General features: G+C 40.0%; 1 protein-coding gene across 6 annotated transcripts; it reads left to right on the forward strand.

Annotated features, from left to right (window-relative positions):
- The first annotated feature begins 125,196 nt into the window (after positions 1-125,196).
- Positions 125,197-243,265, forward strand: SEMA6A (semaphorin 6A). 6 transcript variants are annotated; one of them, XM_071424409.1, is made up of 20 exons: positions 125,197-125,920; positions 175,652-175,789; positions 178,153-178,270; positions 183,423-183,483; positions 184,981-185,043; positions 185,890-185,991; positions 188,752-188,842; positions 192,116-192,235; positions 193,293-193,381; positions 194,286-194,503; positions 198,004-198,135; positions 201,432-201,587; positions 203,003-203,179; positions 203,886-204,026; positions 204,115-204,195; positions 206,119-206,177; positions 207,927-207,947; positions 208,080-208,130; positions 214,919-215,083; positions 239,139-243,265. In XM_071424409.1, exons 2-20 carry the CDS (start codon positions 175,690-175,692, stop codon positions 240,326-240,328), a joined length of 3,135 nt encoding a protein of 1,044 aa, XP_071280510.1. In that variant the 5' UTR covers positions 125,197-125,920; positions 175,652-175,689; the 3' UTR covers positions 240,329-243,265. The 6 variants fall into 6 exon arrangements, with proteins under 6 accessions (XP_071280510.1, XP_071280512.1, XP_071280513.1 ...); XM_071424410.1 differs by lacking the exon at positions 125,197-125,920 and adding an exon at positions 127,658-127,727; XM_071424411.1 differs by lacking the exon at positions 208,080-208,130 and having other exon boundaries at positions 125,198-125,920.
- The last annotated feature ends 528 nt before the right edge of the window (positions 243,266-243,793 follow it).

Genomic DNA, 243,793 nt, shown 5'->3' on the forward strand with positions numbered 1-243,793 from the left:
ATTCCTCAAGCCAAGAGCCAAACTAAACCACATAATTATAGTCACCTAGGTGACTCTTGGTAACCATGTCATTTATCTCATTACCTGGTAAGGGTGGCTGTTCTATACTGTACTATACTATACCCTGTGTTCTCTGTATCCACCAGTCAGTCTACATTCAACAGGTCTCTGGAATCTCAAGTTTTCTGCCTGGCTAAAAAGCATGATGGTGATGAAAGCCTTGGGCTGGGTTATATCAGCACGACATCAAAAACCCTACTGCTGATTAGCCTTGGGGCAGGACGGTGCAGCTGGCTACTGTCCAGGGAGCCCTGACAAAAGGTGCAAGTGGAGGGTGGTAGCCTATGCAAAAAAGTGAGCTTTACACAAGTCATCTCATTTCTCAACCTTTCAAATGAAGAAACTTAATAGCTTTGTTCACAGTGACACTGGGAAATAAAGACATTAGTTGCTTGTAAGGTACTTGGAAATGCTCTGATTGAAGATACTGTGGAAGTAAAAATTTTTTATTGTGCCTACAGCTAATATGTACCTGTGGGCTTGGCTTGCACAGAACAAATGATGTGTTACTAGCACTGGACAATTAACTGAATTTAAGGGTGTAAAGCAGACAAAGCACTCTGTATTTAATTTAAGTTTCACCCTGATTTTTCTCTGCTTTTAGACAGATGAGTGATGTGACCTTGTGGCCTTTTATCCCTCTAAAGTCTTTTTACCCTATTTTCTTTATGCATTTATAGCTGGAAATTATATTTATTTAACTGAAAATTTATTCTCTCATTCTATTATTTTCTTTGTGAAAAAGACTTGATTATGACGATTCTGAGTTTTATTTTATTAGTAAGTGGTACATTATTTTTTCCCTATTAAAAGTCTGATTTGAAGTATTTCATTCCATGTTTTCATAACTCTGTCCCTTGCCCTGAAAAATCATTGACTTACCATTAAGTATATTTTGTAATCAACAGGTTTGTTTGAAAAAAATAAAATAATAATTTTCTACTGAAAAAAACTCAATAAAACTTTAAAAACTGTGGGAATGAAGTCTAACCACTCTTTTCATTCTCAATATCTCCCTGAAAGCATGGACTGCTCTTATTCCTTTGGCCAAATGTCAACAGATGTGTCTCCCAGCTTTCAAATTTGCTGTAAATAATACAAACTTCTTTGGTGTGATGAAAAACTAATCAACACCAAGAAAAAGACTTTCTGCTAACCCTGTTCCACTTGATTAAAAACTCTTTTTCATAGAAAGCTTTTTAAAGAAAGCTTCTCCTCTGTGTAGATAGAAGGAACTCCTGTTTCCTGGGTAAAATTAGCTATAGAAGTAGAGATAGCAGTTCCTGTTTGCAAAACAAGTTTCTTTCCTTTACACAATGAAGACTTTCCCTTAGAAACATGATGTCATTGATTAATGACATTAATTAATGCCACTTTTCACGTAGTGGACAAATCCCTACTTGCATTAAGATTGTAGATATGCCTGGAGCACGACTTCCAGGGACTCGCTACTCAGCAGGGATCAAGCAAGTCATCAAATGTCATAAAATAAGCAGCCATAAGAGTAAGATTACAGGGGATCTGTGGGCTTTGCCAGGGGCAGTGAACACAGGGACAGTCAGATGACCAGAGCTCAAAATGTGAATGAGTACAAGAAGGAAGGTGCTACTCAACTTGGAACAGTACCCCATGCCACAGTCTCTGTAAATTGCTCGCTAAATAGACAGCTTGGGATGGTTGGGTTTTTTTCACAAAGAGGAGCTCTCTCCTGTCATAACTACTTATGTCATGCAACTAACTGCAAACCATAGGAAACAAATAGCATACTAGAATTATGCTGAAGGCTTTTGTTAAGCAGATTCCTTATACTTACCAGCCTCAGCAAAGAGCCTTGCTATGTATTTTGTATGATTGCTCCATAACATGAAATATTGACAAAAATGCAGATTCTGTTTGAAGATAGTATAAGGATTTCTTGTGTGGGATCTAGATCTTAAACAGCAATTCAACATGTTGTTTACTAAGTTATGCTCTCTGTTCATATGTTTCAACACAGTGCAGACCTTGAAAAGACAAACTGTTTATTTGTAAGGTGTTTTAGGCATTTACATGCTTCACAGAAAGAGTACCCTTGACAAAATATATTCCTTCATATATTTGAATTGTAATAGTATTAAATTATTTTTGAAGGCACTGGAGAAGAACCAGAGGCCCCAGAATCCTCTGGATTTTTAAGCCTGTGATACACTCTGATACCCAGTGCCACTTGTGCCCTTTTTTTCCATACTTATATCTGGGTATCCTAGAGTGAGGAACAAGAGGAGGGCAATAGTGTCTGCAGTTCCAAAACACTGTCTGTTTCCCTCTCCTTTCCTTCCTTCCTTCCTTCCTTCCTTCCTTCCTTCCTTCCTTCCTTCCTTCCTTCCTTCCTTCCTTACTTCCGCCACTTCCGCCACTTCCGCCACTTCCGCCACTTCCTTCCGCCACTTCCTTCCTTCCGCCACTTCCTTCCTTCCGCCACTTCCTTCCTTCCGCCACTTCCTTCCTTCCATCACTTCCTTCTGCCACTTCCTTCCGCCACTTCCTTCCTTCCACCACTTCCTTCCGCCACTTCCTTCCGCCACTTCCTTCCGCCACTTCCTTCCTTCCGCCACTTCCTTCCTTCCTTCCACCACTTCCTTCCGCCACTTCTGCCACTTCTGCCACTTCCTTCCTTCGTCATCTGCCTGTCCATCCATCTGTCCCACAGCTATTGTTTCCAGACACTTAGAGAAACTGCAGTCCAGTTTTTGGCATGCAGCAGAAGGCACTGGACAGAGAGCCACTGGAGTGGTGTCAGAGTGTCTAAGTCCACATTGCCATGGCTGCAGATCTTGTCTTCCTTCCTGCTTCTGGCAGATGTGCAACTCCATCTTTCTGCCCACGTTTGGCTGCCAGCCTGAGGATTCCACTGGTCCTGGGAGTTTCAGCTGCAACAAAGTGATGAAGGCTGACTATAACAGATTCATCTTCACCTATTTATCCCTAAACAGTCAGTAAGGACTGAAGCTACCAAAGTTTGTATTTCAAATTCTTGAGATGAAAGTGTCCGGTGACTCCACTGTACTGTTGCACAGACCTCCAAAGTCTATTTTTTTTTCTCCTGTTATTTCCCAGCAGAATACAGCCTTTTGTCCCTTTCTTTTGGGAAATCTGTCTTAGTGCTTTTTCTGGCTCCAGGATCAGGACACATGGGATTTCTTCTCACAAAGTGATTTGTTCAAGTTAAGAGTAACCCTGGCACCAACATGTCTAAACCCTCTTTAGTTTCCTTGACTTTTCTCATCATTTAGATTATGCAAATTCAGGTTCCACAGACTTTCTTTAGAGCCACAAATTTATGCAAATATTTGTCTCTTTCTGGGAGTTAGTAGTTCAGTTTTATTGTCCATCTTTCTCAGATTTTCAATTCATCATTTGCAATTCATCATGAGAACTACTTGGGGCTCCTTTTTTATCATTAAATGTATTGCTATAGCCACTCGACAAATAGTACTACAAGCTAAAACAAATACAAATGCTAATCCAGTGCAAAACCTTAGGATGTTAGTACTGGGTTCTAGAAGTACCTCAGCATTTCAGGACTGTAGGGCAACTTATGGAAGATTCTGGGCTTGTTTGTCTAGGTGGATTTTTTAGGAAGGGCTCCCACATATTCTTCCTGTGGGATAAGAGTGGAGTGTTTGAGCATTTGACAGTTTAAAAAAACCTCCTGCCTCATCATGAAGAAGGCAAGCAGCAGTCCTTAGCAAGCACAGACTATAACAGCATTTTCTGCATACTCTTACTTTGCTGTAGAAAACACAACTTAGTGATTTCACTGCTTGTGACATGATGTGATGGGCTTGGCTGGAGCAGAGTTAATTTTCTTCACAGTTTGGAATTTTGTTTTGGATTTGTGCTGAAAATGGTGTTGATAACTCAGGGTTGTTTTCAGTTTTGCTGAGCTGGGCTTGCACAGCATGTTTTCTACTCCTCACCCAAGCAGTGATTGGGCTGGAGGTGCACAAGGAATTGGGAGTGGACAAAGCAGGAACAGCTGACCCCAAATGCCCAAAGGGATATTCCAGACCATATGGTGCCATGCTCAGCCAAAAATCTGGGAGAAGAAGAAAGGAGGGGGGAGCATTCAGAGCAATGTCATCTGTAACACATGGGAAAGCTGAGTTTAAATACATTTCCCTGTTTATGTTTTATGCTCCATCAGGAATGCATTAGCCTCAGAAACCTATTGTCCATTCAAAGATAATATCAGAATATCTATTATACTGCACAGGAAGAAAACCTCAAATGAAGGTTTTAATGAGATTCATTCTTACTCTCCTGGAGACAAGAAATTCCCTGCAGAAGTTTCTGGAACTGGGTGCCTTCTTATTTATGTATGTCCCTCTGGTAACAAATACTACAAATGCCTTTTATTTACAGAATTTTGCTGCTTTTTGAGCTTCTTTCTGTGGCACTAGATGAGGAAGTTTTCAAACACACTTTTAGAAATTCTGTACTGAAATTTCCATTAACATTTCCTACATGAATGTCATCAGCAGGAACCCATCCCTCATTTATCTCCTTGTAGACATATTTGCCATGAAATGGCTAAATCTCACCTTGTCCAAAGACTCTCTAGAGATATTCAGCCACAGATACCCCAGTGACCCTCTGTCATCAAGTACAGAATAATTTGCAGAGATTGTGAGTACTTGCAGATATGTTTGCCACCAGGAAATAAGGAAATGCTGAGCATTTTCTGCTGCTAAGGAAATCAATGAAATCTGTGTTGTGCACCTTGTAATATGCTCTAGAAAACTAATCCTTTTGAGAAAGTCAGCTCCTCCCTCATTTAAAATGGACACCTACAATTAATGCACTCTTCTGAACACTTTGATTTCACCATGACCTATCTCTCCCTACCTAAGACTAGGAAAATAACAACACTTCATTTGATGGAGATTATAAGGATAAAGGCAGTCCTTACAAAGCTCTTGGATAATGTAGTAAGAAGAATTATAGGAAAATCTATGAGGAAAATAATGATTATGCACTGAGCACAAGGCTTGATTGACATATAATAAAAAGCAAGGGTGGTGACTATGAATTCAGACTTTGCAGTACAGTCTGTGAACTGAAGAATATAGAAGGTTACAAGGGGGAAGACTATAGGATTACATTGTCAAAACCTACGTAAAGGCAGAGTAATTGACATTTTATCCTCTTGAACCCTATCATGGTCAGCAGGAAAGAGTTCCTTCTGATTTTAAGAAGATCTGGCTTCAAACCAGAGGGTAAAGATGGGGATCCCAAATGAGATTATCAAAGTGGTGCCAACAGAGGGTCCATGCACTGCTCTTTCACTGTACGTGGAATATTGTGCAGAAACCTTCACTCCACAGTGACATTTTAAACCTTTGTCTTTTGATGGAGATATCTGGGCAGGGTATGCATGTAAATAGGCTCACTGCAAATTCAAATTAATTCAGAAGTTATTTGGGAAATTTTGGGAGCATTTGGGATTGATTCAACCACTTTGTGCTCCACTTAATAAAACATGGGAAAGATGGGGTCTAAAGACTGGAGAAGGAAAAAATATAGCCCTTTATACTTACTAAGATTCATCCTTAAATTTCAGCAATAATTTAGAAATGAAAGCATATATTTTGCTTATATGTAACTTACAAGAAAAAGGATTTTGAAACGGTAAGAGAAGGCGAACAAGGCAGAGTATACTGCCTCCTCTTCCTCCCAACAGCAGAAGTCAAGAGAGTTGCCTTTCTGAGTGTCAGCAGTGAAAATCTTCAATACACAATTTTGTTACATTAGGTAGGAAAAGTAATTTACAGATTTTAGTAATATATATTTTATTGCATGCTGAGGAGAAGCTGCAGTGGCCTCATATCACTGCAATGTAAAAAGATTCACTTAACAAGTCCCAAAAATAAAATAGAGTTAATTAAAACTTCAGTATAAATGTCATGCTGCAAGTTTTAGTCAGAATGAAGGATCAGGCAAAAGTTTTAAATAGGAGTAAAATATTCCAAAAATGGTACTGCTGAGTGAGGTGTGCTTCATGCATACTGTAAATAGTATATGTGATGAGTTCACACTGGCTGGATGCCAGGTACCCATGAAAGCCACCATGTCACTCACCTCCTCAACTAAGCAAGGGATAGAAAAATACAATGAAAAACTCATGGATTGAAGTAAGAGCAGGGAGAGATTATTTACCAACTACTGTCACCAATAAAACAGAGTCCAGGGAAATAAATTAACTTAATTCATTACCAATCAAATCAAAGAATAACAAAAAATTAAAAACCAAATCTTAAAACAACTTCCTACACACATTCTTTCTCAGGATTTATTTTCCTCACAAATTCTGCACCTAGGCAGCAGAACAGGGAATGGGGGCTGTGGTCAGTTCATCACATATTGTCTCAAAGGGAGAACTCCTCTCGCTCCTCTCCTGCTCCAGGATGGGGCCCCTCCCAGAGGGAGGGAACAGTCCTCCATGAACTTCTCCAGCCTGAGTCCTGCCCACATGTTTCACAACTGCCCCAGCAGTTTCCCCCCAGTTCTTTGCTAGCATTCCAGACTGTGGTACCTCCCATACAGGAGGAGATATTAACATACCACTTTCCCTGGAAAGGAAGTAGAGAGGCAGAAGAGAAGCAGTGATTGCAGGAAGTCAAAAGTAATTCATTTTTCAAGGATCATGCTACCAACACTGCCATTTGCCTCACCAAGTCATTATGCCATAAGCCTTTCAGTTTTCTGAATCTATTATTTCAAAGGCTCTAAGTGCTCATGTTTGTCTCAGGGCGATGTTTGTCCTTTGAAGGAGTGCTTTAAAGTGCAATTCCTTTGATAAACACATGTACAAATGAGGAGGGGAGGGGAGGGGAGGGGAGGGGAGGGGAGGGGAGGGGAGGGGAGGGGAGGGGAGGGGAGGGGAGGGGAGTTTCTCATCTCTGGGGGGACCAGTTCAGCTCACATTCTATCAAGCACCATTTTCATTAAGACATAAGCTGAAAAGGTCTTGTGATTAATCATGTATGTTCAGGTAATGATGCTGAGGGTGTCACAAACACATATAGGAGAACATAGACCCCAAGGTTTTAGTGTATGGGTAAAATATTCTTTCATTAAATGCATTTCAGCCAGTCTGACCTATTTTTGAACTATTTAAAGTAAATTATATGGTTTCAAGTTCTCTTTCTCTTTAGAGAACTCAAAACCATCTGTAATTTTTGAAATAATATTTACAGTTAAATCTTACCAAATGGAAGTGAATCAGTTTTGGTTTTTTTCATTTGAAAAGTATATATAACCAGATCACATTCTTTCCTCTATAAAAGCAGATATCATTCATGCTTTTAGTTTTACTTATTTTTTAAATGTTAGGCATGGAAATATTAAAAGTTCCTTGAACAGAGTAATGGATTTTAACTAGTCAATTCTAACACAGTCAGTCCTAATGAATCAATAAAAATCAAAATGGTTTATTATAAACACTTTAGAACAATCCTGTCAATCTCCTTCCCTCTCAAGTCTTCATTAAAGCTGTTGTATCTTCATGTGCCAGTGTCATCAAATATTATCCATGGGCATTGAGACATAAGAAATGCTAAATAAGAAAATTAAGAGCTTGTCATGAGATATTCTAGGAAAATTAAAAGTATGAGTTAGTGAAATCCATCACTTCTCACTTAGCACTGCATATATGGCTTTCTTCACCTGAGGTCTTTGGCTGTCACTTTTCTGCCATGACTTAGCATAAGTAATCAAAATGTTTTATCTATTTGGAACCTACTTTCAGAAATACTAATTTCCATATGGAAGATCAAAACTTTGATGATGGAATATGCCAAAAGGGTTTCTTTCATGAGTTTTCTCTAGATTGCTCCTCCAGAGATCACAATCTTCATCAGTACCACAGGCAGATGGAATTTATTTGCATAATATTTGCATAGAATGCATTCATACCTGACTACAATGGGTGCCTTTACCACCCCTTTTGCAAAGGGATTTTGTCTGCCTCCATGTGAACATGAAACCCCTTCCTTCAGGGAGACACAGTTGCACAGAACAGAGTGTAATTAAACTCTTCCCTCCCATAAATGACTGGAGCACCGAGAGCACATGCCCTGCCCAGCACAGACATTGAGTTCAACTTTATTTTTCAGACATAGGGAAAGGGGGCAGGAAGATGCTGGGAAGAAAAAGATCTGCATTCCTGTTCATCATAGCAGCCTGACTAACATTTTATTTGGCTGGAGCCTGTTGTACAGAATTTTCAGAGTATGAGGAAGGCACTTTCCATCTGAGGCTAGGTGTTTTTCTAGGATACTGTCATTGAAATTAAATGCAAAATAATTAAAGAGTTAGGAAGTATGTTTGATACTATGTTACTTTATAATATAAGAAATGAAAATGTTACATTTTCAAATTTATAGACACTTTAGGATACCTCTATCTTGCGCAAGCTGGGAAACTTTTTGGCTCAGCATGTGAGGGCAATGAGTTTATCTCAGTATCAGTGACAGAATTGGTGATTTGGGACTGATTAGTCTCAGCAACCCATTCGCAAATTTGAATGAAATAAGTGATTTGTGACTTAGGGAGAGAGAGTAATATCAATAATGCAAATCCCTACAACAAAAAGTAACATAGAGGCAGTGAATTTCCCCTAGACTTACCTTACTGGCCTATACAATGGCAGTAGAAACACTAAATCTGTCTAGGTGACTGCTGTATTTTAAGAGAAACATCAAAGTACCTATTAAGGCACACAACATCACATTAAAGTGAAGCTTCTTACAAAGTCAGAATAACTCACAAGTTCCAGACAATAAAAGTTGTGGTTTTGAGTGGGGAAAACTCACTTGCCTGAGGTATTCTTGAATGGGAACATCCTTGACAATAGGATTAAAATGTGAAAAATGCAGTGATAAGGAAGATGTTAATTAATTTTGCATCTTCCTCAGAACATATTGCTATTCTGCATTAGCATTGTAAGCAAGTAAACTCTTGAGGCAAACATCCTTGGTCCAGAGATTATTTGTAAAAGCAGTAACTTTAGAAAAAAAACTAAAAAATCTGCACAAATAGATATAGTGAATGGAGTGGGAATGCACAGTTCTAAGTGAAAGGTCAGTAAAGCTAAATACAAGGCAGGGTTCAGACCTCCTGTTGTACTTTACCTAAATTCATATTATTCTGTAGTGTTTTGTTTTGCTGGGAAATTAAAGTACAGTTGAACTCCTTTTCTTTCCGATGCTTAATTTTAAATTTAAAATGCCAAAATGCTGCTGTCTAGTAGATAAAATTGCACCGTAAATGGTATTAGTTGAGTCAAAGCTCACTGCCATGACTTGCACATCAGTTATTTTATTTATATTAGTATATTGCATGTCATTTTTTTTTTCATCTAGATGTCAAACAGGTAATTTATGTTTACACATAAAATGTCATCTCTGATACTCAGACAGCCTGGACTGTAATTTTGATTTACAGAAGAAGGGGTTACCAAGTCCAAAAAGACCTTTGAGGTCAAACTATTTTAGAGTTTAGAGAAGTGTGTGTTTATGTCCCTGTGGGTTGTCTTGTTTGTTTGTTTGTCTGTTTGATACGGAAAAGAAGACACATATGATTGCTTTGCTCCTCATCATCCCCTCTATTCACAATAACATTTCTTTTTGGTCAGTTTTCACTGAATTTGACAGACAAAAGGGATCTTAAGGAAATGAAGTTCCCATATATTTAATTCTTTTGACAGCTAAGCAAAGACTTGTAACCCTAGGATGGGACCAGTTTTGGGGACAAAAGAGGGAAAAACAGCCATATGCACTTGTCAGCTCCAAAGCAACTTAGGGTGAAGCACCACCAGTGCTGTTTCTGGCTCAGCTGACATGCCAAGCAGGCAGGAGGACTGTGAGAAGGGAGGACCATGTGCTGGAAAACCAGAATTAAGGGAGCCCAGGTTACTGCAGTGATGGTCTCAGGGGAGTATGGAAAAGCTGAGATGAGAGTATAAGGTTTTAAGGACATTATGCACTCTCTCTTGTGAAAACACTTCTTAAATCCTGTTTTCTTCCTAAAATACTGATTTTGCTTTGCCATACTTATCCCTCACAATGTCTCACCATAAAGACAGAATATTTTCTCATGAATAAAAATCCCTTGAATTCATGCGTTAAGAAGATGGGGAAGAGGAAAATCAGGAGGTCATAAGAAATTGTTTTGAGGTGTTGCAGGAATAAAACTGTAACTCTGTGGCCACAGACTTGTGGGTGGGAAGAAGGAAGGGTGAAGCATTTTGACACAGCAGTCCAGAATATTGAGCAGGTCCCACGCCAGTGCCAGAATGAGAAAAGAGGCAGGTGAGGGCAGAGTAGGTTAGAAAACAGAGACAGCAGCCAGTGCAACACAGTAGGAAAAATCTCAGGTTGTAGGGGGGACTTCCTCCTCTTGAGCAGGTACCTTAGAGCAGAGCACAATGGAATGATCCACCTCCAAGAGCTATTGTAAGAAATCTGGCATTCCTGTTGTAGATAAATTGCTGTTCTTGCTATTTCCACTCACACTTGGGGCACATCCAGCAAGATGACGTGTGCTGAGAAAAAGGCTTAAAGCAGTTGTTTGCCAGCCTAAGGAGTCAAAGAGAGTAGAGTTTTGAGCATCACAAAGGGATTGTTTTGCTTTTCTTTGTCATCTCCTGAAGTAGCAATGATTCCAGAAGACCAAAACTTATTTTAGTACCCTGAAGAGCTGAGGTACTGTCAGTGACTGCAGTGCATATTTCACCTATTCAATATTGGTGTACCAACAGAGCGCATGGTTTAAGCAAGGGACTCATATGGGAGAAAAAAAAGGGAAAAATACATAGTGGCAATTTGGTCCTTCCAAGTGAAAAAGTCTGAGCTTTAATTCAGACACACAGATTACTTTACTGGAATAATTCACCTTCTGAAAGATAAGCATATGTCTGTATGCTTTGCCACGTGACGTGCATTTTAGCAAGACGTGTTCTCAGCTACCCCATTTACAGAGCTAAAATGACACATCATTTTAGTGAGACCATTTCATTTGCTTTAGTAAATAAAACACTAAACTGAAGCATAATGAGAATGAGACCTTGTGATGTTGATTTTTGCAGCAGTCACGCATTTTGCTAGTATCTCATGGAATACCCCATGGAAAAAATATGACAAAATCCAAATCATATAGAGATATCTCTTTGCTGAAGTATTTATCTGTCAGATGTTTCTGCAGTACAGCTCCCCATGATTCAGCTATTGCTTTCTTCTGGGGACATGTTAAAGAGGAGCTAATGAAAAGTAAAGAAAAACTTGTCTTCTATATAATCTGGTTTTCTTTGTGTTTTATTTTTTTCCAGTGTTTCTAGGGAGGAGGTTGGTTGGGGGGCTTTTGGTTGTTTTGTTGGGGTTTTATTTTTTTGTTACTGGCTGCTGTGGTAGGAGTCCTGAGTGCTAGTCATTGTTATTAGCCACTTGGCTCAATTCCAGGAAGTCACACTGAGCAAGCCACTATAACATGTGAAAATGGTGCGACAAGTATATTTCACACTCCCCTTGAATCAGAGGGGCAAGAGCAAATTTAATTTTGCGCTAACTTTATAGAACACAATTTGTATCTGAATCTTTAGGCTTATTGCAATATGAAAAGTACAGAAAACTAGCCTATTTGAGCTATCAAAATTAAGTGACTTTCAGCCATTCTGCTGGAATGAGGTAAGGTTGAGCCTTTGAAGAATCCTATATAACACATGTCACATTATTTGCGTTTCAAAACTACTCAGGGCCTATTACCAGATGGGCAGGAAGCAGAGATCTCCAAGGTATTTATTACCTGATGATGCAAGGCACTGTGACCTAACAGTTTGAAAATAAGGATTGAAGAATTTAGTTCTCCTCTATCACCGATCATCTATCTGCACTGAAACAACTGTTATTGTTTGGTTTTTTTTACCTCAGTTTCCCCTAAAATGTTGACCTCTTGTCAGTCAGTCAGTTGATAAAAAATGCAGGCTGCAGTTGGCTTCTTCCCCCCATCCTGTGTTAATACTGATTATTTGTGGTCCATCTGGTCTTGGAATATCACAAATGCTTTTTTGGCACACCGAAAGCTATTGTTTCTGGAAATAACCACTCAAATGATATTGCTGATAACTTACATTAAGCTGTTTATCCAGGTGTGGCCTTCCCAGCAGAGACCTCTTTTGCCCACCTCCAGCCCTCACCACTACATGGCAGAAATGACCAGGGGGAAGCTGGCAGCAGCACCACCACCTCCTTCCCACAGGGTCTGTTGGGTGACCCGTCAGGTATGGCAGAGATCCTGATGTGCAGAAACAGTGGTTTATCCTGCTTTGTAGCTCCTCTTTAACCAGCTGGTTCTGCCTGGATTCAGTCTTCCCTCGCCCTGGCACAGACATGAATTGAGGGTTGGCATGGATGCAGAACGTAAGCACTCTAACTAGTCACACCAGCACCTGGAGCTCCTGAATTTCGGTGGAGCAGGCACTGCAGGCTGTGGGAATCTGCAGTATCTGACAGTTTTCTTCGGGACAAACCTGTTAGGCAGCATTTGTTCTTTATCAGCATGCAACTGGGAATAGCTTCAGGGCTGAGACATATCCGGGGATGCTGTAGAAGTGTGTTTTAAGCAGTGCCCTGCCATTGTATGAGGAGGGAGACTTCTGTAGAAATGTTTGGTAAAACTCTCCTCTCAAAAGTGCAGAAAAAACTCGAGCTAAATAGTGCATCTTCTAAATCTCACATCCTTCCACAAAAGAGGGGGAGTGAAAACACAGCTTCGACAAACCATGGGTTGTAGCAGCAACTTCTAAATTTAACTTTGCACCTTTACATTGCAGGAGACAAGAGTAACACACTACAGGGCTCATACACGTCAATGCACCCTCTATTTCAAAAGTCATGTTTGAGTACTTCTGGCCTAATTGTTGGTTCAGTTGTCATAAACCAAGGGGAATGTTGACTGAAGGTCTCATGGCAAAGCAGGATAGGGGTATTGTGTTTTAAGTTGCCTAGGGCATACAGGACAAAGGCCTCCTTGTTTAAAGCAGAGTAAACTCATCAAGCCCACATTGTTTCAAGCTGGGGTTTACCCTGGGATCAAAATTTCTTAGAATGACCAAAAGCACAAAAAGACAAGTGATTTACAACCCTGTGGGGAAAAATTACATTAAATGCAATAATAGACCAAGAAGCAAAATATCTTTATTTTTCTTCCATATTCATCTGTATGTGGTCATTGTTGTCATCTCTGCTTTGTAAAGAAAGACACTAAATTCTATCACTAGTTAGGTTTTGTGTTCTGTTGGTTTAGGTTCAAGGGTTTGTTTCTTATTTTTTGGGGTTTTTTTACTTTGTGAAGGGAAGAAAAATCTTAAAGAATAGCATAACATGACTGCTTCTGTGTCTCCTTTTTTTTTTTTTAACCAAGGAATAAAAGGTTCAAACACACTCTGAATCCTGCACTAGAAAATAGAAAGTGCTCATTCATGACTCTTTATGCTATAATTAAGCAGCTAATGCTCCAGATGGCTTAGTTTTCAAAATTAATAAATTTCAGCTCTGCTGAACACTTTATTTCAAATAGTGCAAAATACTAACCAAAGCTTTTAAAAACTTCAGTTTTAAATGTTTCAAAACAGTGTAGGCTTTATGACATCTGCTACATGGGCCAGAGATGTAATGAGCTTTGTGCTCTGCATAGCAGTGTGCCTCTCGGCTTATGCAGCTCCCAGGATCCAGCCCACACCAAGCAGCCCCTCTGGTGCAGATTCAGCGCTTCTCCCAGTCAGGCATTCCCTCTTTACATCTGTTTTCAGGGGTGGACTGAGGCTTTGGCAAGGGGTATTTTAAGGGAGACATCTGGCCTTAACACACCAGTCAATATGAGAGTCCTGCTGGTGGCTTGGGAAAAATAATGTGCAGTAGCACCAGCACCAGCATTAAAGCGATTTGCCACAGTTGCTCATGGAGGTCAACTGAACTGAGTTTACATTTGTTCCCTGTCTGTGGCAGCCATCTGCTTGCTCTGGGATGTAGTCTGCAGATACATTATCATGTGCTTGTCCTGTACACTCAGACCTGAGGGTTTGTGCCCTTGCATGCTTCTCTAGATCAAGTCAAAACCAGCCTTCAAGCTTAAATTCCTTTATCAGCAACTTAATGTGTGTTGGGGAAGGAAAATATTCCTCTGAATCTTTTGTGCAGGTTTTTCTTATAATGGCATGCACATGTGAAAATGCTGTTCAATGGATGATATGATATTTCATGTTTCATGCTGTTTGTTCTTGAGGATGAACTACTTATACAAATAAACACTGCATTGAACTTAGAAGGCTTCATGCATTATAAATGTTTTTTTTCATATCCTACACTATTTTTGCTGGATCATATGTGTCAACCTTTGTTATGCAGCTCGAAACTTAACTCAAGCCTGAGACCACTGAAAAGCATATTGCTTGTATTTTCCAATGTCTTTGCTAAAGGCATGTCACTTAGTACTTAGGTTCGAAAACAAGTACTTGTCCATAGTATGGTTTTGAGAAGGTTTCATAATTAAGATTCATTTTCGAGGCTATCAGTGATGTGAGTGAACACTGCAGCAACAAACTACTGAACCAGCATCTCATATAGAAAACCACTGAAAGAGGTGCGCTCGTTTTTCTGGGTCAGAGAAGACACAAAGCATTATCATTGCTACTAGTTCCTTTAAAGTAATTCTCCCATAGAGCTGGGACACAGCTGGTTGTTTGTACTCTCACATTCCTGAGTTGATAGTACTGAGTGATTGCAAATACCTTGTACGAAGGAAAAATCACTTTGTGGAATTGATTCTGGTCAGAGTCCAGGCTGTGCTCACTGTCTCTTGGCAGAATCTGCTCCTGGCTGCTTGATCACAGCCAGGAGCGCAGCACAGAAGATGCACAGTGTCTTTGCTTTGTGTCAGTGTCCAGAGGTCTCCTAAGGACACTTAAGCAATCCAAATTTATCTTTCCTTGGCCTTCCAGTTGCTGAAAGTTGTTCTATGAGGCAGTGTGTAAGGCCAGCATCACCTGAGGATTTGATTTTGCAGATGATTTATGGTTCCCACATCAATATGTCCATCCACATGAAACTGCTGCAATATGGTCAATATTGTGGGCCACCATTTGCAATTTTTTGTACCTTTTTGCATTTTTGCAAATGAAGACTATTCAATATCAGACCAAGCTGGTTACAAGCAGCTTGGATTGCACCTTCTGGTTTTATATCATATTTTCAAGTGCAGGTCAGTCACAGTCCTTTTACCATATTTTGTCTGAAGTTGCATTCATAAAAGAGCTTTGACTTTTATTCACCACAACCCCAAACACCTCTGAAAACAAGCTCATTGTAACTGATTAAAACCACAGATGAGAGGACAGGGAAAGGGATTGTTTTATTTACTGTAAGACCACCATGAGATTTATTTCAAGCTCTGATAAACAGACTTCTCAAAGATCTTAAAAAGCATCTCTAGGACCAGGACCTCTGTTTATTCATTAGACTCTTAACCCACTTATGAAAGTTTTCACTTAAATGAAAACAATTCCTTTCTAAGACCCTTTGTGGTGGGCTTCACATCCTGCACAAGAAGTGGTCTGTCTGCTCAGAACTGTGGAGCACTGCGCAATCGTAGAAGCTGCAAGACTAAGGCAGCAGTGTAGGAGTAACTTGCACGCTCAGGGAAGAAATAATTTCTAGTTGATTTTAGAAAAGCTGGGAGCTGAGACCGGAAGCAGAAAATGAAAAAGGCAAAGTTCTCTAAAGGATTTTAGCCCAGCCCAGTGCTGCGCTGGCTCTGCGGAGCCCAGCCCAGCGCGGCGGCACCAAGCGCTCCGTGCGCACTGTGACCGGCCTGCTCCACAGCATCTGAGTCTGCACCCCACCTTGGGCTGATAGCAAGACTGCTTCTAAAATCTTACACCTCCTGCGTGGCTCCCAACATTCCTGCTTGTGCGAATACTTTAAAAAAAACAAAAAAAACCCAAAAAAACAAAAAAAGCCCCACACACCTCCTTCAAGACAAATTAGGAACAGAGTTGTTCCTAGACATCCTGAACTATTAAAATGTTGTGGTAAAATGTACAGCATTCTAGCTAGAAACATCCATTTAATTATTCTATTGGGGAGCTGAGGCTCAGTTTAGGAAGATTAGTTTCTAGTTCAGGTCAAGCATGAAATAGTTTGTTTTAAAGTACATCACTTTTATTGTTAACATTTTATTCAAGTTTTTATTCAAGTCAAAATTCTATTTCTATAATTTTCTTCTATGTCTTTTTCTCTCTTCTACAGTTCTCTAAAATACTGGTTTACCAACTACGGACTAAAATCTCAAACATTTACAGAAATTTAATGCAAAGTAGCCTTACTGTGGTAATATTTAACAGAATTAATCAGTAAAATGTAGGATTATACATTTATGGGTCTTTCACAGGGTTGCTTTTTGTGAACAATGTCACCTTATTGAATTCACCCTATTGAGTGCTCCGATGCATATCTTGCAGTCAACGAAGTTCCTCTGAAGGCATATTACCATTGCAGATCTCTTTTGAGTCACTCAGATCTCTAAATCTGTCACAGTTCACCCATCACCCATTAAAAGATAACTTAATCAACCCTCAGATAAGTCCACAAGCTTTGATAGAGCAAAATTACCAAAAACATTATCCAATGTGTCATCAAATATTATCAATGTTTCAGTACAACTTAGGACTTAGAAAAATCTGAAAATCTGCTAACTGGAATGGAAAATAAGTGCTTGTGTCAGCCTGAATGACAGAGAAATTCAGTGATTTGTGAGTTATTCTCTAATTGATGGTTCTCCAAACAGTAAGTACTTTTTAAAAAATCATACCACAACCCTGTGTTTGAACACCCACCTCTTTCCCAGACTTAATCTAGTCTGTTAAAAAAAATATTATAAAAATATTCTTGTTTCTGAGCTATAAAAGTGAACAACCCAGGTGCTGTGCTCTATTATCTTTATTGCTTTTTTAGAAACCTATTTTACATTTCCATGAGATTTTACCTCACTTAAGGCTGTGACCTATTTCAATATTATATATACTGATCATTAAATGTGGGGCTAATAACGACTGCTTTGAGACAAGTTGCTCAGGCAAGACCAGTTAAATTTTGAGTGTTCTGCCTTCACAGGCAATTCACAGCCCTCTGGCAGGGATGGTGATCAACTGACTCATCTCAGGTTTGCCTGATCTTCTGAGCAGCAAGAACAGTGCCCATGCACAACTCTACTCAAAGGATGGGGAGCAATGCCATGGCTGTTTGCTCCAGTGTGTTCAGCTGAGCGTTTTGGTGACTCAGCCCCACTTTAAGGTCACCTAAGACCTGGAGGAGCATGACTAAGCCCTGCTGCTGCTCTGGGTGCTTTCTCTGTTTCTGTCCGGGTAGATGATAAGGAAAATAAGTAGCAATAAGTAGCAAGTACGGTACAAGTGGGATATATTTGTAAAATACAGCCGGGTACAAGTTTAAGGCCAGCAAGTGAATCATACAGAAGAAATTGTTAGAGAATTAATTTCTACTTAACCTCTTCTTTTTTCCCCCCTTTGTCATTCTTAACGCAGAGAGGAAAGAAAAAGTTGACATTCAGAAATGATCCATGAGGTCCATTTGTGAGGGAAAGACCTTTTGGTAAAAAAAAGCTGGGGTCACATTCCAACCCACAAAATATTTGAATAAACATTGCAATATTTTAGTGTTATTGAAAGCCCTTTGAAAGTAAAAATAAATAAAATACTGCAACATGCCATTTTGATATTTTTAAAACAATTCTGTTTCTAAAACAAATACTGATATATGAAATGTTATTTGAAAGATGTCAACTTTACTGAAATGCCTGTTTCTGGGGCAACCCTGTTTGATTTACACTCTCTGAATAGATTTTCTCTGCAGAACTTTCATGCTATTACCTTCTATCGCACTCTGCAGTCAAAATCTCTTCAGTACCTATTAGTCTCCTACCCTTTCTAAAGTGCTCTGTAGTAAGTCAATGTAAATGGGTAGGGAGAAATGGCCTTTAATATTTTACTGAGCAAAGCTGGCTATAACCAGCCTCTTGCCACACAGCCTTGGTTCTTGAAGTGTGTTTCATTAATTCTTCAGTGTGTCCTGTGATATCCTTTCTGATCATCATAGGATAAAGTTCATTTCCTTCACACTCTTTTTGGAGCTTTTTGAGGTGGTTTTCATTTTTGTTTCCAGATGTACCAATAGTTTTGTGCTTCTAAGCCAAATATGGTTTAAATTTCCCTTCTATTCAGGAAATGAACAAAATAATCCATGGCTATACTCATGTAAAGCACATCATTTGTCTCCCAAGTGCTTGAAGTAGAGTCAGAAAAAGCAACTGAGCACTGGCTGTCCTTAGCAAGGAAACCTTCTAATTTCCAGCCTAAGACCCATTAAAGGGCTGAAGTCCATTCTGCAAAGCAACTTTAAAACCTTTTATCATTGTGTCAGGCACGTCAGTTTATTAAGTTAAAAGACAGCAGGGATATTTGAGGGAGGTGCTTTAGGGCTTCCTGCTCATCACACACATTTGGTCCTGAAGCACAAAAACAAACATGATTTCATCTCAAAGTTTAAAGATTTGTCTGGTCCCAAATCATATCAGCATATCTCTGCACTCTCCAGACCTCTGGTTGGACCCCCAGCTCCTGCTGTCTGTGGCAAGGAAGTGTCAGGAGAAACATCCTTTGGCTGCAATGGGAGGGAATCTCTGGGGAGGTTTAGGATGTGAGAGCCCAGCTGCCCTCAGCCCACGGCGTGAATCATCCTGCAGATGCTGCAGTCTCTCTAGCAGCAGACATTTGATGAGTTGCTTTCTAACCCAGTAACCTGGCAAACGCTGTGTAACCTTTGTGAAACCCAGACAGTCTGGATCAGACCTGAACATTAGGCAAAACTTCTTATTTTTGTCTTTCACACATGTATATAAGCACCTCATTCATAAATGGTTATTGTTTAGCTGAGCAGGGGGAACCCTAATTTTCTAAATGTTTCTAAAATATGAGCAAGCTAACATCTTAGGGAAATATGTTCAAAGCTAGACATAGAATTGCTCACTCTGTGAGTCAACTAGCATGGAAGAAAATGCGGACGCTGTTATATGCTGTCAATTAAATGCAATTATTTTTCCTTGAACATACACATATACCCACTGTTCAGAAACAAACTTGCTATTTGGGGGTTGTATGCTAGAAAAAGAGGTAGGTGATTTTTGTTTAAACAAAGAAACAAACAATAAATCCTCGGGTTTTGGTGCAGTGGGCTGAAGCCAAAAGTCACTACAAATACACTGCTGTGCATATTTCAGATTGACAGGAGGACCCATCTATAGGAAAAAAAATTTAAAAGTCCCTTCAAAGTAACCTATCTTTTGAAAAAATAAAATCCAAACTACTGTGATTGGCAGCACCAGATCTGGAAAATTTTATTCTCATGGGTCATACAAAGACTCTGTCTAACACATTATCTGTGGACTTCTGGTTGTCTGGAACAAGTGGACAGATTACTCTGAACTGACTCCAGACCTGGCAGGTATCTTTTCCAGTGTGTGTGAGCTGCACCCAAGATATTTTGGTACATTATTAATATGAGAGTAGGACTTGGGAAACAAGTCCTCAATTTCTTTTCAACAAACATCAACATCTTAACAGATGTAACAAAGATAAAAAGTTTGCAGAGTCCAATATCTGGGGTAGAAGTTGTTTCTTGCTGCAGTTTGAAAGCCCTTCTTTTCAGGGCTGCCTGGAATGGGGTGATTTGAGAAGTGCTTGGAAGCAGCTGGAGTCTCCATGATTCAAAACAGTTCAACATATTTCTGTTCCTAATTTATTCTGGAAAAAAAATGAAGTAAAGAATGGGTAGGAGTTCAGGATGTATTCTCTAACAGCCAAAACTACTCTAAAAACCAGCAAACATTTAAACAGATGGGATGTTCTTCTCTTGAATTTAATAGGCATCAGACAGACAGCTAAAACTAAACTTCTTGTAAGAGTAAAATTTTATGATCCAAGAAATAGAGATAACAAACTAATAAAAATTTCTAGCTTCATATGATATACAAATTACTATGTTGTGCATGGTTACAAGAGAAGAGCTTTTCATGCGGATCACTTTATGGCTTGTTGGCAACACCTGATCCTCTAGCATTCCACTTGTACCTGGCTCTCACTTTACTGAAACACAGAGTGGTCAGGATGCACACAGTGCCCCCTCCACACACAAGGGCATTTTCTAGTCCTTTTTCCTAAACCTTTTCATGAGATTAGGTCTCATTCTGCTCCCAACTTACAGACCAAGCCATGTAATCAGCTTGTCTCAAAATGATTTTATGAAAGATGAATTGTCATTAAGCATTAACAGGATAAAAAAAAATCTTTTGTATAGTTGGAAGATTTATACATCACTGACGTAAAATAAAATGTTCAAACCAATAAGGTAAATATAAATTGTAATACTTGGCTGCTTCTTAAATGAGACATATTTTGAAAACACCACTGCTTTCAAAACAGAAGTTCTTGACTTGAAGAGAAATCAAATAATTTAAAACATTCAGGTTTATGTGGTATATAGATTACAATAAAGGCAGTCATAATGCAACATATTCAAAGGTACTAGTTTAATTAATTTTTAGCCTCAGAAAACTCCCTTTAAAAAATGAATGAAATGGCTTTGACCTTTAGAAACATGAGGAATTGGCCATGGAAACCTTATTCAGGGCTTCTCAAAACTGCAGTTGCACTCTGTGGGCCTTAGATCAATCAATAGCTTAAGTTTCAACTTAGCATATTTGATTTCTCCATTTAACCAGTCGCCCTTTTAGAGGCAGCTTATTAGAAAGACAGCTTAATTGATCATTTCAATCTTATTTGCACATAAATTCTGTGTCAGATTGTTTTCTTTCAATCAGAGAAATGGTAGGTATATTAGAGAGACTCTGTCTGAATGTTAACTTAGGTTAATTCTACCCTGTATCAGACCTCATTCTCTCTATCAGGTGAGTAATATTCATTTGTCTCACCTCCAGTCTGCATAGAGGCACGTAAATTTCCTGTGCAGTTGCAAATACATTGAGTCTTTATCATTTTTGACAGGCTGCTTTCTCCACAGAGAGCATGTCTCAAACCACAGAAAACATCTGTCTACTGAGGAATACTCTGCAACAAGATATGTGGGTGCCTTATAATTTCTGGTCCATGTCGATACAGAGCATTTTCTTCTCTAAAACCTTATTTGTAACATGATATCTATTCTCTCAGACTACAGAAATTAATCTATGAGCAACAACAGTTTTTCTTTTCACAAGTAATTCCTTCCCTTGCATTCCTCAAATATCACACAGGAAATGTTCAGCTGCACTACTTTTTTCCTATAAATCGTTCCTTCAGGTATCAGCAAGCATGAAAGTTAACATGAGTTTTGAGCATCCCTGACAAGATATGTATCAGAAGGTCAAACAATTTTTGGCACCCCCACTACCATTGTCAGTATTATCCCTACTGGACACGTTAAACACAGGATCAAATAGCAATTTGTCTACTGCAATCTGCCACAGAACTCAGCTGTTTCCCAAAGACTCAAAAGATGCGCAAAGTTTCATTATTCACCAGTGAACAAGCATGATTTTTCCAATGTCCCATGAAATACAAGACAATTGAAACTGCTCTCAAGTATGTGTAACACTAGAAATTCCCAAATACTCTGCCTCTTAGTGATGGTGTTCTTAGAAATTTCAGTGTTTAGCAAGACAGGGCCAGAAGGCAGATATTAATGAATTGTTCCTTTCTGCCTTCCTGGCCCATAGATTCTTTTTAGCAGTACAGGGAAGCAGAAATGCAGAGCACAGCATCAGATTCTTTGAGAAGTATAGAGATTAGGAGCCAGAAACTTACCCAAGTTTTGCTAAACAATGTGGTTTTGCACTTAGATAAAGACACATTTGTGCTAACTCCTCCTGATCTTCTATTCTGTGATATGCACAGAGGAATATTCTCAACACAACCGTAAGTGCAAATAGACATTTTTTTTAAACCATGATTGACTTTTATATGACATATCCTGTGGAAAAGCAAATAGAAAGTTTAATTAAAACTGAGCTCAGTCATGTTGAACCTGCAACCTTTGAAATAAGTGGTGAGGCTGTTATCCACTTGGATACCTGGTCTCCATGACTGTGTGTGTTTATGTGTATGTATATGTATATACATATATATACATGTCTGGATTTATATATATACACATATATATGCATGTATGTATGTGTGTATATAGTTTACGTGCTGCACTCATGTTCCCAGAGAATAATAGCAACCTGGAGAGCATACAACATTAAAAATCATTTTCAAAATCAAATATAAGTAGTACTCAGTTCAAACAAAACTTATTCCCAATTCATACAAAGATTTAAGTGCATAGAAAATGTAATGAAGGTTAGATTTGCAGTAATAGTCTGTTATTTTGCTTGAACCAAAGATATTTGAGTACTTTTAAGAGCCAAACATTAGCACTATTCAGTACATGAGCTACCGATTTCAGTGGGATCAAGGTTTGGCCCCTCATGGCCTATTCTGGAATTCTAATGAATTTATTGTTTAACTGCTTTGAAAAGTCTCTTGGCAGTGAGCTGTTGCAAATATAATGGTTTGATAATGAAGGGCCATTTTTTTTCCCTCTATGCTGTACTGGCTGTAATTTCAGCTATTGTGGATTAGAAATTTTTCAGCAAAAGAACTGTATTAACATTATGGAGGGAAGTTAATTAAAAGTTAGTTGTAAATGCTGACAACATTGAGTCCTTGCTTCATAACTCCATACATAAACAAAATATAGCAAAAAGTGAAGGTAATTTACTATTTTTTATCAGAAATAACATCTCTGAAAATGAATTATATAGTTCTTTAATTCTTAATCCATAAATACATGCAGATAAATGGCACCAATAAAGTGACTTCAGGATATGGGAGTGATCGTGTCTGTCTGTGCAAGCCCATCAAGGGACTAATATTTAAGGGTTTGGTATTAAAGCTCATATTTGAATTTGAATTATTTCTGGGTTGTCAGACAATATTTAAGACCTAGAAGAGAGTATACACCCATGTATATCCTAGCTTGTTTATGTGAGTTCTGTAGATTAATATGTTTTTTCTCTGTGAGTGGTTTTTTTTGCACAGTTTTGGGAAATTTTTTTTAATTCCTGTGTAGATAATGTGCTACTTCATTCTTCTAAGGTTTCTTTTGAAGATATAAATATTTCTGCTCCTAACAAACTGTGTCTTTATGTGTTTCTATTCTCAGTCGTTTCCCCACATCCCTCTAGCGTGTACATTGTCAGCATGGGAATTTGGGAATCTGAATTACTTCCCGCAAATATTCTGCCGTCTGTGTGTGAGATTCCTGGCACAAGTAACTGAAGTCATGCAGGGGTTCAAAGTGAACTAACAGTATTAAAAAATTGCCATGAGCTTCCTTAATATCCAGCTTTTAATGGCTATCTGTGATATCCCTCTCAATCACACACACACACACACACAAAACCCCATTCCTTATGAAATGAAGTCTGCCTGGGAATTATTCAAGTGCTGTGGATGGCTGCAGCAATGCTGGTTTTGACTACAAAACTATTTTTTATATGCAAAAAACAGGAGATACTCACTCAAGTGTCCTCTTGCCTACACCATATTCAGGAAACTCCCTATTCAGCTGAGATCAATCAAGCATGATGAGAAAGATATATGTTAAAGTTTAGTGTAGGCTGATGAGTCCTGGTTTCAAGCAGCCTGTCTGAAATTTGGCTTTCAGAGGATCCTCTGCAGCAGTAATGTGAAAAAGGTAGAAGAGTTGATTTTGTCCAGCTGGAGGGGACTGAGCGAAACACACTTCATGTCTCACTCTGATAACTCCTCAAAGGAGAGAGTGAGAGGATGCTACCACTGCTATGAAAATTTTTTACATCATGCTTCTGGAGAACATCTGTCCTAAGTAATTCATCTTTGCTGGCAGACTGAACCAACTTAATGAAATGCTTTGCGTGTATGATGGTCCTCTCCAATCATATGTAGAAAAAGGAAAGGGAATTCAGTGAAATTGCCAAAAAAAGAGCCAAAATAGCTGTCGTGCTTTACAGTATATCAGGGATAGCTGCAAATGTTTCTCATTTACATAAACCATGAAGAAATTCCAGCATGATGGACAGGGAAGGAAACATAAGGGCATTACTGTGGTTTCAGGGCTTCAGTAGCCTATGCCTTAGCTACAGCTCCATTGTGAGGCCTAGGCTATTCTCACTATCCTTTGCTAAGGCAAAGGTTTATGTACTTCACTCTTCTCCCCTTTATCATTTGAAACTTGGCTACTTGTTGGGACACTGGCAATTCAGGCAGGTTGACAATGTCACCAACTGCAGCTGGAACAGGTCCTATTTTAGCTAATGTTTTGGCAATAGTAACATTCTTTCTGACAGCACTAGGACAGTCAACAGAATGCACACCCTCTCTGCAACTCAGCAGCAGTGGGTGACAGAGCCCAGACATAGATTCTTTGCATATTTTAACTACATAGACAAGTAAATATGTTCTTGACACACAACATTGTCACCATTATTGTTCAAATAGGAGACTTAAATCACAGAAGAAGAGCTCTTTTTTAATAATTCCTGAATGGCAACACTCAGAGAATGAGGACATGAAGTTATATATTTAAACTTCTCTGTCTATAAGTACAATGCAAATAAAAGCATTGGGTTGCTTTTGGAAGCAAATATTCCCCAGTCCTTGGACAGCAAAAGCAGGTTTGTGCATAGTTAGACCATGTATAGTTACTTTACACATTTTCTCCTAGTAGTCTTCTTGTGTACCTCTGTGTCTCACTGAAATGTTCTTCATGATATTGTGGGAACTAACAGCTTTCCAGAAAAGATAAACTTATCAAGGGAGAAAAAATTACATGACTTTTGACTCCTGAAAGAATGTGCTAAACCTTAGTGTATGAGCCACCTACAAACATAGAACTTTTAAGGGAGAAAAGGAAAGGGAGAAGGGGAAATGGAAGAGGAAGAAGAGGAAGAGGAAAGGCCCAAGATCTCTCAAGCAACAGTTAGAATTACCTTAGCATGACTTGCTCTAAGATGCTGTAAGAGCTTTTCAGGTAATGTTTCTCAAATGAATCAGCAATGTACTACAGAATCCTGGTAGCATTGGGTAGAAATCAGAGAGAAAACACCTTTGTAAATACACTATTTAATGATAAACATTTGTCTTATGTTTCCTCATAATTTTTAATACATAGAAAATATCTAAGAAAAACATTTGGGGAAGAATGAAAATAAAGGAGAAGCAGAATGCAGAAGCCTCCTGATTAGCTGTAATCCCAAAATAAATTACACATGTTTATGCAGAAGGTCAGTCACTACTGTAGCAGAGAAGAGATAAATATCTGGTTAGTCAAGCATAACAATTGTACTCTGAACACTTGGCAATATATGGAATACACCATTTGATGAAACTGTTTACTTAAATTCACTCAGCAGGAATAGCCAACATTTAAGTGAGGCTATATCTCACAGGGCATAATCTATGGAAATGTATGTCACATCCATGAATACTAAGCAAATTCACTATAACAGCAGTATTTCCCAAGAATCTGTAGTGATGGAACCTTTAAATTAAATTGTATCTCTTGACTTTACATTGTAATCTTGTTCATCAGCCCATTCCTTTTTTTCCTTCTTTAAGTCATCAAAGCCACGAACTCATCAACATACAAAAGCATATTTGAGTAGCACAACCCAAGAACAAAATGGGGAGGGACAAAAGAGTCATTCCTCACATCACGGAGTATCAAATTTTCTACTGTAAAAAGCACAGTGAAAAAAAAAAACTGGTATTAAGAAATACAGAACTAAATACCCATGTTAGAGCAGTAGAGAGGACTTGATTTCCTAATCTCTACGCTACAAAGGTATTGTAATACTTAAGAGAGACAAGTTACCCTCTGACACTTGGATCAGTCAGCAGGATTTCTAAAAGACAATTGTTATGAAGCTTAAACCAGTTTCCTCCTAATGAGACAAGCTCCTGAATCATATGGTAACAGAAAAAAAAACCCCACTATTGGCCTCTCAAACTTTCCCAGGAGCACCTCAGTGCTATCATCAATAGCCTGCTTGTACCTCCACTGGTCAGTGAAATATTTCCCTCATCTGACAACAAAGTGCTTTTTTCCTTGGGTGAATTACCAGCCAGAACACTTATCCAAGGCACATGGCTTCTTTCATTTCTTCAACATAACCATCAAGTCATCAGAGAAACAACAAATGATTGTTTTAACTACTGTCCCAGCATTATACAAGACCTTACCCACTTTCATCTATTAGTGGCAGTCTCTTTGTGACATTCTCTTCCAGTGTATTTCACTACCTGCATGCCTTGCTTTCACAGTGCTCAAACCTATAAACAGTCACCACAAGGAAAAGGGTACTGATTCTGTACAGCTAACAGCACTGAGTTTACACCCTCTTATTTCCAGTCGACTGATAGGGCACGTCAATATCAACACTCTTCCTTTTATCTAAATAGGGAATATGCATATGAACACCTCGAGTGTCTTACATCTTTTTTTGAACATTACAGCCATCTGGAATGTCTACTTTCAAGCAAAAAGTTCTTCTGCATCCAGAAGAATTGTTGAAAAGAACTTTTACTGAAAGTAAATGGCAGCCTTTATCACTTTAATTGTATTTAATTGTATCAGTAAATCTCTATATGGATTTCAATATTTAACCCAGTGAATACCTTCTTATCTTCATTTCTTTGTCATAAATTAGTTTGTTTGCTGTATAAAAAGTGTGATTTTATTGTCTCAATCCAGTGCATAATTACATTTTAAAGCAGAGCAGAGATGATACTTGACTTTTTCTTTTAATAAATGTACTTATATTTCTCACAAATATTTCATTATGTGTGTGAGATACACAAAATTATAAAGATTTTTGAGTTAAATTCCTTGGGAAATGAAAAGGAGTCATTAAAGAATGATTTTTTTAATGTTGGTTTTCATTTAGGTCTCTTACAGACATGGTATCTTCCTTTTTTTCAGTACAGATATGCAAAAGGACACCATTTGTCATATCAAATCAGCCCCAAGGTCCATCTAACAGTGTGTGTCTCCTGTTGGTGATGATAAATGTTAGATGCACCAAAGAAAGTTTAGGCCAAAGTCGAATAAACTTGATCTCTCTTAATAGAGACTGACTAAAATTTTGAGGATTGCGATCTCTTTCAAAGTTTTGTCACCACTTTGAAGTCTCTCTATAGTTCAGAAAATTCATAGTCTTTTCTGAGTAAAGTAATACAAAATCCTGAAAAATGCCCATGTATTTTCATACTACAGGGCAATGTCAATTGCCCAAAGACAAGGTTTCTCAGGTGCTTGATGCAGCCAACACCTGCTCGCTCCCGAGTTCACCTTGCTCCCTTCAAACACTTTTACTTATGTACTTTTGATCTGGTTTTCTTTGCTGTATCTCCCCAGAAGAACTAATAGGATAAAATGTGTTCAGTGCTTTGTGTGACCTTTCTCTTTCACTGTGGAAGGACTGCAGTAAACACATATTTACAGGACGTAGGTAATACAGCAGCAGAGCTGGGATATGTTACTGCAAGTAGAAGTGGCTTCATGAAATTACTTCTCACTTTCCATTGTCCTGTGAAATGCTGTTTCAACACAGATTCCTTCTAACCAGCATTTCACTGCTATGGATACATTCTGTTTTACATGTTTTCTCAGTTTGGGCTGATGTACGTTTTTGGCAATGCTATATTCATGTGTTGAAGTCCCTATATGTGGCAGCATAGCACTGTCTGAGCTGCCTGTGCCTAACTCTATGCATAAGCCTGGATTTCTGTTGCTGGCAGAGGAAAATACCCTTTTGATCATATAAAGAAGGCAAAGCAAATCTTAATAGACTTAGCTGGTATTCATTTTCCATTGGCATTTATTAAAGGTCTAATCAAATACCTATATAAATCAAAAGCAATTTTTCTTCTTTGGTTATCAATAAGCATCTGGGTAGGTGCCCAACAAAACTGTTCATCTTTTCTCAAAATTGTTAATTACTGTATCACGGAGAATTGAAAGTACTTAGAAACATTTTTTATAGTGCTACATCATTAATATCCACAGGAGTGCCATGGTGTACTTGACATGACTTGAACAGAATGGGTGGTAGAGAAGATGTTCAGCAAACTTCTGATTATTCACACATTTCAGACAGCAAATATTCATATTCATTAAAAAAAAAAAAAAATAAAAGGCACGTCAACCTGATGTGAGGTACTTTAGCATTTACCATCTGCAGACATTCCAACAGGTGTATTGGCAGGATTATTGCAGATTCAAAGAAGCTGAATCTTTGAAATAGATTTATGTCTACAATTCAGTCACAACAAGAAAAGTATTTGGAAAGTTTTGATTGACAGAAGATGGAAAAGATTACTATGTTTGACTAGTGGCAACTAAATAAACTCCTTTAAAAGTAAGCATTAAGTATCCATTAAGACTGAGATGGCAGAAAAATGTAGTATGAACAGAAATATTAAAATTTAACTGGAAACCAGTTATATCATCTCTTTAAAACATTTTGTGTATGTGACTCCTTGAAAAGATGTGCTGCCATATAGAAGAGCCTTCCACAGGCGCTTATTTCAGAATAGAAGTAGCCTTGTTTATTTATTTATTTAAATTAAAAATCCAGCAAACACATGAGGAAGAAATAGGTGAAAAATAAGATTAGTTGACAAACTTCTCAAAGTTAAAAAACTTCTCAAAGTTCACTATTTTCATTATATGATTAACAAACACATGATGGTCTGAGTACTTTGAAGGGATTCAGGAGAGCTAGACAGAAAGACAATATCCCCAGTTAAGGTGTCCCATAATGAGAGAAAAAGTCCCCTGATCTTACTTTTATCCTTCCTTCTGAAATACTAAAGTATTTCTTATAATAATAGCAAAGAATTTTCAAAGAAACCCAACAAACATCAGGTATTTATGGAGCCACAACTATCTCCCAAAAGTTGTTGTTGATTTGCCAGCATTTCTGTATGCAAAATAATTTCCTGTTCTTGTAGATCTTATGACTGTTATCTTCCTTCTCTTCCGAGACTGTCATGTCATCTTGAAATTCAACCAGAAATTGACCTTAAGTTTGTCAGCAACCTAGCCTCTGATATTTTCTTCTCATTTAGTAACCTCAGTTTCAGAAGGCAAGGAAAGAACATACCTATTTCAAAACTCTGGCATTTACCAGGAACTTCTTTGTTAGGTAAGAGAAAATATCTCTGACACATGTAGAAATTTTGACAATTTTTGAACTGAAAACAAGTTGACATTTGATTATATAAAAAGTAAAATAAAAGAACATTGTTACAACCCAGTGTCACTTTCTATAGTGCTTCCCTGAAATGAGTAAGAAGAATGACTGGATGCAAAATCTATTTACATAAAATGACAGCTATCTCACCAGTACATCAACTAAGTTAGCACCACAGCAGATTAGCCAGGGAGAATGCATTGATGTTTGAAATTAACTCAGTTTCTTGTCCAGTTCACCTAAAAAACTGAAAGAAAAGTAGCATGACACAGTGTTTGCTGCCAGAATCATCCTGAAGTTTCTTGTATCCTTACAGAAATGCATGTTTGTATTGGGCCTTAGCAAAAATGGAGATGAAATTTCAGATAAGCTAAATGGAGCACAAGTATTGCTACTGAAACAGTGAAATGGTCATCATTTGTTCATTTTGTACCACAAACATGTTTCTGCTGAGTGAAACTCCTTGAGAAAAATTGCAATTACATATAATGTTGTCTTGAGTTTTTTGGCACATAGTACTTTTTAACAGTTTTTATTGTCAGTGTGCTGAAAAGTCCTACACATAAACTTATGTACACAAAATTACAAGAGTGACTTAAACATCTCTAATATTGGAAATATTGGCTATTACTCATAGTCCACGAAGTGGTCCTCTTAGGTTAATGGTTTCCTAGTCAAAAATATCCAGTTGGTTTACACAGGAAGCCACAAAAACTAACACTGAAGTGGTTTTCCTTTAAGCAAACACAAGTATCAGAACAGCAGACAACAGGCAAGAATTGCATTCAGTAATACTGAATTCTAAAGAATTTTCAATCATTCAAACACTTCAACACTTCTTGAACAAACATTTGAACAAAGTCCATACCTGTTGTAGTTCGTTTCGCGTTTGTTCTGTTCACCCCCTTTGTTCATGCTAAAAGGTCCTGCCCCAAACCCAGTTAACTGTCAATCCCCAAACCCCTCCCCAGTTTCTATGGTTATCAAATGTATCATTTTTGTTCTCCACCCCCGGTTGCCTGCCTGTCACTCGGCACCCCTGCCTCCTTTTCCAGAAGCTTCTGGCCAGGGTGTCGGGTGATTAGCTCAGGGGCCAGGGCCCCTCCCTTGGTTGTACATGATTGGTTGTATCATTATGTCAATCCCCAATGTATCCTTCCTTTCCCTCTCCTGATTTGTTACCCCTCACCCCTCCCATCTCCTTTAAAACCCGAGGTTTTCCACACCTCGGGGCTCTCAGCTCTCAACCCTCTGGTCTTATCCCCTGCGTCCATTGGGAGTGTTTGGTCCCTAGGGACCTAATAAACCCGATCATACTAAAGAGACTGAGAGACGCCTCTTCTTCCTGCGGCTCGGAGTTTTACAGCGGCCAACGTCCGGAAGGCAGTTTAGTGCCTTAGGCGCAATACCCGGCTTCGTGTTGGGGAAGCGCCCCTTCGGCTGGAGGCGGGCTGGTCATTCTAGCCTGGGCGTGTTTTCCATCGGCCACACCGCTCCACTTACCCTACCTGTCAGGGGGCTCCAAACATTTCATGGAAACAACAGAATTACAAGCACAATCTAATGTATCTTTGAAGTTGCTTCTACTTGGAGGGGGTATTGACCTCCAGAGGTCTTTCCCAATCCTAGCTGGCCTGTGACATGGCATATCTGTTCCTTTGACAATGAATGCCCCCTGAGAAACTTGTACAAAGAGAACTACTACCAGAGAGGAAAGGCTTATTGGTGAGGGGCAGAGAAAATGGCAGTAGACTGTCCAGGCCAAAACACATTAGAGGGGGGCAAAGTGACATCTGGGCCAGGAGACCTATTTTGTATTTCTTCCGGGACATAAAAGTATAACTTCTACCAATGCTACTGAGAAGGTACTAGTACTTCTTCTTCTCTGTGCTAATACAGGTATTATCTACACAGCTTTAAGTTTTTCCAGAGAGCAGTAGGTCCAGAAAAATGTTTGAGGAGATATTTGCTCTCACAGTTCTTAATATTTGCTCAAAACACTCTGATCATTGTCTCTGAGTTCCATCGCACCTGAAGGGGAAGGGAGTGCCCAAGATTCAGAGATGCTTGTTGTTAAAAGGAGCAACAAAAGTCAGTGGATCTTCAAAAACTTACAAAGTTTTATTTGTAAGTCATGCATTTATCATAGAAATTGGTATAATTTAGACCCTGGCCTCCTATACAAGCACATGACAATGGGTTTTGGATAAAGGGATAGGGCAAAATGGGAGGGAAATGAATTAAAGATGGGGAAGAGAAAGAAAGGAAGAAATACCAATCCACTTGAGGGAGTGTCCAGAGTCCCAAGCTATACACATGCCTGGGCTTCATGTGGGTACTTTGTTATAGACAAGTTTTCCCCATCCTGGAGGTAAATTTCTTGCTTTGCGTGCAAATCAGTGACCATAAGCAGTCCATCCTTCTAGACGTCTATGGAAATAGTTTGCAGGGCTTTGGGAGTATTTAGTGGTCTTGATCCCCCCTAAGTGTGTCAGACTGTGGTCAACAGCCCATTCTCACTTTTTGACTTCATTTCTGCACTTGTACTATACTGAGTTCTGCTTTTGTCCAGGATCCAGAATAAGGATATTTGTCCCAGAAAAATGCTGCTCTACCTCCATACAGCCCCTTCTCCAGCCACATCCTGCTCTTTCTCATGAAATGTTATTACCAATAACCCTTGTGCAGCTCCACAGCTGTCTGGCTGCTGGAGTTTGAGACAGACACATTGCTCCCCCTTTACTTCTAAACAAGTAGGACTGTTACCCATGCACAAAAATAAGTTTTTTAACAAACGGAAAATTTTGACTTAACTCCTCTTGTGGGGATGGGTCTGGGTAGTTGAGGTCAACATTTGGTTGAATGGTATCCTTCTGCACTGGGAATATGTGCAACTACCTAAATGCTGAATGACTGCAGTAATGATTACTGTTCATTCTCTGAGGACAGCAAGTTGTTGAACATCTCATGTTACAGGAAACAGAAGCAAGAAGTTTATTAGATAGTTCTGCATGGGAGACATGCTGTATGAACTCTTTTTTGTTCAAAGATGTGATTTAAATTAATGCATAAGCTGTGCACACCCTGCTAAAATAGGTGGCATTAAGCTACGTTAAAAAACACAACTTAAATATTTCTTCTTTTTCAGCTGCCATGTCTGTGACACATTGAGAGAATTAGTGTTGCTCTAGGAAAAAAATAGAAAGGAGTGGAACAAAAGAGTATTGGAGAGACCAGAAGTACTGTGGAAGACCAAAGAAGTTGCAACAGGTAGAGCTTGACTTTGTGAGGTAATGTGCTTTTGGAAGGCTTGTATTCCTACAGCTTTCCCTGTTTTCGTGATGAAGTGTACAATTTTCCTTCCCTTTCATGAGTAAAGCAGCATATTAGAACTCATAACACTTTATACATTTTTCAGATTATTTCATTCAACAAAATGAGATTCCTTTCACCCAGGGGAAAAAAAAGGCATAGCCTATATATGGCAATGCTGAAAGATTTTAAGTTCTAACTCTGTAGGGACAATTTGAAGTCTATTTTCCTTCTTCCAACTGTTGGGTGAGTTGAGGTTTCTTTTTTATTATTACTCTGTCTGTATGTTTATTGCACACTCCCCCTCTTTTTCTGAAAATGCTTATTGCCTTCAGCTGCTTGTTACTATTTGGTTTTCTGTATCACTTTAGTATCTCTTTAGGATGGCTCCCCCTTCTTCTCTCTTTTTTTCCTCGAGATAGCTTCTATGCCTTTTTCTTTTTAAAAATCCTCTATTTTCCCCTCTGTTTTCTTTCATTATATATTTTTCCCCCACCATATGTTTACTTTATTAGCATAGAAAAAAGTAATAAGGCTCATTTATGGCTGCTGTGTCTTATAGATTTGGGGTGAGAGGGTCCATGGTGGATTCAGAAGCTGCTACTCTCACATAAGCTACTCCCCCAAGTACAAGATTCTTTCTCTGTACCCTGGGATAACCACAGAAAGTCTTTTCAGAAAGTCTTTGCACAGAGGACAAATGCCAGAGATACAGACCATGTTGTCCATATATCTCTAACAACTCCCCCATTTGAGTCAAGGGTATTTGGAGTAATAAGTGATAGAAGTTTCTCATCGTCTATTCATAACAAAAAAAATGTCTGTGCTAACTGAAAGTATAAAGAGATATCACAGAAACCAGCAAGAGCTCAAATGCCAAAAGCCCTGGCTTCAAACAGACCATTCCTGCTGCTTCTTTAAAGTATGTTCCGGAGTACACTCGAGGGAAAGATTTTGTGACTGTTGCTCCAGCCAGCAGGAGCTTTGTTGTTAACAACTGTGGGCTTTAACAAAATAAGAACTTCTGCTACTGATTTTCTTTTTCCTATCAGCAAATAACACGTATGACAACAATTTGGACCCAGTGCTCTATTTGTCCCATCATCTTTATGCATTTCATTCTATCTTTCTTGCAGATCACTTCTAAAATGAAAATACGATATAAGTCAGTGCTTCCAGAGATCAAACTTTCCATTGTGCTTTGAATAAGAAATTGTATTTGAGTGGTTTGCATAAGAATCAGTCCCTTTCTTTGTATCAAGTCAGTTATTTTCAGCTCAGAGTAGCAATCTTTGATTTCTTGGTTGTAACTATGGCAATAAGATTAGATGGTATTCAGTAAAATTCATTTTGCAAATTAGCATGGGAGGGTGCCCATGACTGTGATAGGAGAAATGTAAAAATATTGTGGAATGAGATTGAAATTAAATCAGAACTCAGAATACTCCTCAAAATAATGATTCTCAAACTCATCCAGCACCATTTGGTAGTTTGTGAATGATTTACAGTTAGCCACAATAAACATGATGGGATCAATGGGCCTGATGGGGGTTATATTTCTTACTCAAAGCCATTTTTAAAAAGCATTTTAAGCCCATTTTGGGTGGATGCTGAATTCTTTGATCTGGGACTTTGGTAACAGTAGCAGTCAAATCAATTTCTAACACTTTCATTACAGCACAAATCTACAAACTCGTTATGGTCTGAGAAGAAATAAAATACAAGAAATATAGAAGTTGTCCTCTAGGCTTCAGGCCATGTTATAATGAGAGTAAGAATGAGCACTGGTAGATACTATTTTGAGTTCTGTTTCTGTTTTTCTGCTGCATGGTACAGTCCTGTCAATTCACCAGAACAGCAGACCTTAATTTGCACACACTAAAGATAGCTTCCTGAAGTTTTAAATCATTTTCAATAAACCTTGGGTTTAATCATATTTCTTTTCTAATGAGTCTCCTGTCAATAACCAGCCTTTGCTGTTCTTAATTATATATGCCATCAAAGTCAGGTTTAGATATATTTTTTTCCAGAAGTTTAACAAATACCTTTTTTATTATTATTGGCCTTTTTCCCAAGGAAGCTGTTTCCTTAATAAGAAAAGCATTGAAAAAGAGATGTATTTTAAGAAAATATTTTACTAACTTGTTATTTCATTGCTGTGATATGATCCTTCATTTTATGTGATCTGACACTGAATTGATATTGATATGTTTCTTTCAATGTATATTAAGAAAGTACCAAATTTCAAAAAGCAAGTGGCATTTTATTTTGCTGCTGCTTCTTTACCTTCTTTTGAATACAGTTGTTTACAGCTTTTCTTGAATGTAAGCTGACACATTATAAGGCCAGCAGCAATCAACCCTTCAGCCCTGCACAGCAAGAGAGTAACATTGCATGAAATTTCATCTCCCAACACAAGTTAAGCTCAAACAATGTCCTTCCATACTGCATAAGGCCTGTGCTAGGCGTCCATCAAGTACGTTGTCCTCACAGAAAGAAAACACATGTTTAAATTTCATAACAAGAATGGGTAAAATAGATTTTTGCCTTTATGAATAATATGCAGCAGTTCAGGATTCACAGTCTGTCCTGGTCATTCTACCAAATTGTACGGCCAGCTTCCAGGATCATGAGTAGCAAAACTGACTCTTCCAGAGGAAGAAAAATAGATTATCTAGAACTATGCACTATTGCTTCTGTCAGAAAAGGTCATCTTCAAGTATCTTCTCAGTGCTCAGTCCTGAAGTAGCAAAGGTCTTAGAAAGACCAGTCAGAGGCTTTCAGGACAAAGCCATTACTTCTTATTTGACCATTCTGGGCATTTCCAAAGTAAATGAGTGTTCAACTATGTTTGTTACTTTTTTTTTCCTAATACCTTCCTCTGAAGTTATTTAATTGCAAGTCCTCATTTAAAGAAACAGGAACAGGGATACTACTTCAGCAAACATCATCCATTATCAAAATTCCTTTCTTTTTCTTCTCAAGTGAAAACAAAAGCTATTTTGGTGGAAATTTACTTGCTCTCACTATTGGTTATCTGAATAATTGTTTACTATTCCAAATGAAAATAAATAGGTGTTTGCATACAAATAATTATAACCCATTTTCTTGTTAGCAATATGTATTTCAATTGGTGGTATAAAAAGCACCACTTGCTCAGTGGCTCATAAATTATTGTGTCTTTTTAAAATGGTACTTTTTGCAGTATAAAACAGTTTCTAACAACATAGGCGAGAACTTTCAGTCCCAATGTTAAACCATCCATGCTTTTACACCCAGCAGTATGCTTAGATTGCTGTGCATTTCTGAAATGAATCACACCATGGCACAAGTCATCTTATACAGAGTATGCATTAAAACCAATGAGTGAAATGCAATAGGACAAAAGGATGACAGTGCACATACCAGATTACTAAAATCCATGTAATGTGTAGTTCTCAGTGCAGAGTTTAAATGAAGCAAAACAGTGGGAAAACTGAAATCAAATAGTGTAATTGAGGAGGCAACATGATATCCATGCTAATTTCAAGAGCAAAAGGTGAAAGGATCAGTCAGGTAGGCCTGTGGGGGCTGTTCTCTTCCCATGTAGGAAGGATATCAGTTGAGGACACGGTTTGCCAGGCAGTGAGCTAGGTGAGAAGGAGTGGAACCAGAACCTTTAACACATGTCAAAGCATTGCTAGATAGTCCTACTAGGTTTAACTTGTGCCATTTAGAACGAGCACTCATAGGATAGGTGAGAAACAGTTAAGGATATCTTTCTAAGAATAACCATAATGAATATCTACTGCTACATTCATATGTAATGGAGAGGTTTTCCTTGGATTTTAGCCCTAAATCTAATTTCGTATTCAGGCGCCAGAAGTGCTGCATAAAGGCATTTTATGGGTAGCACAGCTCCCTGAGTAAGTATTCTTATAGCAGGTGCCCAATAAATCTATTTTCTTTACTTTTCCAAGCACTAAAATGAATGCAGGCCCTCCAGTTCTCTCTCTTTGTCTGTTCCAAGACAAAGAAGACACCCTGAGTTGTTTCTTTATCTGAGTTGAATTAGGATGAGCTGGGTTGCATGCGTGTCATGAGCACACTGGGAAATTGCTGACAGTCCAGTTAGAGCAGGTGAGACAACAAAAGTTTGCTGAAAAACCCATCCTGCCTGTTGTTGGGAAAGTTCCAAATCATGTGTATAAATAAAGGAAAAAGAAGACCATCTTAAAAGAAAAGCTAGTTTTCAGGCACTAAACCAACCTGCAAACCTGCTTATAACATCTATTTCCTGTCTTAGCCAATCAAGGCAATCCAGCCTTGAAATACTATGGGACAATCAAGTGTATCAACAGCCTTTGTAATTGCTGACTGTGTTTCTGCTTTTAATTTGTGAATGCACTAACTGCGTTTCATAATGCCTGCCTCTGATAGCAGGAAATGCCTAAGTGTAACCAGAACCTGTGGATAAGGTTTGCTCTCCTCTTGTCCTTCACATACTGAGGACAATGCAGAAAATGAGTCATTACTTAGCTGACAATGTAAGAGATCAGAAGTAGCTGATATTTATCTCTGATTAGGAAAGCATTACTATAATTCTTTTTACCTGAGCAACTTAAAACCTTTTCTTTAATCTGAGAGAAAGGAAGCTCTGCTCTTGTACTGAGTGGAGGATATTTTTAGAGTTACTGAATACTGTAGGATCAGAATTTCCACCTGTCTTTGAAACATGCAGCATCTTTCCTGTGCTTGTGGACTAAATTCCTTTGTCTCTCTAGACACTGTCCATCCTACTCTTTATGCAGTTCTCACACAATGACATAAATCCATGGGGGCACACTGGTATACAGGGCACAAATATTACCCCATTCCCTGTGCAGGTAGCTAGCCTGCCAACTTTCAGCTCCTTCAGGTGGATATTTCCAGGGTTATAAGGCCCTATATGCTTAAGCCTTTAGGGCAGTTATGAACATCACCTGCTGAAAAAGATTTATACAACATTACATTTTGAATTTGTGGGGAACTGAATGGAAAGTGCAAAGGCCAGTAAAAATATCTAAATGGAAAGGAAAAAAGTAGTAATTCTGATAAATTTTTGGTGTGGGTGAGGTATTGAATTATTTTAGCTCTTTTAATCAAATCACAAGGAAAATTATACAGTATATTCATTTTTGTAGAGTTTATATAGTTGCTGTTCATCATCAGTACAGGTTTGTTTGTCATAAATAGAACATTCAACTAAAAGAGATCAATAGCTGATACAAAGAAAATTGGTTGCCCTTATCACAAAAACACATGTTAATCATATATATGTAATTTTTTTCTGCAAAGTCATGTGCTAGTTCACCAGACCCATGAGGAAAAGAAAGCTTAGTGTAGGTTAATTATACTCCATTTGTGTTTTGGAACACTTCAGGGTACCAAGTGTTTGATTCACAGGCATGAAGAGTACACCTGCACGGACAAATCCATACCTGCAGCAGGAGGCTCTGCTTGGAGTCTACTCGGCTTCTTATTGAAAAATAAGAACAACCCCTCTACTGAGGATGGAAAAAAATGTGTTCAAAGGGACACGATCTTCAGAACAAGGACTTTGAGGAGTGAAAACCCCCACAAGCAAGCGTTGTGGAGAATTCATTACCTATTCTTTACAGTGGAGAATGTAGAGAAAAAACGGTGCTTTCACCACAGTGCCCTTCATCTCTTTACTAATGGCAATGCTGTGACTCATTCTCAGCTTCTCAGTGTCTCATGACTATTAAGTATATGGTACTGTGGCTGGCACTGGGAATCTTTGCCCCATTTGCAATTTGGGAGCCACCCATGGGTCATCATGCTCAGAGAGCAACAAAAACTAGGACCCATCCTGAGGCCAATACCATAACTCTACTGTCACAGGTCATATCTGTTATTACAGCAGATTCTGTACAAGTGCTCCAAATCCCCACACAATAACAAGAACCTCTTTTCTGAATACATATTATGGTGCAATCAATTCCTTTAGGAGACGCCGCACTTTAATGTGAAAATTTCCTCATTCAATCTTTGCTTGTTCTTTCTGAACCAGTGAAGCTGCTCTTCACTGCAGAGTGTCCCTACTGTGCCCTTTCCTGATGTAAATCACATTACACCCAGCTACAGCTCTCCTGCCTGCTTGCTTGCCAAATCGACAGGAAGGCTCACACTTAATTTACAGGTATCTGCATTTGCTGACTTGTGCTATTAAGCACGTTGTCTGGCTGTTTTACTAATTGAAAGTGCAAGAAAATGAGAAAGAGGAAGAAAGAAGAATGAGCTACCAAGAACAAACCAAGAAAACTCTGTCTCTGACTTTCTGGAAACTTGTGATAATTTACATGCTGTAACTCAAATGCCTGACTGCTTGATAGAAGTTGGCTAATGGGTTCAGGGCTGCCAGTAAGTAGTGAGGGAATGCCAGGAGAGTAAAAAGGCAATGTGGTTACATAGGTCCTGTTTCCCTGGTGAAAGCAGCAGGGAACAAAATAGCATTAAAATAAAAACTACAACAACAACAACTACAACAAAAAAGTTGTCATGGAGACTTTTCTTCAGAAAACTCTGGCCTTTTCAGCTCCTTTAGCATTGCAGTCCATCACTGGTCACAAGACCCATGTGCCACCTAAATCCCTCATAATTTTAGTTGAGGGTTAAGTGCAGCTCAAGAGGGATGGATTTTTATTGCTCGTGCTCTCTGCTCAGGCAAGCATTTCATTCTGGTTGAGTGACACTTGGTAACAGGTTGAACACACAGGAGATCACTCACTTGTCACTAGAAGTAAGAACAAATTGCAGATACAGAAATCCGTTTTCATAGAGCTTGATGATGCTGGGATTCCTGCTGCTACTTTGTTCTATTTCTAATTGTCACAAACAGGGTAGGGCTGTACGAGCAATGTGCCTTACCAGGGTGTGCTAGATGCACCTAGAAATAATCATTACACAGCTACCCAGAAAAGGAGATAATTTTCTCAAAACAGAACAGCTCAAACTACCTAGAAAATTATTTTTTTAAGCTGCATTATATCAGCACATATGTAATGCTGAAGGAGATCAATAATGTATCTTATTATAGGAGTTCTCCTAAGAAGCATTGTGCTGTTTTTGTATATTACAGCTTAGGCATTGTTCTAATATAATGAATATTGGTTCTGATGAATAAAGACTAGAATTTAGGCTTCTTAATCTCATCTAAAGCAAAGCTATATCTGAATCAAAAAGTTTCCATCTGAAACATCTTTTATTCTGATTTATTGAATGACTTCTCTTCAAAAACCTTAAAAATTCACTGATTTATTCATATATCATCTGAATTTTGCAGAAAAAAAAAATCACCTTTCCTTTGTTTGGGACACACTGTGTGCATTTCACTTGGCAGATTTATACAGAGAAAAGACTGAAATTCTTCACAATGTACCCCATTTTTCTAGTGGAAGTCTTGACCAGGGCTTATGCCTCTCTGTCTTATAAAAATGACCGACTCGAAGGAGATACTCCAGACAGGAATTCCCTTTTTTTCGCCTCTTCTTGAAACTCTTAGCTAAAGAGCAGCCACAAACACAGCAAAAAAGAGAAAATTAGTTTGTTATAGAAGATGTAGACATACAGAGGTAAATAACATATCAGTTTAGACAATTAGTGAATACACAATAGCAGACTGCATATGAAAATAAAAACATTATCTATGGAAATGATCAAAGTACATACTAACACAGATACACTATCTGACTATGAACCAAAAAAAAAAAAATATTTTCTAATTCTGTTTTCTTTTTTACCTGTAAATATTGCTTGATTTTTTCCTTTGTTTCACTCAATGCACCATATCAAGAGATTCAGAATGCTAGACAAGGCTCTGAACAGCCGTATTTAAGTTGACCCTGATATTAGAGGACAGTAAGACTTCCAAAAGTCCCTTCTCATCCATGCAAAGATTACCATACAATAAAAATAATTTTAATTTATTAAAAAATTATAAGCATGAGAAACACTCCCTCCCAAACACTGGCAGCAGATGGTAGAAGGCACCACGAGTGGGCCAGCAGGAGAAATGCCATTTCTGCAACATTTCATTCTCCACAGTTGAAATTAAATATGTCTACATGTCTTTTCACCATTTGAAGTTTTCAAGAACCTGGTTATGCTCTGCCTTGCTTTGTTTGGACCTTTCTAAAGCATATATAAAAGTTTCCCATTAGCAAGAGCAGAGATCTTGATATTTTTTTTGTCGTGTGCACAAACCTGGACAAACTTTATCGAGACAAAAATGGTTATTCAATGTAGAGGAGAAGCTAACTCCCTTTGTAGTTATTCACAGAAGAGACTGTATTTCCTAACCATGTCTCTTGGGAAAATGAATGATGCATGAAATCATAAGAAATAGTCTCTGAGAAATGCCCTTTTCTACCCCCTCCATCTCTCTAAGGGATTTCTGATCCAGTTCAGCACAAATTCAAAATGTTAAGGTTTTATGAAAGGAATTGGGCTTTTAATTTCTTACAACTTGCAGCGTCATCATGTCCATCAGACTGTTCCCTCTTTCCATATGAAATTACAGGCTAGTTTTAATCCAGTTTTGATTTATTTTTTTAAATGCAAAATTCATGTTTTTTCCAAATGCTATGTAACAGAAAGCATATTTCCAGTGACATTCATGAAATAATAATGCAGTGTTTAGCCACTATATTATTTTTTTAATTTTCACACAGCCTGTGCAGGTAGCATACTGTGGCATCATCTGTAGTAAAAATAATGCCTGTATAACTGTTTGTTTTTATTTAATTTTAGAATTTTTGAGCCAAGTCCTCATGCATCTATTTCCTATCAGATCCAGCTTATTTAACTTACTGCATACAGATGAAAAACTATTGATAAATTTCCTTTACCATTGGTTAAAAAGAGCATCCAATAACAATCTTTAATGTCTACTCTCAGATTTGCTTTTTCTTCCATGACATGAAAAATTTCTTTGGAGGTGCCTTTGCCTTGTCTCAGACTTGGAGCAATTTATCATCAAGAACTATGGCTTCTTTAATCAGACAACCCTAATGGCCATTGGCTCTGTTACAAGCATTAGGTATACACCTTCCATCTTAAAGTTCTTGTCCTAACATTTGCTAATTAAGAAGAAAGAAAATACAATTTCTGAAATTAAAGGGAGACTGTATAGGAGATTTTGAACTCACATTGAAAAAAAAATCATTTATCCAGCAAAAGGAGAGTGTATTTCTGGCCTTGAATGCCTTGGAAGTTGCTTCCATAGTGTTTATCTGAAAAGATGGGAGGGAGCACCTTTACAAATCTAATATTTTTACTTGTGTTAAAACAGCTCTGGCCAGATCAGGGACTTATGTTAAAACACCTCTGGCCCTTCCTCAGCTCAGGGACTCTTTGTACTAGTTTCTCTAAAGATATGTGAAACTGCTTGGCAGAGATTACTCCGGGATTGGTAGCAAGAGGACAGTGTAGGAAGAAGGACACTTTATGAATATTGCTCATGTTTTGCAGACTTGAACCAAAGCAGGACTGTGCTGACATTCTGGAGCATAATAAATGCACACTAGGAACAGAGCAAGATATCAGGCAAGTCCTGGTCTGGTTTGGTTCTCTGCTTCTTTGACCAGTGTCTAGTCCTCTGAAGAATAAGGCCAGGAATCAGAACATTCAGCCTGGAAGCAAGGATATTGGTTCTTCAGAAAATGCACGCTGTGGGAAGAGTTATAACCCATTTTTTATGCTGCTCCTTGCTTTTCTGGTAGATAATGGCAAAGTAAAATTTTTAATACAGACTAGTGACCCCTTTCCTGAAAGAAGCTACCCTCAGGCCTGGCCATACCTACAGGCAGTGCCATGGTCCCATGTGTTCGTGGCTGTGCCTGATTATGCCAGACTTTGCCAGTCTGTCTGAACTAGGATGGCTGCTCTGGACTCTTGTAGTTCAGATAGGATCTTAGCTGAAAAGAGAGCTTGATTTCAAAAAGAAAAAAACCAGAGAGAGCTGTTGAGGAGGTGAGGAAATAGTCCCACCCTTTGACTGATGGTGTGTGCCCATTCACATCAGCCTGATCTCTTTCAGCTGTTCTCTGAAGAATTATCCACAATGGGAAGGGAGCACAAGTATATGGAAGTCCTGCTGCACAGGTTCATTGTGAGGTACATTTCATGCCTTTAGTCTTTCTTCAGTCTTTTCATTTTTAGTTCAACCAAATAAATAATCATCTTTGAATGGAGAGAGATTTGGTGAAGGGGAAGTACAGCCTTATTATTGTTCTCACAAAGATAAGATTCAATGGACTAAAATAAAAATAAGTTTTGTGTCCTCTTTCACTCTACAGTGTTCCTATTTTTGTTGAGCAGCAATTTCCTTATGCAGCGAACTTTCTTTTATGCTACCCACTGCTTCTGTGTCCTTTCAAAATTTTTCCATGTTAATTTTCTCAATATTTTTCAAGTTACTAAGGAAAGTTAGGGTACCTGATTCTTACCCACCTTATCACCCATTACTACAAGAATTACAAGTCAACAATTTTTTCTCTAAACTGGTGTCTAGTGTACATAGCCTGTTATCTTGCATGTATGTGTGTGTGTTTATCCAATTATAAGATAAAAGAAAATAAAACCAGTTTCAGGCTCTGACAACACAAGACACTTTCATATTTACTCAGGTATTGCCATTACATGATACTATTATTTCTGAGGCATACACAGATATGACCTTTATTATTCAAATTTCTGCTTATGTATTTTAACATTTTTGTGCTTTTGATTCATGTAAAATAGGGGATTTTTTTCTAAAATTAGACTACTTAATAACAATAATGAATGTGAGCTTTAATATGCATGCAGCCCTGTCCTCTTACTCCATAATGTACTAAATTGGGATCTTTTCATGCATTGTAATTTGGGAAGTTATTCCTGAGCAATTGCACACAGAGCTAAGCTAATCTTTCTTCCTCAGGATGGGAGATTCCTTCCTGATGCAAAAGTAGGAACTATGATTTCCTTTTCCAGGATACTTGACTTTGACTGATAGCAGCTAACCTATTCCTTAAAATGTTCCCTGAAGCTGCTGCTGCCAAGGCCGGGGCTGTGTGACCTGCCCTGCTCAGGCAGAGCATCCTGTGCGTAAAACCATTGTGTCCCAGGGTGTGTGTGCAGTGGCAATCTCTGTGGGTGCCTGTAAGGGTGTGCACAGAGAGCAAACCTCTTTTGTCAAGCCTGCTGCAGACTTCCAGCTGAAATAGCAAGAGCAATACAAATACTGAATTAATGTCAGGGCAAGAAAGCAGGAAAAAAAAGTGTTTGAGCAGAATATCAATATATTAAAAAATGCACTTGTTTTTACTGACACTAGTAAGAAAAGTACATTGACATAATTTACTGAAACAGGAAATGACATGTTCTTCTCATCTATTTATGATGTTCCTGAGTAAATTACTTGCTGTTGGGAGCTGTTACATGGTCATTTATACCTGCCTGTGTTGAGTACAAGTCTAACAAACAACTTTCTTCACTTTGCTCTCTGTGTTGATGCTTTTCCTTTAGTTTCTGGTCATTCCGCAACAGCAGCCATGGACAATCATCTTTCCCAGAGCTGCATACAGTCATCTGAGTTGCTTTAAGTGATCACTTCGAGACCATCTCCCACCTCAGACTATTGCCTGTCCTCCTCTCATGCTCCCAGTCCCTAACCAGCCAGTCCCTCCCTCTGTTCAGACAGCTGTAGCTTTTCTCCCTCCTGCCAGAGCCCTTCTTCTGCCGGAGCTGACTGGTATTGTTTGTCCAGCTTTAGGCACTCTGTAATTTCAGTGCTCTGTTACCTTACAGCCCCTAACCAATCCACACTCCAGCTAATTCCAATCTCTATGCCAAGAAGGTCTGCTCCAGACTGCTCCAGTGTTCTGCCAGCTGGTGTGGCATTTATGTCCCTGATGCAGGGACTGGGCATTTGCAGGGATAGCATGGGAGACACATTTCTCCAACTCCAAAACACAGACCCTGCCAACACCTTGGCTCCTGAGGGACAGCTGCAGGAAGGGTGCAGGAAATTCAGCTGTGTCAGGCTGTAGCCATGGGCTGTGGCATGCACAGCACAGAGCTGCTGCTCTCAGGAATGGCTACTCTGCCCTAACAAGTCTCTCTGGAACATGCCTTGTGTCCCAAGGGCTTCTAGCATACATTCACCATGTGATTTAAGTGACCAGCTACTCCAGTCTGCTTCTGAATAGTAAATGCTTGTCATGCAGCAAAGGTTGGGCCAGCCCAGGAGTTATTCTCAGGATGAATATTTCTGAGTACAGAATAAATCAGAGCACATAACAAGCTGTCTTCTGTGTGGTAACAAGCATGGAAGGAAGGGAGGAGGGAGAAGAAATTTTTAAAAAATACCTTGTGGTGAATTAGTTCTAGCAAAGGCAGAGGGACAAATCCTCACATAATCTAAGTCACTCTAATCTTATTGAGCTCAAGTCATATATTTTAAGACTAAGTGGGACTTCTTTATCATATAATTTGACCTCAATTGGGACACAGAACAGAAAATTTCACTAATTCATCTGTCTTTTGAATTTAGTAGTAAATATTTGTCAGAACAAATGAGTTGGGTTTGATATGTTTTTTCACTGTTTCAAAAATATTTTGTAACAACGTCATGATGGAACATATATATATATATACACTTTTATATATATAACATATATTTATATATACCCATACATTTGTGTACATTTACATTCACTGTAAGCATGTGGTGAGTTCTTTAATGTTATGCTTATTTAATTAGGCTCAGGAAGAGACTTTTCATCTTATTTTCAGATGGAGTATACAAGTGTAACTGAGTGAAATTCACATCTCCAACTCTTTTTTAACAGAGCCTTATTGTTTCCCGGTAATTCTGGCCAAACTCTCTCAAACCTCAGTGACACACAGAGTTTTCTCCAGACTGCTCTCCTTGGCAGTACCACAGAAACACACTCTAAGTGGCTGGTGTGAACAGAATTTTAAAAATTCAGTAATGTGTCTATGAGTGCAATTGAAGAATCTGGTAGGTTCCACAGAACAATGATGTGTGAAAAGTAACACAGAGAGGGGCCCCCACACCACCAAGTCAGCATCTGATCCAAAATATAGGTGTTATTAGATGATGTTCAGATGTTAAATATTTGCTCTCTGGGTCTGTATCACAGTAGCTGCAAAGAGTGTGGATACAGGCATTGGCCTGGTGCATTGCTTCTGTCAGCTCTGAAAAACAGCATTTGGGGCAAACAGAAGAGCTAAGGCAAAATGGGTACAAAAATGCCCATCTTGAAGAAGGCAGATTTGATATCCAAGATAAAAATTGGGTCTGGGATGAAGATAGCTTTCCCCACAAGCAGCCCCCATGGAGTTTTGCTGTGCAAAACTATGTGTCCAGGAAGATGTGCCTGATGACACAGCAGTGTTTTGGCTACTGTTGAGCAGTGCTCCTGCAGCACCAGCCTGTCCCTTCAACATTCTGGCCTGCCAGGTGTAGTCTGGGAATAGGCATAACCTTGGAAGGAGGCACAACCAGGATAGCTGACCCAAATTCATCAAAGGACTATTCCACACCATATGACATCTGCTCAGATGTAAAAGCTAAGAGAAAGGAGGGGGTATTGGGGCATTTGTTTTTTATATCATTTGGTGAGGGTATATTTTACTGTTTCCAGAAGAAGTCACAGTGACACTTGAACCAAAGACAGAAACCTAGTATTTTCATATGCATGAATGACATACTGTGAAACATCTTGGTGTTTTGTATTTTTGTATGCTAAGTGTTTGTATACCTGTATGTGGTTGCTAATTAGTATATATGACAGAACAAAATATAATTAAAGGATTTTATACTAATGCTTGCCATTAAAAATTGCTACAGCTGATAACCTGTTTTCTGAGTTTAGATTAATGGTGACATCTAATTGAGCTGTAACTGACTACAGCTGGTTATCTGTGCATCATTACAGGACTGCCCGTAGTCACAGAGAAGGCTGATAGAGATCAGCCTACCATGCCTGTCCTTAGTGCCTTGTGTAACTTGGGAGGATAAAATCAATCATATGCAATTAGGCATTAATTTCATTATTGAAAATATACTGTAAAGAAAAATATGTCCCTCGTGCACATTAAGCACAAATAGAACAGATCATTTTCACTAGGCAAATGTTTTCATCATGTGAAAATCCTGCTAAGTCTTAACAATTTTTAAAGAGTAATTGCTTTTAAAAAATTCCCTGCTAAGTGGATTATGGTTCTTCATTCATGGTCCAGTGCAAGTGAAAAATGTTACCTATCAATTTGACTAAATATTTTCTCACTGATTCTTTTTCTGTGTTCAAAATATCTTCTGTATTGCTGCTTGTTTGTTGCAATGTTTATAAGCTGTCTTTTTGCCAACACTCTTTTTGTTGCGTGACACTAGTCTCTCCTTAGTGACCAAGTAATCTGTTTTTTTGTTTTCATTCATGCTCTGCTGCTCCTAGGCTTCTTCCTGCTATGCCTGTACAGAAGAGACAAGGGAAGAGGAAAGGATTTTTGTTCTTTTCTTTTACCCTCTGTTGCATCTGGCAGGGTCCAAATTAGTCCCAACTCTGCAACTTCAGCCAAATGCCCAATACCTGCCCTCCACCCTCAGTGATCATCTGATACTTTTTGGATTTTAGATTGCATTCCGTTGAGAGAGAATTCATGTCTTTGTTCTGTACCTGGTATACATATGAAAAGGATCAGTAATCAAAAAATAAAGGTCCAAGGACTATTTGCAGAACTAAAAGCTTTTGAAGTACTCAGAGTATTTTTTCAAATTAATTTTGCATATAGCTTTTCCTAACATTCAAGCAAGTTTATTGTTTTGTTTTCTAACCTGTCCTCCAAGCCTGTATATAGCATAAAACTAAGAGCTTTGGACAAGGTCAATCAGGACAATCATTCCTTTTCAATGGATAAATCAGGCTTTTTAACCCACAGCATACAAGCACTTTCATGAGAGTGTCACTCGTTTAGTTGTTGACTTCCTCAAAAAAAAAACATGCACAACAGCATTATGGGAATTTGGATTTTGATCAAGGGATTTTAGTGACAATATAAGCCACAAGAACAAAGCTGGTATAGTTTTGACTCAAGTTTACAGCTAAATACAAAAAGACACACAGACCTTCTAATGATACATTCTAGGTGTAGTCTATTTATATGAGAATACATGAAGAAAAAAACAAAATCAGCTGATACAAACATTTACATTTGGATAAACATTGTGCAAGTAATATCACATGCCTCCTTCATTTTTGGTATCTTGTTGCTGAAACTCCTCCAGCAATGCTTTGAACATGTAAGGTAATTGCAAATTTGAGTAGCTTTTCTGAACATTTTGGTTAAAACTTGATAGTTCCTATCAGGATCACACTGAGTAGATATTTATAGCATTTTCACTCCTGCTTCATGCTTCCTTTCATACTTGAAAGTTTCACATCATCTTATTCAGCAGTCACAGAATAAATAGCTTAGCATTATAGCTTCATAGCATTTAATTTTGCCAAAAGAGCTTTTTGTATTTCAAAAATTGTATTACTTTTTGCTATCTTTTATGTGTGATATTAATAGAATTGCTACACTTCAATTAACAATCACCAGTTAGCAGTAGCAAGATCACTTTTGTAATCCCTTTCTTTTCAGTCATTTTGTTTATTTGATTATCTGTCAGAAAATCAGAGATTTCAAGGCAGATAATATTCCCAGTGACACAGATGTAGTTTCCTTCAAATAACAGAGCAAAGTGTGTTTGCATTGACTCATGACATATGGGTTAGCTAAGAGCTAAACATAGAAAGACTGCTTTGAAGTTACATTTTCCTTCTCACTAGTATTCTCCACAGCTTCCATGATTTCTATTCTAGACCCCCTTCAGACTCTCATTTTGCGTCAAAAGTAAAGACTAGAGAAGGGCATATATGTTGCTTAGCTTTATAATTTTTTCTGACCTTCAGTTCGCAGTGGTAAATCAAAATATTGCACTTCTCTGAGAAGTTTAGTATTTACTAGAATAGCAGTGCACAGCTACCTCACAAAGTCATGAGAGCAAATGAAAGAGACATAACAAGGCAGTGCCTCAAATGACAGGTGCTTTGTCCTGCATGTGGGACAGATTCACTCTTCTACCCTAAACAGTGCCACAGCTGCCCATTGTACCTGTTTCTTCCTTCATGACAAGCAGCCAGAGGTCCAGCTTTACAGTGCACTGTTCACTTGAATCGCAGCATATATTGCCAGTAATAAGTGCTGGATTAGTGGTTCAGATTTTTATGGAGTTGTCACTCAATTAGAGGGAAGTAAATGACTCTGGAACCATGATTCCCTTGTCACAGAAAACCAAACAAGTCATCTGTTCTTCATACTGAGGTGACACAATAGCACAGTGAGTTTCTGGTCAAGCCAGGAGCTGATGTGACTGTCACATCAAGGGAAGGTGTGAGATGGTACAGAGGGGTTGAGTTATAGGGGTCTGTGATGATCCATCTAAGACAGAAGAGAGAATGGTTCAGCAGGATGGGCAAAATTTTGGGGTTGTTCAGATGGTCTTGAGGGTGAGGCATGATGAAGGTTTTTGGGAGAAGTTCTGCCATCTCTTTCTGAAAAACTCAATAAAAGCAAAAAGACACAAAAATGTAGTCTTACTTCCAAATTTCCTTTTGATAATTATGGTACTAAGGAATAATTCTCTATGCCACAGCAACCTGACAGCTTTTTTCAGTCATATTTCCATGTGTTCAATGTACTTTTTTTCCTTCTGTTCTTCACATAAGAGCAGTCAATGCAAGCATTCCCAAGGACATTTTGCTACAGTTCAGCAGTGGCAATTGCTGTCTATCCATTTGTGATCCGGGCATCAGATCACAAAATGGATAGACACTGGTAAAACATGGTAAAACACTCTTTGTTTTACCACAAGCTCTCTTTACACCATGTGATTTTCCCTTTTAAATGGCATGAGGTACTCCGCATTTCTCTTTCAACATTTCACATTCAGTAGCAATATTTTTACAGGATTTTACAAGGTAGAAAGCAAAGATAAATGCTTGAGAGCTTCGTCAGCTGACTGTGAAATGGACTTCCCTTCCCCCTCTCCGGCTGATGTACAGCATCCCAAGTGGTGGTCTGACAGCATAAACAGGGACAGAAATTTCTCATTCACTGTCTCATAGTTAGAGAGTAATTTCTCCTCTGCCTGCACTGCAGTGTGCTATGGAAATGCAGAGCTGCTACAAGGGATGATGGACAGTCCTGCTGTGCGTGTCTAACAGGTGCCACACAGATAGATTTCACTGGCCAAGCTGGATGCATCTCTGCAGAGGGTCTCTCCTCACAAGCTGTCCTGCAGTTTCTGCTCCTCCTATCAGGGCTTTATAAATCCACAGGCACACATGTAAGTTGCAGGAGGAAAAGAAAGGTGATATCAAAAGATCTTCTATACAAATCACCTCTCTCAAGTAGGTTCACACAACATAGTTTCTGGTGTCATTTACAGAGATGAAAAGCTGGAGTTCCCCTATTGATCTCTCCAAAATTATAACTGGATTACACAGGTGTGAGCAAAAGTCATGCTTCCTTTTTATAGAAATCTATGCTAGAAATCTAGCATATTTATCTTTCTTGATAAAGTGCCAAAAACCGTGGGCACAAAACAGGCAGTGTACCTTAGTTGCAAACAAAAAAATAAAGATAGGAAACAATGATGACAAGTTTAGAAATTATTTTTCCCCCATATTTGAGAGTCAAATGGATTCTTACATCTTGATCTGTAAAGCCATTAAAAAAAAAACCAAAGCCATCATACTATTTCCTTAGCTTTATAGCACACAGAGATGAGGGAGGGAAAAAGGAAACAGTTTTATTTCTTTTCTGTTTTACAGTCAGTCTGAATTCTCTCTGTGTAAAGTCCTAAACTTTTTCTGACCTTTCCCACCATGAATTTAAAAAATGTCTCCTCTCTTCTCAATCTTGGATTTATAGCAGAACTTCTAATGTCTGGTTTGTGCATACACAATTAAAAAAATAAGACTTGCTGTTAGTAATCCGTGTAATACCATGTGGGTGAATTTGGGTGAGCATGAAAGCTCCAGTGAACTGTTCACCTCCAAGAAAATGTAGCAAACAATTCCCTCTAAGTTCACAAACTGAATGCTGTTTTCCCATGAAGAAAAACTCTTTATCATTCAGCCTGAATGTGCCCATTAGGATGGCAAAAGAGTGTGGGCCTAAAAAAAACTTTTTCTGGCATCTGTGGGAGAGAGATTCAGCAGTCCCATGGCAGCACAGGATCCCCTCAGCCTCAGCCTTTGCATTCTCAGCGCTCCCAAGGACTCTATCCATTCAGCCAGAGTCAGGTCTCAGCTACCTCACTTCAAAGCCAAATAATTCTGAATTTTAAAGCCTGATGAGTTGTTTCAACTTGCTTCAGTGAGCCTGAGATCTGAACCTGGTCTATTGTGGATGATCTGTCTGAAAGACTCATTACTGCTCCCTCTAAGCTTCAAGGCAGGATCTGGGCTATTGATAGCAATCTTGGAGCCAGAAGCTGTGAAACGCATCATGAAAACTAAGCTGAGAGTGCCTGAGTGAAACAATCACTGAGGACTGTTTTTTCAAACTAGGGACTCAAACATCTTACCTGTTTGCTTGCATAAACACATGCCATCAGATGGATTGAGGCTGGAAGGCCTTGAAACATGAAGAGTTATCCCTAATTACAATCTTGACCTATCTAATGTAGCTGTGGATTGCCTAATTATCTACATAAATGTTTAATTACTCTCTGAATACTACTAAGCCTCTAGCCTCGGTGAGATTGGTGGCAATGATTCACAAAGGTTACAACTTGCAATTAGATATCAGTAGGGCACATTCCAGAGGACAGGGATTGACAGCCAGCACCATATAACTCTGTTAGCCAGCCAGCAGGGAATTTCAGCTTTTATTACCAGAGAGGATAAAGGTCTGGCTTCATAATCCTTCTGGGTATTTTAACCATAGATCCTTATCTAACACAATCTCTGTATATAGCAGTCACTGTCAAGTTGCTTTGTTTTTGAAAGGTCTTCCATTGTCAGGGTTTTGTGGTTGAGAAAGGACATGCTCTTGGTTTTCCCTTCTAAATGAGTAGGAGTAAAGGGCAGAAATGTCCCTGGATTGCTTGATCAGAGGCACCTTGACCACCTTCTGTTGGGAAAGGTGCAATGGTAAAACAGAAAGGTGCAGAGATAAAACACAGGTGAGTGGATGTTTGTAAAATTAAAAAGAAACTTAACTAAAAGAACAAAGAATGGCTGCAAACTCTGCTTGACTGATGCCACATTGCACAGATGTCTCTACAAAAAGGACATAGCAGCTACTCTGATGGACAACAGGGTTCCTGCAGGGGCTCACTGGGGAATTTACAGGCAGCTAAAACCTGGCATCACTGCCCTTTGAAAGTCCCTGTTGCCAGATCCATTTGAGGCAGTTCTGGTTTGCCTGGAGCAGAAGGTGCAGAGCTGGCTCAGAGTGCTTTGTGCACTTGGACATTGTGGAGTGATGCACAGGAGGCTGCTACAACTGCTGTCCCTGTCACCAACCCACCCAGCTCAGAGGGAGAGGGAAGAAAGCAGGAGTGCTTTTAGAAACCCTGTTATCATCTGGCTGATGACTGTCCACCAAAGCCTGGATTCAAAGAATGATGAAACACACTCAGATCATCTGGGACTCGGGCTTGTCACAGCTGTCTGCCTTTTAGCTTGGAGATGCTGGAACTCACCAGGTGGATACAAGCTCACCGAGCAGGCAGCAACACAACTTCCCTCCTTGGACCAATTCCCATTACACTTCACTCTACCAGCAGCCTGATGATTGAAACCACATTCACAGCATAGCAAGGTACATCACAGTTTCATATAGAAAGGAAGTAAATCACGCTTGAATGCCTGTATCTGAGCTGTCTTGTATATTCCTTGCTGTGCTGTCCCATAAACCAGAATTTTAAGAAACTGTTACATAAAATTGAGCAACAGCTTTTCCCTCATTTTATGACCAAAACAATTAAAAATAATAGTCAAGCAAAAGCTTGTGAGAGGTAAGCGTCAGCATTTTGAACAGATATTTCTGTGGAATAACTTTTCCTTCTCGTAACCATCCTTTCTGAGCACTTGGACAGATATTGCTCTAAATGCTGTTGCAGAACATCTTGGCTCTTGGAGCAATTTAGTTTAGCTGCTGCTTGCCATTGTCTCTAAGCTTCCTGCTGTTTTTTTAAACCTCAGTGAAGGTCAACAGTGCATTTGTTTAGTTTCTAATTCTTGCACAACAAATATACAAAACACAAATCCAGTCTTGTACTCAAGGGAATGAAGGGCTGGGTACAAAAGGTAACTCTCTGAGGGTATTATTCTGTAGATTAATGTTCAGGTGCAACTTACAGTTTTCCTGTATTATTATTATTACTTCTAAAAAAATAAACCCACTTTTGGGGCCTGCTGCTTGAACCACTGAACAGTTCTCTCTGCAAAGCCAGGGCTGCACAACCAGGGCTGCCTGGCCATGCTGTGTGCAGGCTGCAGTGAGCTGCAGCACACACAGCACTGCAGGAGAGAGATGGCACTGCACTTAGCCACCCTCCCTAATCAGGAGCAGTCGGGCAGGAGGTACTGTAACTCAACAAGGACTGTAGGAGTGGAACAGGGAGTAAACAGGTAATTTATATGTGCTGAGGACCCCTGCAGGAACTGGGAGCAGGACAACAAGCTGTTACTCCGTGTGCCCTGGCTGCTGAAGCCTTGCCACTGAACTTTCAGCTTTCAGCTCTCTCCCAGCCTTTAGTGAGGACACTGGCCTCACTAAAGCTCTGGGCCATTTACAAAGTCTGACCACAGGGTAGGAATCTCCCTTCCCCTCTTTTCACCCTGACATATGGCAGTTGTATTTGCTCCCATTTCACCCCGGCCTTCCAAATGTGGAAAAACAGAGATGTGGAGAGGCTGAACATGGTCCTTAAGAGTGAGGGGAACACTGAAGGTGAAGACAGAAGCAGCAAGAGACCACAGTCTCTAGAATACCTCATGAATACACCTTTCATTGTTTCAGCTTAAAAACTGGCACAGTAGGCACCATTACTTTGTTCCCATGGCATGTCATCATTAGAATAAGTGCAGCTTTGGACAAAATGAGTGGAAAATTATTTAAAGAGTCAGTGATGAACTAACATATTCAAAATCTTCTCTTGTTCAAGGCTCAGAAACATTCTCCCTGCAAATTTATTTGAAGATCTAGCTCAAGAGCAAAGACTCTGATGATAATGAGACATCTGACTCTTGTGGTGGGTCAAAGAACAGACCTGTTGTATCAAACTTGAATGCAGTTTGACTAGCCCATTATTTTGCTCTGCTGTTTTATCATGTTGCCCAAAGCTTTATGTCAGTTCTACCTTGTCACTTATCTTTCTGTTTCTTGACCTGCTAAAATGAAATGCAGAACACATGTAAAAAAGTTTAACAAATGTAAAATATGTAATGGTGAATCATTAGGCATTGCTGGAAATTCAACAGGGAAAACTTTTATAAAATGTCACTCAACACATTCAAAAGTATATCAAACATTTTCTGTACTAGAGAGTTAGTGTTCCTCATGAAAAATCAGCCTCTTCTTCCTTCTTCCAAAATAGACAGAACATTATAGATTATGGTTGAGAAAAAATTAAGAGACTTGGGTTTTTTTCCAACTGGAAAAATGAAAAATTTATTCATGTGTAACAAGGAAAGAGGAACCAGGAAGACTGTATTACATGAAGGTTCACCTTTGTGCTACTCCTAATTGGTTAGTTAATTTTTAGAACTCCAAAGGTTTCAAACAACGTTTGTCCTCTGGGCATCTGGGTGTTTCATAACTGTTAGTCTGGGACTTACAAACTTAGAGATGAGATTTTCAAAGTGGCAGGAAGAATTTGAATACCTAGTTTGGTTACTTCAAGACCTACTAATATTAAAAGACTTATCCTAATAAAGCTAGACACTCATACTATGTTAAATTCCATTATAATGGTAAGCTTATTGACTTCTATTTTTCTTTTCATAATCAAGGTGCTTATTTAGAAGGTTAATGATGGATTTGTAACTGAGATTCTCAAGAGTACATCATACTTTCACCCACACACACACACACGTGTTCTTTGGTGTCATGGCAGCTGCTACATAAAAGGCAGGTCACACAGATAGTTCTCACTCCTCCAGCATGCCAAATGTGGGAGCTGCAAACATCCCAGGGAGTGCAGCCATCACTAGGAGCTTGCTGGCTTACTGGTAGCACTCAACAAAATGAAACCATTATGATGGACAATAAAAAGACACTTGTACTACAGATCGTTTGGACTTCATGGATTTCATGAGTTTGGTAGTAAATACTGCATGGTAGATAAGTGCTGGATTACTGCAAAGTTGGTTACCTGAAGCTTCAATTTACTTCTTAAAGGTAATCCTAATTGAAGTGCTTATTTGTACTCTATCTCTGATAATTAAGGGTTAACAATTAAATAAGCCTTGGTTAACTGAGAAACAACTTCTGGACAAAGTATAGATACAGAACAAATGATATGTTTATGTCTGTGATATGTATCAATGAGTAAATTGCAATTTACTAGTTATAGATGATCTTTGACAAAACTTAAGCCTTAACCCAGTTTCTCAGTTTTGCTTCTTTATCATCTGGAATTACATTCCTCTTATTCATTTTATCCACCCTCCAGCCTTCTTTTTGTATCAAGGAAATCAAAATCCCAGTATCACTTAAACATCTGGGAGATCAGGTGATCCAAGCTCAAAGAAATGTAACATTATGAAATGCATTGTCTGCTTGGTGTCTTCAATCATGTGTAAGGTTTTGTACAAGTTGTTACGTAAGTATGCAATGTCCATGTTCTCTGACTTTAAGAAATTGGAAGGACAAATCATTTAACCAGCATGGTTAATTTTCTTCAGGGAAGTCCTTAAGGAATGGAGATAGTGAATTTGTCTTAGTCTGACATTATCATTCCATATGGCTCAACCAGCAAGAAGTATTGCAAGTTCCTTTAATTCTGACACTGGTATTATCGTTAAAGAAGAACATCCCGTGGTGAAGTGTTGCACTTTGTTCTGCCTGATATAAATAACTATATTAGGTTAATATGATTAAGCTAATGAGACTCTGAACCTCATCCAAAAATTCTGACATTAAATCACATTTACTACTGATGAATTAATTACTGAAATACAAATCACCTTTTAAGCAGGATGCCTGCCAGGGTTGCTCCAAAAATTCCAACATCCAAGCATTTTCTCTGTGGTTGGTCCAGCTTATATATCCAAGAAGGGTATAGAGGAACAAATATGCTGCTGATGTATGCTCTGGCACTGAACCTCAGAAGCCAGAAAGCATAATTTAGCAGAGGGAAGGAAAAGGGTAGGGTGGGTTCCAGCATCTTTAGTTCAAGGGATTGCTGCTTGCCATTCTTCCTGCCTGTTTATACCCTCTTTTTGGTTATATTTAGGAGGAAAAAGGAGAGGAATATTTGGCACAATTTTGTGAACAGCAGAATATGATTCTGGATGTATTTAGGGAACTATAGATCATCATGGATTTTTTCATGAGACATTTGTGGAGAGTTCACAAAAAACTTAAAAGAAAACTGTAAGAATCACAACTGGAGCCCTGGAAACTGGGTTAGCCTGACTTCTCTGATATTTAAAGAGGTTCCAATTCCTTTCTGATTTACTTAACTTCAATTGAAATTCAGAGATTAATCAAATTCAAGCTGATGTGAAGCAAAATTATTACCTAGTCAGGCTTCTCCTGACATCACTGTGTCCATGACATAAACTGTCCATTCATTTTTCAACAAGCCTGTAGCTCCTTTTTCAGCTCAGGCATCCAGTCTTGACACCACAATACCTCCAGTCAAATTGTTCTCAAAACTGATAATGCTGTTTTATTGTTATTTTTAATAACCCTGAGATTTTCTCAGTGGGTCAGAGCATTGAGCTAATAAAAACCAGGTTGTGAGTTTGGTCCCAGTATGGGTCAGTAACCTAAGAGTTTCACTTCGTGATTCTTGAGAGTCCCTTCCAACTCAGAATATTCTGTGATCTGTGATCCCAGTTCTTTGTTTTCTGTTGATTCAGCCCAAACCTTTGAGTTTGAGCACAATTTGTGTCTCCACAAGGATACTGAGTTCAATTCAGCCAGGAGAGAGACTAAGCCTGATCTACACAAGCTCCCATAAGGGTTGCAAAAACTTGAGTTGTTAATCTACAATCACTTTGTTGTATGATGACCATTCTTAATTATTTTGTGGTGTCTTTTAAAACTCCCCTCCACGTGACTGGCCTGAGAAGCAAGTTTATCATGGGATGTGCATTTGCTAAGGATTGCTATCCTGATTTTGTGTAGGCATCATGAGAAGCTATAGGACTTTGCTCAGACACCGGCTTGATAATCTTTTTGTGCTCTCCAAGAGAATCAGGTTTCTCAAGAAAAATGGGAAGTGGACAAGTTTCAGCCTTATCAGGATGTTCACGTTCTCATAAAATATTGTTGAGCTGACTATGGACTAGATTAGGAAAATCTTCACAAGCCAACTTTAAAGGTTTCCTGGTAAATATGTATCAGTTTCTGTTTAATTATTTAGTCAGGCTGTTATATGGATATGTAAAACCTTTAATCCATTAGTATCAACCAAGTCCCATCTGCATTTTTTTGTCTGCTAAGTGTTTGCTTTTGTTTAAGCTATCAAATACATTTAGTGGTATGGTAGAAGGGCTAAAAGAGCTATGAGAGGCTTGATATTATGTACTGCAGTGCTTTTCACATCAGGCAGCAGAGACCTGAGTCTGTTGTTGCTTTGTTTGGCATCAAAGAGCAGACACATGACCCAGACACACCTCCAGCACACATGGCATTGTGTGGGTGTGTGGCATGGACAGGAGGCCAGGCCTGGGTGTGCAAATGCCATGTGCCATGCATGTGCCATGCAGCAGAGCCAGGGAACTGTGTGTGCTCACTGGGCACAGTGTCATTGCATCTCCACCACACACAGGCTGCAAAAACTGCCTTTACTGAGAAAATGGGCCCTGGCCAACACTGTGGTGCCATCACCAGTCCATTTAGGAAGAGCAATAGGTTCGTTCCTCAGTACCTGAGCAGCTGTAACAGCGAAACAGACAGGATCATGGAGTGTGCACCCAATTTTCTGTCTAGCTGATCCACGGGGATGTGAAGGTACATCATCATCAGTCAGAAAGCACTTAGGGGACAGTATGTCTTTCCAATGCCATGTATGTAATTAATTTACACTGTAGGGCAGAGTGTGGACCAGTTACTGTCACCAGATGAATGCAGCTCCTAAAATGAACCCTCTGGTTTGGCGGGGACTTTGGTCAGGGATTCACAATCTTCTTCAAGTCGTTTGTGACAATGTCTTCATCTCTTTTTTGTTGTTATCTTATGGACTGCAAAAGCCAAAACAGTCTGAATATTTGAAATCTAGCATTTTATTTTCATCTAAGAGTTACACAAACAAGAGCCGTTTTAAAATACACATTCAAGTATAAAACATCATTTTGCATATAATTATATATGTACTTAGTAATATATAAATGTAAATTCAGTAATTGCATATGCAAATATGCAGAGCTGTGATCAGCACTGAGAGATGTCTGGAATGTGTCTGACACTAAATTGCTGGGTCAGGGAATTTTGAATTGGACTGATGTTAATATTATTCCAATTATGTGTATAATCATTACCTGACAAATCTCATGTACAGGGTGTATTTAACTGTGATCTCTAACTCCTATTCAACAATCTTTTTTCTCCTTTCTTCTTTATTTCTGCTAGATTTTTGTGTAGCATTTTTCCCCCACATTTCTCTTTTACTTTTATAAAGCAATTCTTTAGAAGAAAACAAAGTCCAGAGTTTCTGGACCTGAAGACCTATATTTAGACTTCTGTAATCAGATTTATGGTACCTAAACAAATACCTCATCATCAAAGTTGTTGAGAACCCATAATTATCATCAACTTCATCGTGTATCTTGTTTCCACAAATCAAGAGCTACACAGGCTGGTTTCCAAAATATGCAGACCAGTGAGGGTCTTTTTTTAAAAATATGCTCTTTTGTGGCTTGTCTGTTAAACTGGTGGCAAGTATAGAATAGAGGAATTCCTAGCTTCCAGGCCTATTCTTGATCCTTTCACTATTTTAGATGGTTACAAAAGCACAGATCATTCTTTCATTGAAATTCAGTCTTGTTTTAACAGGAAATTCATTGGTCTTCTAGGGCTTAAGGTACAATGAGCCCATGGACCAAACATTTTATAATAGCACAAGAATCTACAAACCCACAAACAGTCTGACATTGATTCCTTGCTACATGGCGCTGCAAATTCTTAAATATATAATTTATCATCACTGAATTATTCTAGCAATCTGAATCTTTTTCTATTTTTCAGGAAAGACTCTTTGTATGTCAGTACTAAACAGAAGTGGAGAAAGAAAATGACTGCTGAGGACTGTTACAAAATACCTACCCACTGGGTAAACTTGCAAAAAAATGCAACTGTTTTTTTAATATTTTCTCACTGTTATTAAAATGGTTTTGACTGTGGGAAGAGACGGTGAATGGTCACAGTAGATCATCCTAGAGGCATTGTCTTCAGGTATGTATGCAGTTCATTATTGAGCTTTCCTTGTTCATTGTGCTAGCCTGTTCCACCAAATCCTCTCTAGAGCCATCAGCATGCTGCTGTTCATTAAAGCTGTGGTCAATCAATTCCCTGTAAGGAGAGGGCTCAATCTTTCTTTTATCCAAAGCTTTGCAGAAGGAGGCATAGGAGCAGAGTCAGAAAAGTTAAGACTTTCTAGCTTCCGTAGCTGCTAGACATGGCAAGATGAAAGTCTGCAGAAAATACTGCCTGAGACAATTATGTGAGGCTTGAGAAAGAAAAAGTATTAATTTGACACCAGGAAATGCTTTAAAAAGAGCCTTTTCCTCATGGTGTAAATTGAGGGGATATAATCCACTAATAGATCTTTTGCTAATGAAAAAGACTTTTTATCTAGATTCCAAGCTTTGTTTTGTCACTGCTTTGACAGTCTGTGATGTCTATAAGTGCTTTTCTGATATTCTCATGTATTGAATGAAGCTGACGTTCATTAACTAGCTTTTGGCTTTTGAGTTTGCTTCCAGCTTAATTAATGTATTTAGGCAGTTAGGAGCTACATTTACATGAAAATGAGAGTATAACCAGTAGAACATCTACTGATCTTTTCTTGTGTATATATAGAAATATACTTGGGAATGAACATGGTCAGTTGAAAAATCCAAGCAAAAATTTCTGTATTTAGGGTAAAATAAAGAGAACAAATACATATAAAATACAAATCATTGAACAAGTCGCTTGAAGAAATGTGGCAGTGATAGACCGTGTGAGAAAGAGTTTTCCTTTGTTTTGTTTTTGTGCCATTTGGATTAGACATTTCAACACTGTAATGCTTTTCCAGCTTGTAGTTAATTAGCTATGGTTGGTCAGAAGATACCAGAAAAGTGCTTTGTACAGTGTCACCATGTCATCAGAGGTAGCATAGGGCCAAAACTTGCTAAACGTCCTGGAATCAGCCTGCAAATGCTGATAAACTTTCTCAGAAAGGGATTATGTGTCAGATACAGCACAGAATCACGAAATTAAATTGCCGTGCAGGGTGCATAGTGCAGCAATATGGGAAAGGGTTTGGAGCCTATGCATGATGGTGACACACTGGTTTATGTGGGTGTTTATCACTAAAAGGGTTGTCAGAGCCTCTCACCAACAGGAGGAAAGAAATAGATCACAGAGGCCACACACAGACCAAGCTGGCATAAGGAATAGGGTAATTTTTCAAGCCTTTCTCCACATCTACTTTAGATTATTCATACATCCATTTAATCTGGTGTTTTGCTGCCTTATATTAGTGAATAATTTGCTTTAATGAAGAGCTATTCAATGTCTAAAAATAAACCAAGCTTGACAGCCCTAAAGTGAGGGACAATACTAGGGAAGTTTTTTCAGAAAATGGGGTGTTGCATAAAATAAGGGATTTTTAATGAATTACTTTTAAAATTAGGATCTGCAGGCTCAAGCAATTTCACATCGCAGGCTTACCTTGCTATGTAAACAATTTTTATATCAAAATATGTACCTTGAAAGGCATAAAACATTTCTGGTTGTGTACAGATGAAATGCATCTTTTGACATAAATAATTTGGAGAAGACATTCTATAAATAAAAATGGGCAAGGAAACATTTCTGTTTTGCTGAGATGTAATAAAATGATCATGAAAAATTTATTCGGTTTCATAAAAAAGATTTGGCCCAAACCAATCCTGTTAGGTCAGGTGAAGGGGAAGGTCCTTATTGTCCTCAGAATAGAAGGAGTTATTTACTTGCTGATTTATTTCATTCCTCTCTGACTCTCCCCTTTACCTGTATTTTCTGAGGCTGAATGACACTGTGCTGACCAGTGAAAGGTTTGGCTGTGACTTTTGCTGCCTTGGCTGATTCCATGAATCCTTTCAGCACTGCACAGGTGGCCGTTTGGTGTTCCTGTAGCCACCCAGCCCTTAAGGTGCTTGATGCCGTGTGAAGGTGTCCTGGCTGCTCTCAAAGTCAGGTGCTTTGTGAGGACTCTCATGCCCTCATCTACGAGGCAGCTGTAGAAGTTTAGAAGGGACTAAACAGTCCAAGGACAGCAGGGATTTTGGTGACTATCTCTCCTAACTGTACAGCACAATGCTCCTATTTGCAAAGAGGTCTCATTTCCAGGCTATGTCTCAAAGCAGCCGAGATTTTGGGGTTTGTCTCTTCTCCAACAAGAGTAACCACTCATGATACCACATTCATATCACAAATTTTATAACCCTTCCTGGTCATGTAACTTCAGCTGTGGTTTAAAACTGCGAAAGTCATTTGTACAAATTGAGTCAGGAACCACTCAGGAAAACTTTGCATGACCTTCTGCTAACGTGACTCATGTCTGTGCTGGGAGGGGACCCTCAGTGAAAGAGAAAACAGCTTTGGATTTTAGCTTCTGTGTAGAGACTCTTGGGTGGTAAAAATACAACACTTTTGCAACATAGATCAATGGTTCCTCTGCTCTGCCATCACATGACCAGAAGGTTTCAGTAAAAGCTGTAAAAAGAAATATTTAGAGACTTGTAACAAACTCTTTAGCAAAGACATGAGAGTAGAGAAAATATTTGGGTTTTTTTTTATTCAGAGGCACAGAAAATAAGATTGGGCTTCTATCTCCTACCTATCTTTCAATAGCATTTGACACTTAAATATTGGTGTTGATCAGAATGTCCATAACTGATAGTAACAGGCAAGGTAGTTTAATAATCCTAGGTGAGGAGAAAGTGCTATGGAATAGTGAGGATTTTTTAATATGTAAATAACTGTTAGATTTATTTTCCTGCCACCTCTTAGGTGTTTTGCTGAAGTCAGGCAAATATTTTGATAACCCTTAAAAAAATTTAAAATTAAACTACTGAATTCTCTCATAAAATCTCAACTCAGACTAAACAAGTAGAATTTCATGACCATATGCATATAGATGTGATTGATGAGGTCACAGGTCACAGGAAGTGCAGATCAGTCATTCAGGTTCCTCATCTGGCAAGGCTAATACCCTGGTCTAAAGTACAGAGAAGTTTAATGCCAGCTTTGCCCCCTAGGAAGAGGCCAAAAGGTCTGGTACTGAAGCAACATTTCAGCTTGAACAGTCATCTAGAACATCTTTAAAACAGAGCTGTGAAATTGTGGGTGGGTGCACAGAAAACACAGATAAATACACATTTACTGTGTTTGATGAAAATCATTACAGAAAAAACCCTGTCTGCTAGCTGGACAATAAAATTTAGTTTTCTTGCTTTCCCCTGAGTAAGAAAGTAATGCAATTTTTCTAAAAACTGTTTCATTAAAATCTAATGGCTTTATGGTTGAGAAAACAGAAAAAGGGTTTGTTTGCTTATGTCTTCAGTGGTTAACCTGTCCTTTGGGCCCCAGAAGAGATCCAACCTCCTAAATTCCTGAAAAATGCATGAATTCTTTATCCTGTTAGTAAAGCTTAGACCATCACATTAGGGAACACAGCACGAACTTAGGCTAATCGGGCCCTGAAATGCCCATGAACTTCCCAAAGGTGCAATGAGCAGAGACCACTGTTAGTCTTTAGGATATTGCATGCAGCCTGGCAGCCACATTTTCATAAAGGTTAGGGAGCAGGACTACTTGGTTGCTGATGACTGATCTGAGCTGATGCTACCCTGTGGGCTCTCCTGGCAGACACAGTGCTCCTGCCCATCTGCTCCCCTTCCCAGCCAGGTCTCCCCACCTGCCACGGCTGGGCAGGAGGCTGGGGGAAATGCCAGCCCTGGCTGGTGTGCAAAAATACAGAGAGATACTTTAATCACTGAGCAACAATTTTCATCAGGAGCTGCAACACAGAGACAGAGAGTGTTATCTCTGGCCCTTTTTCCTTGCAGTGGATGGCAAGAGCAGCAAGCCCATTCATGCTCAGTGACATATGCCCAGGGTAACTTGTCTTAACTGACTATGTTGCTGTTAGCTGTCCCTAACTTTCTAGAAATACTCAGCAGAAAGTGTAGGTGTGGTAACAGAGGGGAAGGTGAGATTGTACTTGCACAGCTGCTGTACAGCACGGCCTGTGCTGTTTCCTGCTCTTTGAGACCAAGGGAAAGGCAGAGAGAAGAGGGTGGTCAGCAGAACTGAATTGTTTGGGGCATACTTGGAAGGAATTACAAAGTGCCCAGCCATGTCACCGATGCAGCCACAGCTGGAGTTTTTACTGACACATCTCTAGCAGATTACACCATTTTCAGAAATACTTAGGTGCCAGCATCTGTGATTTGCATCCTCAGAGTGCAAAAGGGGCTAACCACACTGGAAAGATAACTTCAGTGTAAAACATGAGCTCTACAGAACTTATCAGCTTCTCTGTTCCTTGGGTTTAGGAACACTTCTGACTTAATTTGAATTTTTGGTTCACCTGACTAGAGTGAACAGTTTTTCTTGATGATGATGATGATGATGAGGATGGTGATTGTTTTCTTAAAGCAAACACAGCCTCAGCCTTTTATTCCTCATCTCTTCCTCATTATATTGGGCCCATTAAAAAGAACATTTCAGTAATTAATGAACAAGAGATGAGATTTAGTCACCTGAGCGCTCCTATTAGCAAATAACTTCAAGCATGTTTTTAGTACTCCACCATTGTAACAGTTATGTCACCCTGTGATAACAACACTCTCTTGTGGGGAAAAAAAAAAGAAGAAAAAAGAGCATTTTCTGAAAATTTTCTACAGTTTCATCCTCAGAATTAAGACAAGATATCTGTTTGACAAGCAGAAGGATGGATCTCCTATCCCATCGATGATCTGACCTTGTTTTCACCTCTCCTCTGTAGTCTGGCAGCATCAATTCATCATTGTTAGCATGTAGGAGTTCAGTGTTTCCAGCAGACAAGCAACAAGAGAGTTGTCTCTACTTTATTCCAGGAGTTTTGCTTTCCAATCTAATGTTGTAAGTTCAGTCATTTATTGAGTTCAAAGCATTCCTACAGCTGTGTCCTAAAAAACCACTCGATGGGAATGGGACAACATTTTCTACTGTCTTTCTGCTAAGTCTCTGGCTTCAAAAATTAGCTTTTAGGATTTTCCATTAAAAAGCTGAAGAAGAGGGAAAAAAAAGATCACCACAACAAATACAGCAGAAAATAATCCTCCTGCACCAACAGCTATGGAACTTTCTGATTTTATTTTGCAACTCTGGTTCTATTAGATGGAGCTATGAATTAACCCCTACATTTCTTGACTGCTGTTACCATTTATTATTCATGTTGCTGTTCTGCCTGGAGGCCCCAGTCAGTGACTAAAGTTCTTTTGCTAAACCCTGCATAAGTCTGGAGTATAAAGACAGCCCCTAATCTGACCTCAAAAGTCTAACAGTTCAGAGTTTGGTCAAATACACCTTTTCCCACTTCTCTTGAGGCTTTCTCCTTATGTTGTCACATCTGTGCTCCATCTAATAGCTAAATAGTAACTAATAATTAAATAAGGGGAAACTACAGAAGCTTTAGTGTGTTTCCTTTAACTCAGCATCAACCCAGTTAATTCATAGTTAAATCTCTTCTGCACTCACAGATTTGAAGCCATGGTACCCTGACATGCACTTTCATACAAGCCTGCAAGAAGAGAGGATTCCATGAGCCCCCTTACTACCTCTCTATGATGGACAAGAAAAGAACACAAGCCTTGCATTTGAAGGTATTTGAGCTCTCCTATAGTTCTCAGTTTGCTTCCGTGTTGACTTCAAGTTCTGCTCATTGTGTTGAGAAACAGGAATTCCTCAGGTATGTACGTTGTAAAAGCAGTGAAGACTATTTTTATTTTATTTGCAGGAAGAGCAAAGGTTTGAAAAAAAAGTCTTTGAACTTGTGTGTGACAGCTTATCATGAACAGCATTGTTATCCTGTCAGAGAAAACAGAGTAACTTTAATTCCAACAGAAGAGTATAAGAACTGGACAGATTCTCATCTAAATTATATGGCATAGATATGAACAGTTCTTTGGTCTACCTGATTTATTGTAGCACAACTGAGCTCAAAGTAGGTCTTAGTATTTAATCTGCAGATTAATATTTTATTCATATTTAGAAATATTGTCAAAATGATCCAAGATATTAATAGAAAGAGACCAATGCAATACAGAAGCAAGTTGTTTTCCAAATCTCCCTCACAGAAATCTACTACAGACTGACTGCAGATTACTGCAACATATGAAATAGTAATAGCTTCAGATGCCTCAGATGAAATCCACAACACAAATCTATATTAAAAGATTTGGGTCAGAAATGTAACAAGTCTGTACAGGGTTTCTGAAGAAAAATGGCAGTGCCTGTGTGAATTTGTATGAAACCTTTATATTTGTTGTGATCCCAAAGAAGGAATCACAGGAACTGTTCTTGCAGTGATATTCCTGGGCTCAATGGTGTCTTGGGATGGCCAAGAGAAGCACATGAAGAATTATTGCCCATGTTGTACACTGGAACTTGGTTTTCTTTGTTTCACTAAGTGCTACCTTTTCCTGTCCCATTTTCAAAGGCAAAGGGGTGATTATGTATGCAACTGCTGTGTATGCAATATCACACCAAGACCAGGTTGAAGGAGAACTCTGTGTTGGACGGTCAAGGGCCCAAAATTCAGAACGACCAGTCTCCCACCTGTGTGGTCATTATAATAAATCTGTTAGGTGTATACTCATACAGAATTTTCCATTTGGTCCCTGTATTCCTTGTAGATAGACTAATACTCAGCTGTACCAGCTTTTCCACATTGTCTTTCCTTTACTGCTGCTTTTGCATTATCTTCCCTTTACTTCATGCCTTGCCCCAGGCCCTATTCGGTGCTTTCAGTGTAAAAGCCTTGCTCTGTTCTTAGGGTTGTTTACTTCTTCCTGGACTTTTCTGAGGCACAAATCAAAATTTCACACCAGAAGCAAAGAGAAACGGATTTTGTGTTTTGATCTCAAACAACTGTGTGCCTGCCCTGCCAAATGCTGAGCTAGTTGGCCAGGTCTCCTGAATAGCATGTGTTGAGGCAGGCATTGCAAGAGGCAATCCACAAGGACAAGCACAGAAACATGCAGAATCCACCCCACGAACAAGAGGTATCTAAACTGAACCAATGGCAGAAAAAGGAAGTCCTGCTTCTCTGTGGGGAATAGAATGCCCTAGGGAATAAGGGGCGGTGATATTTTCACTATAGAGAGACTCTACACCTTCCAGGGCTTGTGGCCCATTCTTCTTGCTGTGGATAAAGGAGCAGGGTTCACTCCTTTCTTTCAGAATGTAATCACTAATAGAAGAGAAGGAGGTGATGCTCCCAACTTTTTACTGGAAACAGTAGGAGTAAAAGGAAAACATGCATGGTCCATTTCTTATCCTCCTCCAGGAGTAAAAAGAATTGTCCCAGAAGGTTTACTAGTTTTTTCTGAGTTGGGAGAGACATTCTTTTCCCAGTTCATGGAGAATTAATTAAAAATATGTGACAAAAAGTGTCTAAAGACAAATGTTCGCAATTGGAGTTTGAAAATATCATTAATAAACCTTGGCTCCCCTTCTGCTGATACATTCCACAACCTTTCTCCTTCCCAGCCCTTCCACTTGCAGCAGCTTAATTTTTCTAGTCTTGGTGAAAAAGAAGTACTTTAGTTCCTCATGTATCCACAGAGATGTGGCACAGTGCCTCCTGTGCCTGGAGTGTGGGATGGAAAGGTACAGGCTCTCTGGGAAGAACAAGCAGGGGACATGAGGAGAGGGTGTCACCCTCTATGTCCATGACTGGCTAGAGTGCATGGAGTTCTGCCTGGGGATGGATGATGGGCCAGAATTAAAGGAATGGCAGGGACAGGGGACATGAGTCATCTACAGGCCATATAGGAACTACCTCATGTTCACAAGCCCTGGTCCTCCTGGGGGACTTCAACCACCCAATTATCTGTTGGGAGGACAATACAGCAGGGCATTAAACATGGAGTTTCCTGGAATGCCTCAATGGTAACTTCCTTCTCCAAGTGATAGAGAAGCTAACAAGGAGAGGTGCTGTGCTGGACCTTGTTCTCACCAAGAAGGAGGGGCTGGTGTGGGGTGTGAAGCTCAAGGACAGCCTGGGCTGCTGTGACCATGAAATGGTGGTGTTTGAGATCCTTAGGGCAGCGAGGAGGGGCAAAGCAAGCCCTGGATTTCAGAGCAGCTGTCTTGGCCTAGAGAGATCTGCTTGGTAGAGTGCCATGGGATAAAGCCCTGGAGGCAAGAAGACCCCAGGAGAGCAGGGTAATGTTCAAGGATCACCTCCTTCAGGCTCAGGAGCCTCCCAATGAACAGGAAGCCAAATGAAAACCTTAGGAGGTGTGCGCAGATGAATATGGAGCTGCTGGACACATTCAAACACAAAAAGGAAGCCTACAGAAGCTTGGAGCAAGGACAAGTAGCCTGGGAGGAATATGGAGAGATTGACTACCCAGGAATTAGATTAGAAAAACTAAATCACTGATACAATTAAACCTGACCAGGGACATCAAGGCCAGCAGGAAAACCTTCCATAGGTACACTGATGATAAAGGAAGACTAGGAAAAATGTGAGCCTTCTCCAGAAGGAAAGAGGAGATCTGGTTAGCCAGACCATGCCTGAGGTACTCTGTAGTAAACCCCATGGACTTAGGTAAAGCTCCATGGAGAATCTGAACAATAGGAATGCTGAGACAGCAACAGAAGTTCCTATCTCCCTGACCCCTGCCCCAAAGCTTATCTCTGTTACCCTATAGGCTATGTTACTTAACCCTTAGTATTGGTCAAATCTGGATCCCCCCGAACCCTATAAAAGAGGCATACTTTAGCCCATTCGACAGAAGAAGAGCTGTCGCTAGGACCCTTCACAGACTTCCCCAATAAAGCCATCTCTGTGGAACCGCCAGCACCTCTCCTGCTCCTCTCTCTCCATCTGCTGCAGCCACAGCTAAGGGCAACCTACCTAGCAAGCAAGAGCTGAAATCCTAAGAGAGCTTGTGGTCACTATAGAGCTGGCAATCACCAAGCTTACTATGGGGGTTGGCCCATGGCAATTGGCCTCGAGCTGGCTTGGTTCCGGGAACCCTGTCCCCCTGAGGACTGGGCTCCTTGAGCTATCTTGCACTGCTTGAGAATAAGGCCAGATAAGAGGCTTTATTTGTACTCAGTGACTTTTTTGCCTCAAGATTCACGAGTAAGTTCTCCAGTTGCACCACTTAAGTTGCAGAAGGTAAAGGCAGGGATTGGAAGAATGAACACCCTGAGCCCACTGTAGGAGACGATCAGATACAACAACATCTAAGGAACCTGAACAAGGTGCACAGGTCTGTGGGATCTGATAAGACAAGCTCAGGTTAAGCCAGTATGAATTTGAGATGGTTTGGCAGTCCTATGACTGGAAAAGGGGAAATGTAACCATGATTTTTAAGATATGGGGAACTTCAGGCCAGTTAGTCCAACCTCAGTGCCCAACAAGATAATGGAGCAGAAATTATGCTAAGGCAGATGAAAGCATAAGCAGGTTATTGGTAACAGCCAACATGGCTTCACTAATGACAAACTATGCCTGACAAATTTAGTAACCCTTTCACTACAGGGTTACAGCGTTGGTAGATAAGGGAAGAGCAAGCAGCATCATTTACCCAGACCTGTGCAAAGCATTTCACTCTGTCCTGCATGACAGCCCTGGTGATGAGAAGCTCAACGTGTCTTGGCAGTTGTGTGCTTACAGCACAGAAAGCCAGCTGCATCCTGGGCTGCATCAAAACAGGGACCAGCCAGGCAAGGAAGGTGATTCTTCCCCTCTATTCCATTCTTGTGAGATCCCATCTGGAATACTGTGTCCAGCTCTGGGGCGCAGAGCATAAGAAGGACATGGGCATGCAGGAGGAAGGCCACAGGACGTGCTTGTGGAGCACTTCTCCTCTGAAGAGCAGCTAAGAGGGATGGTTGTGCAACACAAAAAGAGAATACTCCAGGGAGAACATACAGCAGCCTTCCAGCATCCAAAGGGGCTACAGGAAAGCTGGAGAGGGACTGCCATGTAGTGACAGAAAAAAAGGGTAATGGCTTCAGACTGAAAGAGGGTAGGTCTAGATAGATATAAGCAAGAAATTCCTTACTGTGAGGGTGGTGAAGTAGTGGAAAAGATTTTCCTGATAAATTGTGAATGCCCCATCCCTGGAAGTGTTAAGGGCAGGTTGGATGGGCTTTGAGTAATCTGGCCTTGCAGAAGGCATCCCCATTCAAGGCTGAGAGCTGGAATTAGATGATTTTGGAGTCCCCTTCAAAACAAATTACTCTGATTCTCTGCTTCATGGTGTCAAAATGGTGGCAGTAGAAAAGGCGAAGTAAAGTTCCTGTGTAGAAAAATTTACTGACAACAAGTGATTATTTTGGGGGAGTGAATTACTATTTTTATTGGAGTGAATTATTATTTTTACTATCTTGTCAATCTTTTGCCTTTGAAAGAAATTATAAGCATAAGGCCAAAGCACTGATGAGTCATTTGTGAACAAAGATGCTTTGCAGTGATTCTCTGAACATGCAATTATGTGCAAATATACATGCTTCCCCACAGACAATTAATCTGAGGATCAAGGGCTGTGATCACAAATTTTCTTCAAGGTTGCATTTAATTTGTTTCAACTATGCTTTTCAGCACATAACTACACCACATATTACTAAGCACAAAATAGTGCTACTAGCAGCAAGACACACTGTTAACAGCATATAAGAAAAGGCAAAATTGCTTCTAGAGTCACACTCCCCTACATTAATAAACCTTGAAAATGTGTTTATAAACCCTGGGACAAAGAGGAATGAAAAGACAAAGGCCATCAGTAGTAAAAGCTGATGTTTTCCCAAGGCAGCAACTTCAAGAATAAATTCCCTCTTTAGCCCTCACTCCTTTCTACCATTCTTCTTGTCACTGATGAATTTGTTGCCATGCCATATTTCCAAGTAGGACATTATGAAGTGTCCACTCATTCAAGAGTGCATCAGGAAACGGGAAAATATTCTTTTAGATAAAAATCAAAAAGGAGTCACAACAAAAGATAAAATGGTAAGACCTCCTACTACAACATTAAAAGTCCACTTAAAAATCTTATTATCAATTGTCCTTTACTGTGCTGCTCCCCTTCATTGTGTGAGTTGTTTGCAGCATGGCAAGCTTCCAAAGCTATTTTCCAGGAGCTTTGCAGCAGATGTGATAATTACAAGATGTGCCATCGTAGGATTTTTGACATTTATCTTTTTCCCTTAATTTCATTTTTACTACCTTTCTGTTAAAGACAGCATGCATTGTGGCCATAAACTGCACAAATTCTGTATCTTATGTGGCAACCAAAATTAGAAAAGGTAAAATTATTTAAATTTTCAGTAAAACAGAGAGAAATAAAAAAATTTACCGCAATAGAAGAATGCTTCAATAGAAGCATTTAAAGGCTCCCTAGTGGGGTTGCTTTTCACCTCCTTCTAATCTGTAATTTTGGTAGTAATACTAAATTAGAATTTGTAGGAGATTTTCAAGTCCAAAATTAGATCAGGTTAATAATAGGATTCTAAAGAAATCCAAGGTTGTTTCTCTCCATTTTTTCCTTGGAGCTTTTAAAAACTTACTTCCCCAAAGAATCAGGCTCTGTGGCATGATTAATTCTTGCTGGCAAGAAACAAGAATGCTATGACACTTGCTAATCAGAAGGGAAAAAGGTGGGAAATAGTCACTCATCTGCTCTGAAAGAAGGATTTCTGTAGCTAAGGATGTGAATATTAATAAATCAAAACTGGAATTGACAATTAGAGTAGACAGTCTGTGGACAAAGTAGCAGATGTGGCTATTCTTTTTAGCTAAGAAAAGAGGATCTTGAGCAAAGGCACTGTGCTTCTCCTCCACCCCACCCCCCACCCCCTCGGAATATGACACTGTGAACACACACACAAACACACACACACACACTCATCACCAGGGAAGCAAATTTGTCGAGTGGCAGAGAAAGAGAATACAACCTGCAAAACACAGGGAGAAGTGGGGAGAAGGACATATGGTGATGTTTTGCTGTGCTTGATATTGTCTTGACATGAAAGACAACTCTGCAGGAGGATTTGCAATGCCCATCAACATGCAAAAGGCAGCTTTCAGCTAAGCAGTTCTGATAGCATTCAATGGCTAACAGGCATGGAGAAGTGTAGGCCACCTGGGGTCATTGAATAATTAAATTCAATCCTGATTTTCTCTCCTTCACTGTGGAAAGAAAAAACCAACAAAACACAACAGAAACAAACTAAAAACAATGAGCCCTGACGTCAGAAAACCAAACAAATCTGCAGGTTTTCTCACATAATTAGTTACTTAACTTCTGTTACTACTTCTGGTTAAGCTTTTGTGCTCAAACCTAGAAGCTTTCACATCAGTTTCATATCTCTGTGTGAGATGTCATAGCATAATAAAAGACCCAGAGGCAAAACTTCAGGAGACGAGGCAGGGGGAGGGGAAAAATTCTATTCCCACCTGAGCTGTTGAAACTACTTGCTCCAGTTGCTCTTGTCGAATTATTTTGCATCAGAGTTCTTTCAGGCTTGCAAAACACTCAGCACACAGAAAACCAGGCTTCCCTGCAATCAGGAGAACTTTAAAGGCTTCTGGACATCATAGGTTGCAGAGCTGGGTAAGAGTTTCTAAAGAGCTGCACCTAAGTAAAAGCCAACATATGTTTTTTGTTTTAACTGCAGTGTGGCTCAGGTGGGAAGCAGGTTTCAACACATGAAGGCAAGAGAATTTGGCTTTCCAGTTAACCTCTGCTTCTCATAGTATGACTATATGAAGCCTTATTCTTGTGTAATGATTTAATTATGGAACCAAGCATTTTTATGCAGGTAGAATTTTGCATATCTAAATACTATGCATTCAAACTGATTCCATTAACTTTGCTTCATTAATGTAAAGATTTCAGGCTTTTGAAAGTCACAGCTCATGGAAAGACTCCCTTTTTAATGTTTATTAAGCTAGATTATAATACCTTCTGAAACTACTAGTAGCAGTAGTAGGAGGAGGAGTACATAATCATCATCCTCAGTTCTAACATAATATTACCATTTTTTCATCTTGAAAATAACTTCCAAGCACTGCACATGAGGTGAGGGCAAGTCCCATTATTTACACTTTAAGATATTGAGGCAAGAAACTAAGACTTTACTATATTACATCTAGTATAAAACCTTAGTTGCTGAAAATATTTTACCTTGTGTTCCTCTACTGTTTCTACTCATTCAGCTCCAAAATACCAGAATCTCTGCTAGTGAAATTTTCAAGCTAGTTAGCCAGTACTGCTAACCCTACACAAGTTTTTCATGCATCTTTCCTGATTTCAAACGTATTTGTTATTGCCTTTTCCTTTTGTTAATCTACAATGTGTTCAGCAGTTTCCAGCAGTCAAAGAGAAATTTCTCTTCTATATCTCCTTTGGCCTAGAAAGAACTTCTGACTGTTACTGATGTTGCCCTGCAAATTATTGAGCCTGAGGACCCACTCATAAATTTTGTGCTGCCCTCTGCACAAATACTACTAAAAAGACAGTTCTTGTTAGGAGGAGCTGCACTGTACAATTTAGGTAGTGCTTATAAGGAGCACCACCTTTACTGGAGTTTAGGAGTAATTTAATAAAGCTTGAGGTTCGTGTGTTTCTCACTGGAACCTGCAGCAGGCATGCATGAGACAACATGCCCTTTATATGCTTGCATTCTTAAGAGGCCTAAATTCAAAACTTAGATGAAAAAATCTTTTCATCTTGCTCTGTTTGTATTTCTGCATTCCTCTCTTATTTTAGTATTTCACCCTAAAATTGTAGTACTAGATTTTGAAAGTATTCAGAGGATAGTGTTAGCATGACATCCGTTTGACAATGTAAAAATGTGTTTTGCTATATTTTTTTCACCTTGAATCAAAAAGCACAGTACTTAGATGTCAGTGGCCTTCTTCAGGCATACTCTAGCAAACACCAGAGTATTTTGCTGTGGGGTGGGCTGACTGGCTTGATTGCCACCGGCTTGTTCTAGAGCTGTTAATTGTGTGTTATTTAAGCTATAGTTTATTTTATGGAATTCCAATATTAACAATACTTACTTCCATTTGAAAAAAAAAAAACCAAATTAAAGACAGACTATGTACTAAGACATAAAATGTACTGATATATACTAGGACATATAACGTAATGGGGGAAAAAATGAGGGCATTGTTTAGGGCATAAACAACACAGGCATTTCATCATTTCATGAGCTTAAAACATGCCTTTTTTTCTTGTGCTTCTGCTTCTGTAGCACTGTAGTCCTGTACCTCATGACTCCATGAGTATGAGTTAATATCCCATACATTACTGGTATGCAAAAGAAAATTTGACTGTGAAATGTTAAAACATACTCCAATATAACAGATACACATTTTATAGTCATTTGTTTATTTCATTGTTCAAGTGAATATTTGCCTCTGGCTCAGAGACAGTGACTCTCCAGCCAGTAGTATCCTTTGGCAGCCTCAGACAAAAACAGCCTTCTTGGCAAGGGAGATATGTTCCACCACTCACAGATTGTGACCTGCTGAGTCCCTGCTGCAGCCAGGGCTCAGGGCAGAAGCTGCACAGACACACCCAGCTGCAGGGAGAGTCAGGGACATCATTGGAGGCCCAGCGAGCAGGGTGAAGATTGAGACATTGATTAGGCACCCTGGTTTCACACCTACGACTCATTCACTTTTTGGTGTCTGAAACACCCCACAATTATTAGCTCCCTGGGGCTGAAAAGAGTAGCACAAAATATGTCCAGCAGCTATTATCTATTTAAGACCTGATTAGATGTGACTTTTTGCACTCTGCCTAATTTCCTTTTGTAACCACATAAATTGGAATTTTAATTTATTGGGAAATTATTTTCATTTTATTCTAAACTGGCTGAAAATTCAGATTAATGTTTAGGTATGTGCGTGGGAATCTCTCTCACCACACCTGAGCCCTTCTTCTTCCTTCCCTCATGTGCTGGAAACCTGCTGACTGTAAAAATTTATTGTAAAACTTTCTGAAAAGATTCAAAAAGGAGAAGAAGATAGCATGGAAAACAAGTCCAACAGCATATCAGTGAACTTGAATGAAACTGTGAGATGCAGTACAGCGTCATAGGCAGTTGCCCTTACTCTTTAACCAAACAGGAGCTGTCATATATGCAAGTCCTTTGAAATTAATTGTGAATTTTCTTGGGATCAGTTTAATTCTATGTAAATTCCATGCAATCTGTAGTTTGCAGAAGGTGGGGTTTATATCTGATACAGACCACAATTAACAAGATAATTCCTCTAGGTACAATTCTTCTTATGTCTCATGCCACAACAGCTGGGAGTAACTTACTATGTGAGTCATCCCATTGAGATCCATGTAAAAACTACTGAGTAACTCCACTACAATAGGCCTTCAGATTAAACTGAAGATGCTCTTTGGTTCAATTACACAAATAATTAAACAATAAGAAAGTGGTAAGACCAACTTCCACCACTCTTAGACTAGTATAGCCACACATAGTTCATTGTATCATGAACATTATGACTTCATGACACTAGAAAAATTACATTTTTGTTAGCCAGAAGGAAGACTGCCATTATGTCTCCCACTAATTTTAAGTCACAAGCCTTTACATGATTAAATTTGCAGGAACTCAGCTTCCCTAGTAAGGCAAACATTCTCAGAAAAGCCAGACGTCAAAATGAAAGATGAATTTTTCAGGAGTATTCAGTGCTTAGTAGAGTTCCTGCATGATACCTCTGTCTGTGTTTTCACAAGACTTCAGCATTTAATGTGATGAGGAAATTATTTTGTGAATGTTGATCTATTTTGAAAATCCTGGCCATAAGGTAATATTTTCAGAAATGTCAAAGACATTGTTTCAGAAATTAAAATATGATCTCAAATACACAAACAGGTTCCCATGAACAAACAAATCAGGATTTACCAGCATAATAAAATGCCTGCAAGAGCATTTGGGAGAACACAAGGGCCTCAGTAACCAGTTCACTGACTGGTAAAAACAGCATATAAAAATCACAGGACATCTTCAACACTCAGAAGCCTTCAACTTCTGCAGAAAGCAGGAAAGTAGATATTTTTGAAAACAGGAAGAAACCTCTTATCTGCAGGTTACTTAGAAGTTTAAAACTATTTTAAAATGTGGCTCTAAAGCTCTTTTGACCTATAGTGGGTACATTCTTTAAAGTCTTCTGCAAGCATGTATTCAGCAGACAAGGATGAATGATAAAAAACTTCTAGTTATTTTAATAATATTCCTTATTGTCTGCTCAGATGTTGTCTACCAGGAGTTATGTTCTCAAAAGCAGGCAAATACATTTGCTGATGTGTTCCAGGAATCATCTTTTAATCTATGGCTCATTCAGAAACAGTTCACTGCAAATATTCAGAAATGAAGATCTATCATTTAGTTAAATAAATTACATGATACTATTTATTTTTACCTGAATAGCTGATTCAGATGACTAAACTGCGACAGGAAGATTCTCAGAATGCATTCTGAGTGTAAAATCACACATTTGTAAATACAAATGCCATTAGGAACTTGCTGAGAGTTATATGTGCAATAAGGGGCTCATGTACCCACATGAACATGTCTTCATGTCCAGCTCCTTGGCTGTTGCAAGTCCGAGAACTTCTGTGAGAGCTGAAATTCTGGCCCATATCTTTAACTTCAATTTTCAGAGCTATGTAAATTGAGTCAGCTTGTATTTGCATCTTCCTCAAAGTGCTATAAGGAGTGCACTGCATGTTTAAATGGATGGTGGGCTGCACAGAAAGCAGATCCACATGCATCTCTGTGACAGTCTTCCCACTAACATAATAAATTAATAATTAAAGCTACTCCCAGGTATCTTAGTTCTAGCTCTTAGCCCAGCTGTAGCCAGCTTGGAACACTGCTTCAGGGTAGACACAATTGATTTAAATTTTTTAAGGGCACTTTGTGGGGCATCCGCACCAAGATACACCTCTTGCTCAAGCCCCTAATTGCATCAAAGAGGTTGGTGCAGCTGCACCCTCCTCACCTGATTCTGACTTTGCTTACTCTCAAGCAGGAACTGCTAAGAATGCCTCCGAATTTCAGAAGTGTAAACTGGGTATAGATAAAGATCATAATCTCTTTTGAGAAAACTTAATAGGCATCCAGATTGGCCTGTGCTCTGCCAGGGCATTAGTCACTTTGAAAACGATGATAGTGCAGCTTTAGTGAGCTGCACTCCTGCGGTCTGCTTTTTTTTCCCTTAATGGAGTCAGCACACCAAGGCAGGTCACACAAGATAGTGTGGACTGAGTCACTGGTTCTCTTACCGTACTTGTCCATCAACAGGTCTGCCATTTGAGGGATGATACTTCACCTTTTAGGGCTTACTCATACATTAAGGGTATGCATTAATATTTATCTCCCTTGAGAAGTCCTGCATCACTTACAACTCTCTGAGACACATGAGAACCAACAAACAATCCAGTATGACCACTGTTGCCTCAGCACGTTAGATTATATAGTAAGAAAATTTACCAGAGGGGCATGCTTGCTGATAAACATTGTGGCACAGAGTGGTTCAATTAGGCTGCTTAAAATGTTGACAAAACTATGCATCCCTATGTTATCTGCAAAACAATCTACAGCATAAATTACTGTACTGTATTTGGTATCTGGTAACATACGTGTCTTAGCAGAAGAAACTTTTAAACAATGATGTGTTGATGAATACTTCCAAAGAAAGCTCCCATGCACTCCCATACTTAGCTGGCTGTATACACTGTGTGTTTAACTATATCACTGAGAAATTTACTCAATGGAAAAAAAAAAAAAAAAAACCAAAACACTTTTTCTCTACTAAAAAGCAGACACCACAGCTTGTTAAATGAGTAACATTTCTGAAGGCAGAAGCTTCTTACTTGTGAGAGTAATGCAAGCATATCAAGCAATATGGAAAGACCTAAATTCATTTTCAAAATTCAGCCATGGGAGGAATTTGCAACCACGATTAAAATACTAGGGTAAATCAGAAAAATTGCTCCTCTGCGTGTGTAATTGAAGGGCCAATTAAAATAATTAGAGAAATAGGTGTACAGAGAGCTGTTCATAACTCAATTTTTCATCCCTCAAAGCCCTTTGAAAAATATAGCCCTAGCAGGATTTTCTGAAAATGATGACATATTGTTCCTTAAAATATACTAAACTATACTGCCTAGCATTCTACACATAAGGTAAAGGCAGGTTTGAGTGTCAATATTCTAAGACAGAAATATTATACCTGTGAAATAAGTGATAATGTGTGTGACATGACAGCAAGAATCTAAGTGCCTGGGAGAAATCCTCTCTGTCAAGAAACTTCTAGATGTAAGAAAGATGAACTCTGCAAGAGAGGGAGATATACAGCTCAGGGATAGTCCAAACTTAGTTGATGGCAAAATTGTAGTGAGTGCCTCCAAGTTCTGAGCAATTTTTTTCCAGCAGAATTACATTTTAGAATTTTGAAGTTAGTTACAGGTATTGCAGATCTCCTAAAGAAGATACAAAAATTAAGTGTGTAAGCCTTGATGTGTATGCCTGATCAGCTGCCTCGAGGGATAATAGATTTCAACAACAGCACACAGGATATAGTCCTTTCTGGAGGTTTATTGCCAGGCTCATTCATTCTGTTGGCCTTATTTAAAAAAACTATATAAAACTATATATAAACCAGAGCTCTATCTTGCTCTAGTTTATGCTTCACTAAAGTTATTCCAACATAAAACTAGAGTAAGGTGTGAATCAGCTCTTAAGATTCTGAAATGTTTTCAACTCAGTTGTGGCTGGTAAATCTTGCTGTGGCTGACGCACTATTGATTTTGCCCAAACATTTCTTTTTAATTGATTTGAGCTATAGATATGCTTTACAGCAATTGAGGAAATAAGAATTGAGTATCTAGCAGAACAATACAGTCTGTAGACCTCTGGTAATTGGGATGACAGTTTATGTGGTCCATTTCTTTCTCTGTTTTTACCAGTGTATGTAAATTAATACCCTCTGCAGATTTGCTTTTACTGTGATGGATGTAAGAAGGTGTAATGATCTAATAATTCTCATGCTGCAAGGCAGTTAGGTATAGCTATTGCAAATTTAACTAAAATTATATGGACAGCACCTGAGAGTTATTGATTTTGAGCACCCACGGCTCTCTCTGAAATCCATACAAGGTCAGGCCACTCATCATTTCTGAAAGTAGGCTTGTAATGTATTCATGACAAACTTTGTAGATACAAGCCAGCCTGTGAGCGGCAGCACTAATTAGGCCTCATTTCAGGAAGACTCTGTTCACACTTGCCCTGCCTACCCTGCAAAAACTCCCAGTCCTTCCACCATGGCCTTCTCTCACCTCTGTAACCTCAGTTTCCCCTGCTCTGTTCCTAGAGCTGCCTCAGCCCACGCTTCCACCTCTTCCTCCAGGTATCCCCTGCCCCATTCCCTCCTTAAAATTTCTTTCTTCTACACCTCCCCTGAGGCACTATACACTTACCTCTTATCTCCTTTCCAGTTCTTTTCTACACAAAGTGAAAAAAAATCTGATTCACTGATTTGCTGATGGGCTTGAAGTTATTTGACCAGGTTTGCTGGCCAGCTGGCAGACAAAACACAGCAGGTAATTATTTAAATCATGCTGAAACTCTCCCCTCATTTGGAGTACTTATTTAGCTCTTTTCCCTGTCTAGCTGCCAGTTTTCATGAAACCTGGGGGAACAGAATATATCTAAGGCTGATACCTCTCTGATAAATTGAGTTGAAATAAGCCAACAGAATCAGAAGTTATAGGAGGGCAGGACAGAAAAAGCAAATGGGCAAGTAATACTATTATGCAAGTCCTATTTCCTTAGGAAGTCAGGCTAATAAAACATGTAGGCAGATGTTAATTTTATTTTTGTTCTCATGACCTTTTCTGTCCACTTGGATCCCAGTTCCACAACTTCACCCATATTAGAAGACCTGTTTGCCCATTCAGTATCTCAGTTACACCTCAGTGCAGCTGCATGCAGACATCACCCATGGGCCCATGGTCTACGTGGTCTCTACCCATGTAGAGATCAAACAAGCCTCCATTTCCTTTGGACAAGCCACTGGCTTTGGGCAAGCACTTTTTTGTTATAGTGACTGTGCATGGTCTTCTCTAATACTGTTAACATCCTAGAAAACAGGTACCTCATGCAGTAAAAACTTCCATCATCTTCTTCCTTGATATTGCACAAATTTCTGGTATCTAACCCCATTAACAATAACCTTGCAGTCTTATCAGTCTCTTAGTGTTATATTTTATGGTGTGCTTAGCATTGCAAGGGATGCGTGTGTTTTTTTGTTTTTCTTCTTAGGTAGCAAACTAAATATTTTTGTCATTTTCTTCTATTATAAATGCTTGATTTTTTTTTTTTTTTTTCACATCCCAGCAGCTTTTGTAGGTATCCATAGAGATGAATCATATAGACATAAACTGAACGATGATTCTTCCTCCTTGTATGGGAGATAGATGTTGATTCTCAGAATTTCCAGAGCAGTGTACAAGCTTGTGAGAGAAGATTGTCCAGTTGTAAACATGGATGTGCTTGTTTGCCTAGGGCAGCTGTAGTACTGTGGTTGGCACAGCAGTGCTAAATTTTTTCATGAGTAGTAAAATAGAGTTCATTGGTGGTCCTGTAGATTTTTCCACAAAAGGAAGGACTTTTGTCCTACTGTAGACAAATTCCATATTGAGAAATTTCTGTGAAATTAATGCAATATGGTTTTCTTGCCTTCTTGCCTACAGAGGTTGAAAATTTCTTATAGCCTCATCTAAAAGCACTGGAAGGAACGGGGTTTAGAGCATACCCTCCATGGACTAGTGCATGCTGCCCTTGAGACCAGTCCTAGCTGAATGCAAAACTCACAATGATTCCATAAGCATACCCTAAATAGAGTACACATGTATTGCAAGAGGATTCTAATCACCACAAATGGTTCTGATTATAGCTCCCCATCACACTTGAAGTCATCTCAGTACTGTCACTTCTGAGGAGGCATTGTTCTGCCCAGCCTTGCTGGTCCACTAGCCCTTTCCCCACACTTAAAGCCACTGGGATGTCAGACCAGCAGCAACCACAGCCAGATAGCTCATATCAAACTCCAGTGAAGCAAAGTCCAGGGTACAAAAGCGGTGTTCGGTTGCAGCTTCCCAGTAATGCCTTCCCAGTAATGCCTGACCTTCCAGCTTTGTGCCTGTTGGCCTGAAGGCAGATAGGCAAAGGGAAGAAGCACCTTCCACGTACAAGTTCAAGGAGATGTCACCTGTGGTGCTTCATCTCTCCAGAAGGCTACAGAACTCAATAGGAATGGCTGGGGGCTTGGTCCACAGAACCTGAACTTCTCCCAGCCCACCATGAGGCATGGAATTGTTAGTTTGCCAAGTCTCCTCAACAGTGTGGGCTTAGAAAATTTTGCTGACATGAAGTTGGAAAGCAAATAACTTTCTTGGACATATCCTCAATTTGTCCAGATTTAATGGAGCCCTTATTCCTCTGAGGGAACTGAGAGAAGTCCTCTACCAGAGTAGATTAACTTTACCTATCCCTGAGCTGTGAACTTGAGAAGGATTCAGCAGGAATGGCAGATGGGAAAGTTATCACTACCTCTTTCCTCCTCCATGGGGCCCCATCTTTGAAGGCTTGGCAGCCTGGTGCTTGGCTCCCTCCAGTCCTGCCACTGCTAAATGCTCCCCTAAAAGGGGAAAAGAATGGCTGCTGGAGAAGGAAGCGTGTTCAGCTGTAGGGAGCAGCCCTTGTGCCAAAGCCATTGCCTGTGCTCAGAATGGCAGTCTCTGTCCCCAGAGCTGTCCCCCAGGGGCTGTCCCAACTGCACTACGTGCACAGCCTGCCCATGGCCAGCACTAGGCTGAGTATGTTTCACTGGATCCAGGCTCAGCTGCTCTTGACCAGAGAGCTGGGGCAGCAATTAAAAGAAGTTGGTGTGGAATGATGTCTCCTTCTGATGCAGATACGCCTTTCCCTAATTGCTGGGGTAATAAAACAGCTTCCAGCTTGGCCCAGCACACACCCATAGTGTTTCTGACCATCCTGTTCAGCCACATTCCACTCAGAAGCATACCAAAACTTTTGGCAGGTGTGAATGGTTGTCTGCTGAGTGTGGCAGAGGACCTGAGCTACTCTTCTCTTTGCAATTTCACTTAGCTGATTCTACATATCTGTGTATTTGGCAGCTCTGAAGGTGGAAATCAGCACATGATTTTACACATTCAGCAAAAAAGTCTTTAGTTTGTTTGTAATGAGACAGCTCTTCAGAAGGGCAGTTCAGAACACTTGTAGAGCACTCCTGGGAAGGATCGGCCTCTTGCTTGAGAGAAGGCAAGTCTGGGTCTAAATGTGGGCTCCAGTAGAACTTAAAAACTACAACACCCATAATATTATCTCGGGTATATGTTGTCTTCGACCCCAAAACCTCTAGCTGTGCTTCTACAGGAAAGGAAACTAGTTCTAAATCTCAGTTGGGAGCCATAGAAAGCTCAATGGATCAATAAACTCAAAGATGAGAAGTACCTCACAGTCAGTTTAAAAATTTGGTATAAAAACCAAGATTATCTTCTCTGGGTTACCTAAACTAATGATAATCCAACAGTTTGGAACAGATCCTGAAAGAGATTTATTTAATGATTCATAAAGGCCTGGTTCTGTGTGGTGACACTTTATTTCCATGTAATCTGAATGAAGAGGGTCTTCCTACATGGTGCAGTTACAACCTCTGTGGAAAATCTGATTGTAAAAAGCATGTTGCACAACCATCCTGAGAAGTAGGATGGTAGAGAGGGCTGCACAGGAATACTTCTCTATACCCAGGTATCCCATCTCATGAACAGTACTGGTACTACAGACATCAGTTAAAGGAGCCAAGAAAAGTCCCATAGTTAATGCTGTTTTCAGTTATTACCCTAAAAGTGATTCTGCTTCATCCCAACTATTACTTGACAAATTTTACACATTAAAATGAAATAGTTCCATTTGATTTACATGTTTGCACAATGCAGTATAATGGAATAATAAAGAAGGTCCTTGAAAGAATCTGAATGATGCTGGAGCTCTCTTCATTTCTCAGAGGTAAGGGCAATAATGGGACCGGAAGGTGTAGGGATCTACTTCCCAGAACTTCTTTTTTCTCCTTGACCAGCATCAGATGATATTTGTGACTGCATAAGGAGAAACTATCAAGACTTCTCAGCTGTGACAGTCCTGCAAGCCAGAGGGACTCTGGGGTCCTTGAATACACAACAAATAGCAAACAATTGTGCCCTCTGAATATTTATAAATTACTTTCACGAATGACAATGCAGACAGCATTTTACCACATCTTCGCCTTTGCCCATTTACTCTCCAGCTCTCTCTGTAATTTGCTGGAGGGCCCTGCAGTGAGGGAATAATTTTGGGACCTTCAGACTTGAGGCATGGTCTCCCTCTCCTCCAGCCATAAGGGCAAAGGCCTGATGATGCTTTATGTGTGTTTGGATGGAGGCCCTCCATACATGGGTGCTATCTCTGAAGTGTGCTGGAGTACATTCCAACCTCTCTATTTTCCTAGCTTTCCCTCACTGCAGCTCTTTTAGACACAGATGATCATCTGCAGAGCTTGTTCCCATAATAGCTGAATCTTGACTAAAATAGTTCACCTACTAATTGCCCATACTAGAGATCCTATACCTGTTCTTTAATGTGCACAATAATAATATGAAAGCAACCCTCCCATTAGCCTAGCAACAGCCAAATTATACCAAAGATATAAAGAAAAATGACTTAGACTTCTATGCTTTGCAAAAACAAATCCTTAGGGGACATTTAATTGCTAAATGTTCTGAAGCTGCAGCTGAACAAAAATAACAATTCAGTGGATACAGACCAAAAAGAAGAAAAAAATAGAAGTCCATTTAACCAGTAGTAACACAAATAATAAATACTCTGTGGGACTGAAGAGCTTTCATTGTATGATGTGAAAATACATCTTATTCTTTCTGCTTATACTCACTCTTGGTGAAACCATTTGTCTATCTCTTCCCCTCTCCTTCTAAAATTTCCACAAAATGGACCATTTTTACTTCACATTTACTAATTCATTTCAGTTCTGGAAGGAGAGACAGTTCTGTCAGTTGTAATATCTCTTCAACTCTCAACAACAAGCAGAGGGCCTGGAAAATATATGTTATGCAACAAGTCAACCATTTATAATATTTCAAAAGTTACTTCCCTTCTGATTTCTCTAAACAAATATGAAAGGCTGCTAAACCAGAAAGAAATCACATTCTAGTGCTGAAAAAATGCCAGTAGTAAACTTCAATTTTAACTCTCAGCTGCTGTAACCATCAGTGGGTGAAGAGCAAATCTTTCACTTTGCAAAGAACTTGGTTAAGATTTTTTTTAACCTTTTTGGCACTGGGATCTAAAGAGTGCTGTTCTTCGTAGTAGCTCTTTAATTCAATCCAGTGAGACTTTTAAATATATCCATGTGAAATATTAGGCTTCTATCTTGCAGGAGGTGGTAGGCTTTTTATTCTTTTTTTTTTTTTTAATATTTGTTGGAGTTTCATAGGAACCTCTAAATCTCATGGCCCAGCACTGATAGAAGTGCTGCTCTCTGACTGGCTTTGGCATCAGATTTATGAAACCAAAACTGGGGTCAGACCCACTGAAAACCTGCAGTTTCTCTGAGTTTCCTCTCTGCCAAGCTCCCTTTGCTAAATGCAGAACTCAAAACAGACTGGAGGCTTCTTGCAGCCCTGGGGAGTTCTTGGCTGGTAGATAGAGGAGGGAGCCCAGCCTTCTTCCTCTCTCTTCAGCCAAAGTGTCAGGATTGGATGCAGATGCACTGCACCGCCTTCCAAGTTCTTGCACTAACTTGGGAGTCAGCGAGATAAAATTAAAAGTCAGCACAATGTCGACGTGAAGTGATCTGTTTCTGTACTTCTGGTGCTGGTCTGACAGCCACCAGACAAGAGGAAAACTGGGGTGGAGTCCAGCTGTGCTTGCTGAATAGCTCCTCCCTACAGGACAGCAGTCCAAAAGGTGGTCAGTCGCAAGCAATTCAGCAAATCCCACTTCTGTAATACCAGGAAACTTAGGCATAATCAAAGTACTCCTCATAGACCAGGCCAAATTCTGAGCTCAGTTTTGTAGGACATGTCCAGAATTACTTCTTAAGCCAAAAGAGTTGCTGCTGCTTAATATCAGTATCAATTTGGTCTGATGTAGTTTGGCTAATCTTGCTGAAATTACAGCAAAGTATGTAAATGAGGAATGGTTTTAGTCTTTTAGCTATTTTCAACGGTTTGGTTTTTCCATTTTGGCTCCTGCTTTCCATTTAATTATGCCAGGCTCTAAAATGCATTCTCAATGGCAAGCCAAGATTTTGAGTAATTGCAAGGAAGGGAGGATTTCTTGTTCCGACATACACATTAGCTAATTTTCCCTGGGTTCTGATACTAACTATCAGATTCCACCACCCCACCCCCGTCTCTGGGCTGGGTTGTTTTTTTTTCCCCTTGTTTTCCAATAGTGAAGCAGACATCTGGCAGCTCTCTGGTGGCAATAGCTGATACACTCACTCTGCTTACTGCACTTGGCCATTTCTCTGTGGGAGGTATGGGAAGAGGCAAAAGGAGCCGCGGTTTCAGATTCAAGTCCTTATTTTTATCCTATGTAATTCCACAGCGGGATGTTTTCTTCCTCCTACCACCCTCAGGCTTGTGCTTTCTATTATCACTGAAGGACCAAACTAGCAAAAAAAAGACTTTCCCTGCCTTTAATATCAGGGAAAACCTTTCCAGTTTTCCTTTCACAAATACCGGTTTTTTCTTCTTTTCTTAAACCTCAGGTGAACTCTCCCTTCCTTCCCCAGCAGCCCCAGAAGCAAAAGGCCCCTGAAGTGGGGCAGGGGCTGCTCGATTCAGCACTGCCACCTGGCCTGCCTGGTGCTTGCTGCCTCGGAGCTGCAGCAGCCATCGGAGGAGTGATGCAGAGAGCACCTGCCGTGCTGTTTTTCTGTGGGAAGAGTCCCCAGGGGACATATTGACATGTGGGAAGGGGAGGGGAGAAGAGAAGTAGCACATGACTATATCTGCCATAATTTGCCCTGTTTGTCCCTTGAGTTCTTGAAAGGGAATAGAACAGAGCCCTCCATGACTTCAAGCTTTCACCTAAATATTTAATAATGATTTATATTACTATGATGTTGATTAAGACTGAGTAAATATATACTTCACATAAATTATTTCATTCTAAATCAACAGTGACATTTTTTTCCCGGTAATGATCATCATTAGCCTGGAATGTTTCTCATGCTTATAATTTTTTAATAAATTGAAAAGATTTTTATTGCAAAATAATCTCCACATGCCCCTATGTAATTCTGAATATTAATTCATTCCTATTCCCATATGTGTGACAATCCTGCCTGAAGTCATTTAGGCTCATATGAGAATGATCAGATTTTATTCTTGTACAAACTGTAGAGTCTTCTATGCTTTTGATACCAATGCATTTCAGCTGCAACACTGAGGCTGACACAAAATAATTGTCAAGACATCAAGTGGTCTGTGTAAGGGCCTAATTTCATGTGAGACTAAGTCCTCCATCACAAAATATGTCTGATAGGCTAGAAATTATTTTGATATTTGGTTCCAACTGTGCAGGCTTGTACACACAACAAATAGATATCTCTTTCATGTTTACATTTTTATCATATTTACTCTACTGTCTTTATTTCCACTGTTATATTGCAAGAAACTGCTCCTTGATATTTAAGAAAAAAGGAAATACTGAATGTCACTATTAAGCAAACTTACATCTCTGCAAAAATAACAACTATGATGTGTCAGCCTCAGATAACATCATCAAGTAATTTTCTGAGTAATACTGATAATTCAGCCTCAAAATGGCATTTTTCAATTTCTAAACAAGACATCATAATGTTTGGAGTTGTTGTATGAATATGTGTCATAAAGCTTTAGTACCTCAGAATGTCTGAATGTATAAGTATGAAGAAGAACACAGGAGAAAATTTAAAATGCCTAAAAATAGACTTAGCTGATTGAAAACTCTGGCTAGAAATTTCTGCATTATAAACTGGGAATGCACAGTAGCAGCTAGCCTAGGACATTGAAGATGTGCCATTACTTTTTAGCCATGTAATCTCAGTTTGAGACTGTCAGCAGCTCTTAATATGCACTATCAAAGGATCCTCCTAGAATATGTAGAACAGGCTTGGTGAGTAGAGACACAAAAAACCCAAGAAAAACCTGTAGCTCACAGTTCTGGCTTCACTGCAAGTGATAGTAATTATCTTCACTGTTTGCTTTAAAAAGCTCAGTCACAGGGCAGGACAATGAGAGCTGGGGAAGAAGGCTTTAAGCAGAAACCTGAATATGAGACAGAGTGCAACAATGTAAAAACAATACTTTTGTGGGGGTGTCTTTTGTTCTTAGCACATTTCTGGTTAATTTTAAGAAAGGCTGATACAACACTCGGCCAAGTAGAGAAGGTGTGTTCAGGTTCTGCAATGGTAGAATTGGCCTGACACCAGCCTAAGGGCAGGTTTCCAGCAGCACGGGAGTTTATTCATCCAAATCATAGGTCCATTAGGACCATTCTAAGTTTCAGAGGCCATCAGTGCTACAACTGCTGCTCACTTATCCTGCTCCATGCTACAAAAGGAGGTCCATCGCCAATGTGCTGTGTGAGGGCAGATTAGGGCAGATTACCTCTTCTGTCTGCAAGGTTACACCTGACCTGTCTGTCTGGTGTGTCACCCCCTGCACCCAGACGGGGTTTAGCCAAATCTATCATCACAGATGGCTGCTGTACACTAGCGGAGATCCGCAAGACAATTGTACTGCTTTACTTTATGGCTCCTGCATTAAGATGACTAAACTCTAGAGTGTGCACAGTGCTGTGCTGTCAGTCTTAACTCAGAGTGAGCAGTCTCAGAACATCAGAGTAATCTTGACAGACTGGGTGTTGGCTCATTTTCAGAGTTTTCATTGATTTTAAAATTGCTTTGATGACCCACATTTTGGGAAGGGGTGGGGGGTGAGGGGGAGGGGGGGGTGGGGGGGGCACGACAAACTGGGGGAAAAGTATTTGTCTCTCCATTTATGCCCAAGCACCAAATGAGATGTCCTCACCCTCACCAAAAGTATAGGTCAGAGTCACAGCATTCTCATGCTTCAACTGTTGTGCATCCCACACCCAGCACTTTAAGTCAATTGCAGGAGGAAAAAGTCAGTAAATTAATTTTAAAGGAAACTTTCAGTTATTTTTCTCCAGCATTGGTTTTTAAAAGGATCGGTTCTGTACCATGGAACTCCTGTCCTTCTCAGATTTTTTTGAAGTGATGTCCTATATATTTTAGATTCAAGTCTGACTTGGTTTTTCACTTGTACAGAAGTTTATCACATGTTAAGTATTGGCTAAAGTAAGAAAAAAGAGAGACTCAGCAAGAGAGTTGTAAGCACTTATATTTTACCTCACATTTGGGACAGACAAAGTGCATGTATATGATTGGTTACTGCGGCTCTGCTGATGTGCACTAACTCGTTGAGCTGCAGTAAACTTAGCATCTGTCTGAGCCCTGAGGGTTTGTCTACAAACAAAAGTTGTTGTATTTAACCATACCATTAGGGTGCCACAAAGCCCTCAAGCACAGATGCAGTCAGTTTGATATAAAAGTATGCAAACCCACAGAATTTGGCCCTGCAAGAGAACAGCAGTAAGCCAAAGGTATATAAAGTATCTTTATACCTTAGTATGACATTACCTGTAGGAGAAAACACCAGTGTATCACCACTTGATGCAATGAAGTCAGGGAAAATACTGTGCAGAAACCAGGCTTGAAGTAATAGAGTACCATTACTGCTGTTAGAAATATAACTGAACACATGTTTCAAATCACTCCACTTGGGAAAAAAATTACCCAGACTGGGTAAAAAAATTACCCAAACTGCACACAGGAAAAGTGTGTGGGGTAGGAGGGAAACACACGAATGGTAAAAGGCCACACAGAGTCTTGTGTAAGAGGTATTAAACCTTTCTGTTCACACAAAAAATGGTGCATTAAAAATTCAGGAACTGGAGAGCAGGAAGGAATCTGAATCAAAAATTCAGATTAATTGAGCAAACAGTCAATTGCTAGGATTTCTTCATTATGTGCTCATTTGGTAATTCATGACAATTAGATGACTTTAGGAAGGTGGAAAGTATGACAGTAAAGTGTGATAGTTGGCAAACAAGTTTTTCTGTAGTTCTTGTAGGGGCTTGATTTGAGACTTGGAACACATATATAATGTATTCACTGTTTTAAAAAGGAGCAAGAGAAAACATGAGCCTTGCACATACATTGGTAGATAGACCTAAAATCTAATATGAAATATACATTATATGCTGAATATAAGCATAGAATGTGGCCTATGAGGAAATTCTTCGTGATGGAGGGACAGCATTCCTCCTGGAATGGATAATAAATTACAGACCATTTCTTTTGGCATGATTTAGAATATTGATTGCAAATATATGCCATAACATAATCAGCTGTGTGACACAAAGTGGCAAAATATGTTGGGCATAATCTTCTCTCCTCTGAAGAAAATGTGAAATCTGAATTTCAGTGTAGAAAAAGCTTTCTGTTGAGGTTGGATCATCACAGTCAAATAACAAATGACAGCCACTGTTATAGAAAAAATGGCCATCCTTCAGTGGTAATGCATGACTATGCTGATGTACTTCCTTTTCAGTTCCATGATGTATTTATCTATTAGAGTCTATTGGGGTTACCCGGAGAGGTGTTGGCAGCAGGTGGACCACAGGGATGTGAGAGACTGGAATGTTAAGGGTCAGTGACTCACACAGTGGGTGCTTTGCTGAAGTCAGGTTTCCAAGCCCCAGCCAAAAGGGAGGAGGAGAGGTTTTGGAGGTGCAGAGAAGCCTCTGGTGTGCACAAGGACAGTCCAGGTGCAAGGGTGGGCACCCACCAGCAGTGGATGACCATGACAAACCAATCTTTGCTTAGCAACAAGGGTTGTGAGCCAGATGAGTGAAAATAAATAGAACCTGTGGAGATAGAATAGCCCTTTTACCATGCCAGTGTCCTCCTTCACACAAACAGGCTCAGATGCAAATCTATGTCCTGGGAGATTTATCAGGATGTTAACATTCACACACAGGCCTGAGGGCCTTCATCCCTTCTGATGGGGCACAACTGGCTCAGCCACACTGTCCTGAGAGGCAGCTGCTGTGTCTTAGGAGCTGTCCTAAACCATCAAAGAGCCCCCAAGCACCCCCAGACCCATTTCTCAGGCCTTCCACCAGAGGACTGTGCTCCACAGTGTTGCAACAGATAGACAATGTTGCAACAGTGTTAAACTCCCCTAAGGGAGGTTCCTGGGCATTCCCACCTGAACATACTAATTAACACATTGAATTCTGTGTTTCAGGCACTTCCCCCACCCCAGATAGATCAGGACTAAGACCATCACATCACCCAATGGATATCAAAATTGAAACAACAAAGTCTTGTGACTGGATTCATGGGTGGTGACTGTGTATCTTTCAACTCTAATCCTTTCTTTCTGTTTCTTTTCCTTATTTATTTTCTCAAGTGTTACTTTCATACTTTCCTATTGCTAGATTTCTAGATATAATAACCAAAATGGCTACATACCTCCTTTCCATTGCTAACAAAATTGTTCTAACATTCTAACATCAGTATAAATATATATATGTGTATGTGTATGTACATGTACGTGTATATATATAAATACATAGTATATATACACACATCATATAGTATATATATATATATATATATATATATATATATATATATATACAAATGTATATGGACAATATTTTCATGTATATATATATATATATATATATATATACACATGAAAATATTATCTACCCAGGGGATCTACTAACAAGAACCCCAGGTACTCTTGCCTTCAGGGATGGGTTGTAACAGGTTATGTTCTATGAGAAGACACCAGAAGATGTCCCCATGTTGGATAGAAGGACTTCCAGATGACTCCAGGGTGGGCAGCTAAGCCTGTCCATGATGTTGGTCTCACCTCTGTAATAATATATTTAGGGAGTGGTAAAAAAAGCTGCACAACAGCATCTGAGAGAGAAGAGTAAGAAAATGTGAGAGTTAAGTCCTGCAGACATCAAGGTCAGCAAAGAAGGAGCTTGACTCATGAGCCTTTCACCATATTTTCTCCCCCATTCTCTCTCCTTGATGGAGAGAGAATGATAGAGCAGACTAGAACACTGTTGGACAGCTGACAAGCCAGTCAAGACGAACTCAGCACAGAGAGAGCAGTGTCAAAGGACATTCTCACATGATTTTACCTTCTCTTGCATTAACAGCTATCTCAAATAGTAAAATGCCACTCAAGTGTGACATAAGCAAAAGACCCTACACAGTTACCTCTGTAAAGAAGAACCTTCCTCTGCCAGAGTCACCAGCTTTTCAGAGCCAACTTTTTCAAAGCACAAGCATCAAAGTGGTGACTTCATTCTGTTATAAGATATATAGTTTTGTCATCATATATCCAAATCACAAGATTCTCTCTAATCTTCTGTATCAATATATTTAGCATTATTAGAAGAAAGAATACAGATTCATACCAAAAAAAAACAAAAAAAAAAAAGCTGAAGTACAGCACAGCAGTATCAGGACACGCTGTGGGAGACTGTTCCCAGAACAGTGATGCACCAGTGCTTTGTGCTGATTGTGCAGATACACACATGCACTGAATCAATGGAGTGGACATTTTCCAGACATATTACATCCAGAAATAGTTATCTGCTGGGCATTTCATAAGGATGAAAGCATTTACAGCCAAAACCAATATCTGATTGTTACACCAGTGTGGAACATACAGTTCCTCTTCAGGCCTTTTATTATTTAAAGAGAGAAATATTGAGAAGAGTGCTAAATTACTGGGCATTATCGCTTATAGTGGTACTTCCCATGTCCCTGAAATTAAGAGGGACATATTGACAATGAAATATCTGCAGAGTTTAAAGCTTTAATTCCAGCTTACTTTAGGTGGATCAAAGACTGTCTATTTACTAAGTATAGCCCTTCAACTCCAACCTAGCACAAAGAGGTAGCCTGGAGTTTCCTTCTGTCTGTAACCTGTGACACTCTCTGATACTCAAGATATGAAGAGAAAATGGCTTTCCAGTCATCCCTTGTACTTACCTCTCCCAGCCTTTAATATGCCTTCAGTATATTCCTCTGTAAGGAGAGCTGCACAGAAGGAGGTGTAGGTAATAATTATATTGGGCATCATTCTTGCATGATGCAAGTGGCACTGAAGAGAACATGCTCTGAAGTTTGTGCAAAGTGCACCCAGCTTCCCTGCAAACTATCCTAGCACTCGTGTGAAGCACCTCCTAGATGGCTGCAGCCCACGTCACCCTCACTTAACACACTGAACCACGTAAAATTCATATGGGGAAAACTGATCACATTCAAACTCATACACTGGCTCAACTATGCAGTAAAATGCAGTAACACAATAAGTTTCAGATTTAGTGAGGTAGAACAATTTCACCAAACACCTGTGGTGTAAATTAACTGTTTGGTTGATTATGGCACACAGCCCACTAGGTGTATCTTTCTATTTTTAGTTAATTTTCATTAAAATTTCCATGTAAAGCAGTTTTGATAATAATAATTAAAAAAAAATAATGCATTGGTGATGCATATCCAACAATGATAACACACTGACCACACAGCAGAGCAGGGCACTTCAGCTATAAAACTGCATTTCTTATGAGAGCTTTCAGAAAACACAAGTTTATCCCATATGTAGAGTAACATATGGGGCAGTAATAAGTATGAGACCAATGGTATGAAACATGCAGGCATCTGGGGTGGGATCCACAGTTTTGAATTAGGTGCTTTCTGCCCTACACATGTTGCCAAGGGAATCAAAATCCATTGGATGTATAATCTGGACATCTTGTAAATTGGGCAAGTGATTAGGGAGTTGTGACCATAGCTCTCTTCACAGAGAGCAGCAGGCACAACCTTCCCAGGATTTCTCCTGGGGAAGGCAGTGAGAAAGCTCAGAGAAAGAAGAGAAAACAATTCCTATCTCTATTTGCTGTTCTTGTTGTTTGGCACGTGTGGAATGTGTCATGGAGGTTGTTTAACAAAAGTGATTTGTTAATTGGCCACTGGTAATGGTTGTTTGGATTGATTCACCAATTAGGTCAAAGCTGTGTGGTGACTGTCTGAAAGGGTCACAAGTTTCTCTTTAGTAGTATAGCTTAGTGTAGTATAATATAATATAATATAATATAATATAATATAGCATTTGTTCAGCCTTCTGAATCATAGAGTCAGAGCACATAATTCCCTGGCTGGGGGCTGTCCAGCATTGATAGGGAGTCACCATGACCCCCCATGTCAGGGCTGCAGGCAGGGCCCTTCCCATTCTCCAGCTCTGAGCCTGGCTTTAGTGAGCAGGTGAAACTGCACTTGTGTTTTGTTGGGAAGCAATGAGGGATGAAGACGTCCTGTCCCTCCCTGTACTTCTTGATTCCTACTCCTTCTAACAGCACAGAATCTTTCTGACCACGGCACAACAGTGTCATTCCAGTGCTGAATGCCTTGGCTATCAAAGAGGTGACGTGGTGCTGTGCAGAGACAGGGACCCTGTGCTTTCACCAAGCACAGAAAAAACCCTGTGTTTTTTTCCAAGCAGAAAGGAGACTGCTGTTGCAACTTGCAGCCTGCTTTCTCTTAACTAAAAGTCTGGAGGACAATGAGGACAATCATCATTCTTTCTTGCTTTGGATAAACAGGAGTGGGAAATTACATGCGAACTTTCTCAGGCTGTGAGAAGGACTGAACCCTAGTCTCCCACAAGTTGACTGAATGCTTTTGTTATCCAGTGAGTGGTGGCGCTTCTTTCTCTTTTGAGACAAACAAATTGACCACATCAGCATTTAGATGAGAATCTGATCCTGACAACAATATTTGGAGGGTAGCACATAGGTGGAGTCATGCATCATATCAGTCAGAGACTCAGAGCTCAGTACGGAGAGCTGCAAAAGGAGTCGTAGCTCTTTTAAGACTTTTCAGTCAAAGAAGTACCTGCCCAGAGATAAAACTGAAAGACATTATCTATGGACCTCAGTCTTACATTTTCATGGTGTAGCTCCTCTCTAGTTCTACTTTAGCTATGAAAGGCCTTTATTTGCCACAGTTTGTGCTTTCATATTGACACAGATAATTGGATCTTTCAGTTAGGATGAATTAATATATAGAACCACTGATTTTTTCTGATATTTGATCTTGTAAAAGTAAGATTTTTAAAAAAGAATATGACACATTTTGATCATGCATATGTTTTATATGCATACTCAAACATATCAGGAACTCTGGAACAAAACTAATCTCTGATGTGTTGGTGATGTTGTAGCCACTGTCCTTCCAAAATGCAGGATGCCCATTAACAGATACTCTCTGAAGAAAGAGTCTATGTCAAAATAGGCTTATACATGGAAACATTCTTTGTTCCTTAAAAAGGAATAGAAGGGAGCAAAAAAGTGTTCTTCATTGACAGAATTCTTAAATTGCCTCTTCAGTTTTATGCAAATTATTGTTATTTTCAGGATCTCAGTATTAAAATTTTTGCAGGCTAGAAGCCAAATGTTATATACAGTGGAAAATAGAAGATACATAACTAATTATTAGTAGATTAAAAATAAGTTACCCGTGAATGCATGGGTAAAAAAAAAAAAGGACATGCAATTATTAGAGCTCTATTTATTAATATTTTCTGGCCAAAAAACACTTGGAAACAAATTGGCAGAAAACCAAAACTCCCTGCAAGTGCAAGTAAGAGACAACAAAATTAACACAACCTTGAGTTCATTTTAGCTGTGAATAGTTAGAAAAAAAAAAAAAAGAAAGAAAATCCAACACAAAAGTCCTTCTTTCAATATGTTTATTCTTTCTTCATTGTGTACTTTCCCCCCCCCACTTAAAGACAAGCATTGGAAAACTCTTTATCAGCTAAATAGTTTGGAACTAATTCATATTTTTCAAAGAGAAACACTTAGATTACACACAAGATTCATAATTCCAATCTAGAACTGCAATATTCAATCAACTTTTGTCACTTAGAGCAATTATTGTTTAAAGAACCTCAAACACTATCAGTGGTTTATGTCCAGCTTGAATCTTGGTCTTATGTGTGTTTCTATAAGCTTTCAAAACTTTACTGCAACCAGAGAAGCAGAAAAATAAGCCTTTCTGTCAACTTTGTGTCCCCCTTCTCTGGAGGTGCTTTAGATAGTTTATTTATATATTCTATATTGTATGGTTATAAAAAATGCCTGAGTCAGTCAGAATGCTTGTTTTCGCTTAAATGAGCCAAAAGTTATCTCCTAGAGAGGTGCCTTCAGAACAAAGCAAGGATATAGTCAGTCTTCCCCTAAATCTTTTCCAGGTTCTCAGAATTTGCAGCTTGTAGGGTTCCTGAGTCAGAATTGATTTTTCACAATTTAGAAGGCTTCAGTTATTTACCTTCCATTAGCTAGTTTAGTTTTCATTAAGAAATGAAAGTAAACATTAGGTGGGAAATGTCAGGTTTCACAGGAACCTGTGGTGAAGAATTTCCACCATGTAATTACCTATAGTGTATGCAAGATCCACCTCCTCTGTCCTGACTTGTCCTTTTCTGGGTATTTTCTAAATCTATGATAAACTTTCTGAAAGCAAAATAAAATAGATCCACTACAGATTTACATTATAAATCTGTATATTTGTAATGTATTTATAATATATATACATTATATATCTTTTCTCTGTATCCTTTCCTAATATTTTCCAAAAGTTAGTGGTTTTTTATCACTAAGTAAGTTTTGTCATGAAAATTTCTGTTATAAACTGGAATCCAAGTCCTGACTCATTACTGTCAGCTCAGACCATTTATTTTATATTTTCCCTATGAACTCATGGGGGCAAGGAGAGCAAGGTCGTGTCCTTTATGCATCAGTCTGTATTTACCTTGTTAAATTTCATCTGTAATTTTAATCCCCAAGTACATAGTCCCACAGAGTTCTTCTGCAGTTCTGCAAAGGTAACTCCATCATTACTATCCCATGCCCCTTGGTTTTGCCATCAAAATTTGTCCCCTCTCTATACACCCTTGCCAAATCAGAGAAGTTTCCTAAGTCTGTGGCAGTCAGCTGTCAAGAACAACTGTGCAGTCATGCAGAAAAGGGAGAAAAAGCACAGAGATAGCAGAGCTATGGAGGAGAACAATGAAACAGTCACAGATTTGAATTATTTGTTCATGCATTCATTGGAGTCTAGATTCTAGGAGACTGACAAGGGGAAGATGTGATAAAGTCACTCTTTTGGAAAAAGTCATCTCTAAGCCATGATTTTGTTCATGAAGTAAAATTCCTGCAAGGCATATCAGTTGATCATATTTTAATTGGTTTAGATTTTAATACAGTTTAACCAAGTCACACGTAAATCAATTTAGGACCCCTCTAGCAGACTTAAGTGATGAAATACATCACAAAGTAGCTACTTTGTTGTTACTTTCACAGCAGAACTACTACAGCAGATTACAGGTATTTATTGCTACCATGCACACTTGTCTAGAGTACATAAGGAATGAGACACCTCAACATACTGCACTGTCACCAGAGAGAGCATGTAGACCCACAGCAGTCTTTCAGTATGCTTCATTGTGACAGGAGGCAGAAATGTTCTCACAATTATTCATTACTTTTTATTTATTTACATGCTAATATGCTAACACACAGGCACTGCTCAGAAATGCTGTTGTACTTACCACAGTCAGACCCTCCTTCTAGCAAACCAGAGCTAGCCTGGGAGCTTTGTGTCTTGGGTCAATAAATTCTGATGCTGCTGGACATATGGACATGAGGAGGATGTACCAGATACAGCTGCTGCCTCTTGCTAATGCCTGGCTCCTTGAGCTTCCAAAAGTCAGCACATAGAAGGATGGCATAGAAGGTACATGAGCTAAGAAATTTCCAAGCTATATAAAAGTACTATCACAAAAATAGTGCTGCAAAAGTGCTTTTTGGAGCAGTGCCTAGCACACAACCTGCAGATAACAGAGCATGAGAATTGCTGGGGAGGGACATAAGCAGGAGTAGTTGTGATTCAAAACAATTGGTTTGTACCACGGCCATTTTTTGCATCACCCCAAAGCTGTGTCACTCCAAAGAGAAAGGGGGAGTAAAAGAATCCAAAGCTGTTTAAATTTTTGAAGAACTGTCCTGGGATACTCTTGGTTTCTGCATATTAATGCAACCCTTTCCTGGCAGCCTGTGGGCTATATGATACATTCAGCACTGCCTCTGCATGCATGCCATACCAGCTGGTTCTGTTTTGGTATTTCAGGTGGCACTTGATGTGTGGCCTGCCAAAGGCTCCTGAAATGTTAAGCTCAGCTTTGACAAGGGAAATAACCTCATATTAATCATTCTCCCAGTTTTTTCTCTCCATCCCCTGCTGTAGTTTTTAGCACTGAAATAACAACATAATTGAAATGCAAATAGATGAGACAGAAATTAGTAAAATACCTATCTTCTTTTAGTTCTTTGAATTTCCAAATAAATGCAAAAACACCATCCAACTTAGAAAACAGCTAGTACTTTGGACCAACTCATATCATGGTAATGCATTCCCACTGAAAATTAAGAAACCATTTCCTAAGGCCACTTTACTTTGCTGCTGGCTGTGTGTTCTGAAGTTAACAGCACAGTTGTGCACTCTGCTACCAAATGCAGATTATCATTTGAACTATGTCAGCAGACAAAACATCTTCACTAAAAGCTGTTCATGAGTTCATTAATCAGAACCTATTTCTAAACTGCCAGAACCTTGTTAGCCCATTGTGAATTTTGTGATGGAAAGTTGTGGGTTGTCGATGAAGTAAAATTTGAGGGACCCTCTTTAAACGCAGTGGTCTTCGGAGCAGTGAGGAATCACAGGTGACTATACTGAATGCTTGAGTGGAATGCTGCCCTCTCTGTCCCCTCCTATAGTATGCCCATTGTTGATAATGGCTGTCTTCCTTTTGTTGGTGTTCATTGTGGAGAGAAATGCACTAGTTATTTACTGGTGAAAATGAGATGGCAGTAACAAGCAGTGGAAGACAGTGCTGTTTTTCATTTTGCATTGATGCTCCTCTGCAGAGGCATGCATTTCTCACATTATTCTTCTCAAAGCCTTTATTGTTCTGGCTTCCTGTAACAAATCAAGCTGGTGATGGCAGCCCCATGAAATCCCATTAGCATACTGAGAGCAGTGTATTACAGTACCAGGCAATAGAAAAAATGCAGAACAATAAGAATTAATAGGGAATGCATTATCCCAAAATGGAACAGCAGCTCTGTACTGAGTGCCAGTTCTATGAAGATGCTTTCTCCACTGCTTGAAAACAAACAAACAGCATTTTTAGGGTTCAGTTGCATGGTCAAGTAAAATCCGCCCAGTTTAAACCAAGGAAAACAGAGATGTAAAAGGTGTTATGCTACATGTCCAGGTGCAACCATCCATCTCTCCCTGTTCATGGATTCTAATTTTAATGTCTTTTGACTTCCAGACATAAAAAACTTATTATTTTTTGATATAGAGATGTAACTGGACCCTACAAACAACTGAACTTACTTTAGAGTCTTATTCTTTGCTTGGCCAACGTCAATGTCAAGCATGTGATGGCAGTCTTCAGAAGACAGGTTGTCTTTAAAAGAACCAGTGCTTGTGAAGCCTGAACCAGAAGGAAAATTGCTAGTTTGTAGCCAGTCAAGCATCAGTCTGCAAGGGATGACCAAGAAGGCAGCTGGCACATCAGCATTTACTAATACCTCAGTAATGCTGGCCCTTCCCAGCGACAGGCGTGTAAATGCCCTCTCTTTAGGTGATCTTAAAGGTCTTGAAGTAAAGGTAGGCACAGCAGGCAACTGCAAGACACTCTTGGGGAAAAAGGGACAATCTGACTAGCATAAAGAACAAGTCTGCAGAGGAATTGACATTTACCTTTGCATCAGACAAGGACTGTAAAAGCCTTTTCAAAAATGTAGATTCCTACTGCCTGTCAAATACTGGTGTGTTCAAAGGTGGGAAAGCAGCTGTGTTTTTCCAGAATGAAAAGGATAACTAATCTGAAAGACTTTTAAGAAAAGCTGTCAAACACTATAAGAAAGCAAATCAGACTATGTATTGGCATACTGTTTCTGATGACTAATCACTTTCTAGTTTTAAATATAGGCTTTAATTCTAAAAGTGAATACAGAGTTCAGATTTTTTTCATGAGGGTTTCTGTGTTAGTAACTTGCTAGTAAAATGTTAGTAAAATGATATGGACTATAATTTTCTCTCGGAAATGGTTTAATTTTTAAGTAGGTCCGTGGCTTGTTGAGAAGATGCCACAGTGTCTTCTGTAGGGTCTTCTGGTCTGTAGACCAACAGGTCTACAGTTAGTTCTGGGCACCCTCTCTGCAGATGAGCAAAGGAGTAAAATATTGAATGAGGGCCTCACAATGAAGATTTCTCCTAGGGCAAACATTTGCAAGTTTGGTTGTGTGGCTGAATACAGCTGCAATGCATTGTCACAGGTCTTAATGTTACTTGGTGTATACTTTTGTCTTTTCCTTTGTAAAATTCAAATATTAAATGGGCAAATCCTGAAAAACAAAAGAAAAGAGGTGATGGTGTGCAATATTTTTGTTTCATCTTTCCAAATAGATTAGGCCTGCTGTGACATGAGGAAAAAACAAAGTCTTCATGAATTAGGCCAAAGATGGGAATGGGGAAGGAGCATGAACATCTTCAGAAGTTTAGGAGAAATATTCTGTTCAGGAGTTCAGACTGAAGTCAGACAAAGGTTTGAAGTTAAGAGAGAAAGCTGCCACACAGAAGAGGATCCAGACTGTTCTAGTTTGATTTAAGCTTTCATGCAGCTCCCCCTTGCCCCGCAAGATGATGATTTCATGATAAGCATGTCGAACAGCAGATACAGGCCTCATTACATGAGCAGGGAGGAACTTAGGATTTCCCTCCTTAGGGTATCAAAGAGGATCACATTTGAGAACCTAGAAAGGTCCATTTTCATTGTCAAGTATAGATAAGAGTGCAAGAGATTTTTAAATCACATAGATCCACAGGATCTCTGCTTCACGTAGTACTGCATAGCACGCACCAAAGAAAAAACTCTTTCCTCTTTAAAATGGAGAACATTCAGTACAACAGATGAAAAATGGGGTTGACCATAGGGTGGGAACATGTGAAATTACCATTATTACCACTATATGCTGCTCTAGAATCCATAAACTCCATTTGCTCAGCAACATGTGTTTAGGAAGATTCAAGAACAGTTATCTTAGCAAAGACAGCATCTGTCCCTAACTCCAAAATAAATGCTGAAGTATTCTTAGCTATAGAAAACTACAAGACAGGAAACTCTGTCATGTTTCATGATGAGAATTCCTTAATTAAGAGATGGGAGGCGTTAACAATGTTTTTCAAAGAAAAGCCCCTAGTAATCCATCAAATGTGGAGGTATTCATGTATCTACGCAGAGTGTGAGAGGAATGTGCTAGAAATGTCATAGCTATGGGGCAATTGATTACATCACCTTTGGAATTACCAGCATTGTGCAATGGCTTTTCTCACTGTATTACTGTGTACATTAGATACCATGAAGATCTATGAAACAGAAATTACTTCATGTTCACCCACCTACTTCAAACTGACGCCCTTGTAAGACTCTCTTCAAACAATCTTGAAGTTTCTTCATTTCAGGAAGTGCACTCGTAGTGCAAGGTCTGGGTGAAATTATTTATCCCTCAACTGCTTGGAAGTTCTCTTTTCACACAGTGGGCTCGTGCTTTCTAGATTGTTAATGGTTGTTGTGAGGTGAGTCCTGGAAACATTACACTTGAACATGAAGAAAGGTGTGCATTTTTTCACACTAATCTCATATTATGCAATAGTAATGGCATAGAAACTGGTCCTGAAAGTTCAGTTTCAGATTAAACTGACCTTTGAGACTGTTAATTAAAATTTAAGATTTCAAAATATATGTGTAGCATAAAAATTAAAATTATTAATGTCATACACAACATTCTATGTTAGAAAACCATTAACAAATATTTTAATAAAGTACATTCATTTCTAAATCTCCATAAGAAAACCTTATTACAGCAGTAATCCACTCTGTAATACCTTCCCCTAGAACTAAAAGCTGGATGAAAATAATTTCAGAGTTCTGTGTAAGCATACCTTCCTTTGCGATGGAGCATATTAAGTTTTATGACTGAGCTTCATTTATAACTAGTCCACAGAAGATCTCAAACAGTCGAGCCATTACTGCCCTGAAAACAGATGTGATTTTCCAAAGCAATACTTTTCAGATGTAGTCTTACTTCTCCTTCAGATCTAATAACAATACAAAATGATCTATTAATCTTTGAAAAAATAGATTAAAAGAATAGTCTGCAAGTCATGCTGTTGACTGCATGCACTGAGGAAATTCTGTCAAGTTGCCTAAGTACCTCCTAGTATCGTGGTCAGATTGGTGTTCTGCTGTGTAAAATCCTATTGTAAAAAATGCTTCCTGTCTCACAGACCACATGCTGGGATCCAGGATAGCCTTTAGAGATATAATCTTTAGCTGTGTAAACATAAATTGCAGTCCTCAAAAAAGTCAGTCTGCTCTTGCTTAAATCTGGAAAGAACTTAAGTTTACGTCATTGCCCTGGCCTTACAACTAACCTTTGGTCATTCCTAAAACAACTGGGAAGCCCTGACAGTACAACACAGCATTGTCAGTCTCATGTGCAAGCCCCACTGATTTCAAGTGTCCAGATCTTAACCCAGGGTCTTAATGCAATCCAAGTTGAGAGCACATCTTCCAGATGGGGTGCTGCGGAAGCCATGGCCATTGCATTGGCCCTAGATGTGCCAGATGATGGAGAGGATGCACCACTGCTCCTGCTGCTTATGGAAAATCTCTTTCAGTTTTCATCCCTACTTGAGAAGGTCCTAAACTGTACATCTGATCCCAGATCCCTCCCTCCTCTTCTGTCCCCTGCCCTGGTAAGAGAGGGACTTCTTTATTCTTGGGTTTTCCTGCTGTGGATCCACTTGCTATTGGATAGATCAAAGCAAAGTAGGGACAGATAGTGAGTGTGAATGTGTCCATCTGTCATACTAAAACTACTCCCTGTGTATTGACATCAGACATTTTATCAAATGACTATTTAATATAAAATACACCTTGTGGGAAGAACAAGGCAGACTGTCTGCTCCAAATTCCAATTGCAGGTTTCCAAGGTATGAATAACTTAAAGGAATTTGATTACAGTGACCTATATTCAGACTGTTCATTCAGTTACATCAGTCCAAAACTGCACTGCAGGATGTCTGGTGCCATATGTTGCTTTCCAGCATGCCAGTCAATGAGGCAGTTGGTAAGGTACTGCACTTCCAAAGTGCTTCTCCTGGGAAAAAAGAAGGAAAGAAGGTGGGAAGAGGGAAGGGAGGGGAGGGGAGGGGAGGGGAGGGGAGGGGAGGGAGGAAGGAAGGAAGGAAGGAAGGAAGGAAGGAAGGAAGGAAGGAAGGAAGGAAGGAAGGAAGGAAGGAAGGCTGCTTTTCACATGTTTTTTTTTTTTGCTTTTCATCCCCAGTTTGTGAAAGTCTCAGTTAGATTCCCGTTACATCATCACAGAATTACTGTGGTCCTGCACAGGCTACCAGACTTACTACTGCTCTTGTAGCACAGGAAGATATTGTGTTCTTGGGCTGTCTGCCCTCCCGGACAGCTTTCAGTTTTCAATGCAGTTTAATGTATGTTTAGTCAAAAACTAGTCCTTCTTTGACAACTGATGAGTCCTGTCTCTGATTAGAAGTCCATCCATTGTGAGAGGGTGAGGTGTGTTTGGTTTTGCTGAAATCAGATCACTCTTTCTGTTTCTACAAAGTATGTTTGTTACAGCATTCCCTGCTTTAGTTACCTTTCTTTTTTCCCTTTCTGTATCTGTCCTGCTTTGTTTGAGATCTTTTTTATAATTTTGTCCAAAGTAAACTAAAACATATTGCAAAAGATAAATAAAGTGGAATTAAAAGATAAATAAAGTGGAATTACATTTCCAGAAATTTACAGGTCTGTTTCACATCCAAAGATGAGAAGGCAAGTATGAATAATCTTTGAAATGTAGCATGAAAACCTGCTAAACTCTGGGCCAAGCCACCGGCACTTTCAATAATATCAGTATTGTCCTAACCTGTCAGAGGACTTCACTCTGACTTTACACCAGCTAATTGTCCCTGTGGTTCTGCTGGCTCACCAGGGTTTCCACATCTCACCAGGGTTTTCTCATCTGCAGAAAATGGTCACTAAATCTCTCTGTAACATCTGCAGAGGTCTCCAATAAGATATACATTTGTCTAGACCTCTTCCAGTCATTTATTGCACCCATTCCCTCATTCCTGGGAAGTACAACGTTGGAATTTCTCCTTTATACCCAGGAGCACATCAAAGTAATGTAAGTAATGTATGCTGTGCAGAGGTGTTGGAGGAACAGCTGCAGTCCAAGAAAACTCTAGGAAAAAAGGCTGCAATTGCTACTCATGTCCTGTTTTGTTATTACACACCTCTCTTGCAGAGACAGCCAACATATTTGGTGGGGGAAAGCAGGAAGAGGTCACTGAGGTACACTTTCACTAACATCAAAAAAACTCAGGTTGCTTGACTGCCAGCTTCTCAGGGGAACAATGCAAAACCCCCCACTGTAAATGAATTATGTTTTCTAAGATAAAGCAATGATGATTCCCAGTAATTAGAAGAAATATACAGCATGTAAGTAAAGTTAATATTTTAATCAAGTGCTTTTTTGAATAATGACTAAAAAGTAATCTCTAAAAGTGTTTGTTAAAGAAAGGAAGTCTCATATGTCTGTCAAATGCCAGCATTTTTAGCTAAGGCGGCATTTACACTAAAATCTGTTATTTTTATTGCTATTAGCAGCCTTTCTTGGGTCCCAAGCTTTCCACATATTTCTCTTTCTGGTTGTAGGAATTTATAGGAAATCAAAACTCAAAATATTTTGAGAAAACAAAAAGTATTAACATTTTTTCATAATTAAATTATATGGAAAGGTAAACATCATTTAAGCTCTAGAACTATTCTAAATAATCCTATATATTGAAGCTGAGGAAGGCATTATAAATTAGTCCTAGACACAATATACTTACTAAGTTCAATTTTTTATAAATTCATATTTTCTCAGAAAGTATAATCAAGAAATCTGTCTTACTTTCAACTCAGCAGATTAAAATAATCTCTTAGGGTCCTACCAAGAAAGAATTGTACAAATACTTCATCATGCATATTTACACAAAGCTTTGCTAGGAGCACCTCTGCATCTACAAAGGAGCATTGCTTCACAACTCAGTTTGGGAATATTATTTTCCCTTCATCCAACAGCAGTATTCTCAAAAATAATTAATGTATTGGTCAGAGCTCCCACGGTTGTTTAAGAATACCACAAGTGCTTTATTACTAATTGAATAAATAGATAACATGTGTCTTTGCTTCAGCAGCCTTTATTTATTTTATGGACATTTTTCGTCAACTTACAAACACTTTCTGTTTGAAATGCTATCTTAATTGAATATTCCCCATCTGGAATGTTAATACTCGGCATGAAGAAAAGGAAGTCAAAGTGAAAAAAAAAAAGTAATAACATTTCTTTGACTCCCATGTCAGTAGTACCAATTAGCTACATGAATTTTCCATCTGCTTTCACTAAAGAATACGTGAACAGCTGCATCCTACAGGAAAACAACCTGATGCAGCCAACAGAAACTGTCAAGCACCTGGTCATTTCCTGTCACCAGCTCCACTACTGCTGCAGATGTCAAACCACACTGGGTTTGCCAGCTAGCTTTGTACAAACTCTGCTAAAAAAAATTGCCACTGTTTTGCTTCCTCTTGGTGAAATTTCTTTGCCTATTGATCTCAGTACCTTGTATTTATATTTTACCTTATGTGCATCGGATTGGATAGCAAAACGTTGTATGTCCAGAAATTTATGGGCCTCACAGTCTCTAAATAATAAGGACACCAAACTAATGCTGCAAATTAAAGAGAGATTAATGACTTTGTTTGGCATGGTCTAACGCTGCTGTTAATTGGTAATATATATTGTGTTGGGCAGTTGCACCTAATCTATTTATTTTCCTGAAGGAATATCTATCACTTTGCCCATACATTTCACAGAATATCATGCAAACTATCTCATTCCTCAAATTTAAAAGGAAACACTATTTTAGACCCTCCTCTTCCCCACCACAGCACCCTCCCAGAAAAAGAAAATAGCTGTTATGGAGATGGATAACTTCAAAATGTCTGACTAGCTGATTTACAGAAATGGAAGTACCAATGCTTTCAGATCTTTTGTGTGAAGCACAAAGTTCCTTGCAAAATACCTGGACCTCTTGCAACTGCCTCCTGCCAAAATTCCTGAGGGAATACCTTTCTTCTTCATTGTTGAAGCAATCTTCCTAATCCCATGGCATTGTTCAGCTCTCTGTCTGAATCAGTGGAAGGCTTACATGGAGATAAGACCATCTGTGGTGTTAGGCAGAGAGTGAGAATGCTTTCTGGAACTGTCAGGAGAACTAGATCTCTAATCTAAAACTCAAAGATTGTGAACCCTGTAATTTTGACCTTTCTTATCGGGAGATTCTCTAACTGTAAAAACCACCTGCCTTATTAAATTTGCTGATACCACACCTGGGGTCTGCAGAACAGCAAATACAAGACCATCTTAAAGACCATCCTTTAAAATGGTTTCTAAGATCTATATTCCTTCTAAATTGTTTTTCTGCCCAGTTTCTCCAGTAATCATCTAAAACAACTGTTACAACATGGGGTTTTTTATTGTACAGGCATGCATGCTCTGAGAATGCAGCCAGGGCTTGCTGACAGAGCTGTGCCCAGAAATAGGGAGGATCCTTCAACAAGCTGTGCTCTGTAAAGGTCTCTGTTTCAAAGACTGTGTCTGTGTTGTCCTCCCAAGTCATCAGCCAACACAGACTCATAAAAAAGCAATGCCATATCTGTGTGGAGCCTGGGCAGGTTCTGGGGGACAGCCTTACCGAGTTATGCTGGCATTACTGCATCAGTGCAACCCAAAACTTCTGTCAGCCCAGCTCGCACTGGGACGTGCAGCACAGCAGCAGCAGCCTCTTTGTGCCACTTGACTGGGAGAGACAGGTTTCATGCCACAAATGCAGTACTGTCCCTCATTTCTACACAAAAATTTGTGAATCTCCTGCACTTTCAATAGAGGAAATTGAAATAAAGGAGTCAGAACTACAACCAAATGCCTTAGCTAATTGTAGGTGCTCATACCATGAAAGCCACAGCGTAAGTTTAAAGCATTTCAGGACACTTCGTGAGTTCTGGGCGAGCTGTTTCATCTCACTCCTGTCTTCACACCTGTCCCCCAAGCACCTGCCCCTCATTTTTTTTCCTTTCATAGTTGACAGCTATGCCATTTTTGTCATCATATCTCAAGGAGCTAAAAAACCCCAATTATTTTAATTCTGATTGATGATGTTTTAAGTAAAACTGAATAAAGAATGGGAAATGTATATGATTGGTATTCAGTGAACTGAAGTTGTGATAGTGATTATTAAAATTCAGGACACCTCAGACATAAAAGCAAGTTATTTTATGGTATGCTTTTCTAGTTCTCAAAATATCCAAATATCCATTTCTATGAAAAAGCATAGATAAATATATAAATATATATTTCTAAATATATAACTTTTAAAGTTATATTTATATTATATATATATATACATATATATAAATACTTAACTTTTAAGATAATGTCTGAAGCTAAAACTTCAGATATTTCTTAAGACATATTTAGATCCTTGAAGACAATATAGATGACTAATTTTTGGATCTTGAACTATTAGGTTTTCTCATTATTATGAACTTTTTTAATCAAAATATAGAAACATATAATTTCAAATGTAGAAACACACCTTCTCTCTTCGTAATCCATTGTGTAGCAGACTATCTCCATTCTGTTTGTCTCTTTCAGGCAATTGCCCTTGTCAATAACTAAAACACAACAAAGTTACTCTTTAGATCTAAGAACAGAAGATCACAATAGAAGATTCTGTAATTAATTTTCATAGCTAATTTCCATGAACCAAAGATTAAACTTCAGCAGATATTCTTATTCATTATTGGAGCTATTTGTGCAAGGTTTACTCTTAGCTCTTATTCAACACCTTCTACACTTGCCTTATTTGGATAGGGGCTCCTGTTTCAAAAGATTTATAATAGGTGTACCATTGTCTATGAAACCAGTTCGTGATAGAGGCTTTTGAAAGTCTGCATCTATTCAGTGATTTCCCAGCTCTAGCTTACCCTCCATAAACCCTTCCCAAGCACCTAGCCATTTTTAGTATCCCATAACAGTGTAACTCTCTTTTTAAGGCTCTTTTAGGATGACAAAAATCTCTGATAAGGACTCCTAGTTATCACTATAACCCCTGATGTAACAGCACCCCTCTAGAACACACAAAGAAAGAGCCTTTTGAAAATTGTTTCAGGTTGTGCAAAGTATCCATTAGACAGACACATAAAGTATGTTGTATATCCACATTGGATAGCACAAAAGAATGGGGCGTCATGGCAAAAGCAGGGTTTTTTTTTGGTGAGGGTCTGTCCAACTAAATAATTTGATTACTTACTGACTCACTGAATGAAACAAATGCTGCAAAGCAGGGAATTGTGTCACACAGAAATGACGAACAATAATTCAGTTATAAACTGCAATACAGACAAGTGTATTACCCTGTACTGCTTTATTCAAAAAACAGGATAGTGAACCTGTTGAGAGAAATTTATTTTTATTTCTTTCTGGTGTATAATTCCACCCATTTTGCAGTCTTTAAGCTCTTCACATTTTTTTCATGTAGTAAAAGTTCATACTCTGAAGCATCAATCTGCATATATGTCTAGATACACAGCAAAGCTCTTTTAATTCCATAATTGCCGCTATATAAAACACATACATAAATATATGGCATCAGTCATCAATTTCTTAGGTGTTTCCCATCAAGTGTAGGGCTCCTCTGGGAGAAGTGTTGGACTAATGAGGAAATATTTAATGCATTTCTTATTAAATAGAATGTCTTTCATTTAACCCCTATGGTTGCTGCCAGGCTAAAGGAGAGCAGCAGCAGTAACACACCATCAGAGAAAGGTGGGTAAGAGGTGTTGTAATGGAAAATTTTGTATTCACACATGTGGAAATGTACCAGGAGAAAGAGAGACCAAACCAGAGAGAATAAGTGAGAGAGTAGAGGAAAAAAGAATACAATGGTCATTCAAAGGGCAGGAGAAACAGTGGTTGAGGGGAGAAAAGAGCAACTTATTAGCAGCAGACAGCTCTGAGACACTCCACTGGGGGAACAGAAAGTGCAGCTTCAAGGCATTGCTGTGAAAACCATTGGCTGTGGTGTCAGTTTTGATGTGGTTCTGTCTGTGTCTGCTGCTGTGGCTGCTTGTGCTGCTCATATCACTCCCACAAGCCTGGAGGAGAAGGCAAGCTTTGCAGTAGCACTGGGTAGGTGTAAAAAAAAACAGTAAACAGAGCCAATGGACTGAGCTGAGAGGGAAAGGAAATTTTTGCCTGTGAGGATATGTCAAGCCTGTCCCACTAGCAATTCATTGTTTAAATCACCAGAACAACAGCTTAAGCTCCTCCAAGCAATAATGTGGTGTGCTGTGGTGTGCTGTGCAGGGATTTAGAGTGTCTTGAGTACACAGGCCTGTGCCAGAAATTGTCAGCATCAGTGAAAATGCGTGATGTTGGATTGGAGGATTTGTGTTAGTTCTGTGAGTAAAGCTTTATACAGGAAATTTCACAGCTTTATCATAAACATTTCTTAAGGGAGAAGGTAAAAATATAGTGCTCAGTAACTAATTTCAGAAACTGCAAACCAAGAGAAGGGGAAGAGATACTCAGTGAATGTCAAATATGTTCATATCAGTCAACCAGGTTTTGGGGGTTTTTTTCCAGCTGCAGCAATATAAGTAAAATAATTAAATAATAAGTAAAATCAGCCATTATAAATTAATTGCTCATTCTATTAATCAAAGCAGCGGGACCCAAGGTATGACTTACCAACTATGTGTAAATGACAGAGACTAAAAGAAGTCAAGTTAATTAAAAAGAGACAAAAATGTGAATTGATAGTTTTTCCATGGTTGCAATTTTCTCTTATCACTTCTATGCTCTTTCTTGATGCACTCATGTGTAAAATAATGCTACTGCTTGAATCAGTCTTTCAAACTCTTTTCAAGTTCTACTATGCACTCCAACCTTTAATGACAAGCACTTAAACAAAACGTACTGTGCCACTGGATTTACTGTGAACCTCTTAAAAGATTCTTCTGGTCAGAAAACTCTCTCGAAAACTTGACAATCTAGCCCTTTTTTTAAGTTGTAGAGGAGCTACTTTAAAATCACTGGAGAAATCAAATTTAGGAAATTAGGGAAGCAAATCAGCAGAGGAGAGGTGAACAAAATTAAATGGTCAGTGATGTAAGTGATAGCATCTGTGATCATGGATACTTGATGTGAACTTCACTCCCCTTACTGGAGGTACTTCTGTAAGACCACTAGAGATATAATAGCACTTAAATACACATATTAGAACTAAAAATAATCTTAACATTTTTTAATATGGCTTCATATCACTGTAGTGAAATAACTGAATATAAGCTATATCTTTAAAGAAATTTCCATGTAACATTATTTCTGATGTGATCACCTAACAAGTAGATAATAACAGAACTATGTCCAGATATATTTTTTTTCCTTGAAAGCGGTTAAGAGCCCATGTATTTAAGCCATAGCCCTGGTTTCATAGTCCTGAAACTAATTAAAAACGTGATAAATCATTTTTGACTTTAAAAAGTCCTCAAACCTAAAGCCAAACATGCAATCTTCAAAGCAGGCTTCAAACACTCAAGGAAGAAATACTGGTGGTACCTATGCTCTTTTTCATTTCATGCGTTGGTGATACAGGTGTCCACCTGAGATCACCTCTCCCATCCCCCTGATGAGCAGGTCACATGGCATCTCTCACAGCACACTGCTTCTGTGAGCATTCCAATGTGATCCACCTCCCTGTTCGTGTCTTGTCAGCCTTACTGCTGTCCCAGCGCAGTGGCTTCAGTTTGGTCGGGTACAGCGGAGCAGTGTCACAAACAAGGCTGGGAGCAGCTCTGCCTCACAGGTCTGGCCATGTGTCTGAGGCAGCAGCACTCCCCTGGCCACTCCAAGCTCTGATTCTTCTCAGAGACAAGAAAGGATTGAACCCACACCTCATCTCAGACATCGAGCAGACCAATCCCCAGACTACTGGATAAATGAGCTGCCACTGCAATTACATCAATGTTAAAATTCCTCCCAACAAGACCAGACTCCACTCAATTTGAAACAGAGCATGTGAAGTTTTCCTCTCTTCACCCCTGAGCCTACAGACCTCCTTACCCAGGCTGTATCTCACACTGTGTTATCCTTTGGATGCAGTCTCAAATAGCTGTGGTTAATCACTTGACTTTTTAAGTACTCCATCCATCACCCAGTGCCAACCCCAGGCCTCCAAAGTCAGCTTTCTGCAGCTCACTGGGATTATCACCCTCTTCGATCTTCCAGGGGAGCTGTTTCTGTGATTCTCACTCTAATACGTTCCAATATAGACATGTCAGGCTCGCAAAGCCCTAAAACTTGATTTGTCTAAAGCAGATAAGCACTGTTTGAACAGGCACATGGGGATCTTTCACACCTATTCTTTCTGAAAATATTTCGGAGACAAAACACTTGCACAAAGCAGGAGAAATGTAGAACTGCAGTGACTTTGTGAGTGACTAAAAATAGCATGTCATGAGAACTTCTTTTCTTCCCCAAGTCTGGTGAAAAGAGAGAAAAGTAATCATAAATGTGCTGCCCTGTTTTACACAGGACTATATCTCAACCCTGAGATATGGTCATGAACTGTCAAATCACACACAGAGGCTTTCATAAGATGCAAACCTCAACTCTCAAATGTATTTTAGGTCTTTGGTTTTGCTTTTGGGTGTGGGGTTTTTTTTCTGCCTCTGTCTACTGATTCCCATATAAAAATAACCTTACAATTTTTATTCTTTGCAGGAAACAGCTATCTCTTAATTTTCAAATAATTTAAGAGGAATATACATTTTTATACAGCTTTTATAATTGATTTTTCAACATCTCAGCCCTGATACAGGCACATGAAAAGATCCCCATGACACTATCTCAAACTACTTCCATTTAACAACCTCAGTGAAATCCTGCCCCATTGAACTTAATGGTATTTTGAGGTACATTGCTATGGCATTGGAGTCCTTACCTATTTCCAGGGACAGCCTAGATTAATCTATCAACATATGTTACACTTTGAATCTAATGGATGAAAACTGTTTAAGAGCAAACTCAATGTCTCCATTTTTCTGCTTGCTGCTGCAACTCTATTTAATTTAAGTCCTGCAGTATGTATTTTATAGGTGCCATACAATGCCAACTGAAGGTTACCACAATAAAGCAGGAAAAAAGATGACTACAAAGGCATTGGGAGTGTATTTTAATTCAGCTGAAAAAAAGTGACTTCTGCTTTTATCATCCTTTGTATTTGGCAAAGGTTAGAGTTTATCTGTTTCACAGGCTGCCAGAATGCTGAGTAGATCCTGCCATTGTCTCAGTGAACACTGAATTGCATATTAATTGAAGATCTAAGGCTCTACATCAAACAATAGAAGAGTAACCAAACATTGCAGACCTGGGACAGGAATGCCTCTAGAGCTAGATGGGAATGTTTGATTTAACAAGGCCCTTTAAATGTTTCCTTCAGAAACATTGCTAAATCCTTTGAAACTTTGACAGTGTTTTGCTACTATCTGCAGCTAAAAATTATTTTCTGGAGATCAGTCCAGTGTGCTTACTCTGTGGTCATAGCCAAATGACCACAGTTAGGAACAGCCCCAGCATGCTAGCTCCTAGGGCTGCTTGGAAGAACCCACCTCAGGCAGGTTAAACGCCTCACCCTCTGTGAGGCCTATTGACCATTCACACAGGTGTGTTCCTACTGCTCCCTGATGAAAGGACAAATGAATGAGGGCCGTGTGAAGAGCTGCCTCTCATCCTTCTAGGAGTTGTATGAGGGCAGAAATCAGCTGCCAAGGGGGAGACATAAACCAACCAAGTGGCATTTGTGCACTGCTTGAATAAGCAGGTGAATTCAATCACACTGTAATGCATTAAATCACACTGTAATCCATATAAAGATTGGCCTCATAATGATTACAACATATTTGAGTTTCAGAAATTGATCAGATGCAAAAAAGAACACATCTCCTGGATATCATATAGTATTTGTACATACATAAAATAGAAAGAGGCAGACAGAATTGAGCATTTCTCCACTGAGAGACTCTAATAATACAATGTGTATCACTAGAAGTGGAAAAAAGGAATAATGCCAAAGTATTTAATGGATTCAAATCCATATAAAGATTGGCCTCATAATGATTACAACATATTTGAGTTTCAGAAATTGATCAAAGCTGTTTATTTGAACAGATTTATTCTTTTATGGAAACTTGCATTGGGTCTGGGCCCAGCTTTGCTATTCAGTCCTTCTTTTACAGTGCTCCTGATCTAAAGGACAGAATTCCTGAATTTTTAAGTTTGTCTCTTTATGTGTGACCCCTCTCGAGTGTGATCTCTTTGTTCAACAAAACGTTGTTATTTAAATGCCCATTTCACTGTGGCTACTTAAGTTCCCTGCTTTAGAAGAAGAGTCACAAATAGAGGCTACAATGTGGATATGATATCTTAATTACATGCTAGATACCAGCACCCCTTTCAGGATCTGACTCCACCTAACTTTCCTCTGTGTACTCTCTGCCATTCACACAAGATATCTTGCTGAACAAATTCCTACACATTATTTTTCCTCATTATCTTTTGAGGTATTGCAATGCAAAAGGTAAACAGTGCATAGATGTAGAAGATCTGCAAGATAAGTGATTAATAATAACACATGTAGTTTTAATGAACACTCTTCTAACAGAGAATGGATGATAATCTTCAGCAAGCAATGGTGTAATTTTAAATATGGTCTAGAAGTCCAGGAATCAGACATTTGAGTAGGAAGTAGTTTAAAGCACTACGTATCTGCCATAATTTTAGACTCTGAATGCTGTAAACTGCAGCAAGGCAAATTTGCATCCCAGTGTTGGATATCATCCAGAGAAGATCGTCAGGCTCCAACAACTTCTTAGAGTCTTACCATAGCAACTTCCATCTCTACCTCATCGATAAAGCTGACTCTTTCCTTCTGCCCAAACTTTGGGGATGGACTTTGGGCAGATATTTCCACTAAATACATAGGGCACCTGACCCCTGCAAAGAATTGGTAAACTAAAAGATCTTAGGGCTCTATATCCGTATTTAGTAATCAGACTGTAAGTGACAGAGTTTTATTGAATTTTTATTTCTTTTCTTGTGGGCCTAAACTGATGTGTTACAGAGACTGTCCTGCAGTTACTGAAGCCAAAACAATGAGGTCCTGAGTTTGACGAGTCATTTCTTACCAAGTGCCTCCTCTATATAGTTAAACATACATAAAACTTGTGATTCTAAGACATAGTAATAAAAATGGGAAAAAAAAATCAAGATTTTTTTAATTCTGTGAGATAAGGGAGGTAAATTCAATGAACTAAGGCATACTGTATAAAATCTGTACACTTTCTCCTATTACTATAGCAAAATTATTTTGACTGCTGTCTATATTTCATCAAATTCTTCCAAATGCTTGTTTACTTCATAGTTCCTGTTTACAGACACTAGCATTAAGCAGGCTATATGTTCTAAATAAATCACACTTAGTGCTGTTGTTGATATGTTCAGTTCTATAAACAATGAAGTGTGTGCAAGAACATCATCCCTCTACAAAAAAAAAAAAAGTTATAATATAAAACTTGAGTTCCTGAGATAGAAGATACTATTTGATACTATTAGCAACATATTCAGAGGTCACTAACAAGTCTCACCCTGATCCAAGATCTAACAATAAAAGTACACTTCCCATGTAATTCTTCCAAAACAAATTACAATTTCAAAGGCAAGAGTAGCCCCATTCACCAAACAGGTCACCTACAAGACCGGTCAGATGGAAGAAAACATAGCAACCAAGAAGTATGGCAAAATGGAAAATATTTTTTTTCAGAAGGTGATATGTACACTGCAAAGTCAATTGGAACATATATTAGAATTTTTTCCAGAGTTTCACCTATATATTGCCACACAAAATACAAACAAGGAAAAGACTGTATTTAGTCTCCACTATATTTTTTTTATTCCCTCATTCACCCCTACACTAATTCTGTCATGGTATTCCAGTCACATATCTTAAATGCCACTAGTTATGTACTGGAACCCTCTCTTCCACTCATACAAAAAAAGTTAATTGTTTTGCCAGTTTGGGGATAATGGTTACATAGAAGCCCCACTTGCACCAATCTGCATCCAATATATTGCCTCTTATTCAGAAATTGTTGTCTCCTCCTGTTAACTTCCTCGCAAAACATTAAAAGTGCCTCCCATTCTTGTATATAGCCACAAAGTGCAGATGGGGCTTTTCAAAGAAGTGCTCACCCTTACTTAATTACCTGTGAAGTTACAAAAGCTAAGCTAATAAAGCTAATTGAGTTTTCTAAGAAGGGATCAGTCTACTTATCTAAATATCTGGTAAGTTTTGCCTGTCTTCTAGCAACGGATGGACATAATAAATACAGCAGTCACAGATTTTTTTAAGTCCTCATATCCTCAAAATACTGCCATACACTATTTTTCTCAATGCTTCCCTACCAAACTTCATGACATGAACACAGGGCATTTCCTATAGAGCATGGTCATATTGTTGTAATTTAGGTTTGTAACAGAAACTCTTGTTTGGCAGCACAGTACATACTGATTTCCCATCCTACTTTTGAAGACTGAGAATTTGGGTCTATTGGTTAGAAACTAGATGCAGATATCCAGGACTCACCCAGATTTTGAATTTTTTTTTTTCTTTTCTCTTTCTTTGTTTTTCAGCTACATATGCAGCACTGGAATACCCAGCATGCTTGTTTCATTATAGTTCCTCCCAAAGAGGAGCTCTAAAGAGGCATTTTTTGGCTGCTGAATGCCCTGTATTTTCTCTCTTCACTAATCATGCATACTGTGCAATGTAGAGTTTGAACTGCTAAGCATAGTGTGATTCACTTTCTTATGTGAAAAAAAAGCAGGACTGTTGCGCTTCACATCAAAATCAGTGAGTTTGTAACTGCTGGGACTTTTAATGATTGATGAGAGCTTTGGCATAGTTTCTGTTTGGAAAAGAGGGCTTTGAACTGGTGGATAAAATACCAAGAGGAGGGACTTACATAATGGGCCCATCTCCCCTAATCTCCTCACCAAAGAATACACAAGGAAGAAAAACAAGGAGTCCCTTGTAACTCTTGCAGTGATGAGCGTCTCATTTAATGTATTCAGTTACTTATTAGTAGGCCAATATAAATCTAGCACAACAGTGTGCAAAGTCAGCAGGGGGTCTGAATCCTGATGTTATTTTTCCCACCACTGAATAAATGATCCCAACCACCAGCTTCAGAAACTCATCCTCATTAGTATGTATGAAATGAGCGGAATAAGCACTGAGAGATTTATATTGTTCTGTATTCAATTTAATTAATAAGAGACGGTGCAGATTTCTGGAGGAAAGAAAGAGGCAGTGTCCATAGATTACTGTTCACCTTTCATTGTTCTTAGTGATAAAAATCTATCACAGCATGGCAGCCTTAAAAAGTACACTCATCATTTTCTAATCCTACTGGCACTCATTAACCAGACCTCTTAGCAACATGCATATTATAATCTGCCACCATCACTAAGGTCACTGTAGAGTTCTCATTACAAGCCCTCTGGTTAGAAGGTTTTATAACTCTGATGGAAAATTTAAGGATAACCAAGCAGTACTTTTTGCTGTAGTCTTGCCCTCTTAAATTCTGGACAGGCCCAACAAAAGAAGAACGACATAAACGCCAAACAAAACCAAACCAAACCAACCAACCAAACAAAAACCCAAACAAACAAAACCTATAATACCTATTGGTGTCAGACACTTGCCTGACAGCAATTAGTACAGGCAAAGTCAATGTGAAAACAGTTCCTAAGAGGTACGAATGATAAATTCATTTAATTAGCATGAAGTAGATTGTGGGAAAGGTGGGGTTTATGTCTAATCTGACATACACAAAGAGAACACCAAAATCAGGATTTGAGCTTGAAAATTGCTGTCTCACTATGCTGAAGCCAGCTACAGTTTGGCCACTGATTCAAGCAAGACCAAGACTTGAACCAGACTTTACAGTTTAATGCCTAGGGGTCTCTTTAATTCTATTTTACATTAATGGTTTTCCTAGTTTTCTGTTTTCACAGTTAGGAGGCATGGTTATTAACTGGTTAGTGTTACCCATTTTGCCTTTTGAGTGATGTTCAGGTCCCGTGAAAGTCAGTGACAAAACTCCCATAGACTCCTCTAAGTCCACTTCTTTTCCCCAAACACTTTAACTCACGTCAAACACAGCATGTTTATAAATAAACTTTGATTTTTATTTAACTGAACACCCAAATTTAATATGTCAGTTGAACACAGGCCCAAACAAAAATTTAATACTCTAACATCAATCTTTATTTCTGTTTTTGACATAGTGTATAAGTAGATATTAAAATGCACATATGTTTTCTGCTGATTTTTTGTGAACTGTAATGCATATTCCACACAGAGCTGAAAGTACAATCCAAGAAACATCCACAGGAAGTTCTTGCCAAAAGTGAGGAACAATGTTGTCTTTGGGACAGACCAAATAAAAAGTCACCAAGAATATTGCTATAAATGATACCCTGGGCAATAACATGTTAATTTGTTTTCCAACTAGTGGGAGTTTCATTACTCATGGCACATAAATGAGGATGCCTGTGGCTTATTGCATGCAAGTTGATGTTTTCCTCCACATTTCTTCTTTTTCTGCATAGTCTTGCACTTCTCCAACTCTGAGGCATTCCTCTTCACCTACTAAACTTCCACACATGCACTGGTAAGTACACTCTAAAAGACAGGTAAAAAGTTTAGTATGATGGCTTACAGAAAGGACAACGGTTTGAGTCAGAAATCAAATATGCATCTTCAAACAGTGGAAACACTCTTTTCACGGTGAGTTAATCAGATTTCTCCCAGCAGTCGGTTTCTGTGTGGTCTCTTGTCCTTTATGTTGAAACAGTGACTAATCTTCCAAATGGTTTTCACTCACTTCCTCTCAATTTTGCTGCACTAATATCAGGGCAGCAGAGTGACTGAAACTCTGTTAGGCAGGACTGGAATGTCTAGGCTGTGATTTACCTGAGAGAGTCACAGTTGGGAGCAGCAGCTAGGTAATGATTGCCAGGAATGAGCAAACACAGGAAGTCTCTGCTCTCCTTCCCTTGTTCCCTGTTAATAGTGCAGGCTTCATTAGCAAATGCTTTTCAGCTCTAACAATCACCAGGAAACTCCAGACTACTAGGAGCCTAGAAGGAGGGAGGAAGGGAGGGGTTGCACCTCTCATCATCCTCATCAGATGGGCCAGAGGCTATCACATCTGCACACAGTAACACCTAATCCTCACCTACCTGCATGAGCTTCAGTTCAACTTCTTACTGAGTCAAACTCTTCTGAACACAAGTACCATTGGCAGAGTTCAGATAATTATCTGGAAAAATCCAAACTACCAAATAGGTGTCTCCAGAATTCTTTATTATTCTGAAGAGAATAATATTCAGATGAGAGCCCCTTCTACACCAGTTAATGAAACTAGAGCTAGAAACACCTCCTAGGAAAAGGGATTAAGCAAACAAAGGAAAATATACATTTCTGCTCTTTTTCCTGAGTGATAATACCTTTGCTAGACAGCATTCAAGAAATCACTCAAGAGACCCCATCAACTCCCCACTGTAACCCATAAAAACGACACTGTGCTACAAACTTATGGCTCATCCCATTGTGAGAAATGAAGCTCACTTTGAAAATTTCAAAGGTTTATTAAATCTTAAGAAAAATACAACAAAGGAATGAATAAGGAAAAATTACAGCACCGAGCATCCTTGAAACACTACCCACATACTCAGCTACAAAATGGATGCTCTGCCTTTTATATCCTTAACTCCCTCCTAAAGTTTTATCAGTCAACTCCTTCTTTGCCATCTATTGGGGGAGATTACTTTCTTACATCTTGATTTGAGGTCAGGTGTTGCTTTGCCATGCCTCCTAGTAATAAGCCAGCCCTTCCCAAATGCCCTGACTATTATAAGGGGGAGGGGAAAGAGGACTATGGGAGGACATATTACAATGACATCACTGTACATACACCTAATATAAATCTCTTAATTGTGAGAGCTGACCATCACATTACTCATTTATAACACCACGTTTTCCATTTCAGACAAATAAATTTCTGCTCTTCTCTGTGAGAGAGCAGGGACATTAAGGCAGCCATTAAGTTGGTGAGGGAAGGTGCACAAGGAGGATGTGAGAGACTTGTTGCCTTTCACCTGCTAATTTCACCTTGCTCACAGCTGTGAGCCAAGAGGAGCCAAACTCCATCCAGCCCACCCATCAGAGATGATAAGTGTCAAGCTGCTGCCTTTCTAGACTGATCCCATGTTCTGGAGCACTGTTATTTCCTGGTTATCCTGTGTCACTTTTTCCACACAGAATTGGGTCCAAATAACTAATCAGGCTGTGTTAGGAGGTGACTGACACTGATGAAAACTGCTCTGCATAAAGCAGGACACAGCTTTTTCCAAAGTCTCTGTCTTTCAACACATTTTCAGTCACTCTTCTGTATCTTAGCAGGCCATAATGTTCTTGACATCAATTCCTCCTTTAGTATGTAAAAATATTCATATTGTTTAAAAGCAAGTGTAAACCTAGAGCTACTCAGTCTCTCATTTCTTGTTGTTTTAAGTCAGTAATCTTTCAGGATTGAAAAATAAAACCTGACTAAAGAGATAATTTTTGATCAGCTGCTCAATGGTCAAGGTCTAACCAATCCCATTCTTTTTTCCTTGCTTTATTTTATCTTATCTCACTAATCTTTTGCTGCACATAGAGATTATTTGCCTCTCATTCTCTTTGGTCCTCTTTCTACGTATTTCCTTCCCCCATCACTCCTCTCTGGTTTCCCTCCTTCTTGCCCACTGCACACTTACAAATCCTCTCAGCTGGAGCCATCATCCAGACTCTTTCATTTTGGCTCCTCTTTTCTCCTCTGTCCTTCTCCTGTTCTTAGTTTGTCAGTTACAAACCCCTTCTTCTACCCACTGCCATCAATTCAAGAGTTAAAAAAAAGAAAACAAAAAAGTCAGCTGGATAACCATTATTGTTATTAATTGTGTGTTTCTGTGTGTGTATGTGTGTTGGGTAGGAGGATGGAATAAAGGCTCTTTATTTCCGATACTGAAACCATTAACGGTTTCTATTTGATAATATTGTATTGCCTGGCAATTCCATTTACTGAATGTTCCTAAGGGCTCAGTTCCACCAAAGGGACACTGAAAGTAATTATTCTGATTTACTAAACTAACTACTTCTTTTTACTTGAAATTTGGTTTGCTCTCAGTTTGCTCCTGTAATTGTACTTAAAACATTTTTATTATTGTATTTACTTGTTTCAGTGCTGTCTTTTCAATTATGATTTTACACTTAGTTACGCCATGCAGATGTGAAATGTTCAGTGTTTTTTTGGGGAGCCACTGCAATGTTTCACTTTGAACCCATTTACTTACTGCAAGAACATAGGCAAAGCCAAAAATAAATCTCTCCACTGTTTCCCTTAAGTTCTTGATCAAGCCCTATTTTAATGAGTCCTGATGAGAACTGAGGATTTACCTAAAGAAAATTATGAATTTAACATAACTTTGCAATCAAAATGCATTCTACAAGTTTTCAGAGAGTCTTTCAGAGAGACATCTTCACTTACTCCCCAGACAACTCAGTAGTTAGCATCAAAATTTAATCATACAGAGAGAAACAGCAGCTGAGAGAAACATTTTATTCTGTTCAGTTCCTCACTGTACTCAAAAAAGGTCCAATACCTAAAAACAATGCTGGAATAGCTGGGGGTGTGGATCTTCTGAAAGAGTAAACTAAAAACATAGGGCACAATACTTGAAATAAAATCACCATGAAATAACAGAGGAGTGTGCCATCTTCTCCCATTGCAAAACTGAGGAGAAAGAAACCTTGAAAACTCTCTTCAGATGCTCTCTCTATAGTTTCTTATTAATTTTCCTCTCAGAGACTCTAACTAGAAGAGACTAATGTAAGATCATCAACAGCCAATGTGTGAAGAAATTAAGTTTCCTTTTATGGAAAATCCAATAGAGTTCAATAGCAAATAATTTTTCTAGTGACTTGAACTTAAGTGCCTATGGAATACAACAGATCAGTTATATTCCTGCTGCGGAGCTCTTCAGGCTAGTTAAAAATTACCATAAAATCCCTTCCTAGTGAAATTTTACAACGCAAATCATTAGCAGGTGAAATTGTTATGGATGCACTACCATTAATAAGATTATGTTAAACAGGAAGATTTGGCCCATGTATGTTTAGAGTAATTTGATAATGAATCACTGCAAATTTCTGTTGGTTTTAACAACTGTTAAATTCTACATCACTTTCCCATATTGATCTCTTACATGCTCTGTTGTTTTCTCTGTTTTTTAACAGGGAGCCGCTCCCTTCACCATATGGTCCAGCCGCTATCCACAGTTTTCTCTGCTTATTTCACCATCATGTAACACTCTCCTCTTCTGGGAACTAGATGACACAGTGACATGCGAATGTTGCTCACAGTGCAACACAAATTTCTGCTGATTTCTGGCACAGTACAGTGGGAGCTGACCAGGGCAGCCTCCAGCATAAAACATCTGCTCTGCAGCCTTGTTTGCCTTCCAAAATCCTCAATAGTTGTAAAGACCAACCTGCACAGAATTGGCACAGAGACACTCTGGGTTCCCAGCAGAGGCAAAACCTTCACTGGTGTTTCCAGTGAGTATTACAAACTACTTTGCTGAACTTTGAATACTCTGGGTGCTTCTTGTTGAGCACATCCCATGTCAACTTGTAGTCATCTGAGTATCCACTCAGAAGATGTCTGAAGAAAGTGTTTAAGAGAAGCAAATCCATATATGCCATCCAGCAACCTAAAAATGTGGCATTTCTGGTAAGATCCTTATTTACAGAAAGAATTTTGCAAGGATTCACCAACCATTAAAAATCATGTCCATGGAGGAAACCCATTATTCTTAATCTCATCTCATTTTACATGTTCAGAAAGAGCTGTAAAATGTCTAGCATTCATACCTTTAAACTATGACCCTCACTCTGCACAAGTTAATTGGGCAAAAGACCAATTGCCACTTTACACTAAGAGGCTGAGAACTGGGTCTCTGTTGATTTTTAAAAGTCTTGTTTCCTTCAGTTGCACAAAGCACAGCTACAAGCTGATAAAAAAAAACACATTTCAGAGAACAGCTGAGTTTGAATGAATTTCCCTGAAGTGGTTAAAAGAATGATCTTATTTTTCTCTGTGTAGGAGTAATTACTTTGCCAGGCATTCAATAATCTTGTCTTGACACAAATCATATTTGCAGTTTGATGAGATTTCAGTATTGCTATAAGATTAAAGAAGTCAACACTTATTTTATATTAAGATGTGCTGCATTCAACATTTTGTTTTTATTTGTGGTGAAACATATCTCCATGGGTAAAAGCATTTCCTCTGATGCTGATGCCCAAGTAGGAAAGAGGAAAAGGGAGTACAAGCCTTCCTAAGATTACAGCGTTAATTTAAGTCCCTCGTGGACATCAAAACTACCTCATACCTTCCTTGGGGCAAAACCCCCTTGTATCTCCCAGACAGCTGTCAAAGTCCGCAGCTCTGCCATTCCTGTTGTTTCTCGACAATGTAAAACCCTGCTGCATTTTGAGCTTTTGAAATAGTGGCAAGAAGAAGCTGAACTGAATCTAACAGTAATAACTGGAATCGGGGAATATTGCATATTTTGCATATGTGTTGAATGTTCTGGTGTAGGAAGGCAATGAATGGGGATGAGATCAACAAGGTGCCATTGCACCTCTGCAGTATCCCAGCTCCTGAGAGCTGCATCTAACAATCACATGGATCTGGGAAGATAGTACAGTAGAAAATATGTGTTATACAATGTGGGACTTAGCACACAAATTAGCATTGAACTCTGCACATCCCAACTGAAAGAGGCAGGTGCTGCCAGCGAAGGAGATACAAATGTCCTTCTTCCATACAGGCCAGCTGTCTCACAAACATATTTCACATGTGATTAAGGAGGAGTAGAGGTAACATTTTCACACAAACCAAGATAAAATTTTTGATAAAGACCTACTTTGAAGAGGGGCTGGAAGGAGTTGGAGAAGTTCTCTATAGCCTGTGTGAATTGTTCAGATCAGGATTTTAAAATGCACAGCTCCATGGAGACCTCACCAAGAATTCCTGACTGGAAAACCCACCGCACTCTATTGCTGTGGCTGCCAAAAAGCAGACAGTGAAAAAAAAATATGTCTTTTCCCATAAATAAGAGTAATAATTCCCTTCCCTAAACCCATGTGAGTAGCCCACAATTGTTAACTAGTCTAGGCAAAACAAGTAAGGTTGTGTCTCTGTTTTCAGAAAATCTGACAGCATGAAGAATTGAGATTGACATTAAAGTTCCACAAAAATAGACTAAAAAGCTTGGTGAGAGAGAAAATACGAGAATAGTGCATTGGATTGAGTACTGAGTGAGAAAGGAAACAGGGAGTCAGGTAAAAAATGGGGGTGGGTTTTCAAGCCATGAAGACACTTAAGAGTTTGTAGAGCAAACCAAGAGATAATGAAGGACAGAAGAGCTGGGTGTCATTTTGGCAGAGGGCTAAATGAAAAATGGTTACAGTGCATGATTTAACTGAAGTTAGGCAGCAAAGGCTTGGAAAGTAAAGACAGGGGGAAAATGGATGAATGAAAAACAATTTTGTAAAAAACCCCAGAATATAAAACTTCTAGTAACTGATGCCTTAGCTAGTACCACTGGAAAACTGGATTTTTTAGTGTTGCTTCTTCCAAAAATTTCATTGTATAAAAATCTGGTCTGTATTTTTCAAAAGCCTAAATATAGGAGGGGGAAATATTCTCTGTCAGAGAGCCTTTTTTGATTAGTAAAGAAATGCAATGGTAAAATAAACCATTCAGTATTGTGGAAATACTTGTGAAATAGCTGAAGCACATAGTAAAGACCAAACCTATATCTGCTTCCAGTTCAAACCCACAACAAAGTTGGTGGCAGTTTTGAACACCTCAAAATGTGTGCAGTGATTGAACATAATATAATGATCAAATGTCAGCCTTAGCTATTGTGAAATGGGTATTCCCCACAAGTCCTGACTATGTTCAGTCTCTGTTCTCATTTCCTGACAGAGGAAGAAGAACCATGATATGATCAAGGACCTCTTTGTGGAAATAGGGTTAGAGGTCTTGGCAAATCAAGGTACATTCATCTAGTTTACCCCTCTGACACACACTTGGTACCTAGAAATCATTTGTACCAGTTGAGTTTCTCTAATTGCTTTCAGATCTAGAAGAAGTTTGTTTCACTAAAATTTATCTGTCTCCAGCAGTAACCCTGTTTGGTGCAGAAATCACTTCTATTTTAGATTTTCAGGGAAAGAAAGAAAAAAATATATATTAGGTCTTGGTTCCTTTGGTCATAAAATTACCCTAAGTATACATTCAGTTTAAACTAAAGAAGAAACTGTTTCTTGATACAGATGAATGTTTTCCCTTATAATCTAACAACTAGAAACTGAATGGATGTGTGGTTAATTTCAGACCCAAATCAAATACAGATCCCAAACCAATGTCTTACAGTCCTTTCATTATCTGAAAATAAAAGGCAGAAAAAACCAGCTGTCATAAATAAGTAATTATTTTAATTTTAATGCCATACTTCGTGACCTGACAGCAATTCTCCTAGTGGAACTCTGTCCTTTCACTTATCTGGTTAGGGGGGGAAAAAAAGTATAAATCACGTTAAAGTAATTGCACATGTAAATGAATCCCCTGGAAACAAGATACCTTCACGCTGAAACAACTAGAGGCTCTCCTCGCAGCCTTAACTCCGGGGAGATCTAGAGGGTGAAAATCACTGTTAAAACTCATGAGGAATCACATGCCGCCGTCGAAGAAAGGAACACGCGGATTTTCACCTCACTGACTTTGAGCTATTCTGCTGGATTGACAGCGTAGCCCGCTCCCGCAGTCTGTTCGTCCCAGGCCTGATGCTCTGAGAGGTCAGAGCATGAGGGCTGGGATCCCGGGGGGCGCGGGAGGAGAAGGGGCCGGGAAGAGCGGAAAGCACGAGGGCGCGGAGGGCCGGAATCAGGGGCCAGTGGCTCGGGCCCCCGGCGGGACGCCCGCAGGCAGGGGCCGAGCGCCCCGGCGGGGTCTGCGGGCGCGGCGGAGCCTCCGCGCCTCCCGCCGCGGGGACACCGCGTGCCGGGAGCGCAGCGGCGGGGGCGGCGCGGGACCCCTTGGCGGCGGGCGGGGAGCGGTGCCCGGCGCAGCCCCCGCACCGCCCCGCGGCCGGGCCGGGAGGATTACCGCCGGCGGCAGCGGCGGGGGGCCTCGGCGCAGGGACGGGAGAGGGGGATTAGCGTATTAGCGCCACTTGCTCCTGCTCCCGGCTGGATCGACTCCGAGACAGGGATTAGCGCAGCCAGCGACCACCGAGGCGGGACTGAGACGGTGGGAAGGGGAAAAAGGCAACAAGCGGACGGCCAGCCGCCAGCTGCAGCCCCCGTTCCCACTTTCCCCGGGGGACGCGGGGATGCGCCCAAGGGGGAACGGCCCGCCCCGGCCCCGTGCGCGGGGCTTCGCTTCCGCCCCGGGCTCCGCAGCAGCCCCAGATCCCGTGGAGAAGCGGCGAGTCCTTCGGGGGGCTGCAGCCGGCTACCCCCGTCCCGCCCCGTGCTCTCGCCGCGACCGCGGGCGTCTCCCCGCCCGTCGCCGCCTCTCCGGGCCCTGCCGGCGCGGAACGACCGTGATTGTTGGAGGCGGCGACAGCTCCGAGAAAACGGGCGATGGCAGGGGGCGGCGAGTCCCTTCCGCAGACACCTGCTCGACGTAAGCCCACTGACGGCCAGCACCACCCCAAGGTACCGTGGCAGCAGCAGAGCAGCGCCGCCCACAGCGAGCCCCAGACCGACGCGCAGCCACCCCGCTCCGCACTGCCCGCGCTCCCTCACGCCTCGCCCGGATTCTCTCACGCCTCGCCCGGCCCTGCCCTCAGCCCCGCCCCCTCAGGGGCGGGGCGGCCGCGCGCTTGCCCCGCCCGCGGCGGTGGGCGGGGCGGGGGACGCGCCCGCCCGACGCGCTCCAGTCCGGGCTTTGTCTCCGCCTCCGGACGGAGGGGACAGCGGGAGGGCGGCGGGAGACGGAGCGGCAGCGGCGGGAGACAGGGACAGGGAGAGAGAGACAGCGGCTCCCACGTCCTCGCCGCGCTCAGTCCGATGCCCGGCAGCTCGAGGCGAGCAGCGACTACGCTTTCCTGCCGTGGCACAGCGTGTACCTCCAGCCTCGGAGTTTTCCTGAAGCAGCCGTCACACCGGGAGCACTTCTGGTAGAAAGGGACCAGGAGACCCCGAAATGACTTACCTCCCGAGGCTCGACTGAAGGGGACTTACTGGAGTGGAACCGTAGTGGAATTTGGGTCTGGAGAGGAGTTGCTAACGCTTTTTTTTTTGCTTATTTTTTTATTTTTTATTCTTCTCTCCGATCACTCCCTTCTTCGTCCATCACTGGAAATGAACAAATTGCGTTTGCAATTCAGAAAGTAGAAATATTAAATATACCATCCCCCGGGAAGCACACATGTAGTAATGACAAAGGATTGCAAAGGAGAGAGTGGCTCCAGTTTCCCAGAGAGATCCCCTAAAATGGATTACTAAATGGGACACTACATCAGCTAGTTGTTCTCTAGCTGCCCAGATACATGCACCGAAAAGGTACAGTACCCCCCTGTCCGTACCCCTACCTTATGTTTTGGGATTGCTCGGAAGGGGAAGCTCACGGATCGCCCGGCCGGCTCGGAAGGAGCGAGGGTGGTGTGTGGTTTGAGGCGGGCTGCTTCTGCCTTCTGTCTCGACATCGTTTGCAGCGCCTAGGGAGGAGGAGAGCCTCCCGCAAGTGTACACGCTGCGCTTGGTGTTGTCACTTTACCGGCATCTCGTGGCTTCATCTTTTTTTCCCTTTTTTATTTGACCCCCATATTTTTCTTCCCTTTCCCCCCCCCCCCCCCCCCGACTCCAATTGCCTAACATGTTATCCTCCCTCCCCTAACCCTTGGCGCAGCTTGCATGCGCTGGGCTGGGGCTCCTCGCCTCCCATCCCCGAACCCTTACTGGCAGGGGGTCGCGCCCGCCCGGGCACCGTGGGGAGCTGGGCGGCCGCGGGACGCCGCCGCCGGGGCCGCCGGGCGCGTACCCCGGGGCCTCCGGGCATCGTGTGGGGCTGGGTGCTGGGGTCTTTGTTACAAGAACTATGTGTGCGCTCCGTGTAGAGGCGTAACCCCGCCGTCTCTGCCGTTCCCGCGGTGTAGCTGGGTCGCGGCCGATGTATTTTTTTATTGTTTTTTTCCGAGGCTGGCGCTGCTTTTTGGGGGAAGTGGCTGGGAATCGAGGCAACTTCTGCGGAGCAGCCCTAGGCGCAGCCGCGGGCTTTGTTCGCGATCGTGGGCTGGGGCCGCGGGCTCACCTCCCCGCCCGCTCCCCACAGGCAGTGGCCGCCCTCCCCTCCGCCCCGGCCCCGATAAAGGTGGGCTGCCGGCTGGCCTCCCTCAGCCCCGGGAAGGGTGGCTCTGGGGTAGGGATGCTCCCCGCCCCTTTCTACCGGGCGCCTCAAGGCTCTTCCCCCGCGGGCCGGCGGCACTGCCGAGCCGCTTCTCCTTGGCCGGGGAGCGCAGGCAGACGGGCTGGCCAAGGCCAGACCCCTCCGTGGCCGCCCGGCGGGCGGGAAGCCGTGCAAGGCAGCGCAACTCTTCTCCCTCCGCCCAGCACTCGCCCTGTAGCTCCTTCAGCCCCTCTCCGCCCTCGGGCTCCGGGCCAAATGGGAGAAACGGCGGAAAAGAGAAAGTTTTCTTAATGGCAAGTAACAGGGCTGGCCCTCCAGGAGGGGCTCAGGCTGGCGACGCGGCGCCCCGCAAACGCCGCACGCCGTGGCGGAGCGCTGGGGCCGGGGACGCCGGGCGGGGACCGGGAGCGGGGCTCCTTCGTGCTGTGGATGCCGAGGTTGGGAGGAATGCTGAGGAGGGGACAGCATGATGCTGAGGTGAGGAAAGGATGCTGAGCATGGAACAGGATGATGCTGAGCAGGGAAGGGATTTCACCCTGCACGCACACACCCTGTCCCCTTCTCTGCGCGGGCAGGGAAGGCTCCCGTGCCTCCGTCTTGCGGTGCGCTGGCGACACGGCGGCGAGGCACCGGGGCGGCGGCGGGGGCTCGGGCAGCCCCTGGGGCGGCCGAGGGTCAGCACCGCCCCTCCCTCCGCCGCCAGGGAAGGCGGTGGAAAGTTTGGGTTTCCATCACGCGTGAGGAAAGTACCTGCTTCTTGCGAGGGCTCGGCCGTCCCACCGCCCCTTCCTTCGTGCCTGAGTGCCTGGCCGTCCAAGGGAGGCGTTCCCGGGGGTGGACCGGACGGCGTGCGCGTAGAGGGCTGGCGGGGGAAGCGGGGCTGAGGCTGCAGCCCGGTCAGTTGCAGTGGAGATGCCCTTCTGCTTGTCGCCACAGCCTCTGTCCTGCCTGGCTCATCCGAGGGTGAGTCTCAAGGCAGTAACTGCTGGGTTTCCCTTAGACAAACGGCTCTGTCTTTTTCTAGCCTTGGCCGCTTGTTGAGGAGATAATTTGTTCTCCTGTTCCTCTCCCGAGATAATTGCTGCTTTTGAAGTTTGTAAACATGCACGTTTGTGCCAGCGTCTGTGCAGCACGGAGGTTTAGCTGCTGCAGAGAATTATTTCACTGATGGAACAGCGGAAGATAAAGGCTTTAGTTAGGTCTGTGATAAACTGTAAAACATACTAATTCCTGGCGCAGCAAGCAAGGTGAATGCTTCATTTTCTAAAGGCGCACACACAGCATGCAGGTGTTGTAAATAACGAAGTGCTAAGTGTCCACAACCATTTTCTGTCACAGGGCTGCGCGAAGTTGCTTATTATTTGATATAGGTTCTTCTGACTTGTTTTGTATCATCCAGCAACTAGATATAATTACTAAGTTGACCTCAAAGATAGCAGCTAAAGGTGTGATTTGCCCCACTGTCTTTGCAACAATTAATTCATGCTTTTGGTGTGTATTCATTAAATTTAAGCGTCATCCAGTAAACCATTCTCATCCAAGTTATCTTTACTTGGTGATTAAATCCTTTGACATCAGGATGACAAAGTCCAGTGCAGTCAGGCTCTTTTGATTTAAAATTCAATTCTCAAAATTCATTGAGATTTTGTAGCTTTCTCTCGTGGTAAGATTTATGCAGCTGTTATGCTCAGGGTTTCCTCTGCCATTTTTTTCAGATTAGAAACACAAAATGATCTTGCTGTTGTTAGCTTCTTTTTCTTTTTTTTTTCTTTAATTTTTTTTTAATGAGACTGTTCTAGTGTATTGTGAGGAAATTCAGGTCTGCTCCAGCAAATCTCTTTCTTCACGGAATCGCTTTGAACGTGGTTGAAAGCAAGTGCTACAGTAGGATTGGGAAGGTTTGTCACTATTAAAGAAGTAGAGTTCCCAAGGTGTTTCACTGTCTAGGACATCCTTTTATCTAATAGGAGCCTGGTTTTAATATGGTAGCTTCTCGTAAGTTATAAGACAGAGAGAACTGACTCTCTCTAAAGCCGAATAATTTCATATGCATAAAAAAGTTGATTTCCGTTCTCCACCACTCTTCACTGAAGAAAATCTCTGGCATTCAAGGAAGCTTAGTTTAGGAGTAGCATGCCCAGATGAGATTTCTGCCTAAATGCTAAAGAAAATTTAAAATAGTAAGTAATATTGTAATGTGTATTTGCAACATTTGCTAGTCATTTACTAGTAATGTGTAGTTGCAACATTTACCAGGCACCAAAGGCTTGAAGCACAGGTGAATGCTTTCAGAGACTACAAACAAGGCAGTCACAGATGTTCTGTGTGTTCTCAATTAGTCTACTTGAAAACTGTATATTCTTGCTTAATGGCAAACCAGCCTTATCAGCTGAACTCATACTACTTGAGCCAAAAAATAATTGGGCACTGACATCTATGAGGAAGATGGCTAGTTAACATTTCTAGCTGCTTGAAGATGAAAGTGAGTATCAGACATAGTCCCTTTATGTTTGCAAATAGAAGATTGCAGTTACTGGTGTTTAAGACTGAAGAAGGAGGTGGATTGGGCTGAGAATGAAGAGTTGCCTTCATTACATTTTTGAAAGGAATAAAAAAAAAAAAAAGAAAAAGGGAAAGACAGAGATCAAGCTAATGACCTGTGAAAAATCCAGACTAGAATTGTTTGCATTAGAAAGGAAGTAGGTGATTGTGAACTTGCTTGTGCATGTTTTGTGAAGGGAAGGGGAAATTTGTCATCTTGTTTTGAAGAGCCATACATAAATACACATGAAAGGAGCTCACATGGTTTACAGCAGGGGAGACATAAAATGTTTTAGGATTAAATTGACCTGAGCTAATACATGTCTTAGATCCAGCTTCTTTGCAAGAACACATTGTTATACTACTGAAACAAATGTTTTGTGTATAGTACCTGATTCCCATATGCTGTAGCAGAATGCTGAAAACAAACAAGCCAGTAAATCCTGAAATTCTGGAAAACAACATTGAAATTATATTAGATGCAGCATATGCTAGAGCAGTTGAACTGTACTAAACCAGAAGTTTTTGCTATCGCTATTCGATACAGATGCTGCAGTATTTGGCCTGCTACTATTCATTTATTGATGAAGTAAATCTTTAGCCCTCACCTTTTGCAGTCTCATTCATCTAAGTAAGCTTTGCTGACCCAGGAACGCCTTGCCTGCCAGAGTAATTTTCTAAGAGTAAACGCAGTTGCTGAAATATTACTTAAATGTGGACTTTTTTTGTATTTAAGCCGCAAACTGAAAATACTGTTCTCTGCTGGGAATCAATACTTGTTAAGAACCTGAAGCTATCCTCTAAGTACATTTGGTCTGGACTGATCCTTAATGTTATAAGTCAGACCTAGATCTGTGTGTCATGGAGCAAGTCACATCCAACAAATTGTGACAAGCTTTGTTTGACAGGGTAACAGAAAAATAAGAGTGATAAGCAATGCTTTTTACTGGAGACCATTTGAGAATTTCATATTCATAAATTCCATGTATCAGGATTATTCTTAGGTGGGCAAGACACTTTGACAGCAAGATAAAGTCAGTAGTACAGAGTCCAACTGATGATCAACAGCATGCAGTAACCATGAACAGCGGTCTAACACAGAAGTAATCAGCTGAGGGAGAGCCTGGACCTGAGCCTGACAGATCTCTCTAGGAATATTTTCATTTTTGGCCTGTTGCACCAGTTCTCTGAGTAAGGAACAGCTTAAATGTGCATAGGGTCTGTGGAGGTAAAAGTGGACTACTCCAGTTCAAGCACAAACCTGGCAGAGCAGAGTTTGTATGCCTCTGTTTTCTTTATGTACTACGTTACCCATGGCCACGGAAATAATTGAGTGTTTATAATAATTGAGTGTTTATAATTTATGTTTCTGCAGTGTTAAGAGATCTCTAATTTTCCATGGTGAGGTTTGCTTTGGTTTTTGGATCTTGATTGCAACACGTCAATATGGCAGCACATGCCCAAGACATAGCTTTAGGTTTTAAAGGGAAGAGTGCCACCTACTGTGTTATAATTTTAGGTATTGCAGCTCCTGTGTGTCTTGTGGAGTTCCCAAGCTTCTCATTTGCCTATTTTGTTCTAGCCTCTGGAAGATGTGAAAGGATTCAAAATTAAATGTAGCATGGGAATGGAGGGAGAGAAAAAATAGAAAATAGGCAAAAAAAAATTAGGGTGTTCTGGAAGTCTTAGGAGGGGCTCTTTGAAGGACAGGCTTACATAGAAACATTTGCAGTTTTTGGCATTTCCTATAAACACTGCTATTGCTGGAAACAGGGAAGGGGATAAGAGAGATCTATGCTTCCCCTCCATAAAATAATAATGTTCTCAACTTTCATGCACCAGATGAACATAAATGAGACTACCAGGTTTATGACCTTTGAAATATAAAGTTTAACTCTGGCTATAGTTTAATTTTTAAAAACTTAAAAAGACAAAACAAAAAAAAACCCCACAACAACAACAATAAAAAACAGATTTCAGAAAAGGAAGAAGACGAGAAAAACCCTGGATGAATTCTCCCGTAATTTGCTGAAAAATCTCATGAAGTCTTTTCTAGTATAGAACTGTTGTTATTTATCAGCCCAAAGGAGGGCCATAATAATGCTTGATGTGAATTCAAAGTCATTTTTGTATGAAAGAAATTTTTCCCCAAGCCCCAGAGTGTTTCTTTAGTGGCTGAAATAGAGATGTAAAATAAAGCAGATAAACAAGCTATTAACAGAACTGCCAGTTGCTGTATCTCGAGAGTGAAGACATATGGTAAATTCACTACATTCAGTGATGACCTTTCCTTTAAAAATATTGTTAATAATAGGCACTTCTATGTAAAGTATTTATATAACATACTTGAAATTCATGTATCATGGACTACTCTGTGCCATTTTTGCTAGTGGCAGGTTTTTGGTTTGTTTTGGGGTTTTTTTTAGGTACTGACAAAATTGCCACTGAGGAACTTTCCACAGCAGTACACTTGGTCGAAATGCCTCCAGTTCTGAAGTGAAAGTCTTTTCAGGGGCAGGTGCACAACATTGCTGCACCACTCTAACAGGACAGCATGGGTCCTGTCTTCAGGATGGGAAGCCTTTGGATCATCTCCCTCATCCTTCCCAGGTAGAGCCATGCCTTGACAGCAGAATTACACCCTTTCCAAGAAGCAGGCAAAAAAACCCCCATTCCTATGTTTTTGTGATTTCTGTAACCCTTGTCTTTAGTGAAAACTTAGAGCTTATAAAAGTGGAAAAAAAGTCCCAATAGTTTTGTAATGCCCTCTCATATCAGTCTGAGAATACCTAGTTGTATGAAGACTTCTCTAATAGTACTTTTACTGGTGATAATAGCAGAAGTTTCATTATGTGCTTAAAAAGAAAAGGTATTCCTAACTGTCATTGATTTTGTAATGACCCTGATAGACCCAGGGACCTTCTAACTGTGAAAATGTGTGGACTATATAATAGCTATAGTGAGGCATTCCAGTTCAGCAGATGGAAAAAATACTCTCCCGTAGGAATTCCCAACACAATGGGAAAAACTGCATCCAACTATATTCTTTACTGCAGCAAACATTATTTCTACTTTCCTATCTATGTCTGCTTGGTTTCACTTAGATGTTCTATGTATTGAGTATTCTTCATATGGCTTTTATACTTGAATAGAAAATTTCATATGTTGCTTCCTTCACCATTGTTCATGAACATTTATCCATTACTTGCTCTTGAGGCAGCCATTCATTGAAATGTTAATGAGATTTTGAACAGTTTATAGTTCCATAGGGGTTTTTTGTTTGGGTTGTTTTGTGGGTTTTTCTCATTTTTCTGCAGAAAAAAACTGTGTTTTTGTTGATGCCTTTCAAAATCTACTTTTTATTGGTAGATTGAGATGGATTCTATGCTAATTCCTACTGCATGCCTGAATTATGGCCTTGCAAGGCACTGTCGCTGGGATCTTCATCTATTAATCATGGAGGCTGCTTTCTTATTCGGTTGCCATAGTTTCAGTGCCTCAGATAGTGTTGGGGTGCCTTGGGAAAGGCTTACGATACATTCGGACTTGCAAGCCTTGCAGTTATTTTGGCAGTAGAAGAGCTCGGAAGGATCAAGAGAACAGCATCCAACATTATTCAGAGTTGGATTAAAAGCAGAAACTTCTGGATATGTCTCTCTGGACCTTGTTATGTGAATGTCCAACTGATACTTGCTCCCAAGATTTGCTTTTTTTTTGTCTTGCTGGTAAAATCACACACTTCAGAGACTAATAGCTAGAACAAAAAAGGCTTTTCTTAGTTTTTCTGATAAATGGTTGGGTAAATTAAGGCATTTCAGATTCCCTAAGCAATCCAGATAATTTCTTTTACATTCCCTTTTAACCTAGCTACATACAGTATCATATCATGTTTGAGACTGAGTTAATGTTTATTGCTACTTTAAATTTAATAAGACAATAAGAACCTTTTTGTTAGCTGCGGAGCAGCTTGCATTACCAAGTAGAAAAGAGGAAATTAACTTTTTTCAGACAGAACTAAAGCTCTTTCAGTGCTGTGTTGGCATTGGTAGTATTTTTTCAATGATGTTTCAATATTTGTTCAGAAACTCAGCATTAAAACATACATGCTTTCAGAAATATAGAGCTGTGAGATGTTAGAAATAGCTTTTTTGATGAGTGAGAAAAATGGTAAAGTAGGAAATACGTCTAACAGGAAAGTAGCTGAAAGACTGACTATCTTCTGTTTACAACAACAAAAAACGAGTCTTGACTAATCAAAGCAAAGTACAATATCAAATCTGTGTACAGTTGAGATTAAAGAATTCTGTATAATTTGAATTAATCAGAAAAACAGCATCTTTTTTGCTTTCATATGTTTGCACTAAAAGATTAGTTCTAAATCTTCAGCTTGGGACTTTACAACCCAGTCTTTTCAATTTTTCAAGTGAGATCAACAAGCAAGTTGAGAACATGAGCCTGTTACATGTAATCCTCAGGAGCCCTATGAATTGAACTAATGAAGTCCAAAAATTTGACATTAATTTTAAATTTCATTTGTTGGTAGATGCACACAAAATCTGTATTTGGAATTTTATACTTTCACATAATATGGAATCTTCTGGTTTATAATCTTCCGGATCTGTGTTGAAAACACATATTTTGTGTAAAATTAATCCCAGTATTTTTCCTGATAAACTCAGAATGCACATGTGTCTATTAGACTGACAGAATGATATGCCTCCATCATTTTTTATTTCCCTTTGAAAGGGAGGTAGCAATTGTAACAGTGAGGAAATATCTTGGGTCAAAACTGTAGATGTACAAATTCTCTTGTGCTTTCTTTCCTCAGACTTTATTGTATTCCATTTAGTTTCAGGTTAGGTATAGGATCCCCCTGCATAGAGATTTAATTAAGCAGTTCTGTAAGGAACATTTGTACCTTCTTTAACACTGGTGGTTGTTTGTTCGTTTTTTTCCTTGCTATTTTTTTTTTTGCCTTCAAGAAACAGAGAAGTGAGTGATAAGTCAATACTCAGTATAAAGAGCCTGTCTGTTGGAGGGTAAAAATGCCTTTCTACTCAGCACCTATCAACAAGCCCTTACACCGTTTAGACTTCAGTACAAAACTATAGAATTATTTAGGTTGGAAAGGTCTTTGAAGATCATGGAGTCCAACCCTTAATCTAACACTGCTGAGTCCACTACTAAACCATGTACCTAAAGCCTACATCTACACATCTTTTATATACCTCTGTGTATCTTTTAAATACCTGAGTTGGTGACTCAGACACTTCACTGGGAATATTTTCCTTTCAGTTTGTTTATGGTTGATAATAAATATTCTTCTGCATTCCCAAAAAGATTAATTTTAGCATCAAATATACTAAACTTATCAAGAAAAGAAAACAATAATTCCTGTGAAAGTAATTGTTGTGTTTTTGTCTTTTAAGCGATGTCACAGCATTTGCTTTGCAAATCTCATATTTGCTCAATAGCATCTTACTACCTGAATGTTCCTGGGAGGTTGATGCTTGTCTTGGGCTGAGTGCTCATGAGCAAACGGAGGAGAGGGGGACTGTCCCTGTTCAGCCTCAAAGCTCCCCAGTGCCTGCAGCTGGTAGCAGGTGCAGGCGGAGTGCACCCATCCCAGCGGTCCTTTGGAGAGGGTGGATGGGGAGGAATGATTGGAGGGCAGCTGGAGCTCTGGCCCGCATGCCTGAGTTTGTGTGGGAATTCTGCCTCAATACACCACGGCAAGGAAAAGGAAGGGATGACATGCCTTTTCCGACAGATGCTCCACACGTGGGGCACAGCCTGGTGTCTCTTGCCTGCGGGCAAGAGTCCCACAGGATTATCTTTCTTGAGTGGTACTTCACGCCATGAGCACGGCTAAATGCAGCCTCGTATTTGAGTCAAAAATACCTTTTTTATTATATAGAGAGGATTAGAGGCTGTTCAACTCCAATCTTGAACTTCGGGTCATAGTCTTTATATTACTGGCTTTTCATCAGAGCTCTCTAATGAAAGAGGGGCATCGTGCATTAAAATCAACTTTTGAATTTAATTTTCTGTATGAACAGAACTTGGTACTATGTGTATAAACTTCTAATGGCATTCAACCCATTCCACTTCTGAATAATTTGTACTCATTAATTACAAATGCACAGCTTTTGCAATTACAACTTACTGATCCAAACCATATTAAATCAGAAATGATCGCAGTTAAATTGACTTTTTAAAATTTCCTGTACTCTGTTATATGAGGATGATTATGTAACATATCTGTAAGAACTGTGTCCCTGTAGTAGAACTTTGTTTTCTAGAAATACATTGTTCTGAATTTTTTGTTTTGGAGTTTGGTTTGGTTGGATTTTTTTGTTTGTTTTTGGGAAGAAATTCAAGTGGAGAGTTATATGAGGTTTTATGGAGAAGTGAGAAGACAAACTTTAAAGTAGTGGTGCTTTAGGATGCCTTTTTTTTTTTCCATCCAGTGAAATTATTCTTGATTTGGAATAGGAATCTGTTTTTCTTTAAAAAGAAATTAAGAACTAAATCCTTAAAGATCTGCTCTGGGAAAAGGAAAGATTTTTGTATGAGCTACTACACTTTTTCATTATTATCTGCAAGGTGTTTCCTTTTAATTCTGTTGTAGGGAAGTTCATCATGTTCAGAAACTGATTAATTATATCAGATGCGTGTATTTCAGGGTGGTGTCATCTTTTTTGCTTTATCCTGTTCTATGCGTAAGACCTAGACATGCTGCCAGAACACTTCCTTTCCCAAGATAAAAAAAAAGAAGAGAGATCCTGTTCTCGTTCAACAACACATGTAGTCCAAAAGGCAAATTTAGCCAACACTGAGCTAATGGCCTGAAGGTGTGGAATGAAGGCTGGTGACTGGATGATTGTGAGAAAAATGCAGTTTTGATTTGTCAAAACATTATTAAGAGTACTACTTACATGTGTTAAAGTGACTATCAGAAAAAAACTTTGAAAATATAAGGCAACTTGTGCAATGGAGGAAGTTCTCTGACACATTAATTTTATTTCCTTTTCAATGTGCCTTTTACCATTTTAACTGTTTGTTTTTCTTTGTGTTCATCTTTGTCATAATCTCTCTTGTGTAGCTGAAATCCTGGCGATTGCATCATTTGCCAAAAAAAAAAAAAAAAAGAAAAAAACAAAAAAAACCCTAAAGAAATAACACACAACTCAAGTGTCGTTTATGTGAGAGAGGCAATTCAGCCAGGTTCTTCCTGATAGCATGTTGATATGATTAAATGCTGTTGATGTTCTGCAAAGGGATGGAAAATGTAGACTATATCATGCCTGCTGATGTCTGAAGTGGTCTGTAAGAACACTTTCATTGAATTACATCCAATAGCAAATCAATTCATCATACTTTTTAATTTTTTTCTATAAATGGTCAGTAATTTTTTTAGATTGAAGCAGATAAAAGAATTCATTGTTGTCACAGCCAAAGAACTTCAAGAACTTTTCAAAACCTGGAACATCTACACAGATGCTTAACTACCTCATTTTTAGAAGGACTACTCCTCACCTCCTCCTTTGTGCCAGGCTCCAAATATCCAACTTTCTACTCAAACGAGTGTCCCTAGTTTAGATGGACATGTCATCAGAACCAATTGCATTGCTTCTGTGTATAAATGAAAAAGAGTTGGGTGGAGACAAGAAAATACAGGTTAGCAGGATCTAACTTTTGGTCTGTTGGCATCAAACAGAAAATTGAGAGCACAGTTTTGCTTCAGATTGCATCTCCATGCTTATTTTATTAGGCATGGAGTTTGTCTAGAAGAGCTAACCTCTGACTTATTAGTATTGGTGGCATAAATCTTGCTGACTTCATTAGGAGTTATAAATTGCTGATTTTTTTTTTTAAGAACTAAAGTCACAAGCTCAAAATACCAATAACAATTAATAAAAATATCAAAACAATCAAGAAGGCACGGGACTGCAATGCATCTGTACGGTGAATTATCATTTTATCTTCAAAGATTCAAGTACTGGAAATTTTTCAGCAGCAAACCGGAGAATGTGTTAGTAGGGGGGCTGGTGTGCTACTTTGCTGCTGCACTGCCTGCTTCTAGATAGTCGTCGTATGACAGCCTGCTCTAACAACTACCCACATTTAAATAGCAGGGTTGTGTAAGAATGAACACAACACATTTACCGAAATACATTTATGGTGGGGAGAGCCTTAAATATTCCAGCGGGTGGAATACACTGAGAGAGAATGTGCCGCGTTTTCATTAGACTGTGCGTCAAATCTTGGAAAGAAGGCGCAGTAACTTTTCTTCCTGTTACAGAGTGGCCTTGTAAATTGCTACAGGTTTCAAGAGAATAAGAACATTCCCTTTTTGACATAGTTTTTAATGCAGGAGTACAGCTGTAACTAATAGTGTAATGGCTGGAGGAACCGGCGGAGAGCTTGGTCTCATACATTGTTACGCTGAGTGTGAGAGGCACTTGTCTAATTCCCGAAGTTCGCCGGGAGCCTGCTCGGCGCTGTCTGCGGGAGCTTTCCTCCGCATGCCGCCTGCCCTCTTGTGTCTGAAGAGCTCCGTGCAGGCGCCGCAGGCGGCCGGGGTACACCGGGAGCGAGCGGCGGAAAAAAACCGGGAGCGAGCGGCGGAAAAGGCGCGGCGGCGGGAGCCAGCGATAGACTCAGCGAGCCGCGCTCTCCAGAGGCGCTCCTTTTGCCTCTGCCCGTGTGTGTGTGCGTGTGCGCAGTCTTGCTGCTTCGTTTGCAGCATAAAAAGCAGAATAGTCTTCTGCTTTCTTTCTGTATACAGAGGCAGGAACATCAGAAAGTGGGTTAGCCAAACTGATGTGCAAAAAAGCTCTAGGAGTGAATCTGAAGCCTCTGATGGGTAGAGGCTGTAATGCATATGATTAAAGTGAAACATGCTGCCTACACAGAGAATCGCTAACAAGATTCTTTCACAGCTTTCATGTCTCAGCCCCGCTTTTACAGAAAATAAATTCATGTTTGTTTCAGTGGGTGTGCCGTTTTGCTCAGCCCTACAGGATAGATAAGACACTCAAACAAATGCAACCAATTGAACACAAAATAATACAATTTGCACTGAGTAGAACAAGGGCTGTGCTTATAAGCAAAACAGTGTCCCAGATTAACATTTGCTTGGTTTATCTCAAGTGTCTTTTCTCTTAGTGCTTTATTGTTCAATACTCATAGGGAAGGGAGGCTAAAAGCACAGATTAAGTTAAGGCAAATTAGTTGGGAGAGGAGAGGAGAGGAGAGGAAGAGATTTCATGTCATTTAAACATATATTTTTGTCTCCTCTTGAAACAGAAGCATAGATATTGCTGCAAGCCATTTAGTAGATTCTGGCAGTAATTCTACCACATCCTCTTGTTCATATGAAGTATATTTTCTCTAGCTCAAAAGAGTATTTAAATACTCTCTCATGTTTAAAGAGCTTCCAGAATTATCTGAAGTCTTTGCAAGATGCAGAAAAATAGATTGCAGCAGCTGTATGTTGTTACAGTATTTAGGAAAAAAAAAAAAAAGACGTCGTAATTCAAGTAATTATTTTAAAAGCAGTTTTAAAAACAGTTAAAAATGGTCTTGATCCATAAAACAAGGGTACCTTTAACTTTCAATTGTCCGATTAATTTTTTAAATTATTATTATTTTCTTGAGAAATATTGTGCATTTATATAAGAAATTTTACCTCATGTCAGTCCCATGTGAACTCAGGGGTTATTTCAAATAATTTCATTGGTGTCTTCCTTGACACATAACATCTTTAAGTCTTCATTTTCTTAACAATAGTCATTATGGATCCAGGGAGGATAAAAATGTGGATTTTGGAAGGTTTTTTATTTAGACATCCAAGAGTTACTTACGCGTTAAGGACTCAAGCCCAGGTGTTCAAGTCTTAACAAAAAAGGAGGTTAGCATATTCTGGGTTTGTTTCTTTATTTGGTTGGTTGGTTGTTTTTTACTTCAAAGCAAAATACACATGGAAAAGGTTTTATGTTTGGACTAATTGGGCCCCCAGGCCTGCTGATCTCTTCAGGTCCCCACTGGCTGAGAAATCAGCAGAAGGACACAGCTGGCTGATCAAGATGCCTATGGTCACATACATTGATTTTAGGACTCTTCTGGCTTTAAACCTCTGTGTGTTGTGTCCTTCCCCAAATCCATTTTGCCAGGGTACCGTGGATTTGTATCTGGAGAAGACCTTTCGGAAACGTGGTGTGTTTGTACTTGCACCCTGTAATTGCTCTATGGACAGCTGCTTGCTTCTGACCTGAGTTCACAACTTTGTCCACTGCTCAACTTCAGGTGCTCAACTCACACCTCAAGTCCTAGATTTGCACACCTGCAGGTGTTTTTAGACAGAGCCTGGAGAGGACAGCTGTTGTCAAGCAGCTGGCATTGTGTGTAGAAGGAAGGCAATGTGTTCACAAAGAAAGCTCTTAGTTCTTCAGCCTCATCTGATCAGGTCTCACTTTAAAAAAATATAGCTAGTTTTTCATGTTTCAATATGTCATGACTAAAATGTCTAGAGACATTTTACAGATACAGCTCAAATGCATACACAAATAAATCAGATTTGCCAAATGAATCATAAAATACTCTAGCTTTCCCTTCCTGAGTACATCATGAAGATGTTGCATGGGAAATCCATTGGTGATGCATGGAAATTTACCTGCAACTTAAGATATTTCCTGATATCTTTACTCACACTTGTTACCTGATGATAAACCAAACTTTGCATTTGTTTATTTAGATGTCTACTTTGTGCAGGCTCATAACTTCAGGTCTGAAGAAGGCAAGTCCAGGAGCCAGTTCTTTTCAATACAAACCACAAACTCAAGCCATCTGCCCCAAGACGATCTAAATATTCACTGAATAGCCTGGAAAGTAGGGAGGTTGGAGAGTGTGTTGGATTTTGGGGACAGCAAACACAACTGATAAAGAATGTGTTGTAGCACCAGTCATCCTTCAGAGAGTGGTGCATCAGCAGCCCTGGCTCTGTCAGCAGCACACTGCCAGTTCCAGCTTAGGTCTCACTGATTCCGACAAGGAAAAGTGCTTTCTGCAGCAATGTGGTGAAACCGCTAGAATGAAACACAAGTGCCACTGAGTGACAAGGTGGCTCATACTAACTAGTTAGACTGATTCTCCTTTAAGAAATAAGTGGGATGGTTAGTGAAATTTTATAATACACTCATGATGGAAACTGTGATCTCCCAAGAGTATACAGAGTATTTCCAATCAACATCAACAGGTGAAACTGAGTGAAACTGAGTCAGCGTCTTTGGCCATGTTGTAGACTTAAAAAACACTGGGACATCTTAGAGTCACTCACATCATCCTGCTTAAAACTCCATTTCAACTTTATCTTATACTGCGAGATACGAAAGTATGAAATTTATTTCTGGAACCTACCGGTCTAAATGGAAAACTAAGGACAAAATGTCTCCCTTAACTGCAGGAAAAATTCTCACTTTTTATCAGTTCAAATGAAGCCCTTTCCTAGAACTGAATGCATTATGCCTAATGCATATTCTCAGCCTTAACTCAGCAGGCAAAAGATGACAATCTATGTTGTCCTGCTTAAGGATATATTGGAGGAGAATAAGTAATAGAGAATTTATCTACTTCAATATTTGTGGTGTCTTTGAAGTGCTAATAATATTTATAAAAGTTTATATGTCAGGTTAACGCCTGCTCTGTGAGCTTGCAAGAGATTACAAGCAATGAATAATTTGCAGATTTTTTTTCCTCCATAGTAAAACCACTAAGATGGTCTCAGTTGAGGTGTCACTTTAACTTGATGACTTTTTTTTTTTTTGACTGAATATTCAGTCAAAGTATTTTAATAATGAGAAAGTTGTTTCTGACAGATGCTTCCAGTGAATTAAATTGAAGTTAAATTTATGGAGTCATATTAGTGCTATTGTTACGTGTAACCTCTCAAAAACATTATCTTTGAAAAAATTACATAAAGACTTAAGTCAACAAGAAAACCAAAAACCTTGAAACTATGAGTGGATGCAGCTGTGCTACCATACTACCCTTGCTAGCTCCCAGCTTCCTCCATGAGTGATGGGACAAACACAGATGTTTGAGTAATTTTTAAGGAAAAAATTGTTATAGGAGGCAAGGAAAGTAGCTGTAAGGTCAAAGGTGAGAAGTGGAAGATTTCTCAAAGGAGATTCTAAGGGAATAGGTGTAGGTATATAGTTAGACTGGTACAGAGGGACAGCTGAAGTGCCAGAGGAGAGGAGGGCAGGGTGAAAATGCTCTCTGCCTTACAAAACAGCAGTATGCTGTGGGATGACTCCTTTCTGATGAGCTGTCATCATATAAAGTGTATAGGAAGCTTGGAGTGAAAAAAACAGATGGCATACGGGAGATGAAGTGGAATCATTTGTCTCTCTGCCTTATTTCTCTACGCCTCACATAGAATTTGGTAGGTGGGGGAGAAAAAATATCTGGATGTGAATCTTCTCCATCCCCACTTGTTTCTCCTTGCTCTCAGAAATCTCACTAGACTCTCAACTTCTCTCACAAAGTATTGGTAAAGAAGGTTTCCATCACTGCCAAAGATATTGAGAGATTGGCTCGGAGAAGTGTTTTTTTCTGTGGGGAAAAGAGGTTGACATTAAAAACAATGGACAGTAAGCAATTTAGTTGTACTAAGACTTGGGCAAAGAGATGGAAGGAGGCTTCAGAATTTGTGTTTCAAGGGAAGTTGTTAATGGGCTATGTGATCTTCTTGCCAGGCCTGTGGTGAGCTGACATGTTTCAGCCATGAGGAAAGGGCATTGGCATCACCCGTTGCAGCTGGCTGGTCAGCTGCCTGGAACAAGTTCATGGCTTTTGGCCAGTTTCCACTGAACTAGTAAAGCCTCCTTTAAAAGAATCTCTGCACCTGGCACTTTTGAGGAAAATAGTTGGTAGACTTATTGGAGAAGAAGAAGGCTGGTGAACACAGGCATTAAAAGCCCTAAAAGTTAGATTTTGGTATGTTGTACCTTTTTAAAAAAAATAGCAGCATGTGTTTTTTAAAAGAGAGGATTTGTGGATGGGGAAGGGAAGGGGAGAAGCTGGTGACTCTGGAAGCAGGCAGCTTCCAGGTCTCTGCTGGATCCAAAATTCTAGCCAAGATGAGCAGGGCTTGTCTTTGTACAGACAACCAGCACAGGGCTGATCTTTGCAGTGCGGGAAGAGTAACGTGGATGCAAGGACCATCATTTTAAGAAGTGATTGTGCCACTGTGGCTGTAACTGCAGATGTGCCAGGAGCCATGTGAAGTTCAAAGCCCCTTTTCGAGCTCCAGACCTGGATGCCTACAGGGGGAAGCCTGCTGAGCAGGCCACTCTAGAGCAAGCCAGGAGTGTGTTATACTGGCTGGGTAGTATACCAGGAGGCAGGGCAGGATGTGTAGTGACTCTGCCTGTGTCATGACGAACGTGAGCAATCTGGTGTTTGTCACAGGTCTTAAAACTAAAACTGAGCATAAATAAAGAACCCTACCGCAAGTGAGCAGGATTTTTATAATGGTTTCCAGGAATGAAATCAAACCTAAATGCAAGGGAAATATTCTTTGCCATATTCAAAGTTTGTGTGCAGAACGTTCAAATAAATGCTCTGTAAAAATGATTTAATTCTGCTGTGATTATGAACTTGCACAAACATGCTGTTTCACATTACTCTCTTAAATAAATTTGATTAGTAACAGCTGTGACTACATAAGTACCCCAAATTTTATTTTCTCAATAGAAAAGGGTTGAAGAAATCATCAAATTATTGTAAATTAAGATTTTGTTGGTATTTTAAGGTAAGATATCCTCAACAACAACCCATCAATAATAACGTGAACATGCTCCTTGGAGAGATTGCAATTAACTGCCTTTGGTTCAGACAAATAGTCTTTTCAGTTCCTGGAGCACTCTGTGAGTATTAGCTGCTTTGTGCTGAGCAAGTACTAAAATCTAACCAGGTAATAAATGGTGCTGCTCAGTGACAGGCTGTTTGACCCAGAAGCAGGCTGCTGAGGCTGCGTTGTGAGCTATTCCCTTTCACCACGCAGACTAGGTGCAGACAGTCATCCCCTCCTACACACACGGGTATTGCATATGTTTTCTGATGGTAGTGTTTGTTTACCACTCGTGACTGTGTTGGTTTAGGCACCGTGTGGGGCTCTGTGGGACAAGGCAGCGTCCGCACGCTGTAGACAAGGGCTGTCTTTCCCACCCATTCCTCCTGCATGCAGAAAATATTCCCAGCTGGTGGAGCAGGGATGTGCTCTGCCGCCTGTGCTCTGTGCTGCTGAATCCATTGCTTGGGTGCCCCCCAAAGATGCCAAATCTCACTTCTCATCACAGTGTGCTGCAGAGTTACACCTGCATTAGAGGACAGGCATCCCTGTACCCAGCTCTGCCATGTACTGCTGCCAGCACTGGCTGGCTTTCTGCATATGTGACTGCAACCTACTTCTCTGCAGTCCTTGATGTCAGCAAGAGCTGCAGGCAAACTCTCCTATACAGCTCTTCTGCTAATGAGCTGGTCTGCTAATTAAATAGAAAGGTGTATTTGGCAGTGTCTTTGATATTTATTCTTAGTATGGCCCTTTTGACTTGTTTAGGATTTCAGGGTGGTCTTGAGGGAAAAGATGTGGTAAGCAAACTCAGTTGCTGAGTTTGTATTATGTTTTATCAACATTGAAATAAAGTTTGTGAAATACTGTTTTGTTCCTTCTAAGCCAGATAATGCAATATCATTTTTAAAAAAATTAAGAAGGGAGGAAAAAAGTAAAAAGTAAAGCTTAACCCAGACCACACTTAGAATTCAGAAGAATTTTTTAAAAAATCATGTGGGAAGGGCCTTTTTAAATGTTTTTTGTATGCCATATGTGCTCAGCGATGTCTGTGATTAATGACAGTCAGAAGTTAAATAGCATTTATTACACACTTTTGACCACCTTACACATACTTGCTAATTCTTCTTCTAGATTACTTTTGATGATTTCAGCCTTTTTGAACAGCTTTAGGCAGATGGCATTTTCTTACAAGGAGAAAAAGCATCAAACAAACAAACAGCCCAGTCTGGGATAGGAAGGTTGGCTTTTTACAAATGAAAACCCAGCAAATGAAGAGTGTCCCATCCGGATGTACATTTGCCAAGGGTAAAACACAATTTTTTGCTGAGACAGGAAATAGGTTTAAAGCTGAGATCCTCTGATCTGGTAGGGTGAGAGGCAGATGGCTGGACCCCCAGGTGATTTGTATCTGCTCACTCACTGCTCCCTATCAAGCATCAGTGCTCTGCAGTATGCAGCGACAGAGATTTCCATTTCTCCAAGGAGAAACGTGCTGTTTGCCTCCTAGCCATGTGACTTACAGAAGTACCAGAAGTAGAGCATTAATGTGCCTAAAAGAACCCCCAGACAGGGTCATTTTGAGGCTTAGAACATTTAATTAGTAACAGATTTTTCCTTTTTTCCCCTCTTCATCTACCTTTGTAAACAGAGGCAAGGTAGCTAAAGCACTAAATTTGTATGTTCACAAATATGTAGAAAATGGCACAAAGCCATAAGACATTTTAACTTGTGAAATGCTAGAAGTATTCAGTAATGCTTCTGTTCTTGGCTCTTTTCTTTTTGGAGGTCTGTTCTTGGCTGTTGCTAAAGATGGGATAGCAGGGTAGGTGAACTGGTCATAATGGCCAGTGCCCCCATTCCAGTGTTCTGATGTTATACAGAAAGTTGGACAGGTGTGTTTGTCTGCTGTTCAGCGAAAGATTTACTGGTGGAGTTCTGTATGCAGACTGAATGAAAAAAAATACAATGTTACTACTCTGGCTCTTTGCTGGAAACAAGCAACAAAATAATAAAGGGAAATTTGAGGTTACCATCAGCCAACTTTGTAAGACAATAATTTCCATGGACATTCCATACAGCATTATGACTCTGGCTTCCCACAGTTAACTTCATGATGCTAATTTCAAGACTTAGAATTGGACTGCTGGTTAGCAGTGTCCAATAACACCCGAGAGAGTAGATCCATTTGTAACCTTTTGTCAGTCCTGGTAAGTGCTGCGGAGTGTGTGGCAACCATCTGGCTCAATGGTGCATTTCCAGAGATCAAATGGAAGCAGGTGCTGCTTACCTTTGTGTCTTCCCTGTGAGAAAGTTTCAAATTTGGAAATTGGCATTAGGAATAAATTGCATTGAGATTATGAAAATCTGAAGACATTAGAATTTGTAAAAGGTGTTGAAGGGTATGTGTATGTTCCATAAGATGAGCTTTCTACTTGATAACTCATCAATATTCAGTGTGCATTAGGACTGATCTAGACTTTGTAAAGTAAAGTGGAAATGTGGCTAAATAATTTTTCTTTGTACAACTATGCAGAAGAGGAGTTAATTATCTGAGACCTATTTTCTACCTGTACATTGGAAAACTGGAAGCACAGGGAAGGCACTGTGCCTACAGTTATTTTCATTCTGATCCATTCAGTGACCATGGTTTGTTGCTGACCACTAAAAATACAGTCCAGTTTTTTCAAAACACACAAAAATATTTTTTTCTACATAGAACATGAGCACAATTATTTACTTGTTCTATATTCTTAATGGAAATACTAGGGAGCTGTAGGTTTTATTATTTTGCTTAATTGTAAAGGTAAATGCTGAAGGGAATGTCTTCCTGGGATGTATTTGATAGTTTTTCCTCTCTTACAAATAAAGAGTTTTATTTTCTCCAGGGGTCTGCTCTTATGGTTTAGCTTCATTTGCATTTGTGGAGGCTTAAGGGAGGTGTCATGACTTTCAGAACTGCTGAATATTCAAGGAGTCCTGATGGTACTGTAAGGTGTAGGATACTTTTGAAGGGCAGGGCAGGGCGCGGACAGACCTGTACTTTTTGCTCACCAGAATAGGCAGCAAAAGTCTTTTCTTTAAATGGATTCTGCAGCTTCTGTGTGGATGCAGAATCCCCACGAACCGCTGTCATCAGATGGATTCAGCCCACCTGGTGCTGCCGTCCCGACCAGCTCCACCCTCGCTGGGCTCTGCTGGGTTGCACTGGGCTCTACCCTAGGCCAGAACAAGCTCACTTCTGTCTGCAGGAAGTGGTGCTTGGAAGGCTTATATCTATCCGTGGTTTGAATTCCTTGACCTGGGTCTCTGATGAGTGGTGATAAAATATGTCACAAGGTCTTTCCTAATATTCATAGGAGTGTTGTTTTTCTGGGAATGTGAAGAGACATAGTGCTACCAAGCTTTCCTGAGCAGATATTCAGATGATGAAATAGATGAGCTTGCAACGTGTTCCTGAGGGACCAAAGAGTTCTCTTATTCCTCAAAAATTCATTTGATATCTTAGTTTCAGAAGCCAGAGCATCGAAGAAAATACCCAATGCTATATAGCCTTGTAATGAAAAATTACGGGGTTTGGAAACACTGGCACACAGGAAAATTTTTCTTTAAAGATAAAAATACACATTGCATCAGCTGGCAAGTAATCTAGTGATTCTTAGGTTATCTTCAAAAAACTGTATGTCTTTGTCGACTGCCTCTTACACTCAAAGCTGCCTTGGTGAATAAAGAAACAAAGACTTTATAAACTTTGATGTTACTGTTCACTCATCATCAGGTATGTCAGTAAAAAAGGAGACAATCCCTCTGAGCAGACAGTGTGTGAAAATATTAGTGTGCCTTCAGACTCAAAGACTGGTTTTTTGCAAGTCAATCCTTGAATTTAAGAAATGTTTTAAACAGCTTTATCCATGTACTCAGAGACTGGAAAACAAGGTCAGTGTAGAGTCCATCCTGTAGCTAGTTATTAAAGCAGACTGCTGAAAAATGCAAGTAGATATTTGCATCTGCTTTGCATATTTAAATGAAAAATAAAACAAGAAAAAAAGCATCTTAAGTTCTGGGGGTCTTGTAGTTGAGTCTGTACTTCTGAGAAGAACCTCTTAGATAACTTTAAAAATTCAGGAGTGCTAGGGCAGCTCTAGAGGGAAACTGGGAACACTGAGTTCTCATGAAATTGTTTTTTTGGCGCTCATATAGAATATGAGACCAGCAACATTGCAGTTAGATTCTTGAAATTTTTACAAGAAATTTGTCATCAGAGTCATACTGCCACTTGGAAAAGAAGTATAATCTGCAGGTTACACTTTAAAAAAAAGTAGTTTTCAGGACTTCTCTATCTTATAATCAGTCCTATTGTGTTTGAACTGTAGTAACCAAAGGTACTGAATTAGGGCTGACTAAGGAAAAAAATAGAGCTAGGGATTAGACTAAGGGTCTTCCACAGTCACCAGCACAGCTGTACACTAAAACAAACTGCTAAAGAGCTGGACATTGGTATAGTAAATTTGTCTGATGAATGAATTTGCAGCAGCCCCATGCCCAGCAGCAAGGTGCTCCTGTAGTGCAAGCTGACCAGGAACAGTTTTTTTCCCCCACTAGGTGTGGATGTAGGAGGAGCATCATCACAGCCTAGTGTGCATGGGTTTTTACCAGTAGTTTCTTGGTGATTTTGTGCAGAACCTTTATGGCTCTGTCAGCACAAGGCTCTGCCAGAGTCCAAAAACTGCTTTTCAGAGTCTTGTAATACACTCACTTCCTTGTTTAAAGTAGGCACAGTTGTTTTACCTTAAATATGAAGCTTACACAAAGCTATGCTTGTTGGTCCTATGGAATATCTCAGGAAATGAACTCATTGACTTGAGTATTTCTGTAGAGAAGTTGAAAAAGGAGTACAAAAACTCCAAACATAGGTATTTCCTGGTAATGTTCAGAAATGAAACAGATAGATTTATGGATGTTAGGGACATTAAGATTTTGCTCATGTTTTCAACAACAAGATATAGTCTCCAGGTAAAGTAGATACATTAATATGATGCTTAATATTTGTTTCTTACAAGAAGACCAAAAATTTGATAATTACTTGTCATTGAAAAAAGCTTATCTTTTCAGTTCATGTAGAAACCATTTTTGCAGCCTACCATTGTAGTGTATGAACTCTTTTGAAATAAAGCCAGTTAGTGGGAATTAATTTCCTTCTGGAATTCACCATGGTTAGAAAGTACTATTCAACTTAGTCTCACACAGCAAATTTTCAGTGCTCTGAAACTTCTTCCTTAGAGATGTAACAATGCTGTAATTTTCAAGGTTTGAAAGGAGCAGGGGAAGATATAGAGCTTGACTGCAGACCTCTACAGAAGAAAGTTCCCATTGCCCATAATCGATTGTAAGATTCCCAAGAGTGGCAGAATCCTGCAGAAGCCTGGCACATGGCATGAGGACCCCTTAGAGCAGCCCTTGGTTATGAAAGCCTGGCTCGGGGGAGTGCTGGGGAGACGTGTGTGAAAACAGTGTCACAGCCTGGGGCCGGCCGTACTGTTCCTGGAAATCGGTAGGACACAAAGAGGCATTGTCACAGCCTCCCTCCCATCTTTATTTTCCATACAGTGGTGTTTTGGGAAGCAATAGTTAAGGACACAACCTGGCAGCTCTGTGCCAACATCAGACAGTTCTCTTTCTGAAAATCTCGTTGCAGCACAGCTGCAGAGATCCGAGTCCAGTTTACCCTCAGAGCCCAGATGACAACACTGAAAGCGCCTGAGCCAAAAAACCACTGTGAGCTGGACAAAAAAGTGCTGTTGATGATTTGTAGTTCAAAATAAGAAATAGTTCTTCATGGTGAAACAAGAAGGGATAAGGAAATATTTCTTAGCTTTGTTCTCTTTTTCAACTCCCTTTAATTTTAGAACACATTTTTTATTTTTGTTACTCATTGCACATAAGTCATACTAAACTGTGAGATTGAATTTGGAAACTAATTACAGTAGACTTCAGCATTTTTGTATGCCCTATGGAGTACAACACTTGCACTCCATAAGACTGAATTCTCTACTGGTAGGTCTGGAGCCGTCTTCTATCAGGGTAAATAGAGATCCAGACATGACTGGCTGGAAATAGTGGAAAGAGTTATCCCACATCAGGCAGTTGTTTGTACTGGCTGTATCCTTATCAGAGAATTCCACAAGTTACTTGAGAGAAGGAACTTTTGTTTTATTTATTCAGTGAGGTCTTATAGTATACAGTAGAAAAATAATAAAAATTTTGTCTCAAAGGAGCAAGAGAAACAAACAACTTGTGTGTCCAGGTGTCACACGGGTAGCTGGAATGGAATTAATAGTACTTGCAAATTTCTGCTGTCAGGATTGAGGTGGGAAGTGGGTTTGTGTGTGAAGGAACAGTTCACTCTGTGTCAGAGTTCTGTGCTCTTACCTCCTCAGCTAAATTTTAAAAATAACAGGAACAGGGGAGGTGAAATATCCTGTGCTCTTACTTGAAATGCCTTTGCTGCTTTCATTATTTCCTGTAGTAATGCGCAGGATATCCAGCTGATTAGTCACAGCAGGCTATGTGATCTTCACATCCACAGGAACCTTCTAGGATGTAATCTCTTCCTGAATCTGCAGAACAAACCTTTACAGTTTACCATCAACACATATGCAGGTTTTGGAGAAACTGAGTACGGGTTGTCAGGGGATGAGGATTTCATTGGTTAGGATGGAGTCTCACCATTATTTTGCCAAACAGGCTTTTTCATATCTCTTATTTTCCCTGTGTCTTATTTTCTTATATGTCTACTTCTGCGTGTCACCATGTGCTTTTCCTCCAGGACATAGATAAGTAAGACTCATTATGTACAACTACAAATGCCTTGACCCCTGCATGAATGATCTTATTCTGAAGGAGTCTTACCACATCTTAACTCTGCATGCTTTGGAAGATTAGTATGCTTTAAGAATTATCTTTAAATTTACATCCTGCTTCAATTGCCTTGACTTTTCTCAGTATCTCAGTACAAGGTCCTAATATTTACTGCTGTTCAATAAATCCTTTCTTCCTCTAAAAGTTTCATATTTCAAGCCTTCTCCTTCCCCCTCTGTATTTTCAACTGCCTTTCTCTCTACATCTTGATTGCAGTGGTGCCTTCTTCTCCTCCTTCTCTTTTTTGCTTAATTTCTGACATTTTACCTCTTGATTATTTGCCCTTGTCTTCTAGTATGTGATAATACCTTTGCAGGTCTGATCTTAAGGCCCTTTGAGAGCCTGAAGAATGAGTCTTTGAGGAAAACCTGAGACCCTGAGTTTAGGAGATACCTGAGAAGAAGAGAATATATTTGCTGATCCCTACATTACATTAACAAAAATACTTTCCTTGAAAGTAATAAGCTCAGCATAGAAATGAAGCATTATTTATGCAAATATGAATAAGATGTAAATGGGGTTCAGGATTTCAGCTGAAGTTCCTGTTGCAGCTTGTTCTTAGTTTTTCCCAACACCAGCAACTACCACTAAACCAAGAAATTACTGTCACATTGAAGGAAAAGACTTGTGTTCATTTTTCTGTATCATTGAAAATAATTTTATAATTAACCTGCTAATATGAAAATAATCATCACTAGCAGAGCTGTTTTGGTAGTTGAACGGTTTTTAATAATGCCTATTCTCGCAGCAACAGAAATGTTAGCTATGATGTGTGCTTGGAAATGAGTGTCAGAGCAACAAGTCATCTGTAGATCTGACTACATGATTAGCTGCAAAACTTGCATCTTTCTCAGCTTTTGTTTAGGTTATGAACTCAATGTACAAAATAGGCAGAAATATCCACCAGCATATCCTCATCTTAAAAGAATGGGTGCTTTACTGTTCTCCATCTTAACGAAAAATGGGTGCTTTCCTGTTGGCGTCAGTGTGAGTGTGAGCCTCACAGCAAGACACCAACACTTGTTCTTGTGAGGTCAGTGGAAAAACTCTCACTAACTGTGATTTTGTTCCAGGTTCTTGGCAGACTGTTCTGAATGTGTAGATTTATCTGGGGGTGAAACAGCAGGGGTGCCCTGTCTGTGCTCTCAGACCTCTCAACTGGCAGCAGACAGAACTGCCTGTGATGCAGATCCATCTCTTCTTGCTCACATCTGGATCAAGGCTGCCTTCTCCCCTGCTCTGAAAGCTGGAATTCAGAAGTGCCAGTGCTCACATCAGTTGTGTGTAGCTAAGAGCAGTACGTACTATTTCCTGGTTTGGAAAGCCTGCAGTAGTTTAAACATTTCTCTATTAACTCTGGTATGTATATAGCCTGCAGTTTCTTCTGTTGATTTTAATGATGGACAAAGGTGAAACCAGAGATGAAGGTAACCCTTTGATTGAAATCAAATTCTCAAAAGAGAAGGAGAAAAGGAGGATGAGAAAAACTGGAAGAATCTGATGACCTTTGATGTCTCAGGATCAGCTTGCAAGTGGATCCCAGAAACAGTCCAGCTGGAATCCCTAGTGACAGGGGTTGTTTCAGTACATTAACAAGGAGTGTTTCCAAGATACAGTTGCTCAGGTCTGGCCAGAAAAAAAATAACAAGCAGACCCTCTCATACTCTAAAGTTGCGCCAGTCACAGCTGGCACTCTTTCAAACCTGTCATCACCTTCATTGCCTTCAAAAGAACTTTTTGCTAAAAGGTGAAGGCATATGTTTTTCCCCTTATTTCAGCTGCACAACTTTTTATAATCTTCAAATAAATAAAAGTGTCACATTGGCTTGAACAAGTCTCTAGTCACAGTGCTGGGATCTATGGAAACTCAGATTTATCAGCTTGTTTTAACATGTTGATTATTCATCACGAGTTGAGTCAACAAATGTGAGTGCAGAAAGTCTTGAGAAGGGAGCCTTTTAACTGGACAACTGAGCTTTTTAAGAAACAAAGAATGAAGCACAAATCCTGTCAGGAAAAAAAACCACAGTGAAATTAAGGTATTCTGAAAGTTTTTTGATATGGGAAATGTCAAAACCTTCATGAATGTGACTCTTGAAAAAAAGAATTCTTCGTTCTTGAGCTTACATGTTCTCCTTAGCCATTTTAAAATCAGGCATTTCAATTCATTAGGCAAAGAGAAAAAACATAAATAAGTTGGAATGTGCAGGCTAATAGACAATATGCATTAAATATATTATTTATTATTTCAGGGGTAAAGGCCACAGCTGGCTTAGCAAAACACCATGTTGTTAAGCACTGAAAAGGCTAAAAATATATGGTTTCTAATGGGAACCATGGAGCTGAGCTATCCATTGAATTCTAGTAAAAGGCATGTTACTTGTTTCATTCTCACAGCAGAGGAAGTCAGGAATTATACCACTGAAGCCAATACCATTGTTTAGTACTAATCAATCTGGTGGCAGTCGGGAAAGAATCTTTTGCTTCAGTGGGAAGAACCTAATGCAGAATTTTGCTGCAGAGGAGCAAAATTAAACAGAGAGAATTCCTACACGGTTTTCACTATTGCTGGCATGGTATCCTTTGCTGGGACTTGTAGGCTGCTCTGTTTTTGGTAAACTGAAGCTTAAAGTCCTTTGTTTCAGAAAGGAGCACCGTGTCAGTGAATAAATGTCAGTGAGGACTGAGATTGTCCTTTGAGTCTCTGGGCCACCAAAAGCAGGTGGCATTTTTCTGCATTCTACCAGAGTAGGGTTTGTTACATATTTTTGAATGCTCTCTTTGAGAGTGCAGGGATTTTATGAAACCTGGAAAAGCGAAATAACTCCTGAAATAAGAGAGCACTAATTTTGTAAAAGAGGTCACAAAAAGAAAAACAAACAAACAAACAAAAAGAATGCCAAACAAACAAACAAACAAGAAAAACCCAACAACCCCCCCCAAAACCAAAAAACCCACCATGTAAACAAGGGTGTGACACAGCTACACAGGAGAATTCCCCTGTCAATAATTCAATCTTCTTTAGGCTTACAGAATTTAGAGCTTTTCCTGTCCTAGATATCCAGCCACGTGTAAGATGGTAGCAAGTGTGTTAGAATTACTAGTGTTTGAACTTGTAACAACAATAATTTGTTAAGTGGAAGACTAAAGTTATGTGGGTGGATTATCATTTTCAGTCTATAATAATTAACCCTTTCCTGTGTCCATGGCAATCTCCTTTCTGGCAGTTACTTAAACTATATTTTTAGTATATATATTTGTATAGTATATGTGTTGCATGATTTAAGTGAACATACTATATATGATCATACAAATGACTACTCAGATCATTTTAGCATTCAAATTAAATCTCTCTACAATCGTTTTTTTTCTTCTCAAAATGGACACCTCCTTTTGTAAGACTGATAGACAAAAGGACTGCATCGTTTGGTTTCACTTCCAACAGCTTCATGATTGTTAAACTCAGGTAATTTCAGTTATTAGTAGTTTGCTTCACCAGGGCTGGCATGTAATTCAAGCTTTCCTTTACTGCTGGGATTTTTCTCACTACAGCCTCCACCTGCAGCTGCCCCCACCCCCAGATCTCTGCAAGTGTTCACAGGGATGTTCAGCCTTCAGTCCATATGGCACAAAAGCAATTCTTGACCTTCAAGCACTTTGTCATCTTTTAGAGAGTGCTGTAAAGCGTTTTTGCAGCAGAGATGAGGGAACTGAATTTTTATGTTACTGTCAGTATGGCATATTTCAATTCCTGTAGTTTACACTCAAAACTTTGACACTGACTCAACTTTGCTAGTAGAAATATATTTGCAAAGTGGTTTTTGGCCTCAATTTAGAGGCAGAGTACTAAACTGTGGCCCAAGGGCTAAGAGAGATTAAAATTAAGCAGGCAAAATGTAGAATTGTGCCAACTAGGAAAAGAGAGGATTCCCAAGGCACAATAACATTATCATACTCTTGCCTAGCATCCTTTATTTGATTATCTTGAAGTACATTACAGGAATTAATGGAGCTCATAACTTCCTTGTGAAGCAGGTACTACATTGCAACACTGATTTGCAAATATATAAACAGAGGTCTTGTGCAATCCTGGAATTCTCAGTGAAGTTGTAAATATTCTTAAGTGAGATTGGGAAGGGGGAGCCAAAGATGAGCTAATATACTGGTGGTCTGGCAGCTACCAGTGAATCTCCCATGTATTGCTCAGCCTTAATTCGGCACGTTTGTCTGGCATCTCTCTCCTGGTAAAAGTTGGCTTTGAATGTTAAGAGGAGAATGTTAAAAAACTCCCTTCCCACCAGCCAAAAAATACCCCACAAAACAAAACAAAACAAATAAAACAAAAGAAAAACAAAAACCAACCAAACAACAACAAAACAGTCAAAAAACAAACAACAAAATAAACCCCACAAAAACTTTGAAACTTTGGAGATTTGGTATCTCTTTTTGGTACTAACTCTCCACTTTGAAGAGCCTCTCCAGTTCCTGTTCTGCATTTTTCTTCTGATACTTTATTTTGTTCTGCTTCTTGTTCCTCAAGGGCAGTTCTAATTAGTCAGCAGTGGCTTATCTGTCTGCTAACACAGGGTTTAATTCAGCAATTTTAAGAGAATTTCACCTATCAGTTATTTGGCTATGATTTATTCTTTGGAGAGAAAAAATTTGGAACAGATATAAATCACACATTTCCCAGCCTTTAATAAATAAGCTGCAAGACCATCAGTTGGTGACAGCTTTGCATGTCCTGTTGGGGAGCACTGGTAAAACATGCCACTTAGCACCCCATTATGAAAATCAGGCTTGAGTTACACTGCGACTAAATCTTGCATGCCAAAATATATACCTTTTAATTGACATGAAAGCAGCTTCTGCCTCGGTATTTAGGACACAACACAGCTTCTAGTGCAGGCTTGTCTTCCAGAATAGAGCACATTCTTTTCTACCATGCATGTTAATGCATTGTCCTTCTTCCTTCTCCTAATAGCCCGTGAGATTTGAACTTGGAGTCAGCAAAGTAGGGGCTTTGTGAAGCACAAAAGAACACCAGGTTTTTATCACACCATGCCTGTAAAAAGAGCTGTTCAACCATTCAGTTGCTGCTCCTATTGTGCAGCTGTTATTCTGCTGCTGAGAACATCTTGCTGTCGACACTGAAGTAGTACCTGCAGGAAACACTGACACAGTGAGCTTTTCAGGAGAAACTGGGCTTGGGGATCTGCCAGATCCCTGTGTGGAGAGCTGAGATATTTTCTCTGCCTGTACCTTTCCCATTACAATACACATAAATACATAACAAATTTTTGTCTACTCACCAGCATCTCTTCTGTGATTCTTGCATTATGACTCTTTTCCCAACATGATGAAGGTCCATATTTCTTGCCTTCCAAAACCACCTCCTCAAAGCTGGCAGTGAGGCAGCAATGGGCAATGTACTGTCTGGCTCACTGGCAGAACAGCAGGATGTTCTCACTGGCAGGGTGTGTGGCTCTCTCACACAATGGCTCTTTCTTTGCTGAGCTGATGGCCAGTATCTGGTCAGCCTCATCTATTTAAAGGCAGCTAAGCTGGGATCGACATGCTAGTGGAGAGGGTGCTCTGTTTACTTATGAGTTACAGGAAATTCAACTGTTTCAAATTAAGCACAAACAACTGTGTCAAGACAGGGTCAAGGAACTGAAATCCACAAGAGATGGGGTCAGAGATAAGCTCAGCCTCATTCGTCCTTCATCCCTAAATTTGTCTCTGTGTAGCTAAGGGTACAATTCCCACTGTAGTGCAGAGCTAAAATTCTTAGTAATTAATGCAAAAGGCTGTATTTTTAGCCTGACATCCTAAAGAAACAAAGCTTGTGTGATCACATTGTCTGTGTATAGGTGGTTATCATCTCCCAGTAACTTGTGAATTTTGGATTGACTTAGCTCAGTCTGCAAGATAGTAATTTTCTAAGGCCTCTCCTGAAATCAAGCAAGCAGGTGAAAGAGTGGTTTCAGTGAGTCAAAGGGCATGTGGCTAACTGGCTTTTTAAAGACATAAGGATCAGGACTCAAATTCTTAACAGCCAGACCAGGGGGGTCAAGGAGTTATTTTGTTTTTGAGAATAAAAATTTTGAATTTTCTGTATTTCTATATGGATATTTTTAATCTTTCTAGGGACTCTATTGACAACTAAACTGAACTGTCATTTTAAAAATAACCTTCATATTTTTTATCAGTCTGTAGCAGTGTAGAAAATATTTTAAACCCTTGAAAGTACAATTTCAGGCTGTAAAATGGAGCATTGTAAGTCCCCTTCTCAGTTGGAACTGATTTAATGTCTGAGATTGCCAAATTCAAATCCGATACAAATTGCAACAGCTGAGTTACAATTTTTAAATCAACCCTGAAGATGAGGGTTTTATAATGGTTTCATGGGAAGCATGCTTCTTTGCAGCTGTATGAAAATAGAGCTCACTTCCAGTTAGATCCATCTATCCCATTCTCATGAGGCAGGTTAGGTACATATTGTGTTGGGCTCTCTATATATATCCAGTCTCTCTTATTTCTTGTGAGTTCCCTTCACTCTGCCTGTCCTTCTCCCCTACTTCTGTTCTTCACATTTTGTTCTTCTATTGGACCTTGAGGCTTATTGTACCTTGAGAATTCTTTTCTTCTCCTTGTGGGCCATTTGTCAGTCCACTCCAAGGAAGCTGCTGACTGAGGAATATGATAGTGCTCTAGAAGAGGATGTTTTCCTGTGTTTTTATAGCAAGTGCCAGTGCTACAGGCAACAGACAGGATTACTATATAAATCAAGGCACACATGGATATGCACAGGGAGCTGGGCCCAGACACCAAATCCTTCATCTCTGAAGCATAAGGACAGTTCTTATGCATAAGCAAAATTCCCTTGGCTCAGTAAGTTTCCAGGTTTTCCAGTGCAGATCTCACAAGACTGATATTGTTGTTTGGTGGATGATGTCTTCTCACCCATGAACTAAATGCTACTTTCCCTTTCCTTTGCAATTAAATTGCATCTCTGAGACAAATACAGTGATTACTGACCCTGAATGTCAGATAAGCTGGACTCAAGAGTGCATTTAAGAAAGTTTTTAATGTGTTTTAATGTATTTAGATGGCTTGTGTTCAGTGAGATGCCGACAGAAGCATTGAGGAGTTGTCTTTTTTCCTGTAGTGAGATACAAAATGCAAACCATGAACCTGTGTTTTGATGTAGCCACCGTATCCATATCTGCCTCCTTCCTCTGGGCCAACTACTGGGAGGGCAATATCATCCCCTCCTATGCCACATGGCATCAGTTGATACAGAAGAGACTTCCTTCTGTCCTTTTCTCTTTCTGAATACTTTAATGAGTTTAAAAGTGGTGTTAATAAAGAAACAAAAATATTACACACCTTAGAGACTAAATTTCCAAGCACAGACTGCAAATGAAAAGGAGTGTGAAATGCAGCAACAGCCTTAACAATGTGTTTTCTTACTTCTTTTATTCCTTCCATCCAGCTGTTGTCCTTTTCTTATTTCCATTTGCTTAGGAATCCTCTGAATCTTCTTTTTTTCTCCCTTTGCCAATAATTGCATGCTTTCATTTCTAGAGATCCCTTTACAGGGACATGAATGAGGTCCTTTTACCTCACAATCTTTTTATAGCTATATTAATTTTGAAAGATGCTTCTCATCTTCATATTTTTTTGCTTTCTTCCACTTGCTAATCATTTATCTCCCTCCATGCCCAGATTCCATAACAGCTCTTCCTCCTTAACCTGCTCCACCTGCCTGAACTTCCTGATTCTAATTCTCTCAGTCTTTGTTCTCTTCTTCTCAGTGCCTGTACTCAGATCTGCTTCCTTTTTCCCCCCACTTTGCTCTTGCTCTCCTCCTTTCCTTTTTTGTGTTCTTCTATCCACCACATGTAAACAGAACTGTACTTTGAGCCACTTCTATTCTTCAGTGTGGGGAATCTTTGTACAAAACTGAGAGTAGGATTTCATCTCAAGTGTAAAATATGTTTTGGATGTTGTTGTAGTGATTCATGCCTCATTCTCACTCACACTGGGCCTGCTTCTAATGTTTGGCTAGGAGTCCTTACAAATCCCTGGCACTGGAGATATAGGGTATTGTTTCTTCCACCCTTGGATGTTACTGGATCAGGATTGCCTTGAAGGCATTATAATATGAGAAAATACTAAGGCAGCAACCACACAGCAGCAGGGTGTGAGGAGACACAGCCAGCATCAGTACAAAGGAGTTTTGGGACACTGCATCATCTTTTTGCATTTACATAATGTGTTCGAGTACATTCCAAGCCCTCTGTGTCAGTCTTCACAGTCAGTTTCCTCAGGGCCTAAAACACAGCTCCTGTAGGAGCACAGCTTGAATGTTATCTCTCACTGTACCTATCAGTTGATACTACACTGGCTCTTACAAATGCCGTAATACCTGCTTCTGCAACTGCTCCCCATAGTGAAGTCAATGGGATTTCTACAGGCAGAATGAATGCCAAACTCCACTACTTTGGACTGTAAAAGCTTCCCAGGAGTAAGGAGCACATCTCTCTGTGTCTGTACAGTGCCAAGCACACAGCTGGTGCTCAATGAATAATATATGTATGGGCTTGATAGGAGTGACTGTTCATCTAGTGCAGCAGAGGTAAAGCATCTTTTTGTACCAAGAGGCAATGCTACAAAATGCTCCCTTTTACTGGTGCATTTTATAATTTGGGCTTTAAATGGTGAAAGTATATTAGCCAGCTAGTTCAGGGGGAGCTCATTTACACCTCCTTCACACAACATGTCCCATGTTTCAAATGACAGGAAGGATAGCTAGTTCTCTACAGCTGAATGCGTAGTGATTAAACTGTCTGGGCACCAGCAGTAGGCAGCCATTGAACAGATCATTATTAAGACGCCTATAATTACAGAGTCAAAGCAGCCCCTTGCAGCACTCTGGTAATCTGCCTTGAAAACTGGAGTCACAAAGGCATATCTCCTTTTTATGTTGAGGCCCAAGCTGTGTAAAGTAACTGCAGATTTTTATGTTGCATCACTCATGTCTTAAGCTGTTACTGCTTCTGCCTGCACTTTGGGGGCTGGTCTGGACAAGGCAATCTAAGGTGGAAATAAATGCTGAGTAAAGAGCTACTGAAAAAAAAGAAGTATAGCTATGACACCTCCACAAGAGCTCTCATGGTATTGCTTTAGTCATTAGCTGAGTGGATACTTGAGCTTAATCAGTATCAAAGGGACATACACAAAGTCATCTATTTCATTAAGCTAATTTGCATTACTCGCCTTACCGAGAATCAAATTTTCATGTATTGTCCATCTTGCTGTCAGCAAAATAAGGGGAGGGGGAGGAGTAAGCAACAAGCAATGCAAGCCTGAGGTCTGGTGGTGTTTCTTCCTTTTTTCAGAGATACCTGCTAGTCTCTCAGGAGCCTTCATTGCTTTCAGATACCAAAAATACAGACTAGTAGGCTTTATAAAGTTTAATTTTAGTAACTCCTACCTAGAAATGAAACTTCCAGAGCTTTACCAAGGGCGAGATCCTTGAAGCAGTGCATAGTTAGGCTTTTATCTGCTGCTGTTTTTGAAGAAGAAGTAAGGTAAGTGTTGGTTTGGGAGGAGGTGATGAGAGTAGTTAGCTAAAAAAGGACCTTTAGCCTTCTCTGGTCCCCAAGAGACATCAGTGAAGTGTTTTGCGTGAAGCTTCACACAACACTGCAGTCCCCAGGGATTTGCTGCTGCCATTTATATTGTGCCGGATCTGGCTGTGGCTTTAGTAGAAAGCTGTAATGTGCTGAGATGGCTGTTCTTGTTCTTCTGTTTTGTCCCTGGTGTTTATTACACTCTCTTCCTTCAGTACTGATTTTTTGTCTTTCTTTCTTTCTTTCTTTCTTTCTTTCTTTCTTTCTTTCTTTCTTTCTTTCTTTCTTTCTTTCTTTCTTTCTTTCTTTCTTTCTTTCTTTCTTTCTTTCTTTCTTTCTTTCTTTCTTTCTTTCTTTCTCTTTCTCCCTTCCTTCCTTCCTTCCTTCCTTCCTTCCTTCCTTCCTTCCTTCCTTCCTTCCTTCCTTCCTTCCTTCCTTCCTTCCTTCCTTCCTTCCTTCTCTTTCTTTCTTCTTTCTCACTCTCTTTCTCTCTCTCTTTCTGAGAAGTAATGTTTGCTATCATCCTTCTCATTACACTGGAATTTAAACTTAATTACTGTTGAGTGAAACTGTATTCTTTTAGTTGTATAATCTGGTAACTGGACAATAAACCTTCCATTTGTCCAAGAGGTTGTGATTGAAGTTTCCTTTTAAATGTGAATTTGTTGTGATGATTAGATTATTCTGTTTAAACCCAGATGTTTGAGTCTAGAAATCAAACATAATTTAACTTGATTGATTAGACAGAATGATGGAAGTATTTCATAAGAGAATTTAAATATGTGGGGCATCATTCTTCCTGGTATTGAAGCAGGACTGAAGGGTTAATTCTGTAGTCTGTTCCCAGATCCTGCACAAGGTTTCCCAATCAGTATTTCTAAAATTTGCTGATTAGGAAAAAGATTCAGCAACAACTCTTTTGTTATTTGTGTGACTTTTGTAGATATAACTAGAAAAAATGTCTCTTTTACAGACCAGTTGGTAATGATGGAAAAACTAAAAAAAAAAAAATTTATGATTTTGAATTGAATATTTTCAGTGAGATGAATCACCATGTTTGTGCCCCTTGAAGTGCACTACTGTGCTCCAGAGCTGTGTCCTCGCCAAAACTGCAAGCAACAGCTCCTCTATCTTGGGGAATGCATCCCATCTGTGTGCATGTGTGCATGATTTGGTTTTTAAGGACTTGGTACTGGGCTGGAGGTCAGCACTTGCATGCGTTCATTTGAGCCCAAATTGTTGATATGAGAAGTTTGGGGTGTTGGAAGATAGTTATGGATGCTGTAATGCTGTAGAAACACTGTCAATATTTTTGCAGTTTAGTAACTGCTTAGAGAAGAAATGGGGCCAAAGAAATTTGAAGCAGGAGAATTGCAATTGTGAACAGCTTTTCTGTAATTTTTTTTTTAATCTCCTTTATCCACACACATGTGTGTTGTCTATGTGGACAACTTCTCAGGACAAGGCCTTTTTTAATAAAAATTGCACAGCACCTAGCATTCTTTAAATAAAACACAAATTGAGGAAAGAATAACAAAGGAGCTCCAGTACAGTAATATCTGCTGATGGTGTTCCTTTTTTCTCTCTGTTGGTAGCACTGTTTTAGTCCCAAGCAGTATTTTGCTGTATGGGTTGTAGCCAAAACTTTAGTTTTTCAACAAGGTCAGATAGAAAGTAATTCAAAGTCCTATAGTTTATAGGAAGGTCCAGCCAGCAATAGAAATTACAACACTGACCGGGCTATCTAGTGCACAGTTTTGTTCAGCTGATGCAGGACATTGCTTGGCTGTAGATGTGTGATGGGTTAATGACAAAGTAGCAATCAATAATCAAATTGGTATTGTAGGAAATTATCAATTACTCCATCAATTGTATAGACAGATCTATTTGCAGAGTCAAAAAGAAAAAAAATCTAAGAAGGAAAGGCATAAGTTGGCTTGCTGCTGAAACAGCCCAAAGGAGAGTTTTCTAATCCTTGCATTGCAAACTGTGCTACCTCAGATGCCATATCTGGTTTTGCTAATTAGAGCTGCTTTATTTCAGGCTTGTCATAAAAGACAGCATACCTTTTGTCTGTGTTTGCATTATAAATACCTTGAAAGCAGCATATTGGAAATGACAGGTTTTTTTCAGTTTGCATGTGGGGGTTCACACAGTCTAATCCTACTTGAGAACTGGGCAGGAGGACCCTACAAGGGGTGCATGGCTTAGAATTTTTGTCCTAATATGTTTGACCTTGTGTATTTCTGTGCCTGCAGAGCAAGAGAAGAGATTGAAGTATAAGTTGTGCTGAAAAGATTTCTGTCCTCATTTTCATTTCCAGTCAGGCAAAATTCTTCTGGATGACAGTGTCCTGCCCCTGGGGAACACACAGCAGGGCAAGGCACTTTGTTCCAGGTTGAGTAGAACAGTTATCTTTGGCAGGAGGGAAAGGAGGGTGCCCAGCTCTGCTGACTGAGAAAGAGCATGGGAGTTTATCTGCCTTCATGAAAGAAAAAGAAAGAATATGCCTGATAGACTCCAGGAAGAAGGAGTTTGCTCTCTATCTTCTTCATTGTCCAGCACCTGTGAGAAAGCAACCACATCTCTCTATCCTGTTGGGGTTTTTTTGTTTGGTTTTTTTTTTTTAATATAATAACTGCCTTCAGTGCTTACCAATATTCAGCTAAGAGAAACTAAGTCACAAGTCAGCTTAATTAAAATGTACATTAAAAGATATATTCCAAATTTAGTCATCCTTTGAACATAAAGTGCTAGTTTTTTATTTATGGGAAGCACAAGCAATCTACTTTAAGCTGTCCAAAAAAGGAGGGAAGATACAATCTGTCCCCATGAGCCTGCAACAGAAATAATGCTCTCAGCTTTTGGGGAATGTAAGGGTGTGTGTGAAGAAGGAGAGTAATCTGTTCCTGTATTAGGAAAGCCAAATCTGCTCCTGTGTGAGGAAAGCCAAGTCCTTCTACGAGAAAGAGAGACACCCCACATGTCAGTGCTGAGAAGGGAAGAGATTGTGGGGAGCTCCTTGAGATTCAGAAAGGAAGCATACAAGCATTCTTCACAGACTTTATCGTGGAGGCATCATAGTTTTCAGTCTCACAAACCAGTCCCATTCATTGTAAAAGTACTTTATTGTGGAGCATTGGCAGTTTGTGACTTCATCTTGCTAGTCAAGAGGTTTGTGTTGCCCCTCCTGTCTATGTGCTCCTCCAAGCAGATCTGTGCAGCTTGATTCTGCCTGCCTGGGACTGTAAGTAATACTTTTAGGATCCCAGGGGAAAAAAGGCATGGTAGTTTTCTGACAGAAAAAAATTGTTTTCTTGCTCTACAGGGGGCGTGATGTTATGGTAGGCATTGCTATATAATGAAGTAAATTATCAATAAACTCACATCTTTTTTCCTCTGTGCATTGAACATGTGAGAACACACTCAATATTCATGTGTTGGGGTCTTTAAAATATCTTTTCTTTGGCATGTTCTCAGAGTTTGTTCTGTGGCAGGACTTTTTCTGACTTCACATGCAGAAAGTATAGCTTGCTGGTAAGTGAACTAAGTAAAGGTCTTTCTCCTTTCTCAAAGTTTTGTCAAAGCATTTAGAAGCTCTGGTCTGACACATCAAGGTACCTCTGTGGCTGATGCCTTGGAAAAGCTGGTGCTTACAAATCTGAGGTGTCAGCTAACAGGGTCCTTCAGAGCTTCCAGAAAAGATTTTGTAGGTTAAGTGCTTTTTTTCAAAGATACATTTTTCCATCAGAAGAGAGGAAGTGCCTGAAAATGTATTCTTCAGATCTCTTTGTTGCAGCAAGTTGTTGAGAGAAGACTTCCCAAAAATCTATTATTATTGAGCTATCATAGTACACCTTTTTGGCATTATTGATGATGTTCAGGATACAAGAAGTTATGAATATGTATGGTCATAGACACTGCAAAATTGACTTTTTCATAAGTGTATGTTGAATAGAGGGGCACTTGTGCAAAGAATCTCTTATACTTCAAGCTGGTGTAGTGATGTTCACCACAGAAAAATAATTATATTTTGGATTACTCACAGGAAAATGTTAACAAAAAGAAATACAGTAGAACATGATCAAGACTATCTCCTTTGCTTTCTTTAAGAGAGCAAGAATGCAAACCAAAAGAAAAATTTCTTCTTTTAAAAGATTAAATATAACCTCAAGTTCCACAGGGAATTTGGATGTTATTATTTCCATTTCCTAACATTAGATGGGAGACTTTGCCCAAAACCCATGTAAAGTTAGCAGAATTTAACTGAGTCCTCATGCAAGTATGTGTACCTTTATGTGAAAGCAAAAGTGTTAAATATATGTAATTCTCTATAACTGGAAGGCTTATAAATAGGTAAAGCAACCACATGCGTGAACTGATGCAGATGGTACAAGCTGTAAAGCAGCTACAGGTCATTCTGAAGTCCAGTGGGAGTCAGTGCTCCACAATCTAGCAGATGTCAGTGTCAGCACTTTCACTGGCATAAACAAAAACAAGGCAATGCCCTTTAGTTGTAAGTGCTGTGTGACTGTGCTGCGAGCTGGAGAGCCACTGCTCTGTAACTGTGCAGGGGAGCACAGCCTGAAAGGCATAGGTCATGCTTGTGGGCATGGTGGGGAAGACAATTTTGAGTCCAGCTGAGAACATTGCACCTCAATGCCTACCAGGATCTCCTTAGACTTTTCTAGTGACTTCAGCACAGCCCGTGCATACAGCCTTAAGTCTCATTCAAAGGTAATTTGATTCTGTGGGCTAATGTTTTTTGTGCATTTTTTCCTTCTAAATGCTGGCAGGAACTTGGGTCTTGGCTGTAGATCAGCTCCTGGCAGCTGATCAGTTCAATGTCCACATTATGGAGGCCAACCTACAGTCAGTGGAAACCCTCTCTGCAGTACTTGATATAAATCACATAAGCAGCAGAACTGCAGAGTAAGAAATAACAGCAATGGTTCATCAGCTATGCAGTCATCCTCCTTGTTTCTGCACAGGAATTTCGGTTCTGTTGATCAAGCCAGGAAGGATTCCTTTGGGTTAAAAAACCACCTGGCAGACTTGTTAAAAACCCTTAACTGTGTGTTACTACTCATGAAGCAGTTTTTCTAAATTCACTTATATGCAGTCAGCTAATGAATCATTGCTTTTCCTGTGTCACCCACCATTACAGGCTGAAGGTGCTGGGTGTGGGGGAGGAGGAGGTTTGGGAACAGGTCCTTGGTTGTCTGAGAAAGCCTTGGTATTTTGGTTAGAGTCAAACTTTCATCAGTCAATGCCAGAGCAAGGGTCCTCCCATCCTGATACTGATGGATGTTATTTCATTGCTGGGGTGATCCTAGAAATCTGTCTGTTGCACACACAGTAGGTTTTTTCAGCTCCAGAAAATTATCTGGAGTATTAGAAGTGTTGCAGTTTCAGTTTCAGTCATTAGCCGAGCGCTGGTGCAGTGAAAATGACTTCTCTTCCTGTATCTCTCATTATTCGTTGTTGGAACCTGAATGCATGCAATCATTCCTAAAATAGCCATAGGAAGCACAAGCAATATAGAAACATCTTTGTCTTGCTTCAGGGCTTTGGGCTGCATAGCTGAGCCTGCCCTAGTGTGGGACCTGGAAACAGCCTGCAGTCTCATCTGTGTCTGACAGTCTGGATTGTCCTTTGCAAAACCCTGCACGTGGTACCGAAAAGGCAGAGGTTATTTCCCGGAGAAGAAGAGAATGACTTTGCCTCGCTCTAGCAGTGAGCCGAAGAATGGATTAGAGGCTTCTCCTATCTGCAAGGAAGCTCATCCATCATGCCCCATTCAGGCAGTCATACTCAGTGGGCTTGTTCTCTCTTGCTACACTGAACCTTTTTCTCCATAGCTTGTCCAAAGAAGCAAAGCAAATAATAACAGAGCTACTGCTTTTGTAACTTGTACTACAGGCATTTGTCAATGCTGCTTTGACTTCCTTTTCTATGCTGCTCTAATTCCCTCACGCTGCGCTAAGAAGCAGGTGTGAACAAATGTGTAAGGATGCTTGTATTCTTCAGTATGTGGGTGAATGTGTGTCAGTAGTGTATTTCTGTGGTGCAGGGACTCAGCTTACTCTAACTATAATCTCTTTTCTTGCTTTTCCTGACGCATGCCACCTCAATTTCAAGTTTGCCCATGCAATCACATCAGATATTTGAGGTTTCCTCTGAATAATAGACCCTCAGTAATTAAAATGATCTCAAACTATTCTATTAGTTACAGGAATTGTGATTTTTATATTCAGAGGTTTATTGATTATATCTGCATTTAGAATTTTCCCTTAAAATACAGTGAATTACAGTAATTAACCTTATGCCCAGGTTAACATACAGTACATTTGTCTCAGCACTATCCTGGAAATAGTATATTTCTTAGGATCTGTTGACTTCTTGCTATGTCTTCTATCTTCTTCATAACTGTGAAGTGGTAGAATGAAGACGAAAGTGGAAAACATATCATGTTGGCATATTGAGGTGATCTCTTTACTCAAAGGGCATTTTTGAGGATAAGGTACTTTCTAGTATTAACTTTTCCATAAAGATGCTTGGATTTTATGTGATTTAAAATTTGGGAATTTACTGGACATGAATCTAGACAGAACAAAGCTCAGAGTCCTCCACTTGCAACTAGCAATTATTAGCAAGCTGCAGGTGCTACAGTGTATGATTGTTGTAAGCATTGTGCTCATCTCAGAGGAAAAGCAAACTACATAGATTTTCTGTCTCAGATTTATTTTATTCTTTTAAAGCTTCTGAAAATACCAGTGAAAAACATTGGCAATGAAAACTAATCATGAAATATAGAGATCTATGAAATAGGTCTAAAGTTTTAACAGGAAAACCTTTTCTGTGATGTGAACTTTTGAACTTTGGGTGAATATCTGTCACTGTATGGACACACAGAAGTGGATGGTTGTCTGAAGGAGAGACATTTCAGAGGTGGTGCTGAGAGGCAATGTTCTCAGTTAATTTTTTTGTTTTCTTAGTACTCAGAGTCTTCTGTTTTTTCCTTCTACCTGTGTCTATCCACAGCTCTTTTAATATTTTCCCTTAGGGACTACATTTGTTTTGTGGACATCCTTCATTTTTGGACATTTTGCATTTTTGTACTAGTCTATTTCATGCTTTTCTCTCATACTTTTCTGTAAGGTATAGAAAAACTTGACATAACTAATTCATAAACAAATTAGGGGCTAAAATTAGAAATACGTATAGAAAATTCTTTTCTTATCTGAATTTTTTTTTTTATCTGAGGCTCAAAAATAATTTTTCTCGAAGACTTTACCAGGTTTCCAGAGGAAAAACCTTTCCTTTTTTTCTGCCTGTCATAACTCAAATTGCTTGTCCACACTGTGTCCTTGTGCTGAACATCCCTTCCCAGAATATGATGCTGAGGTTTGGCCTGAATTCTCCTGCCATGACTAAACTGTTGCAGTGTGGAGCAATTGGTGCACTCTGCAGTGGTGGCTGTCACTTTCAGGCAGTGTGTTGTCCACTGCTGGAGTTATTATAAATGGTAATGTTTTTGAAGCATTTGAAGTGCTACAATAGATTTCATTCATGTTTTTGGTAGGTATTTAGTTTAATGTAGTGTAAAACCACTTCATGACAAAGCTGATTGGTTGCCATTTGAAAAAACAAGCTGACAAGATTTGCTATTTCTCTCCAAGGCAGGTTAATGAGTTGATTTTTGTGTAAATGGATTTAGGGGCAGAACTGGCCAAATTGCACAACAACTAAGCAATGTGCTCTGGTTAACAGCTGACTTAAATTGGATGATTTGCATTTTCTTCTGTTTCATCACATTAAAACATGGACACTTCAATTTCAAGTGAATTGGACAAATGTCCTGAAGAATACGGCTGGGGCTCATATTTAAGTGCATGATGCTTCTTGCATTAACAAAAAACAAAGGAGAGTTTATTTGTGATTACACCAAGCTTTAAACGTGGGGATATCATGAAAGTTTAAGTTGGAAGGAGCCTTAAGGATTGTCTACTTTCAACACCCTTGCAAGGACACCTTCTGCTAGACCAGGTTGCTCAAAGGACCATCCAGCCTGACACTGAGCAGTTCCAGCAATGAAACCTCCACAATTTCTTTGGGCAACTTATTCCAGCACCCTCCTAGTCTGAAGCTGTTTCCCCTTGTCCTATCTCTGCATGCCCTTGCAATGTTCATGTGGCAGTTGAGACAATGCCTACTGGGCCATGTCTAACTTCTAATCGGTGACATTTGTAAATGTTGTTGCGAAAATGTACCAAACTTGGTGTTTTACCTTTGCTGTCCAAAAGGAGAAGAAAACAAAGGAAGGACACATTTTTCTCCCATTACGTCTTCAGGTCATCTGCAGCCAGAAAATTTTTATTCCATTTATCAGATGAGGGAAGAGAAGGTCAGTTGACTGGCACTGATATTTCCCAGGCAAAATGAATGTTGGAGAGAGTAATGGTGTTGCTGGTAGTGTAGCTGTTTTCTATTAAGCATGCCGAGATGAAACAGCAAAGTATATATTAGAGATGGTGTTCTCTCCTTTCAAAAGGCAGTGATTGCTACATTTAGCTCTCAAATCAATTCAGAATCTTGACAGAGTTTTGCTGAAGTCCCGCAAATAATCAATAGAACTATTTTTATCTCGTAAATGAGTGAGACTTTTAAAAATAAGAAAGACATCTTTGTAATGACTGACCAAGCTGTTCCAGAGTTAGGTCTATTGCTCTATATGATTGGGGGTGTTGAGTGAAAGAAGTTATTTAGGCATTACCTTTGTTCCATTCTGCAGGTTTATAGCCCAAAAATAAAATTGCAAATGTTTCTGGCAGTCATCCTCCAGGCACAGATGGCTTTCCTCCCAGTTTTGGCAAGCCTGATTTTGGTATAAAACTGAGCAATTATTAGAAAGTGAAATATTGCATGATATAATATCACTACCACCACCATCAACATCATGACAAATGGAGCATTTGTTATTTCAGAGCCATGTGAGAGAGCTAATGCCACTGCATTGCCCCTTCCTCTAAAACCTGTACCTGTGATGCACAGATAGATGCATCTTGCTAGAGCAGATGCTTTAGCAAGGAGCTGTGGACATTTTCTCATTTGTGTTGGCTCTATATTTCAATGCAAATATCACTGAACAGGTGGCTGATGAGGCCCCTGTGGACTGTTTACAGTAAAGGTTACAACCAAAATCGATAGGCCTGAGATGCTTCTAATTCCATCTGGGAGAAGTTCATCTTCCTTCTGACTGTTTCCCCTCTGAACAGCAGCATCCCATTAACACTGCAGTCATCAGAGATGTCTCACTCAGGTCAGAAGAGGGTTTCTTCTGGTGAGGCCTCCATTTGTTCTTTGTGTTTTCTTTTTGGGCTGCAATGGGGGGAGAAGCAATGTGGATCTGGACAGGACAGGTTGCCAGCATTAAGCATGCTGAGTTTTGCCTACTGACTTGACACCTGCTACTCCCATTTGACAGGCTGAGGCTCATCACTGCTGCCCGGGGGTTGTCCAGATCTTTTCAGTTTATCGCTTACTGAGGCAGGAGGCAGTGATGCCACGTATCATTGGTGACATTATTGTGCGAGGTATGGCCTTGTAAAGGTGCATATGAGGGAAGAGAAAAGTTGGTATAGACTCAGGTTTGCATAAACCCGAACAAAAAAAAGCAATTACCCCTGAAACTTGCATGAAAACTTAGTGTTTGGGCATAAATTTTATTTTAGATGCATTTTTGCAAGTCTTTGTGAGAAAATCTGCATGGCTCATGTATCTTTGTTTCATTAAACTAGTAATGAAGTTCGTATTATTCTTTTTAATGAAGGTAGGTACTGTTGCTTACTATATGAGGCAAAATTGCTCTTATTGGTGTCTTTCCCTTGGGCCTGATTGTCATGCCTGGCATGAGGCCCACAGCAGCTGGGCAGTGAGTAAGCAGTTCTGAATCCAATTAAAATGCTAGTAAAGCGTGTATAACAGAGGGCACCCATGCAGTCCTCTTATAGACAGGGAGAACTTTTTGATACACACAAATGAGAGAGAGTGGTGCTTCATACATGTAATTTAGGGTTCCACAGTGTTACCAGACAGGTGCAGGCATCCCTTGGGCACTACCTCTCTCCCCTCACCAGTGTTCAGGAGCAACCCCTTGTTACCATGAGATCTGAAGGAGTACAGGTGATTACCCCAATGCCTTCATGCTCCAGTCTCTCTGGCATAAGTGCCAGCTACCTGGAGTGCAAGAGTGCTTTTTTGGCCACGTGAAATGTATGGCCAGCTGTAGAGACAACAGGAGCAGAACAGGAGAGGAAAGATGAATGGTGGCTGCACCATCAGTCACAAAAAGATGTTGGAAGTTGGTAGTGATGATGGGCATGGAGCTGGCATTGAGTCTCTGTAGCCACCTGCACCACATTCAGGTGACTGAGCAGCAATTGGTAGAGAAAGGACAGCATGCTGCAAAAACTGTCCATCCCAGGCACTGCCCTGCCATTGCCAATTCAGTTGCAGTGTCTGGCACTCCATGCTGTGTCTTGCTGATAGCCACTTGTGTCTCATCTCTCCTGGGCTTCCCAAGCACCCGCTGAGCTTCTGTTCACTCACATCTGTCTGATCCCCTTGGCACCACTCAGACCAGGCATTTTGCATGAGCCCTTCTGCTGCCTGGTGCAGCCATGCGAGGTGCCTGAGCAGCAGCTAACACACCACACAGGCAGGCATAGACAAAAGATGCTCTCCTGAACGGCTCTGCTGGTGCCAGCCTAACTTTCCTCATTCTCTGGGAGCTGCAGCCTTCAGGTTGTATTCCTCTCTTTTGTTTTTATTGTTGCATTATTCCTAATTCCTTCCTCTGACTTGCACGTAACTCTTGTCTCTCACTTTCTAGAAACTGTGAATTTAAAAGGATAAATAGCAGTGACAGTGTTTTCCACTCAGAGATTTCCAAAGGAAAATTAGCCGAATTTAAATTTAGCCAAGGGTCTTGAAGGATGTTTGCCAATATCTCATGGCAAATCTGTACCATAGCAGACAGCAGCAGGCAGGTTGGTCAGCTGGTTTCTGTGCTCTGCCTTCAGCATGGCAAGGCATGGCTGTGTAGATTGATACATGCCCTATATGTGAAGGCAGAGCTCACTCTGTGAGTCTCTTTTGATGAGATACTGGAGTAGGGCTTGGGCTCCTAAATCACCTGTGTGCCTTTAAAGTTCTTACCACAGAAGAATCTCCAATCTTTTAACCTCTGTTATGAAACTCAAATCAGTTTCTTCCCTGCTTTTTAATGGTTCTTTTGCTTTTGCTGGTTATGATTCTAAGGGCTATTTGCTGAGTACTTCCAGGACCAGTTCATGTAGGCTGCTGCTTTCCCTGTTGTGCATTTTTCCTTATGCAGTAATTCAAATTCATCTGGCTTTACTTTTTAGTTTCCTCAGTGTTTGGTTAAATGCTGTTTCTTCTTGCTATCTTTTTGAAGAATAAATTATTTCTACATATTTGTAGAAATGAAAGAATTTGTTGAAGACAGTCACGGGTTTTTAGGGCCAGTAGGTTTTCTGGCCTTGCTTCATGCATGACACAGACCAAAGAATTTTGTCCGGTGATTCTCACATTAATCTTAACAATTTGTGGATCGAAGTGCAGCTGTTGTGTATGAACACAACCCATCATGGTAGAAAGAAGTTTTGTAATAAATGAATATAACAAGATCTATTCATTATAGAGCAGTCTTACTGTGCCATGGGAAAATTCTGACATGGTTGCATACTTTGATTTTTCTTGAAGTTATGCTGGGATTAGCTGAATGAATAGTGAGGTTGAAGCAACAAGATGGGAGGTTTTCTAACATGGAGGAGCACCCCTTTCATTAGAGATGTGCCTTTGCAGTCAGTGCTGTTGCTGTTGAATACGTTCTCAGGGTCAAATCTGCTCTCACACTTTTATGGAGCTTACCAGGAAGTTCTCTTTTCCATTCAGATTTTTCATTGGATTGTGTAACCCTTCTGGAGCAAGCAAGCTGTAGATAAAATAACTGCCTACTAGGATATTGTGGCAGGAGCCATGTAATTCTTTCCTTAGCCAAGTAGATATTCTGCATGCATTTCCATGCAAACTGTTGTAAATGCTAAAAATATCAGACAGCAAAAAGTTTCTTGGCTTCAGAAACTCCTTCATGCCAACAGCATGAATTTTACAAAAGTAGATGATTCTCTGTCAAACTTGTATATGTGGGTGATTGTGTATATGTACACGTATATGTATATATACATGTATGTGTATACATAGGCTTTGACTAAGTAAAAATAATAGTAATAGCAACTATCTTGTACTAGTATTCAAACATCCTACTTAGAAGTGATTCATCTCCTGGCTGAAATGTACAGAGAAACCTCTTCCCTTTCAGAAGGCAAAACTTTGATTTCTATATATATTAAGAGATCATGTGGTTTGTTTATACATAATATACTACAATAAAAAGAAGGGAACACATAAGTGGCCACAACAAGATGTCTTACATAGGTATTTGAAACATCAGCTTCAGAAAGAATAATCAGAGCACCAATGTATCTTCCAAAACATTCATATATTCTTTGGTTTAGGAAAGCACAAAGCAAATTATTTGTGGGTTTTTTAGAAGCTTGGAAGAAACCTAATCTACTTGCCAATTCAATGGCTGCAAGTCACTGGATTGGACATAGGCTATAAAACATTCCCTTAAATATTTGTAGGGCTGTATTTTAATAGCATACTTGATAAGAAAAGACCTCCAAGGTTCACTCTTGTCATCAGTAGCTCCCTTCAACAAGTTACAGTGTTTTGAACCAGGAGAACTGGAGTTCTCAGACCCAGTTCTCTCTCAACCACTATGGCTTAATGCAGGCCAGATTGAATTGCAGTTCAGATCTCTGCATGAAAGGTGGAGAGCTCTTCATTGATACTTGCAAAACTTTTATTTTGAAACAGTGCTGGACTCACTTGGCATCACTGTCTAGCTACTCATCTTCATCAGACACTGTGTTCACAAGCACTTTTGAACAAAAGTAGTTTCAGCACAGTTGCGAGTGAGAACATTTGCATCAATCCCAGGGGCCCAACTACAGTGAAAATTGTCCTAAAAATAGGTGTGACCTTCTTGAATCAGCACTTTTCTGAAATTCCACTGAAACAGTATGGCTTTTCTGCCATTGTAAGAACTGCTAAAGTGACAATATGTTTTAATAATTACCTCTGGAAAAAAGCTGCCTTTGGATGCAATTTAGTCCTCCTCAGTGCTAATTTATTGGCACAGACACTGATACATGTGTAGTACACTTGAATTATTGACATGTCAAAGCAGATATTTTGCATGCACATTTTGTGAATTTGAGCGACTATGTTGGCATCAGAGCAACATAGAGAGAATTAAGCTTTTTTCCTCTCTTCTCCCTCTTTTCTTCCCCAGAAAATCCTCTTAAGAAGGAGGGAGAATTTCATATAAACCTATCAATTTATGTCAGTTCATTTGTCAGTTTGGTTTTTTTCCCAGGTAAAAGAAAGCAGATCTGGCCCAATAGCATGTGCATGAAATCACAAAGTATGCATGCTGGGCCTTGTTCATTTTCCTGGAAGCTGTCTCCCACACAGATGTACATGGAGCAGTACACAAGTCTGAATGAGAATTAGAGGCTGATGGTGCAGAATCACCGATGGGACAAGTTTTTCAGGCTCTAAAGGGGAGTGGCAGAGCTGTGTCTGCAGTACTGTGGTGCTTTCCTCACAGCACACACGTTGTTAGATAGAGGATTTTGTGATGATAGGGAGTAACAGAATGCAGCTATTCTTATGCTCCAGAGTCTCACTGTGAGCCAAGTGGTTTGGATTGTTAGCCTGCAGACTGATACTGTAGATTAATACAGTGTAAGTGGAAGAATTCTTCCCATTAAACTGTTTTTCCCCATGTACATTTCAGAAAAGATTTGTACATTGGATTGTAGCAATTTCAAAGAGAAAATAATTTCAATCAATTTGTGCAGTAAGAAATTTCATTTTGCTATTTTGCTGTGTACTTACAAGGGCAAAATTCTTAACTCAGCAAACTGACATGTTGAAAAATTGCATAGAGATAAAGGAATTAGCCCCTTTAATGTGTATGTATTGCTTTTAATTATAACCTTTAGAGGGAAGCTGTTTTTCCAAGCCTGCTATTTACTTCTGCTGCTTTTTCCTCTTTCTGCATTCCAAAGGGCCCCAAATGACAACAAATAGAAAGAAACAGGTTCTACCCCAGAGAGCTAACAGTCAAGAGAAAATGTAAGAGGTGACTAGAAAGACAAATGGAGGAAATGCATAAACAAAGTGTCTGCAGGCAGATATATCTGCGTCAGGAATCATACAGAGCTATTGGCTTAACCAGTGCTAGATGGAAATACTTCTATTGGGGCTTGTATGTACCATCTTTTAGTATATATTCTCTTATAAGTTATAATAGACCTACAGTGTCTGCATTGTATTGCATTTATTCTTCCTATTTTTATCCTTCACCATCTATCTGAAACTTTGTTCAGTTGTCAGTCACAGCCTTACACTATTTTTTTTTTTCCTATTCCTGGCCTAACTTGGTCTCTCAGTTATTTTGTTAATAGAAATAGAGAATCAGCCAAAATTCCAATTTTTGTGTTGAAATAAAAATAGACTAACACAGAGAGTGTAATAAATCAGCACTCCTTATGGACTGTATTACCCTGTAACAGATCCCCCACTCCAAACCATTTATAGCAACTGAAATTTTATTTGAAAGCAAATATCTGATGAGGCAAATTAATTACTATGACACTTTTCTATTGGTTAAAAAAATGAGGAATCCAACGTTTAAGACTTGCTAATGCTTTTTTTGGCATCAAGAAAGGAGACACAGGTATCTACTATTAAATAGTGCTGCAGAAGAGCAAGTTAGCACTTTGTTTGCCAAATTAAGTTTCAAAGACTATGTAGGTTATGAAATTTGACTTTCTGCCCATAAATCTTGAATGACTGACAGACCACTGTAAAATAGCTTTGTTCAAAAGGAATCTTTGGCAGGCAGCATCAAAGGTTTGAAACTCTGGAAGGGATGAAAAGAAAACCCCACTTTTGCACTGATTTCCCGTACAGATCAATGTCTCTGTGAAATTTGCCTGGGAATTATGAAGTATTTACTGTATTATGTGCTGGTTTTTTTCACTGTATCCAAAGGCCCCAGTGGTTCCTTTTATCTTAAAGATTTAGGGATATTTTTGAACATGAAATCTGAACGAATGAATGAATGCATCAGTGGAACACAGGGAAAAAATTTGCTGGATTTAGACAGTTCTTTTCTTCCCTATTTTATCACAAGTTGGAGTATTGGTTTTACGACACATAAATTTATGGGTACATATTTTTATGGTAAAGCCCAATGACATGTTCTGAATGCTCCATCAAGCTCTTTCAGTTTCTTCACTTGATTCACAACTCTACAGGGTATGAATCAGTCCTGTAGTATAACTCTTAATCTCTTTTTAACCAGAATAATGTAGTGTGAGGGTTTTTTTTTTTATTTATGGTATGTGTCATCGTGTCAACATCTAATTATGTAAACCAAAGAAGGGGAAAATAAAATATTTCTTGGAAAACTCTTGTCAGCCGTCCATCAGTGCAGGAGATGAAGCATCTTTATTACATATAAGCTTCAGAGGCAGAAAATTTTTTGTAACACACAGGTTCATAAGTCTATCCTCAAGCAAGATGTGGCTCTGCTAGGGCATGAGCTGAAGAATAATTGGCTTTGCAGGGTAGTTTCTGCTTAGAAACACAGCATGCCTCCTCAGGTGGAGTGAGAGGCCTGAGGAGAAAAGCTTCCTCTACTTTCCCAGACTCTTCAAAGCTCTGATCCACCTGAAGGTACTTAAACTCTTGTTTGTCTTCCACAGGGTGAAGTGAAGAAGTGAAGCCTCACAGCTGAACTACTATGAGGTCAGAAGCCTTGCTGCTATATTTCACACTGCTACACTTTGCTGGGGCTGGTTTCCCAGAAGATTCTGAGCCTATCAGTATTTCGCATGGCAACTGTAAGTATAAGGGGCCAGAGGACCACATGCAGTACTGATCAGGGGAATTCAAATCAACGCTACTTAAATACAGTTGCAGTGGATAAAGTTGTTTTTTCTTGATTTCTCCCATATCAGCCAATTTACATCCTCAGGTACTAACGTAGGAACATGACTTTTTCACATGGTCTTATTATTTGTTAATCTAATACAAATAATTGGACTTCTTAACGCTCAAATGGATTCTGTTTGAGCATTAGGCATTTTTTTCCTAAGATGGAACTGAAGAAGCTAAAAACTAAATCAAGACAAAGACTCTTGTATGACAGAAGGTCTCTCCTTTCTTACCAGTAGAGATTGGCAAACTCTCCAAAATCTAGTGTAACACCAGCAGCTGCAAACTGAGATCTGCTGGCTAAACAGGTGGAGAGCTTTCTGTGTATCTTACAGTGGACATCAGGCTTGAATTATCTGATTCTTTCACATTTGCCTCATCTCAATTGTGATAATGGCAATGAAAAATCTTCAAAGTCCCAAAGTTTCAGATGTTTATAAGGAAGCCTTTAGCATCTGGGCCCCTAAAAGTACGCCAGGGAGTAGCAAGTCAGCCAAGAGCAGGCTTGTGTTGAATTCTTTTTTTGTTCAGGAATTTGGTTTTTAAATTGTCCATGTTCACTGTGGTTTGCAAGGTCTTGGTCAAAAACTTGTCTGTCCTGTGTAACATTATTCTGAAAGACAAGACTCCAGGGCACACCTGATGTGCTGCAAGTGCTGATAGATTTCTGAGGTACAACAACAGGGAAGAACTGCTCTGAAGCAACAAAGGTGAAACATAGCTAGTGTGGCCATTTCAGCACCAACATTTTCACCCTCCAGAAGGGCAGTGCTAAACATTCCTAGAAAAATTTGCCATACTTGATGTTTTTAGAGAAATAGAACATGGGAGGATTTTTACTCTGCAACATGGCATGCTGAAGTGGACATGAATGTCCTTAGTTTGTTCTAGATCCATGAGTTACAGAGGAAACACTACTGTGTAGAAAACAGCCTGACAATAAAACTGGGCATTTTGCATGTAGGACATGATCAGAAGGATTAACCTTCTGAATGTAAATCCTGCCTGGTGTCTTAATTTATTTCTTAAAGAGTTCTCAGCACCTGGTTTGGTGAGAAGTTCCTTTTTCTATCCAGTTTTATCACCAGACTTTGTGTCATGTGACACTTTGAGGTCCTTTGCTGAAGCCGTGCTGTGAACCAATACTTTGACCAAGCTTAACAGGTACAACACTTTTAGAAGACAATAGCTGAAAATGCTAAAGCAGCAGATGAGTTTCTGAAGAAATAGACTCCCCCAAAGAACTGCAGTTTCTGGGAAGGCATTTAATGGGGAAAAACCATAGCTAGATGCTAGTCAGCTCAGTATAACATTCACTTGCAGCAGGTCTGCCGTAATAGTGCTCATCAGAGGATTATCTTTCTCCTGTCTTCTGTCATTTTATTTACTTAATTAGCTCCTTGTTTCTGTACCTAGATGTCATGATTATATGATACACATGAATGTGAAGTGGCCCTTGATCAGAAGTGTTCGCTGTTGTTAGCTTGTACACCCATCCGAGGAGCAGTGGAACACCCTGTGTGTGCTGAGTTCTCACCCAAAAAAAATTGGGAATAGACAATAAATACTCTTGCTGACTCATAGAACTGGAGGGGGGGAAGCTGACTTGTTGATAGCAGAAGCTCAGCATGGGGATTCCAATTAGTATTGCTGCCCAGTTGCCAGAAGGATTGGAATATCAGATTCGTTGCCAAAATAATGTGCAGTGACTTTCACTTCATAAAGTTCAAGTGGTGATTTCTCACCATTTCTCAGAAAACCCTGCAGCCGTTCTGTGACAGCAGTCAAGTCCTGTAGAAAACCCAGGGAACTGGCAGTTTGAGCCAACAAGAGCCAAGCCTTTTGCTTTAGCCACTACCAGTCCAGTCATTGAGTTGATTGATTGGCCACTGTGGAACAGCTTCATCCTGATAGACATGCTTTAGCAGCCAGGAGCAAGCATTTAAGCTCTGCAAACAGTGAAAGAAAAACTGCAAGAAAGTGCCATGTACCTGTGTGCCAAGAGCTCCAGAACAGCTTTATGCTTAAAACAATTCACAATTTTTGTCTTCTGCAAAGGTGGTGACTTTCTCCTTTGCAGTTGCAGACACTGTAACCTTGAAGAACTCTCCCGCTCTCTGTGCTCATGCCTTCCAGCCCCTATCTGTGCTTCCAGGGCAGAACAGAAACCATGGGTTTTGGCTATAGCTGGGCCCCATGATGATTCATGTTAGCACCATTTCAGTTTGTTATTCTCTTCTGATCTTGTTGATTTTTTTCCTTTCCACAGACACAAGACAGTATCCGGTGTTTGTGGGTCACAAACCAGGGCGGAACACCACGCAGAGGCACCGGCTGGACATCCAGCTTGTCATGGTCATGAACAGGACACTCTACGTTGCTGCTAGGTCAGTAGCCTCCTGCTTCAGCACTCCTCTCTGCTTTAAGAGGAGCAAGGAGAACACGAGGAATATTCTGAGCTCTTCTCTGACAGACACATTATTTTTAGGATTGTCTTGCACTCAGAGAGAGCTTTGCAGCCTGTTAGTAAGACATATTAGAATCGTTGCTAGATGATCAACTAAAGTTTTGCAATGTGTTACACCTGTGTTTTAGGGCTACATGCCTCTGCCTTCCTCTGAGACCTGCAAGAGGGAAGTTGCCAGAAATATAATTTAGCTCCATGGAGAAGCAATTCCACCCTCATTATTTTATTCCACTTGTCCTCACCAATAATGACAAATTTTAGAGAATATTTCTTCTGTGCACAGGTGTATTTTTTGATAAGAATTATTAGAATGAAATTTTGCTGATTTAGGCATGTTTTTGGTATCTTAAGACAAAGAAAAAGAACTGAACGTGCTCCCTCAAGGTTAATTGAATTAAGTGTCTTGACTTTTTTTTGGAGAGCTATACTGTGCAGACATGAGCACGTTTTTTATAAAAGTTGCACATGAGCTGCCTATTTAGTTTGCCTAGCTCAGCTTGCACTGTCAGCCTCAGTGGGCCTACACTCATCAGACAGTTGCCAACCTTACAGAGATCCAATATTAACACTTCACATTCCTACCTGTTGTTAGCAAAGAAGATTGACGATCTTAGAGTGGGAATTACACGAGAGATGCACAATGAGTGCAAGATGGGTCCAGATTAGCAAGGCTGGGTGGTCCAGATTTGCAAGGGTGGGTAGTCCAGTTTAGGAGCTCTTGGACCCAGATGCTGTTTGGGACCTCCCTGCAAGTTGCCTCTCAAGTAGTACTTGTTTCCTGCCTGTTTTCTGGTCCTCCATTGCAAAAACACACACCTTTCTGCATGTGTCACATAAAACCAGGCTGTTGTTGCAGATGGGAGAAGTGGTGGGTGGGATGGCCAAGAGTGAAGGGGAACAGCTGCTGAACAGGCAGCCTCTCACCACCAGCCCTGTCTGCAAAGCCCTTGGCAGCCTCTGGGAGCTGCCTGCCTTTCTTCTCAAACAGCCACTCCCCATCTCCTGGGTGGTCGGATGTGTCCTGTGGGGAAAGCTGCCTGTCCATCTCTGTACAGCACCACAAAATTGGTAATTGCATTACACCAGCACGGTCACTGAGTGACACTTTCAGAGTCATGTCCCTGGCTGCTGGAAGAACACACCTGTTCCATTACCCAGCCATAGCAGCTGCTGAGGCTAATTGCAGCTTCCCAGGCTCCTTGCATACCCCTTGCTGCATGGGGTCCAGGTGGCAGAACTCAGGGCTCTCACAGCAAGACCTTGCAGCGAGTCCAGGCAGAGAGCAAGTATCCTTCCACAGGAGCTGCTGTGATGGTGGTCACAGGGCACAAGGAGAGATCAGCCCCGTGGCAAGTGGCAAAGCCCTGTGCTTTGTCTGAGTTCTGAGACTGGTATTTTTGCTGTTTTTAGTGGGATATAGAGTGGGGCAGGACTGAGGGTTGAATAGGTTTGAAAGGTGGTGGCAGGATTTCCTCCTTTTCATGACCGAGCTCCCTTTGCTTTCCTCATTTGTTTTCCTTTAAATTAGGAAATTATTTGCAGTGAGGTGGTGGTAAATCCTCTTTGCAGATTTTGCTTTGCTGTTTTCATAGTTTGTTCCCAGACTGAGATTGACGCAGTTAGACTGTTTCAGTGCCCAAGTAACTGGCTTTAGAGCAGGAAAACCTGGAGAAAAGTTTTGGGATATGAAACAGTTTTGAGATGTGTGCACAAATTATATGAAGAATGCTAATATTTGGGAGATAACATGTACTAGTATGTGAATAGGCATTCTTCCTCATTTGTATTAAACAACTTGCTACAATGAGAGTGCTTATATAGTCCTAGGATCTTGTGACCTATAAAAAGAATAAAGACCTGATCTGCTTTGTACTTGCACAGGCATGAAAAAAATCTTCTTACACTTTTTTTCCTTTGGTAACTCAAAAGCTCTTTGACATATTCTTCCCCCCCTCCATGTTACCGAATAAAGTCCTTCCTGGGCTGACAAGACTATGTGATACAAGTTGAAATTCAGAGATAATTTTTATCTTCAAGTAACAAACTTCAGAAAATGAGTCATCCTTCAGTATCTAGTGTGGATGAAAGTTTGTAATTCAAATACTGCATTTCCTTCAAAGGCAGTAGTAAATCTAGAGACTGGAAGCAAATTTGTACACAAGCAAATGTGTTTGCCAAAGAGTTTTGTAACAAGATTCATTGAAAACTGTAGCTAAATAAATCTTTGAACTATTATATGAGATATTGCTTTCATGCTTTTTTTATGCATTGAAATACAGCAATCCTAAGTTTATATTTTATCCAATTATCTGAAAAACAATCAAAACAAATGGTTAAATAGTGAGCATTTTTATTTTAGCACTGTTTTGTTTAGGTTGGGGATTTTTTTTTGTTTGGAAAACTTGTTTTGGAAAAATCCAGTGTTGACTTTTGCAGACAGTTGCAGCCCACCAGAAAGGCTAACTCAGATTTGAGAACTGCTTACATTTTATTAATGATCAACTGGCATAGAACAAAATTTCTGTCAGTCCCACTGCTTATTTTGTCGTATGGGATACACAACTCCTGTATTAGCTATTACCAAATAAAGTTTTGTGTCACTTCACAAAGGCATTATTTCATGTTATCAGACAGAAACACACAGCCAACATAAATTAGAATAACTCAGTCAAAGGCCATTAAGCTTTACTCTCTGAACATGCTTGCTAAGGACTGGCTCTGTCATCTTTTTTCTCGTGGGAAGGGTAGTCTCTCCTCATCTCTCTCTCACTGGCCCACACCCAGGCACACACATCCTTTTCTAAGTTTGCTGTGTCTCCTCCTCCCATTGTCTCATGCAGTGGCAGCTTTTGTTCACATTATCTGCCACTCCTCCTGTGTGTGTGTGTGAACCAAACAGGCATGGAGCAGGGTATGGGATGGCTCCCTCCTCCTTTGCAGTTACGTGTTTCCAAACCATGCTCCGAGTGCCAAGGGTCGTGCACAGCCAGTGGCATTATTTAAATTCCCTTCCTCAACAAGATTATGCCATGGCAACAGAACTCAGTTCTGCTGACTGGAGGTGGGAAAAACGGAAGCTCTAGGATTAAGTAAATTTGTGTTAGAATAACTTAATTAGCAGTAAACTGTACACATACCACAGCTAGTAGAAAGTAGGAGTTGGGCAGCAGTGGGAAAAGGAGAATGAGGACAATCCCACGTTTTCTGTGATTAGGGAGCCCTCCCCCAAATTTGACAGCTCTTTTGCTGTCTACTGACACTGTCAGCAACTGTGCTTCATTTGTGGCTTGAGAAAAAGATATGTAATTTTCCTGATGCTAACCTTCTTTCCAACAATTTCATAACTTAGCATTGGAGTTTCATTTGAACTGTTCCTTGAATCAGATAGTAAGTCCTCTAAAGACTGTTTTATTGAGGTGGAACTAAACAACTCAGCTCTTTCTGAGTACCACTGCTGTATTTTCTAATTGTCTTGTTGAAAATGAAAAAATTGTAAACTCTGGAAAACGAGGCTGATGAATAAAATCAAGAGCTGTGCTGGAAGAAGGGTTTTAGAGGTCCACCCGCACCTCATTTGCAATTCAAGAGATTTTTATCCCCCACTTTTATATAGCAGGAGCGACAGCAATAAAGAGTAATGCACATAAAAAGGGAACCATGACGTAATCTATTTAGCTGATACTGTGCTAATAGGTCATTTTATTCCACAACCAACCCTGACCACTGCTCTGTCACTGAAGTCAGGCAAATAATAAATCGAAGTATTAAACCAATCTTGAAAGTAAATGACAGCTCTGGTTTTAGAGTCTGGAGGAGAAGAAACCCATCAGCTCCTCAATTTGGCATCTTACAAAGAAAACAGCCTCAAGCTCCATAGGAGAAAAATTTTCAAAGCTGGTTCCCTACCACAACACTGCGTCTTTTCTTCACCTGAGAGAAGTGTTGTTTATTTCTCGTGTAGCAGTATTCTGTGTTTGCCTTAGTTAAAGGCAAGACTAGCACTGTTTCCCAAAACTCAATAAATATAAGCTAACCTTGAGAACAGCGATTTCAAAAATGGAAAGAGCCTGTGTTCTGCATTCAGCAGACCCTCCAATGCTGTGGGTCAAACTTCAGCTGCACAGCTTTCTGCATCTTGAAAATATTCAATTTTATTTCAAGGAAAAATGAGATCTCAGTCCCAATTTAATGTGCTGGTTACTACAACTTTGTGGATTGGTGGTTTTCTTCAACTTCTGGGTTCTATACAGATCTGTCCTTTTTCTCTGTTTACACAGAAGAGAATGTCTAAATATATCTCCTTACCTATTAGCTGTTTCTATTTCCTCCTCCTAAGAACAGATTGGCAGCTAATTGTAGAGAGGGACGGGTTCTCGGGGAAAATAGGAAAGTAATTGTAAGGAAAGAAGTGTGAACTTTTTTTCAGAGAAATATTTTACAGTTTAGTTTGGCCTGCAGCTTGTGAAGAAAAGAATAATTTCTGGGAATAGTTTTGTGCCTTTTTTCTACCATATTGTCAATCAAATTGTAACAGGGAAGGGAAGGGAAGGGAAGGGAAGGGAAGGGAAGGGAAGGGAAGGGAAGGGAAGGGAAGGGAAGGGAAGGGAAGGGAAGGACTTTTTAACCTTAAATGTCTCTATATGCCACAGTGACATCTAGCCTAGGAATCTGGCAAATGGTGCCTAAAAGCTATTGTGGCTGATTTCAGGAAACAGAAACACATCTGCATGCTACATTGTGGCATCCTGGTGTAGGACTGAAAGAGCAGAAATCTCTCAAGTCTTATCTACTTTCCCAAATCTCATTTGTTCAAATAATTGCTTTTGGGAAAGAATCTTACTTTGACGTTTTGTAGCACTTTCCTTTTTTTCCTCTTAATGGGAAGACAAACAGTTTATATGTGAAAATGCTTTTCTGGGAGAAGCAGGAGATGCTGCCAGTAATGTCTTCTGGTAAGATCTCTGATTTTTTAAAAATGGATTATGGATTATCTTGTGATAGATAGCTCTTTTATAGAAAATGAACTGTCCAACTATTCCATTTGACATTGTATTCTTTGCTTTTGTTTACAGGGATCATATTTATACTGTTGATATGGACACATCACATACAGAAGAAATTTATTTTAGCAAAGTAAGTAACCTTTATCATTGCCCAGAAACCAAGGACACTAGAACAAGCTTCAAATAAATAGGATGATAACATTGTTTTAAAGAACTTGCCAGCACTGCTGTAAAACTGTAATAAGCAAGTAAGATGGCATTGCTAATCATATTTGTGGAGAGCTAGAATAGTGATCATGTCCTCTGCGAATTTCTGATAAGTGGTTTAGCTGGGCTGATAAGCAATCTGTACTGAAATATGGTGAGGTCCCCGATGGAACATCTGTCAAACATCTATTCATTTATATGCAGCAGTTTTCTAAAACAGTTATACTATCCCAATTAAGTCTACTGAAACTTCTGTAATAAGAAGCAAGTTACATATTTTCATTTGCACAAATTTTTTTCACTTGTGCTAGAACTGACTAAATAAAATCTTACTATAACATCGCTTTGTAGATGTATTCACATTACCTCTATAGGAAGTTACATTCAAACAAAGAAAAGCTTTGTCTGCATTACTGCATTGTATATTAACACAAACATACTGAAAACAATCTCCCTTCAGCTCCTTTGCATTTCATTCGTGTTTTGTAATATATGTTGAACACAACCTTGGTCTGACAGAAGATCATAAAAATTTGGGCACTGGATGAATTCCACTGGAGGAAGCGACAGTGCTTCATTATAACTCTGAATGATGGTAAAAGTGAGCTTTTTAACTCATCAAAGAGTGAGGGCACAAGCTTACAATGGAAATGAACATTCATGGTTACTCTTTCAGCTTGGGCCCCTCCATGAATGCACAGTGCCTCAGTGTACTGATCAGGAACACTGTCAGAACTATCAAGGCAATAATGTCTAAGGTGGTGCCGTCTTAGTCCATGTGATTTTAAACAAAGCTTCATTATAATTAATAAGTCTTCCACATTTGACCATTTTTGAAACTCATCTCAAAAAACAAAAAAACTGGCTGGGATTTAGCTGTAAATCTTCTGGAGAAACAGTGTTAGCAGATAAGTCAGCAGTGTCTTGGCAGGTGAAAAACTCTTGGAGCTTGTTAGCTGAATTGAAGTTGTAAGTACCTGAATTTTATTTTTTTCCAGATCTAAAATGTTGTCTTTGGGAATGTATATTTCATTTAGAATCCAGTGAAGGTTCATAGTCCATAAATTATAATTCTGATTTGTAGAGCAATATTAGTTAAAAGAAGAGAACATCTACTACTTCTTAGAAAAGTACACATTTTCTGAAGTTCACCTATTGTTGAATTCTGTTCGTTTAGGCTTTTAAGAAAGAGGGATGGATTTCTAGCCTCATAAATTGGAGGCAAAACAAAGTTAAATGAATGATCCACATCACTGAATTTCCATTGTTTCATTGTGGTGAATTAATAATGGAGAAAGAGTGCAGAAAACTTTCAATAAATGTATGTTCAAAAGCTAGTCTCCCCTATGGGACTTCTACTTCTGAAATCAAATGTGAAAAACCTCTGAGTTCTAATTGATTTCTTTCTTTATTCTTGCAGAAATTGACATGGAAATCTAGACAAGCTGATGTAGACACATGCAGAATGAAGGGAAAACATAAGGTACGCAATTTTCATTTCTTCTGCAACTGCCACTTCAGTTTAGTTGCATCACTATTATCTCAGGCTGCTGTCTGTGATGTGGAATGGATCGTGCCATTCACTTCTTACCAGTAATTGCTTTTTCCATCAACTTACTGAAGGCTTTAATTTGCAAAACCAGTTCACTTCGAAAGTGATAAAATATTAGGACAGAAGCCACAGCAATATCCCGAAATATTTAAGGCATGGAACAGGTCACAATGCTTAGTGTACCAGTTTTATTTACCATTGCTTCAAAAGCCAAGTGCTGCTGTCCATCCCCCTGTGGGAATTTGCTGAGAAGTTCAGGTAAAGCATCAGAAAAGAGGAATGTGGGGCTGTAGAAGGACTGTTTCTCACACCAATTTCATCCTGGAACCTATGATTGGCATTAGTATCATAATTAGATGCAGATTCTTTGATTCTTTACATCTACTTCCCCTTCTAGTTAAAGAAGCTTTATGCCAGTATATTGTAGTAGTGATGTCACTGTCTGACAGTGGCACAGGTGACAAAATCAGATTTTTCACTCTTCAGGAAAGCAACAGTTTTCAAACAAAATTCACCTTTGTCAACATCAGCAAACTAGGAGCTACAATATGATTGCTTTATCTTCAGCTCTTTGTAATTTTTAAGCCACTACAATATAAATTAATTACAAATTGTTCATTGTTAGTTAAACATAGTCAAAATAAGGCCAGAGTATCACAGTGGGTACCAGCCAATTTAATTTTAAACCTGTGAAATATCACTGCTTAAAAATGAAAACTCAATATGCAAGATACTCAAAATGCAGTAGTTGAAATAGTTTTTATTATTTTTCTTCAGGATGAATGTCATAACTTTATTAAAGTTCTCCTAAAAAGAAACGAGGATACACTGTTTATCTGTGGAACAAATGCATTCAACCCTTCTTGCAGGAACTACAAGGTATGTAATCTGTTTGCAGAATTTCACTTATGCCTTGTCTTTTGGTTGGATTCATTGTGACTATGTTGGCAGCTGTGTGAGATTATCCTTCACCTGTTCACCATTCAATTCTGAAACGTTTGTCCTGCCTTGTTTCAGTGCTACTGAGTTCAATGTTAATTAGATTTCTGAGAAAATCTCAGACTGAGTACCTAGCTCTTTGCAACTCCTGCACATCAAGAGTATTGCCACTTTGCATTGCCCCCCCCATAGGTACAGAGTCCTTCAGATCCCTGTTTGGGGCTGTAGTCTCACCTCAGAAAGTTCCTCAGCTTGTCACTGACACTCACATCAAGTCATAGACTAATATTGGGGGTTACTGCTGAGGATCATGTTCTAAAATTTCTGTTCTACTGCTCTCAATCGCAAAACCAGTTCTGAGGAAGCCTGGGGACATAGCAAGAAAAACCTGAGTTTCTTGTGAGCCCCCCAGATAGGGATGCTGTGAAGATCCTATGGCATTTTGTGCTGTGGGAGTGATGAAACGGCTAATCTCTGCAAGGAGCAGTACAGCAGGACAGAGTATTCCTCACTTGCTGGGGATCTGCAAAGCCAAAACATTATCTGGAGCAGTGTAGAAACTCTGCTGGTTCCTGCATACTTGACATTAATGCCCTGAAGCCAATTTATTCCTTTGGCATAGTGTATGTCAGGAGTCTTCATTCCAGTAGGACCCACTTATTGAAGTATTTCCCATTTTCTTAGGCTTTCACCATTATATTCTGATATAACTCCCAAGAGTGGATATCTCTGAAGTAGCTTTGAAATTAATTTATTTAGGCATTTGACATCCAGACTCTGCTTTTCTAGGCACTGTTATGTCCACAGGTAATTTCTCATCTTTTTTTCTGGAAAAATAAAATTCAGTTTTCCTAATGCTGCTCCTGACAACATTACAACTGCCATTTAGGTTTTGTGTTCAGAGTTATTGGAAAAAAAGCAGAATAAAGATGTTAAGAGCCAGGAAAACTACTTCCCTAATGGTATTCACTGTGACTGGTGGTCTTCCTTGATTTTTGTGCAATCATGTTTGCCTCATTTAGCCACTATAATGGCTGCAGTTTAGAAAACACAGGAGAGAAGTGCAGGGTAGTTTTTTCTACCAGTCTGTGGAGGAATAACCAAATTTGAGTAAGAATACAAGCCTGTGTCGTGGTAACTCTGAGGTACAGTTAGCTACTCTAACAGCTGTTCCTTTTATTCTTTCTTTCCTTGCCTGCTCCTAGTATGCAATGAAGCTTCTTGATCACTGGGCTGTATTTATTCTTCTACTACAGTTTGCAATTTTTAATTTTTAATCTCTGAATTCTAATAATGAGGCTAACAAATCTCAGCCAGTCTCCTTGTGTGGAAGTTGTCTTTTAGATACAATTTTAGATTTCTTTGACATCTTGGTGTGAGGCATATAAATGGCCTCCTCCCCCTTACTCCAGAGTTTTTATCCCCTGTGATGCAGGGCTGGATAGTGATCCCCCTGGCAGTCTTCAGAAGGCCTCTGCAACACCTGCCCTGGCTTTTCCTCCATATATTCCTTCATTATCCAGAGAGAGAACTAAATGTGTGCCAAAGAGAAAGCAGGGCTGTCCCTCAAGTGTGCCAGTGAGGGTGAGCCCAGCCTGTGGAGCTTGATGCAGGAAAAGTTACTCAGGACTCTAACTCATTTCCTCTCACTATCATGTGAAATGCTTTTCAGCCTTTGAGTAAACACAACTGACTCCCCTCAGAGTGGACTTTGACAGAAATGATACATGACAGAAAACAAATGATCACAAATCATCCATTGAAGGACTTGAAAGCTGTAACATAGAAATTAAAAGTTTATTTAAGTGAATGGTGCTGTGTGGGTTATTTGTCATGCTCTGTGAATCTTTACTGTGTGTGATCTATAGAGTATGAGATGGACAAGTTGCCTGAATATGCTACAAAGGTTCTTATTCTCAAAATACTGTAGTATAAGCATCTGAAAGGGGTAACAGGTGTACAATTCTCCCTTAGCTCACCAAACCTTCTTGAACTTCATGTAAAGTCAATCTGTATATTTGTGTCGTTATCAGTGCCCAGGGTGAATTTATTTCTCAGGAGTTACACATAAGCCTCAGAATTTACCATTCCTGCATAGATTAATTCTTGCCTGATGGTAAGAGGATTCTCTGTGACACGGACTCAACTGCTATAGTAAAATTTGAAGAGCATCTTTCTGAATATGCAAATCAAGGAAGAGAGCACCACTGTTGAGACTAGAGGAGAAGGACCTCTGGACTTGGGGGAGAAAAATGCACACAGAGATAATTGTCCTAGTATTGTTTCTTCTGAATGCAGTTTGCAGTCTTTTCTGTGTATAAGAGTGCTTCTGTTGGGTCATTGGTGAGGATAAATTTTGGAGCCTTGCCAGAACTACAGACCACATAGCCTGCTACAGTTCAAAACAAAACTTGTGTGCAGATAAAATATAGACTGAAGACTTCAGTAAAATGTGTCAAGGTGAGAATTATTAGCTCCAAAAGAATGCCTGACTTACTGGACATACTTTTTTCAGGCTTATTTTTTTTAATGCCATGATTTTTTTTTGGTCAAGTTTTTACTTCATAGTCAAGAGTAGAGTTAGAGTAAGGGCCTTCTCCTGTGCCCAGAAAAGATGAAACACTGTCATAAAGCATCATCCTGGGTCAGAAGTTTTGTTTCTTTGTTTCTCTATCTGAGGAGCTCCCTTTGATTTTTCAGATGGATACCTTGGACTATCTGGAAGAGGAATTCAGTGGAATGGCCAGGTGCCCCTATGATGCAAAGCATGCCAACGTTGCGTTGTTTGCAGGTAAAATGACAGCGATAAACTTTTTACTTTCTGTCCTGCAGCCCAGGCTTGGTGTAACACTGTGCCTCTTGCTTGAGCCCAGAATGCCTAAATCTAAATGGTGTCAAACAGAGTACACACTGGCTAAAAAGAGGGGGCATAAGGAAATCCCTAGCAAAAAAAGCCTTCCCGTCTTTGAAATTAACTTCACTGTCATCAACATTGCATAAAGCCTCAGTTTCCTGGATCAATATTTCAGAGTTTCCTGTATTCTTGATAATATGGCCTGTGTGTGGCACCATTTTTGGCTGCATTCAGCTTCTGTGAACGTCAAAGGAAGTCAAGGCTTGTGTAAGCTTTAATTAGGATTAAGCAGGATATGCTCATTAACAACTCTAAGCCCAAACTAACATTCATAATAAAAGGAAGCTATGGAAAATGCTGTGGCATGCCCTTTTCTAGATCTAGAAGGAAAGGGGAGGTGATTTTTTTTTTTTAAGCTGAAAACATTTTACTACGATCTTATCAGCTGCTGTAGACAAAAGGAGAGAAGTGTATTTGCTAGTGGTGATTTATGCTGCATGCAGCATAATAGTGTTAATTCTGATTTCTACTACGACAGTTAGAAAAAGGGAAATCCTGTAAATGGGGTTAATTTTGGGTGTTGATTGTATGGTATTTTTTTATATGTCGTCAGAAATTCCTGATTAAATTATCTCTTTATTGAACTTCTCCTAGTGTGAACCCTGCTGATCTTTTCTTAGATCTGGCTGATAGATAGGTGGTGAAAATAATAAAAACATCCTCCATGATAATGTGAGTCTTCTTCAACAAGTGTAATGCTATAAAACAGAGTCTGGGTGCTCACATGGAAATAACTAAGCTGTTCCTCTGAAGATTTAAGATTTAAGCCATTCTCAAACAAGTCTATAGCCAAAGGGCTCTATTAAGCACTACCATGTTTGAGGTATCATCATCTGCCTCTGCCTCACAAAGGAGAGATTTTGTAACCTGTTTCAATTTTTTTTTTTTTTTTTTTTTTTTTTACTTTTTATAGTGCAAATAAATGGTCCTTTTGTTTCAATAATAGTGGTGATGATAGTGGTAGAATGATTTCTTAATTACAGTCACAGGCAGGAATATACAGTAGAAATTCTCTAACTGTAGCAAGTAATTAATAAAACATGGAAATAGAGAAACTCCTTCAAAGAAATATTTTTCCCATGTATCTCAGACTCCCTATCCTTCATGCAGCCTGAATGACCTTTTAGAAGAGTCTTTCTCAGTGTATTGGCCAAGAAAGAGTTTATGACCAGCCTGTTGGAAACATTCACTTTGAATGCAGCTGAAGTTCAGAAAGATGACTCCAAATTCGTCACTGAAGAAATCCTTGAATTAATTGAAAATAAAGAGAATATTTATAGAAATTATCATACTCCTTCATGGTGATTCAGAATAAATTTGATACAGTTCAAATAAATATTTGTAGAATATGCCTCATAAATCTGCTAGCTTCAGAAAATCACTGCTATATGTGTCTTACATATTGATACCCATGCTAACTTTTCAGACGGCAATGAAAAGCAGTTTCAGAACAGTTTAGGGCACAAATCCAAGTTATCTGAGTTTGTTGGATGCATTCACTTGAGTATGGCTCTTCTTGCAGCCTGTAGCTATTGCAGCTGATATGTATGAATTGTAGTTGGTCACAGGAACTTGGCAGGAAAGAAAATAAGAGTGTGGTTGTATAAACATGAGTTCAGACATCCATATCTAAAAAATTGAGCTTTTTATTCTATTTTAAATTGGGGAGGGGGACACATGTAGTAATTATTTTTTCTGTTTTGCTAAGAAAAAATGATCATTCTTAAATAGCCAAATAAGGACAAGAATTGCATGAGTCAGAACAAAGCATACAGTACTGCTAATAAAAAACAGTCTGAATTTTAAATCTGGAGCTGAAATTCACGGACTCACAGAGTTTCTAGGGTTGGAAGGGAGCTCTGGAAATCATCCAGCCCAACCCGCCCTGCCAAGGCAGGGTCATCTACAGCAAGTGACACAGGAATGTGTCCAAGTGGGGCTTGAATGCCTCCAGAGAGGGAGACTCAACAACCTCCAGGGGAAGGCTGTTATAGTGCTCTGTCACCCTCAATGTAAAGAAATTCTTTTCATGTTGAGGAAAGCTCTTGAGCTTTACTTTATGGCCATTGCTCCTCATCCTGTCACAGGACACCACTGAAAAGAGTCTAGCAACCTCCTCTTGGCATCCGCCTTTGAGACAGCTCTCAGTCTTACACTAGTCTGAGAGCATAATGAGGAGAGCTTGACCAATAGAGACCTCTCTGCTTTGTCCTGGGAATGTCCTCAGTGCTGGTGCCTTCAAGGCACTAACATAATCTTTGTCAAACAAAATGTAGACAATTCTGGTTTTTATGCAGATGCAACAGAGAAATAATTTTGTGTGCTCATGCTGCACCACAGCATGCTGTGCTTCCAGAAGACAGCATGTTCCAAGTTCTATTTCACACATGAAAACAGTCCTGTACAGTTACCATGACCTGCAAACAAAGTAGACAACAAATAAAATTTTAAAATATTGCTGAAACTTGTGCTTTTATATCCTTATAGTTTTGTATGTTTTGGTTGTCCTTGGGGTGCCATTTTGTAGGCCCTTTCTTATCACTTGTCCTCAATTCTTTAAGAGAGAGGAATGCATAATTCATATGGGAAATGCCTAAAATGCATGGTAGAAGAGAAATATTGATGGGTAATCCTCTTCCATCTCTTTTCCTCCCTGTTTCAGCAGGGCTCCCAACATGTAAGTTAATTTTTTCTTAGTGATCTTTGGCAGAGCAGAAGTGCTCTCAAGGGGAGAAATTTTCATAAGCGTCAATTAGCTGACAGTCTCCAAGCCTTGTCTGGTTTGCACTCCCAGTTGGAACTAGCAGTTTTTGTTTTGCTGACATACCTAAGCAGAATTTCTGAGCGTTGAACTAGTGACATGTGACTGGATAGGGTAGTTCAGTATGACATATCTAAACTGAAGAAGAATTATTCCATAAGGTTATTTTCTTCCACAGCATCCCTCTGAAATTACCATTCTGCAGAGCAGTGAGTTGCCTGTTCGGTACTCAGTTCCATTTACCTGGCTGGATTTTTTTCCTTCCTTCAGTGTTCCTAAGGAGACTGTGATGGTTTTGTTTCCCCTTCTCAACTGACTGGTGAAAGAAGAAGCAATTGTACTATTTCTAATGCTCCTCCCCCCTGGTTTCTTCTTTCCTTCCTCCCCAGAGGGAAAGCTGTATTCTGCCACAGTGACCGACTTCCTCGCAATAGATGCGGTCATATACCGGAGCCTGGGAGACAGCCCAACCCTGCGGACAGTTAAACATGACTCCAAGTGGTTGAAAGGTAGATAAACAAACAAGGCAAAAAAAGCAGCATCTCTGATGAGAGTCTTGGATTTCTGACAGACCTCTTTGGCATTTCATCTCACCAATGCTTTCTGGCAGAAAGAAGGAAGCAGATTACATCTCTTGCTTACTCTGATCTGTTTATTTCTTTCACTCCTCTCCTGACCCAAAGTTACTGGATTTGACAGAAGCTGTGAGCTGGGTAGATCAGAATATATATTCCAGTGAGCTTTCCAAGATGAAATCCAGTTTACATCTGTTGGATGGAAAAACTGGAGCTTGCAGGGCTCTGTGTGCTTGTGCTGTGTTTGCAAATATTCCTGCCACAGCACTGTTAGGTAACAATCAAGGCTTTATGAAGTATAGAAGGTTTGTCCTGTAATGCTAAGATTCATTAAGGAAACTAAAATTGGGCAAATATTGCACAAAGCCTTTCTGTTACAGTTCTTAAGGGTTGTACTGCTGCCATTGAATTAGCCAATTTTTGTGCTGTAAATGCCCTCATTGTTAAGGATTGTGCTGTTTAGCTTCATGTAGGTGTTGAGAATTGTTAGCATTTGGAGTGATTTTAATAGAGAGCAAAGCCATAGTTTCAAGTCTTTTTCTGCAGGCAGAAATGTTTTGCCAGGTGTCAACTTTAGCAGTCCCACTTTGCTTGCTGCCACAGACACATGTGGGCAGAAACAGTTACGTGGTTTGTTATTCCCTCAGCTCACAGACTGCATGCCATAAAGAGCGCTACTTGGACCCCTCAGGCATACCGTTATAAATGCCTGTTTACCTTTCCTCTTACTCCATGCAGGGCAGACATATTAGTGGCAGAGACTTAACTACCCTGCAGTGATGTTGTACAGACTTGTTCCCAGCTCTCCTGTCCCCAGACAGTGATTCTTCTGCAGCAGCGATTTGTTTGTTCTGAAAACTGATCAAGTTTGTCAAGCACAGACATTTCACCTCTGGATGTTATATGTGAATGTGTTTGGCTTCTCTTTGCATTCTGTATCCTGTACGTGGTGCCTAAATCAGGTGTCTTGTGTTGCTGTTTTTTTTCCTAGAGCCGTACTTTGTTCAGGCAGTTGACTATGGCAATTACATATACTTCTTCTTCCGGGAAATAGCAGTGGAGTACAACAGCATGGGAAAGGTAAGGGCAAAAACACTGCCTTGAATGACTTTGTCAGATTGAGGAGGAGGAAAATTTATGCTATTCTTGGACCAATGCTGTTACGAGTGACCTTGAAATGAGAACCATAAATCATTATGACAAGGTCAGCATTTTGAGAAGATTCCTATTGCTCAAGCCAAAAGGTTGGCTGGAGTAAAACATTGCACTGTCTTGAAAGGAAAATGTGTAGTTTCTTACAGTGATGGTGTATGCTAGAGTTTCTTTTCTGAAATTATAGAAAGCACAAGGCTAATCTAGTTAGTTCAACACAGTAGATAATTGTTAAAAACAGATTCCAAAGCAGGAAGAATTTTTTTCTGTAAGAAATATGAATTAGGGTGCTGAGTAAACAAGAGTAGGAATTTTGTGCTCTGCCATTCTGCAAAGAATAATTAAACACTTTCTGCATTTTTGCTAATTTCACAATAGCTTTCTGACTAAGCAGTCAGAAAAGCTGACCAAGGTCACAAAGGTGGAGAGCAGGAATAAAAGCCCAGCAAGATTTGCATAGTTTTTAAGTGCTGAAAACACAAGAATCGGAGCAGCAGTGTGGGTTGCAAGGATGTGAATATGAAATGTGCTTTTGTTTGGGGAAATAGAAAGCTAAGCAGTCTGTATGGAAATGAATTTTATATGGGTTGAGAACAGATCTCCTGAAGGATTTATGGCTGTGTAGTAAATGCCACAGTCTTATCTTTCATAGCACACTGTTCCAGAGCTTAATTTTTCTCTGTTTCTTATTTGTCACAGATTATATAAAAGTGGTATGAAATTAAGCACCTTGCTGTGTTATTCCAAATGTTTTAAAAGCAGTATTCCAACGAAGACTTTAGGTCAAGCAAACATTTAATTTTCTCCATTATTTTTGCTCTATTCCTTCCAGGTAGTTTTCCCAAGGGTGGCCCAGGTTTGCAAAAATGACATGGGAGGATCTCAGAGAGTGCTGGAAAAACAGTGGACTTCCTTTCTCAAGGCTCGGCTGAACTGCTCAGTTCCTGGCGACTCACACTTCTACTTTAACATACTGCAGTCGGTTACAGATGTTATCCATTTCAATGGCCGGGATGTTGTTTTAGCTACATTCTCCACTCCATATAATAGGTAATAGCCACAATAACATTTTACCTTCTATTTCCTCTATGTTTTGCTTTTCACTGCAGTTCCTTTTAACTTTATGCAAGCACAAGAAGAGATCGCTCGTACAACATAATTATTTTGTACACTGCACTTAACAATAGCTTGTGTTCAATTTTAAGGCACCCTGCTATTGCTTACTTCATACCTGGTAACTTAGGGTGGCTTTCAGCCATTTACTATCTGGACACATTCCTCAGACATATTTTCTTTACAAAGGAATAGTTTACACCAGCCACCAAGAAGTGCTGCAGTGTGTAACCTGCAGAATATTATTCCAAAGAGAAAATACAGTATTTTTTTCTCACAAAGAAAGGACTGTGTCTGTCCTGTCTGTAGCTAAACCTCCAAGAACCATATTATCTCCTTCTTTTTGTTTTATGCATCCCTGGTGACTCTTGCATTGATCTTTGACCATGCATTGACCCTGCTGCCCCCTGACTCTCCTGGGAGAACCAAGGTCTTGCTGGCTGGGAAGGAGGGTCTCCAGAACACCTATTTCATTGTTTGCGTGGTTATCCAAAAGCATCAATTCATCTGTAGAGATTTTATCACTGTTTACACATTTTAGCATGTTTTTCTGGAAGTTATTAGAGGAGTAACTGTATCTAATTATTGAGAACTCCCAAAGTTAAAAAAATAGTCGCTGTCTAATTAAAAAGTATATCGCAGTTTCACACAGTAACATTTGATCTAAAAGAGGAATTTTATTGTTGAAATTAATTTAGTTTTGCTGTACCCTTGCCACTCCTTGTCAAAGCCTGACCTCAGTAAGGTCATTCACAGAACTTACTTCAAATGAGAGTAAGCCTGGATCTGTAATGTAAAATCACCACTTTTGACATCAAAACAATAGAAACTGCAATGGAGTAATTATGCCACCAATAGGGAATACAAGCTTAAATTAAGTTGATCTCTTTTCATGCAATCTGGCTTAATAAAAACAGGCGAACAAATAGAGATTCAACATCAGAAAATAGATTGTATCTTGCAATTATCTCAAAATTGAGATTGTACTCCCACTCTGCTAGTATTTCCTGTGGTGTTTCATGAATAATTCTTTTCCTTAAGTATTGCATTTTAGAATCGAAGTACTTGGTGTAAAAAGCAAAATACTGTTTTATAGGCTGCAGGTTTTGCCAGACATGGAAGATGACAGAAAAGCATATATTTATTCTTGGACACAGCTTTTTAGCAGACCTGGCAACCCGGAGGGCCAAGCATGTTCTGGAGAGCATCAGGCACAGCATCTCCAGCCAAGCAAGGGAGGGGATTGTCCCACACTGCCCTCCTCTGGGGCAGCTTCACCTTGAGTGCTGGGGGATGTTTTGGGTACCACAATATTAGAAGGATCTAAAGATATCAGAGACCATCCAAAGGAGAGCAATGAAGGCGGTGAAGGACTTTAGGGGAAGCTATATGAGGAGTGAACAAGGCCCTTGGCTTGTTTAGCCTGGAGGAGAGGAGACAGAGGGAAGACCTCACAGCAGTTCAGAGCTTCCTCATGAGTTGAAGAGGAGGGGCAAGCACCAGCCTCTGCTCTCTGGTGTCTTGTAAGAGGACTCAAAGAAGCTGAGTCATAGAGGTTTAGGTTGGATATCAGAAAAAATAGGTTTTTCACCCTGAGTGTGGTTGGGCGCTGGAGCAGGCTCCCTGGGGAAGTTACCAAGCCTGACAGACATCAAGGACCATCTGGACAATGCTCTCAGGCACATGGTGTGATTCTTGGGATGTCCTCTGCAGGAGGATTGGACTTCAATGATCCTTGTGAGTCACTTCCAGTTCAGGATATTCTGTGATTCTGTAGTTCTATGAAACCTACTTCTGACATAAATGCATCTCTCATTCCTCCTTCACTAAAGAAATGTTGAAACAAATACCTTTGGTCTCTAGAACAAAGTTTCCTCCTAGACTGAAGTGGAAGAGATTCTTCAGTCTAATCAGAGGTCACTCAAGTAGAAACTAGTGTTGAGTTGTCATCCAGTAGTTCATAGGTGGCTTGGACCTCCTTGGCTGTGACTCACAGTGCTCCATCCTTCCCACTGCATCATACTACAGACTTGTAATCTGTCACCCTCACGAGTAAAAGACATTTCAGTCCTTTGAGCACAGCAGTGCTTCCATCCATGTGTAGTTTTGTGTTGAGCACTTTTAGTAGTGTGTGACACTACTAGATTTTATGGTTGGTTTTTTGTCTTAAGGACTTAATTCAGCAATGTGCAAAATATTCTAGCTGGAGTGGGCTTTGAGCTGCCTTTTAGGATGAGGTCCTCTGTGTGGCCAAATACCCTTGACCATCTCTTACATCCACGTATATATGGCTGCCTCCATTTAAAACTCCTGCTGTGCAGAATCACATTAATATTGAGCTTTTAAGTTTCCTTCTATATAAAAAGATAAATCTGTGGAGATCAAAATAAAACTACTGTACTGTCTCTCAACTTGTTTTTCTTCAGTAAAAAGCATTTTGAAATTGTTTACTATTCAAATGATTGTTTTTCTATCAATTTATATACCTTTAGGAGTTTAGCTTAATCATCTGTAACAGTATTATAGTTCCTACAGTTTTTTCTTTGATGTATAATAACCTACTAGCTAAGAGCAGGATTGAAAGCCTGAGCCAGCTGGGTTCATGCTATTTACTCAATAAAATCAAGTGGTGGGAGTCAGACACAAATACAGTAGCTCATGTACAAAATAAATAAAAAATAGGTGAGAAATTAGTATTTCATGCTTCCAAGCAACTGACCATGCTAAACCCACACGCCTTTCAAAAAGTATGTATGTAAGAAATTAACTATGTGTGGACAATGCTGTTGTGCAGTTGCATTCAAGTATCCAAAAAACTGAAATTTGCAATGTTATGATCTTAAAATAATATCAAATTTGTTTCTATAAGCTCTTTCATTTCATTGAGTAGACCAAACTCCTGAGTATAGTTAATTCCTTTTCATTGGGAACACTTTGTGGATATCAGGCTGTGGGAGCATGAATGAATTACATGTAAAAGCCAGGTAAATGGCACATTGCAGCATGCTTCCAGTTTGATTAGAACCAACTTCTGAATTATATGCAATGTGCTTTTCGAGGCATGGCAGGGACTACAAGAGTTGGTACTGAGAGATGTTAAGACTCAGAAGACCTTAAATGTCCAAGTAATGGGTTCTGAATGAGACTGGCGATTTCTCCTCATGTGTTGCCAGTGACAGACAAACTTTGACCAATTCTTTCCCTTTTTCAAGATTATGACAATTACTTATTTCTGTGAAGCGTTGAATAAAATTCTCTTGGCAGGAGCTGCCTGCTGACTGGTATTCAGGCTTTTCCATGGGGCTGGGTTTTCCTGTTAATACCAGATTTAGAGTTAAGTATTGAGTAAAGGAAGGCTTCTATAGAGCATATTTTTCTCAAGGTTTTATGTATAACTGCAGAATGAGTAACAATTTCTGGGAAATGTCACTTTGCAGCATTCCTGGCTCTGCAGTCTGTGCCTATGACATGCTTGACATTGCCAATGTATTTACTGGGAGATTCAAAGAACAAAAGTCTCCAGACTCCACATGGACACCAGTTCCTGATGAACGAGTGCCCAAGCCCAGGTATGTTTCATGTGTAGTGATATTGTTCAGTTCCTTCATACAGGCTACAGAGGCTTTTTAATATTTTGAACAGCCTTGTAAGGTGCAGATACAATTATACATGTTGAAACAATAAAGTAAAAGTTGAGTTGAATTTGGATCTAAACTATGCAATAGAGATTTTTCCACTTAAATGACATTTGTGTAACATATATCAGGCCAGCATCAGATCCACTTGGTCAGAATAATCACTTAAGAATGGTGTGAGTTACACAGTTATTGTAAATTGGTTCAGTAACAGATATATCTCATTACAAAGCCTGCACCAGTCAGAACTAGAACAGTTTGCTATTCTATGATTAACATGCACTTTAAGTGCCACAGTGGATGATTTATGGAGAGCAAAAAAGAGCATTCCACCAAACTAGAGATTCAGTTTACTTCATTCCTCCTATGAGTTGTTTTCCCCACTTTCACATGTTTGCATGCATCTCCTCTACTACATTCTTCATATTTCTTACAAGTACTATTTCAAACAAGTTGCTGTTGACAGACACTTGTTAACTCATTGACACCAATGGCATTTTGTTGTGAGATATTGAGATGCATATAGATAAATCAAATTCATTTGTCTCACTTAAGCTTTGCACCTCTATTGCATGTTTTACATTGCTTGTGATAGCTTAAATAATTTCAAAAGGAAAAAGCATCCAAAGTATTCAGTGCAGTGTTGAACACCTCAATATAAGAAGAATGTAAAGCTGTTGGAAGTATCCAAAGGAGGGTTACAAAGATGTTGAAGGGCTTAGAGGGAAAACCATGTGAGGAGTGGCTGAGGCCGCTTGGCTTCCTTGAAAAAAGAGGAGACTGAGGAAGACCTCATCACAATCTACAACTTCCTCATGAGGGAAAAAGGAGGGGTGGACACTGATATCTTCTCTGTGCTTACCAGTGACAGGACACATGGGAATGACCTGAAGTTGTGTCAGGGGAGGTTTAGGTTGGACCTTAGGAAAAGGTTCTTCACCCAGGGAAGTGGTTTGGCACTGGAACTTGGGCTCCAGGGAAGTGGTCACAGCACCAGTTTGATAGAGCTCAGGAAATACACTCATGGCACTCTCATGGCACATGATGTGATTCTTGGGGTGTCCTCTGTGGGGCCAGGAGCTGGACTGCAGTGATCTTTCTGCATTGCTTCCAGTTCACAATGTTCTATGAGTTTATGAAGCTCCATGGTGGACACTGAGCTTCTGCCTAGTCCATCATGTTTTGGATTTGCCTAGTATTACTGTGCTGTCTGTATTCCGAAGTTGTCATTCAAGAGAAGAGCTTGAAGGTGACTGGAAAATTGGTAAATCCTGTGTCTGTTTTCAGTCTGAGCCTTAGTAATGCAGCTTCTAGCAGTGTTGCAGAATTTTTCTTCTTCATTTTGCAGTGTTTCAAACAAGTTGCTGACTACAATGGTCTGCCTTGGGGGTGCAAGGCTGCATGATGACTCCAAGGTTATTTGTTTGGACCTTGCTGAGATATATTGGCAGGGAAGGGGAAAAGAAGAAAAAGAAAGTGTGAAAGAAGAACAGAAAGTTGCATTACAAGTTTTGGATGAGCCAATAGCAGGCTAACTTTTATGATGGAGATGGGATAATATTGCTCTTTCTAAGCCTGAAGAACATAATCTGAAGTGAATTGTGAACAGTGTTTCATGTAATATTTAGCGATCAATCTGCTTAATAGAAATAATCGTTACTTCTAGCTCATGCTGAAGTATATGACAGGCACCTTTGATATAAGGTCATTTCTATCTGGGTTTCTCAGTATGATGCAGAAACATTACTGCCCCTAATGATCCTAACATTACTCAGAAAACTACCAGAGCCCTTCTGAGGTGTCACTTCCCTGTTTGGCCAGACAGCAGGTTTGCTGGGATTTATGTTGACTCAACTAAACCAGTTTTGGGATTAAAACAGGATTAATCCAATCATGCTATTAGGATTTAGGAGTAAATAGGCCTCCAGATTAGATACACAGAAACCGTAGACACCACAGTGCCAGGAGGTGCCAGGCTGTTTCCTCAAGTCCTCTGGGAATGTTGTCTCATGGGTCAATGCCCTTGCAAGGACCTAGGAAACCAATTATGCCCTTGATTTTTCCTTCTCTCCATCTGTTGCTAGTTCTACATGCAATTACAAGACAGCTAAAGTATTTTGGATATGAGGAGGCAAGAGTACACACTGTCTGCATGTAATGTTCCTTGCTCAGCTCTTGTGGGACCAGACTTGTTGACACAGCTAGGTCCTTCCAGTCCTATGTTCCCTTCCCACACAAGATTTATTTACCTAATATTTGACTATTTATCTAAATCTGAGTAACACAGATGATAGGATCAGTCCTGTATTTTGTTCAAGTTGACGTTACTCTTGGTGTCAATGCCTTTACCCACAACAGAGTAGATGAAAATTGGATGATGCAATGTGTTTCGGAGTGAGTGGTCCATCTTTCATCTTCCCACCTCACACTGGCCCATAGGTTTGAAGAATCACAGTGCTCTGGAAAATGGAATCAAATGAGCCTTTTATTAAAGAAAATGACCTACACAATATTAACAAACAAAACACTTTGCTGATTCTTTGAGAGATGGCCTGTCCAGGCAAGAAGATTGCCCTACATCTTAGGAGCAGGTAGATTTTAGAAATAGCATAAGCAGATTTGCATTTAAGTTGTTAAAGAATGGCAGATAACTTTTTAGTGAAAATTCTCAATGAGCTACCATTCTTAAATCATCTCATCCAAACTGAACAAAGGGTAAAAACAATGTGTTCATGGATGCTATTCAGTTTTTCTTCTTCAATAGTCAGTTTTCTATCAGATGTGACTAAAAGTAGCGTTTTTTCATACCTGTTAAAAAAAATTAACTTCTTCCTGTATTATAGGGACTTCTTTTATTCCAGGAGAAAGCAGTCAATCAGGCAAGTTACAGAATCAGAAAACACCTGTGCAATTGGGAAGCATCAAGCCAAATGCACACATGCTGTGATTACATTCCATATGAATGGACAAATTACAGAACTGTGTGTGTAGTGCTCCTGATGAAAAAATTACTTTGTGCTCATAAGTGACACATGAAGTCCTTCTGAATGGAGGACAGAGCAGGATTTTAGGCTTCTCCTGAGGTGCTGAACAAGTCCACCACACTTATCGATCCTCTGCCAAGTTAAACTCCTGCAAAGCACATCATATTGCAGTTCGAGCTTCATCACAAAAGGAAGCTTGCCCTCGGTGAAATAAGTTTTCTGGCTTTACTGTCTCGTTTTATGTAGGCCTGGTTGCTGTGCTGGCTCTACATCATTAGAAAAATATGTAACATCTAATGAGTTCCCAGATGATACCCTGAACTTCATCAAAACACATCCACTGATGGACGAGGCTGTACCTTCCATTGTCAACCGACCCTGGTTCCTGAGAACAATGGTCAGGTACGTGCACTGAGTGAGCTCTATCTGAATTGTAGCTGTCAAGTTGTGCCAACAGCCTTGCTTCCAATACCCTCCAACTCTGTACATGTCCTGGTGTCCTGGGCATGAATCCAGCTAGGAATGGTGGCAGAGCTGAGCAGATGCTGCAGAACTCCCTGAGGAGCTTTCAAGATAGGAAAGACCTCAGTCTTTTCCAACCGTGCTGTGCTGAAGCCGGATGTTGTGGGAACTGCTGTGCGGGGAAGGCTTAATCATCTTTTGGCTTACGGGTCAATGTTTGAGATGGCTCAGTAAAAACTTCAGGCAAGGATCAGCAGACAATTCAGAAATATGTACACAGGATACAAACACATCTGCCAGGATATGTTCACAGGATATGTAGATGTCTGTCAGGTTATGTACTGGTAAGCTTTAATGTTTGCACAAGTGTATAGAGCAGAAGTAATTGCCTAATCTGCGTCCTTTCTATAGCAACAAGAAAAAAATAGTAACAGATTGAACAAAGACTCCTAAATCACCAAGTGTTAAATACACTATGCCCTTCCTATCAAAATACATTCCCACTCTCTGCTGTGGTCATTATACTACTTATCTACCCTGCAGCAGTGAACAGAATAATGTGAGTAACTTTTGCCATATTTTCTGCTCTTCCGCTGAGCAAAGGTAGAATATTGTGTTGGGCACTTAGTTCTGTGGAAGGGTCTGATTTTGTTTCAGTTATGTATCTTATGTCAGGTTTTTCTGTCAGGTTCTGTGCCTCCAACCAAAGATGAGAGTAGCAAGCTCCACAGAGTGCTTCCCTTTGATAGGCAGTACCATCCAACTAGTACCAAACCACCAGTATACTTGTTTTCAATAAATTGTGTCACCCCAAGATTTGATTTCACTTCAGTGCTGAACTTGCTTGGTGGCAGTCGTGTGATTTTTAGTGAGGTAAAATGGTGTTTAGCATCTTACTCTTGCAGTGACACAGCTTTTCCTGACAAAACAAGTTGAACCTAGTTCAGCTGCTTTTAATGTGACAGAGCTTGAAATTTTTAAAACAATTCACTGTACTGATTCTCTATCCCTGCCTGAAGAAATCACCAGGCTTTTGGAAGGATAATTCCTAAATGCCCTCAGGCTCCTAGCAGCCCTTCAGCTTTCTGAACGTGTAGACACTTCTGAAATTCTGTACACTTCTGGTGGCTGTTGGATGTGTGGGTATGCAAACACGTGAAAATTCCCCAACATCTGGGGAGCCAAATTGGTACAGTCTGTGTTGATTTATAGAGAGGTAGGAAAAGTGCTTAAATGTGTTTTATGGTTGCTAGAAATCTACCATACACTTATCTGACAAGAAGAAAGTGATTAAACAAATGACAATTTTGTGATTATCTCTGTGATTTATCTCTGAAAATGCTCTATTGTTTTAGATATCGCCTGACCAAAATTGCTGTTGACTCTGCTGCTGGGCCATATCAGAACTATACCGTGGTTTTCTTGGGGTCAGAGAAGGGAATCATCCTGAAGTTCTTGGCACGGACAGGAAACACTGGTTTCCTAAATGACAGCCTTTTCCTGGAGGAAATCAATGTTTACAACCCTGAAAAGTGTGTATCTGATTCTTTGTACTCATGTATAGGTGACTTTGAACTTCTGATTTCCCAGAGAATAACCTGTCCCATGGAAATGGAAGTGGTTAGAGAAGCCAGGTTTTTTGGGTAATTTTAAATTGTTTAGGGAGGGGATGTCTGCTTATCAGTCTCTACATTGCAATAAGATTTTTTATTCAATCTGTGTAGAAAATAGCCCATCCTATGCAGCAGCTGATGGATAATTAAAAGTGAAGTTCTGGAAAGGAAGATTAATTTTCTAATCCTATAAAAAACCCTGATTCCTCTCCAAATAACTCAGCAAGCAGCAAGCAACTCTCCAAGGGAAATTTTCCACATTTCAGTCTTCCTCAAATATGCCTAAGGGGGCTTTGAAGTGAGCCATAATCAGGCAGAAATTTCAGCTGCTTTGAGTGCTGGAGAAGAATAAACACAAAAACAAAGGGGCGTCAGAAGCTTTTCTGGTGTGCTGTTGCTCCCAAATTCTTAACCATCCCATGCATTTTTAATACTTTCTTATATGTCTGTCAGTATTTTTAGTGGCTATTGTGTGTTCTTTTCTCCTTGACTTGTTTAATTCTACCTTTCTTACGGATTTTTTTGGCGGAAGCTTTTTTGATCTTATTTTTTCGGCCTGGGGGACAATTAGGGTTTCCCCCAGCAGAGCCCAGTTGCAACCACATCCCTTTTTTATCCAAAACAGGTGCAGCTACGACGGCATGGAGGACAAGCGGATCATGGGCATGCAGCTTGACAAGCCCAGCAGCGCCCTGTACGTCGCCTTCTCCACCTGTGTCATCAAGGTGCCCCTGGGACGCTGCGAGCGTCACGGCAAGTGCAAAAAGTACGTGTTTGGTGGTGGCTCTCAGAGGCCTGGGCATTGGGCAAGCTGCAGCACTCCTGAATGCCACCTTGTGCTCTTCTCTCCCAAGGGCCTGCATAGCATCCAGGGACCCATACTGCGGATGGGTGAAGGAGAGCGGGGTGTGCACGCAGCTGGTCCTTGGCTCCAAGTGAGTAAGGGCTCTCGCTGGAAGGGCTGTGAAGCTCTGGCAGTGGTGCCAGGCAGTCTTGGGCAAAGCTATTTGAAACTTGTGGCTTTTAGAGAGGGGAAAAATGTGGGAAGTGTTTGTTTCTATCTTATTTGCATTCACCTCCGAAATGTCTCACAAATTTTTTTGATGTGAACAGTCAGCTGATTGGTAACTGCTGAAAGAGGAGGAAGAAGAAAATGAAAGAGCTGTGTTAAGGTCCATGTATTATTGAAAGGAGTGAACTGGATGGATATGTCTGGACCAGCCTACACTGGAGCCATCACAGCTGATTAAAGAGGCAATAGAATCCAAATTAAATTACTGAAGTAATTTGTCCACTGAAAACAAAACCAGTCCTTCTAATTTACTGTGCATTACTAAGAGGAATAACAGAGCACAATAAGGGCTTAAAACAGATTTAGAGAAGTGCTGGATCTCCCCTTGCTTAACAGTAGAATTTAATTATTTTATGATAATGAAAGTCTGGGAAGGTTAGAGGGTTAGAGGGAGGAAACCCACTTCAGAGCTCACATTTCATGGCCACTTCTGACACACCACATGACTGCCCACTCTGAGCTATCAGCTGTACTCCCTCATGGTAGTAGTGGAAGTGTAGCATAGACATCACAGAGCCTTGAGAGCCCTACATCTGATGCCACTTAACCTTGCTTCTCTACAGGTCCTCACTATATAATAGACAAGCATACTGTGCTTCTGTCTTGTTCTTAATTTGCTGATTTCCACCATCTGCTGGGGATGCTGTAGCTGTATGTGCCTGTATATGCTTGACTACAAAAGTGTGGGCTGTTTCTGATTTGACTTTTGGTAGGGTAATATTAAAATGTACCTGTGTCCATATCAGGTTTTTCATAACTCCAAAAAGTGCTCGAGGCTTCTTCAACTTCCATGGCAAGTTGTAGGGGACTTCCATATTTCACTTTTTAGAGCAGCTCCCAATTTCCTCAGTAGATCCATCGAGACAGAGGCTGTGCAGTTTGCAGTGATGAAGTCCAAAAGAGATCAAGGCCGCCATTGTTCTGTCCAGTGCTTAGGAAGGGGGTCCAGATTGGCTGTGAAGGTATCTGGTGAAGTTCTAAGCTGGCCAACAGGAGGCAGAGATGTTAGTCATCCTCCAGGAGTAGATGACAGTAGAGCAGGTGCTTTAAGAACACAGAGGTAGAATGAGTTGTCTGCAAGGGTAATTATGCCTCAAGGGCAGGATTCTAATATAGGCAAGGGCTTGTATTTGGAAGTTTTCCAAGGTTCTTGTCATTCACCTTTGACCACTCAGGAAGTTGGAAGAACAGCTTCCATAGTTATCCAAAATCACAGAGTGAGCTTGGGAGCATAAGCTGAGCACATCAGCTAGAAAATCACGTGAGTGTTTGTCAGTAGAGCCCTTGAGTTAAAAGGAATACCTCTTGTGGGATGTACATTATGCCTTGAGCCTCATCTGGTGCCGTACCTAAGTGACTGCTGAAATTCAGGCTTCTTCCTCAAGCACAGTACCTACCCAATGGGTTGGCTCCCTTCCCTCTCCAAAGTGCCAGTGCACCTGATCTACTCTGTGCACAGGTTAAGGTAGGGTTACAGGTGCTTCTGATAACATCCTGTATTTAACAGTTTAAAAAATGCTTTTCTTCCCTTGGTAATGAAGCATGCTGTGGATTTTTAAAATGTAATAATATAAAGGAAAAGTATCATCAGAAGCTAAGAAATCATTAAGCAATGATGAATAGCTCAAATGTGTATGTTGCGGTTTTTCAGCCTTTGTGTGGAATTTCCAAAGAAATAGCCAGTTTCACAGCAGGGATTTATTTCAATTGAACATGTGATAATTCCTTTCTGGTTAGGCCTATGACTGTTGTTATTCATACTGTTTTGTTTCCTTCTCTTATTTAGACTGTCATTTGAACAGGACATAGAACGTGGCAATACAGATGGCCTGGGTGACTGCCAAAGTAAGCAAAGCTTTTATTTCTATTTACCATGTGTCACAGTATCCTTCTGAATGCCTCAAATCACCATTACCTGTCAGGCATTCTTTTGTAGCAACAAAAGCCATGACAGGAACAGCAATGTAGCTAATGGTGCAGGTTCACAAGAAGAACTGTTGTTTAAATGTATTTGAGGAAAATAGCCAGTTCCTGTGATTTATACAAACATTGGACTTCAAAGTGGTTGCATAACAAGAAAAGCTCAGCTCTAGAGGATATTGATTACAGCAATGGCATAATGAATTGGGGTCATTGTCTTTATTAGCCCTGGTGGTTGCGTTGTTTATGTAAATGTACAGAAGTGGCTTGGTTTCTTGGTGTAGTCTGTGACTTGGACTACATTCCCATGCAGCACAGTGAGGCAGAAAAATATATCTTCAGTTTGGATCCAGATCAAGAAATGACAACTGCTTAGTTTGTGAATTTTAGGGAATTTTACATACAGTCTGGACATCCTCATGGTATTAAGGGTCAGCTACTATTGCATTGCCTAAGAAATTTTAATGGTAAACCTTAAAACAGCGTGACAGCATGAGCTGGAAGCTTAAACACGTCTTTAAACATTTATGGCTTTGTACTGAAATGCTTAAAAGTGCATAGCTTGCACTGCATGCAAGGAAACCTTGCTGATTTCTGAGCCTTCAGGAATACCAACATCTGTGTTCAGGACAGCTCTTGTTCCAAATGTTCTCACCAAGGTTGGTTTGCTTCTGAGCTCCAAATATTATTTATAAACCTCATGAAATCAAGACTCTCATCCTTTTCAGTTTAATTTGCACTGTTGCAATAAAACTGATGAAGCTGAGGAATCAATGTACAGTGAGAGAGTCATTACTTCTGCAACACAGAGAAAAATAACAGAGGGCTAGACTGTGCCATGGGACGTGGTGTGAGCCAGACGTTCTGTAGAAAGCCAGAGCCTTCTCATGCCTTGTGCATCCTTATTCAAGAGGCATTAATTACTCTCATCACTTTCAGCCTCTGTCCTAAGATAGGGTAATATAGACCATTGCAAAGATTTTTGAAGGAGGTGTACAGATAGGCCTCCCCTCTGTTCCCCTGTAAAATGGGTTAGCACCAAAATCAGGCCAGCTCCCAGCTGGTGTATCTTTGCCCTTTTCAGCCAGTTCTGCTCTCCTTGGGCAAATAGGTTAGGCAGGAGTGGAATGTACCTGATATCAGTTACATATAAAAGGAGGGTAGGAAATTATTCAGGAAGAGCACATTGTGCTCATGGAGAGAGATCTGCTTCTGTGCAGAGAGCAACAAAGCCCATGCCCTGCTTAAATCCCTCTTTAGCCCTGAATGGTGCATTGAACCTTGACACTGCACAGGGGTAGATTTCATTCCCTGCTAACACAGCAGATTTTATTACTTCATGTGATCTTGGGTCACCTGAGTTTTGTCCTCATTGACTCACATTGCTGGCTGCATCCCCTGCAGTGCCTTGCCTTAGACTAGGATTTACAAGGAAAGCAGGGGGGACACTGGCCCTCTCTCCTGTACAGTAGGTCCTGTACAGAGCTGGTCGTGAGCACTTTCAAAGCCAGACATTGTTTTCGGGTATGTCTGAATATTAGTTTTGCCTGGGTCCTTAGGGTGCAAATCACATGCTTATAAATATCAGCTGAAACATTAACGCTTATTAGCAGCAAACTTAAAAGAAAGAACAAGATACAAATAATGATTTTTCCCCTGTTATTTGTCTTTCAGATTCCTTCGTAGCCCTGAATGGTAAGGAAGTTCTTAGTTTCAATATTTATTGACAGCAAATCCGTTTTGGAGGAATCACTTTTTACTAAACTTAAAAATATTCTTATATTTTTGTTATATTTAATGTTTCTTCCCAATTTATTTTGTTCATAGACATTTCAACTGCTCCACCTGATCAAAAAATGTCTTACTACACAGTGTATGGTCAGTTTATGAGTGTTTTTAAAAATTCTCCCCAAATCCTTGTGTTAGCTAGTAGTATCTGTACTCAAATAGTTGTTACCTCATTTTACTTCTTTTGTCTTGGTTTTGAGGGCCCGATTCACTAATCACAACTAGGATGAAGTCATATCTCTTGGTTTTCAATCCCTCTTTTCTTGTCTTTCCTCAAAACTGTCTCGATTGAACTAAAGTCAGATAAGGCCTATTTTAATGGCATGCCAGCAGACATGATTAAGAGCATGCTTCATCTGACACTCAAAGAAACACTTGGGTACAGTGATGCATCTTATCTGTTCACCAGGACAAACAAGAGAGCAGCTCACATCCCACTTACAAGCTGTCCAGGCTGGTGTCATTACTGCTACATCAGCCAGTCAGAGATACCTTAGGGAAAGTAGAACTATCCCTGGGTTACAGAAGGATCTCTCTCTCACAAGGAAAATTAACCTTTTACCCATGTGGTTTGAGACTGGATTATGCCTCAGTTCCTGAAGGTTCTTGTCATTTCTAGGGTGAGTCATCTATGTTGTCCATTCAAATTTACATATCAAATTAAATAAGCTGAACTAAAGAGGATCTTTTCTGCAAGCCTAGCATAGCAGGTTCCCATAAGGCAGCTGTTAATCTGTGCTTATAGTGCTTTCTACCACTTTGTTCTGCATATTTTGAATTAGATTATGCTGTTTCTTGGAGTGAAGAGTAAATGTTTTCATGAGGAGTCACTGCAGAATAAATAATCACTTTAAATTCAAACCTAGACATATATTGCAATAGCTTTTCTTACAGACATCCTGAACAAAGACAAGTACTCACAAGCTAAGAGCTGCCAGTGAAGTCAATGGCAAAATTCCATGAGAGGTGGGAGCTTCCTTGTGAAGTTCCTTTCAGGCTGTACAAGACTAGCAGTTCATTAGGGCTAGATCAAATTCACCATGCATTTGGTTAATGTGAAGTTGTGATGAACTTTTAAATGATCCTTTCATCTTGTGCCTGCAGAGTATGTAGGTATGAAACTGAACCAATGACAGCTCAGTACAGCAGAATATAAATAACTGGAGGCACAGTAATGCTGTTCAACATTTGTAAAAATAAAATCAAATTCCCGCTACTGTTTATTACCAGGAAATGAAAAATGTGCAGGTGAAACTTATTTGAAAGTATGGCAATGAAAGCCAGTGAAGGGAATGTGCAAAATTAAAGGCAAGCTGAGACTTTCTGATATATGGAAGACTCACAGTTTCATCCGCATAGACAGTTTATATTTTCTTTCATTGTGAAATCGCTGTATTTCTAATGCACAGAGCAGTAATTAAAGAAGAGGAATAATAAAATTTGTACTGCTGAATGTGAAGATAAAGAGAGTGGCTTTGGGTACAGTGCTGAAGTGCCAGAAATGTTCTAGATTTCCTGCTTGTATGTGAATTCCATAGTCTGCAGAGTTATAGCTGTGGAACTGTGGTTCTGGATCCTGCCAGCTAGAGTATTAGTAGGTACTTTGGTAAAAATTGATATTTTAATCTGACTAAGAAAGCAGAAAAGTGCTTTAAGTGAGCAGCAGAAGGAAAAAAGCTGTAGTCCAAGAGAGTACAGTTAACAAAAGAGAGTACATTTGTCCAGGCATGTCAAGGCCAAAAAGAGACTCCATAAATGAACCCAGCTTTTAGAGTAGGACCTTACAGACAGGTGCAGTGGAGAAACGCTGACCCAGCATTAGTGTGGGTTCCTGTTCATGTCCTGCCTTTTACGGTTTATTTCATTGACCCCTCTCAGGTACATCCTGATAACATGCTCTCTATGCAAGTCAGCTCGCCTTTTATTGGTTTAGTAAAAATACCTAGTCTGATATTTTTGCAGTTGGGCTTTCTTTTCACCTGCCACTAGTGACCTTCTATTGATCTTCCACTAGGATGAGGTAGTAAACCAGTCTCAGTAAACATGTTCATGTTTGCCAACTGTAGAGACTGGTCTGAGTAATTTTGCATCTTGAAAAAAACAAAAAATTTATTAATTATCTATTTTGATGTTATTGAGTACAGTTTAATGCAAAGGTAAATGGTATGTCACAATAGATTAAGCCTCAGAACACCAGTACCAGAATGCCAACTGAGTGAATGCTAAATATACCCAAAGTCATCTGAAGCTCCAAAACAAGTCATAAGGCCTGATTCTCTTCACTTATGACACTATAAATCATCCTCCTTCAACAGACTTACTGCCAATCTGTAGCAGTGTGAATGAGAGGAGAACCAAGCCCTTAATCTTTGCATTCCTGGCACCAACCTCCTCCTGATTTTGGCACATGGGCTCTCTTCCTAGGGCAGTCTCACATGATCAGTTGTAAAAAAGTAACGTCCAAAGTTCATGCACGTGACTCAATTGACACCCAAGGAGAGGATAGCAGACTGAAGGTCTGGATGCAGAAAGTCAGAGAGAAATTATGCAGGAGACGCATATTGAAACAAGGAGATTAAGCTAGATCACTCTGCAAAAGTCTAAGCAGCTTCAATTGCCTTTGGAAACATCAATTCTTAGTGAATTGGGCCCTTATATTACCCCCTAGCCATAGTCCTTTCTCTCTCTATAGTATTGATTTAACTTTTCCTCTAATTGTCTAATTAGATTGCTTTAGCTGTTAATAGGATAGCGTGCAGATATCTTAACCTCTGAGATTCTAATGACTTGTGCATATTAGACCAGCTATCAAATACTGATAGTATTGAATCTCTGTCTTTGTTTTAAACCTGAAAAAAAACCTCTTTGCATTTTACAAGTGCACTTCAGAACAAGCTATAGTTTCAGAAGTGCAGCCTTTCTGAATCATTATCTGTGCTTGTAGGCACTAAGTGCTTTTACTCTGCCTCTGTTACTTGATTACAGCACTCCAAATGAAAAGTTTTTCCAAATAATGGAAGCACCTAATCCAGATTTTTTTTAGAGTGTGTCTATTTGATTTTTACATGTTTTCTTTAAACAAAGACATTTGAAAAGCACTATGTGTAGTTATTCGGATGCTTTGTTTTAAAACAAAGGCAGAATTGGTTTTTCAGATGTTTTTGTATTAACCATTATTAACACAGAGGTACTGGCCACATCTCAGATGTGCTAATGCCTCATTAAATTTCAACAAATCTTATTTGCAAGTTAGAGTGGTGAAAAATGGTGTAATGGGAAAAAAAGGCCCACTATATGTTGATAACTATATAGTGCGTTGTAAAGGCTTGATAATGGCTGTGTGTGAGAGGGCCAGGAGTGGCTTGCCTGCCACTTCAGTCTTTTCTCTGTTTATGAGGGAAACTTAAATAGGTCATACATTTGTGGTGCTACTCTGCTCAGAGGTGAAATTCACCCAGTGGGGCTGGCTATTCAGGCACTTACAGGACACTGTGATACTGCTTACAGGAGCAGTATCACCGCCTAGTAGTAAGTGTTTGCAAATACAGCTCTAACACAACTGGGATGGGCTATTAATGTTTAATCTGCTTCCTCAAAATCCAGTGGAAGGAAGTTTGTCTCAATTAACTGTGTAAGTTTGCTTCTCAGTGTGTACTAGTCTAATACATTAGTAACAGAGAGAATAAATATACAGATTCCTTGTATTTGTGCGGAACCCCTCTCTACCTAGTGACCATCTGGTACACATTAATAGCTTCACAAAGCCTTAGCTTTCCATTACCAGGAAGTTCTCTGTGTATTGGCAGCATATGGTTCAAGAATTTTTTTTCCCCCTGAAAAATGTGTCCCTTAAGCATATAGTTCTTCTAGATTTCTGTATTATTAAATGTTTTTCTTTAACAATGCTTATAGCTTTTCCCTAGAACTCTTCCTTTAGGCACATTTAAAAGTACAAGTGTCTGGAAAGAGATACAGGTGTAAAAATGCATATCAAACACAGGCATAAAATATGATTGCTACTTGGCAAGATTTTCTTCTCTTTTACCTCCTTATCAAGCAATGACTAATTGCTGTCTTATGGTGAGTGCACCACTTTGTGTAAGCTTACCAAATACTGTACACATTATTGTTGTTGCTGAATGGGGTATAATCTTGAAGACTGGAACCCCATGACTGTTTGCACTGTGGTTTAACCCTTAGGGAAAAGAAAACATGAAAATTCCATAATTTCTATTTTCTCGTCTGTTCTCTGCCTTGTTATTTGTCTTGTTCCTTGAGAATGAGCACATGAGTTGACAAGCATAAAATAGTGTTGGAGTGAATGCTTTCAGGATCCAGCATATTCTTGCTTCAAGAAGGGGGTGTGTTTTCAGTTGCTGGACCTCTACCAGTCCCTTTGGACACAAACAGTCCTGCTGCAGGACTGCTGTGAAGCAGGCAGAACACTTGGATTAGAGTTCAAATGGAGTCCTCTATCTGTGTGCTACCAATGTCCTCAGCCATGACAGGACTTATGGAAACCTTTTAAAAAAGGATCATATTTGGCTTCTCTTTTCTATTTGGGTGACATTCTGTCGTAACAAAACACAGCATTTAAAACTCTGTCTTAACAAAACACATTTAATTTGCTGCTTTAAAGAAAGATGGCTGGGAGAAAACACACATTCTACCATGAGAGGGTAAAATATAATCCATTGCCCTTGTCAGTATAAAACCTTCAGAATGACATCCAGAGCTAAATTGTGTTAACAATTAGTTGTAGTTGAAGGGTGGCTTCATGGTGAGAGCACTGTAAATTTTGACCAGTGGTCCTTTCTAAGCATACAAGTTAAAGGAGTTCATTGTGGCCATGTCCTGTACAAAACATAGTCCAAAGTGCTCCCATACATAATTCAATTCAGTAAATCAAAATGGCTCCTCAAAAACTTATAGAGGAGCACAGACATTTTTTACTCTAAAGTCATTCATATTCAACAGGGTTTCTTTAAATCATATCATCTTAATAATAGTTGCAGCATTTTGCTGACTTCGTCAGTAGTTCAACACCATGAAGCTGGTGAAAGGGCTGGATAAAAAGAATCATGTGGGTGCATCTAAAAGCTTGGGGACATTGGTGGCCAACATTTAGATTTTTGATAGTTGGAGTAGAATTGAGGATCTAGGTTCATCATCTCTCTCTAGACTTCTGAAAGCTGGGGCTGTATGGCTTTAGAAGCCATTTAAAACAGCATTTTTGAGATGCAGCTTTCAAAAGCTTTGTGGTTATCCAGGAGCTGTTTAAAATAAACTACAGAAGCACAGGCTCTACCTGCCCAGCTCTGTGCCTTCTGTGTGAGGCTTAAATTTCAGCTCCTTGTGTTGATCTGTCACTGCCCCAGTGAGTCTCAAATTATTTTTCTGAGCAGTGAAGCAAGATCAAGGAAAGGAGCAGAGACAGGGTCCCTGCTAGGGCAGCCTGTAGCCTGGTGATTGGACTCCTCTCCAAGTGAGATTCATCTGAGGAAGGAAAATTAATTTGCTGGGCTGTTCAAAAGGAGACAGGAGAAAGGAGGGCTGCTGTCACTCTGTCTAGAGTTATCTGATGAAAAATGTTATATGCCATCCTGTCTGTGAATAATCCAATTCTGTTAGTTTGAGCATGTGTCAAAAATCCTGTTTTTAATGGGCTCCTTAAGAAAAGTAGGTAAGGGGATATAGTTACTCTACAAATTAGGGAGGCCCAGAACTCCTTGAATCCTGATGAAAATAACTCACTTTTTCACATGTACAAAAGGAAAATTTCAGAATGGTTTTGAGGTCAAAATATTGTGGTGTGGATGGCTTTTGGTGCCCTCTCCCCAAAGCAGCTGAGCCACTGGAAAGTCCATGTGGGAGCTGTCTTCCAGAGACAGTAGACTCCAAGCACCTCAAGCATTTTAGGTGCTGATGTGCTCTTCAGGTCCAGTTGTGAAGAGTGTATGAGTTTGCAAACATGCTGTTGTCCCATCCAAACCACATTTCAAATTGTGCTCTGTTTCCAGTGGGGCAAGTTCTGTTTCCAGTGGGGCAAGTTCTGCTGTTTGTTGGGGTGTATATGATATGCAAGAGGAAGCTCAGTCTTGTTCAGGGCAACAGTAACAATGTCTAGAGCATTTGTAATGGAAAAAAGGCATGTGAGACCTCAGCCTCAGCTGCTGCTGGAGTCACAGGTTCTTGGGCAGATCCACGTGGTGAGGCACTGTCTTCACTGTCGCTCTGAGTAGAAATGGTGCTCAGTCTTGTGCTTATTTCAGAGCCATTTTGGGCCGCCAGCTCAGACAGGACCAATAGCGATAGTGCAAGCGGGTGCGAGCAGCTGGCCCAGGATGTTTCCCGTCTGGAGAGGAGTGCCGCAGCATGAGCACACTGGCGTTAGGCAGTGCCTCACTCCCCTGGGGACATGAGGTAGAGTGCCTCATGATGTCACCATTTTGTAGTTCTTCTGGCATTCCCAATCAGTTCCAGCCATTTTGGACTTTGTTCTGTTGTACAATGATTTTTTTATTTGCTTTTTGACTGAGCCAGTATCAGACAGCATGGGCTGACACTTCAGTTTCAGTCAGGCATGTGTGCTGAATCCAGCCAAAGGATGCTTGACTCAGATGAAGTGTGCTTACCCTCTTTCATATGCATTTAACTCTGTCGAGAAGCACAGAACTGCCAGCTCAGTGGCAGCACCTTTTAGCATCCTGATCTGGAAGGTTCAAATCCCCTCTTCCTTCGGAGTCATATTTTGAAGGACTTTTGAAGTATTACTCAGCCTAAGACAAGATGTTCACCTGTCACAGAAGCATGGGGAAGTAGCGTGGTAAGTGACTAATGAGACTTGTCTTCCCTACCTGTATTTATAATGTGAACAGGACACTCCAGTTCCCTAGTCCCAAGCACCACCACTTCTGACTCTCGCGCTCGACAGGGTTATGATGCTAGGGGACGCATGCTGGATTGGAAGGATCCGCTTGGTTCATCTGAAAATACAGATCCATATGTGGCAGTTTCATCCCATAATCATCAAGACAAGAAGGGTAAGGCCTTGGAAATGACATCCTGTGGTGAGGAGGGAGGGGGAGGAGGACTAAAGTGTAACTGCTTCCAGCTGGCTGAGAGTAACATGTAATGAAACTCCCGCACTATAATTAAAAGCTTATCGTAAAGTCTGAAACTAAACAGCCAATCTTAGAGTCAGTCCTAGATAATTCACTGCCTGAGGAAACCACACAAAACAAACAGAAGTGTAGGCCTTTATAGAGAGTTTTGTGCATGTGTATGGGAAGGGGGGAAGCAGGGGATTTAGCTCTCTTTAAATTTGATCTCCCCTGTTGTCTGACAAAGCAAGATCCATGGCTTCCTATTGTTCTTTAGGATGCATTTTTATACTGCCTTTCTCTGAATTCCCAAGGCAGCATGACAGTTCTCAGCTAATTTCACATTATTTCCATCTCTCAATAACCATAGAATCATAGAATCATGAAGTGCTTTGATTTGGAAGGGACCATAAAGATCTTCTTATTCTAACCCCCCCTGCCATGACCAGAAGGACTTTCCACTTGACCAAGCTGTTCCAAACCCTCATTCATAACTGGCCTTAAACAGTTTTGGGAATGGGCCATCAACAACTTCTCTGGGCAACCTGTTGCAATGCTTCACCACCCACCCTCAGAGTAAAGAATTTCTTCCTCATATCTAATTTAAACCTGCCCCCTTTCAGTTTGAAGCCATTTCCCTTGTCCTATCACTACATGCCCTTGTAAAAAGTCCCTCTTCATCTCTTATATATCCCCCTCTAGGTACTGGAAGGCTGTTATAACATCTTGCCGGAACCTTTTCTTCCTCACCCTGAGCAACCCCAGCTCTTTTAGCCCTCTGATCATCTCTGTGGCCCATGTCTTTCCTGTGCTGGGGACCCCAGAGCTGGACACAGCACTCCAGGTGGGGTCTCACATGAGCAGAGCAGAGGGGCAAAATCCTCTTCCTCGCCCTGCTGGCCACACTGCTCTGGATGCAGCCCTATATACATTTGGCTTTCTGGGCTGTGAGTTGCCCTGCTCAGGTGCTTTGCACTTGGCCTTGTTAAACCTCAGGGTTCCCATGGGTCTACTTCTCAATCTTGTCTGAGTCCCTCTGGATGGCATCCTGTCCTTCAGGTGCATCAGTCACACCACACAGCTTGATGTCATCTGCAAACTTCCTGAAGGCTCACTCTGTCATTGATGTCACTCACTATGTCATTGATGAAGACATTGGCCCCAAAATTGACCCCTGAAAGACACCACTTGTCACTGATCTCCATTCAGACTTCAAGCCATTGACCACTATTCTCTGAATAGGGATGTCCAGTGAATTCCTTATCCATTAAATTGTCCACCCATCGAGTCCATCTCTCTCCAATTTAGAGAGAAGGGTGTTGTGGGGGACCGTGTCAAAGGCCTTACAAAAGTCCAGATAAATGACATATATAGCTCTTTCCTTGTCCATTGATGGACTCTCTTCACCAAGTTGGTCAGGCAATACTTGCCCTTGGTGAAGCCACGCTGGCTGCCTTGAGCACCTCCCTGCCCTCCATGTGCCTTAACAGATTTTCTAGGAAGATATGTTCCATGATCCAGGCACAGAGATAATGGGACAGACAAGTTGAGGGCCCCTCCCAGGGCCCTTCTTTCTACCCTTTTTTAAGATGGGTACAAAATTTTCCTTTTTCCAGTTACCTGCCTACACTTTTCTAATATCATAGACAGTGGCTTGGTAATTAAATCAGCCAATTCCTGGGACTCTGGGATAGATATCACAATGTTCTATAGACTTGGGTATGTTCAGGTTCTTCAAGTAGTCCCAAGCCTGATTTTCTCTTATAGTGGGAGGGACTTTGCTCCCCCAGGCCCTGTCTTGTGGACCAAACACTCAAGAGGCGTGGAAAGAGAGGTTGCAGGAGAAGACTGAGGGAAAATTGTTGAAGTGCCTCAGCCTTCTCCTCACGCCAGCCTTACTTGCCAGGTGGAGTACATCTTCTTCAACCTTCCTTTTCTGGCTGACATACCTGTAGAAGCCCTTCTTGTTATTCTTGGCATCCTTTGCCTAGTTCAGCTCCAGCTACACCTTGACCTTCCTGGCTCTATCCATACACAACCAGACTGTGTTTCTATACTCCTTCCATGATACCTGTCCCTTCTTCCATCGCCTGTGCATTTCATTTTTGCCCTTTAGTTCAGCTAGCAGGTCCCAATGCAGCCATTCAGTCTCTTGTCTTTCTCATCCAATTTCTTTCACCTGGGTTTCACTAGCTCTTCCCCCTTGGGAGATATCTTTAAAGATTTGTCAGCTCTGTTCTGCTCCCTTGTTCTTGAGGGCAGTTTCCCAGGGCGTCCTACTGACCTCCTTGAAGAGCTGAAGTTTGCTCTTCTGAAATGCTGTGTCCTGGCTTTACTCTTTGCCTGACCCATATGCCTGAGGACTGTGAACTCCACCAGTGCATGATCACTGCAGCCCAGGCTGCTGCCACTTGTGACATCACCAATCAGGTCACTGAACTGGTCACCATCAGGTCCAGTATTCCAGTGCAGACAAGGAAAGCCTGCTCTAGTTTAACCATTGAGTAAACTGGGAGTAGTCCTAGTCACTGGTCCTCAGTCCCACTGTCTTCAGTGAGACCTGAGCAAAAAATTCCTTTTAGTGTGCGCATTAGTGTACATTAAATGCTGCATAAATGACTACTCATGGAGAGGTTCTATGTTTTGTTTTTCACATATTAAAAGGTTGAGATTTAGGTGTCATTTCGCAGTGTTCAGACCACTGCTGAAGCGCAGGGATCTAATAGAAATCCTGTCCTTTGCCCTCCATTCCTCCTCTGCCATACATACAGAGAATTAGGCAAAGAATTGCCAAAATTTTCTGCTTGAACGTAGAGAAGAACCTTTTCTCCTAAGTAGAGGTGGTGGTGCCCCTCATTGCATCTTGGCCCTCATCATTCTTTCAGCTCCTTTTAATCTGTATAACTTTAATATGGCTCCTTTTAAACAGGGGAGTTAGGTTCAAATAGCTCCACTGCCTAGAGATATCTGAATTCTTATTATTCTTCTCCGGGGTGTTCTTAGATCTCTTCTTTCAATCTCTGTTGAAGATGTTTTTCTATGTGTGGACTAATCAAGTAGTCAGAGTGTCAAAAGGAAGATGAGTATGAGCAAAACTCACTTGCTGAGTGGTTAGGGCCCTCACCAGGGGCAGGAACACACAAGTTCAGTTCTTTCTGCTATGAATACTTGATATAAAACACTTAAAATATTAATTGAAATGTGGATTCCAGTCTCTATTGTTCATGCATTTTATATGAAAAACTCATTAGACAAAAGCATCAGCTGTTCCTAGAGAAGCTACTGGCATGTCAGACCTGATGCTTTGCATTGTCTGCCCAAACTAGTAAGTTACTAGTTTCCCCTATTCTTCCCCCTCCATCTGACCTACTGAATCTTGAATTCTTTGCATTTCTTGTGGAGGCTTTCAGCAAGGAGTGATGAGCATATTAACATCACAGAACAGTCTTCAGCAGAATTACATGAACAGCTGCTGGTGGTCTGGGCTCTGACTGTGACCTCAGTGCCTGTCATTCATAACAGCCCCAGATACTCGATGCCTCCCATAGTCCAGGGACATCCAGGGTATCTCACTGAACTCCCCAGGACTGACCTCTAAGAGCCTTCACAGTCCCTTACCATAGAAGCAATGGGCATCACCTGGCTGGCCCAGCAGAGACAAAGCCTGAAGCACTTTTCCAGTTGAGGAGGTTGGTCAAATTAGGCAGGAGATAACATGTAAAATATTAATCGAGTAGCCTTGGCTTTTAGGCTTATTGGCAGGAAATTGAAGATGAAGATTTAAACTCCCACAGGCAGAGGATGTAAACTTATCCCCCATCTCCCAGCTAATTAGCTCTTCCTACAGAAAAAAAAAGGAAAAACTACCCCTGTTTGAACAAGATCTTTGAAGAGCTTCATCCTGTAGATTCTGGGACATTCTGGGAGAATAACTGCAAAATCAATACCAGAAAAGTGAATTTCTAGAACCTGATCAGCCTTCCCTGTATGTTAAGCACAGAGCCTCTTTGCACCCTGCAGACCTGGGGGCTGCTGAGCCTTGGCAGAGGAATAATTTCAGGTGGCTGCAATACTCAAACTCAAAACCTTAACTTCAGATGCAAGGGAGTGACAGTACTGAAGATGAAACCTCTCACTCGAATTCCAGTTTAAGCTCAGTTTGAGATATCTTCTTCTTTTAATTCCTTTTCCCTTGCTCTTGAATTGTAGAAATGCAATTAAGAAAAAGGGTTATCACTTATGTAGTGGAGGGAAGGCAGATAAACCTGCATGCCTTCCTTAAGATGGCTTGTGATTTACCCAGCACTCCACTTTCCTCGCAGCAATATCAATGATAATAATGCTGACAGCCAAAAAATGAGGATCTTTTCTTTCTTTGTCCAATCTGTTGGTAACATCTGTTATACAAAATACCTCGAGCAAGAGGACATTTCTTAGAAAATCCAGTTTCCACTTCTGAAAATAAGCAGTATCATTCTCTTGTATATAAGCAGTGTCATTCTCTGAAAGGGGGGGATGGAAGGGAAGGGAAGGAAAGGAGGGAAGGAAGGAAGGAAGGAAGGAAGGAAGGAAGGAAGGAAGGAAGGAAGGAAGGAAGGAAGGAAGGAAGGAAGGAAGGAAGGAAGGAAGGAAGGAAGGAAGGAAGGAAGGAAGGAAGGAAGGAAGGAAGGAAGGAAGGAAGGAAGGAAGGAAGGAAGGAAGGAAGGAAGGAAGGAAGGAAAAGGATAGAGGGATGGAGTCTTGAATACAACTCCTCTGCTGCTGCTAGATAAGGCAGCATTTTAATAGCACTGTTTGTTGTGTGTGGGTCCCTGCTTCACAAGTCTTCTGAAAAGCAATGCTTAATAGATGGAAAACTAGCTCTTAAAAGCATCTTGTATGCCACTAGCAGCTTTAGGAAGAGCATGCAGTGAAAACATTAATAAGTGTATAACTGTTGAATTCTAATAATTTTCACTTCAATTCACTGACTGATGAAGTGGCTTACATTCAATATTTCCCTCCCCAGGGAGTGATGGTTACCAAAGAGCCTTACAAGTACTTGACAGGGTCATTTAAATATGATGCATTCTTTGATGCCTAACTATGACTTTTGGCAAGGCTGGAAGCAGTCTACACCCCTCAGAACAATGGCGGCAGAGGTGCCCGCATGGTTTTCCACCATGACCATCCACCTGTGTGCTGTTACTCTTTGCCTTGCCCAGCCACAACCAGTTGGCTCCAAAATTCTATTGAGTTGTTGTTTTAAAAGGGCAAAGGAAAGAGTTCTCACACAAAATCAAATCAGTAAATGTTACACTTACAATCCTTTTATCAAGATTTTGTTTCCACTTTTGCTGTGATTTCTTTTGCTTTCACACATTCACAAAGAAAATTTTATTTTTTTAAATAATTTTTCCTTGTTTTGCAAGGTACTTTGTGTTTTTCTTCATTGGTTGTGTCTATTCCTTTGAGCAGTGTTTTCTTTCTTTTTCTGTGCTCACAAATGGCTCCTTAGTGATTGTACTAATTGTATAAGAATCCACTTGCTGTTTTCTTTACTGTAACACGGTTGCTTTGATGATGTCACATCCATCCATATGCTTCACTCCTAATTCAGTGCAGGCATCTTGGGGAATATCTGTGGGGGTGTGAAGACGGGGTTCTTTAAAAGGGTCGACTCATGGGAATGTGACATTTGTGTGCCACAGCTTTAGTAGCTAAATATACTCTGGAACTGTTGTTTCTGAGCTACATCACATTTCTTGCCAAGATGAAAATGTGTAGTCAAACCCGTAGAGTGGGAATTGTGCATTGCCATTGCATTGGCATTTTCATTTTGGCCATTAAGGAATATGCCCCTTATATTGCAGGGGGGAAAAAAAAAACAAAGAAAAAAACCTGTGACTGGACAAATTAAATGGCAACCCTCTTTTCTATTCTCCTCCCATCTCCCCAGAAAACTAAATTAAACAAAACTGAAAAATAAAACCCAAAAGAACAGCACGTGTTCTAGAGTATATTTATGTTTTGTTTTCTTTCTTGCTGTGTTTTAGTGTTAATTTGAATTGTGTTTCTCACCTTTGTTGAAACAGTTTCCCTAACCTTGCTGCCTAACCTTCTCCCCTGCTGCCATTGTACTTGGTGTTCCTCCTCCACAGTCGGAGTCATGCAGCTCCTCCTGTGGAGCACTCCAAGGCTTTACCCTCCACACCCCAGTAGTGCTGTGTCCCTCTGTAGTGGCCCAACTAACGAGGGGGAGTAGAGATGTACAGCTCTTTGACAGGGCCTCCGTGAAGAAAAGCAAACTGATTTTCTTCAAGAGTAGCTGGTCCTGTCCCTCACTACCCTGCTGCCCTTCTCTGCTGCCTCCTGTCCTTCCTGCCTCCATTCAGAAATGCTGAATTCATGCTTTTCTAGTACTGGGTTCCTTAGTGCACATGTAGCGAACAGCTCTGTTTTCTCACACGTTCCCTATCTGCCTGAAATCTGTGCCTGTTAATCACTGTTTTGATAAATTGGTTGAAAATTCAGGTTATGATTTTGTGGCTCTGCTACAAAAAGCTTCTTCTTCACAGCATTCAGGTGGAAGTGACTGAGCTGGGCACTGAACAACAAAAGTGTGGTGGTTAGCAGTCTTTAATGTTTCTATTCTTACTTGGCTCAGCACTCCTTAGCTGCAGATTGTAAGTGGTATCACCTTTCCTTAGCAAGCCTTTTGTTGATATCCATGTAACTAAGGTAAAAAGCTGATTAGAAGTGAGATGTGATGAACACAATTTACAGAGTTAAGAGTTGCTGGTTTATTTGGATATCAAGAGGGCTCCTTTAGATACAGAATCTGGTAGCACCTATTATTTTATAGATTGTATAATCTATATTATTATTATCAATAACTGCCGCTTTTCCTCTGGTATATCATTAATAGTCAACTCCTTTATTTGGAGAGGGCTGTGCCCTTGGGGAGCCCAAGAGCCACTCCTTTAAAAACCTGCCTCCAGAAGATATTTCATATTGTACACAAGTGGCAGTGTTACTAAATTTTACTGTGATTATCACTACTTGAAAGATTTGCCAAGTGCTGACATTGCTTGTCTCTGGAGAGTCTGCAAATGTTCAGGCAGATTCTGCTGCAGTGAGACAAAATTATGAGAAACTTCAGGTACAGTTATGATAAAGAATGTAAAGTGCTGATATAACAAGATACTTTACAAGTAGACATGAAATGTGTGGGGAAAAAAAATCTGTGGCAAAACAAAGCTTCAGACTTTTTTTTTTTTGCATAAATTAAACAATTAATATTCATCACAGGAGATCTGAGTTTTGCACCAAGAATTACATTTGCAGAGTGTGTTTTTACACAAAAACATTGTTATATACTAATATGTACAAGGACCTAGAAGATTCAAAGCAGTTTCTATATCAGAGAAAACAGAGGAATATTATTATGTTGTTGGCATTATGTAATAAATCAGATGAGGAAATAAGGAATTGAAGTGGCACAAAAATTGTCAAAACTTAGGTTTTGAATCAGTGTTTGCAGGTCTGAGGGGAAGGGCTTGGACTTTTGATATGTGGAGGTGGAGCAAATACTCAGTATTTCATCAATGCCATCATCCTGACTTTGTCAGAAGGAACTGACTGATCCTAAAACAAGTGTAAGTCCAGTGGGAGGAGTTGCAGCATAGGCAGTTCCACCTGGATGGGATTGGGAAGAGATGTATTCACTCAAAGCATTTGCATCTGGGGGAAACTATGCAAACACTGCTACTCTTTCCTATATCTCAAACCATTGTGTGCACAAATATAAAACAGTTACAAGCACTTTGCAGATCGGTACATTTCAAGTGCTGAGGAAACAATGAAAATTGAATCAGACCAGATCCTTTCTTTACTATTACATTATCCTTCCTTATACTTTTACATTTTCTGCCCAGAGTCTAGTAAGTTGTGAGAAAGGGAGTAGAGAATTTGCTCTGATTCTGTCTGTGGTTCTGTAGCATGTGGCTGAGATTTGGGGTGAGAAGTATGGCTAGTCAGAGCTGTAGTATTTCACAAAGTTATTTTACCTAGACAGCATGACATAGGATTTAGTTCATTTAAACTTATATAGAGCTACATCTAGATTAAAATGTACTAACTTCGCATTAGGATGAAAACAGAGGTTGGTTGAATGAGTCTGTACTAAACAAAGCTCTGTAGATTTTGTTCTGAAGTATTCTTAAGTAAATTAGCATCAGCTTACTGTAAACATCCCTGTTTCCAGAGGGAGGCCTTATTTATATATTGGTTGCTTGGCTGAAATTTTTAAAAAAATATTTTTTTAAGAACAAACAACCAATCCTATATTTGCCTAAAATGCCTCTAATGAGCAACTTGTCCAGGAACTGGATGTCCCAAAAACTAATCCCAGCATATCTACTGTGGAGCACTGTTCCAGTACCATATCAGATAAACACCTGAAAGCCATTGTTAGCATTTGAATAGGACCAAATTTCCCAGTACAGTTTTTAGTGGCCAGATACCTGACTCACTAGACCAGGCTAATAACTCGCAAACATGCCAGTAGATTTATGATCTCACCACACTGGAATGGCTGGTGTCCTGTGACATGCACCAGGAGGGCTCTGCAGTCAGGATTAAGGGAACACAACAGACTTGTCCAGAGAAATGACACTGATCCTTCTTCTGTTCTATCTTGCATGTATGAGCTGTCTGCTCCCACGGCTAGAGACAGCTAATCATCTCAGATTACATCCTCAAGTTCAATCAGTGACAGTAGTAAAGTAGATGCTAATTAATAAAATGGAAATTGTATATGAAATTCATGAAAAAAGAATGCTGGAAGGATGTTTCTGACAGACTTTCTTCAGACTTTTTTTAATGATATTTTAGTAAGTTTCTCTGAGAACAAGAGTGAAGAGACAGAGCATTCAGAAAAGATGTCAGGAGCTAAATCTCTGAGCAGGGCCACATCTTTAAGCCAATTTTAGTCAAACACAGGGTTATAATAGAGGATTGGGCAGCGATTTACTGTGCCTTCTCTGTGACTAAGTCTGCATTTCAAACTTTGTGTAAAGAAAGCTCCAGCTCATTTAGTCACAGATTTTCTAAAGTGGCCATCTGAAAGTGTAAGGAAAGGAACAGATTTAACTGCAAAAGACAGGCAAGGATGAGGAAATCAAGATAATGGTGGGGTGTATTCCAGCACACACCAACTGCCTGTGCCACACGTAAAGAAATGCCTATACTTTAGCACTGACACTCACTTAACATTTTCAGAATTCAAAACATTTCTGCATTTCACTAACAGTACAAATTTAAGATTTAACTAGCAGAAGTGGAAACATTGAGTGGCAAGATTAGAACCAAGAGCCATTTTCTGTTTAGTAGAGAAAAAAATTACATCATTGGTAACAGAAGAGGTTGTATTGATCTGGTTATGAAAACAGAGCTTCTGTGTGCCCACATTAGATCCTACAAATAAAAAAATTATGAAGTTTAAAATAGGTGTTATCAAATGTGGCTTCTGGAAACAGCAGGTATCCTTGACCTGTAATTGTCCACCTGCATAGATTTCAAGTCAGGCTATCCATTTCCAGGCTGCAATGAGCTGCAGAGGCTTGTCTTACTAAAAGAGGGAAAAAACTGTCATTGCCCCAGGACCCTGATGTGCTTTTTTAATAAAAGAGGCCACATCTAATTTGTCAAGGCAGCTGCTCAGAGTTCAGGGCACTAGAGCTATTGTGTGGTGGAGCAGATCCCCAGCTGCACTCATCCACTGTCACCCGGTGAGGATGGCTCAGTGGAGGAGCACAGACTGCCTCGTGCTCTTGTTTGACCTTTGTAGCACTGACATATTTATCAAGAGCTGGGAATTCGCTGTAGGGTGTGCTTGCTCCACAGAGACACTACTCTATCTAGAAATAGCAAGGCATAACTGGTGGACAGGTTACCCAGTTTCATTTTTGTGATGTCATATTGATTATAAGGAGATGTCGTGCTAAATCAAGATGCTGAATTGGGAGGAGAGTCTGGCACTTTAAACAAGAGATTTCTGACACCGGTTTAACATTCAAAGGGATTTAATAGCAGAAAATCTAATAGCTGAAAGATATTTAAAGCACCTTTTAGTTTTCTTAATGCCAGTGTACAATTAAAATGTCAATATGCTGTTAAAGATATTTGAATAATTCATTTTTCTCATATAGGATGTGCCGAGTTTCAATTACCATATTAATTAATAGTTCAGATGTGATGTGGTAATTTTGCAATGACCTAAACATTGACAGTTCTGGTTCAGAGCACTGTTAATATGGTCTGTAAACTGTCAACTGTCTAATTACCTGCCCTGTAAAAAACACCGCCTACATTTTTCTCATATTCATTAACTTTTAGTTAATAGTTATCAATATCTCTTTAATTATATAGGAAGGATCCCAAATAACTTTTATGTTTTTCTTAGTTTTCTTTGACTGTAAAATAGGCACACTTAATTCCTTGTGTCAGCATGGGCTGGTGCTTACTGATCAGCAGCATGTAGTTAATTAAAAAATTACAAACCTGGAGAGGGCATAATTTAGGTTTTGCAATCTCAGTTTTATTGAACATTAAATACAGATAACAAATTTCATTGTGTTTGGGAAGCAGTTGTTCCTCTGAATTTCTTTAATTTAGTCGGGTGTTTAGGGAGGTGTTCCTTTGAACTCTTTGATAGCCATTTACTGAGGCACTGTACTCTCTGCTATCTGGTTATCATTGCAACTTTTGCTGGACTTTAATCATGTGCTCCAAGATTGTGCCGGTGGCTGAGAGAGGGAGGATAGGGAAAAGACATGTCCTTATTCTCATGTTACAAAAATGTGTCTTAAGGGCTCTTTATTGAGAAGTTTAGAAGCAGATAGTGTATCAAAAATGCACATCCTAACACCCCTGTGAGGGAAAAGAAAAGGAGGTTTGCTGGCAAAGCTGTAAGTTGTTTTTTTTTAAATCTCAGTCACTCGTGTCCTCAGAAAAGACTTGTCACAGTTAGGCAACTAAATGCACAAACAACTCTGTGTACACTGAGCATTGGTGTTTTTAAACCACCAGCTGATAGTCTGATAACTCTCCCTGCCCCAGCAGAGCAGAATAAGTCAGGGTCCCTGCTCAAGGGGATTTTAACAGCTCCATTGGCATTAGAAGGGCTTAGAGCAGTTTATAGAGTAGTTGCTCAGGAAGCATTAAGAAGAACTTCTGGCACAGCTATACAATACCACAAACATTTGGAAATGGCTAACAGCATATTAATCACCAATTTTGTGTTGGCCAGGATATTAAACTGTTGTTCTTCTACTAGCAACCAAAGATTGCTTATCTCTGTGAAATAAAATCTCAGCTGAGGGGGCAGCTTGATAGCATTGTCACAACTGGGCATAAACTAGACAGTTCTTTCATATGCCCATCAAGGATTTTTTAATTGGAAAATAACGCCAGCTGCATGCTGTCAATAATATGCCATCTTGTTCATGTTCCATCCCATCTTACCCACAATTGTGATAGAAAATAAAAGAGCAGCTGTTATATAAAAAGAAAAGGCAGTTGGGGGAAAGTAGGCACATTTTCGAAGCCCTACAAAGCTACTGCTATCCGCTATCATGTCCTTGTAGAGAGAAACAGAGGGGTATTTTTGGAGAGCCTGAAAGATCTGCAGTTGCTGAACACAAACAGTACCACACATACAGAGAATTTAAGCATGTGCAGAAACACCTGACCAAAGCCTTCACTAAAATAATTCAAAAAGTCTTTTGAGAAGCACATATGTTTTTGATGTTTTCTTATTCTTTAAAGCAGTAAATTCTTGTTCTTAAATAAACACCAAGTTTCTGTTTGCAAGCAAGCAGGGTGAGTGCAACAGAAGCCACGGTGCTGGGTGGACGCTGGGTACCACTGGTTTTTGAGGATCCTCACAGAAGTGGTCTTACCAAGTGGTGCAGAAAAGGCCATCAATGTGACTTTGAGGCCATGGCCAGCACTGGAGAAATTTATTTCTGCTACCAGCTCATGGCTCCCATCAAAGAGTTCAGCAATTCTCCATGTGCATTCATTGCTGAATGAGTCCCAGTCAGAGCCTCTCAAAGGAGGGCACAGTGCAGGAGTTCCCTCTGTCCTTTCTTCTGCCTGCTGTCCACACTGAACCTCCTGCATTCACCACAGCCTGTGCAGAGGTTTGTGCAATCATGGTTCATAACAAGGAACATAAAGAGCACTGCTCTTTTTTTGTAGACACCATTCAGCTTTATCTCTACAAAACAGGAGTCTCTATTCAGTGTCTTAAAGAAGTCTTACAGTTTTGCAGCTCTTTATATGTTTTTTGTCTAAATATGACCAGCAACAGGCAATGTCCTGAGGCAGTCATCCAGTAAGACCAATTAATTTTGTGTACACAGGGGTTTTTTCATATCTCAGTGTGCAGTTCACACTCATTGAACTAAACAACTAATATCAAATCAGTAGCTACTTTCATATACCCAGCATCAAGACCTGGAAAAACAATACAGTTTATCTCTACTTGCTCATGGCAAGACAACTTGATACCATCAGCAGTGCTTCCCTCGAAAGGTTTGATCTCACCTACACCGTGTTAAATGTCCCCAAGTGAAAAGAGATCATGATAAAAATTCATAGGGTTCCTATGCTAGGAAAATAAATTAGGCTTTAACCTCTTACATGGGAGTTTGTATATCTGTAGATCAGTAAACATGTCTTGAGAGCTAATCTACAAATGTGAAAACCCAGTCATGTTCCTTGTTGCAGGAGCTACCTTCGTGTTGACTAACTAGCTGTGTAAGCTCCCTGTTTTTCCTGCAGCACTGGAAAATGCTGGGTTAAAGAGCATGAGCAGGAACTGGACAAATGACTGAAGTAAATCTAGAAAAGTAAAATTTGACCCAGTAGCAGAACTGATTGCAAGCCTGGGGTAATTGTTATTTGCAGCAGTAACACTGCTGTTTGTGAGATGTTTGGTAAAACAGACGGGTGTGTCTGCCTGGCCTGCTGCTGGACAATTGAGAGGATGTCTGCATGGGATTTGATTGTATGTTGGAGAGGACACTTGTTTGCCCACACTGCTCTGGGTATATTACTGCTGGACTCAGCGCAGCTTTACTGGAGCTGGGGCAGGAACCAACTTGCCAACGTTTGTCCTCTGAGATGAACCTACAGGTTCACCTCATCCAGGGAAGAGACTGGCCATAATAATTACAGAGCATGTTAAAAAATGTACACCGGAAACATTCAATGGAGTTACGGCAATAAAGTATAAATGTGCACACATTATACTAGCGTCTGCAAGGTAGGGAGGTACTAAAACAAAAAGAATTAGGTTTAAAAAAAGCAGAGAACTATAAATAAGACAAAAATGGATGAAAGAAGGTACCACTGGAGGGAGAAAATTAAGTGAGACCATAGCAACATCTGGGCACCAAGTCCATAAGGGAAATGCTGTCTTTTACCTCAGGACATGGCTGGAGTAACTACGTTTGCTTTACTGGACATACTATGGATGTGAAGTAATGTAACAGAGGAAAGAAAGGTTCTTTTAGTTATACTTGAAGAGTTGTGAGATATCGAAGAGCTAGCAGTAAAATTAGTCTTGCTGACTGTTACAATCTGTGTTTCAAACTCATCACAATCCCACTTAAAGTATTCAAAGGCAATGGTACTGCAATACAAAGGGAAATGGTAAACCTAATATCAGACATGTATAATCTATTTTTTTATCAGCTCTGCAAATCTTTCTGGAAGAAGCAGTCTTCCTCAGTATCCCTGGTAGGGGCATGTTTTAATTCTTAAGTCCAGGCCTTTTGACTACACCTGCTGTGCTCATGAGTATAGGAGAAATGAAGAGCTAATCTGCAGTGTTTGTTTCCTGTCATGCAAAATACAGTGATGGCATTTTAATCACAGAAGAGGTTTCATCGTTCCTCTGTGTAAAGGCAGAGCTAACAAGGGGTCCAGCCATGTTCCTAGCATTCACCAGCCCAGCCCAGTTGTGGGGAAAAGGACTGTTTCTAAGAAATACAGTCTGTGTGCATGAATAAACACTGTTGGCTTGGTCACATAGTTGTTCAACAATTTAGTTATAATTTCCAGGAGCCTTGGAGAATAGGAGATATAGGGTATTGTCTTACTATTTGTCTTTGAATGTTTAATAGATGACTCCTTTGTTAGTTCAGCTGTGATGCATTCAGTTGCCCTATTAGCTCAAAATTCGCATTTGCATTTTTGTGTCTTTAAGCAAGATCAGAGTTGATGAGGAAACAATTTTTACTTTTGGATTATGTGCAGTGTTTGAAATTTAACCCAAATTCTACCATAAGGCTGCTTTGAGCTTCAGCCTGCTAAGCAGAGCTGCTTATGTTGACATTCTGCAAACTTCACTTTTCCCTGTTGTGCAGAAAGGCCATAGTTCAAAACAGACTGTATAAAAGGAGAGGAAAAGCCACAGAATTTCTCAGTGACAGCTTCTTTTTCCGTGACACTATTCATAAAACTTCTTCCAGAAAGGCACTGGGCTGCTCAGAATACATAATGCCCACATCAGGAAAAGAAAAAAAAAACTGAAAAAAAAAGAAACACCCAACACTTGTTCTGTGCCATCAGAGGAGCTCCTTGCAGTGAAATGGGAACTGTGAAGATGAGAGATTCACTTTGCAGGCTACAACAACTTCTCTGGAGCCCAGAAATCATGCATATTCAGCCAAACATATGTAAATCTATTTTAACCCAGCTGTGAAAGATCCCCTGAAGTAAGCTAATAAAGAGCAGCTGTATATGTTTAAGCTTATCCCAGGCATACTAGAAAGGTCCCAGAATGTGCACTGAGCTTCTTGTACGTCATTAGAGGAAATGCTGCAGACTTTAAAGGAAATTTTTGTTTTAAGATGCAAAGCAGCATAAAGTTTGTGTCTGCCGAGACAAGCTACAAAAGAATTAATTTTCCTTGACATTTGGATTTTATACATCTTGTTTTTAACTACTGTGAATGCCTGTGTTTTATGGTTTTGGGATTTTTTTTGAAGCGACCTGATATATCTGCTTATTCTCCATCACGCAGAGGCATCTAAAATTATCACTGCTCACCAGGAAAGGGTGAGAGGTGAAGGAAAGTACTGAAATCAGGGAAGTTCAAAATTATCTCCACCTGCCAGTGGGAGAAAGGTTGTCAAATGCTTTCTAGTGCAAGGGCTGGCCCTGAACTTAGCCACTGGGACAAACAAAATGGGGCTGGCTTCAGGACTGTAATGACTTTCATTAAATTATACATGCAGGAGGTTGTGTCAGGCAAGCTTTCTCCCATACCTGCAAACTTAACAAACTGGTTCATTTACAGAAATACTGCTCAGAAGTAACACAATTAAAAAGCTTTATGACCTTCCTATTCCAGTCTTTTTCAGTCTTGTCTCTCCTTCACTCCACTGGGGGTGAAAATTGCCTGAGCATGAATTTTCTGGTTCAGCTTTTGTGATTTCCATCTATAATAATCCCTTGTTTCAAAATTCCCAAGTGCCAATTCACAAGGCCATGGTATGAATTTTGTATGGCCACTGTAGCATGCAGAAAAATTGGATTGGGGGCTCATAATCAAACTAAAACCAGATAATCAAAATCCATTCTTAAAATGTTGCTTCAAGAGTCACAAGTTATATCATATGGACATGTTGATCTCCCTTCCTTTTGTAAATTACAACCATCTTTTTTCTAGAGTCATGTTGGCAATCATTAATGGAAAGTGGAGAGAAATTATAAAATGATGAACCAGCTGAAAGAAGAAATTAAGCCACTGTTAAAGATCAGTTGATAAACTTGTTCTGGAGGGATTGTTTCTGAAATAGATCTGATAAGGGAACAGAAAACCCTAACAGAGGCCACTAGAGCTGATCAGATTGCTTAGGTAGTTTTCAAAGCTTTGTTGCAGGTTACTTCAGTCACATTATTTATTGATTTTTTTTTTTTTTCATAGTTCTGAAGTATGATTTCTTCTCATACCTCCAATGATCCCCAGGGTTTTTGTAACTGAAGGTTTTTTCTTAAATAAATTCATTCTCTTTCCAACTTCATGCACCCACATTTTCCTTGCTGGATACCCCAGACTACTAGCTCAGGCAGCTGGCTTTGAGAGCCCTAGGATAGAGTATGAAAGATGGATTGCTTTTCTCAACACAGTCATGCAAAGTTTTAGAGTTGTAGACCTTTACAAGTCAACTATACAGTTTTACTGAGAGGGAAGGCAGGGGAAAGCATTTTCCAGCAGCTTTAACTATGAATGTTTGTGCTGGGCTTTTTCCTAGCTGGTGACACCAGGAGTCCAGAAGAATGGGTACTGGTTAGTGTTGCACTGAGCCAGCACAATGAGTCCTGGCAGCCAGAAAAAAGATGAAGAAAAGGTGTTCTCACTGTTTTCAACACAGCAATTCCATTAAAGTGGCAAACACCAAGTCCTTGGGATAATAGTATGATTGGTTTATATAAAATCTTCAAATTATTCCTTCAGGAAAACATGAGATAAGATCTCAGAAATGCATGGTAGACTTTGATCATTCCTCTGTTTTTCTGACACTGAAATATCAGAGTTCCGTCTAAATTTGTCTGGAGATTTTTTTGTTTGGTTGTTTTCTGGAGGTTGGGTTTTTTTTTTTTTTTTCTTTTTAATTATGATTGCTAGTTAAAAAAGAGGAAGAAAGCTTGTTAATACCTGCAGGGATTTTCCAGTCTGAAATAGTCTTTTAGCAGCATGAGACTACCTGTAAATACATTTCTAACACCTGGAGACACATGTTGAAAACCTTTTCAGTGGTACTTTAAAAAGATATTCTGAAGCCCATAAAAACCTCTATTCATAATGAGGTTTTCCACCAATGTTTCTTGCAAGCCTAAGGTGAGGGAGATGTACATCCTACAGAGAAGCTTGCACTGAAGAATGAAATTAACTGCTGAGTTTTCCCCTTAGATAACAATGGTAAAGAAATCATTGTGCTTTTCTGGAACAATGGCTTGTTCAGTGGAAAGTCTCAAATGATTTTGTAGCTATTGGAGATGGATGTGGGCTTATTCCCATTTAGCTAGAGAGGTGACACTTAACACCGCGATGACACTCATGCCTTAACTGCTCTTAGTGTGTGGTCTGGAGATAAATATTACCTTATTTCCTGATAGTTATTCCCTCATTTCCCTTCCAAAACATCATTCTTCATTTCCCACTTTGGTGTTTCAAGTTTCATGTGTGTCACCATTTTGGGTTATTACTTTACCAACTGTTGCAGTCAACTTTGGAAAGACAGACAGTGACAGTTCCCTGTGGATCTGATCACAGAGCGATTGTGGTGCTTGTGGCATGTAGTCTTCCCATTTCCCAGGACACACCTCTGCCTGCCATAAATCATTTCTTTGTCTCCACACTGCAACAAACTGCAGTGCTCAGACTGAAAGGTGTCACTTTTCAGGACAGGTAGCTGTTATTCACACACAGGAGCTTGCAGTGGCAGGCCAGGTATCACTGTCTGTCCCGAGAGTTATCCTTACCAGCTTCAGCTTGCCTGTGGAAGAGGGCAGCATCCAAACTCTTGTATCACTAAAAGTCATCAAGCTATTCAAATGGGGAATGATTTGCTGCTTGTTTTCATTATTAATGAGTTGTGGGGGTTATAAGCTGCAATTTCAGTTTGTACTCACTGCAAAGCATACACCAGAACTTAGACTGAAAGGAATGTGACTGTGGGGCTTTCCTTGATGTCCTGCCATTCATGTCACACAGGGATCACAGGTGAGACAAGGAAATTTAGGCTTCATCATGAGATGTTTCTTTTTATGCTGTACATGCTAAAAGGATACAGAGCTGTTTCTGGGCCTCTGGAGTCGAGGTCTCCTTTCTGCAGATGCCTGTTTTAATTGCTGTTCTCCTGAGACCAACACCTTACTTCAGATCTCTTTCCAGGGAGACCTTTGATCAGCACTTTTCAACTGCAGCTTTTTAGCAGGTTTTAGCTTGCTTTCATTTACTTCTGAGAAGATAAGTCAAAGGCTTTAGAGAAGTCAAGGGCTGTCATACTTACTCCTTCCCTACAAAAAGTAAGCTGTTTACCCTGCCAAGAGAGGAAGCTTGTCTTGTTTAACGTAATTTACTTCTGGAAAATTTGCTTTGCTTTTTTTTTTTTTTTCCTTTTTAATTACTTTATTCTTTGGGTGCTCATTAAATTGATTGCTTTATTACTTGTTCTAGAGCCACCCCCATTTGAAAGATTTTACTTGTAGGTCTGTGTTTTGTCCTCCATTTGGCTATTCTCAAAGGCATGTAATGCACTTGTCCTTTTCCAGAGCTCTTTATGCTTGTACTTCCCCCACCGTTGTCCAAGATAGCATACAATGTCTAAAAATTGCTTTGGCTAGCTCCTTGAGCCATGGGGGACAAATTCCTTAAGAAAATTTTAAAATGTCTGGTATCTAAGTAGATTTACCTCTTTTTTCTCTCATGGTTCATACTTAATTCCTAACTTTCTTACATTTCTAATTACAGATCAGAGTGGGGATTTGTTTTTTTTTTAAATAGCAGCAGGAAAAGGAGTAACTAGTTCAGTCTCCATGTCATCCTTTATCTGTCCTCCTTTGATGAAGTTTTTTGTGTTGATATTCATTATTCTTATTCAGTTATGCTCATGCAATATATTCCTTAGAATGAACCTAATCCCTTTGTGATTTTTTCATTTTAATTACATTGCTGCCCTTGGAATTTCTTTTCTATTACAATTAGAAAGAGCAGAGCATCTCCAGAATAGCTTCATCAGTATTTTCATACACATCTTGCTTTTTAACTTGTTTTTTTAGCATAGGTACTGTCCAAAATCCTGAATGATTTGTTAATTGGTGAAAAGAGGGAGCCTCACTTTCCTGCTTATGATAGTCTAGCATACAGGAGATCTATATCTTTGCATAACCTCTGGTCTTTTCTGTATTATTCTTACCCAGAGACATATCAAAGTCTGCCTTTCCCATCTCCCATAACTTTAACTATAGTATATGTATTATTGATATAAAATGTAATATCTCCTTGCTCATTAGTAACAACTACCTTTAACTAGATCAATGCTGTACTCATGGAATTTATACATGTCCTAGCTCATTTCAGAGTTGAATCACTTGAAGGTCTGGAAACATTTTTCAGTCCTCTTAACCAACCAGCCAGCCCAAACTGTGTACCTTAGCTAGAGGTTTTGCTGGAAGAAGGAATCAATTATGCATAGCAGTACAACACAATACCATATCAGGTCTTCTCTCTCATTAGATGAGTGAGAAGAGGTGATTTTGCATGTTCCAGACTGTTACAGTGCAGAGTATACTGTCTGAGAAAATGAATGGCAATGTTAGGAGATGCAGACAAAAGGACATGGGATGAAATTACAGAAAGTTAATGGAGGAGGAAGGATCAGGTTGTCTATGGGAATCAAAATAGCCATGGAAAAGGAGAATATCAGGTGACTAGACTGTCACTTTTAGTAGCCAGAAATAATATTACATCACATGTAGGAGGACCTTGAACTTGTAAGCCCAACTGGGATTTCTAAAGGAGAGAGCTTAAAAAGAAGTGCCCAGGGAGGTCAGTAAATGTCAGAATGTTTGGGGCATTAGTGACACAACATGTAAGATCTCATCCTTGAAATGCAAATATTTGATGTCATCTATTTCTTTGTAACATTTTCAGGTTTACTTTTCTTTTTACCACCACCCAACTTTGGAGTACAATGTTAATACAGATAATTCTGTCAAAACTATCCCTTTCAAAATAACAGTTTGTTGTTATCCAAGGTGATAGGTCTCAATGCACTAGAGAAAATAGTCTGGGATGTAGATTCAGACCACATAAAATAAAATAAGTAATGTCTTTTCACTTTTGCAAATGATATATTACAAACAGTAAAGTGCTGGACATAATATTTTAAATGTATTTAATATAGAATAATAATTTTATTATTAATTAAGATGTTTTAATATGGGGACACTTATATCAGACATATTTTACTGGTTCTATGAAGCCAGCCCATTCAGTTTTCCAGTACATGATGTCTTAAAAGTATGTCAGATAATAAATAAATGTAAAATTTTTCAATAACAGGTATTTCCTCAAGCCTGGGAGTCCGAATATTTTATTTGCCTTTCAAAAATGTATACCCTACATTTTTCTGATTATTTTCTTCTTCATTTTAATTCCTTGAACAATGAGTGCAAATGAAGGATGCTGGACTTGCCATGTGGGCTGTGATGTTCTTTAAGAATTGCAGGCCTAGGTAAAAGCACACAGAATACAGTCTGTAAAGTGACATGAAGAGTTTGCCTCACACTTGACATGGTTGGGATCACACACTTCCTTAGTCATCCCTCTGTGCAGTTACTGCTGATGTTAAGGTTTGACATGTTGATGGACAACAACTGCAATTATCAGCCTATAGGCTGATATATCATGTTAAATTCCGGACCACCCCCACCCATACTGTGGTCATGACAGTAGGATGCTGAGCATTTCTCCTACTTTTTTATTACTTAGTTTTTTATCTATTCCATGGACATTGATGAAGGGTCAAACCTTGCCCGTTTTTTTTTTTTTATTTACATTGAAGTTAGTGGGATTGTTTGTATGACTAATGACACATGGAAGAGATGCCTGATAAGAAATAAACGATATCATTAAACTGACTTTGTTTCCAGAGAAGATGTGCCCACCTAGAGAAAAGGCACTAAATATCCTTTAGTGTAGGAAACATAATAAACATCAGGAAGGTCTGAGTTCAAGAGGAAAGAGCTGGAATTAGGATATTTTAAGAGACTCATAAATTTCTGCACGTAAAACAACAGCAGTGTGCACAACATCATTTCACCTACCCCTTTCATGAACACAAAGGGTCATGCAGTCTGGACTGTGCAGTAATTTTGTCATGTGAGTGCTAATGTTTTGATATCTCCTGGTAACCTAAAGCTGAAGATTTTACATTGCTTTTTCATGCAGTGATGCAGGTTTGTGCTTAAGGCTAGCACTCATAGAGTAGGACTTAGCCTAAAGCAGAGGACTGAGAGTGCAGAGCTTGAAATTTCCCTCAGCCAGCAGAAATTTCAGGCATGGACATGAGTTTTAAGGTATTCCCCTTGCATCCTGTCACCAGATACCTGAGAGAGGTGACAGCACTTTCCCCCTGAACTCCCAGTCATGAGGAAGTTTTAGGTAGCAATGAAGTATACTCTAAGCTGAACAAACCAATTATTTTAAGCCACACTTCATCACTGATGCCCTGTAGTCTTTCCATCATTTTTGCGTGTTGGAATGTTGACACATTCCAATATTTTTATATGGTTGGCCATTTTCCCACCATGGAAAAGGGCCCTTTTCCCATGGCCCTTTTTCCCACCATTATGGCTGAGTCATATTGAGCTTGCCATCAACCAAAAATGCCATTTCCCTTCGCACAGCTGCACTCCAGCCTCTTGCTCCCAGTCTATATATAAAAAAATATTAGAATTATAATATCACAGAACAATTTAGGTTGGAAAAGACCTCTGGGATCATCAAGTTCTACCTTTAACCTAGCACCACCGTGATCTCTTCTAAACCATGTCCCCAGGTAGCACATTGACATGCTTTTTGGACACTTTCGGGTATGATGATCCTACCACTTCCATAGACAGCTTGTTTCAATTACTGACCATCCTTTCAGTGAAGAATATTAAGTTAGTAAGATATGACTTTTCTGTCATGAGCCCATGCTTTTGGGCTTTGACTGTAGGTACTTACACCCTTAGGTAGGCACTGAGCAGAGATTTTGAGTTTTTTCCATGCAAAACACATTGGATAAGTGCTCAAAGGGACATGCCCGAGAAGTTTGTGCACAGAAAGCCATTAAATGAGACTTTTTAAGGTGAAGCTTTTCCTAACTTCATTCTTCCCATCCATTTAAGACTCTTTATCTGATTCTCTGGTTAATCTCTGCAAAAAGTTTTACAAGCGTAAATAAATTTGGCCACAAAATGCTGCAGAGTCTAGGATGCAAATATCAGCAGGTGAAGGATCACAGGAGACCAACACCTTTGCAGTGAAATATAGTTCCTGCTGACTGTGCTGTAACCACTAGACTATTCTTCTACATACAGCAATTTTGTACATGCATTTAAATTACAGAATAAGGTTTTACTGCTTCTTGTTAAGTGCTGATGACAAAGAATAGAAGAATCTGCCTCTGAAGAAGCTTCTGCGCTTTAAAAGAGAGTTCTCTTTGAAACAGTTAATTTGAAGATTGTTTCTAATTATATATTGTTTTCTGAGTTTTACTTTCCTGCCTTTACATTTTACTCTTAGGACATTTATGTGAATGCCGGATCATATTTTCTTAAGTGATCATCTGCTCTTGCTATTTATTCTCCTTGTGAAATCATAATCCTTTGTATTGTCACAGCACAATAATTTCTGTGGCACCCAGCTGTGATGTCACATGCAGGTGCTTATGATTTCAAGAGCTGTTTTGCTTTTAAATATAAAGTTCATCTCTTGTATGCAAATATCTCTTGTCTACCTAAATGCTGCAATCAACTTGGGACAGAAAAATGGGAACAATTTGGCCAGAATAATTATCAAAGGCTTCTGTGAGACAGTGGCAACTTTTTAATATTCTTTTAACATAGTTTGGTTCTGAGTCTGGATTATAATTACCTTCTGTGCCAAAAACATGAAAAAACCTTATTTTAGGAGTTGCTTAGCAAGGTGAAAGTTTTGTACCTTCACAAAGTCTCAGGAGAGCCTTGGAGTTGTATTTTCTGCCTTTCTATCTCTCCCGAAATAAGGACAACTATTACATTTCCTTTGAGCATGTGAAGCTTTTAATCCCCTGGCACTTGGGCCCTTTCTAGAAGAAGAGGTGGGAGAGATATTCCTTCAGTTCCTTGTCAAACTGTGGCTGCTCTTTGTAAACAGCGAGAACAAAACCAGAAATTAGAAAAAAAAGTCAAACAAGCAACAACAACAAAAAAATTACAGGCTTTTTGCTTGTGTTTCATTAGTGCTGCTGGCTTGGTGCCCATATCAGGAAAAAAGCTTACTTTGGAAATTTAAGGTATTCATTAATGCTGCATTAGGGACTTCAAGTGGAGGAGGTGCGCTCTGCCAAAGGTGCCTCCTCAGACAGTGGGTGCTTGGATGGCCAAGTAGGATTTGACAGTGACCTCTGACCACAGGATGAGGCACAAGGTCAGGTCTTTTAGAACAGAAAGCATAGGCTTCAGCACAGACATCAACCTATTCATGTGTTCTGAAAAGAGAGAGCTTTTAAAATTCAAATAGCAAGGACAGTCACCTAGCAGGCTCAATAAATTTCAACATTGTGCTCTATCTTTAGTTACTCAAGCCTCCTTCTGAAACCCAGGCATGTGACACTGACTTATAAAACACATGACAAAGATAACAGAATGAAGAGCAGAGAAAGAAGCCTTAAACAATATGGGATACACTTCTCTGGTATTCACCAAGATTCTATCTCCTCTCCTCCATTTAAAAGCTTTTGAATATCAATGACTTACCATAGTAAAAATAAGATGGTATTAGCCTAGGAGAGATCAGAAAGAGGAAGCTGAGGAATGAGTAGTATGTCAGAGGAGAGCTAAAAGGTCTGCTGAAGTCAGTGTGAATTGGCCAGGGCCAGGATTTCAAAACAATTGTACTTGTCCTGCTAGTAAATTCCCTTTCGACTCCTGAACTTTGTAGTCTTCAGCTCCACATCTGAAAGCTGTACTGAAAGCCGAAGTCTATACATGGATGATGTAGCTGGCAGGTAGAGTATGTCTCCAAATTTGAACAAGCTGATAAACAAAATCCCCCTGCAAAACACAAAGCAACCTCCCAGGGGCACATCTTTGAATAAAGTAGTTAATGAAAAGTATCCTCCCCCCCCTCCCTGCTCCTCCTTTGTCTTTAGTTTGTTTAATCTCTGTATGCTGTCTATTGCAGGAGTGATTCGGGAGAGTTACCTGAAAGGTCATGATCAGCTGGTGCCAGTCACCCTGTTGGCCATTGCTGTTATTCTTGCTTTTGTCATGGGGGCTGTGTTTTCGGGAATCATAGTGTACTGCATCTGCGACCACCGCCGCAGAGACATGGCTGCCGTTCAGAGGAAGGAGAAGGAGCTCACCCACTCCCGCCGTGGCTCCATGAGCAGTGTTTCCAAGCTCAGTGGCCTCTTTGGGGATGCTCAGTCCAAGGAGCCAAAGCCTGAAGCTATCCTCACGCCTCTGATGCACAATGGCAAGCTGGCTACCCCAGGCAGCACTGCCAAGATGCTGATCAAAGCTGACCAGCACCATCTGGACCTGGCTGCCCTGCCAACCCCGGAGTCCACCCCAACCCTGCAGCAGAAGAGAAAGCCCAGACGAGGCAGTAGGGAATGGGAGAGAAACCAGAACCTCATCAATGCCTGCACAAAAGACATCCCTTCGATGGCCTCACCAGTGATACCAACTGACCTGCCGCTCAGGGCTTCTCCCAGCCACATCCCCAGTGTTGTTGTCCTGCCCATAGCCCAGCAAGGCTACCAGCACGAGTATGTTGACCAGCCAAAAATGAGCGATGGAGCTCAGATGTCTGTGGAGGACCAGAATGCCACCCTTGAGTACAAAACTATCAAGGACCACCTCAGTAGCAAAAGCCCCAGCCATGGAGTTAACCTGGTGGAAAATCTTGACAGCATGCCACCAAAAGTCCCCCAGCGGGAGGCTTCCCTGGGGCCCCCGGGCACCTCGCTGTCACAGAGCGGGCTGAGCAAGCGGCTGGAGATGCACTCCTCTGCTTACAACGTGGACTACAAGAGAAGCTACCCCACAAACTCACTCACGAGAAGTCATCAGGCATCAACCCTCAAAAGAAACAACACTAACTCCTCCAACTCATCCCACCTGTCCCGCAATCAGAGCTTTGGCCGGGGTGACAACCCGCCACCAGCCCCGCAGCGAGTGGACTCCATACAGGTCCATGCTGCCCAGGCACAGGCTGTGACTGTATCCCGGCAGCCGAGCCTCACTGCCTACAACTCCCTGACGAGGTCAGGCTTGAAACGCACGCCCTCGCTAAAGCCAGACGTACCTCCCAAACCTTCCTTTGCTCCGCTCTCCACATCCATGAAGCCCAATGATGCGTGTACATAATCAGAGGGGAAGGGGGAGTGGGAGGAGGATGGCAATTAAGCAGAAGTTGCCCTTAAAAGCCAGTGTTCTGCAACTGTTATCACTCGCTCCTCTGAGAAGACGGTTGTTGCAAGCTGAAGATGTGTTGGATTTCTGCTCTCTGGGAAAAGTGGAATATTTTTTTAAACCCGAGCCATATGACCCATGGTTGAAGGTTTGCAGCTGCAGGATTCACCCCCACAGCCTGCCAGTTCTTTGCTCAAAAGACTAACCCTCCATCAAAAACATTGAGCCAAAAGCACACAGGTGAAAATGACTGTGACATTTCACCCCCTGCCCCTAACTGCACAGCGCATTCCTGAACTGGTAAAGAGCGCTCTGAAAAGCAAAACACATGTAAAAAAACATACAAATGTAAAAAAAAAAAAAAAAAAAAAAAAAAAAAAAGGAAAAAACTTTTAAAAAAGGAAGAAAAAAAAATCAATTGATAAAGCTAACTCTGACTTAACAATGGCAGAGGTTTACCACTAGCAGGTACTGTGAAATGATGCCCTTCAGTGTTACAGTCATTTGGTCATAGCAGTTAAATGCCAGCTTGGGCAAACTATGTCATAGATTTCTGCTACCCTTCTCTTTTAACGAATAACACGTGACTGTTAACACAAGTAACTCCTCTTATTTATTGTTCAACTTTCGTTTTTCTTAAGGAGCTGACCTACATTATCATCCTGTGAGCAGCTTTTCAGAGAAGTACCTTGAAAGTTATACCTATTTAACGTGAAACCCATTAACTGGAGTAACTAGAACTCTTTTATTTTTCCAAGAAATTCACTGAGTTAGATAAGTTGGAGCTGGATTTCTGAACTTTGCGCCTGGACTGCCTGGTTAGCTGAACTAAAAAGGGGATATCTATTTAAGTCTCTCAGCTAATTAGCTGGCTGGGCCTCTGACCTAAGACAGCAACAAATACCGCAAGTTCATAACTTCTAAAGCAGCTGCAAGAGAAAATTAAAAGCTGCACATCTGTGCACCATTGCTATCAACATGGCTTTGTCAGTAGCTAATACTTTCTGTGAAGGCACCAGCTTGTGATGTGCCATCTCATTTCACCTTGCATGTGAGACGGCAAACAAAATCCTCAAACAGTGTGAACTAGCTAATATGCCGGCTGTTACCATGCATAAATTATGGTCTTATCACACGGGTTTTTCGTGGGAATATATCTGTGAATAGCCTGTTATCTTCCACATGTAAATTTGTGCCTTACACCCTCAGTTGTGTATATTTGTGAGCTGTAGTATGTAAAACCTTTTTCTTTTTCCCCTTTGAGTAATGCAAATATTTATTGATCCTTCCTCCTCCAAGCCCCTTCAAAAACTGGAGTAAAGACATTGAAAGAAGAATGTGGTGGTTATTTTCATAACCCCACATCCCTAAAGAAATTAGGCTAGCACCATACCCTCCAAATTTGACTTTCTAGCTGTGCCAAGTCCTCTCTCATAACCACCCACTGGTGGTGATGTGCCCAAGGCACCATGCTGGGGGTTCTGCTTTCCCCCACCTCCCGCTCCCCCTTTACAGCATGTCAGCATGGAGATCGTTCTCACTGGCAGCAGGAAAATGACTAACACCCTTGTCCATGGAGCTGGTACATCCCCTGCCTGGGGACAGCACGGGTGAGAGGGGCCAAGCCCTGCAGAAAGCCCAGCCACACACCCTGCAGCATGCAGGGCACATGGAGCTAGGACAGGCAGGCAGGCTCCTGCTGTAGCTACCTGCTGCTCCAGAAGGATGCTGCATATACTTCTTTGGGGAAAAACGTGGGTTTTTTTTTTTTCCTTTGTTTCTTTTGTGTGACTGTGCATGTAGCTAGTGTGGGAGTGTGCGTGCGCACAGGTGTGTGCGTGTGTGTGCGCGCGCAGGTGTGTAAGTTCCTTTCCAGTCTTTCAGTTTATGCAAAACGTAGCTGTGTTTTTAATCTGTTACAATAACTGTGTCAACATACTGTAGAAAAATGATGGGGATCGCTTCTAAGCTTTTTATATATATATATATATATATATATCTACTGAACAGTATGTTTGAGTAAGGTGGTTGTTTCTGTTTCAATTTGTTTTTTAAAATTTTATACTTCCATTTGTTTTTCAGGGTTTTGGTTTTGTTTCAGAATGATTGAAAAGACAGATTTTAAGTCCACTAGCTTATCGATGGTATAAACAAGGTCTGGATGGTCTACACCAAAGTGTGTAACAAGGGTGCTTGCATGTTCTTTCATTTCATCATGGCTTCTTTTATGAAACAGTTTTGTTCACCCGTAGTGAACTATGCAGACTGGAGTAGATAGATCTGTATCCAAAGCAATGTTGTTGTTTTAATAAAAACAAACTGAAAACCCTTTGAAAACCGTAGGTAGCAAGGTAATTTAAAAAAAAAAATAGCCAACTCAACACCTTTTTACCTTTTTACCCAGCTCCAACCCCTGAAGCAGGATTCCCTTGATATTATCCCTCAAAACATTCTCCCAAAACACAGAGATGGATAATCATGGCAACAGCTTGTGCAGCGATCTGCCTTCACAAAGTACACACAGTTACTGGGTTGACCTTGAAATGTTTATTTTGTATTCAGTGGGTCTTCTGTTTTCATCCTTTCCCAACCCCAGTTCTCTTCCACCCTCTCTGCTTTGAGGGATTCATGAACCTATGTGTGCCTTTGCTTTCCACCCTTGCTATACACTCGTAGATGCAACAAACTCAGATTCTCATTTGTTGTAAAGTTGTAAAGTATTGTGATGTCACCAGTTTCCCTTCATTTCCACATCCCCCTAACATGTGATTCACAACTTAATGTCGGTTGTAAAAGAAAAAAAAAGGCAGGAAAGGAAAAGAAAAAGGAGGAGAGATAGGAAATAAAAGCTTTTGATTACATATGGTAATAAAACCAGACTGTTCTACCTTGTTTCTTGTTTCCTGGTTCTCTTGTTTCTAGACAATTTATCCTTTTCCTTTAAAAAATACAAATAAATGCAATGCTGATCATTTAGATCAGGTTACAGTGAGGAAGAAATTTGTTACTAATTTTGCCTCTTACAGAAGATGGGCTTTAGTGTAAGGTGCTGGTAATTAATTAAAAGTTAAATTACACATTTGCTCTCCCTCTATTCATGTTTTGCATTTAGCTTTTATAAGCTTGTTCATCATCAAATATTTATGACAGACTTGATAGTTTAAAAGAGCAAGGCCAGGATTTAAGAACATGTGGTCCACCAAAATAAATCATCATACAGATGTGACTTCATCTCCAGATTTTACGTATTAATAGCAGAGTACCCTGTACTATTTTCTTTCCGCAGGCATAAATCTGTTGTGCTTCACAGGCCTGATTTAGAGGATGTTGTCTGAGACTTACTCTGCAAGAAAATACTAGTGAACAGATAATAACAGAGAGTGTAAAAGTAATGACTCCCTAGTCCTGAGAGTCACTGGA

The sequence above is a fragment of the Agelaius tricolor genome, unplaced genomic scaffold (assembly GCF_023055355.1).
Source record: "Agelaius tricolor isolate 1412-34295 unplaced genomic scaffold, bAgeTri1.0.p SCAF_4, whole genome shotgun sequence".
NCBI classification, from domain to species: Eukaryota; Metazoa; Chordata; class Aves; order Passeriformes; family Icteridae; genus Agelaius; species Agelaius tricolor.

What these genes read in the sequence shown, in the direction of transcription:
- SEMA6A (XM_071424409.1), top strand. Translation starts at nt 175,690, where the DNA reads ATGAGGTCAGAAGCCTTGCTGCTATATTTCACACTGCTACACTTTGCT. An exon ending in GAATGAAGGGAAAACATAAG is followed by an intron (nt 185,044 to 185,889) that starts GTACGCAATTTT and finishes ATTTTTCTTCAG; the next exon opens with GATGAATGTCATAACTTTAT. An exon ending in TGGCCTGGGTGACTGCCAAA is followed by an intron (nt 206,178 to 207,926) that starts GTAAGCAAAGCT and finishes TTTGTCTTTCAG; the next exon opens with ATTCCTTCGTAGCCCTGAAT.